The sequence below is a fragment of the Haliotis cracherodii genome, unplaced genomic scaffold (genome assembly GCF_022045235.1).
Source record: "Haliotis cracherodii isolate W230 unplaced genomic scaffold, xgHalCrac1.p SCAF_27, whole genome shotgun sequence".
NCBI classification, from domain to species: Eukaryota; Metazoa; Mollusca; class Gastropoda; order Lepetellida; family Haliotidae; genus Haliotis; species Haliotis cracherodii.
Window position 1 is genome coordinate 4,879,502 of NW_027266283.1, and position 288,358 is coordinate 5,167,859.

The 288,358-nt window shown below is 40.4% G+C and overlaps 1 protein-coding gene across 3 annotated transcripts; it reads right to left on the reverse strand.

Moving 5' to 3' along the window:
- Nucleotides 1-17,342: 17,342 nt before the first annotated feature.
- Nucleotides 17,343-158,959, reverse strand: LOC139473225 (cholecystokinin receptor type A-like). 3 transcript variants are annotated; one of them, XM_071255751.1, is made up of 4 exons: nucleotides 158,855-158,959; nucleotides 110,671-110,736; nucleotides 47,279-47,366; nucleotides 17,343-18,755 (listed from the first exon to the last, which is right to left on the reverse strand). In XM_071255751.1, the coding sequence occupies exon 4, from the start codon at nucleotides 18,741-18,743 to the stop codon at nucleotides 17,436-17,438; it is 1,308 nt and encodes a 435-aa protein (XP_071111852.1). In that variant the 5' UTR covers nucleotides 18,744-18,755; nucleotides 47,279-47,366; nucleotides 110,671-110,736; nucleotides 158,855-158,959; the 3' UTR covers nucleotides 17,343-17,435. The 3 variants fall into 3 exon arrangements, with proteins under 3 accessions (XP_071111852.1, XP_071111854.1, XP_071111853.1); XM_071255753.1 differs by lacking the exons at nucleotides 110,671-110,736; nucleotides 158,855-158,959 and adding an exon at nucleotides 76,893-77,126; XM_071255752.1 differs by lacking the exons at nucleotides 110,671-110,736; nucleotides 158,855-158,959 and adding an exon at nucleotides 76,727-77,126.
- Between the last annotated feature and the right edge of the window lie 129,399 nt (nucleotides 158,960-288,358).

The following is a 288,358-nucleotide window of genomic DNA, read 5'->3' on the forward strand; positions in this document are numbered from 1 at the left end:
GTAAGATGTATATCATGCATCTTCTTTTCATAAACCGCCTCCGTGATGTAGCGGGAAGAGCATCTGCGTTGAGAGTGGAAGGTCGCCGGTTCGAGCCACTGGCCTTGTCACACCAAAGAGGCGTTAAAACGTGATGTTGCTGTTTGCTTGCTTGGCATAAGAGGATAAAGCGATGACGCTGTATCGGAGCCAGAAAAATGTGTCTGAGTGGGTTTTACCATTTTAAACTGCGGCATATTATATCAGTAGGCTATCAGTACAAAACCGTCATGACAATACGAGGGTGACTTTTATCCACACACACGCACTTTGCAAACAATCAAAATTAAACCCCATTTCTCTTTGTTCGTGTTAGAAATACTTCACAGTTTTAGGTAGGCTTCATTAGTCGCTGGCGAGAAAAAAAGCTGTGTTAATTTGGAAAATCGTTCGTATCCTGTTCGTGTAAATGAGGAAGGATGTTCACTCAGTCACATATCCTGAAGGATGTAGTTGTGTTGTTTGATACAACGTGTAGGGAATGAGAGATTATAAATTTTAGTTCAGTATTGTGAGCCTTCTGAAACAGATCAACATATGGTTATTGATATCGTAGTGATGTTATGATATTATTTTCAGGAAGTGCTTGCAGTTTAAAATTATTTTCTTTGTAACCTAAAAATGTGTATATAAGAAAACGATTTTGATACGTTTTGAAAAATGCGAGTTGTGAGTGAGTATGGTTTTACGCCGCTTTTTAGCAATTTTCCAGCAATATCACGGCGGAAATGACACCAGAAATGGGCTTCACTCATTGTACCCAGTTTGGGAATCGTACCCGGGTCTTCGGCGTGACGAGAGAACGCGTTAACCACTGGGCTACCCGACCGGCCCTGAAGAAAACCCAGTATCTTACTTGGATGAGTGCATACATTGATGAATTACATGTACTCTGGTACACATAGCTCGTGGTGTACATGTAGTTTCAACTTTGATAACGATGTCGCTGGTGTAAAGGGGACGTATAAATCCCAGACTGTGCTCTAAAGGTGTGACCTTGCAAAAAAGTGCCCAGCTATTTCCAAGATCGATTAAATGAAGAGGTAAGATTCTAAAAACATGTTTATACTGTCCAAACAAAGTGAGAACGTCTGCAAACATTAAAAGTCATATTTTCAAACTGAGATCTGTACGGCAAAGGCAGCAACGAGTCATGCTCTATTGGCTCGATACAGGTGTGCTTGAGTCAGCAGATGACTCGAATCTTATGAAATTACTGTTACCATTAATGGTGCACCAAATTGTCTTGACACTGGACTGTATTGCTTGATATAACAAGGACGGTATTTCTGACGATTGTCCACTTGGTCCAATGGCGTCCGCTCTCATTCCAGGCTCAATGACGTAAGAAGACCTCGGTGGTGGCAGTGACGATGCTTGCACTGCTACATGATACTAGGTTCCTGTACTCCTTTAATTGCAAGTATTTGTTTGCGATCTTGCACCACCAGTAGTGTGTGTGTGCGTGCGTGCGTGCGTGCGTGCGTGCGTGCGTGCGCGCGCGTGTGTGTGTGTGTGTGTGTGTGTGTGCGTGCGACTCCAAGGCGACCATCCCCTGGTGTATTCCCTTAATGCCGAGCGCCAGCCATTGTAACAACAAGTATAATCTTTTAAAGACTTTTGAAATGTCGCGACTGGGAATCGAACCGCCTATCTTTCGCGCACTCTCCAGCGATGTCCTTGCGAAATCCAATTTGGTTTTCCTAGAAAATGTTTGGGAAAACACACGTTCGTCCGAATTCAGTTTGCCTTTTATGGCACCCATGTGGGAAACCATGTTCGTGTGAAGTTGCGTTTGGTTTCCATGGTGACCATATAGGTCATCTATCAATTTTGTTTCTTCATCTTTTAACTAAAGATTAACGTTTCCATCAAAGGTCACAAAAACCTGGAAAAATAAACAGATTGCCTTTCCGATAAATCTAAATTAACAGCCCATGATTGTATTTTAATTCTGAATACCTAAGGGTAATGCTTTGTTTTAATGCATTGTTTATCAATGTGGTATTTTTTAAAATACAGGGCGGTCGGGTAACCTAGTGCTTAAAGCGTTCGAAGACCCGGGTTCGATTCCCGATATGCGTACAATGTGTGAAGCCCATTTCTGGTGTCCTCCGCCGTGATATTGCTGGGATATTGCAAAAAGCGGCGTAAAACCATAATCAATCAATCAATCAAAATACAATCTGGACATTCTTACGATGTTTCATTGGCAATTTCGTAATTCGTTTTACCTTCGACAGGTCACTTTGACCCGTTTCCGATCTAATCCATCCACAATCCATTTGGGAAGCAATATTCTTTGTATCCTTACGGGGGATGTGTAACTGGTGGGTTGTCTGTACTAACTACTGTCTTGCGTGCGTGAATGTTAATCAGGGGGCATGTGTACAGCCTAAATAACGTCAGTCTGTAATCAGCTTCCCAATGTCTGTAAGATAACAATGTTCGAGCTTAACATAGGGTAACGTGGCACAATTAAGCACTACGGGTCAAATACATCATGATGACAATTTAAGGGGAACAGTGAAGGAACGTGTTACACGCATAAAACGCGTGTGGGTAGCTCGTTACACACGCATTCTCAACGTGTTGCACACACGCTGCACACCTGTTGCAAACGTGTGTCGAGGTGTGATGTGATTTCAAAAAGCGAGTCCTCGCAACCACCCTGACAGACAAGTTGCATCCAGTCGCGAAGGACAGAAATGTAGGCACTCGATGTCAGACAAGCCCGGCGCGCATGCCCATGTGGCGTTGTAGTTCTTTGAAAAGATCCTCCTGTCGACATTCTTCGGCAGCGAAATCAATTACATGTTTTCCTTCCTGGCAATGGATACGAAATATGGAGACCAAGCCATACATTCATGGCGTCAGAAGTAGGTTCTGCATTACAACATAGGCTTTGATGACAGTCATTCCAATTTCAGATATTAATCTTCTCTGGTTAAACAAGGACTGCGGTCAGATGACCATTTTCTGTCCAGCTCTAGATCAAGTACTTGTGATAGCTTTCCTGAATCAAACAGATATATTGTCTCTGAGTAATTAACTGTTAACATGATATACATCGTACTATTTGAACGACCTGACACTGTCATTGGTCAGAGACTGCCGTTTGGGTTGATCCTTCCCTTTAAATATGAAGCAGAGATCACAGAAAACGTGAAATCAAATCAACAACACTATACTTGATAACAATACGTGGTCTCATACTGCATGCTCAAACAGGATGATGTCGAAAATTGGTGTTCCCTCAAGCAATAAAATATCATCAGTTTCCCATCCTTTTTAATCGGATCCATCGCACTTGAACACCTCAATTTATGCTGCCGTTAACAATAATACACGTGTCGCTGGAGATACATGTATTTCCATGCGAGTTTTGGCATGATCGTAATGCTCTTTTTCATCCTCTGTCAGTATACAGCTTTTATGGAACCACCGGGCGTTTAATACTGAAGCTTCGACTGCATGTGTCTGTCAATGATGAGACTTGGAATTGTGTGGGCATTTGCAATCCATTTTTCGGGTGACAGCTGTATTGAATAGTTTGGCAATTAGTTCACTTTTGGTGGACAGACATGAAATTGTCATTTAGTTATGGTAATCCGCATTCGCGAGACAGGTCTATTTAATTACAAAACGGGTCATGAATATGAGAAGGTAACATTAGATGTATAATATTTTTTTTATCTAGCAATCACTTTGTTATGCTTCAGAATGTACTGTTAAGATCGTCAAGGTTGTTAAGTGATAACCTTTTCAGGTCATTTTTTCAACCAGTTGCTTAGTATCTGAGTATAGTTATGTCCCGCATTTGATCTTTTATATCGTTAAACCAAGGATTGAATTGAAAGAATGGGTGAAATATGACAGGAAACACGATAGAATGGTATAAGTAAATAATTCTTTTCCAACTGATGTTCCAGCGGCTTGTAATATATACAGACAGCTGTACACATCCATCTACAATTAACAATAGTCCAGCCATACTAAGTTAGCAATAGTCCAGCTATCCACAGTTAGAAATAGTCCAGTTATGCTCAGTTAGCAATAGTCCAGCTATCCACGGTTAGCAATGATCTATCTATTCACAGCAATATGTAAGCTATACTCAGTTTGCAATATGAAAACAGCAATCCGCAGTTAGCAATTTGTCAGCAGCTATCCACAGTTAGCAATAGTCCCTCTATCCACAGTTAGCAATATGTAAACTACCCAGTTAGCAATTGGCCAGCAATAGTCAGTTAGTAAAATGCCAGTTATACTCAGTTAGCAATATTCCAGTTATCCGTAGTAAGCAATGGTCCAACTGTCCACAGTTGGCAGTATTCCAGCTATCCGCATTTAGCATTAGTCCAGCTTTACTATGGCAGTCGAAACATTATCGAGTTTCAGCCAGGTCGTGCAATGAATGCCAGGTATCCATGTGAAAATATCGGTCCCCAGGAATCTCCGCTTGTGAAAGAGGCGACTAAAAAGATCAGCTGGTCAGGATTTGTTGATTCCATTTTATCATATCTCAGTTGTGTGGATCAATGCTCATGGCAATAACTGGATTGTCTTGGCCGTTTGTAATTATGAAACATTGAGGTGGGATCCTTTCACCAACATGCCACCCTTCTGTGTGTTGTGGTTTGTTGCGTGCGCAGTTTGCTATCAATGAATGATCAATGGGTAGAGTCATATAGTCCATATCCTCAGCAATCGCTGCAGATTTTCTATATAATCACACTTCCGGTTGCCTTTGAGTACAAAATATACAATGACAGGATCATTTTACAAATACACCCGCCCCATCTGATACCTGCCTGAACAATAAATTTGCAGTTATTTCAAAACATTTCAGATATTATTCATATGTCATATTAAAAACTAAATCTGTTACGTTCGAGCCTACACTGGACCGCCTCCGTGGTCTAGTGGTAGAGCGTCCGCCCGGGGAGCGGAAGGTGTGGGGTTCGATACCCGGGCGCGGGGGCGGTCGGGTAGCATAGTGGTTAAGGCGTTCGCTCATCACGCCGAAGACCCGGGTTCGATTCCCGTCATGGGTACAATGTGTGAAGCCCATTTCTGGTGTCTGCCGCCGTGATATTGCTGGAATATTGCTAAAAGCGGCGTAAAACCATACTCACTCACTCTCTCCCTGGCCGCGTCATACCAAAAGACGTTAAAATGTGGTATTTTTTGCTACCCTGTCTGGCGCCCGGCATTAAGGTGCTAAAACAAGGATTGGTCGGCTCGGAGTCAATATACTGTGTCATATTAAACTGCGGCATGGTATCACCATTGGCTAGTATTAGCACAAGCAGTCACACAAACACACGTGCATGCGCGTCGCTATGTAAGTGCGATAATATTGGACGCGACGTTACACCCCATCTCACCACACCTCAAACATGTACAGCGGCCCATGGAAACTGTGTTATAAACAGGCTGACAGAGACATATTGAAATGATGAAGGAAACACATGAGCTCCATCTTCCCGAAGCAAGAGATTTAACTGACTATAAAAGTCCAGTTTCCACCCTTGCCGAACTAGGCTGGTATTATGGAGTTACATTTTGGCTGGACTAACGAGTCTTATGCATAGTCCAATCAAAATCGCGCACCGAAATTGAAATCCGGTTCATAAACAGTCTTGCAGATTTCGGTCGATTGCAGAATTTGCAAAACATGTGCACCGCCAACTCGTTGTCAGCAGATATTTTCCAAATCTGTTCATGATTTTAATCAAGGTGCTCACGTGATTTGATGCATTTCGCGATGTAAGACCCGTTTTATCACAATATAGATCTTGATTATCGATCAGATCGTCCTGACCGGGCGCCACCACTTTGTGTGAAGCAAACGCGTGATACGAAAGGTGGCATCTCATTGGTCCATAGGAGAGGCTTAGAAGGGACATAACTGGTAATAGCCACTGGTGGCGCTACGATCGAGCCCAGAAATTCAAGCCTAGTACGGCAAGGGTGGAAACTGGACTTTTAAAGTCAGTTAACTCTCTTGCCTCGGGAAGATACATGAGCTCCAAGACAGTGCTCCTTTGAGAAATTCTAAGACAGAGTGGCGTTTTAGAAGAAAGGGGTTCAAAGTGTCCCATGTGTCGTTGAGGAGCTAGAAATTCCATATCCGTTAAAGGAGCGGTTGCTGTTATAACAAAGTTGTTCTTTGATGTCGCGCAGTTTCGGAAATAGTGTAAAATACATGGCAGGAACAAAAAACATTCCTGACGTTTGAAATAGTGTTGGTATTAACGTAAATGCACCCATTTCCAGATATTCCAAATAATTTGATCATATTTACATGTATGCCTAGTTTGGGAATGTTTGGAAATGTTGTAGAAATGCACTCATTTACATCAGTGTCGATACCTGTCCATTATCCTAGCAGGTGTTTTATATCATATATGCCAGGGGTAGAGACACAAAATCAAATTAATAACATTTGCATGCGTGTGTGTACCATTTGAAATAATTTGGACAGTTTAATATTTCAAACCTTATTTCAAACGTTAGAAATGAAATATTTCCCTTAAATTCCAGATACAGAAATTATAAGGAAAGGTTACGATTTCAAATCAATCTTTATTGTATGAAAGGCCATTGGCCCATATACACATACAGAAAAACAATATCATTTAGAGCTGTACAGCGCATTATATAATTATTGGATAACTAATATGATGCTTGACATGTAATAGAGGTATTGTAATAACAGTGGTAATAACCACAGTGGCAGCAGTAGTAGCATAAAATACAAAAGGAATACAAAAGGAATGGAATGGATCTATCAGTAATATACTCATCATGTCAAGACAATTTGACAATTTAAATGTATATGCATTTCTAGTAGAAACAAACAAACAAAATTGAAATGTAGCTACTCCTGATCTAGATGCGAAAGTTTCAAAACAACTAATTATTTCTGGACACATCGGATTTACTAAGTAATTTACTACGCACTCGTAGACTTTGATAGATGTATTGTAATATCTTAGTTAATTTATGACTAGGGATACCATTAAAGGATAATATTTTGTTCATGGAATAGTGGTTCTTAGTGATATCAGGCATATATTTCAATCTTAGGTTGTCGTAAATTGGACATATAAACAAAAAGTGTAATTCGTTTTCAATATGGTTTTCGCAGAATGGACAATAACGCATATCCTTAGGAATAGAGGAGAAGCGACCCCTGTTACACATCAAATCATTTAACCCTAGCCTAAGTTTAATAAAAATGTCTCTAATTTTTCTGTCTGTTATAGTGTGCAGGTAAACCTCTGATTGATCAGCGTACTCCGTGGTCATCTGCCCGAGAGTTGCAGCCCGTGTTTTGATACCAGATGAGTCGGCTACTAGCTGCGTTTTACAACGGCTGCACAAATAAACTTGCTTAACAATAAATAATTAATGCTTTAAATAAACAAAAAAGGATTAATCACATGCTTAGATTACCTCAATCTCATTAAAATCAAGTTACAAGATACAAGTTCTCGCTACCGCTGAGGATATCCCTTTACAGGTCACGTTAGAACGACCTTTCGCGAACTTTGAACGACCAATGAAATGACTAACCGGAAATCGACAATAGCCAAGAAGAAAGCAGCTTTCTTAAGCATTGCGGCACTAGTTTCAAACTGTCGACTTCCACTCCAGACTAAGTTTTTTTAATCAGTCATAAAATCCAAATAATAATAACTATCATTAGCATCACTTTCAAACCCTATCTAAAGGGGCATGTTTTTTTATATTTCCAATAATTTCAAATCTATATAAAACTAATAAAATAAAATGAACTCATTACGTTATGTTTGAGCACCATTTGGAACACGTGGAAATAATTCATTTAATGAGCAAACGTTCCCATTATTAGGCATAAAAAACATAGTTGCACATGCCTATGTCATTTTCCAAGAATCCAAACAATTCAACACCTTATTCCAAACATGAGGACATACATGGAAATGCACAATTTCATGCAGTGATAAACAGCGTCGTGTGAGTCGCGGATGAAACGATACACGATGCAATCCATGAAAACCGATGTTTGTTACGACAAAGAAACGCTTATTCATCATCAGAGACATGACTAACCAAAGCAAAACATTATTTACATCATGATCCTTTGTCAATCGCACAAAATGCTATTCAAAATTGTCATACCAAATTGCTTGTCACATGCAAGGATCGGGCTCATTTCAACGGCGATAATTTGTGGTAATTAGTGAAGGTTCGATAAAATATAATAGAGAGGTAAATCCGTAGGTAATGTTAAACCTGTCTGCCTGTCTGGGTTTGAATTTAAGGACATAACGACAAAAATCATTTACCTACAACCGCAACTTATTGCTATCTACACATTTTTACTTTAGAATACTACATATCGATGAAGTACATACATGATGTACATATGTATCATTTGCTTTGATATCTGACTTCAACATACGATAGTCTTATTGTTGCAGAGTAACGTGATGCATCGATTCCGCAATGAATCGCTAGTATACTGATTATCACTACTGTTCTCGCAATGATAGTAACTTCAGCAAAGGCAGTTTCGAAACGATAACTTTATAGCTGCGTGTCGCGACCTTATATTGATTTACACATTGGATATTGCAGAGGTTATGCATTAGATCCAGCGCCAAAAGTGCCGATATACAGAAATTGAGACAATTTATAGCACTTGCTACGCCGCTTGAGTTCTTCGGTAAACATGTACTTGTCTCAGTAAAAAAAACATAATCTGAAACTATAAATGTGTCACTGCACATGAGGATTTACACTATCTCTCATTCTCTTCTTCCCTCTCTATGCTTGTCTCTCTGTTTCTCTCTCTCTCTCCAATAGAACCTTTTTTGTTCGTCCCCAGTCACACACAGACATTGAGTGGTAGTTTACTTCTTTTCAGTGCGTGTGTTTCATCATTCGACAAATACATCTGAACACTCTTCCCTTACAGGATCTGATAGTGAATGATTGGTTGACACGAATCGCATCCTCGGGTAACAGAAGCATTGTCTCATGGCTCGTAGACACGATTAAGTGACTTCAATAACGACTGAATAGGCGCCTAACAGCGGCGTAGAATGTATTTTAAACGATTGTTATGACTGGGATAATATTGAAGTGTTTCTCCGAAATGTCCCAGGGCTAGCTGTGTGTCACGTTGGCGAAGCTATCAGTCAAGGAGATGAGACTGTTGTGGCGCCTTCTTTCAATAAAGCAAGTGATAAAGTTCTATGTCCCTGTAACCCAACAATGGCTTGGGCTCGTTCGCGGGGATCTTACTTGTTGTAGCGGGCATTGATAAGGTTAAAGGTGTCTTTTCAAATAAGTATTTGTTATTTGCTGTGCCTTGGAGGCGATTGTATGCTTGATCTGTAAGTCGAGGTGGAACAATCGAATCTATGTCCATATATATGTAACACCTAAATGTTATCGTTTATGTCTTCCTGTACCATGTGCCATTTAGATCTCAACGTCACAAAAGCATGACGGTTGAAACGATAATCGTACATGAAGAAACAGAAAATACGGAAACAAAAATTCGAAGTCAATCTGCAATGGTTGATGTAGAATTGTGTTGTTGTTGTGTGATTTGTTCGACATTTTCCATCATCACCATCACAATATTACACAGTGATATTGTTCAACATGATAAACCTTTCACTGATGAGTCAGTAGAGTCTATAAATCGTCCCTGTATGCATGTGCGTTTGTGGATTATCAGGAAACACAACTTTGAATGGACGTAAAGGGCTTGATTATTATCATGAAAATGTATGTCTGTATGTTATTATAATATAATGTCCCCTTTCCAGCTACATAGCGAACACGCGATGACAAAAGTAACAGGTATTCATATTGTGTTGGTCATTATTATTATGAACAGATTAAAATGAAAAATGCATCAAAGAGGGTTTGGGTGATCCTGGCACAGTCAGGCTGGTTAGGCTCATCATCAGTTCACGGTCCAGACAGCGAATGGGACTTCTCCCAGGAAGCGCTGCCTAGTCAAACCCACCCAGAACTTTTCGGAGAATGTGAAGACTCCCAACACTGCAGCCTTCTGCATTATCCAAAATGACAGGAGGGCTGTTTTCCTGGCACCAAACCCTATGTCAGTCATCAGACTTGGAGTTACCAAACCTGAGGCACCAAGAACAATGGGTAGTCGGACAACTTGGTACGTGGGATGCAAGCGTGACATTTCGAAAGCAAGGTCCGCATATTTGCCATGTTTTTCCTGAATCGTGTCAATTACATTAGTGTCAAAAGGGACAGAAAATCCAATGATATAAATGATTTCATTGGATTTATAAAAAAAGACAATATAAGATTTGTTAGCCTGGATATGTTTGAGGCTGTATACGGACCTACTCCAAAGAATTTTGTACGAGTTTTGCTCTGGAAACGATCACTACCCTCGTTTGAAATCCAACTTGTAGCCAAGGGAACGCCAAAACATAATTCCTGAATAGCACAAGGCTCCAGTTCAGTGTATGCCTGATGTGAATACAAAGTTGCATGAATAGATATTGAATGGTGTATGTACATCCCCTGCAAAACTTCATTTGGTACGGGCGTAATAAAACAAACCGTTAAAGTAAATGTGTATAATTATGTACCATAGTGTACAGTAAATAGATGTTCGGATTATTTAAGCAACAATGAAGTTTATCTCATATACTCCAAACAAAAACGAACCTTATTTTTTCAGGCAACTTAATTGCATATAATACAACAAATACTACTCACTTGTCACCCATGGTATAACCCTACACCTGTGTATTTGTCGACATTCACTTGAAGCTCAGTTAATGAATTTATTACAGGTATTATTATCGGTAGCACACTCAGATTGCCTGGCATTTCATGTGTCTGGGGTAATTATTCAATCTAAGATTGTCTTATAAATCCAAGTCTGAAGTAGGGTGAAATAAATGTTATGTAATATGCATGTGACAGCGCACGTGATTACGTTGAGTTACAAACAAACATAAATTAAAGGATGAGTCGTAAATACGCTGATTGATTAATCACTGTTGTCTTGCACTGTGGATTTGTTAAACATGAATCTTTATATTTGTAGATTTACGAAAGCAGTGGATTACATCCATATCTGTTTCCGATGTAAAGAAAATATACTTTATGCAAGGGATTAGCCGAAAGTAAGTGGATTGATTGCTCGTTGTTACTTACTTAAATTGTGAATTTAACGTGCGCTTTCCGACATATGCGTATCTCGCGCACGGGCCCGGCAGGCCATATAGTGATTGGTCGAAAAGGGTAAGTCCGAAAAGGTGAAGCAGCCTAGGGGGGCTTTTAGGCTGCTTACTTAATGTTGAAGAACAAATTTGGAATTTTGAAATATGTTATGCAGAAAGTGAGGGCGGGGGACTTCATGGAGTTTTTGTGAGAGATTTGGTCACTGCAAAGTGCTTCAAAAGCCTTGCACATTAACGCCATAAACGAAAATTGGCACGTTTCCCAGATCAAACACAGGAAGACCAATGTGTTTTCCGTTTGCTAACTTGGATGTACTTATGCTGGAGAGGTGAAACACACTTTTCCCAACTTTACTACTACATACAATAATACGAGACATCACTGGCGTCATATTCAGAGGTATTTTTAGTTTTCTATTATCTGAATTTATAGATATTCGAACCTTACTGATTCCTTTTCATGGAACATTTAAAGCTAATGCTTTCTGTTCGAGAAATGTTACACGGTAAAGCAATTGGACCGATTCGACGATGCTTTGGGGACAAGGCAACCGTATCCATTGCAAGCGTGGTTTCGTAGCGATATATGCATTGTCAGAGATTGTGCCCCTTTAATGCGACATTTTCGCATTTTCCAAAATATCTTCTGATCTCATTTTTTTCAATAATTTCTAATCACTTTCATAGCACTAATTTTTCTTTGTTTTATGTATAGTTCGCCGTTAAAACGTACATTAAAAGCATGCATTTTTAAAACTTGATTCTAACGCTCGCCTACAATGATCGATATTCGAATAGGCTTAACATTCTCAGAATCTTTTCAAGATAACATTTGCCATATTTTTATAAACAATTTAAAACGTATCTATGCTTTGGAATATGATATGCTTGGCTGATCTAAATGATTGTAGTAAGAGTTAAGCTTATACAATTTTACAAGATAACACATTAGTAATAATGTGAACGATAAAGGACAAAAAGATATATTAACATACAATGACGGCTCTGAAGACAATAATAATTGGAAATATTGATCTATATGTTATCTCTTTATGTCGTAGCATATAGTTCAGACTATCGTAACTATAAATATTGTAATGGGCGTACAGCTTATCTGTTTATTACTTTTATTACAAATTCACATAAGTATTAATTAATTTTCATTAAATGTGACCCGTGAAGATTCCGGGGCAGAATAGGTCTTCAGCAACCCATGCTTTCCGTAAAAGGTGACTATGCTTGTCGTAAAAGGCGACTATCGGGATCGGGTGGTCAGGCTCGCTGACTTGGTTGAAGCATCCAATATTGCGTCGATCGATGCTCATGATATCAATCACTGTATTGTCTGGTCCAGACTCGATTATTTACAGACCGCAGTCATATAGCTGGAATATTGCTGAGTGCGCCGTTAAACAACAAACAAACAAACAAAATGACAACCAATCAGTCGTTGAAACCAGCATTGTATGTCCATGGCAAGAAAGCCGACTCTGATCATGGTTTTTAGACTGATCTTCCACACACATATAATTCTGTGAAAGACATTCAAAGAATACAGTCAAAACTGGAGTGTTGGGGCATATGCATGGGACTATATGAGGCTTAATATGTATGTATCCATGGTGACAAGAGTTGTTGCTACTTACCAGAGAGCAACCTGTGTCACTGCTATTGCCTACCGAGAAAACATCCATGCTGTGTGAGGGGACATTCCGTACGAATCAGCCAAACGGTCAACCAGATGCTGTCTTCTAGTTCCATCAGAAAGAATATGCAAACACTGTGACTTGCACAGAAACCCTCTGCGGAAGAAGGTTTCGCGTCCAAACAACCAAACTATGTACGTCTTTGGATGATGATAGTGGTCGTGGTGATGGTAATGATGATGATGGCTGTGGCCATAATGATAAGGATCACGACGGCGATGTTGATCCACGAACACGATAAAGGAACAATATCGATTAAGGTTCGGATTTGAAAAACTCAGCAAAGCAGTGCTTCGCTGTTATATGGTCATCGTTGATTTCCATTCCAGATAATCTCTGATCCCTAAAGAAATAATTAATTGAATTTGAAATATAAGTATTAAATATGTAATATGTTAATGCCCATAGGAACACCTTATCCTTCATCTTTCATGTAGACATTATGGTCGTATCTCGAGGAGTAATTCACTTATCAATCAGTTCCTTCGCTCTCTTCAAGTTTCACCATGTCTCATCTGTGGACAAGGCTTTAACCAAACACATCAAAGGCTGTCTGATAATCCTTTTACGGGAATATCGACATTGATAAAGGGCGCATAATAACCTACATATCTGAGTCTTCGACAAGAACGGCGGCTGGAACAATCGACGCAAGGACAGGTAAGGTTCTAGCAGGAATATCACTGATGTCCGCATAGATGATGAGGGTGAACGCTGATCGGTGTTAATAGGCTTACACTTTTTCTGGCGGATATGTACATGATATTGGTGATTACCAAACGTCATCCATATTCTCCCCTTCCATTTCACATATAAACATGTGAGTGAGTATGGTTTTACGCCGCTTTTAGCAATATTCCAACAATATCGCGGAGGGCAACACCAGAAATGGGCTTCACACATTGTACTCATGTCGGGAATCGAACCGGGGTCTTCGGCGTGACGAGCGAACGCTTTAACCACTAGGCTACCCGACGCCCCTACATATATACATGTATTTGCATCGGGTTAGTATCTACAGCCTGCAAATGCCCTCGTTCTACAACGCCGTGATACTGCTGGAATATTGCTAAAAGCGGCGTTATACCATACTCACTCACTCACTCTCGTTCCACTATAATATACATGCATGAATCGATACTATCTCCATTAAGAATTGACCTGCATTCTCTGTGAGGCCATTGGCGTATGCATTTTACATAATGTGAAGGCCAAAGTGTTCGTATGTAAAGTACATGTATATATACTCCGACTCACACAAAGGGAAAGTCAATCCTTATATACATAATTACGTACGTATGGCTTACATTAACAAGATGTGCCCCCAGTCCCGTCATTAAAATCCACAACAAGTCACGTGTCACATTGGAATCACGTTTAAATTTATAGATCTAGATTTCTTTCTAACTAAAGGAGGCGGCCTCTGCAGTCTAGCGGTAGAGCGCCTCTCCGGTCTGCCAGTCATACCAACAGACGTTACAAAATGGTTCTTGTTGTTACCCTGGCTGGCGCTCGGCATCAGGGTGAGTGAGTGAGTGAGTTGGGTTTAAAGCCGCTTTTAACAGTATTCCAGTTATATCGCGGCGTGTCAGCTTAATGTGGGAGGAAAGCCCGAAGTGATGCAGGTCTCACACGTTTACCACTTCGGTGAAACCCACGAGCATGGGTATGGTGCTGACAAACCTAGAAACATAATTGGGGCGAACCGGGATTCGAACCCACAATCATAGGTTTCTGGCGTGCCCAAGGGACGCAACTCTGCACACCGAATCGCGGCGCCTTAGACGTTTGGGCCACCCGTGCCCCCTCGGCATCAAGGGGCTTAACAAGGACTGAAGGGCTCGGAGTAAGTGTGCTGTATTTAAGTGGGGTATTCGGGTTAATCTACGGCGTGGTATCTCAGTGGGCTAGGATTATAGAATCAGTATTAGTCCGCACAAGTACAAGAGGCCACACAGACTCACACTAACACATACACACACACACACGTGCATGCACGTGGCCATCATAGTGAAATAATCTCGAACGCGACTTTAAACCCCATTTCACCACACCTCTGACTAACGAAACACAATGGAAAACAAAATCCGCCCTCCCAACTAATTCAGTTTTTAGAAACAAGAATACGTATCTAGCTGACCTTACTTGATAAGAAGAATGGCGTAATGATGTAATATCATGTTCCACTTGTAACGATTACATGTGAACTTTGTAATATGTGTACAAGCTTTCTGTTTGTCAAGGGCATATAACTCTGTTTGCCTCAACACTGGCTCACGGAAACGTCGTATCACGTTGGAGAAGTATGTCATAACTTGATTTTGCTGAGGTTGGGTGAAATGATGTTTAACGTCGCGTCCAAGATTAATGGACTCATATAGCGACGTGCATTCACCAAAGTGGTAAAACCTAAAACCTACGCCACTCCGGGCTTTCCTCCCACATCAAGAAGACACGCCGTGATATAACTGGAATACGGTTCAAAGCGCGTTAAACTACTACTACTACTACTACTACTACTACTACTACCGCTGCTGCTGCTTCAACTAATGCTGATACTACTAATTTCCTTGGCGAGTGCGAAATCGGCAAAACCGGAAGCGCTCGTTAAATCTACATCATCATCATCATCATCATCATCATCATCATCATCATTTCCTTGGCTTCGGTGTGTCCAACGCCGTGATGGCTAGAACATCGCCTAAACCGAAGTAGAAACGCACCCCCTCGCTACAAATGGTAGCTCTTTCGTGAGTGTCATTTTGTAGTGTTGAATCCAGCTGTACGATGATGCCATTTGTCGTTTGCCATATGAACTACATTGAAGTCACGTTTCTTAGGTAGCGTTGACAAAGCAACCAATTTCCGCTATCTTCCGCGGTGATATTGTGTGAAAATGATATTTCTAAAAGCGGTGTAAAAAAATACTCACTCTGGTACCTTAAGATTCAGTACATATAAAATCATATCTTGCGCCATGCAATGCGAGCGCTTCGTGGGTTATATTCAGAGCTGCAGAAGACCAAACCTGGATCCATTCACTGCAAGGGGATGCATGCAGTCAGTGAGTTTGGTTGAGCGTCGCTTTATTTGCGATCGTCCGTTCATCGTCCATATTCAATTTGTTTAATGTAGCAGTTATCGTGCCTATCAGTGTGTGAGAAATAGAACATGTTCAACATGGGAACATCTTAGAAATTGGGGATTTTCAACAGTTTCATATTCTCTATTACCATTTAATTTCTCAATACTATGCAGCTGTTTACTTTTTGTAACGGATATTGTGTTGAAGAAGCCTATGACCATGGGGTTCGAATCCTGGTTAATCATGATTATTTTTCTCGGGACCGCCTCCGTGGTCTAGTGGTAGAGCGTCCGCCCGGAGAGTGGAAGGTCCGGGGTTCGGTCCCCGGCCGCGTCATACAAAAAGACGTTAAAAGATGGTATTTGTTGTTACCCTGTCTGGCGCTCGGCATTAAGGGGCTAAAACAAGGACTGGTCGGCTTGGAGTCAGTATACTGTGTCTCTGAGTGGGATATTCATGTTAAACTGCGGCATGGTATCTCAGGGAGCTAGCACTATAAATCGGCATAAGTCCGGACTAGTACAAGCAGCCACACATACATACACACACACGTACATGCACGTCGCTATATAAGTGCAATAATCTTGGACGCGACGTTAAACCCCATTTCACCTCACCTTATATTTCTCGGTGTGTCCACACCATTGCCATTCTCGTGGGTTTCACCAAAGTAGTAAACGTCTAATACCTGCATCTCTTCGAGCTTCCCTCCCATGTCAAGCTGGCAATGTTCAAAGCGGCTCAAAACAAAACTCCCGCTTGGATATTCAAGTAATCAGGAAGGTCTGCAGGAACAATAATTATGTGAAATACACTTCGTTTTATTCAGAACTACCGTAAAACCCAAATGATAAAATTAGAATATAAGAACATAAGGATAGATTTATGGTGGACGTTGACACAAATCTCGTGAAGGGTTACCATTCTCAACAGCTTGACGCCGGAGAGTTTCTTAGGGTTCGGTCCTGCAAATGTGGTGTGTATGTAGCATATGTGGATTCTCCTTGGACACATTACTCAGGTTGAAATATGACTCTGTTAACTCAGCAGTGAATGATACCCGGAAGAGGAGTGAGGTGTTTATGTTAACCTTCCAGCACAAACTGCCTGGAACGTATCAAATTCCATACCGATGCTGTGCCTGGGGTTACAATAACATAGCACCATGAGCATTCTCTTGGCTAAAAATGAACTTATAATAATTGTTATTATTTGGACACGTACATAAATCACAATTGACGAGGACCACTATATGTAACACGTTTTATTTGAAGCAATACAGATATAATAACAAAATATGTTTACAATGGGAACTATCGATACTCTTAACAACATAAATTGTAGTGATAAACGATCCACATGTTTCTATTGTCCTTCGCAGTGAAATATCTTTCTAAGCTCAACCCTAAAAGCATTGTTCATAAAAGCGTATATGATTGGGTTAACGACATTGTATATGAAATACATATAAAAAAACACAACGTTCATCGTGATAAGGCGATGTACCATCAGCCATGCAGGAGAAAACGCAACGATGAAGACGAGTGTAACGACGAACAGCATCATAGCTGTTTTGATGTTGGCCATTCTCATACGTTCCAGACGCGCTCTGGACGAGTTTGCCTGGTTGCTGTTTTGGGCATTGTCTGGAACTAGGCTTTCATCGGGCCGCGTCTTGAGACTTTCTCCGTTTGTTGTAGAGTGGTTCAGCTCTAAGGCGACCGTCACTTCCGACTGTTCATTGTCTACATTGGCAGCATCCCACATTAGACAGCATTTCTGAGTCTTAATCCTCAGCCGCTTCTGTCTCTGAGAAATGACAGATTTGTAAATGAGGCTGTACAATATGAACACTACCACACAACACACCAAGAAGAAGCTTGAGTACAGCCTTTGGTAAACCTTAAAAAATATAGGGTCAATAGTAGTGTTTCTGGTACCACATTGGCCGGTATAGACTTCAAGCGGCTTCATTTCATGTGGTTCAGGGAAATCAGTAAAGTTACGATCTTTGTCTTCAAGGCCACGACTGATAGAATAATTTCCCTTGGACGAATCTGTTGGTTGCAAGAGGCCGTACTCAGGTCCTGTTACGTTGCTACCAGAACGGGCTGTAAACTCCACACTGACCGGACTTGAGGTGCTGTTCACATGCTGACTGAGGTCTTGGATTTTGAACACACTGTAGTGGACACAGGCAGTGGCTCCTAACGCCAGTGCGAATGCAGACAAACAGCCGACAATAATTCGGGCTCGTTTGATGGTCATGAGATGTAGGAATGGGTGGCAAATACAGAGATATCGGTCAACGGCAATGGCAACCATGATGAATGCCGAAAATGGGATTGTTGTCGTAATGAGAAAGTGGTAAAACTTACAAGCAGCATCATATTTCACATAAAAATCAAGATATTCTACGGCAATTGTGTAGGGTATTGTTACCAGACAAGTGATGAAATCTACTCCGGCTAATGCCAAGATGAAAATCGTGGATGTCAGTTTGTTTTTCAGGTTATAGAACACATAGAATGCAAGGGCGTTACCAATGGTTCCGGTTATGGCGAACACAGACAGTATACCAACAACTGCATACACTTTCGACTTATCATGGGGCTGCGTTTGGTTGACAGCTTCGGACAAGATGTCCATGGCAATGGACACGTTGTGTGCCATCCCGGACGCCGTCTGCAACAAATGAATCACGTGTAAGATTAGGATGTTATAGTATGTACATAAATAATTGCGACAAAACCCCAGAGCTACAGATGAGCAGCGTATTTGCAGCCCCCCCCCCCCCCCCCCCCCCCCTCCAAAAAAAAAAGAAAAGAAAAAAAAATGAAATAAATAAAATATTCAAACCCCAATTACTTTCAATTACCTTGTGTACAGAAACGCATGCGTTAAATGAAAAAGTCAAATGTATAAAAGCAGCTTGCGTTAATACCCAATGCGTACAACGGAGCCAATTTCCGAAACACAATTACGAGCTAATTTACTTTCCAAGTCAAGCCTATATATTTAGAACACTTGTACATTATTTTGTATTTTTTGTAAATCTTAAACTCAATCGAGTGATGGCCAAATGAGTGAAAAATTATAGTTACCCAATGAAAAAATGTAATAACCCAATTAAAATGGAAACCCTAGAGTACAAACTCAATTGATCAAAAGGTTATCTGGAGCTCTGAATTTCCTCAATCATTAGACATAGCTGCTAAAACATTGTCCTATATCATAAGCATGTTTATATAAATTACTATCACAATTGTGATGATACCGGGTGTTGCGAAAAGGTGAGCGTATCCTATCCCACCGGTGGCACCAGTCACAAACACATGCAAAGGCAAGTCAAATTTTCACCTAAATTTGAGATAAACTTTTGGTGCAAATGAAAATATGGAATCGCATCAGCAACATTGGTGTCACTGATAAACATGTTGGTAACTACAAACATACATTTGGTCGCAGTGACAGCGCGGAATAATATCAAAAGTGAATGAGCGAGTTTGCCTTCACACCGAATTGAACCGTATTTCAGTTATATTATTACAGCGTGTCAGTTTCAAGTGGCAGGATATCGATGCAGGTTTAAGACTCTTTTAGCAGAGATTTCTTGTGAATATGGAAAAGGTTTTGTCGTTTGTATTATTTTGACAATAACCAACCCAAGATAACAAGGGTTTGGTGCTTACAATTCAAAGGAATCTGACAATAGAACCCAGAACCACGGGGCACAAGTCGGCTCTCGCCTCCCTTTCAGAATAATGACCAAAAGAAGGATATCTCCTGGAAAGGCTTCTCACTCATCTCAGACAATGCGTCAGGGTTCTCTAACGACCAATCTGAAGTCAATGTATCTCAGTTGTGAAATGCTACAACCGACAAAAATAAAACCTTAAACGTCAAATCGTCCATGATACTTAGTTTCACAGCAAACAACAATTACATTAAATCCCAACTCATAGCTTATTACCGACAACTGAAATGAATGTAAAATGCACAACAGGATTCTATCAATATCACTTATCCACAATATACTGTAACCTGGTGGCGCGAAGACATAGCTCATTTTGACGTTAATGGAACGTCGCTGCACATTGGGTGTTTCTGCGAAATGTGCGAATATTTGTCGATTTCTTTCACAAGCCAAAACACGAGGACCCTTTCTTAAAGATGATAACGTATGTAAAAGTGCTGAAATACTATTGATGATCATTTTTATCGAAAGTTTGGAGTTAGATGATTTGCACCCATCTATATTCTTACAAATAATGACAATATGACTATGTGCCATCTTAGGAATCTTCAATGGACACATGTAACTCAGTGGTTACAATGGTGCTATGAATATGGAAAGGGTTTTGTCGCTTTAATTATTGTAAAGCGACGGAATTCGGTTTGCGTCCCTTGATCATGATCCGTGAGTAACTCGTACGAATCCTCGATTCTTCTTGATAATGACCATCTGTTTGTCAGCATATAACCGCGCTTGCTTCCCTAAAATGAAATCCACAACCTGCACGACATAATTATTTTCTCTCACACAAAGCTGACACGCAATGGTATAAAACATATGATTTATACACAAAAAGAATATTAAAATAAATGGATTTGATTGACGAGAGATCCCGGATTGAAAGCGTAAGTTCTGTTATTAATGTCGAAGTTATATCAGCGTTACGGCGTGTCACCTTTATGTGTGTGGGGGGAGGGGGGGGAGTAGTGATCCAGATCTTAGAGGCTTACTTGAGTTCAAAATGTGAAGCCCATTTCTGGTGTTCCCGCCGTGATACTGCAGGAATATTGTCAATCGGACGTTTATCACTTTGGCGAAGCCCACGAGCACGGGTATGGTGTTGGCATACAAGGAAACATATTCATAGTGAACCTGGATTCTAACCTACGATCACAAGTTTCTTGGACGAGTAAGGGACAACTCTGTTCAGGGAACTGTGAAGCCTTGGTCGACATGGCCATTTTTGAATATGGAACTGGGCGATGAACTTAAGCTTTAAATTTAGTAATCAATATGGCATCAAATCCTGCATGAAAATTAAAAACGCGTGTCATCATTCCATTCAGGAAACCTTATTTTTTATATTTGTTTGTTAGTCACGTCTGAAAATGTTTTCTTACAAACCTTTCTCGAAGTGAACTTTATACTTCTGACAAAACTCTTCACCTTGATGTATCAACAACAAAGAGTCAACGTGAACTGCAATTCCTTTTTGTGTCAGATCTCGCACGAGAGGTGAAATCAAGTGTACTTAAACCATAAAATGCGAATATATTTAAAAACCTGCACCGGCTGGCATGGGTCAGAGACTAATATTTCAATCCCCTGAGGGAGACAGAAATTTAAGAGTAATCCTTACTCTTGCCATTAATCATCTTATATTGGCTCGGTTGAAGCATATTCAATGATTAAAGATAAAGGCAATGCACAGGACTCATCAATGGAAGAAAGCACCATAGACTTTATAAGGACGAGCGATGATGAGCTGGAAAAACACCCTGGAACCTTTAATCCCTTATTACATGGCGAGAGAAGGACCCAATTCTACACCACAAGTTGTTCCCCGAAGGCTTGTAAGCTTGTTCAGTTTAGCATGGATCTTTGACGATATTCATGTGGCTGGAGAATACTTCTGTTAAGGCATTTGCACATTACGGCCGTCATATAATGCTGGGAGAGAGAAAGCTTTGCCGAGAGATGATACCTTTTGATAGAAATATTTGAAATTTAATTGAATTTGCTGCGCTGTGGCGATACATGCTTCGGCAAGTAATGGGGCAATTTAGCATGGGGACACAGTCGTGGAATTCGCCTAGAGTTACATGCCATTACAGGCGTGTGGCAATATCAGATTTGATGTCTAAATGGTTTGCCTGTCGGAGTCCCTGCTAAGTGATATGAACTGATTTAATATGTAAATAAAACTACACTTCAATCGTAAATCTGTTAATCCAATATCCTTGAATGAATACACACTTCGACATTAGAGATATCAAAACAGAAAAAAACGTAACTGGTGGTACATTATAGAAACCCCTAAATGCACACGTCCTCTTTTAACTTGTCGAAAAAGTTAAAGAAATTAAAGTTGTCACTTTTCATCAATGCGATTGGTAATACAATTGGAGGAGATCTGGCTCGTGTAGAAAGAGATGGAGGATATAGTCACGTCAATCATACACTTGTCTGTCAGGAACGCCTCCGTGGTTTAGTGGTAGAGCGTCCGCCCGGAGAGCGGAAGGTCCGGGGTTCGGTCCCCGGTCGCGTCATACCAAAAGACGTTAACAGATGGTACTTGTTGTTACCCTTTCTGGCGCTCGGCATTAAGGGGCTAAAACAAGGAGTGGTCGGCTCGGAGTCAGAATACAGTGTCTGAGTGGGGTATTCATGTTAAACTGCGGCATGGTATCTCAGTTACAGTTGGTCCTAAGCAACCTACGCTGGTCGTAATATTTACGCGACTAAATGCGTGGCCAGGTTAGGTGCCTTGGTTTGGTTTGGTTTGGTTTGTTGTTTAACGGCGCACTCAACAATATTCCAGATATATGACGGCGGTCTGTCAATAATCGAGTCTGGACCAGACAATCCAGTGATTTACATCGTGAACATCGATCCACGCAATTGGGAACGATGACATGAATGAACCAAGTCAGCGAGGCTGACCACCCGATCCCGTTAGTCGCCTTTTACGACAAGCATAGTCACCTTTTACGGCAAGCACGGGTTGCTGAAGACCTATTCTACACCGGATCTGGTAGATAGCGTGTTATCGTACTCCAAGAGCGTGGATCTTGCATTAAAATGAACAATGTACAGGCCGTAGTCACACAACTGTGTTAGTACTGAGTGGGGCGTTGAACGACAAAAACACAGCAGCGTGAGTGAGTAGTATGGTTTTACGCCGCTTAAATATTCTAGTAATATCATGACGGGTGATACCGATTTATACAAAATTAAGCTGAAAAGGATGCACCTCTGATAAGAACACATAGATTGCAATACACGCTGATAACAACAGGTATTTTAGATAAATGAAGTTTTAGATACAAGTATTGAAATGGTTTGCACAATAACAAATGTGTTAGAGTGGTCTTCAAGGAACTTGTACATGACCAACAAACCATGATCTGATTGGCCATGGACTTCTTTTGGTCATAAACAATTCGCAAGGTACGTGCACATGATATGTATTCCATCCACCTGCATGGATACGTCCCACAACGGTTTTATCGGAATATGCTCAGCATGACACCATTTACCATAAAACCTGGACGTGCCTGCTCTTTGTTTTCACCTGTGTCACCTATTTAACGCCAGTTTCGCCTTATTGTGTTATTTGTTTTAGTTTAGTCTAAACATATCTTATTCTCATGAAAAGGATTGGGCACAAGTTATCACAACTTAGAACGCCCTCTCCCATAGATTTACATGTATGTTTATTTACAGGTAATAATTCAAATGACAGAAGGGAAAGAAAAGAGATAAAGAAACGTATATGCATTCACATTGCTCACTCAAACCTTTTTGTTTTCTTTATATATGCGTGTACATTCCTAAAAACGCTTTCGTTTACATGATTAGGTACAATTGCATTTCCATTTACATCTCAAGTATCTTTCACAGTTAACAATAGTGAGTGCATCAATTCGTTTCTAGCTGATTTAAATAAAGGCCATTCAATGAAAATTTGATATGAATTGAGATATGCTGGCGGCGACAAGTGCGCAATCCAAACCCATCTCACCTCAAATAATCCCAACACTATGTGACATGCTGCAGACAACACGGTCGTGTCGGCACGGTTGCCCTGTAGGGAGGCCGAGATTGGGGATGGGATTACAGATGGAACACTTTTTACGTGATCGACACACAACTGAAAACGGTGTATAAATAAGCTCAACCGAAGGTCTCTTGGAATCAATACGAGTCGATAAATGTTTAAAAGGGTCAACGAGTGTTGATTTTTTGGGGTGGGTGGGGGCGGGAGGGGTTGGCTGGGCAGCCTAGTTGTTCAAGCCGACGGCCCAGGTTCGATTCCCCAAGTATGTACAGTGTGTGAAGCCAATTCTGGTGTCCAACTCCATGTATTGCGGGAAATAATATTCTAAAAGTGGCACGGAACCAGACTGGCTAACAAACCCACTCACTCATTAAATTAACATGAGATGCGAAGCAATGACTCAACAAAAGGAAGACGCTTTCCCAATCTTTATATGCTGATTCGGCGGTATCATGTTTCAATGCCTGTCAGTACTTCCCCACAGCCCCTGAGTACCAAAGTGTTTAAGCTGTCTGCGACATTCTTCATGGGACTTTTCGTCGACGTTAAGCTGCCACGTCATGATCTCACTGTGACAGTGTAAACTCAGCGTTCAATCATTCACTAGATGCCAACTCGTCCGTCTAGACAATATCTACACTTCGGTGATGTAGTGATCGACAAGAGACCGACGCCCCTATCTATTATCCGGCCAGTCATAGGGCGTATACACCCGGTATCTCAGTTCATGCTTACCAACCATACATCTTCCTTGAAAATGCAGTAATCCAATAGGTGAGGTGAAATGGGGTTTAACGTCGCGTCCAAGATTATTGCACTTATATAGCGACGTGCATGCACGTGTATGTGTGTGTGCTTGTACTAGTCCGGACTGATCCCGATTTATAGTGCTAGCACACTGAGATACCATGTCGCAGTTTAACATTAATACCCCACTCAGACACAGTAAACTGACTCCGAGCCAACCAGTCCTTGTTTTAGCCCCTTAATGCCAAGCGCCAGAAAGGGTAACAACAAGTACCATCTTTTGGTGTGACGCGGCTGGGGATCGAACCCCGGACCTTCCGCTCTTCGGGAGGCGGACGCTCTACCATTAGACCACGGAGGCGGTCCAGTAATCCAATAAACATGCATTGGCACCTCAACGGTACAATGTCTTCATGGCATAAGCCTAATTTATTATCATCCTTCGTATCCAGACTGACCTTGATCACGCACTCCTAAGCGCTAAGGTGCATAAACATTCGATTTTATAAGTGAAGAAGATGCACCGATATTGGTACAAGTTATTCGTTGGATTAATTGGAAATATCTAAATGGTAATACCAGTGTGGGACCAGATTACACTGTCACTTATCAAGTAAGCGTTATTTGCTTGTCACGGAGTACAATCAATGTCGTATTGTAAATCATAGGACTGCCTATGAATATCGTGTGCTATCGTGTTCTCTCTTGTCCTTTGTTTTCAGACAACTCTAAACCGCCCCGGAAGCACAGCCTCAGTTTTCTAGCACTAAAATACCTGCATACGTGCAATAATCCGGTTCGCCACGTAAAACCCGATTTTACTTCAATTTATTACAGCCATAATGCATAGTGAATGGGTATGTGAATGAGTGAGTGGATGCGTGAGTATGCTGATGTACCTAACAGAAGCAACACTGCACAGAAAGTTGAGACGCCGTAAATTCACAGACAACGGGAACTTCCATGTTTTTTCTTAATTATAACAATGATCTTGAAACGGTTTTTTTTAAACAATGGTACAAAGACTCATGCGTCATTGCCAGAATGAAAAAGACATCTGGAGTTGTCGTCCATTTTATGTTGAGTTTGTATAATTCAAAATACTGATGTAGCTATATTTTTTTCCAATCGAATGTAAATAAAAGGGTATACCCTGTTTATATCTTTACAGAAGTTTCCATAGTAGAGCCCTGCTGCTACTTGGCGCGAGGGGCACAGGTGGCCCAGTCGTCTAAGGCGCCGCGATTCGCTGTGCAGAGTTGCGTCCCTTGGGCATGCCAGAAACCTATGATTGTGGGTTCGAATCCCGGTTCGCCCCGATTATGTTTCTAGGTTTGTCAGCACCATACCCGTGCTCGTGGGTTTCACCGAAGTGGTAAACGTGTGAGACCTGTATCACTTCGGGCTTTCCACCCACATTAAGCTGACACGCCGTGATATAACTGGAATACTGTTAAAAGCGGCGTTAAACCGAACTCACTCACTCACTCACTCACTCACTCACTCACTCACACACACACTTTGCGCGAATCCTACCTCTGCTTCCACTGACGGAATGTGCAGGGGTGATGGCAAGGCAAGCAAATCTTGCATGCGGACATTGGTGTTTGTGAGATGTAATCAGAGAGTTCCTTGGCTCATTTTCTTCTCACTGGAATCAGGACTTAGCTTGATTCCTTGGTTAAAAATAGCCTTTGCTGATGTAATACGAGCGTCCATTGGTCAGGACACACGCACGTCTTCTTCCCACTGTCACCCGGCCTTGACGTGATGCGTTGGTTGAAAATAGAAACGTCACAAAGTGCACGTGTGTATTCACGGGTGATGGAGGGTTAGTGAGTACAAGCGCCTGAAGTACGATGTGTATGCGATTTTATGATTTGGAGAACTCGTACATACGTACACGAATATAACGTTACCCATTACCGTGGGCAACATCGAAGCAGGCCCCAAACCACATGGACATTTAACGTAAGATTACAGATGCTGTTGTCAAAACGCGATTGTATTCGATGGTATGTTATATTTCATGCACCAGATTGGTTTGTCGAACATGATCCCACGTGGAAATTTAATGGAGCTATAAATATGACGTTATTTTGATAATGATAATAATATTAATATTAATATGAATATTAATAATAGAAATAATAATAATAATAATTAAATGCATTTGTATAGCGCAGCATTCACAGTGCATAAGTGTTCTGTGCGCTGCGGTGGAAGTATTATTTCATATCGGATGTTTCAATTATACCTGTTTAATCAGTGATACATGAATATTATCATAAATATATATGACTGGCGTATCATGAATATGGCTTTTGAAAACTAATGGAGCTTTGAATATTGCGGTCTCTCGACAATGAAATTTTTTTGTTTCATAGCTGATGTTTTTAATACCGGTTAAATTTGAATAATATCATCATAAGCTAGTATAAATTACATTATAATTTTGAAAATGGTTTGTTCATTATGCACACATATCTTTACGAGTTTCATTTATGTACATTAAATATTGAATATTAGATCAGTCGTGACACCACTTGTTATCGACGTAGCAATACGTATTGTCGATAATGAGGAAATCATCGGTCCAGAGTACATTATATTAGTAGAAAGTATAATTTGATAGCAAAAACATGACAGATAATAATATAACATTATGATACATTTTACTAATTTTGTGTCATGGATTCATTCAGTGTTTGTTTGTTTGTTGTTTAACCCCACACTCAGAAGTATTCCAGCTATATATCGGCGGCCTGTAAATAATCGAGTCTGGACCAAACAATCCAGTATTTGACATCATGAGCATCGACTTGCGCAATTTGGATACGATGACATGCATCAACCAGATCAGCCTCTGACGACAAGCATGGGTTGCTGAAGATCAATTCTAACCCGGATCTTTCCTAATACATCATTCTCTTACGTTAAGAAATGTATTGAATAATCAAAGAGTAATGTCGTCTATATTTTTACTCTTGTACCCGTATGAAATACACCGCTATGGATTCTGAAGTCATTATGTAATTCATGCATTGAATTCATTATATTGAATCATCAAACAGTAAATGTAAAAGTTAAACGCCAGAGAGTAGACAGTCTAGACTATCCGCCGAAACAGATTCCAAAGGGCGAAAATGCAAAATAGCGGTGTCAATTATATGAATGGATCACTGAATATGAGTGATGACACCAGGTGTCAGCGAAAGGTGTAAGCATGAGATTGTCCTGCCCTAACGGAACCACCCGCCACGCAGTAGCCCCATGCAGTAGCCCCATGCAGTAGCCCCATGCAGTAGCCGTCACCTCACTCTTGTTTGTCTGTTTGTTGTTTAACGCTGCACTCAGCAATATTCCAGCAATATGACAGCGGTCTGTAAATAATCAAGTCTGGACCAGACAATCCAGTGATTGACATCATGAGCATGGATCTACGCAACTAGGATATGATGACATGCATGGAATAGGTCAGCGGGCCTGACCACCCGATCCCGTTAGTCGCCACTTACGACAAGTATGGGTTGCTGAAGACCTATTACAGACCGCCTTCATACAGCTGGAATATTGCTGAATGCGGCGTTAAACAACAAACCAACCAACACACCAATCTACCTACACTCTTGTACTGATATGACATATCCCTATGTGGAGCCTCATTTCTTTCGTAACGGATTTCTTGGTGGCCTCAGTGAAGCATTCAAGGCGTTTTATGGTAGGCATGTTGAGGACATTTCCAAATCTGACGCATCAGTGACAAAAAAGATGTCCGATGCAGTTCCCTATTTTAACTTGTACTATATATGTTCCCGTGTCATGATACAGTCGGAATCGTACAATCGACTCTCCTTTATGCAGAGATTTCTATTAGATATTTAAACAGGTTTTGTCACTGTATTTATATTCACATAGATGAGATATTCCAGTGGAATATCATAAAGCGACAATGTAACTCATATATTGTTTTACATACCCATTCATTTCGACGTACGCATAACATATGCAAGTGGACTATCAATGCCAGTGACAGTGTTACACTCATAATGTTATGACACACCCAAACCTGCTGTTGATCCTCAAGTCTTTTGTCACGAATGCATTCATCGCTCTACACGTATGTATGATTGACGCAGGTGAAATACCATTCAGTGACTAAGTCTTGTACTGTTATCATGGTCAAGTCTTTGGTCATGTACACATTCAGTGACCAATGCATGATGCATGCAATGGAATACCACACAGAGACAATGTCAGGATGGTATTGTTTTTAAATACGCATCAGTAGATCCTCAAGTCTTTGGTCATGAGACCCGTGAAGATCCGGGTTAGAATAGGTCTTCAGCAACCAATGCTTGTCGTAAAAGGCGACTGTGCTTGTCGTAGGAGGTGACTAACAGGATCGGGTGGTCAGGCTCCTGAATTGGTTGACGCATGTCATCGTATTTACAGACCACCGTCATATAGCTGGAGTATTGCTGAGTGCGGCGTTAAACTACAAACCACACCAAACCAAAATCTTTGGTCATGGGTCCATTTGTCTACCCGTATACGACGTATGGCAATATAATACCATACAGTGACGAACTCTTGTACTGTTTTGTTAGACACATATGTGCTATTTATTCTAGCACCTAAGCAATTTACCCGCAATACTGCCTGTGGTGTGCTGTTAACGCAGCCTTATTACATGGAATGTAATAAATGCGAATAATTGCGCCCCTTTCGGCAATGCATATATAGATATTACTGAAAGCACGGACCATTGACATGAGTTCATCACAATTACCTGCGAATAGATGACATGATTACTGAAGATAGTAGCTATTTGTACCCCTAAGGACAAACAAAATTAGTTCCCAGCGTGGGACGATTCAAATTCTAACGAAGCTACGAAATGGACATTTAAAACCCCAAGCACTTTTTTCTTTCACACATCACTGGAGCAATTTGCACAAAATGATTGCTTTTAATTCGCGCCGTTGGGAGCATACATCGAAGTAACCTTTCTTAACATTCATGCCCATTATATTCGGCCTGGCAGGGAATGGCCGACTAAGGACTATAGCACCGCCTGGAGGAGCATGCCATAGTAGTGAATGGGATTCTTGTGAATCTTCCTGTACTGAAGATTCTTGAAGAATTCCAACTTTCGGTCTCTGTAGACAGAAAATGTCACAGGAGAAGGGCAAGAGATGGGGGACTGCAACTATGTCAATCAGGACCCTTTCAAGAATCAAATACTGGCAGCATTTGTCTTGCTTCCAGTGTCCACATACCCCCTGAAAGGATTGACCAAATACTGGCAGCATTTCTATTGCTACCAGTGTCCACATATACCTTGAAAGATTTGACCAAATACTGGCAGCATTTGTCTTGCTACCAGTGTCCACATACCCCCTGAAAGGATTGACCAAATACTGGCAGCATTTCTATTGCTACCAATGTCCACATATACCTTGAAAGATTTGACCAAATACTGGTAGCATTTGTCTTGCTACTAGTGTCCACATATCCTTTGAAAGGATTGACCAATACAGTAAACTACGGTTATAACGAACACGCTTATAACGAACTGACGGATATAACGAACTTCCTTTTTAGTCCCGACTATTTGCTGTAGTTATGCTGTATATATGTTTATAACGAACTACGGTTATAACGAACTAAAAATTGTAGTCCCTCTGAGTTCGTTATAACCGTTGTTTACTGTACTTTAAATATGTGTTCCTGGTTTCTTTTAAAGTGTTGATGCACATTTGATATAATATTAATCGCATGGTCCGTCAATGATTTAGTAAGAGCCTTGGAAATAACAAAAACATGTCAACGTCGTAGAATGACAGGTTTCAATTATATACGAAGCAAAATATTCCAGTGGGCGTAAAAAGCAAAATTGTGGTGAAGATTAAACTGGGGGGAAAAAACATCTCAGTTGATTCCATCATATAATGGATTTTCAATTAAAAATATCGTAAGTTAGAGATATTATATCCTAGAAATAACCCATACTGGCGCTTAGTCAGTACTCAAATAATATTTCTACATGTTTTCTTTTTTCAAATATAATTTGATTTAAAATTCTAAAAATTAAGAAATAATTTTTTACGTGATACACAACCGATGATGGGTATTTTAGACCCCTTGTCTTTGAAAAAAAGCAAATTTACTTTTTTCGACAAATGGTACGGCTCAACTTAAAATCATACGCGCATTCTGAATGGTTTGTCGTATTTTCGCACATAACATTCATCGATAGGGGGACGAGTCTTCTTGCAGGTTACGTAAAGGGGCGAGTGGTGACGAATGAACGTTACATGTCTGAAGTGAGTGCAGCTAAACATTGAACCAAGTGGATCTGACTAAATCTCTTTGAACACGTGCCTAAAGGAATGGAATATTTCCTGACAGTTATTAAGAGTTCAAACACACAAACCAATGAATACCCCAATTTTATGGAACATGCGCGTTCCTGGCCTGCAATTCCATTGGGTACGCTAACAAGCATTTCCACTCCAAGGGTCCACGTGTATTCCCTTCCATCGTCGTCTATCATGTTAAGACCAAAATGAACTGTCTGTACCATGTCAGCGTTATACGTGGTTAATATTAACATACTCTAACATTACCCTTATTTACACGCTGACCATGTCGGACAATATTTGTTCACGCGTCCTGCCACTTCAACACATTGTAATCATCTGGTAATAGAATATTGGACCACCTAATGACAATACCAAATTTCGGGCACTGCGTGCAATGTTTGTATGCCGCGTTGTGTAAATGTCCTTGTTTTTGTATAAACCACCGCTATTTACTTTACTTGAGGGCTGCCTGAATATGTTGTCAGTCATGAAGAATCAGCTGAGAACACTAAGTGAAAGCACACCATTCGCTGTCTCATCTCATCACCAGCACGAACAATGACAGAAAAGACGACGCTCAGATCCGACATTAAAGGACCTTAAATGTCAGTGGAAGCAGTATGTTGAAGACTTTGTCTGCAGGTAGTATGCCTTGGGCTATAAACGGTACAATGGTTGTGAAGACATAAAACTTATATGATAATGGATAATGTCTGCTTTTAGCAACTCGTATTATCATCGTCGGAGGACTAACACTACATGGGTCAATGGTTAATACAGTAAATATATCTTGGATCGATTTGAGAACCCATTTCATGTAGTTTTAAGCGATTTTGGTCGTCTTGTTATGAATCAGCTTCACTGCATAATACGTACTAGCTTTGGCACTTAACCTGACAGAATGACTAATGCCATCTTGCTTGGGACAAGGATGTAGTTTGCTTAACAAATTGAGGAGGTTACTCGACAAATATTTATCGAACGTACATGTAAACAGAAGATACGTACTTGTGAGTCATCTGTTTGAAAACAATAAGTGTCGGGCAATAGAAGATATACACACATGTTTCATGGTTAAAAAAATGAAACAGACTAGGAATGGTTATTCGACGGTGATGCCTTTGATGCGGGTATCATAGCTGTGTTTTGGACCTAAAGTTTGCATTGTTTGGGCGACTGTTTTTAGCTGTGTAACGTTTTGATAACTTTGTAACCTTTTGGTCAAATCCAATTTTCAAATGTATTTCTTGTTTTGCCGGACAGTTTATTTTACTTTTCATATGAAATAGGCAAGATTTTTAAAATCATATCCTGTTTTATTTTTTTTGGCCAAACACATATCACCTTCATGTCAAATATTCATGTCGTGCTTAAATTTATACGAAAACCATAAAGTACAATGTCGAAATTGATACATTATTTTCTACAAAATATGGTTTTACGTTGGTTTTAGCAATATTCTCTGTCCGTTAAGGCAGGGCGTTTGATTGGGTGGGCGAGGTCACTTAAACTGGGTATCTCTTTCGGGAATCGACCCAAGTCTAGGAGCCACCGCTTTGACCATTTACCTACCTCTCAAATTACCAACATCTGGAAGCGGGTAGATATATTACGGATGAACACGTCTCGACTGGTGGGGGCATGCATTAAGATATCTCCTTAATATATAGTCGATATTTAACGTGTCGAGTGAAATATCATGTTTCTCACTTCGGGTGACAGAGGGAAAGGAGATATAAAATATCTCATTTTCCCCCGTCACGAATATCCTATTGATTATATACTTTTTGTGGAGTTGTCTACCTGGAAATTAATTTATTTCACTACAAATGTAAAACCTTGAAACGTAAATTCTCCCTACTAAACACACAGGTGCCATTTCTTGTATTTGTTCACATCCCTTGTATTTGTTCACCATCCCTTGTATTTGTTCACCATCCCTTGTATTTGTTCACATCCCTTGTATTTGTTCACATCCCTTGTATTTGTTCACCATCCCTTGTATTTGTTCACCATCCCTTGTATTTGTTCACATCCCTTGTATTTGTTCACCATCCCTTGTATTTGTTCACATCCCTTGTATTTGTTCACCATCCCTTGTATTTGTTCACCATCCCTTGTATTTGTTCACATCCCTTGTATTTGTTCACATCCCTTGTATTTGTTCACCATCCCTTGTATTTGTTCACCATCCCTTGTATTTGTTCACCATCCCTTGTATTTGTTCACATCCCTTGTATTTGTTCACATCCCTTGTATTTGTTCACCATCCCTTGTATTTGTTCACCATCCCTTGTATTTGTTCACATCCCTTGTATTTGTTCACCATCCCTTGTATTTGTTCACCATCCCTTGTATTTGTTCACATCCCTTGTATTTGTTCACCATCCCTTGTATTTGTTCACATCCCTTGTATTTGTTCACCATCCCTTGTATTTCCGACTTAAAAAACAGTTACGTGTTCGCAAAATCTTCAAAGATATAAACAAGAGTTTAAAAAATATTTAGGGTCACGAAAATTCTTTATCATACATTTAGATATGATTATATACAAAATCAACATGAACAAAAACATTATCTTGAAAACTAGGAGACCGCTGTTGGAAGCGAAAGAATACACGCAGGTCAAGTAACAAAAAAGGCCCTGTGCGAAACGAACAGTCTCGTTTGACGAGGTTAAATGAGAAAATCACAGTTTATAAGGACACATTTTCGAGAGAATAACAAACGGAAAGAAGTGGTATTAACCCCATAAACGACCATATGTCATTATTTTTCCCTGTCAATGTGGACCTAACGTAAAAAGAACGTCAACAGTTTGTCTACGGGCTTGTCACTTACGACAAAAGGAGACAATTTAAGGGGAGATAACTCTTGTACGAAAATAGTTCCGTCAAAGTGTTCACTGCAGTGAAATATCAAGTGTTACCTCCACTGCAGTGTCGAATCCCGGTTCGCCCCGATAATATTTATAGGTTTGTCAGCACCATACCCGTGCTCGTGGGTTTCACCGAAGTGGTAAACGTCTGAGATCTGCATCACTTCGGGCTTTCCTCCCACATTAAGCTGACACGCCGCGATATAACTGGAATACTGTTAAAAGCGGCGTTAACCCAAACTCACTCACTCACTCCAATGCAGTGAAGTATCAAATATTATGTTCACTGCTATGAAAATATCCCTTTTCATAACTTCGAAAAATTCAGTCTTTCACACGAAGTATATAAAAAAACGTTGACGATAGAACTGAGAAATAGCGTTAACAACGGTGTAAATAAGGCTATAGCTGTAGGCTGCTATAGCGTCTGTGTATCGAGGTCACAGGTAGGTCAGCACGCGGTAAATGCTTCAATCACTGTGACAGTTCTGTTCCTTAAGCTTGAGCATATGTTGGTCGTGAGTTTGAGTAAAAGATTATGACCCTTGATCGGTCACGACCCCATTCCATACCATCACCACCAACGTGGTGAACATCAGTGACCTGCTGTACTTCAAGGAAGCCATGGAGCGATGCCCAAAGGCTGGAATACCTAAATTAACACGTGACATAAAAGTGTAAAAATGGAATTCCTTTTCTGCACATGACACTAGTGTCGTAAATACCAGATAACACTTATGTTTTAATAACATCCGTTCGTCACAAATAGAACGATAATGTAAGCCTCATTTGGGATAAAGCAACGCTCCAAATTAGCGCTCGTTGACTTTTTAATAATTTTTTTCAAAACTACTATTAAAAGCCAAATCATCCTTTATTTCTTGGTTACCTATCCTTCCATCAAATTATATGTGTAACGGTAAACACTAGGTGAACAGATAAATTACATGAGGAGCACGTTGCCTCGTTAACGCAACCTCCCTCTGCACCCCGATCCCCCTCATCTATACATTCCTGATTGATCTGTTATAGGATAAAGGTGATAATATTGCAATCTCATTTCGCTATTAAACGACTTCGGTCATCAATACCAGTTCGGTGCTATCGTTTCCTCTTCAGCGTTCTTTCATTGAGAAACTTGGCGTCTCAACGGGGGAGATGTCCCCACTTTTACAGTTCCTCATTATGAATAGAAGTCATATAGTTTGGCACGATAAAAACGAATCAGTATAAAACGGTTTTAACTGACAAATGTGAATATTGGATTGCAGATTGAATTACATTTAAATGAGAAATCTAAAGCATCATAGCGTTAGAGAAACGTTAACACTGACATATTGAGAAATTCAATTGAAAAACGGATTGTATTTGGTTCAGAAAAAAACAAGGTAATTTGTATTGGTTCCACTGAATTAGAGGTAATTGGTTATCACTGACGTCAATTTAAGAATAAAAAAGTATATTTTAGTGACAACTTTCCCATCTTTACACCGTTTTTATCAATATGTTTATCCCGGAGCAGAATATTCCCTAATTCTCCATTCTTGTATGTAAAAGCCGACTGAATCAGGCACAGGGATAGGGGGTGACACCTGGATATTGTGTCATATTACCCCGACGGAATGTATTGTTGTTCATGCTATCAACCACCGTTGTCCCTTGTCCGGACTGTGGTATTATATGCTTCTGTGATATACCTTGCTCAATCATCGGTTTACTATGTCCAAGATCAATTAGTACATGTTTACGTGACGTAGTAAATCTCCAGCGCTCTCTGTACTTCCAGTCGTAATTATATTGCCGATGTGACTTGAAATTAAAATTTAAAAAATAATAATAAATCACTCCAGTCGCAATCAAAGCCACTTGCATTATAGTGCAGATAGCTTGTCTCTAAAACAGAACCTACCCCCTGGGATTCTGTGTCTATCCTTTCAACTGTTTTGAATTTTGTTGTGTCAAAGTGCTTCAAACACAAAGCTCAAAGATCAGATTGCTTTGTCGTACTTTTATGAAAAGACAAATGGTAAAATAAATGTTATTCGCGATTAAACTATCGCTTTGAGAATTAAGAAAAAACACGTCTCCTGTTGAGTATATAACACGTCTCGCTGCATGGCTCGAGGATATGGAACATCTGCGCCTGGGCAAATGTAGATTAACCTGCTGGCTACAAAAACATATACTCTTGGAAATTGGAATGGAGCAAAACATTACACCACTATCAAAACAGTCGCCGAAACACGGGGTTCATACTTTCCCTTGCCCGATTTCAGTTTATCATTCTCTAAAAGATCGTTATGTAAATCCAACGAATCCTTTTGAGACAAACCCTGATTAATTTCATCTGAATGTGAGATATAAAGGTCCATTTTCAAATAATAATATTGGGATCTCTCTGCATCGTCTGTCATATATTCCTGCCTTCTAACGAAAACTAGGGCAGAGGTTTTGACAACTTCCCCCAAAAGATATTACAGAATGCAAAAGCATGTTATCGATTTTTAAGAAATATGATACCGCCCTCGTGTTTAACGTGTCTTCAAAGCATCCCATCAAACAGGAGAAAAAACAGCCGACTCTCTCCATGAGTGAATTGAAAGGTCAGTACGATTATCATCAGTCTTAAACCAGTTTTTCATTTAACGCAACCTCTAATACAAGACATTAGGAAAATAAAGCTACAATTTTACACCATATTCAGCGTAAAACACTTTCCAATGTAAAAACGATGTAGTATAGCTTCAAGATTTAGAATGGAGACAAAGCAATGCATTAACCGGCGTTAATTCGCCTCTTTGGGTGTGTGTTTGATCTTGTAGTAGATCTAAAACCCTAAGGTTGTAAATTTCACAGTTTGTTTGGAGTAACAAGTTGTTTCAAGGGAGCGTTTCAGATTACAGAACTACAAACCCATTTCCATAATCAAGAGCAAACTCTGTTAAAAACGGGACAGTGTACGATTCCGACTGTGTCATGAGTTTATGAATCACTATCAAATTTCATGTATTCGCAAAAATGTTAGCAAACCTGGGAACATCGTTCTTTCAGACAGTACAGTTCCCCTTGGATTAACCGATTTGTCGGATTAACGAAAAAGGGTTGACTAAATGCCCTTTAAGTGTATATTCTATAAATGTGTCTGAAGTTAAATGCTGGGGATTAAGGATTTTCACTGTTCTTCAGGTATTTCACCGTATATCAGCATAATGTATGATGGACGCCTAAAGCCATAGGTGTCACAGAATACCACCTTGGCGAAGCCAACGAAACCAAAGAGAATCAAGGTTCCGACTACACACGAATCACTTCGGTCAATCTGGGAGGCTGACTCTCGATTTGCATCACTTTAACAAGGTTACAACTACTTTCGAGTTCATATCATTCGAAACAGTACAGACCGCCTCCGTGGTCTAATGGTAGAGCGTCCGCCCGGAGAGCGGAAGGTCCGGGGTACGGCCGCGTCATACCAAAAGACGTTAAAAGATGGTACTTGTTGCTACCCTGTCTGGCGCTAAAACAAAGACTGGTCGGCTCGGAGTCAGTATACTGTGTCTGAGTGGGATATTCATGTTAACTGCGGCATGGTATCTCAGTGTGCTAGCACTATAAATCGGCATCAGTCCGGACTAGTACAAGCAGCCACACACACACACACACACACACACACACACACACACACACACACACACACGCGCGCGCGTGCATGCACGTCGCTATATAAGTGCAATAATCTTGGAAGCGACGTTAAACCCCATTTCACCTCACCTCGCCGAAACAGTACATATATAACTGTATGTGTAAACTGAGTGAGTGCATAGGAGGTTGTGTTATTACATACCCAGATGCTGGGATTATATACTTCTGTACAGTTTAATATTTGTTACAGTTACATTCGTGTTTACGTGTCTGTCTAGCGCGGCGTGGTAACCTCGAGGTTAAAACGTCCACTAAGCATGATGAAGATGAAGATTTGATATCAAACAGAAGGACCAGTGCTATGTGTAGAGTGTGATTGGCGGTGCAATTAATTGACTATTACTAAGATCGCTCAGTAGAGACAGAAATTACCGATGTTTATTCGTGAATGACAGGGACTCAAATGATTGTCTTATTCATGTTCTTCGTCAATAAATAGCCATGTAAGCTGTATAACGAAATGTAACAATAGCATGTTGTACAATGTCTTATATTTTCCAAGACAGATTGTCCTAATCGTAGGCGTAGTGGAAGGGATACCAATCCACCTTTAAAGGAAAACTTGGCTCCAGCTCTTAGCCGTCTAGCCGGCGCCGTTTTAATCAGCACGCGTAATCACCGGATGCCAATTGGCGTCAGCTTCCCAACAAACTTGGTTTCGGACCAGCGAGGGAGCAATTGGAGGCCCCCGTTGACAGCGAAGGGGAATCCCCTTGAATCCTCGCCTTTGATTGGATGATATTTACTATAACCTTTCATCGTGAAAATCCGTCCGCATGTGTAAATGTGTATGTACAGTTATGTAGTTTAGTACACAGCATACACGCGAGCGTATTATTTTTTCAAGAATGAAGTTCAGTTTATGTATTCAAAACAACAACGACCCTTTCATACAGTACAACATATTACTACTCCCATAAATATACAACAATTACTACTCCCTTCAATATGCAACAATTACTACTCCCTTCAATATGCAACAAATACTACTCCCTTCAATATACAACAATTACTACTCCCTTCAGTATACAACAATTACTACTCCCTTCAATATACAATAATTACTACTCCCTTCAATATACAACAACTACTACTCCCTTCAATATACAACAATTACTACTCCCTTCAATATACAATAATTACTACTCCCTTCAATATACAACAACTACTACTCCCTTCAATATACAACAATTACCACTCCCTTCAATATACAATAATTACTACTCCCTTCAAAATACAACAATTACTACTCCCTTCAATATACAACAATTACTACTCCCTTCTTGTCATCCATGTTTAATGGTATAACCCGACACCTGTGTATTTGTCGCCATTCACTTGATGCTCGATGAAAGACTTTATTAAAGATATAAGTACTGGTAGAACCACTCAGAGTACCTGACAAAGACCATGCAGTGTAAACCAATAACGTTCACCCTTGCCTCTGAGGGTGTCAAGGATATATAGCAGTCAGTGGTTCGCATTTGGCTTTTTTTTTCGTCGTCTGGGGTAATTATTTACTCTAAGATTGGGTTAAAAATCCAGGCCTGGGGCGTTGAATGTATTACATGTTATATAGTATGTAAATGGCAGCGCATCGGAGGAATGATCAGTTGAGTTCCAAAAGATATCGATCACTGGATTAACCGATAATCCGTTGATTCATTAATCTTATCTTGCACTGTGGATTTGTCAAAACCAATTGCTTATATACGTAGCCTCACTGAAGCAGGCGGAATACACCATATCTGGGCGTGAAGTGTCTATGTGAAAACATCATACTGTAATTTGCTCAAAGGTTTAGCCGATAATACGATGATTGATTGGTCATTATTATCCAACTCAATGAGTTATACGTAACTTTGAACAAGTTTCTATGTACAGCTACAGGTGTATGGGATATTGTTCTTTTATGTGGATATTGACGGCTACATTCCTCGAACAAGGTAACTGCCTAATATTATACGTAAAACCTTTGTCGGTTGGATTACAATATTTACATTTTGTGTTCATTCATTTGCTGAACTGATCAAAGCATTCTCATGCGTAAACAATATCCGGCAATAGCAATGAGTTGTTCCAAAGTGCTATGCTCGTGGTTATTATGTTTTTTAATATATAATGTAAAGACTGCAACTAAAATAACTCGATATTGGAATATATTATTTCGGATGAGATAATATTTTCAAAAACAATTCATCCGATCAAAGCAGCAAAATTCTTTGAAGTTACATTACTGGATATTTTGTAAACGATACACCGGTATATCGTACAGCTGGTTACTATTTCCGGCTTAGTTTACGCGAAAATACACAGGGAAAGTTTTATTCCTCCATATATAACAATGTCAAGCAGAACAGCAAATACAATTTAAATGGTAAATCATTATGTCTTGTGATAATTTATCTCAAATTTCACATTTGTATTTTACCAACTTTGGTCGAATTCTCTGAAGTGATACCATGTAGGTTCTTATTGTGCATAGTATGATGTTGACCAATTGCTTTAAGTCGTGTATGCAATCAACAACAGGTATACAATGGATAGACTTTGGATTCTCGTCGGTTTACTGAGGTGTGAATCGAAAACACGGTGTGCAAAATGTATGGATCCGTGTGGCGTATTCTCACAGACATTTGCACATCGGTTTTACTATTCATACCTCAATAAACCGCACAAAATACAAAGTAAATCCTTGTAATTAAATTCGACAATGAAAACATGTGTTATCTACAATAGTTTAACCAAAACAGTTGTATATATCACAGCAGATAAAAATGAAACGAATGATAAACATTCCACGTATAGCAATACATACATGAATTGTTTAATTTATGCACGTATTCAGCAACCCATGCTTGCCGTAAAAGGTGACTATGCTTGTCGTAAAAAAGCGACTAACGGGATTGGGTGGTCAGGCTCGCTGACTTGGTTGATGCATGATCCCAATTGCGTGGATCGATGCTCATGATATTAATCACTGGATTGTCTGGTCCAGACTCTATTATTTACAGACTGCCGTCATAAAGCTTGAATATTGCTGAGTGCAGCGTTAAACAACAAACTAACCAACAAACCAACTGACACGCCCTCATCAGTCAGTAGCCATTAACGGGGAGTAGGATCATAAAAAAGTTGATATGACCTGTCAATCAAGCCAACAGACGAGACGAACTGCAACAGTCGGACTGTAACGAACCGGAACGAATATGTGCGGGAGAAACTCCCTGTTTCATATGACATGGTCAAATACCGCCAGATTCAAACATTAGTTCCCTGAGAATGGGAAGACATAGTTGGAAAAATGCTGATGAGAATAAAACCCGAAGACATGGATTTTGTGAGACCCTAGCGACCGAAAAAAAACACAGGCCGGCGAAGCTGCATGTTTACTGTTTCATTCCTTCTCGGCATTCGGTCTCAAAGGGTAGATTGGACAATAAAAAAGAAAGAATGTCTTTCTATATAATTCTTCGATCCGCCGAAAGGTGTCCTTTCGCAACGTGCAGCGAGAACATAGCCGAACACAAATCAAACCAGTCGAAATCATAGTCTGTAACAAGCAAATTTTGATTCAGCGAAGGAAACGCTAATCCATATTTCAATACTTTCAAAGTTAGAGATGGGTTTTCGTTTAAGATAATTTAGGAAGATTAGAGATGTTTAAATTACTTCTTATTCTATACTGAACAAAACAAGAGAGGGATCATTAATATTTGGGGAATATTTTTTTGTAGTGAACAGTGAGCACACAGTTTCACAAACATATTCCAAAAATATTCAAAATTCCCAACTTGGTTTTTTTCCAGTATATTTCTACGCTGGGCTGTATAACGAGTTGCACGTGACATTAGCGGTGTGCGGGATTTTACGAGCGTGTACACCATGTGACCGAAGGTCCAGATGTATACACGAACGTTCAGCTCATATCACGCAGTTGGAAACTCAAAGGGTGAATGGGCTCAACTGTGACGGAAAGACTGTCATGCACTGGACGGCGATGACGTCTTGTTGCATGGATAATGTCATGTGCTTCCGTGATAACTGAACCCGCCCCGTTACCAGGCTGTGAAATCAGTTGCTGTGACTATTGATCAAGCTCCATATTTGATTAAAGTGGTTTCCAGTTTGCCAAGCTGAATGGTACGTTTTTTCACATTTCGGATTATGAAAAAAATACACGTATCAAGATAAATATTGATACGAATTGATTTGAATATTTCCGGTATCCAATTCCACCTAAAATAATATTTAAATGAAATAAACTCACACAACTCATAATACAAGCACAAACTCCCTTTCATTTTCTATTATAATTTGGTTTGGCAGCTGTTTATCATATTCCGACAGATATACGTGATAAATAACTCTGTGACATCTGTGACGCTCGTAAAACATACCAACATTCAATAAGAGGATTTTTAAAGCTACATTTTAAAAACAAAGTATTCATATTCCTGAAATTATATTGCAGAATGTCGGTACCAAAATTGGCTCAATACATTCCATTTTGGCAACCTTATACTACTCTTAAACTGTTTAGTTTCTTATCTCAACAGAATCTAGTCTTCATTTGTTGAGATAATATTGCAGCATGTCGGTACTAAAATGGGCTTAATACATTACATTTTATCAACCGTTTACAACTCTTAACCTGTTTCTTTTTATGTGTCAACGAAACGTTAGCATTTCTATTATCAACTATCAATATAATACTTTGAGGTTCATCATACTTTTTAAAATGATCTGCTTGTCACTCCCAGCAATTTGAAAGAAACTTTTTATCTCGAACATTTTGCAAATGCTGGTCAGGCAAAAAATCAACTAAAGTACCCTTCATTTTAGAATCAATGGTTTGAGTGACAGCCCTGTCAATAAGTGTTTCCTCTTCATCTTCCGTTCACATTCCTCTCAATTGCAATGTAAATTCCATGTTCCATTTCAATGAAATTCCTTTTACATCAACAGCATTGGATTTACATCACTTCAGCCTACTTCAGGAAAACTCTAAACGACCAACCGTCAAAATTTAAGATGTTATACACGTAAGATGAAATACCTACGAGTGACAGAAATAGGTGAATGCCAAATTCAAGTATCTGTCGACCACACACGGGTAAAGTAAAGTGAAATAAAGCAAATACCATAGACATGCTACTAAATCGAACACCCCGTCGAAAGCTCCTCAAAAGCAAAAGAAACGAAAATAAACCGAGATCTACATTGTGCATATGAACAGGGTTACCACAGAGAAACAGTAAACATATACTTGACAATTCATCAATCTTGCTGTGTTCAAAAGGTCCCGTTTGCACGTGGGACTTCTGTGAAATGAGGCTGTGCGACTTCAAACGTACATCCAGAAGCTGGTACTCTTCTAGTTCCTCCACCTACAATTAGCTGTCCTCATGTTGCGCTGACGTTGAACAACGTAGCGACTTTCTGTTCCTCTGAAGAGTTAGACAACTAAATCTTCTTTTTACCCAGGGGAATCTGTGTTCGGCCGTGGACAAAGCACATTCTTTTAGAAAAACATGTTCCAAAGGTGACTAAAGGTGACAGTCGAAAGAGATCACCGATACGGGATTTATGCAACATAAATGTCTGAGTTTTCTATATTGTCCGAGCGTCGACATCGGTCTATAATTCCGATAGACCTCACTGAAACCAATACGCCATCTTGGTTGACTGAACTGCGTTCAGTTCTTCACGGTTTGAACATATACATTGGCGTTAAAATCATAACCCACACGGAATTATTTCATAACGCGCCTTGCTGGAGCAAACTTCTAACACAAGCACAAGGATAACTGTCCTGTTAAGGTTTATCGGTTCACTACGATATCCACGCATATGTATGTAGAAATATGGTGTGTTTATCTCGATACTCAAGCAAAAGAACTCCCTGGTGCAATTTACGATAGCTTTTTCCTTCAAAATGCAATACCATTTGGCACAGTAGGAAAACAATGGCTTTATGGAACGTTTTGGGACATTTACTTGATTCAAGCTCAAATCAGTTCAATATTGGCGTGAAATTTTTCACCACTGGGACTGTACATGGCCATCAAAGTATTCTTGACAAAGTGTTTGTTGTTAAGCATTACAGCCATCCCGTGTTGTGGTGGGCTGAACCAAACTTACTTTTTTCTTCAAACATGTTTAAAGCTCCTTAAGTGTGAATAACTGAAAGTAAACAGTCAGCTTAGATTCGAAATTAGATTGGTCTGTTTCTTCCCAAGGGCATTTGTTTTTACAGAATTTCCTTTATTTTACTCGGGGAATGCATTTCTGAAATCAATGAGCCTGTTTGAAACGTTATATATTTCCATGCTCCAATTTTACTCGATTTTGAACGGAGGCCTGTATTAATAAAACAAATGGGTCTGTTTAGACCCAAGGGTATCTCATTTCACTATTAACACGCCACTGGGATTGTATCTTTCATTCCTATCAAGTCGTTACCATACCGTTCTGCGACAAATTAGAGCATCCATTGTCTGACATCTCATCCACGATATATCTACTATCTTGCAAAGGATTAACGTGATTTCTAGATGCTCTCTAATCCTCTGTTCCAACTTTCCCTCTTTCAGACAGCAAATTACAGCGCTGGCTTCCAAGGTCTTTTCCACAAACTTAATTAAAGACAACACTGGTGTTTCAATTGGAATGAAAGGAACGTATGAGGATTCATTCAAACACGAACGTGGCAGAGTTAATCCTATTGTTCCGTTGGATATCAAATGGGTCTCAGGAGCACACTTTTGGAGCACTACATCTACCTTTAATCACATGAAGCCAAGATCAATGTCCCTGCAAATCTTTCCAAGATGCAAAAGATTGCTGGATGTCTGAAACTCTCAACTGATTACAGGTGCGTATGAAGCCATGGCATTTCCTCGCATAACTGCTGATTCTTCAAAGCTCACACAGTCACTGATTAATCCAGGAATCTGTTGTCTGCGAGTTCTAATCTAAGGGTCTGATACATATTAGGATCAGGCAAATATAGAGTTCAATACGCTCCACCTTGTCCAAAGAAGAAGCAAAATGCCTCTCCGTCTCAACCCCTGTCTTATTTAGCATACCTGTTTTATGTATGTCATTATGGTGACTCAGTTTGATGACAATATGTTTCGGCAGTTACATGTTTCCGTATTTTTTTTTCCGTATTATATGATGAATGTGGGGCGGTCGGGTAGCCTAGCGGTTAAAGCGCCACGCCGAAGACCCGGGTTCGATTCCCGACATGGGTACAATGTGTGAAGCCCATTTCTGGTGTCCCCCACCGTGATACTGCTGGTATATCGCTGAAAGCGGTGTAAAATCAAACTCTTTCACTATGTTGAATGTGGCACAATAGACCTTGTTGTCAAGTCGCTTAACTGCCGGGACATGATGGTCGAATCCACGATAATCGATGATCAAAAGCCCTGTCTGTCAGCACCATAGTAATTCCTTTGAAACATTACAAAAGGTCATTCTATTTTGATTGATGTTGATTATGAGCCATGCATTCACTGGCCCTTCCGAACGTAAAACTGACACAAATCACAAACTTGAAATTTTGAAAAAGATTATATATCAACCGTAACGTAGTTTAAGTCGAGAAATCACTCGAATCTGGGAGTTTCGGAAGTAGAATCAACTGATTATCATGATTTCTCTATTAAGTAATCCTAGGTTTCACGCAAATGATATACGTCTTAAGTGCTTCTAAAATGATTTTTCTCCCACTTAAAGCAACCATGCCATGATAACTGCAACGATTTTCACAGCAGCGCCAGATCACTAACTTGAGATCACCTTGCACGCGAGATTCAGGATTCAGAAAGATGCTTCAAGATATCCATATTTAACATATGTCAAAATGTATCCATTGGTGGTCAGCGGTGATATATACGTATGCCGTGAATGGCAGTCTTCTGAAGCTTATCACCATCCTTTGTCTTATGACACGTATACTGGCAAAATGGTCTTTGGGAAGCAAAACCCCATTGTAATCATGCACAAAGAAGCTTTAAACCCGCGCGTAAATGTAACTCGGTTTGCTGGGACATAAAGGTGCATATCGTGGTCTAACAACTTGCAACTCATTTTCCTTTCTTTAAAGAACTCCAACATCAAAACGTCAGTCTGCGAAGAAGAACGCCGTGTAACAGGTTTTGAACATCTACCAGCTGCCTGTACTTATGTCCGTTAGAATGACTTGTATAAGTTGCAAGTTACCGTGGGTCCTTTACGGCAACTGTAATTAAACGCCGGCCTTTCACGGTGCATATTGTGTCCTTGTGAAGGCTTTGTTGGACTCTTGTTACGGAAGGTATCTTGGAAGTAGCCAAGCTGTAATTGTTCTGTGCCATAGACGAGAAGACAAGCCTCAATTATTGATGCCAGATAAGTGATAGACAAGGTTGTCATCCTTTGTTAGTTTTCTTCAGGGTGATGCAACAGATCCTTGTTATGTCTGAGACCAGGGAGCGTTACTGTTAGTGGTGACAAGGAAATTAAGCATCGCATCATCCTTGGTTAGTGCTGACTAGAAATTGAGGGGTTCAGGATCAAACGGACCTGCTGCTCTTTCAAGAATTCGGGCACCAAGCCCTTTTAATCCTAGACCCCTCAAATAGACACTGGCTTTGACGAAATCCTTCTGGTGGAGTTGTGGTTTGACATGCAAATAAGTAACATTGATAGGTGGGAACACATGTACTTTACATACATTTGCCACACGTTAAGGTACACATTTACTCACAAAAATGTTTACGACTAACAAAAAACGACATTGAGAAATGTAAGAAAGAAAACTCCAAATCAGCAGACATGCATGCACGAACGGAAAAACATAAACTGAACTGTATGGGTATAGTGTTGACCAAACAATAATCATAATCAACATGGATTAAAAAAAAGTAAAAAAATAAAAAAAATAAAAAGATGGATCTGTGACTCGTACTCACAAAATATGAGATACCTCGTTAGTAGGGATCCCCATTTGCCCGGAAACCAAACCATAATAACATCATGTTGCCTACGTCAATATATCCAAAGGATTATTTCTCCGAAACCATGGTTCATTAATCATTTTGTTAATACAGACGATATCACTCGAGGCGTGTTAACAATGTTTCGTTGTAATATTATTCTACTCAAAAGAAGTTAAAGATCATCCGATTCTTTCAAATTACAAATAGTTAATCTGTCACGCATGCCATGACAGATCAACTATATTACATTGAAAAATCGCATGCTCCTTAAACTTATTTTGAGTAGTATATATTGATTAGATAACTGTAGTTTCGAGGCATATCAACAATACCTACATGTAGATAATGCCGGGAATGGACAACAGTTATGATGATTACTGCGTTTGAGTGTACATAGTGCTTGTTGTGTTTGTTTCTTTGTTTGTTATTTAACGCTGCACTCAGCAATATTCCAGCTATATGACGGCGGTCTGTAAATAATCAGGACCAGACAATCCAGTGAATAAAACATGAGCATCGATGTGCGCAATTGGGATACGATGACAAGCTGACCACCTGCCCACCCGATCCCGTTAGTCGCCTCTTACGACAAGCATGGGTTGCTGAAGATCTATTCTAACCCGGATCTTCACGGGTCTCATGACCAAAGACTTGAGGATCTACTGATGCGTATTTACAGTGTTTGTATCCACTAAGGGTAGGTAAATACAGGGAGGTGTTCTACACTTACCGAACCTAGATGTGCAGCTAGATGATCATGTCAGTTACTCCTTATCCGCGTTGAAGGCAGTTACTTCATGGAAACACGTAGACAGCGCCTGGGGAGAAACATTGAAAGGCACGTCACATTCTATTCACCTCAATCAGAATCTCGAAACGAGCACCTTCTTTGATGGGTTTCTTAGTGTACATTTCAGAACGCAATCAAAGTAAAAGAGTTTTTTGAGTTTGGATTAACGCCGCTTTAAACAGCATTTCAGTTTTGATCTGTGAGTCAGCTTAATGTGGCAGGAAATCCCAAACGAGATAGGTCGTACACGTTTATCACTTTGTTGACCACGTTCATTTGAAGTGACGTTGCTGATATTTAACCATTTGAATACAATTGGAAGTAACTCACTACTCACTATATTCAAAACCATACGACTGACAGAAACTACATAATTCAGAGCCTATTGATTAAACTGTCTGAAGCGGCCTTGACCACATCGCTGTAACAGAAATGATGATATTTTTGTTTTTTGCACACAAAAAGCATATGATTTGAACATATTAATTCACGACTTTCTATCGGATCGGCTGACAATCGATACTGTGTTATTAATCTGAATTAATAACACGGAGCATGTCTACTGAATGTATACATGCTGGAGGTGATCACTCACTTTCTAAGGCATGTTTTTTTTTGGTGTTTTTTTTAATCTAGCAGCTGTATTTATAAGATAAATCTGTTGGCCATTTCAAGCTTTTCCCACGGGGCGTATTTGTGGGCTTCATACTTCAATGGGTTGACATACTACTATTCGTAGTTCATGTATTGTTATTTCAATAAACAAATGTTTGACATATTGAACAGCACATTATCACCTCAATCAACACAATCATTATTTATTTACAAAGATAACTGACATAAAACATCGGTTATTTCCTTTAAGCTTGTTCACATAAACAGGCAACAAGAAATGTTAACATGGGTTCACTTTCTGTATCAGCTTCAGATTTGTTAAAACTCTACCTTCAAGGCCGACGTTAAGGATCAAACGGGACTGTACCACAAGCAAGAAAATGATATGTCGCATCTGAGCTTTTGACAGATATATGGTATAATATTTTAGTATAATATCACGACAAGTGTATGGTTAGAAATGTGGATAGTACAATGATATAATGTATATTGTATAACATGGTTTATTTGGAGGAGTGTGTTTCTTTAAAAGAGCGAAGTATCGGACCTGCTTGTCGGTCACATAATCAGACGGTTGACAAGACAATCGTTTCTTAAATCATCCACATTGTCATCGTGTAATTTGAATGTATGGAAATATTTGATACGGCAGATGTGTAAACTGTGTTGATATATCCTCACGGGGAACCCAGTGTCACTCCTCTAAACGCAATTAGCGGTTAACACCAATATCCCCTGAGCACAAATTGTCCTTTTCGACAAGGCAAGACTATCCTTAAGCAGGGACCTCACTGAAACAATTAACGATTTTCATTGAGGGAATACAATCTTGAAACATTCTATGGCTGGCAAGTCCCCTTGACGTGTAATATCTGGAAAAATATTAGTGTTTGTTTGCTGCCTAACGCCGTAGAACAGTACTTCTGTCTTTCGACGGTGGCCAGTTAGAGTACATACTACTTGTAACACATTCATGATAGTCGATGATCGATGATGAAATCGCAAACAAGTGCCAAGAAATATATAGGTGAACGGAGGTGAAATGAAGCCTAACTTCGCGTTTAAGATTGTTGCACTTATTTAGCAACGCAAACCCACGTGTGTGTGTGTGTGTGTGTGTGTGTGTGTGTGTGTGTGTGTGTGTGTATCGCTGTGTGTATGTGTGTCAGTGTGTGTCTGCAGGTACTTGTCGGTTTTTATGCCGTTCCAATGATATACCATGCCGCAGTTTAACATGGATACCCCACACAGACAAGGTATACAGTCTCCAAGCCAAGAACCATCTTTTAGGATCGAACCACCACCGACCTTTCTCCCTGAGCAAACGCTCTGTCCACTACACAACGGAGTCGGGAACACTGATATAGATATATGATATAGAAACAATTACGAAATGAAGAAAGAACAAATTGTATGTTGCTTCCAAAATTCCATCCTTTTGCTCCTATTTACGTACAATGTATAATGTCAGGTGCATGAAAGAAACCCACCCGTGAAGATCCGGGGTAGAATAGATCTTCAGCAACCCATGCTTGCCGCAAAAGGCGACTGTACTTGTCGTAAAAGGCGACTAACGGGATCGGGTGGTCAGGCTCGCTGACTTGGTTGATGCATGTCATCGATCCCAATTGCGTGGATCGATGCTCATGATATTAATCACTGGATTGTCTGGTCCAGACACGATTATTTACAGACTGCCGTCATATAGCTGGAATATGAGTTCGGCGTTAAACAACAAACCAACCAACCAACCAACCAACCAACCAACCAACCAACCAACCCACCTGTACCTACTGCCGAGGTGGCAACAGAAGGCCGGATTTGGGGATGTTCATACACAGATGCGACAAGGCGAATACAAGGACCCGCAAGCATACTTAAAACACTTTTGTAAAACTATGAATTTAAGAACCCATCTTTGTTGTTGTCAGATTCTTAAGTTTATGTTTATATTGTGTTTAGGACATTGAACTTGATAAAATGTTCACGATTTTCAGTTCGACATTTCAGGGAAAATTTGAACTCATTTGTAACAATAGAGACCATCAATTGAGTTCGATATAACCGGGAATTCGACACAACCGTGTTATAATAGTAATAACAATGGTTTGCTGGGACCTAACAGTTCATCAGAACTGTTAGGTCCCAGAGTTTAGGATTTGACTGTATATTTAAAAAAGTATATTATATTATATCCCTTTATAGGGCATCAGATCACATTACACATTAAGAATCTCACCTGAGAGTCTTTTTATATGGAAATGTCGATTGATGATATTTTTTATATCAAAATACACGAGAGTGAGATTTATATGTATCACCTAAATCCTTCTTCCATCTGTTTCTTTGTGTAAACAGTAATGAGCACTGCTAACAAGCTTCAGTAGCGGATTGTGACATCCCAAACGATGACGTCAAAATGGGCTGCAAGCATTCGGATGCATTTTCATTCGTTGATCTCACCCAAGCGATATCTCCCGTGAGTGGCAGGTTTGGACGATAAATCATATTTATATAATTTAGATTTTTTAAATAATATGAACCGCTATGACGGCTGACATATATCTCAGAAACAACCAGCGAACAGCAAGCCATTAGTCATGCAAGTGTTAAATTGCACAGCGTCTTGTCTAAAAATGCATGACCCTTTGACTGTTGGAAACCTTTGATGGCGGCAGTATCCGTCAGGGCCCGGCGTCAGTAGGGTAGTATGCCCCTTCTCGATCTCTGAGACCACTTCTAACAGGATAAGTAGAAATGTCAAGGAGATATCTTAGGCCTAACAGAGCCTTCATGTTCCCGATAGCACAGGTAGCGACTGCAATCGATAAGGAACTCATCCGGGCTCTATCAATAACGTCGCCTAGGCCCGGCCGTGCTCATCAAAGCTGTTTTTCAGAAACACAAATGGTCTTAGTATGGACTAAATTAGATTAAGACTTTGACGGATACTAGGGCATAAGACAAGCCCTGCATTTAATTAGTCTGAGCTGGAAGGAAGGTGTAAGCATGATATTTGGTTGGAGACACGCGATACCATAAAGAGGATAAGAGTCAATCAAGACAGATTTAGGAAACTTGACCCCGTCTGAAGAACTGTGGAAAATAATAAAAGTAGTCCCAAGGATTAAATCAACCATAAAAGCCCGACGCAGTACCTATAGAAAGAACAGACAAAACGTGATCCTATCAATCCCAGTGTGGAATGTTCCTTGCATTCAGAAATGATGAAACCGTATAAAAGTTAGGGTAAGTCAGTTTGGGATCGAAGATGTTTCTGGTGTATCACATTGTGCCAGCTCCGGAGGAAAATTGGAACAGGTTGACGTTAACAATTTCGTTCAGATCCAATTTATAACTATGATATAAATCATGCAGTATACTACCTGGGCATATCTGGGACTCATGATCAAAGATCTGTTAATAATCGATTCTGGACCAAACTATCCATTGATTGATATTATGAGCATCGATCCACGCCATTGGGATCGATGACATGCATCAACCAAGTCAGCGAACCTGACCACCCGATCCTGTTAGTCGCCTTTTACGACAAGCATAGTCGCCTTTTGCGGCAAGCATGGGTTGCTGAAGACCTATTCCACGCCGGATCTTCACGGGTCTAACTCCATGGCCGGAATAGTGCTGCGTCAAGCCCAGTCCGCTCACTACTTTAAAATGATGTTTTTAGCTGATGCAACATAGCTGTATATATCTGTATTCCTTCACTTCGCGGTCAGCCAAACGGTCCACGTCATGTCACAAATCAACATCAGAGCAACCGTAGGTCTGTGATTCGTCACATGGAGAATCAAGGTAATTCAATAGTGGAAACGTCTCGACAATCTGACCCCAACAAGCGTGGCAATATGAGTATTGGGTTCTCTTCTCGTAAGGTTACGAAGCAATCCCAGAGCGTAATTGAAGTTCGAGACACTAAATATGACGTCGCTAAATGATTATGAGTGTGATATATTCCGGACGCGCCACGCGAACAAGACGAATAGTTCCAAAGGGACACCGGGAATATCATAAATACGTGAAGTACAGATTATTCCCCCACTTGTGGTGATGAATTGGTAACGTGAATGGGAAGATGTCAATCTTGGTATCAATTGCGATAATATGCGCGGTTATCTGACGTTCATAAGATATGAGGTAAGGCAGATCCGTGCGTGCGTGGGCCTTGTCCAGTTATACTAGCTGAAACACGGAGCGACGCGACAGTCAATATCCGTTGCTGTACAAGAAAGTAGGCCATTAGGCTAGTAATTAAGACAAAGGCTGTTTGGAGGATAACTACTGCAGCACAACGGTGTTCGCCAACACCTGGTAGCATTATTACAGTAAACTACGGTTATAACGAACACGCATATAACGAACTGACTGATATAGCTAGAAACATAATTAGGGTGAACCGGGATTCGAACCCACAATCATAGGTTTCTGGCGTGCCTAAGGGACGCAACTCTGCACAGCGAATCGCGGCGCCTTAGACGACTGGGCCACCCGTGCCCCCGAATATAACACGAGAATCTTGTTGCGCAGTAGCCTGATCACATGAATAACTTGGTATAGCATGCGTTATATTTTCCCTGTAAATTGACTCAATATATTATGAGGGTCCTTCTGATCCAATGAGTGCGTGAGTGTGTAAGTTGTGTTTAACGCCGCTTTTAACAGTATTCCAGTTATATCACGGCATTTCAGCTATATGTGAAAGGAAATCATGATCCAATATTACGAGGGGCGGTCGGGTAGCCTAGTGGTTAAAGTGTTCGCTCGTTACGCCGAAGACCCGGGTTCGAATCCCGAAATGGGTACAATGTGTGAAGCCCATTTCTGGTGTCCCCCGCCGTGATATTGCTGGAATATTGCTAAAAGCGGCGTAAAACCAAACTCACTCACTCACTCCAATGTAACGAAATGTAAATTATTAATAACTGATAGCTGTATGACATTCGGAAATTAGTACCTCATATAAAGTGAGTGAGTGAGTTGGGATTTACGCCGCTTTTAACAGTATTCCAGTTATATCATGGCGTGTCAGCTTAATGTGGGAGGAAAGCCCGAAGTGATGCAGGTCTCAGAGTGAGTGAGTGAGTGAGTTTGGTTTTACGCCGCTTTTAGCAATATTCCAGCAATATCACGGCGGGGGACACCGGAAATGGGCTTCACACATTGTACCCATGTCGGGAATCGAACCCGGGTCTTCGGCGTGACGAGCGAACGCTTTAACCACTAGGCTACCCGACCGCCCGCAGGTCTCAGACGTTTACCACTTCGGTGAGACCCACGAGCACGGGTAAGGTGCTGACAAACCTAGAAACCTAATCGGGGCGAACCGGGATTCGAACCCACAATCATAGGTTTCTGGCGTGCCCAAGGAACGCAACTCTGCACAGCGAATCGCGGCGCCTTAGACGACTGGGCCACCCGTGCCCCCACCTAATATTAACCGCCATGTGGGAACACCGCATATCGCTGGCGCAACGTCCGCAGTTCATGTTCTCATATATTGAACTCGGTCGTCAACACGTACAAAATAAACCAAGGACAATGTTTACAGCTGATGTCAGTCTCTTCCGGTAGATCCGTGTTTGTGATTAGGTAACGCAGAAAGGACGTCTAATCTATCACGTCTAATCCAACATATGTTGGAAGATTTAATGAGAAACCTCTTCATCCGAAGAACAAAATCGAAATGAGACAGACAATCTTCTTTCTTGTGTTTCGTATAAGTAGGTACGTCGAGGAGAGATTACGATATCGGAGAAAAAAACGACCCTACTTTGCAATGATAAAATCGCACATGTTGCCTGCGTTGCATATACTCTAGCTATAGCCGCAATGTAATGTCAGCGCGTCTGGCTCTGATGGAAAGACATAATTATGCCATGACTTAGTTTCCAAAAATTTAATTCGATACATGTTTATGAGTTGTTTGGTATGTGATATTTATTTCTTGTATGAACAAGTACAATTCCTGTTATTGTCTACAGGCAAACATCTATTTTAGTGGTAACATTTGTGTCTGGTGTTTTGGAATCAAACGATGAATCAGTTTGTGAATTGTCCTAAACGCCGTTTAAACAGAATTTAACATTTTCTCGAGTGTAACAATATTTGTGAGGAAAGGCAAATGGGATGCTTCTGTTTGTAACTGCAGATCGTAACACTGAGAAGGTGCTAGAAACACAGATTTAAAAAGAGACGAGCTCCACAGCTCATTTCCAAACAAGCCACCACGTATATTGTATCAAACCACAGCCAAGATCATCCTGGGTGACGACATAGCCCAGTGGTTAAAGCGTTCGCCCGTCACGCCAAGGACCCGAGTTTGATTCCCCACATGGAGACAATGTGTGAAGTCCATTTCTGGTGTCCCTTGCCCTCATATTGCTGGTATATTGCTAAAGGCGGTGTAAAATCATACTTACTCACTCACTCATCTCAACTATGATATGCAAAGGGGCAATATAGACATTCAAGCTTCACTGACTTGATCCGAAAACTTACAAAAGCTCCCAACTTCAATCAAATACCAGAGACCACAGCTACTAGTTGCAATTCATCTGGAGCATGTTCTGAATCCCGATTTCACTTCATCACAATACAACTGGAATAACGTGTCTTCTGAACCAGTGGTTTCAGTCCCTACGTCACCAAGACACACACATATGGCTTCAATCACCTCAATCTCTTCACGTTAGTCTTCTATGTACACTAATCCTCTATGTATAAATCATCTATGTATACTGATCCTCTGGGTATACTATTGTTGTTTTAATCTAAATACGTATCTACAAGAATGATAAAGAAGTTAATCATGCATTCATATACTCAGAAAGCAATTAATTAACATCAACAAGGAATATTATATTGACGCAATGGTTCTAAAGCCTATTGCAATAATGCCAATCTGGAATTCGAAACATGGGTATTATTCATGAGTAATATTTTCTCTAAACGTTAACTTAAAGACGAAGTAAATATTCCGATTGTATCCAAAACGTCGACAGTCTAAAAGAACAAAACCGAATGCAGTGCATGTATTCTAATGCCTAAACGTAGCTCCGAATAATAATAGACATACGCCAGACATGAACAAAAAAACATAATTAACAGACATATATGTTCAATGTGAAACGACTACTGACATACGCTTCACTCTAGTAAATACTATAGAATCGCGGAGCTCGAGTCAACCCAAGATATTCAGAGCTAGATTTAACTAGTATGGCCTTCTTGTACTGCGAACACCTGGTATCATCACTATTTGATAGTGATTCGTAAACACATGCTTTTGATAAAGTCGGAATCGTTTCATGGACTCCGCTTTTAGCAGCGACATCCTATGATTATGGAAATTGTTTTGTCGCTTGTATTTCAAAGAAAACCGTATTCTGAAAATGTGCAGTCCTGTGGGGTCATCAACCAGTGAGTCGGATCCATCTCCATCCTCATCTAGCTCTGCAATAACGATGCTAATACTACCAACCTTGACATAACAGTGATAAATGACTGTTCCTATTACATACAAACCTCCAACAGCGAACGCAGGCTGGGAACCCTATAGTAGCTTATAAATGAACTTAACAACGTGTGGCTGCAGTTGTCGCTTTTTTGCGTTCTCTATGCATTTCAAATTAAGACAAAACGAAAGGTCTTAGGTCACCAGACTGCAACGATCCCGGGCTGATCTCAATGAATACACATCAAATACAGTCTATTATAAGATACACAAGAAGCGTAAGCCATGGATGCAACTATGGAAACAAGGTTGTACTTAAATGATCTTTGGGAAAGGCAATCTATATTTGCCAGTCTGAAAAGTAACAAGCTCTACGCTGTTGGAGTGTGACAAGGAAGATGGGATCAAACAGTACCACACAGAGTGGATTATGACAGGTAATGATCAAATCATATTTTGTAACCCGAAAGACGGAGTGTTGAAATAACTCGATAAGAAGGGTGTTGATATAATCACTATATCAAACCCACTGTAAGTGATTTAACGTCACGGGTAAATAGTACTTATACAATGCAAAGTAGTGTACTTTAAGGCTTTTATCTAATCTTTTCCGCACAATAGCTTAAGTACAATGTAGTCTGAGTTCTTTACGTCGATTAAGGACAAGGGGACTTGCAAAGGTATCATCTCATTTTATGCAGGAATAAGGACATAAGAGTTCCATGCATTCATACACTGCTTTGTTTTAGATGGGGGATTTCGTGGCAGTTCAATCGTTATCAGGTTTTAACGTTGCAACTGAACAATTAAGGAATGAATTATGCCAAAATGGACAACGACATGTGTAAGGCTTCTCCTTTTAGAATAGTTAGTTACGTGAGTCTGTTGACTTGCCCTTGCATGTGTATGTGATGAGCGTTACCGGTGGAGCAGGATACTGTCCCATTTCCTCGAACAACTAGTTTCATCACTATTTGATAAACCCATGCTTATAAAATAGTCACAATTGACAATGGATTTCTTATGATTATGGATATTAAATAAAATGAAATTCGAACCCTTTCCCATCGTAACATGGTTTTTTGTAAGAATATGGCGTCGGAATGAAACGGAACACATAACATTTTAAATTATGTATTTTCCTTTTTGCATTTTTACCAAATATGAGAGGAATGTTAAACATGTTATGGCGTTCAAGTGTGAATGATGCCACATATGCATGCACTGCTTGGTTGGTTAATATAAATCAATATCGACTATCTGCCAAAACAGAAAACTCCATTGGGAGTTAAAGGCAAAAAAGTAATGGAAATATACTAGCCATTAGGTGATTGGATGACTGAAAATAAGAGAAGACACCAGGTGTTCGCTAAAAAGTAGCATGTCCTGCTCTACCGGTAGCACCCGCCACTCACACAATTTTCATAACAATAAAGTGTTTGTTCGTTATCCAATGGACCCGAAAAGATCCGGGGTAGAATAGGTCTTCAGCAACCAATGCGTGCCGTAAAAAGCGACTATGCTTGTCGTAAGAGGTGACTAAAGGAATCGGGTGGTCAGGCTCGCTGACTTGATTGATGAATGTCATTGTGTCCAAAATGCGTGCATCGCTGCTAACGATCACTGGATTGTCTGGTCCAGATTCGATTATTTACAGACCGCCGTCCCATAGCTGGAATGTTGGTGAGTGCGGCTATAACCAACAACCAACCAACTAACGTTATCCTATGAATAGTACATGAGCAGGAGTTCAAGAAACAATTACCTGCAAATGAGCACGTACCACGTATTTCAGTCAGACGCGGGAGAACATGTGCTTTTGTTCATTATAAGCGTGCTTGTAAGGATGGTAATTACGACAGAAAGAGCTTCAAACTGGAATTGTTTTCTCACTCTATATTTTTAGGGTCGTCGGTCCAACTATTAAGAACTAGAACGCCTAATTGTTTTCAAATTGGTATCGCTGGCACTGATAGAAAACAGGGTCAACAACGCACATTATGGAACTGTCACTAACGAACCAGGGTTCTGTTACAGTAGTGGCATCAGGTGTCAGCGAAACGGATGACAAGTCCCAAAGCATTATCCGTTCCAGGGCTCAGTAGATGATGCATGGCCGAAGAGAAAAGAACCGTCACAAACGAAACAGTGAAATGTAACCAGACACCAAATGACACCAGACCTTTGTGAAATGGATGACTTGTCGTTGAGCATAACCTGTTTAGACGATGTTCCGTACGCTTGAAGTTAAAACGTTTTAATTACACAGAAACAGCGTGTAAACGCTGTAGACACAATTTGGCGAGTGATCATCGTTATTACTTTATTCGTTCAACCAGCCCGGTATTTGACAAGCCTGCGTAGTTTTGTTTTTGAACTATTAACAGTCAACTGCATAACTTGATGGAGGCTGATCATATATAGCCATAGGAACAAACGTAAAATACTATAAAAGGTAAGATAAAACATTCCAGATTTAAGCCTAGGTGTAACATTCAATGTGCTGGAAAACAAAGTGGATTGTATATCGATTAGATATGATAGTCGAAGCAGCTGGATTAGGTGTCTTTTTCGGAAAGGTAAAGACAATTTTAAGTTTAATTGAATGAGTATTCACCTTAGTCTACATCATTTAGGATGGTGAAATGCTCTGGATTCGGGTTATGTGAAGAATGAAATGTAAGTAAAACCCCGTTAAACTGTATGGTGGCCCCAATGAAATCGCTGGATTATTGAACCTTACCCATACACGACTTAATACCCGTCATTGTATATTGACATATCCAATAGCAATTGTATAGAAGGCGTGTTTTGAGGACAAACTTGGCCTCATTGTATATGATGAAAAATGGTGAACTGAATTTTAAGAACAAAACTATTTGTTTTATTTAATGGCGCAGTCAGCAGAATTACAACTATATGACGGCGGCCTATAAACAAACGAATCTGGAACAGAAAAACCAGCGTGACTGATATTATGAACAACGGCCCACGGCGTCGGAGAAGATTAAGCCTGATGGTCAAGAATCGGATATAAAATAGGGGGAGTAGTTTGAGGATTGGATATAGAATAGGGGGAGTGGTTTGAGCCTGATACTCAGGAATTGGATGTAGGCCACAGGGAGTATTCTGAAAATAAATTATAGGATAGAAAAGTATAGTGATTTAAGAAAGGCACCATGAGTTTTTTTCCAACTAAAGTTAAATATAAAACTGTAATAAAATAACTGGTACTAAAACATCTGACACAAAATATAGGGGATCGATCTTAACCTGATATTTCAGAATAGAAGATGAGGAGAAGGGGTTGAAACCCTTTATAATACAAGATATGTTTGATCTTTTCTGTAATGATTGTATTTTAAAACAAGGGGTGTCATTTGGACCCAGTGGGGGAGTTAGCTGAGCCTAGAGGAGCCTGGCTAGGGGAGTCATGTGAGCCTAGGCCCATATGACACTTGAGTCAAATTTAGGGGTAGTCGTTTGAGCCTACTACACCGGATTGGCAACGGGGTTCTCCCTGGTCCTGGCATCGATTCTCAGTGACTGTTGAACAGAAGCTACAAAACCTATCCATCACCATAAGACATCTCTTCTGAAAGCAGAATCCATTGTACGATTCGGACTAAATAAATCATGTGTTCATGAATCCGTATCAGACAGTAATGATGTTCGCTGAAAGGTGAGCGTATCCTACCCCACCGGTGGCATCCGTCACAGACATATGCAAAGGCAAGTGAAATGTTCACCTGAAAATTACACAACACGGCAACACTTAGTACAAAATAGGGAATTGCATCGACCATACTTTTTGTCACTGATGCGTCAAATTTGGAAATGTCCTCCACATGTCTAACGAAACACTTTTTGAAACCTTTACTGTGGTCTTAAATGTTGTAATCTGCATCCTTTAAGCACGTGTGGTATGGCGCTCTTCGCAACGTTTCTGTCTGGTTGTACCCAAAAAAGAAGGGGACAAAAATTGCCATTATGATTTAAGACTGTTTGACAGGTGCAACCAGATGACGTTAATTCTGACACTTCACACCCGGGGAGACGGATTAATACAGCCAATAAATTCCCTAATCATAACCTGTTGACTGTATTCCCCAATCCTATCCCAGCCATGAAGATCCGGGTTAGAATAGGTCTTCAACAACCCATGCTTGCCATGAAAGGCGACTATGCTTGTCGTAAGAGGCGACTAACGGGATCAGATGGTAAGGCGCGCTGACTTGGTTGGTGAATGTCATCGATCCCAATGGCGAGGGTCGATGCTCATGATATCAATCTCCAGATTATCTGGTCCAGACTCGATTATTTACAGACCTCCGTCAGATCATATAGCTGGAATATTGCCGAGTGCGGCGTTAAACAACAAACCAACCTCCAAATCCTAACCCTGTTCATAACAATCTTTTAGAGAATAATGAACCTGTCACAAGAAATAACGGATTATCTGTCAGGAGTTAATAAATGATAATAATCCCGAGCCTTAGGCTATATTATATCTACATATTGTCGTTGTAAGAAGAAAAATGAAGAAACACGTCAGATTTCGAAGCATGACAATGAATGACGTCAAATCGTATTGTTTTCAACGAAGTAGTAACGTGGGATCATGTTCCCCCTTATGAGTGAAATACAATACAGAGCTAACAAACCTAGAAACATAGCGAACCGGGATTCAAACCCGAAATTCATTTTGTTTTTGCCACGCCATAGGAGCGCAACTCTGCACAGAGAATTGCCATGACATCAAGCAGATCATCATTTTCCCTATTCAATCACACGCCCACCTTCCACGTAACCCGTTATTGCATTCGATAGTTTAAAGGAATATGATTGGAATGTTAGCAAACAGACATATTTGCCAGTCAACATTGTTCAAAAAGGGAATTGTTATCCAGCGAGAGGGTACGACTTTTCAAAGAACAAGCTTTCGGTTATAAATACGATACATGTACATTTCTCTAAATAAATGAAAAAGGGTTTAATAAAAATTCACGTATCCATCAAACACTAATTTTTTCTAGGTAAAGACATTTACAAGCGTTACATGTGCAATCTATCGAATGATTTACGTAATCATTGAACACTATTTTTTGGTTTTGAATATAACATCAACTAGCGCTAAATGTGCTATCTGTCATATGATAAGTGTATATATTATATGTATATTTCAGAATAAAAAAACTGAAGATAAAACACGATGTCAAACAAATACTGGAGTTAATACTATAATCAATAAATGGTTTAATATTTATATTATTAATACACTGACACGCATTTTAATGAAGATCTGGCAACTATACATCAGCTACATATATATGTCGAGTCCCAGTGTATTTCGAGACAAGCGGTGTGCCGCTATGAAATCATTATGCCTATACGGATTACATAACGCTAAGAGATCGCAATAGTGGAGTTCCACATAACAACGTTTCGTATATACCACCATGAATCTCGTGTACATACTTCGATGGTGGAGTTCGAAATAACGTTGTTTCTTTTCTACCACAATGAATCGAAAGTTCGTATTACACGAATGAAAAATACCATGTATACTTTTCAGTCCACTGAAACAAACATTGTATATTTTGCTTTTCTACGTTTCTCTTCGTGTGGTAGAGATATAAGAACCGTATTAAAAATTCTACGCTTTGACGTTTTTAATTACCATTCACTTCAACAATCAAGGGGAACTTAAGCTTGATAATAATAGCTTGGTCTGCGACCCCATCGTTTAATATCCTTTAATAACCCCAAGCTTACAACCACGTAAGGCGTAATATGCCAATTTTGCACCAGTGACGGGAATGCTGTAAAAGAAACTGACAGTTTTCAAATTAGTCAGTCAACCTTTAATTACTGTCCAGAAGCTGAGCGCTGAACCTTTACAGGCAACAGGTTGTCAACTCGTTCAGTCGGAAGATAATTTGCAAAACTCGTACACCCAAACTTAACCCTTAGTCGGCGTAATGTATTTACCGTAGGCTAGCCCAAGCAAAGGAATCGTATTTGCTATGAAAACAGGCTCTATCTTTACGGACATATAGAGTTGAATCGATGGTAGAAATGAATGTGTCAAGAACTTCACTGTTCCTCACAGAGAAGAAATGCGTTATTGGGTAAACGATGTTGCAGAGATGGGACTCTCATGTATCTCATAGTGACAGCCGCGTTAGTAACAGGCTCCCTATTAGTAAACTTGGATTCAACTGATGACAGGTGATTCAGGCAGAGTAGGATATGATCAAGCTTTTCGCGAACACCCAGCGTTATCAATATATGCTACGTTCATTTGAATACACAATTACGATGCTAAGATTCAGAATCGCTCAAGACGATTGCATTCATAATTGTTGGTGGTCACTAGACGAACATGAAGTCATCGAAAGCATGATTGTTTCTAGTTTTTATATATTTGCATAATGCTTGTCATCTGTGCTTTAAACTTTCTCATACATTTTTCTACTATATCAATCTTTAGAAACCACACGAAGAGAACGTCAAAACCAAATCAATAAATGCATGCATTTCAGAGGAATAAATTCCATCAAACCTAACTATTCAATGTAACAGCTGACATCGATTTGCATTGGTCTAGTAATGGATTTTTAGAGATTCTTAGTGATGCAATCTATACTTTTCCATTTGTATTTGTATAAGATAAAAAATACGCACTAATTTGCTCTCTAGTTTGATATGTAAGTGAGTGTGTAATGAGTATGTTTTTAAGCTGCTTTTAGTAAAATTCCAAAAATTTCCGGACGGAGGAAACCAGAAATGGGCCTCATATATTGTACTCATGTGGGGAATCGAACCCAGGTCTTTGGAGTGAATAGACTACCACACTGCCCCCTAGTTTGATTAACCAAACCTGCAATCATTAATGTGATTAATAAACATTAATAAGCGTACTACCAACATGGGGATTTCGGGTATGAATCAGCTCATATCCTGGTCATAAGAAGCGCCTTAATGCTGAGTAGTGAGGCTCGGTGACGGTAGTTGATAACCTGTTATGGTACTTCGACGGCGTGGATAAATGCGTATGCTAGCAATCGCTGGAAAGTATAGTTAAGGGTCGTTTTTTACACGCCGACGTCACACGACCGTCGAAGGTGAATACGGCGTTAAACAAAAATCACACCAAGTAATAATCACGATAAAACTTTTCAAATAGTACTTGGTACTCACAAGAAGACATCAAAAAGTATATCAATCATAATTATAAGTATATCTTGAACTAAAACTTTAAAATATTCTCATATTGGTGCACAATGTTTAGGCTATTCCTTGTCTCTTTGTGTCCTTTGTGCAAGATGGCGTGGGTATTTGTTACCATCAGTTTCTTATTTTCCCCGTACGATAAAAATGACGATAGAAATGTATCTTTGTTATCTAGGGATAAAAGTGCTTTATCAAAACAAAAAACAGCCTTTACGTTTTGATACGAGTCAATACGAAAGACGCAAAGCATCCCATCATAATTTATATAATTCGGCTCTTTAATGAATATAGCCTCTATAAAAGCGCTGCCCTGTGGTTATTATATGCTCCATAAGAAGACCCATAAGGCTAATTACGTCATGACTTATCCCTTTGTATTCTACATCCTTCATCATCTTAAGGCTGTTTGTCAGAGCTTAAACTGAACTAGCCATAGACTGACGTACGTCATACACTCACTAAGCTGTATTGCGAGAGTCCAAATTGATCACGAAGTGAACAGAACATGCAAACCGTCCACACATTAGTTGTAATGACTGGGAATATGATAGATGCTTTGAACCTTCGCCAAGACACTGAATGAAAGCACTGAATGAAAGGAGAATGTCACGTCAGGTAGATATGGAATTATCAGTCTGCTAAACTTCAGAATTACTTTTAAAGTTCACGTGTAAACATCGTCGTTTTTCATCATTGTTGACGACAAAGTGGAAAGGGGGTTGCTATTTAGGTGATTATTTCAGTGCCTTTAATATCTGATATGTCTGTCTACAATTAAATGTCAAAAGGAGGAAAACTTATTCTGTGCATACAACAAACTAGGGTTTATTCAAGGAAGAATGGTGTTTTCGTTTAAGGGTCATTTCGGGGTGTTTTCTTAAGTGCTCTAAATGGGAACACGTTATCTCTATGATAAGCTCCTGATGTTTCTGAGACACATTGAACTGCTGGTAGAAATATCAGGACCTCTACATAAAGGAAGAATATTGTTCAAGTGATTTGATTGATCTGAATATAATTATATAATCAGTCATTGCATACATCAGTTAAATGGCAAACAGGACAAAAACAAGGATTTAAACTATACCAAAATCCTTTCCCGATAGGGATTCTTAAAATGGTGAACTAACAGTTCTGTAGACAATGGGGAGTTAAAGCAGCTAAAGGATTGCATAAGTAGCGAACAGAGTGATATATATTGCCGGGCAAAAGAATGTATAGACCCTTGTTTGATGGTGGCTAAAATGAAACAAACAAGAAATTGTTATTCGATGGCGATGTATTTGATATGAGTATCTTAGATGTGTTTTGGAGCTTTTGCTGGCACAGTTTCGGCGAATGTTTTCGGCCTGGTAACGTTGTGATAACATTTATGATTATTTGTTCAAATCCAAGTTGCAAGTGTATATTTTCTTCTGCCAAAAAGTTGCCGAGGGTATTTGCCTATTTTGTAAAACGCAGAGATATGTTCTGTAAAGTTTGCGGTTTCTGTGACATTTTATTCAAACTGAATATTGTGGCGAGATCTGCTGTGGGCCATTTTTCGACTTATAAAAAATGCAAAAAGAATATTTTGATACATTCTGATTAATGCATATGTTAGAATCTCATAAGCTACATTTGTTTCCCATCACTAATTATAACTGATTACATTCGTTTTACTGGAAAAAGTCGAGAGAATAACCAGTTTCGATTATCCGACGAAACCGATTCCATTTTTTGTAGCGGCGAAAATGAATTGAAACTCACTGATGACATCAGGTGTTCGCACAACGTCGTTGTATTGTGTGGTTGGTCATCGTTGTATTGCGTGGTCGTCGTTGTTGTACCGAGTGGTTGGTCGTCGTTGCATTGAGTGGCTGGTCGTCGTTGTATCGTGTGGTTGGTCGTCGTTGCATTGAGCGGATAGTCGTGGTTGTAGCGAGTGGTTGGTCGTCGTTGCATTGAGTGGCTGGTCGTCGTTGTATCGTATGGTTGGTCGTCGTTGCAATGAGCGGATAGTCGTCGTTGTAGCGAGTGCTTGTTGTCATAGTATCGAGTGCTTGTTGTATCGAATAGTTGGTCGTTGTTGTATTGATTGTTGATCATCGTTGTATCGAGTGGTCGTCGTTGTATCGTGTGGTTGGTCGTCGTTGCATTGAGCGGATAGTCGTGGTTGTAGCGAGTGCTTGTTGTCATAGTATCGAGTGCTTTTTATATCGAGTTGTTGGTCATCGTTGTATCGAGTGGTTGGACATTGTTGTATCGAGTGTTGGTCATCGTTGTATCGAGTGGTTGCCATCGTTGTATCGAGTTGTAGGTCTTCGTTGTACTGAGTGGTTGGTCGTCGTTGAGTCTAGTGGTTGGTCATCTTTGCATTGCGCGGATGGTCGTCGTTGTAGCGAGTGTTGGGTCGTGTCATAGAAACACATAAAATATTCATATAAGCTGTTTTCATCTTAATTTTGACATTGCAAGACCTGACAGATCTCATCGATATAATGCGTTGTGCCATCATTGTTTGATACAGGAAACCGATAACGAGCAGCTGCGTGGTGATATCGGCACAATGTGTCTGCGCACTGTGATCACACAAATGGCCTCTTGAATGGCGCTATTAATCAGATAACGATCCTATATTACTATATCAGTAATTGAAATTAGAAACACTTTTATCTTTGCCACTACTGGGTTATTAATCTATATATTGCACTAGATTAAACACCCACGAATAAATCACTTAGAAGTAGAAGGAGACAATGAATTGTTCATTCTCGTTCGTCTCAGGTGTAAATCAATAGATTTCACACACACACACTGCTATTTTATTTAGAGAGGAATACCACCTTCATCGTTATATATTTTAAAGTCTTTACAATTGTGTGACCAAACAAATTAAGTTTGTTTTTGATCTGATAACTTGGGTTACTGGTGGCACAGTTGTCAAAGGCATTGCAATCGCTGTGCATAATGTGAGGTTCAAATCTTAGACTCGCCCCGATGATGTTCCTAAACTAATGGACCCGTGACGATCCGGGTAGAATGCCGTAAAATGAGACTATGCTAGTTGAAAGAGGCGTCTGAGAGATGGACCCGTGAAGATTCCGGGGTAGAATAGGTCTTCATCAACCCATGCTTGCCATAAAAGGTGACTATGCTTGTCGTAAAAGGCGACAAACGGGATCGGGTGGTCAGGCTCGCTGACTTGGTTGATGCATGTCATCGATTCCAATTTCGTGGATCGATGCTCATGATATTTATCACTGTATTGTCTGGTTCAGACTCGATTATTTACAGACTACCGTCATATAGATGGAATATTGCTGAGAGTGGCGTTAAACAACAAACCAACCAACCAACCTAAATTGATGATCAGGGGTTTCACCAAGGTGTAAACTTCCAAGATCTGCGTCACTTTGAGCTTTCCTAATATGACTGAATTATCATAGGTGGCGTTTAACCCAACTCACACACACAGTACGATCACGTGAGTTAGCTTTGTACCAAATCGACTTAAATGAGTCCCTCTATTTGCTCTGTCACATATATGCAGCTCAAAGGCGTTATTGATACGTTATCAACAGCTGTGTGATTTATAAACAGGTGTCAGATAACAATATAATGTCAGGTAATAACCTTCGTTGCAAAATTAATTATCACAAAGCATAGTATAGAAAAAAATCGCTTCGGAAAATATACAACGGCATATGGTCGCGGCCAATTCGTATTTAAAACATTCAGTCGTCATGTTGCTGTCTCGAGTGCCATCCCCGTAATGGCAACATATATTGTCTGAAGAACCTTTGCTCTTCCTACAGTCGTGACACTCACACAGCAGTACAAATAACCATATTATTCTAAGCCTAATGCAACAAAGTCATGAATGGCTGCCGCAGGGTCCATTGAGGATTTGAGGGAATATTTCCCCACCTCTTTGGTAAGGGATTTAAATTTCATTAGCCTTTTCGACCCTAGGTGTCGCGCGATTTCTTTCAAAACGCCACTCGTGGTTGCTTAGTGTCACTAAAATTGAATGATTGAGGCTTTAATTTAGATCCTTGGATATGCTGTGCAGAATGTTGACCTAAATGAAACAAGTTCGCATGACGCTCTATCAACACCGACAAACCGGTACAAAAAAAACAAAAACATGGACGCCTGAATAATGTTGTTTCCGATTCACGTTAAATTGGTACATGTGAGCAATTGACTCTCTTGATGACTAGTGTTACCACTTTTTCGAGACGATTCCCAAGTTCAAACGCGAAGGTTAACCATGAAATAGGTACGTGACATCTGCACATAATAATTGCAGAAAATCAGTGAATAATGAACAACTCACAGGATTGGGTTCACACAGTAAGAGACAATGCCATTGGTCAAATATGTGGCAGTAGCAATAACTAGAAGGTCCTTTTACACATGTCACTCGCGAATTTGTCACAATCGAATGTCTTGAATATGGCATGTGCTCCGTTCTGGAATCCAGGAAACAGTGTTGGAAGCAGACAAGAAGTCGAAGTTTTCCGATAGGTATCCCCTTTAAACTGTGCAAGTAGATAATTCGCAAATCAGATCATAGAAGGCGGCCTCGTCTCGCTCTTATGTAGCCACAGCAACCATTCTAGAAATTATACCCCCAGGAAGCGTATCGAACAATGTAGTCAATCCCGGAAGTGAATCGACAAGCTCATCACAGAGGAGCTCTCTGCATGTATACAGGGGAGGTAACGAAGGTGTCAAGCGCTGAGAGAGAATTGGATAATACACTACAAAGGGAGGTCACTGTATCTTATGAAGTGCCGTGGACAAACCACTAAATACAAACAGCTCACGATATTCTATGAGTGTTTCACTTGCTGCCACTAATCATCATCAACGATGAAGTAACATTTTACACAGCCACATCACAGCAGCTGTCTCCGCGGATTAACATCTCCCCGGTACCCCTGAAGATGCAGGTTAGATTAGGTCTTCAGCAACCCCAGCTTGCTTTATAGGGCGACTACGCTTGTCGTAAGAGGCGACTAACGGGATCGGGTGATTCCTGGGTTGATGCATGTCATCGTATTCCTATTTTGTAGATCGATGGTTATGATGTCATTCACTGGATTGTCTGGTCTAGACTCGATTATTTGCAGACCGCCGTCATATAGGTGGGATGTTCCTGAGTACGGCTTTAAACAACAAACAAAGGAAACATCTCCTCGGGTTAGAGATGTCATATTCAATGTACTCTTAAGCACCCGCATCATATATCTCTACCCCTACAGAGTTAGTGAGTTTAACGCCGCCTTGAACAGTATTACAGTCCAATGTGGACCAACCGCCCAACGTGACAGAAAACCCTAGATGTTTACCACTTTGGCAACGCCAACGAACAAGGAAATGAAGCTGACAAGCCACACATTATATTGAGATCGAATTTGGCATTCGAACCTACTATCATAAGGCCCGTGGGATTCCAGGTTAGAATTGGTCCCCAGCAACCTATACTTGTACAAGGCGACTCAATTGATCGGGTTGTCTGGCTCGGTGACTTGGTTCATTGCGTGTCATCGTCTCCCGACGGCGTTCATCGTTGCTTGTGATACCAGTTACTGGTTTCTTTACCGGTCGCCGTCATATAGCAGGAATAGTGCGGCGTTAAACAAGAAACAAATAACCAACCAAATAAATAAACAATAATAACGCATCTTGCACGCCCAAGGACGCGACTCTCCACAACAATATACGGCGCCTAATTAGATTCCTTATCTGTTGATGAGGGATAACATTATCACATTCCATGATGGTCGCGTGTACTTATAGGTGTATAGGATAGATAGGATATAAATAATAATATACAGCATTTATGATGATACCCATACGTCTTTAATCGGAATATAGCTTAAATGATGCTTTAACTTAAAAAATGGAAAGCTGACAGAAACCTATATTTCGTATATCATCACAAATTGGGTCATGTCTCTCCAAGATAAATAGGCGTTTCCTTGGTCATTGGATGATAAATAAACTTTAGGTCAGCAGTTGCAAGAGGCTTGCATTGCAGCTAGCGTCCAGGAATTACCAATTGCAATGAAAGCAACCATTTCAATTTAATAACATTTATATACGATCACTGCAAAACTCCAAACGATTTGAGCATACAGTAAACTACGGTTATAACGAACACGCTTATAACAAACTGACGGATATAACGAACTTATTTTTAAGTCCCGACCATTTCTTGTATATATGCTGTATATACGCTTATAACGAACTACGGTTATTACGAACTATAATTAGTGGTCCCTTGGAGTTCGTTATAACCGTAGTTTACTGTATTTGATAAACGTTTAAACGAGAAAACTCATACTTATGTCGACCAAACGTTAGTAAAAGGAAAAGTATGTATTGTCAGCGTATTTAAAACATGCCATTGGTCGTCACATTCAACATCGCTTTAATGGTATTGATTTAAAGTCATAATAGTCTCAAAGCTGCAGACACCAACGCTGTCTTAATTTAAACTTTGAAAAACTGCAGTCAACAGACTGTGTCAGTATAATTGCACTCTCTCCAGTCTCTTCCCAGACCGTGTCATATGTTTTCATCTTTAAAATATGCCTCAATAACTTCCTTTCAATGTTTGATCCCCTCGTAATTATCACGTCGCAGCAATAAGAGAACGGAAGAAATGTTTCACATTATGACGAACGATCTGTGTTAAATAAGGATAATGATATTAACAGAGTATCACTTATTAATATTAAAATCGTTAAAAGGAATTTTCACTGATTGAGTATCCTTGTAATCATGTTATATGGTGATGGATTAGCTTCCTGGAACCTTAGCGCAGACAAAACTAATTTGTCGTTAAAGCTATCAAATTGTCAGTTAAATTGATAATAGCATTTTGACATTAAAACCCAATTTGTCACTGATCTTATCGTTCACTTTCAATTTCCCGGAACAGCATATATATAGCCTTTAAATGATAGGTGAAGGAGAGTTATAACTAAAAAAGTCATACCTTTTGGTACAGTTGTTTCAAGTTCTCAAATGTAAGCCAGCTAAATGTGAAATGGCGACATTTAAAAAGATAGATGTACAACAAATATACGAAATAAATGAATTAGAAAATTCAATTATAAGCCACCATCAATCATGGTTCCCATGATCATAGAATAATGTATCTCAAATCACCGGAAAACTAACGAAAAGTAATCACTTTTTGCCACTTCTTCATGAAACTCCACTCAATCATCTTTGATAGAAGTTTACTCAAAACACAGCCGATTACTTGTGAAATGAAAGCATAAACCTTGCCACCTAAATGATCTAAATACAAATAAACCGTGCACTGTATTCCACATGAGGATAAACAATGTCACTTAGCATTTCAAACACTAAAACCGTTTTGTTTCTTGACAAAACAGCGGCTTCATAAACGCCGCTCTTTAGTCAAGAAGCAAAATAGTTTTAGAATGCTTAGTGTTAGAAATGCTAGACAATCTGCCAGTGCATGAGCTTACCTATGATAATATAAAAGTATCGGGTGGTTCTCACTCTCTCTGAATATAGATATTCAAAGGCATAGTTACATGTAATTCATATATTATACTGTGAAGACAGTTTGTATGATACTTAAAAAATAAATAATTGAAATGTCACCAATTCAAAATCTGTCTAGCATGTTCTGTGTCGTCTCTACAAGCCATTGGTAAATGTATGACTTATTCCTTCGGCATCATGGATTTACGTCAGATTGATTAGAAAAGACCTATTTTTAGCCCGAAACGCTATCAAACGGTTTATAGGTACCCTTGACGGTCTAGGCTAACATTAAGTCTCCGGACAATAAAGATGTTTTATACTTCTGTTTGTGACGATGCCGTTAAATATACATTGTATAACAGAAAACGGAAACTGAAAAAATCTAAACTTGCCAAAGTATTGTCGACTTGATTGTGTTAATTTCTGTTTCTAGATCTGTGTAAAAAACGATGGACTGTCGTGACATGAGTTGTGTAATCTTTCAAAAAGTTATACAACACAGCCCATTTCACCAAGAGTATTAAAGTTTCTAGTTATTAATAAATCAATATGGCAGTTTCATTTTCCTTTGAACTTTGTCGCTAATGCGAGTACGATGTGGCGATCCTTAGGCGTGGAAGTTACATTTCTCTCTCTATAACTAATTGCACTGATATAAACAGATGCTGGTTTATATCCGTATCAACTACTGTACATGCACATATAGATTTGGCCCGTAAACAGCATCACTATATCATCAATAAACATCCTAATCGATTGCTTGATCTGGCATTTTGTGGGGAACTAAGTACAAGTCATTCAATAAGCTATTGGAATCGTTTGTTCTTTGACTATGATCAAACGTGTATAACGCGTGCAAGACTACAAAGAAAAATATCAATTGTCTGTGACCAGGTTAGAGATAATATTAACGCTCTTTTCGTTACTTGTCGGGTTCGATGAACAACGATGGATAATAAAAAGGCAAATGAAAGGCGTTTTGTTAACCTGCAGATGACAAATAGCAAGACGTTCTTTATGGTACCTACGCTTCCTGCATGGTGTTAAGCTGTTTATTATCCTGATTGTAACTACAGGACGTTAAGAACAATAACACCAGCAAATGACTATAAAAAACATAGTCCCATTAATCCTCTGTAATTGTCAATATTCTGTCCTTTTTCGAACAACTCTGTCAATAATTTTACAATACTGGTAATTTATTGAATGTACGGCTTAGATCCGTCAATTACTTCAATCTCTTAAAGGTCAGCAACGCACATTGTCTGCTCGACAGATTGTACAGAACGAAAGCGCACAATTTTACGATTTCATGCTATTCTCAATATTTCATTTTGTCCGTAAGACGGCAATGGTGACGACAAACCTAAAAACCTAATCGGGGCGAACCGTGTTTCGAACCCACGACAATTCAACAGTAACAAGCTTATCGAAGGGATGCTAAGTTGTTCAACTGGAGACAAAATTTGTTGGTAAGAGTGAGTACGACTTTACAATTATTAAGTAATCGCGAAGTGACAGTTTGCTAAGGAATTGAACGAAGGCGCTGACATTTTCTACTTTCATAAAAGAAAAAGGAAGGTATGATGCAGACAGATGAAGGATCACAATCATGGTTCCGAACCCTTACTTACAGAATCATGGCTGCTGATCGGAGACAAATAGCGAGCTGCTCAGTGAAAGGAACGTTTAAATCTTTGGCAGAAACCCAAGAGCAAGAATATGGCGCTAACCAAGACCAACCTGGGTCTAAGCCATAACCAACGGATTTTGACAGATGAAGGACAGCTTGTATCACAAGCGTTTACACTGCGTCATCCGTGCCTTCTGTAATCATATCAAATGTAACGTACTTTGACTTTTATTTAACATTAATGCTTAATGAGTCATGAGCTGTCATATCTAATTTGGGTCTTCCTCTTATACTATGCTAATGCAATGTGATATTTTTGAAAACAGTGAGTGAGTTAAAATTTAACATCACATCGGCAATATTTCAGCCATATCGTGACGAGAAGTTAAGATGTATTATCAATAAATAAACAAAATGTCATCGATGGACAGTTCAATGAATGAGCTACAGATCACAAGCAACCAAAGTTAGGCCACCATTCCAGGGACCATGGGGACGTACGGTACATCTGCTACCTACATGGTAACCCTGTAGGATTTACACCATCCCTCTAGCTACTAGCGATGGTCAGAAAGATTAGCTAAATAGTAAAAATCGACAAAAAAAACTACTTAACACACACGCGCGCACTGTGAGGATGGGCATTATACGAATACCAGCATGCTGGTACAATTTGTACAAAATCTTGCAGTAAATCCACCCTGTCAATCCAAACCTCAAAAGGGGGCGTCCTTACTCTGCGGATCGAGAAACTTAATATTACACACGCACATGCACACTTATATGCACACGTGTGCACAGGCACATTGTGTTGAGGATGGACTTTATCTAAGTACCAGCAGACCCGTGAGGATCCGGGGTAGAATAGGTCTTCAGCAACCCATGCTTGCCGTAAAAGGGGACTACGCTTGTCGAAAGAGGCGACTAACGGGATCCGGTGGTCAGGCTCGCTGACTTGGTTAATACATGTCATCGATCCCATTTGTGTGTATCGATGCTCATGATATTAATCACTGGATTGTCTGTTCCAGACTCGATTATTTACAGACCGCCGTCATATAGCTGGAGTATTGCTGAGTGCGTCGTTAAATGACAAACCAACCAACCAACTAAGTACAGCACTCGACTGCAATTGAGCTAATACAGCTATAAATCAACCTGCATTAACAAAGTCTTAAACCAACAGAGAGTTGTAACTGTGTCGACCGAAATACAATATATATTACGCACTCACACATACACTAACACGAGCGCACACATACGCGCTCGCAAGCACACACGCGCGCGCGCACGCACACAGGCACACATTGTGTTAAGTATGGGTGTAATCTGAGCACATGCAGCCTCATGCAATCGATCTGAGCCTGGAGTAAACAAGCCCAATATGAACTACAAACCAAAGAGATCGTAACTGTGTGGCCCGAGATACAAAACATTACGCACGCAAAGGTACATGCACGCACACACACACACTGTGTTAAAGATGGGCTTTATCTAAGTACAAACATGCTAAACAAGGATACGACCCGTTGGCCACAAATTCACTCACTCACTCATTCACACGACAAACCCATCTGTCCACAACACACCTACACAAGAGTTACTCCAGGCAACTAACACATCCATTATCGATTGACCTGCGTTAATTATGTTTCAATATATGAGGGCAAAATGCTTGATGCGGTAGCTCAGTAAATGCTCACCTACCTATTGCGATTCCCCTAACATGCACAGCACCTTTCTCTTCCTATGTCTCTCAGCATACTCAGCATAGACGATGGTTCCACCAAACTGAGAAATGCCAATTGACAAGACGTGGGTCTTCCCCTACTTTAAGCCGAAACTGTGATATGCCTCTTGTATGAACAGTTGCGCTAAAACCCACATCACTCATTTAATAACTGTCTCTCGGAGCCTAATAAAACATTGAATGTCGTACAAGTTTTGCTGTTACCATTGAGCAGCCAGACGCTTCAAAATGGTTATTTACTTAATGGGAGTAGTTCATTCATAAACTCTTTCCACGTGTTCTCTAGGACCTTGATACATCTGCATCCACTTCCGTTCCACAGTCGTGGTTTTATGACTCCCATTAGCCAAATAGGACGACACTGACCGCCCATATTTTATACCTCACTATTTCCGTTTGGATGCGGACAATAACAATAAAAAACTGCCATTTGTAAATGAGGTAATAAGGTATTCGCTTCAACACAATCCATTCATGTTTATTGGGGTTGTAAACAAATAACCTCAAGTATCTTATCTTAAGACCCCAAACCACTATATCCGCTGTTACTTCTGGAAATCTTCAGGGCGTTCAGCAGTATGGTAAAGTAAGTTCCATTGCCAATTGCAATATAAATACAGTTTCCGATAATTGCTTTACAAGAGTTTCTAAACTAAATTACTTCATAAATGTCCTCACATATATTTTACATCTTAATACTCCTGTTTGGAACATAATGGGCCAGATGATGGAGAGTATTAATGGCGTTGAAAATGTTTTCAACTGTAACCCTAGATTACAAAACTTATGAACTTTGAACGTGCATGTGTATGTATTTATACACTCGGTCAAAGCTGAAAGGCATCTTGAGGAAAGATAAAAAAGCACACACGATACGAAATGAAATTATGTATAGAAAACGATTTCAATATAAATCGAAAACGGCGTAAGCCTTTGAAAAGCAAACATAAATAGACTATAACGTCATGTAAACATTACTGCCCTTGTTCGTTAAACCTATCAAGGAATCTACCCGTAGTGATGGGTTGGTGATTGCTTTTTACATCAAAGGACAGTGTTATAGCCCACTTAGTTTAGTGTTAGTTCATCACACTAAAGAAAGTTTGATTTCTAATAAGGATACAAGAAATAAAGCTTCAATGATGTGTGTCCTCCGACGTGATATCTTTATGCTGAAATCGACATACATATAAAACGTTCACCCTAGACTAACATTTAGTCTGTGAAATCTTATATTAGACAATATTCATCTTGACTCTAAAAATAAAAACAAATTTCCCTATGCTGATTTCATAGAAGAGAGCTACCTAGAGCTGGCTAGACTTGCTTTTTATGCGTTTCTAGATATATTTGTTTATAAAATAAATATATTCCACAGTCATGGTGCAGGACTACTTTCACCTCAGAGAAGAACATATCTTAATTATCCGTCGAAACAGCTTCAATTGGGCGTAAAAGTCACACTTACCATATTGAATGACTAAAAGAGACAAAACACTGCCCTTAATCCAAAGTCCTTTGCACGATACCGACTGTATAATAAGCACGTATTCATGAATAAGTATTACTATACGTAGTGATGATACCAGGTGTTTGCGGAAAAGAAAGCGTATACTATCGCCTCTGGCATCTTCAGTACGTTAATATAGACAAAAGACCCTACCGGTGCATATCGCATTATTCATGAAACGTGACCTAATTTGGCAAAGGACATGTAATGTATGGATATTTGACGTGCACATGGCTGATGGTCACATATCCAAACGGTTTCCCTTCAATTCAAGTTATTGATAATGTATCTAATCTTACAGTCTTGTTTTTGCTCCCCTTAGCCTGGTAACTCATCTAATCGATATATTGTCAATTCGTAATGTTTCATATCAATACCATGAAATACATTTTGGTACATTTTAACTACAACGTAAACATGAAAGCAACGTTAGTATATGCTAAATACTTTCTGTCACGAGTTCTTTTAAACGAGTATGAACTAATCATCACAATGGTATCATCTTGTTCTGATAAATACATGAAGTAATATTTTATAATAACACATAAGAGAAATAGTATGCAATATTGCAATATGCAAACGAAATATTGATTCATATATTTGTGTCGTAAAAACATTCATAAACATTTGGATTATAATCAGAATTATTAAAAGGACATTCCATTTCTTGCCCAAAATACAAAAACGAATTTCAATTTCAACTGATGTTATAATGTTACGCTCTGATAAACATATGAATATGTTTAATTACATACTATAACGTAAAGCTACACACAATACTTTATTTTCTGTCATGTGTTCCCTGGGTGTAAAAACTCTTGCATGTTTGTTTGAAAATCATATCATCTTACACGTAAAGTGTCACCATGCACGTAGGATGTAATTACATGCAGACACACTTTTACAAAAAGCGCACATCGAGCTAAAGGTTAATACATTTTGATCATGTTTTTTCATTAATGATAACGGGCTGCAGACACACTAATATATGTCAACGAAACTACAATAATTACGACGAAGTCAATGTAGCCAAATATCATTAATGACAGCGAACATGATGCCAGGTTTGAGAAAAGCGGCACACTAATTAAATTCCATCGTTAACATGAAGTTGAGATCCTTAGAAAAGAGTGTTTCAATGTTTTTTTTCAGAAGGAACGGAGGCAACTATTCTGAACCTGCTTTATCAAAATACAACGAAAGAAGACTTCAATGAGACATTACCTTCATATATGTAGATACGCCTATTTGGGAATGAAAATGATGACGTCCCATCATTTAGCCAAAGCTGGCACTTTTATACGAAAATCAACATGCATATACTTGATCGCGTTCTCAGTTGGAATGGTCAGTGACGCCTGAAATAGTGCAGAGCGCCCGTTGTAAATGTACAGAGATACACTGCGAAAATGACATTAAAAGACAATTAAACCCAACACATTTTTAGTCACACATGAACAATGCCATCTAAATTGCGAAAAAGGCATTTATAGGCCGTCTAAAATCTGTATCAACGTTTACACCTTCATGCACCATATAAACATACCTACCTTGCGTAAATGACATTAAGAGGTTTAACAGACAACTTTGCCTTTTAAACTCTAATTCAAAAGTGACACCTTTATACGAAAATCAAGGTAAATATGCTTTACCGTGTTCTAGTGATAAGCCTTCTCAACCGGCCTGCCAAACGATGCCGGAGATAACCCAGAGCTTCCACACTGCTAAAGTTATCTGTCCTCCGGGAACAGCCATTTCATTCTATCCACACTGATTATCAACTGCATATCCCAACTCACAGCAGCATATGGTAATTACCTATTTGCCGCCGTTGTCAGTCTAGTTAAGCCTGGTCACGGGTCAGTGTTCAATGCTTAACGATCGAAGAGACAGAATTACCGTCGAGCGCTTTCCAAATAGTGGCGCCACTTTAAGAGCAACGATGTACGTGTTCTCCTCCTGACAGCTCACTAGCCTGTGTGAAACACGTCTGACTTCGGGGATGAGGAGGATGGTACTGGTGGACTCGGATCGATGTCTAGCATCAGTAGTTCGCTCAGCCACTGGTGTCGTACCTGCCTCGTTCCTGGATCTTCCCTTCCTACTCACTCGGGGCTTGGTTTATGCTTGAAGCTGTCGGTATTTCACCATCGAATTGTCGTCGGGGGGTATACACGTGCAAGCTCACGGTAACACTGACTATCTTTGCAATAGGCTGTTCCTACCTGATGTATAGTCGAATCTGTCGGTATTTCACCATCAAATTGTCGTCGGGGGGTATACACGTGCGAGGTGAAAATAACACTGACTATCTTAGCAATATGCTATTCCAACCTGATGTATACTTGAATCTGTTGGTATTTCACCATCGAATTGTCTGGGTATACACGTGCAAGCTCAGGATAACACTGGCTATCTTTCCAATATTGAGCTCCTACCTGATATATTGTTGAATCTGTCGGTATTTCACCATTGATTTGTCCAGGGGTATACACGTGCGAGGTGAGAATAACACTGACTATCTTTACAATAGGCTGTTCCTACTAGATATATCGTTGAATCTGTTGGTATTTCACCATCGAATTGTCGGGGGTATACACGTGCAAGCTCGGGAAAACACTCGCTATCTTTGCAATATGCTGTTCCTACCTGATGTATACTTGAATCTGTTGGTATTTCACCATCGAATTGTCGGGGTATACACGTGCGAGGTGAGAATAACACTGACTATCTTTACAATAGGCTGTTCCTACTAGATATATCGTTGAATCTGTCGGTATTTCACCATCGAATTGTCGGGGTATACACGTGCAAGCTAAGGATAATGCTTGCTATATTTGCAATAGGCTGTTCCTACCTGATATATACTTGAGGTTGTCAGTATTTGGCCATCATAATGTCTAGACTTATATGTGGTTGGGGAACCCGGCACACATGCAAGTCAAATTGGCTGTCCTCCACCATATGTGTCTACAAGCGAAGAGTTTCATTTAAATCTCACTGGTTATTCGTTTTATGTAAAAAGAACCAACTGACACCACTACATCCAGCTATAAACATGTCAATACTTTTAATTAATTTCATCATGATTTATGTGATGTCGATCTCCCACTGAATTGTCTTCTTTTGTGTGTTATTATGTTTACACCCATAAAAAGAATTCCTATAATGTAGCCTTGTTGAAAAATCACTTTGTATTCTGTGTACATTATGCTTTATAGAAATAGAAGCAACAAAAAACATTTCAATCATAGAAATATTCAATGTAAGTCCATTGTACGAAGCCGACTGTATCATGAGCATGTGTTTACTTTTCTATCAGTGAGTGAGTGAGTGAGATGGGTTTAACGCCGCTTTTAACAGTATTCCAGTCATATCACGGCGTGTCAGCTTAATGTGGGAGGAAAGCCCGAAGTGATGCAGGTCTCAGACGTTTACCACTTCGGTGAAACCCACGAGCACGGGTATGGTGCTGACAAACCTAGAAACATAATCGGGGCGAACCGGGATTCGAACCCACAATCATAAGTTTCTGGCGTGCCCAAGGGACGCAACTCTGCATAGCGAATCGCGGCGCCTTAGACGACTGGGCCACCCGTGCCCCCTACTGTTCTATCAAATAGTGATGATACCAGGCGTTTGCGAAAGGGTACGCGTTTTCTATCCCACCGATGGCAAGCGTCACAAATACATGCAAAGGCACGTTGTTCACCTGTCGGGTGTTCAACGCGGGAACATATGGTACAAGTCAAGATGGTTAATTTTTGTCACTGATGCGCGAAGCTTGGAAATGTCCTCTAAACATCTACCATTAAACGTTTTGAAATCTTTACTAAGGCCTTGAATGTTGTTACCTTAATAAAACAACCTTTGAGCAAGAGACCTACGACGCTCTTTGAAATCTTCGAAGAAATCCTCCTGGAAGACCGTGATCCTGAAGCCATTAGACGTTGTGTTCATATGTCTCATACATAGGTCTGCCTTTGAGAATTTGAGATCTAAGAGGAAATCTAAATTCCCGCAAAGCATTTTTGAAGCTTCATAACATTCATAAACCAAGGCCACTCTTCGTGATTGTCCACAATTGGTCGTCTAGCGATAAATAACCTCCCCTGCCATTAATAATATATTCCTATGGACATAGTTAAGATTAACATGGGATATAGATTACATTGCTTGATGTCCATTTGGTGATTACTGAAACTGTGATACCCTGTGATCTGAGTAAGCGAAGACGGCTGAACGGTTCCTAAAGAGGGAGAGATATGACATTCGGTATTGGGAGAAAAGGTTCAGATAATCGACGTGACCATTGTATGAATATCCAGGAGATAGCAAACGCAACCCTGCTGATCATAAAATGGACTTGTCCGACATTCCCAAGGTTGGATTGTATTCAGGGAGCCATCAATATTTGGTAACTATTTTAAAAGCTTGTACATTTTATTAACGTTAATAAAGAGTTTACAACATGTTGCGACTCCTGGTCATTGTTTATCGTACGAAATAACACTGCGGGGACAATAAACCTCTCGTGAGTGCACACCACATGGATTATTCTCCCTGCAATGTTTTATTGCACGATAAACAACGGCAACTCGTTTATGTCTTAAATAAAGAGACCCCTCCTCTGTGTGCATGCCTGGTTAGAATAGATCATCGGTACAGACATCGAACTGGATCGGGTGGTCATGATCAGGTTCGTTGACTTGGTTGTTTGTTCGTCATCGTACTCTCCGGGGGGCAAGGGTGGCCCAGTCGTCTAAGGCGCGGTTCGCTGTGCAGAGTTGCGTCCCTTGGGCACGCCAGAAACCTATAATTGTGGTTCGAATTCCGGTTCGCCACGATCATGTTTCTAGGTTTGTCAGCACCATACCCGTGTTCGTGGGTTTCAGCGAAGTGGTAAACATCTGAGACATGCATCACTTCGGGCTTTCCTTCCACATTAAGCTGACACGCCGTGATATATCTGGAATACTGTTACAAGCGGCTTTAAACACAACTCACTCACTATCTCATCGTTCTCCGGCAACATGGAACGTTGCCCACAATATGAATCACGTGTTAGTCCGGTCCAGATCCTGTTAATAACAGACCGCCGTATACAGGTGGGATACACTGTAACACTGAGAGCGGCGCTAATCAAACAACAAACACTACTGCACACCTCTGAACTCGTTAATCGGGTATTCGATACTGATGACGAGAACCGTATGGATTAGCCAACACGAAATACAGTCAAGTCTCGTTAATCCGACAATCGGCTTTATCCGACACTGATGATGGGAACCGATTAAATCAGTGCTATTTAGACCCGTTAATCCGACAGTCTCGCACTCCGACACAGACACAGCTAATCTGCAACGAATTACCGAAATCACTCATTAATCAGACTCGTTAATCCGACACAGTGACCAGCGAATACACAGCCTGTGTTTTGATGCGAGACGAATCGGCTGGTAGGTGCATATTACAACGGCTGTACATGTATTTTCGGGGGCATCCTACTTTCTTCTTTGATAGGCATTTAGAAGTTGGAGTACTAAGTAAGGATAAAAATTTATGGATGAATTGTAATAAAGAAGTTGTTCATCCATAAATTCTTATCCTTACTTAGGCATCCTACTTGTGCGGCACCTTTTGTCTTAGTGGTAAAATCGCCCAGGCGTACTAATTGGTCAAACAACAGGCGGCTTAGGGGGGCATCTCAAGATTTTATGCTAGGGGTGAACAAATTTCACACTGTAATGAATTCGAGGGTGAACACATTTTACGCTGTTTGTGATAAGTTGCCATTGGTAATTGATATTCATATCACTAATCAAATTATGGTGATATTTTTTGTGCATTTTTATCTAATAAAAGTATAATTTGAAATATATACAAATGTAGTTAGTAAATGTGTATATATGTGATATTCCACAATGTGTATATGGATATACTTGCATCTTTATTTTGAAAACAATATCAATGGAAATAAAATGTTCTTTCTTTCTTCTTTCTTCTTTCACTGACAGACTTATATTTGAAACGACCCCTCGTCTTAAACACACATGGTTGGGATTAACTGTTCGCCGGCTGCCGGACAAGTAGGATATCACCGTATTTTCTAGTGTCTATGAAGCTATATCTTCATTAACTTTTGAACTCATTGACTTTTGCTTGTAACTAATTGCAGAACCAATGGAATTAGTAAATTGAAATGAACCCAATAACATTGAAGTTCGGCACGTGCATGCACATATGACTATCAATTCAACAAGAAATAACAATAAATACTTAATGTTAACTTAGGCCTCCACTTACTCTGATCTAGTCATCATTATCATTAACACTTTAAACGGGTTCAAAGAAAGACCTGAAATTGTACCAAAGGTATAGTAAATTGCCACAACATTTTAACAGCCTATTTTCAAAGCCATAATTTCTGGAAGCACTTTCTAATTAGTAACCCTCGTGACGTACGAGCAATTCGCTAGGTAATTAGTATACACGCGTTACAGAGAAATTTACCTTTTTATGCTTCGAAAACATTGACTGTAGCTTGTACAGTCGTCCCCTGGGAAATAACACAGACATTTTGGTCTACAAGAAATGTTAACATTGCTAGGCCCTTTGCTTAGCGTTTTCCCTCGAAAGATTTTCAATAGATGCTAATCAAACAATGGTGTAACCTAGTTCATACATGACTACTTCAATCGACATTTCTGTCCCGGTATAATCCGTATTCCAATTCCTATACCCAAACTTCGTTTACCTGATAACCAGATGGCTCAAGCAATCGACGTGGCATTAAGGAACGCTGGGTTTGATAGCCTTTATTTCCCCATTGTCGCCATCATCAATCAGTTCGGATGACATCCCTGGCCCTTCTCACACTTCGTGTCACGTACAAAAAAACGTACGTACAATAATAAATAATAAATAATAAATAATAAATAAGTTTGTTGATGGTTCTATACTGCTGGAGGGTAGAGAATTGAGTGTCAACCAAGCGAAGTGCCATATCAAATCGGCCCAGACTCAGTTTTTTCAAGGAGAGGCTATCTGAACGACAACTGCATCGAGTTTACGTGCAGTGTGTTGAGAGGGTCAGCAATCCTGCAGAGTCCTTTGAGTGGATAAAGTCGGCTGGCCTGAAAAGTGAAACAGAAGGCTTTCTGTGTGCTGCTCAGGACCAGTCACTTCCCACTCGAAACCGTCAATGTATGATGTTGCATGAAAATGTAAATATTAAATGTATATTATGTAATGAATTTAATGGGACTGCCCAACACATTGTCAGTGGATGACCAGCTTTGGCACATACACGAAATATGTAGAGGGCGTCATGGAAAATGATAAATATAAAATTCTTTGGAATAGTCCTTTTTACAGACTCAGACGTATCCAGGCCAACAAACCTGATCGTGTCCATTTTGATAAATCCAATGAAATCATTTATATCATTGAATTTTCCGTCCCTTTTGATACCAAAGTGATTGACAAGTTTGAGAAAAACATGACAAAAATACAGACCTCGCTTTGGAATTGTAACGCTTGCATCTCAGGTACCAAGTTGTCTGACTCCCCATTGCTCTCGGTGCCTTAGGTTTGGTACCTCCCAATCTGTTGACTGACATTGGGAGAGTATCCGGGTTTGCCAGGAACACAGCCCTTCTGACAATCCGGGTAATGCAGACAGCTGCAGTGTTTGGGAGTTTTCACCGAAAAGTTATGTGTGGGTTCAACCAGGCAGCGCTTCCTGGGAGAAGTCCCATTCGCTGTCTGGGCTGCTTGTAGAGGTGGCAAGGGCCCTGAGCTGATGATGAGCCTTACCTGCCTAACTGTGATATGCTCACCCAAACCCAATTGCCTGCATTTTTGTGTTTTTTTAATCTGTAATGATGATAATAATACTAATCCTAATAATACAAATAATAATAATTTGTATCGCGACTAATTTCCATCACACGCTGCTCAACAGCGGTGAGAAGACCTAAGAGATAAAGCCACATGTTGTACAGAGATGTTAAAATGTTTTTAAAGCAATTTCGAATAAGTGAGTCTTTGGAGGTATTTTGAAAGATGCTTCTGATGGAATTGTTCTGACTAAAACAGGGAGAGTATTGCAGAGAGTTGGGGCAGCTGAAACGAATGCTCTCTGTCTTATATTGGTTCTGGTACTTAGCTGTGTCAAGCAGGATTTGTCTATAGACCGAACAGCACGATTTGGAACATATACCAGTATGTACGTAATAGCATTTATTAATAAAGTCCGACCATCCTTCAAATTCAAGCCTTAAAGAAATCAATATTTTCAAACTAATGTATCTATTATTCCATGGGCTCATTAAAATCCTTGTCTACAGCGTGTTTCCTCATTTTGCTTGGGGCATTCTATGGCAACAGACGTACTCTGAAAGCAATCCCTTGTTTATATTATAATCGGGCCTGTCGTTACCTATTTGCAAGGGACCATCAACTAAAGTTTCCACAAGGATCAACATAGATCAGAAATCCCTCGAGCATTCGTATTCAGACATTGAACACAGCATTTCATATAACGATAATGAGACCAGATGGTTCTGAAGACATCCACCGTCCTAAGCTAATTAAATTACTTATTATTCTAATTCGGGACATTATTGCGTCTCCAAAAGAATGCGACCACTGGACCCAAGCCAAAAATGCGACTAAATATGAATGCGACACCCCCTCCTCTCAAGCATCAGTGGATTTCTATCTAAAGAAAATGTCCTCAGGCAGGTTTAGAATCCTCACCTTAATCAAACCTTACATTAATCCAATCACACACCAAATAGCACCGCTTATTAGCGCTGACTAACATACTTCCGCAAAAAACAATACATGCGCCCTGGCTCGTGTCGGCCTTTGACGCAGTCGCAAAGAACAAAGGGTGGCGTCTGTCTATACTTGCAGGTGTGATCAGTGATGAGTGAGTAGAACTCTTGTCTTGACCCCCGAAGTGACAATTCACAGGATGTAATTAGTGTTTGAATAGCATTGTTTATATACTTTATATACAAGTGCTGCTCAATAAACAGTGGTGTGGAATACATCAGCGTATGTCTAAGTTGGTATTTTTGCTATCCAAAATGTATTATTGTTGATATAAATGCGATGTTTAAAAATGCGAGCAAAGACCACTCGCATTTTTCGCATTTAATTCACGCTCGTGTTAATTTCAAGATTTACCGTATATACTAGTATAAATTGTGCATCTAAAGCGCATTTCTTAGTAGTTAGTTGAAATCATTCCTGCCGCAATAAGTTGTATTTGTGCAAACAGCGTACACAACAGTTATGCATGCTGGATCACCTTTTCACAGAAATGCCATGACACTGCACCTGCCATAACAAAGCCTTCTTATAAAACACTTCTTCTTAATGATAAGACGAATCTTGACCCAAAGGTACCGCCCTCGAATAAATTTTTGATGCACTGTATTCGGTTCTTCATGTTACTGGATTAATACAAAGTGCTCTCCGACCATGAGCGTGGTAACGCTACGGTCTGACCTTATCAATATAAAAGCAAATCAGTAACTTAGCAAGGGCCGATTCAACTTCGAAATTGGAGTTGGTTGGTTGGTTTCTTGTTTAACGCCACACTTTTGTAGGAAAAATGGATCTATCTCGACCAGAACCGTACGTGATATTAGCCTTCACAAATTAATAATTAAATTAACCGGACAATAACCTCATGATTGACTATTACTTTTGTTACAAACGACTTGTTAGACACACACAAGCTGTAACTTTCTATTTATGTTCACTTTGTATTTGTATCTGATGTAATATGTACAAACATATTATTTAAATAATATCTATATCGATGACGTCACATCCTTCATTTCAATATGTAATATATGTTGTATGGGAGCGGTGTTAACATAAGCTGTAAAGCTTGTTCACCAATCCCAACTCATTTCAATGAATAAAATTATGTTTAAACCTTCTGTTCTGTTTGTTTTTTTGTTGTTTAACGTCGCACTCAGCAATATTTCAGCTATATGACGGCGGTCTGTAAATAATCGAGTCTGGACCAGACAATCCAGTGATTAATATCATGAGCATCGATCCACGCAATTGGGATCGATGACATGCATCAACCAAGTCAGCGAGCCTGACCACCCGATCCTGTTAGTCGCCTCTTACGACAAGCATAGTCGTCTTTTATGGCAAGCATGGGTTGCTGAAGGTGAACAAATGACTTGCCTTTGCATGTAATTGTGACGTGTGCCACCGGTGGGGCAGGGTCGGCTCACCTTTTCGCGAATACCCGGTCCCGATAGTCGCCTTTTACGACAAGCATGGGTTTCTGAAGACGTATAGAGAAACTGGTTCAGAAATGCATATCAAACATTTCTTTATGTGAAGGTGCTTTGACAATTTGAATTTCTCATAGCGGATTAATTAATCAAACAATCAGTAAGGTGAAGGTGGTTTAAACAGTTAAACCGTATAAAGTGGAGTCAATAATGAAAGCATTCTCTAGGGCAAGGTGGACCCAACAATTGAAGCATTCTATAAGAACATGTGTCCCAACAATTAAAGCATTCTCTAGGGCAATGCTTCTATAAGAAAATGTGTCCCAACAATTAAAGCATTCTCTAGGGCAAGGTGGACCCAACAATTGAAGCATTCTATAAGAAAATGTGTCCCAACAATTAAAGCATTCTCTAGGGCAAGGTGGACCCAACAATTGAAGCATTCTATAGGAAAATGTGTCCCAACAATTAAGGCATTCTCTAGGGCAAGGTGGACCCAACAATAGAAGCATTCTATAAGAAAATGTGTCCCAACAATTAAAGCATTCTCTAGGGCAAGGTGGACCCAAAACTTGAAGCATTGTATAGGAAAATGTGACCCAACAATTAAAACATTCTCTAGGGCAAGGTGGTTCCAATAATTGAAGCATTCTATAGGAAAATGTGTCCCAACAATTGAAGCATTCTCTAAGTGAAAGTGGACCCAACAATCAAACATTCTATTTAATAGAAACAATGAATCAATCAAACTATCTGTAGGGTAAACGTGATTCAAACACTTACAACATCATCGGGGTGAAGTTGGTCCCAACGTTCAAATAATGTCTTATTAGTTCAATAATGCAACTATCACCCGAGACGAGGTGAATGCAAAATGTCACACTGTCATTTAAAACAGGGAAAACATACATATTTCCTAAAAATCAATTTTATTCATATTTTACACAATTAACCTTTCATCTACGTTTTATTTCTTGATACCTAGTCAATCCCCATAAGTCGTGCTAAACGTCAACGCAAAAAGCTAAACGACCAACCACTGCACAGTAATCATACACGCCGCTATACACTGAGGCGGTTGAATTGCTTTTTTTTACATCCCAATCCAGACTGACAATATACCGAGCTTACGATCAATCCTCCCCAGGGCCTAGGAAGTTGTCTCGTTGCAGGCTAAGCATACGGGGTCATTTTAAAACCCAAATGGTTACATTTCCGCAGCTGTTCAAATACTTAAGTGACTTTGTCTCAAATATATTTTTTTGAAACAGAACACAAAAACGGACAAGACGATTCGTGTCACCCTAAGCACAACTCTCCATGCGGTGCATAGCCTTTCTATGTACGTGTCAGAACATTTAATTCAATATGTCAATCTTAGTCTAAATTTATCTTTGTAGATAGTTTGTAAGTGATGAGAATATCGACTATGACTTAACGGTCCTTCGTGTGTGGAATATGAGGTTAATCTGGAAACAGACAGAATACAATGTTCGTCCTTTTCTCGTCTATGAAGTCCATTCGTTTTTGAAATCCTGAACTTTTATCAGATTCCAAGACACAAATTACTAGTATACGGAATATGTTGATTTTAGAAATGCCATCAGTAATATACGAGATCACCATGTTCTATGATGTAAAGTGAGTGTCTTTGAAACTATCGTTTTGCATAGGCGAGGATTCCTTAAGATTCCTATATTTCTAAATATCAGCGGGATAGTTAAACGACAGCAAAGCATTAGTAATCATAACCATGGCATGCCTTTGAGATTTGATCCTAATTAAATGGCTCTATTGAACAGAAGAAGGGTCTCTCTTCTGGGCGCCAAGGGTAGTAGTTTCAAACGCCCTTACAAACAAGTCCGCATTTAGAACCTAGAACTGATTGAATTTCATTTTTACAGACCCTGGATGACAGCTGTATCACTAGTAACATCATACATAACAGTTATTCGAACAAGGAATTCTTTTTTGCATTTATACGAGCACAGAAAAGTGAAATCTTCAAATACGCCCTTGGTAGTATTAATAATGCAGCTTTTACCGTGCACCTTATTTACATAATCATAAACGCCGTTAAGGGTTCTAAGAAAGCGAGTCTAAATAAACAATACATGGAACCCCAGGGCGTCATTTGTAGCGTTTACAGATGGAAACTCGATCTCCCAGTTCGGACGTAGCAAGAAACACACAATATCTTTGTGTTTATGTTTTAAGAGTTCTCGAAAACGTTGTCTTCAGTTGGGCGTCAATGGTTATATTTACGAAGCTCAAAACAAGCTTCGTAGACCGGGGCGAACGTTCCTGCTCAGATTCAATAACTTTAGAAGGTCAGTGGTTAGTCTTTTCAGCGTCGCACCGGGAATGGAAAGAGCCAGAATTCATCGGCTTGAGCCCCTTAGGTGCAATCGAAAATAGCCAATTTTCATATGGAAACAGATTGTAATTTACAACATGTCACGTTCTGCTTTCGTTCGAGTAAGCTAGCACAAAATAGATATTTTACCGGCCCTGAAATATATCCAATTATACAGTCACTTTGCCATGCAAAACGTGCCGATATCTACATGTGTATATCAGTCGCTCTTTTGAAGGGCAGTAGATTTATCAATTATGCCAATGTTTATCTTGATGTCTTTGAATACCAATTTCTAAGTATTTCAAGAGGATTTCTTTTCAGATTACCTTTGAGTAGCCCAATCGATATTTATTTAGAACTACTATAGGGTGATTGTTCGAAGTTATAAATTTAACAGACACTTGGGCGATGCATGTATGTATCGCTTGCTCTGCAGTACGCCATTCACGTACAAGGAGTTCTAACGATATCCAAACGGAACGTGTAACTGTAGAGTGACGTAATAAATTCAAAACATGTGGATTGGTCCATTCGGAAACATGAGCTACCGTGTCGATTCGTCAATGGTCTGAATGTTGTCAATAACATGAGAGTCAAAAGGGACAGAAAAATTCAATAACATAAATGATTTCATAAACGGACAAGATCAGGTGTGTTGGCCTGGATAGATTTGATGCTGTATATGGGCCTATTCCAAAGACTTTTGAATTTATCATAGTGGTGGTTCATATAGCCTCTCCCTGAGTCTTTGACATGGCACTTCGCTTGGTTGACACTTATTTCTGTACCATCCAGCAGTACGGAACCATCAACAAAATCAACACTGACACTAATATTATGTCCCACATCCTTGGCTCGTTTAAGGAAACTGTGGAATGCCTTGTTTTCACCATGAGTCTTGCCATGCTTCACTGGAGAATCATCAGACACATAAATGTGTGCAAAAGTGCACAATGCCATTCTATCATGAAGAGCCTCCACGTTAATCAAACCACACCCTCCCACCATAATTGGTAAATATAAGCGACCGAGGGAAGAGAGAGGGTGATGGGATCTATTGTCTCCCGTGATTCTCCGTGTCAGGGTGTCAATACCCTGAATTTCTTGTTTCGTCCAACCAACAACACGAAAAGAATACGAAAGGACAGATACAGCATAAGTATTTGTGGCTTTGACTTTATTGCGAGCGTTCAGCTCTCAACTCCAGATTTTCGTAAGTCTACATTTGTATTCGTAAGATTGTCTTTGATATGGACATTCTGGAGTTTGTACCTAACCTGCATCACTAAGTACGTTATTCTTATTCTTATTCTTATTCTTATTCTTGCTGATGGCTGATGACTGATGGCACATGGCGTGTATCTTTTCTCACGTTTTTGTTTTGCCCGATCATTTGGCTGAGAGATTGCCGAAGGTGCAGTGAAAAAACATGTACTCACAACCATTAAACACAGTGTTTCCAAGCCCTCTGTTCAACAAATTAAAAACGATTCGGATTAACGCCTCGCGGACAATTACAAGTCATTAAATGCAAGTACCATGAAGCGCTCCTGACAATGTTTATCAGCCTTGTAACTATTAATTTTTGCTCCAACAGATTGGTCGATTCGTTTCTTTAGACATGACATCCTGTTTTTTGACGGTGGTAATAATGTATCATGCTTTGATAAGAAGACAAAGGAGATTTCCTATCAATCACCACTAAAATCAACCTAAATGCAAAAACTCCTCAAACGTAAATGGTCGTTATAACGCATCAGAGCGAAAAGCTTTTACACACATAAATGCAATAATCTCATTTATCTTCGAACACAATTCAAATAATCATCCCCACATCCATTCTCTATGACCATCAAGATGCATATCAACGAAGCGTTTGGCCAAAACCTCAACAGGATTAATGGCCCCACCATTCGCTCACGGCGAGATAATAACCATGAAAGGTGAACGACGTTTGTCATGACCCCGATTCATTAATGCATAAACCACTGTGTGCCGTCCATTTCCAATTTCTAAGCATAAGAATAATACACTCTCATGTTTGATACATACATGTATATAATATTACCGTGAAAAGGTTATGTGGTGATTGTTTCTATTAATTCTTCACCAGGTGGATTTGTTGTTTCGTGTCAGTCCTTAATTTTTGGCATATTGAAGTCATCAGAGATCCATATTTTCAATAACTATGGTAATCTTGGTCTTCGTAATTGGGGAATTGAAATGGGTTATTGTAATTCATAAAGATCCTCGTATGAATCTTAATGACAGTAATGGAATATTTCCATATCAAGGTTTGATGGCATCTTCATAACGTTGCAGGTAAATAGTAAGTGAATTGGGTTTGAATGGTGCGTCAGGTTAATGTGGAGGAAATCCAGAGGTGATCCTAGTCGCTAGCGTTTACCACAAGCTACAGGTCTAGAAACATACTATCGACGAACATGGATTCAAAAGCACGATCATAGGCTTCTGGCGTGTTCAAGGTTGCAACTCTGCACAGCGAATTGTGGTGCCTCTAAGGTAGGTAGAGCAGCCATTCCAGACTGAATGTATTCAATTTGTAATATCTATAAAACCATAAGTAGTAGTACTGACATTTCTACTATAATTTGGCTTATTGTTTACTTCATCTCACACCAAAGATATTTCGAAAACGAGCCTGATCTAGCGGGAAAGTCATGATTTAAGAAACATGGCAACCCTTTTGAAAACCTGGAGGGACAACATACGGTCATAACAATGTCTATCCGAGATGGAACGAACATCGTATGCTGTTGCTGTCTGATCGCAGATCGATAGATCGATATGAGGGCGTTGGATGTGGAATAGCAACCGCGACATTTAATACAGGATATGTTGTCACTTTCCTGGGCTTGCTAATTTCTTCAGATTATTGCAAGGGCTGATGTCGTGACAGACGGGGTCCTTTGGTCAAGAAGGGACATTGCCAAGATACAGACTGACGCAAAAATAAGTGATACCTTAGTTGGTGCTCGAAATTTGAGATACACTGTCAAACATTTCCAATTTAAATATCTGCGTGTCAGATACTAAAAACATAAATCGCCGAAGGATGTTGATATAAGATGTCCGTTGTCGATCATATTCGGGCGCAAAATATCAGAATTCTGAAAAGCAAACGTTCAGATAATTTCTTTTCAGAGAAAATTGCCCTAGGACGATAGTCGGTCGTCAGTTGAATACAAAACCAAGAAACGTGTAACAATGAACCAATGAGCAAAACATACATTTGAAAACATTCGACTCCCTCCGATCAACATTTGGAAACATTTTGAATGAAGTCCTATTCATACTCCGGCACTCAGAATGGACAAAGTCACTCTATACAATAGACATCAACCCCAAACAATGCGCAGCCTCGATATCACCTCTCACCTCAAACTCTTTCTATATCCAGAGGAAATCTCTGCCAAAAGCAGAATCGAAATGACGATTCCGACTATATCATTAGTATGTGTTTATGAATCACTATCAAACAGTGATGATACCGAGTATTCGCGAAAAGGTGAGCCGAACCTGCCCCACCGGTGGCACACGTCACAATTACATGCAAAGGCAAGTCATTTGTTCACCTTCAGCAACCCATGCTTGCCATAAAAGACGACTATGCTTGTCGTAAGAGGCGACTAACGGGATCGGGTGGTCAGGCTTGCTGACTTGGTTGATGCATGTCATCGATCCCAATTGCGTGGATCGATGCTCATGATGTCAGTCACTGGATTGTCTGGTCCAGACTCGATTTTTCACCGTCCGACGTCATATAGCTGGAATATTGCTCCGTTTGGCGTTAAACAACAAACAAACAAACATTTGTTCACCCGGAAACAAAAAACTTGAACATGTGGTACAAGTCAAAATAGGGAGTTGCATCGGACATAATTTTGTCAGCTTGACGCGGGAGGATAGGCCAAAAAGAAGCAGAATTTAGACGGGTATGTTGCTGAAAAAGCAAAACTCATTACGGACGCATACTGGGAATCGAGCCCATTCTACAGCTAATCGATGATTACAGTAAACTACGGTTATAGCGAACACGCTTATAACGAACTGACCGTTATAACGAACATATTTTTTAGTCCCGGCCGTTTGTTGTATGTGTGCTGTATATATGCTTACAACGAACTACGGTTATAACGAACTAAAATTAGTAGTCCCTTTGAGTTCGTTATAGCCGTAGTTTACTGTACAATCTAACAATATAAGTATGAAGACATGCTCACTATGGAAGGATATGCTGCCATCCTTCCTGGCGTCATAGTAGTGATAATTATTTTACTCGGATACAAACTTATATGTCATAGATTTGCGAATGCCAATGGGTATTTATACGTGCCAAATCCCGTGATTAGAAACGGGTTTAATGTCGCGTCCAAGATAATTACACTCATTATGTACTTGTGTGTGTTTGTGTGGCTGCTTGTACTAGTCCGGACTGATGTCGATTTATAGTGCTAGCTCACTGAGATACCTTGCCGCAGTTTAACATGAATACCCCACTCAGACACAGACACAGCCGACCAGTGCTTGTTTTAGCCCCTTAATGCCGAGCGCCAGACAGGGTAACAACAAGTACCATCTTTTAACGTCTTTTGGTATGAAGCGGTCGGGGATCGAACCCCGGACCTTCCGCTCTCCGGGCGGACGCTCTACCACCAGACCACGGAGGCGGTCGGTTAGAAACGAAATCCCCAGCACAGTTATAACGTTCAGCCCCTGATGGTAGACAGGGAGGCACCAGCTGGTTTTTTTGTGAGGCTTGTTGTTCTGAGAAAGAAGTTGAATTCAATAAACATATTGTGTTTTGCACAAAGAGCTATTAGGATCCACATATGTTTTTGCGTTATTTTTCATCAACAAAATCGACGCGACAGCAGGTGAGTTGATGAGATTGCACTCGTCGCACCCAAGGTTATGCAAGGTGTGTGTGTATGTGTGTGTGTTTTTTTTGTGTGTGTGTGTCTGTGTGTTTGTGTGTGTGTGTGTGTGTGTGTGTGTGTGTGTGTGTGTGTGTGTGTGTGTGTGTGTGTGTGTGTGTGTGTGTGTGCGTGTACTACCTTTTATAGGGCTAGCCCGCTGAGGAAGTACGCTGCAGGTAAACGCGTAAACCCAACTCATACACAGTATACTGACTCCTTAACGTCGCAATAGTACGCTAAGCAGGGTAACAACAAGTACCATCATTGAGCGTCTTTTTGGTCTGAGATCAAACCATCGACCTCCCGCTCTACAGGCACACGCATCCCACCCACCCACTCACACTCCTTCACCGACACTCACGCACTTACTCACCCTTGTTTAAAAAAACAACATTTATAGCGTCACAAGGTTTCAAAGTATATGTTCCCAAATTACAAAAGCCAAGGTCTTACAGGCATGGCAAACCAGGAACACATACACAGCATTCTAGACTTGGTCAAGGGGAATTTGCAAAATTATTACTTTTCCAATGCCAATTACCCAGCTGAATACGTATTGCTAAGAAACTATTAGAGGATGAAATAGACACTGATTAACACTGGAACTTAAAACCGAATTGTACGGCTTTTACTAGACGTTACTTCCTGGTGATTGAAATGTACAATGCTGTAAACATTGTAGACAGACATCCGGGAGTAATTAAGAATCCTGGAGATTACCGAGTGAAGCATATCAAAACAGTACAAAGTAAAGGCAGTGAAATGTCAGTAACAAAATGGTATTTGCATGAAACTTTACATGAGATAAAAGAATATCAAACTGCAATAGGCATTGAAATGAAAATTCGGCTTTAAATCTAAATGTCAATCCTTCACCATCCCTTAGGGTATATTTTGAAGTCGGTGCATAATATCATCAAATGTACTACACAAAAGAAGTTAAAGAACATCCGATTTTTTCAAATGACAATAGTTAATCTGTCATAGCCATATTCTTCAAATTAGTTTGGGAAGTATATATTGTTTATTTTAGATTCCTTAAGAAACACCTTTGACGAACATACAACAACCTAGAAGGCGCTAAGAAGTCCCACGACGTTTTGTAACTTTTGGAATTTGACAGACAATGCAAATGTGAGTATTGAAGAGGTTTTTTCAAACAAAAAGATAGGGTGTGAGTATGGAGGTACTGCTGCTTATGACGCCTTTTCCACGAACCATGTCTGGTCCAGTACTACCGGTATCCGACCCGTGAAGATCCGGGGAAGAATAGGTCTCCAGCAACCCACGCTTGCCGTATCGATACTTATGATATAAATCACTGGATTATCTGGTCCAGGATCGATTATTTACCGACCGCCGTATTATAGCTGGAAAACTGCTGAGTGCAGCGTTAATAATACAAAAAAAAAGGAAATCAATTGTCAGTTTAATCTGACTGGATCCATTCAGTGTGCTAAGAATCAGCATCAATATCGATTCGAATGAATTTATCATCTTCGCTCTCCATCATATCAAGCAACAACACAGTAGTCAATTCGAATTACGCAAAGAAGGAAGGACATAAACCAGATAGACAAAGACAGATGCTATTTAATACTAGTTAGGTAGGTAAATATAATCTGTCAATGCAAGAGAATAAATAACCAGTCCAGATTATCCACCGAAACAGACTCCTTTTTGGCGTAAAGGGCAAAATAGCTGTGCAAGTTATATGAATGGACCACTGAAAATCAGTGATGACACCGACCCGTGAAGATTCCGGGGTATAATAGGTCTTCAGCAACCCATGCTTGCCGTAAAAGGCGACTATGCTTGTCGTAAAAGGCGACTAACGGGATCGGGTGGTCAGGCTCGCTGACTTGTTTGAAGCATGTCATCGGTCCCAATTGCGAGGATCGATGCTCATGATATTAATCACTGGATTGTCTGGTACAGACTCGATTATTTACAGACCGCCGTCATATAGCTGGAATATTGCTGAGTGCGGCGTTAAACAACAAACCAACCCAAACCAGTGATGACACCAGATGTTCGCGAAAATGGTAAGCATGTCCCTCCCCACCGGTAGCACCCGGTGACAAATCAAATTATTTGGAAATATGAATGTGTATTTCTGATGGTTACGTTTCTGTTTTAGCATCACTCACAGCGCCCAAAAGGTCAAGTGATTTCTATGAACCACATTCATCAACAATGACAGTTCAATACATATAAATTCTGTTACATATGTACAATGAAATAAACAAGTCCGCCTATGTGTTTGATTTAACGCATCATTGAAGCAAAATGATGTCCTATTCAATTCGCTATTTTGACTTGTGCCACATGTTCCCGTGTTTGTTCAGGAGAAAGCGCCACCTGGAATGCGTTTTGTCGCTTTTGTTGACTAAAATATAAATCGAAATAAACAAATATCGAACTATAGGAGTCATACAAAGCGTCGAGTGGGTGAGTGAGTTGGGTTTAACGCGGCTTTTAACAGTATGCCAGTTATATCGCGGCGTGTCAGCTTAATGTGGGAGAAAAGCCCGAAGAGATGCAGGTCTCAGACGTTTACCACTTCGGTGAAACCCACGAGCACGGGTGTGGTGCTGACAAACCTAGAAACATAATCGGGGCGAACCGGGATACGAACCCACAATCATAGGTTTCTGGCGTGGCCAAGGGACCCAAATCTGCACAGCGTATGGCGGCGCCTTAGACGACTGGGCCACCCGTGTCCCCTTCAAAGCGTCGAGGTTAATACCGATACACCTCAATCTGGTGTTTTTAGTAATTCCATACTGTAGCCAGGAGAAGCCCCCGAGTGTAACAATGTGAAGGATATGTTCAGGCAGTGACTCCGGTATGCAATACATCATGTTGTTTTGTTACATTATTATAACACGACAGGGATCTGTTTCGTAACACGGGAACTTGCCCTGGTATCATAATACGAACATACGAACAGCCTGCCATTCTGATTCACATCCCTTGGGGTTGTCTTCATCTAAAATTAAAGCCGAACATTCAGTTCAGAATGAATTAGTGTCAGGTTGTCCATCATATGTCACAGAGTAATAGTAATTGTGTGAAGGCAGTTGAAAAGAATAGAAACTAACAGTTGTATCAACATTTGGAATGTTCGCCATTTTCTCTGAATCATCCGAGGGGTGTCGGAGAAGTTCTGTGTCCTCCTCTCTGTGCTCGCCTCTTTCGTGAGGTGTGACGGAGGTCGGGTAGTCTCGTGGTTAAAGCGTTCGCACGTCACTCCGAAGACCTGGGTTCGATTCCCCACATGGGTACAATGTGTGAAGCCCATTTCTGGTGTCCACAGCCGTTATATTGCTGGATTATTGCTAAACGCGGCGTAAAACCATACTCACTCACTCACTCATGAGACATGTCTACTGTCTACTGCTATGAGACATGTGTTAATTCGTAGATCATCCATAATCATATCATGTATTTTCAACATTTTCCTTTGCGGTAGCAGTTGAAAGTCTTCCTGATCTTGGATCATCATCGAGACATTCCCGTCTCCTCTTGAACTCACTGACCTTCTCTTAACAGTGGCACAGACAGGAGCCTCATCACCCCAAGGTGTCACGATGTCAGTATGTACGGCTGTGAGCGTTATTCCTTTCAGATACAGCTACTTGATACTAGCGCGGTAGCCAATTTTGTATCAACAGAGAATGCGTATTCACTTAGATGCCTGCTGTAATATGCTGCCTGCAGCTGGTTGCGTGAGTGAGTATTGTTTTACGCCGCTTTTAGCAATATTCCAGCACTATCAAGGCGGGGGACACCATAAGTGGGCTTCGTTTTCCAAATTTGACCTTTTTCTGATCCTTGATCTTTCTTGTATATCGGTACTCATTGTTTTCAACTTTTTACGACGTACCTAGTTTCTATCAGAAAACATAAATAGGATTTACACAGAAATACAAACGACATCATTATCAACTGATAACAAATCCGAGTCTACTTTTGATTCAATGTTTGTCAGCAGCCAACGTGGTAAACCTTCAAAATCCACATCAAATCAGTTTGTTTGTTGTTGTTTTTTGTTGTTTAACCCCACAGTAATATTCCAACTATATTACGGCGGTTTGTAAATAATCGAGTCTGGACCAGTCAATCCAGTGATTGACACCATGAGCATCGATCCACGCAACTGGGATAGATGACATTTATCAACCAAGTTAGCGAGTCTGACCGCCCGATCCCGTTAGTCGCCTCTTACGACAAGCATAGTCGCCTCTTACTCATCACACCAGACGTCCATCCGAAAGGAAGCTGACACGCATATTACTGTAACAATAGAACACAAATAGTGCGGATTTAACCATAACCTCTGAAAACATATACGTGCTCCTGGTGTCACCAAAGTGGTGAACGTGTAAGACCTGCATCACTTCGAGGTTTTCTCCAACATCAAGCTGACACGCCTTGATGTAACTGGAATACTGTTCAAAGCGCCGTTAAACCCAACTCACTCACTCAAAACATATAAATCGAATTCTTATCTATATTACATTAACTTTTTAACACGGGATATTTGTTAACAGAACACAATAGCAATCAGTGCGACGAAACAGCTTGGAGTTCCACTGAAGCCAAATCCAATATATATTTAAATGTCCACTGACCATGACTTGTACGGCATTGCTTTAATGTACACTGTTTCCATCTGGATTGTTGTTGGTTTGTTGTTGTTGGTTTGTTGTTTAACGCCGCACTCAGCAATATTCCAGCTATATGACTGCGGTCTGTAAATAATCGAGTCTGGACCAGACAATCCAGTGATTGATATCATGAGCATCGATCCACGCAATTGGGATAGATGACATGTATCAACCAAGTCAGTGAGACTGACACCCGATCCCGTTAGGCGCCTTTTACGACAAGCATAGTCACCTTTTACGGCAAGCATGGGTTGCTGAAGACCTATTCTACCCCGAAATCTTCACGGGTCCTATCTGGATTGTCAAACCGACATGTTCCCAGGAACATGCTATATATGCTCACATCACTGCAGTAGTCTGTCTCCAATGTCACCGCATGCAGTAAGCAATCGATTAACACTACAGTTCTGCGGGCTGGGATGTGAACAGTTGAATATGATATGCGCCGTCTTCACGTTGCCATCAATATGACGCAAACACAGAACTCCCGTACCCGTCAGATCTATGAATAATAGAACTTTCAGCAAGTGGGACTTTTCAATATTTAAGCACGTAATACACTATCGTGTTCCTAGGACCACTATTGTGCATTCTCTGCATGGTAGCGCGAAGGCTGCTCATTTACTTTGTAAAGAGATACATGATTGAAATCTGCACATGTGGACAAGTGTTTTATTCCGATGAAGCAGGTTGATGTGCACGTGTATTATGTTGTCAATTGTAACTGCATCGAATCTTCAGTTCGAGCACATTGACTATCTTGTACGAACATATTCGATATTTTCTCACACGCTATTTACCCTCTCTGATCTTATTTGGTTAATTTACGATCAAACCAGCAACAGGGTTTTTCTTTTTTGCCGCAGCTATCCGCAAATGTCAAGGATGACTTCATAGTTGCTTCGCGCATGTTGTGCGTTTCGGTGAAGCCTTTTGGGAGTGGAGTATTGAAATAGAAACGAAACGACACGTGTTGTTTTCAGTCCCGTGTCTGGTATTTGACAATGTTTTGGTTACAATTGCAGAAGGGACATCGAGATTAGTGGAAGTCACATAAGGCTAATTTTCCACACCATTCGTATGTGCATACTGTATATATATGTACACATCGCTATGCGTGCTTAATATAAACGTGAAGCAAAAAGTCCTACTATGTTTATCAGAAAAGTCGTTTATAAAGGAAATCTTCTGTTCAAATATAATTGACAAAACCATTAACATAAATATAAGAAAATATCGGTTTTATGGAGCTTTCGCATAACCAAGGATACCTCATTCACTCACTCACTCACTCACTCACTCACTCACTAGAACCGACAAGTTCGTGTCTTATCCCCTTAATATCAGGTGCCAGGCAAGTGCAATTACCATGTTACATGTATAGCGTCTTTTCGTATGATACATACGGGGATCAATCCATCGACCTTCCTCTATCCTAGCCGACGTTCTACCTACTACGAAAGCGATCCCGGATAAAAGGAGAGCCGACAGACAGCATAAAGGAATTAATTGCGCATGTACATTTAAATCTGCTTTGTTTCTTGACTTTTGGATTGTCTGAGGACGCAGGTTTGTAATCGATGGAGATTCTGTACTTGACTTGTCACACTGACCTCTGGGCTCGTCCAGCAGGATCCGGGCTGGTACATATTGGAACTAGACATGACACAACATAACTGTTCTGAATCTTTCCGTTTTCTTTCCTCTTCAAATCAAATACAATAAACTACGGTTATAACGAACACGCTTATAACGAACTGACGGATATAACGAACTTACTTTGGTCCCGACTATTTGCTGTAGTTATGCTGTATATATGCTTATAACGAACTACGGTTATAACGAACTGAAATTAGTTTTCCCTTAATCTAGAGTTCGTTATAACCGTAGTTTACTGTAGTCTATAACTGTGTCTTAAAAAGTAGGTCGTCATGTTATGCATGAACGGGGGCGGTCGGGAAGCCTAGTGGTTAAAGCGTTCGCTTGTCACGCCGAAGACCCGGGTTCGATTCCCGACATGGGTACAATGTGTGAAGCCCATTTCTGGTGTGCCCTGTCGTGATATTACGGGAATATTGCTAAAAGCGACGTAAAACCATACTCACTCACTATGCATGTACGGACTATATACATGCGATGGGATATGTCGTGACGCGGCTAAAAGTGAATTCATGCATGATCACTACTCCATTACTGCAACTATTGCAGGTATTGTGCAGCTAGTGGAATAAGTGCAATGAACCCAGCTACAAATTTGGCCTGTATTAAGTTGTGAAATGCCTCTGTTCTGGGATGCGACCCGTGAAGATCCGGGGTAGATCATCAGCAACCAATGCTTGCTGTAAAAGGCGACTATGCTTGTCGTAAGAGGCGACCAACGGGATCGGGTGGTCAGGCTCGCTGACTTGGTTGATGCATGTCATCGATCCCGCATTGCGAGGATCGATGCTTAGGATATCAATCACTGGATTGTCTGGTCCAGACATTTTTCTGCAACAACAAAAAAATCTTTGAAGTGCGCATGCTGTGGTCCCTATATTCACACTAAATCTGAAAGTCCTAAAATTCAAAGTAATAAATACAAAGTGTCTTTGTAACTAAACATTGAGCCTTGTCCAAATGATGACTTTGACCAGGGGTAGTTAAATATAATTACAAGAAAACCATGTTCGATTAAATTTTGTTTAAGGCGGCGTAAATCCACCATACTCACTCACTGAGAACATAACGCACTCAATGAGTAACTTTTTGTTATTCAAATAACCTTTAGGATATTACCGATTATTGAGAAACTGATTTCCTCCGCAATGAGCCAAACGGCTGGGAGGCAGGCGTTGAAAGGTAAATATTAGATGTAAGTCAAGGAGCGTATTTCCTCTCATTAAACACACTTCAACTAAGCTGACCCAAACAGTCAGTGCGCCCCAAACTGCTCACTCTCCCCCTTTTCTTCCTTAGATTTAATTAACACGCTCCATCGTCGCTGAAGCTACTGAAAGTCGGAGCACAAACCAAACTCGTCCACAAATTGCCATGACGAAGATTTATTGGGCAGTATTTCCATTCTGGCTGTAACTGCTCGCTTTTTCGCACGGCTGGACATTCAGAGAAATCGAATCTCTTGACATTGCGGACGAATGAGATGGAACTATGGCCATTAGCTTGTGTCTTAGTATAGGAGTGATGAGCTTGTTGATGCGTAGGCAGCTGGAAAGCAGCTAAAGTAGCGTGCAGTGCTACATGGATAGGAAGCGGCATGACCAAATGAAATAGCCAGTAAACTATAAATCCGTCATTTTGCACCACTGATATGCTGCTAATGTCTTGATAATGTACTTCAGTGTTTTGTCCGTTCGAGTGGACACGTGAAGATGTTTTTCTTGATGAGTACGAAAATGGTTTGGGAGTTCCTATTGGTGTTGAGTTCCGCTTGATTTAAAAGACTTACGATGGTCCATGTCTACAGCATTAATACTTTTGAATTCCGTTGTCAGATAAATGGTTTGAGCATGCAGTGTTCAATGATGCATGGGCTTTTATAGGAAAAAGGGATCAGTCTCGACTAGAACCGTATGTGATATAAGCTTTCACACGTTGACCGTCAGTGTTATTGTTGTTTAGTATGAACCCATAGCAACCACAACTGTTCAAAGATGTGTCAAAGTCCACTCAGACGCCTACAATCTGCTTCCAATGTTAGGAGAAAGCCACGATAGCTCTGTCGAGTGATGCAAAGCTACGTTAAACTCACTCGCTCACCAAAGAGGTACATGTCTACAGTCAGTCAGTCAACAACGTGAAGCTAAAACGCCGTCTTATTACTTGAATACATTTTCAAAGCGGCGTTAAATTCTTGTGATTACCTCATCCACCAATTCGCTGGAATATTGCTAAAATCGGCGTAAAACCATACCCAATTAATCATTAATATATACAAATTGTCATTATATTCATCTTATAATGAACGATGACCCTTAGTCTTCAGCAACCCATGCTTGCCATTAAAGGCGACTATGCTTGTCGTAAGAGGCGTCTAATTATAACGTGATCGGGTGGTCAGGCTGGCTGACTTGGTTGATGCATGTCATCGATCCCCGTTTGCGTGGATCGATGTTCATGATATCAATCACTGGATTATCTTTTCCAGACTCGATTATTTACAGATCACAAAGATGGAAAATCAGTCAGTGCGGCGTCAAACAACAAACCAACCAACCAAATTTCCCTCCGTACAAGAATACAACAGGTTAAACACGGATCAAAGACACCAACCAAAGGATTATTTACTGACTTTTTGCTCCAGCTGTACGTTATATATTTTCTCGTCCTGGGCATTCGGGGGTAGAATGTCCCCATCAATCAATGCTTGTTGTTAAAAGCGACTAAATTGATCGGGTGGTGTCGATGACTTGGTTCATTTTGTTTAACACCGAAGTAGTAAACGTCTGAGACCTGCATCACTTCGGGCTTTCCTCCCACATTAAACTGACACGCCGCGATAGAACTGGAATACTGTTTAAAGCGGCGTTAAACCCAACTCACTCACTCACTCATTTTGTTTAATCGCACATTGAAGGCATGGATCATTGCTCAATATATCAATCATGTCTGGCTTAGACTTGACCATCAAGATGACGTCTTCATATAGCCGTTATATTTCTAAATGCGGCAACAAATATGCAGATACAACTGTGTTCCCCAAATCCTGTCAGAGGTGAGGTGAAATGGGGTTTAATGTCGCGCCCAAGATTATTGCACTTATATAGCGACATGCATGCATGTGTGTGTGTGTGTGTGTGTGTGTGTGTGTGTGTGTGTGTGTGTCTGTCTCTGTGTGTGTGTGTGTGTGTGTGTGTGTGTGTGTGTGTGTGTGTGTGTGTGTGTGTGTGGCTGCTTGTACTAGTCTGGACTGATGCCGATTTATAGTGCTGAGATATCATGCCGCAGTTTAACATGAATACCCCACTCAGACACAGTATACTGACTCCGAGCCGACCTTTTTTTAGCCCCTTAATGCAGGTGATTTGTTTCAGATTTCTTGAGTTAGGATAAGGAAAAATCCACTCGTCGCTTTACCAGTTGCCAAGGAGGAGAAGAAACCAGGCGGAAAGAAGATATATGTTTAAGTTCAAAATGTTTTCAATGTCTATATGAATTATTTTTCCCAGAGGTGGAAAAAGCGATGATTTCCCACTGTAGAGCTCCTCAAAAAGAGGATTAAAATGCAGTTGTAAGCTGGATTTGACTTATTCGAATATAACTTGGTGATGCGTTGTAAAGAATCTGATAATTTAGAACAGCGTTGTTTAAGATCTGGTTCATCAGAATGCCGAGCGCCAGGCAGGGTAACAACAAGTACAATCTTTTAACGTCTTTTGGGATGACGCGGCTGGAGTTCGAACCCCGGACCTTCCGCTCTCCGGGCGGACGCTCTACCATTAGACCACGGAGGCGGTAAATCCTGGCTGACAATGTTATTATAGTAACAGTAGTTTGTCTGTACAAGTCCATCAATCATTCTTCCTTAAGATCAGTTACACACATGCATCAGTTCCAATATATGCTTACGAAGAGGAGCGTAGACTTTGATGAACATTCCTCGAGGTTAACTTACCTGAAGACGCATATTCTGGGATGGAGAAAACATTCTTGGAAAAACCTCTTGCCATTAAAAAAGCATTATAGATTAGATGTTATCAGGCGGTTGTTTCGTTAGAAAATTATCAATAATGGATAACTATTATCTTTTGCGGAATGTTTTAAATTCCTCCAGATCTAATTTAATCAATCTTTACCAAATATTTATTTAAAATTTATTGACATTACAGTGAAATTCGTGTTAACGTTTTTATCAGGACTGTTATTCATCAAGGGTGCTCCACCAAATTATCTTCAACCACCCCAGTATAATTACAAGTAATTTGATCAATATATAGCTGCATTTGTCAAATATGAAACGAAATCGAATATCAAAAGTATCACATTGATTCAAAAACATGCCTTGTTAAACATAATGAAGTTAAAAAATGATGCCTTGTGATAATCATGTTTAAATTGTCACCAGTGAAATAAACATGTAAGGGATCAAAGTTGTAGTTTTGTTACTTTTCCTAACATCACTGACTAGAGGTTGAAAGTATTTAAGATTATGACAGACAGATTTCTGATATTGTCATTAATGCGGAGCTGCGTTCCTTCAACTGGCTGCCAAAAGACACAGACGCCAGAGAAAGATCTCTGTTTTATCGATCACCGGATTGTCTGGTTTGTTTACAGGCTGACGTCTCATGACAGGAGTACTGCTGTGCTGCGTCAGGGAAACAATACTTTTTATTTTTTATGCAAATTGTATGAATGACAGGTGCTATTGGTAGGGCAAGGCATGCTTATCATTTTCGCGAACACCTGGTGTCATCACTGATTTTCAGTGATCCATCTCGGTAGAAAATCTAGGCTGGTTATCCTTTTGTATTGACAATTTATATTTACGAGTATCCATGTGTTTCAGCAAAGAGCTACGACCTGTATTGCTTTCGTTACCTCACACGTTCAAAAACTGTCGGGGGCACGGGTGGCCCAGTCGTCTAAGGTGCCGCGATTCGCTGTGCAGAGTTGGGTCCCTTGGGCACGCCAGAAACCTATGATAGTGAGTTCGAATCCCGGTTCGCCCCGATTATGTTTCTAGGTTTGTCAGCACCATACCCGTGCTCGTGGGTTTCACTGAAGTGGTAAACGTCTGAGACCTGCATCACTTCGGGCTTTCCTCCCACTTTAAGCTGACACGCCGTGATATAACTGGAATACTGTTAAAAGCGGCGTAAAACCCAACTCAATCACTCATTCACTCACTCAAAAACTGTCAACCATGGCTAAGCATGGCCACACGAGACCTTAAATCCTCATTAGGTAGTCATTCGGTTCTCTCTACACTACTGTCCCCAAATACTTCCCACTTCGAGACTTGGGCGGAAGTTCCTCTCATTTTTGCGCCATTAAAGCGATACGCTTGCGAAATTAACGAAGTGCGTTTGTGTTATTAGCGAGGAACACTACTGTCTGGAAGTTCATTCCCCTTACACGCATGGGCAACGCGTTACGCAACCCGTGTGCACCCCGTTGGTCACTCGCGTGTGACACCTGGATATAACGCGTTGAACACGGGTGTGTACCCCATTCGTCACTCGTGTGCATAGCGTGACACACTCATCACAGGGGGAAAAAACTTTTGACCAAGGGAGGACCCATGTTAAGCTGAACTTGGAGGTGGTAACAAGGAGAGATTTTTTTTATATCCTGGCGAAAAATGTTAACACTCATTTTAGTATATGTACTTGCTGATGTCTCATTTTTAGATGTGATTTTGTTGGAAAATTTGAGTACTGTTGTGGCCTCAACATGATGTTTTGCGATGGCCTTAAGAGAATACATGATCCTGGTAAACGTTACTGCTATTCAAATGTTTTGTTTGTTATTTGACATTAAACGTCGGTAGTACGACATTCAGTGATCATGTTTATGAGGTTTGGCGGAACATTGTTTTTATTGGACCCTAATTACTTTATGATGGTTGGGTCTCTCTGTCTCAGATCCATAGCCGTGACGCTGGGAAAGGGCAGCATTTAATTAATGAGAGTAGGTTATATCATGGAGGATACACTCTACTAATTACCGTACCACAGGAAGAGACCTGTAGACGTGAGCGCGGGGTTGTGTATAAGATGGCCGATGCATAATGGCCGCCAGGAGAGGTAAACATTGAACTAAAGCAGTGTTGTTTTCACGGGCTTGTTGAATAAATTCCCAGCGCTACTGTCAATATATCATCTACTTGATCCTAGATACATCATTTTGGCATTTACAATGTTTATTTTTTTTCAACGTACATTAATAGTTTACTTGTCATATGGTTCAGAGTATTTAAAAGCAATAATTGTAATTTGTGATGACATGTAACTATAGAACGTCTCATGGAATCCACGAAGTAAGTACGATAGTAAATAATAATATTCCAATCGAATTAAAATACAATGATTACAAGATAATATGTGATCCTCAAGCCTGTGTTTCACATTCAGAGCCAGGAGGAAAACTGATTAAATAAAGGGGAGAAGCTCTGCCCCTAAATATATGTATAGACATAATCTGTATATGACTATATATGTAAATGTTACGATACTGTACCTATTAAACAATGGGCATAAGGTTCACGGAGACAAAGGCTATAGATACTATATCATAATAGATTATTTAGATGATATTTGATGCAGTAAATTCTAGATTACATAAAAAATGAATGCCTCGGCCGCTTAAAGCCAGAAGGCAGGGGAATTCCCGGGTAGGAAGACTACGTTCGCAGTAGGTCACCCGAGCAGAAACTTCTCTCGCGGAATAAGGCGAGTCGAGCCGGGTAAGCTAGGAGATAATCGGCTGTTTTGTGAAAACAACGTTGAGCTACGTTTGTCAAATTAACGAGGTATGTTTGACGCAAAACAATTACTTTTGAGCAGGAGTGTATACATGGTTGGTGGGGTTGATGCATGTCATCGTATCCCAGTTGCCCGGATCGATTGTTAAAGGGGCACTGATCTAACGCAATTCCCCGGGACTGGTTGTTGCCTTTGTTATTGTTTTTCCCCAGTGAGTACCCGGATGTAGAGCAGAAATCTAGACTAGCTCGCGACCTCTGTTGCGCCATTCGTAAGCGCATTAGTCACTTTTATGGATACCGGTAGTAATAAGAGCGTATCGCATTGATCAACAAAATGAAATACAGTTTTCGAGATAATAAGGAAATGTAGGTATCTTTGTGGGTAGCATCGGTAATGGTGACGAAGTTTTGATAAGTCACTTGCTCGGTAATTTTGCGATTTTCGTTTACACTATTTTGACTTGCAACACAAAGTAAATATTTCATCTGAGCATTGCTTTTTTTATAGTGTGTATATTTTTTTACTGTCAAAATGTGTAACATATTTATTTATTCAGTTATTTTACAAAGTGACTGAAAAACATTTCCATCTGTATTATTATGATAACGAATTCCAAACATTTTGATGTTTAATGTCATCACCAAGAGACTGAAAATGTTACGTTGAAAAGTACATTTCTATGTTGTTTGGCTTCTAATCCTACATAATAATCTGTTGTGATGTTTGTAGGCCCTTTTGATCGTCTTAATCAATCTGGACAGATTTTTTAGTCAAAATGACTGAAATATTTAAACATTTTAAAAATTGCCTGAGAGTATCACATTTTACAAATTGACGGTAATCTATACACGCTTACAAAGGAAATGACCTGTGAAAACAACGCCTATCGCGCATTGAAGAATTTCCCAACCAAGACGTAGAAAAACAAGAACGAATCGGTTCAAATGAAGGAAAACAAAATGCAAATACCATATTTACAACTTACCAAATTTATGTGTATAAATAGGCAGCTTCCTTATTCGAGGAATGTATCCGTGAATATCCACACAAAGGAATAATATCCCACTCGTCTGCAGCTATACAAAATAACTTATTCGATGTCACGTGTCTCTGTAACTATCAAATATTCTAAAAGATATATATCGTTTCGGGTGTCAAGTCTCAAGGGTCGGCTGAGAAAGGCCACGTGATAACTATTTTCATTACGTCGACGGTTCCTAAAAAATCCATTGAGTTTGATAACAATGAGCAACCAATCAACGTATTATCAGTTAACCCTTTGAACAAATTGTATGTTGTTTTTACATCGGCACTTCACGCCATGATATGAGTGTATTCCCTTTGTTTTAGTAAACCTAGACATGTAAACACTCACTTTTGACATATCCACTGTGCAAGATAACAGTGATTAATCAATCAACGTATTTTCTGTTAATCCTTTGATGACTAGGAACGATCCGTTGCTTTACAACAACAAAAAGTAACTCAACTGATCATTCATCTCTTGCTGGGCTGCCACGTGCATATTACATAACCTCACTTCAAACCTGGATTTAGATTGAATAATTACCCCAGACACAATAAATGCCAAATGAGAACCTTTGTCAGGTAATCTAAGTGGTGCTACCACTAATTGTACCTGTAATAAATTCATTAACTGAGCATCAAGTGAATGACAACAAATACACAAGTGTAGGGTTATACGAGAAAACGTGGATGACAACAAGGGAGTAGTAATCGTATTATCGACGCAATCCGAAATCCGAAAATGCTTTCACTGCATGGATACTTTTTTTTAGTATTAAACTATAACCATCTGGGGTATTTCCAAATGACGACTTCCGATGAGCTCCGCCGTTCTTTTTGTCTGTTTGTTTAGGCTGAAGAAATTAATTAACATGCGCCCTTTGTCGAATCTTTATAGATCACATTTAACCAATCAGTGTTTATTCAAAAATGCGTAAAACAAATATTGCCTCCAGCCTCCAAGTTTATTTAGCTGTCCTTGCAGACGGTAGCCCAGTCTCTGGTCACGCTCAGGTGCGTTGCGTATCATCCGGGTACTCACGGGGGAAAAAACAATAACAAAGGCAACAACCAGTCCGGGGAATGGCGTTAGATCAGTGCCCCTTTAAACTTAAGCAGCTCAGTCCTCAAGCCCGTGTTCGATTCACTTCATCGAGACAGTCTTGGCGTCACCTGGCGCGACTATGTGAATAAGGCTTTAAGCAGCGCAAACTCACACATTAAAAATTTCTATATATGCATATACATAGTAATTATACCCTTTTCGACCCGTGAAGATCCGGGATAGAATAGGTCTTCAGCAACCCATTCTTGCCGTAAAAGGTGACTGACTATGCTTGTCGTAAGAGGCGACTAACGGGATCGGGTGTACAGACTCGCTGACTTGGTTGAAGCATGTCATCGACCCCAATTGCATGGATCGATGTTCATGATATTAATCAGTGGATTGTCTGGTCCAGACTCGATTATTTACAGACCGCCGTCATGTAGCTGGAATATTGCTGAATGCGGCGTTAAACAACAAACCAACCATCCAACCAATTGCGTGGATCGATGCTCATGATAATAATCACTGGATTGTCTGGTCCAGAGTTGATTTTTTACAGACTGCCGTCATGTAGCTGGAATATTGCTGAGTGCGGCGTTAAACAACAAACCAACCATCCAACCAATCATATAAAGCGCCTTCTATGTCAAGCACTGTGTGTACCCAGCGTAAAATGGTTCGGCAGAACCATCATCAGTGGCATGACGTAAATGCCAAGTGGGAATTATCCTGGGGTTGTCTGCGGATTTGGTCCACCTTGTCTGGCTTTCTGTATCTCGGCTTATGATTTAAAGATCTGATTCGTAAAGAGCACGCCTAATCTGGCCCACACAACAGTCTTCACAAAGGCCAGGTAATTAGCTACACGCGAGAAATGACTAGGATTGGTCTTACAGCCTTCCGTCTTCAAAAGGGGACATTCGCTTGCAATATACACAAGGAGGTTGATGAAGAAAGGGATTTAAGTTTGGAGTGAAAACATCAAATGGATATCCTTCTTGGCGAAAACAGCTTTCATACCCCGAAAAACGTTAATCTTGAATTGAAACGACTTGCTGATCAGTTCTGTGTTGCTTTTGATCAGATAGCTTTGAGAAAGGTTTGATGCCTTCAGGAAAAGCCGAACAAAAGCATAAAGCTGAAAGGGCGTGTAGAATTTAATGCGATGCAACATGGTTGAAGTATGGCGCTTGAGCGCGTCTTGTTAATTTACCTTCGTTCGGTACACAATTGATGTATAAATATAAGGATGCATGGAAGGATACAGTGTAGTCGGTACTGTGGATACCGTTAAAATATTAAATACATTTATGAAGGTATGGGTTGAGATTCCACGTAGCCTCATACCTCTTTTGTCCAAATGTCAGGTTGTCGAGGCAGAAATGTTCACTCGAATAATTATGTGACACATTGCCTTATATAACATCCTGCAGACATGACGTCATTCCTGGCATACTGATCACATGATGTTCCCCGATGTGTAATTCAGTGTTGTTATCCACTTTAGAAACTGCTGTGTTAAATAAAGCATACACCCATGTTTGATGGTTGCTAAAATGGCTCAAATATGAAATGGTTATTCGATTGTGATGTATTTGATACGGGTATATCATAGTTTTGTACGTTTGCACTGTTTCGGCGAAGGTTTTCAACCTAGTAACGTTTTGACAACGTTTGGCATTTAGGGGAGTCAAATTCAATGTTAAGTGTATTCTTTCGTTTGACCTTAAGGATCTTCTCAGTTTATTCCCCATGACTTTTATGAGTATTGCCAAGAAACATCTACCATAGTAAGATCTGGGACTAAGGGACCGACCACATGATATTCGGAGGGGGGATGGGATTTTATCGAAAAAAATATATTGACCCTTAATTTCGGGAAGAAAATAATTATGCTTCAGACTGTTGAAAGAAAGAATATAGCCGACCACAAAAATAATGACATTATTACCAGGTGTTTTTCTTTTTCAAAAATCAGACTCAGGGTTTCAAATACAAAGTATCTGGTTTCGTAGCTGTATCTGAAGGAAATATCTAATCTCGATACAAAAACCATTATATATTACAATTATAATGATTACATATTATTTTTGGTATTTTGCAGCGTCACGTCATATGCTATCCCGACTTTCCTTTTCTCTTCCGATCAGACTACACAGCGCTGATCAAATATAAACACCTATAGGATTCTATTGGGAGCACACCCACTCATAGATATTTCAGGGAGTTTCACACAAATTGCTGAAATGAGACAGGCATGACTATGTTAGAAGACTCGATTTGCCTTCAATTATAATCCATTAACTGATTGCTTGAACAGGATTCCTGTTATTGATACCCTTGCACACATACATAAAAAAAAATATAGTCACAGAGCACAACCCGGATGTACTGCTGATTGAATACATAACCAGATAGTGAGGTACAAATTATTGTCAATTAACAAGACGAAACGTATTGATTATGTTTTCCTTGGGCAGCACATGACAGTACATGTACCCGCCTCCTAATTTAGCCAAGATATTAGCAATTGCTGCGCTTGATAAAAATCGCTTCCCTTAAATGACAGATTGTGGACCTTTCAGACGATTCTTGTTCATGTTTTTAAACGGGAGTCTTTCTGGTCGAAGCAAACATAGTTTGTAGGTGTCCCTTTAAAGGACACCAAAATGGGAAGGTGTTGCACCACTGGGATACCAATCCTGGTTTCGATTCCCCAAATGGGTACAATGTTTGGAGCTCATTTGTCTTGGCCCCCGATGTCACATTTCGGGAAAATTACTTAAAGTGGCGTAAAACCATACTCACTCACCCACTCTTACAACATTTGCAGTACTGAATACTCACATGACATTGGCGTATCCAGACTCCAAATAGACACCTTGCTCTTGTCGACGTGATTTCTTCAAATATCTGTGAAAAAAAGAATAGTGTCATTTACAAAATAGTACGTGAGTGAAATCTGAAACATAAGATAGCGGACAAAAAAAAACCTCGTTATAATTATACCGAACTCAAAAAAAGAAGAAAAGAAAAAAAACAATTTCTGCATCCAAGCATTTCACATATATAATCACTTGTCATGTGAATATTGTGAATCCAAATTAGGCAGAAACACATTTCTTGTTCTATATGCTTGGTCATACCCAAATAAAGCCAGCTTTAATGCCTGTGAACTTAATTAACCCCTATTACAACATAGTTAGTTTAACCCTATAACTAGGTAACATTTTCAAATTTTCTTAATGCAACATGCGACAATAACGAATCATGCACACGCACGAAACCGGAAAGTAACAGAAGAATTAAATATTTAATGTGCCTTTTTAGAAATAACAATACGTAATCAATCGACACGAAGGACACATTCGTTATATGACCAAGGTGGGAGTATTATTTTTCGCGTAATAGCGCACAAAATACCCCTTAAGCCTAAATCACGTACACAAATATTTATTTTAAAATCGAAACTTTTAGTTAATGTACCATAAAACCTCTAGTTGTTTTGTAAATGCGTTGATTCCCCAACATGGTGAGTGAAATCACGAATAACCACTTGATGTTGCATTAGAACTCATTAAAGGCTTCGATGGAATATCCTAGTGTTTGCATTCATCTCGAGCCTCCTAGGATGGTTGCACGTTAAACACGTTATGTAGGTTTAGATAATAATCTGGATATTGGCGATAACATTGAGATGATGTTATGTTAAGAGGCAATTACACCTTTTAGTTTTAGGAGAATCTAGGAAAAAAATCGGTGATAGATTGAAACAAGTTAGAAATGTATATTTGTGAAAGTAGTAACAAAATTGAAATTTAGTTTTGAAAGTAATAAGTCATAGGAATGGCAATCATATTTACAACGATTCAGACATAAACGAAAGACACTGGTGTTGGAAAAGGTGAGTGAGTGAGTGCGTGAGTGAGTGAGTGAGTGAGTGAGTGAGTGAGTATGATCATTGCCCCTATAGAGATGGTGGGTATAAATACATATATCATGTCCATTTTGTTACGTATTAGCTCACTGTCTTTATTCAGTACATATTTGCATAGGTCTCTAAGCAATATGACATGGTTCGAAGATAGAAGCATTTGTAACTACAGAATATTTGGTTGTTTTGATGATACAGTTTAGGCAGATACATGTCTATTAAAATAAACATTGTAACTTAAAATGGTACATATCTTCAATCGCTTTCGTAAACATTAATCGATTCCGAAGATCGAATCGATTGTATTACACGGTTCGAAGATAGAAGCATTTGTAGCTAATTGATATTTGGTTATTTTGATGATACAGTTTAGGCAGAAAAATGTCTGATAAAATATACTTTAGCAATTTAAAATGGTATATATCTTCAATCGCTTTCGTAAACATTAATCGATCCCCAACCTCTCCATTCATTAACTGTCAGTATTTACATCTTGCTCTTAGTCTTATAGACACGTTACGTTGTTTTTCCTCAGGTAACAGGGTGAGACACTTTACAGCTGCCTGTAAATAATCGAGTATGGACCCGGCAAACCAGTGATTGAAATCATGAGCAACTATCCACACCGTCAGAACAGGTTGGCACGCAGTCAGCCAAGTCACCAAACCTGCCCATCCTATCGCAACATCAGTCGGCTCTAAGAAATACAAGCGACAAAACAATTTCCAAAGTCTTAAGAAGTTTTTGCTAAAATAGAATCCACTGTGCGATCCCCACTATATCATAAGTAAAGCGCGTGTTTAAGAATCACAGAAATAGTGATACCAGGTATTCACGAAAAGATGGGCGTATCCTGTCCCACCAATACATCTTGAACATATAAACAAACAATACATCACAAACACATAAACAAACAATTCCATCCTGATACCTTAACGGTAACACAAGAATCACCAAATGACGAGTGAGTGAGTTTTACGCCGCTTTTAGCAATATTCCAGCAATATCACGGCGGGGGACACCACAAATGGGCGTCACACATTCTACCCTTGTCGGGAATAGAACCCGGGTCTTCGGCGTGACTAGCTAACGCTTTAACCACTAGGCTACCCGACCTTCCCTCACCAACTAACGCTTACTCTAGATCTGAAAGTTCAATGAAGTTTCACTTCTTTTCTGAGAAATTATTAACGATTTATTTTTCTGAGTGTGTATTTCTCCCAGCTTAACACCTGTATAATCCTATATTCGCAGTGTTGCAGTTTGTCCAATACTTGTCACACACGCCCCCTTGTTATCTTGTGTATACAGACAAAGGAATGAATAACAACAATCCATTTGTATAATCCAAAGCTTTCAGTCCCCGGGAACTCTAACCATTACTCAAAGGAATTTCCTTCTTGTAAAGAGACTGAATTATTGCCCGGGTTACACCCGCACCACCGGGTGATAATTTAAACAAATCTCACGGGAATCAACGTAGCACTTATGAAGCGATTTTCAGTCTAAACGAAATCTTTCGAGAGTGTATGATATTCTGAGTAATACTTGGTTTCTCAATGAACGATCATGACGTTCAGTCTAGACAGTGAGTGTTGTCTGCATTGATATATCCACCACACAGTGCTGTATATCAAGTTCTATATTTCCCTTTAACTTGTCAATCACCTCGTCTTCGTATTCCATCTACACCCAATATAAGTATATCCAAATAATTGTATGAAGACGAATAGGTGATTGAGTGGATGAGACGAGTGAGTGAGTGAGTTTGAATCTGTTTTCAACAATACTGCGTGAACGAAAGTTCACCACTTTCAATACCCACGCACACTGATTTGCGTTGATCCTGGCATGACTAAGGGACGCAACTCCGCTTACACAAAAAAACAATAATAAAGATTGTTTCAGATTGTGTAAAAACAAAATTCCTCATTGTGAATATAGCGCAGTGCTAACATATTTTATACATGTTTCACTTTTCCCATAAGGGGGCGGTCGGGTAGCCTAGTGGTTAAAGCGTTAGCTAGTCACGCCGAAGACCCGGGTTCGATTCCCGACAAGGGTACAATGTGTGAAGCCCATTTCTGGTGTCCCCCGCCTTGATATTGCTGGAATATTGCTAAAAGCGGCGTAAAACCATACTCACTCACTCACTTTTCCCATAAGCTTCAGAACATCAGCACTTTTACACAGCAAACGTAATTTGAAGTAACTTATGGTGTTTAGTTTCAACAAAATCAGTAAATGTGCTACTGTTACCGTGTCACTTGATTGTCTGGTCAAGACACGATTGTTTACCGGTCTCCGTCGTGTGGCAGGAGTACTGCTGACTTATTTTTGCACGAATTGTGTGAGTGGCGGGTTCTGCCTGTCATGCTTACCCTTATCGCGAACAGGAGGAGTCATCACTGGTTTTCAATCATCCATTCATATCATTTTCACCGCTATTTTACTTCTTACACCCAATGATATCTGTTTCGGCATATAATCCAGACTGGTTATTCTCTGGCATTGACGTTCTATATACAGTGAACTACGGTTATAACGAACTCAAAGGGACTACTAATTTTAGTTCCTTATATCCGTAGTTCGTTATAAGCATATATACATCATAACTACAGCTGATAGTCGGGGCCAGAAAAAGTAAGTTCGTTATATCCGTCAGTTCGTTATAAGCGTGTTCGCTATAACCGTGGTTTACTGTATATGCATACTGAATCTCAATTAGCTATGAGAGTTTCGTCCCTTAGTCGTGGATGATCCGCTGACCTATGGTGTGAACCTATGATTCGGCCTGAATTTGACCCCTGGTTTGACACCACATTCGATTTTGAAACCCGATGAATATTAACTCCCTGTATAGTTTCTAAAGCAGAACTCGTTCTTAAAAAAATCATTGTTTTAAAAAAATGGAAAGATCCCGTTAGTCGCCTTTTACGACAAGCATAGTCGCCTTTTACGGCAAGCATGGGTTGCTGAAGACCTATTCTACCCCGGAATCTTCACGGGTCCATCTCTCAGTCGTAGTAGATGACTATACAACAGCTCAACCCCAGTTAATATGAAACACTAACATGTATGCTTATATCTGTATGTGTCAAGCGACACACCAGTATATGCTGTACATTTACCTGACGCACCTGCCACATGTAAACTGAATCATCAATTGATTATTAAACATTTCAACGTATTTGCATTAAATGAGAGACTAGCGAAGGGTAAACTGGTCGATATGTTTCAGTTGTATGATCCATATGCAGGTTCCTTTTGATTAATATTCATCGCATTCGCTTTGTTTGTTTTATTAGTTCCAGTCAATGTATCCACAAGATAAGGTTCGGAGCATTGGGATGTATATGTATGCATATATGTATGCTATTACGAATAACGTCCACAATATCTGTTGTTGCAAATCAGAATCCATCATTGCATTGCACTCAGATTTATTATATTATTAACTGTTGTGCACTATTATGTACAGACTAAAATAAAATAAATGCAGCAAAGAGATTGTGAGTGATCCTGGCACAGTCAGGCTGGTTAGGCTCATCATCAGCTCAGGGCCCTCGCCCCCTCTACACGCAGCCCAGACAGCGAATGGGACTTCTCCCAGGAAGCGCTGCCTTGTCAAACCCACCCAGAACTTCTCGGAGAATGTGACGACTCCCCAACACTGCAGCCTTCTGCATTACACAGATTATCAGAAGAGCTGTATTCCTGGTAGCAAACCCGGGTACTCTCCCAATGTCAGTCAACAGATTGGGAGGTACCAAACCTAAGGTACCGAGTACAATGGTACAACTTGGTACCATTGCTTGTTCTTGCGAGGTCTGCATATTTGCCATGTTTTTACTCAATCTTGTCAATCAAAAGGGGCAGAAAATTTAATGATATAAATGATTTCATTGGAATTATCAAAAAGGACGAGATCAGGTTTGTTGGCCTGGATACGTCTAAGGCTGTAAATGGGCCTATTCCAAACAATTTTGTATTGATCATTTCCATGACGCCCTCTACATATCGCGGGTCGTACCATGGATGAACCTCTGTGTCAAAACCGCCAAGCATGGCGAAGACGGTACACCATCATGTCGCTTAAGATACTGTGTTTGTGCCAAAGCTGGGCATCCACTGACAATGTGTTGGACAGTCTTATTAAAATCATTACATAATCTACATTTCATCTTTACAGTTTGATGCAAAAAATATTATTAGAGAGAGAGAGAGAGAGAGAGAGAGAGAGAGAGAGAGAGAGAGAGAGAGAGAGAGACGGTGCGGTCATATAATCATATAGAGAATGTCTGGTTATTTATTAATAAACGTGATCTGGATAAGGAAGAAATAATGCAGCATACAATATGTTAATTCATGTTACTAATGGATTACTGATACACATGACACTCAGATAAATGTAAATGACTTTGTCCATACACATTATAATCCATCAGTAACATCAATTCAGAATTCCGTGTTTCGTCTCGTGATATCACGCAACAATAACGGCATTTGTTACCGTAATCTTGTTTTACAATATTTGTCTCATGTATATCCTATTTACCTAATCAGGGAACAATGACATCGAGTTAGGGCCAGACAGGTATTTGCATACTATAACCGCAAGTAACCTTGCTCTAAAAGGTACACTTAGATTATAGGCGCCACGACAGCGCCAAGGTACTAATGCTCTTACTTGTCAGTTAGGCTTGCATTTCCTTGACAACAATGGATACTAAACCCCTAAGGGACACTGAAATACTAGTTAGGTGAAGACAGGTTGTCAGCCAAACTCTACAGTCATCACTGGAACTTCATTTAGATCCCCAGCTGTTTGGACAAGACTTGGTCAGAGTCATGGCATTATCAAGGTTGTGATACATTAAACTACGGTTGTAACGAACTCAAAGGGATCACCAATTTTAGTTCGTTATAACCGTAGTTCGTTATAAGCATATATACAGCATAACTACAGCAAATAGTCGGGACAAAAAAGTAAGTTCGTTATATACGTCAGTTCGATATAAGCGTGTTCGTTATAAACGTAGTTTACTGTACATTCAAAACAAAACACAACTTCCATACTTACTTTCATTCTTCTGTGGTAATACTTTTATTAGGAGGTCATCATATGACATATGAAGTATTCATAAGTTCCTTTACATACTGACGCTAACTCAGACAGACGGGTCTGTTTCATTTGATTGTTTAACATATCACACCGTGTGCCTGAGGTCTTTTTCCCAACATGCGAAGCCCGTTCATTGTGTCCATGTCTCTAGACTTCAAAGAGCATTACTTGCTCAAAAGATATTTAATTAGGGTTGAATTCAAGGCCTCAGAGAAGCTTCCATACACTTTTGTGGCAGAGATGTGATGACAATTTAAACTTTGATAGTTGACTTTCCTCTGCATGTCTTTGTGACGGGTGCCAATTGTAGGTAGGCTACGTTTATCTTTTCGCTATCATCTGGTATCATCCCTATTTGATAGTGATTCATAAATACATGCTTATGACATCATCGAAATGTACCATGTACTTGGACAATGTGGTTGTAGATATGGTTTTGCCGCTTTAATGATCTATATAATGCACACATTGCTAATCTGCTTACAAAGCTGGGTTAAATTTCCACTGTAACATGCACTGTATATAATATTGTAAAGACAAGGGTAGACTGTCAAACTATTCCCATACGACAGCCTCAAGGTTTGTCTGCAAGACCAATACGTCAACACGTTTCAAACCACCCAAAGGATTCGATCACTCCCGTCCCTAATACAACGGCCCTTGAAAGACCAAAGGTTTTGAATGCCGTCCATATTTTACATGATTCGTTTCGACACGTGTGACTTCGCTTTGATTGAAGGTTCTGATGGCTGATGGCGAAGAGCAGACGGGTCCTGTCTCAACTCATCACGACAATCAGATTTGGCCATCACACGGCGAGCGATGCTTCTAGTCCCTATGGCAATGACACCGAGATGTATTTCTCGAATTATCCCTTCTGGCTGCAGTGACTGGGTGGGCCTAGAATCTTGATACCAGCTGATCATACGATATGAAGGTCATAAGAGGAATAAGAGCAGATATTTGGCCATTTTTGCTTGTGAAATTGAGTCTGGTGTTCATTTTGTCGAAGCTCTGACTCAACTCGTAAACGTGTACAGAAAAAAATACGGGTAATCTTGTTACTTCTACCTTAACGACATATCTTTACTAAACGCAGGAACAGCACTCGAGCGTTTGCCAATAAAATTTTTCGAAGCCGTTCATTTTAAAATGGGGATTGATTTTTGTCCAGCGATGCCACAAGATAAACTTGTAATGCAAGGCGGCTTGGAAGTATTTCAGACAACGGCGCTTCATCGATTCATCTAAACGCAGTCGAGTCCCGATTAAAATTCACTTTCTGAACAAAGGTTTCAGCGTAATTTCGAATATACATGACTGTTCCTAGATAGTGTTGATGTGCATATTCAAACGCTGGTATTTACATCAAAGACCATGTTAGGCTGCCTGTGTTCCCTCTTATTTCTTCATTGATGTGAATTGCGTGTCGTAAGAGACGACTAACGGGATCGGTTTGGCATTCCAGGTGGCGTGGTCGATGCTCATGGGGTCCATCACTGGATTGTGTGGTCCAGACTCGATAATTTACAGACCGCCGTCATATAGCTGGAATATTGCGGCGTTAACAAAACAAACAAACGAAAGAAACAAATACGACTACTTGAATGATCAAGACTTGCCGGAAAATAATGTGGTTGACCACTTTCGTGACCAAGTCGTGTTATTCCGGGACAAGCCGAATAGCGACTAGTCCTCTCGTGGCCATTTTTGCCACTAGGTTCCGTCTTAGCGAAAACAGGCATACCTAAAACAATTGTCAACTCGTTGCATAATGGTTCGTATATATTTCCCCATTTTATATTTATTTCAGATGCAATTTAAAGGACATCGGGACGTGCGGCATTATACAGTATGATTGAACATATTTCACTGTGTCTTGGGTACATTTTTAGATGCAAGACATATGTAAAATCCAAAAAATATTTCTGAGGGATTCTTTGACGAAGAACATAAAGTCATACGCGCATTCCGATTGGTTTGTCGTATTTATGCACATAACATTCATCGAGAGGGGGACGAGACCTCTTGCAGGTTACGGAAAGGGGCGAATTGTGACGAATGTGGTTGACCCGAGGAGAGACCCACGTCGTCAGTGTTCGATGACACACAGTCAGCCAAGTCACAGATCTAGAGAAACACGATCCTTCTTACCACAAGCAATATGGTGCTAGGGACTTATTCCAACATGCTGTAGTCCCTATGGGATGGAACAGGATATATTGCTATTCAGGGAGTCAACTGGATTGGCGGCATATATCTGATGGATGTTAACATGATGTGGGTTAACAGATGAATGCCAGAGATGTTTATTAGATCCGCATGGGCTTATTAAAAAGAAGGTGAGGTGAAAATGTGGTTTAACGTCGCGTCCAAGATTATTGCACTTATATAGCGACGTGCATGTACGTGTGTGTGTTCGTGTGGCTGCTTGTACTAGTCCGGACTGATACCAAATTATAGTGCTAGCTCACTGAGATACCATGCCGCAGTTTAACATGAATACCCCACTCAGACACAGTATACTGACTCCGAGCCGACCAGTCCTTGTTTTAGCCCCTCAATGCCGAGCGCCACACACGGTGACTACAACTACCATCTTTTAACGTCTTTTGGTATGACGCGATCGGGGATCGAACCCCGGACCTTCCGCTCTCCGGGCGGACGCTCTACCACTAGACCACGGAGGCGGTCTTTATTAAAAAGAAGGTGAAAGCAAAGATTAATCAATTGCAAGGTGACCACGATGTCGTATCAGTGTCAATTATCCTCCCATCCATTGCCAGGCATATTCATTATCTAAAAGCTCGATAAGCCATATCGATAACACATTGCACATTCCTGTATGAACGGAAACGCTTAGTGGGGCATTGGCGAACCTTTATTTTTGTCAATGTTACTTTTATGTTGTATTGGTTTTGGGATTGTTGTGTGCTATTATAACAGGCAAGTATTCTCGATACAGTCGCTGAAGACAGAATAACCTTAAAACAACTACCACGTTTCCATGAAACATTTGAATAACACCATGTTAATAATGTGCAAACATGCATGAAATATTGTTTAGCTATATGTAGATATCACTCAGGCACCTGTGTAATTACACTCAATTATATTCACGTTCCTAGATCAATTTTGTATGAAAGCTGACATGTGTATTCAGAAAATATTTAAAAATTCTGCGCCGCAGAAATATCATAAACGATCCATAAAGTATAAAACCACATTCACGGTTGATCAAAAGAATCAATGAAAGATAAATGAACATAAATGATGCAGGTCTCAGACGTTTACCCCGTTGGTGAAACTGACAGTCTATATATAAGAACCCTTAACGAAGATGTTTCCGGACCCCCCCCCCCCCCCCCCCACACACACACACACACATCCCCACCTCCTTCCATTAATATACCCAAAAACATTAATCCACTAATTCGAAAGTATGTGACAACTATTGAAGTGTGAAATTTTAAAATATATACTCTAATAATGCAAATCCCGAGGTACTGTTTGTTTCTTCCTGAATTGTTGAGGCTTAATATTCTGTAACAGTGTTTCAGCCATTGGGGAAATCTGTAGCCTTTCCGTCGCGTTTAAGTCCTAATGAAATTGCCATTCAACGCTCCTGACGTACCCCAAGAGCACAATGCTAAATTACGGTCTCCAAGTTTAAGCGCCTTTGCTTAATTGAAAGTTTGTATTTTGTAATAATCAGGACATTGATGTGACCCTGTTGTATGTGAGGGAAAAGGGCATTATTTTAACCAATTCAGTTTCCGACAATGAAATTGTAAATAGCTTAAATTTTTTTCTCCAATGATAAGCCAAATGCATTTTGCTGTTACTGAATTGGTCTTTTTTTTCAGTAATCCTTGGACGAAGAATCCCTGTGACACTATTTTCAACCGAGTGCATGTCTATGAATTGTAACCGCTCTTGAAAGCGCCTTACATTTCTTAAAATGACATGAGTTTTAAGCATGGAAACAATGTGGTTATCATGGTTTAAAAGAACACGAATATACCAAATTGTATGTAGTTTTTATCAGATCAGTAGGTCAGTAGAAGAGTTCATGAATCCACCTATATTACAAAAGAAAGGAAAGAATCATAGTATCTTGTTTAAGTGAGTGAAGGAGTTTTACGCCCCCTTTAGTATAGAAACGATGGTGGAAAGGGTGGGAGGTGTGAAACCCCAAAAGTCGACTTCACACATTGTTCCCTTGTGGGGAATCGAACACGGGCGACACGAACGAACGCATACAGTTCAAGGCTACCCTACCAGGGTAGGAGGCTCAAATCAATTCCCGGATTCAATCACTTTGGAATGACTTGGGCCTAGGCTGTGATCATACTAGGTGGATTTGAGCGTAGGCTGAGATCTCTCGACAGTTCTTTAAACCTAGCCTCAGATCGCTCCGCCTAAACTCAGAGCACTCCACACTCTTTGGCTCTAATAAGTGTCACCCTTATTAATTGTATTAATTGTTGCTTTTACAATTTCAATAAAGGGGGCACGGGTGGCCCAGTCGTCTAAGTCGCCGCGATTCGCTGGGTACGGCAGAAACCTATGATTGTGGGTTCGAATCCCGGTTCGCCCCAATTATGTTTCTAGGTTTCTCAGCACCATACCCGTGCTCGTGGGGTTCACCGAAGTGGTTAACGTCTGAGACCTGCATCACTTGGGGCTTTCCTCCCACATTAAGCCGACACGCCGCGATAAAACTGTAATACTGTTAAAAGCGGCGTTAAACCCAAATCACTCACTCAATCACTGATCAGAGCTCTGTGTCTTCAAACGCATTTTGCTATACTATATAAGAGTTACTTTCGCTTTCTATGACATGTACATCCTGAGCCACCTTGCTCTGTACATGTAGACAGGACGTCCGATGATGAGCATCACCACATGATATATAACGGCCACATTATGTGATGAAGAAGTGAATAAGCTACAAGATCGAAATATTCACGATAACTTCCAAGGAATCAGGTTTACGATTGACATCAATTTTCATAACTGATATCATATTTCTCTTCGCAGCTTCATCTCGATAAGAACAGTAAAATATATCGTTCAAAATGCATAAAATACGAGAACAAAGGCAGACTTATCATTAACTATCTATTGCATGCTCGGGGCATGACACGCCCAATTGCACAATTGTCTAACATATCGAATAATTCTGTTTAACCGTGATGATTCCAAATCAAACGAAACCAAGTGAAATGATTGGCATTTCTATAAAATGAACAAAAAACATATAAACATTAATGTAATGTATCAATTCGATCGTTAATAAAAAAACGCTGGAAGCAACTTTTATAAAGTTTAAGTGTCTGAATGCAAAAGAGTTATTTTGTTATATAAAATATCCTTTTTCCTTGCGTTTTGGGCCGCCTCCGTGGTCTAGTGGTACAGCTTCCGCCCGAACAGCGGAAAGTCCGGGGCTCGATCCCATGCCGCGTCATACCAAAAGACGTTACAAGATGGTACCCTGTTTGGCGCTCGGCATTAAGGATCTAAAACAAGGACTGGTCGGCTCGGAGTCAGTATACTGTGTCTGAGTGGGGTATTCATGTTAAACCGCGGCATGGTATCTCAGTGTGCTTGCACTATAAATCGGCATCAGTCCGGACTAGTACAAGCAGCCACACATACACACGCACGTGCATGCACGTCGCTATATAAGTGCAATAACCTTGGACGGGACGTTGATCACGTGGTTACAATCCGAGTCAGAATCGACGGTCAGGTGACTGCAAACGGTTATATTTAGTTACCTTGGTCAGTAGCGCTTTAAACGGCACATCTACAGGTTTTTTTTTTATCTTTCAGTTCGTGCTGGCAATGTTCATATAACAATAGTCACCTGACTGCCGAAGCTAACACCGGATAGTGATCACGTGATCAAAACTCAATGACGATGTTTCTAGCAAGCAAAATGGATATTTCTTGAAAAGCGAACTTTACCAAATTGTCATTACCGTAAGTAATATTCATATCCTCGGAATGGCTTGTTTTCGCTACATATGCAGCAAACGTCGTTCATTAATCATCGCGATATTTTGTGATTCCATTTCAAGAGGCGGGGACTACAGTGCCTTTCACGTTATCGGATTAAGTTTTAAAGGATATTTTCTTGTATCGTATGTGTGATGTGGTTACATGACAAAAATCGCGTATCGAAAAAAGTACAATATTCGCAGTAAGGATCGAAATCAGAAGATATGGTGACCTATGGCCTTTTCAAGTGAAGACGAGAAGCACGCACACCACGAACTCCACACAGTACCGTTATTCACAGCCGGTTAAAAACGGTGCGTGATATTGGCTGCACGTCGTCCACGACCTGCCTGCTCCAACATGCACAGTTTGTAAAAGGGCATAATTGTTCAGTTGGCTGGAGATCAATTTACTGGACACCGAGATGTCTTCACGGGGCGCTTCATCCACTTGTAATACATCTGTCAGACAGAGGGCAGATAGCCTGAATCACGTCTCAGCCTCAGTCTCTGCTGATGACAATAGTTAAATCAACATCAATAGCATCTTTTTTTATGAACTCACAGCACGCTATTAAATTCATTGTCTGTAGAAGAGCTTTTTAAGGAGTCAGGAAAAATGGAGAGGTTAAAGTTTGAATGGTACGTTACCTACAATGTTTGGTGCCGTGTTTTCAAAGTTCGAAAGGAATTCCCCAGGAAACAGATTACTTTTCTTTAGTTTATTTGTTAACTTTGGGTTTTAAAAGCTTCATCTTACCTACCGTGATCACCAACATACTTGCAACAAAAGATGATTATGCTTGTCGTAAGAGACGACTAACGGGATCGGGGGGTCAGAGTCGCTGACTTGTTTGATGCATGTCATTGACCTCAAGTGCAATAATTGAGGTGAAGAAATTACAACCGTTGATCAGCGGTTCGAACCCCAAATTCTCCCTCGTTATGATTTATTGTTTTAGCACCGTGTTCATGAGAGTGGATTTAATCAAAGTGATAACCACCTACGAGCTCCCTTTTCGCCGTTGCCTTATGTACAATAACGACACTCAATATGCTTTCTGTATTACTAATCCGACAGCAGTGTACATACGTATACACCTTTAAAAAGCTTTTGCTACTGTTTCTTAGCAATGGTTACTTAAATACCCTTCCATGGCTTCATTGCATCCTATGATATGACCCCGCACGTGCGACCTTGTCGAGAAACGGACAGTGTTCGGGTACCAAGACCAAGCAGTTATCTTGGAGATGTATCAGTGAGTGAACGAGTGACCAGGGTTTAACACCCCCCTAAACATTTGTTCCAGTTCGGGTTAATGAGGGAGAAAAGCCCGAAGTGATGCTGCTCTTTGACGTTGACCACTAATGTCTTTGGTTTCCATCCCACATGCATGGTATGGTTCTGACAAACCAGGAAACATCACCGCGTCGAACCGGGATTCGAAATCACAAACATCTGTGTCTGGCGCGCCCAATGGACGCAACCCTCCACAGCGAATTCCAGCGCCTTATACAGCTAGGTCATCCCTTGCTCCAGAGATTCATCAAAATTAGATTAATGTCATGTGTACATATTTCCAAAAGAAGGGGGCACGGGTGGCCCAGTCGTCTGAGGCGGAGTTGCGTCCCTTGGGCACGCCAGAAACCTATGATTGTGGGTTCGAATCCAGGTTCGCCCCAATTATGTTTCTAGGTTTGTCAGCACCATACCCATGCTTGTGGGTTTCACCGAAGTGGTAAACGTCTGAGACCTGCATCACTTGGGGCTTTCCTCCCACATTAAGCTGACACACCGTGATATAACTGGAATACTGTTAAAAGCGGCGTTAAACCCAACTCACTCACTCCAAAAGAATATCATGTACAAGTTAGTGACATAAAATATGCACGGGCAAGTGCCTAACTTTGCTGACTTATTCAGATATGCAAAAAAAAGTGCCATGCGACTTGGAAATGCGGTCTCTGATTCATCTTGCAAAAGAACATAAGGATTGCTGTCATGACATTATATTTGGGGAGGACAGAAATAATATAAGGATTAGTTGACATAAAACAGATAATGACATTATGATAACAGCACAGCATACAGACGCTGAAGCCAAGATTGATGGAGAGCAGGGATTATCTTCAACGACTAGCGGAAACCTACACCAGGTACGCCTAATGTCCTTCATCTTTACAGTAATCCATCCTTTTACGACAATATCGATTTTATAAAGGGAGATTACTCGTTCATGTCAGGGAAGATCCGGTTTCCGTCAAGCACGCCACCTGCTTCTTGTGGTTGCTTCCGCTTTGTCCCGGAAAAGATTTGAAAAGTGTGTTTTAGATGGAGATCCAGGCAGGGGATAAACAGACTGTTTGCAAAAAAGATTTCACAATGTATTATAGATAATGACTTTAAATCCTTTTACAGCTGCTGAAATAGTTGTTGTAAACACTGCTCGATTCAGAACACAAGTTAATACTTCGTGGCTAAAACGTTCTGTCAGTTTATAATCCTTTTAACAGGGAGAATCATGTGCTTATATCAAATATAAATTAAAAAAATATCAAAACGTCAACGCCAGGGAACAATCAGTCTTGATCATCCACCGACACAGATTCATCCCAGGGGGCGCAAAAGGCATGGTGAAAATTACATGGATAGATCTCTGTGGTGATTCCAGGTTTTCATGAGAACGTTAAGCGTTGTGCCCTCCCAAACATATGTGAAGAAACTAAAACTTCAGTGGAATAACACTTTCGAACTGTGCATGTCTCTGGCATGAGATTTAAATGCGGAAGCATTCACTGAAGATGGTTACAATATTGGCACCGATAGGTTTATCAAGATTACGAATTATACCGTCATACGTAACGTGTACTGTGGAATAAGTGAGTGAGTGAGTGAGTTGGGTTAAGTGCCACTAACAGCATTCCAGTTATATCGCGGCGTGTCAGCTTTACGTGGGAGGAAAGCCAGAAGTGATGCAGGTCTCAGACGTTTACCTCTTCGGTGAAAGCCACGAGCACGGGTATGGTGCTGACAAACCTAGAAACATATTCGGGGCGAACCGGGATTCGAACCCACAATCATAGGTTTCTGGTGTACCCAAGGGACCAATAATGTGTTATATCACGATGTGTCAACTTAAAACGGGAGAGACCCGTGAAGATTCCGGGGTAGAATAGGTCTTCAGCAACCCATGCTTGTCGTAAAAGGTGACTATGCTTGTCGTAAAAGGCGACAAACGGGATCGGGTGGTCAGGCTCGCTGACTTGGTTGATGTATGTCATTGATCCCAATTGCGTGGATCGATGTTCATGGTATTAATCACTGGATTGTTTGGTCCAGACTCGATCATTTTCAGACCGCCGTCATATAGCTGGAATATTGCTGAGTGCGGCGTTAAACAATAAACCAACACCAAAAACCAACTGAAACGGAAGACATGCCCAACGTTACGCATGTCGTGAACACAAACCAAGAATTGTTACAAATATCATCAATTTATGAGATCGTTGATACGTTTTGTTTAAATAGACACTTGGACATTCATTCAGGGAGGAGTGAGTTGGGTTTAATGTCGCTATGAACTGTATTCCAGTTATATCACGGCGGATCATGCAGGAGGAAGCCCCGCGGTGATGCAGGTCTCAGACGTTTGCTATTAAACTATTTATGTAAGACATTAACCAGAACCAATTACCCTCACCCTGTAGCAACTGTTCCTGAAAGCATATGCCATCAGTACTGCAATCCAATGGATAAATCTACATTGTGGGAAGGTTAATGTGGTCACCTAAACCATCAAATAGTTAATGCAATAGGTTCATTATTTTCGCAATAGTATCCAAATATTGTTTGTAACACTCGCTGTCCCCAATAATAAGCCACTGTTTATAAGATATCCGATCCTATCAGCTCAGCTGTCAACTCCATAACCAATATGGTGGTATGGCCTGGAGGCTCCGTGGCCATGATATTCAATGATTCAAAAGACATTACCAATTCCACAAGCAACGGTAACCACACAAGGTCTAATAGCCGCACAATAGCGCCATCGAGATTGTTTCAAGAGAATACTAATGTCCTTTAATCATCAACGAAGCGACATTTAACCCCTCATTCTAAAATTACTCTCGTTTGAAGATAATTGTATTACCACTTCAAGGAGATGCGAACACACACACACACACACACATATATATATATTTAATTAAGCCTTTTATCTTATATATATATATATATATATATATATATATATATATATATATATATATATATATATGTAAAAGGTAAAAGGCTTCATTAAATCATACTCAGAAGTGTATAATTCTGTTCTCTCTGTCTCTTTCTGTCTGACTGTCTGTCTCTCTCTGTTCATAGCGGCGGTAAACCGAACTGACTCACCAATTCCCCGAAGTCAGTAGCATTACGGCAGCGTTTGTGTGTTGCGTATCGCTGTCATAACTCACGTACGTAATCGGTCACAGGAAAGACTATAAACCATACACATTTTCATCGCTAACAAGTTTAGCCAAGGTACATCATATAAAACAAACTGACAGACACGAAGTACTTTTTTTTTCGCGGGCATTTGCTGTATATATCCTGTATATATGTTATAATGAAATACGGTTATATCGAACTAAACTTAGTGGTCCCTTTGACCGCGACGACGTAAAAGAAGCATCTCCAATGAATTACAAAAACGGAAGTGGTAAATATGAAAACAAGACACACGACCCATAGTAAGTAAAGATGACACGGGGTGTTCGCGAAATTGGTGAGCATATCCTGCCGTACCGGAGCATTCATGGTGACAATAGTTCCCATGAATAGAAATGAAAAGGCGGCAAAATGAATCGGGTGGTCAGGTTGTGAGTTAGTTGTTTCAATCTCGTCGTACCCCGACAGCGTACGATGCTGACATATTAATTGCCGGTGACTAATTACCTGGTCCAGACGCGGTAATTTACAGGCAGTCATCATAAAGCTGCAATACTGCTGGATGCTGCGTTAAACAACCCATCAATCACACAAACAAACAAACCGGAAGCAGTCGTCGTGAGATAATGAATGTCAAGGTCACTACCACAAGACACAGTCAGCAACCATCCGAGTTCAATTTCCTCCTAAAGTTATCTAAGGATTGAGACAATTTCAAAGTGCTTAAAGGACTTTACCTCAAACCAGTTCTTTAAGACGATTTATTTAATCTACTATTATCCCTACATTTGAAAGCCTTCAACAAACAGGAAAGGGACACATTGCTACCGTCACTTCCGAACTGTTTTATGTCATTGGCTATCAGTTTACTAAGTGTTCTCGAAATAGGTGATGAAAAGGTCGAATTTTAACAATTATTGACTCGGTCATCATTTCAGAAAACATTTGTGAAATAAAAATAATTAGTTGTCCTCCGAAGTGCATTTTAAGTGGACCCTTAATCTTTTAAAATCTAAATTTATTTTTTAATATCAACTAGATTAACAAAATCACACTGCATGTTAAAGCGCTGAATGGGTTTTATTGAACTGTTGATGACGAAGCTTTTGAGATTGTCTGTTTCACATTGCAGGCGTTTGTGTGAGTGAGTGAGTGAGTGAGAATGTTTGTTGCACGCGGGACACCGAAAATCCGCTTCACACATTGTGCCCTGCCATGTTGGGAATAGAACCCGAGTCTTCGGCGTGACGAGCTAACGTTTCAACCACTGGGCTACCCCACCGTCCCTTTAAGGTTTATATCATGGTTAATTGAATAAATATCTTTTAACCTAGTTTGACGTAAATGCATATACATACTTGTAAATAACATTTTGTCGCAGTGGAAAACTGGCACTTGGAGGCTAAGGCCAGATCGAAGGATTTGACCTAATATGAAGATCTTGGCAAAACAAAGGAGACTTGGTGATTTTGTTTTACTTCTCTGAATTACTGCAGTAGGGGGTATTCACGTCATTGAGCCAATAAAGATCGATTGCATGTCTCAATTCCGTGTTTTTGCATGTAAAGTTAGCCTGGTAATGAATCACCTTTCCCTAAATCAGACACTGAAACGGCAATGATGACGGATCGTAAACCGAATTGGTTCTTTTTACAGCCCAAACTTAAGCAGCGGTATAGAGTTCAAAACCACAGTCTACTAAAGATATTTTTTCTGAAAATAAACCATGATATGCTATTCGTCTTCAAAAGTAAGATGAATATCTGATTTATGCCCTCTTTTTTCTGATTTAAACGTACATGTACCTAACCACACTTTATTATTTTGACTAGTAATAAAAACCTTTTGGTGCATAGTTACGGAAGCGTTGGCACATTCGAAGTGATCTCACCAGGGTTGTAATAAATAAGCGTGTATGGCGGTCATTAGATTCCAGATGGATTTATCGTCGTTGTGGTCTTTGAAAAATATATAAACTCGTGTTTTGTTGGGGATATGAGTGAGTGACCGGATGATTCTAGGTTAAGCGCCCTTTGGACAATTTTATCAGCTCGCCATGCCTTTGCATGTGTTTGTGACGGGTGTCACCATTGGGCAGGCTACGCTCACCTGATTCACTATTCGATAGTGATTCATAAACAAATGTTTACATATAGTCGGAATCGTACAATGGGCCCTGATTTTAGCAGATATGTATTATGATTTTGTAAAGGGTTTTGTCATTCTCGGTGAACACCATGACGCAGAGGGGAACGTGTGGCCCAGTCGTCTAAGGCGCCGCGATTCGCTGTGCAGAGTTGCGTCCCTTGGGCACGCCAGAAACCTATGATTGTGGGTTCGAATCCCGGTTCGCCCCGATTATGTTTCTAGGTTTGTCAGCACCATACCCGTGCCCGTGGGTTTCACCGAAGTGGTAAACGTCCGAGACCTGCATCATTTCGGGCTTTCCTCCCGCATTAAGCTGACACGCCGTGATATAACTGGAATACTGTTAAAAGCGGCGTAAAACCAAACACACTCACTCACTCACCGTGACACAGAATGTCGATGGATGTTCATCAACGGTCGTTCGATTCCCGACATAGGTACAATGTGTGAAGCCCATTTCTGGTGTCCCCCGCCGTGATATTGCAGGAATATTGCCACATCGTACATCACGCTAGTGACATGCAAGGGACGTCACATCAAACACTACCAGAGATCGGCGTGGGAGGCCCAGCCGACTTGTGTGGGTTCTTGCGGGACAATGACTGCACAAACACATAGCTAGATTCTTTAACGAGTTTCAATTTCAACTGACGATGCCAAACCTTATTTGGAGGAAGCAGATGTTGACATAGATCGCAGATATGTACGGTGGTCTGACCCATGATCACGGGTGTGGTGTTGAACGCCACGGATCATAATCAGGTTTGAGTTTTGATTTTACGCCGCTTTTAGCAATATTCCAGCAATATCACGGGGGTCACCAGAAATGGGCTTCACACATTGTGCCCATGTCGGGAATCAAACCCGGGTCTTCGGCGTGACGAGCGAACGCTTTAACCACTAGGCTACCCAACCGCCCGAATCAGGTTTGAAGTTCGAAAACACGATCAGCAGTCATCACTGATTTAACTTTTTTATATACATAAAACATACATTAAAGGATTAATTTGTTTCGATAATCTTTCTAAACAGTTACCATTGGCGTAGGCCCGTGAAGATCCGGGGTAAAATAGATCTTCAGCAACCCATGCTTGCCGTAAAAAGCGACTATGCTTGTCGAAAAACGAGATCGGGTGGTCAGGCTCGCTGACTTTGTTGATGCATGTCATCGTATTCCAATGTGGTGGATCGATGCTCATGACATTAATCACTGGATTGTCTGGTCCAGACTCGATTATTTACAGACGGCCGTCATGTAGCTGGAATATTGCAACAAATAACAAACAAACAAACAAACAAGCAAACCATTGGCGTAAAGGTGAAAATAGTGGTGCAAATTATATGAATATAGAAAATCAGTGATAACTTGTTCTGGGTAGCATTTGGCAGAAATGGCAAACATGGTTGAGTGAGGATAATTTTACGCCGCTTTTTAGCAATATTCCAACAATGTCTGGGCTTGACAGATTGTATCCATGTGGGGTGTTGAAATCGTGAATATATATATATATATATATATATATATATATATATATATATATATATATATATGGCAATCTCCAGAGAATAATCAGTCTCGATAATCCGCCGACACGGATTCGATCGGGTCATACTACAATGGCTGTAATCAGATGTATATTCACGCTGCATAACCCTTGTTAACTGTCACTGTATTTAAAAAGGCTGATGAATGAATGTAATTGCCTGCTGGGAGTTGATTAAAAGCGATGCTATTGATCTTGATTTTTACTACCGACCTCAATGGAGACTCGTCACGTGATTCAAATGAATGATATGCCCTCTATCTTACGAGTGGATGAGGCACCCTGTCATGAAGTATCTGTTAAATAAATTGATCTCCAGCCAACTGCACAATAATGCCCTGTTACAAAGAGTGCATGTTTTAGGACCATGCACATCATGAAAAATATGCAAACAAAAGTACGCACCTGCTAAAAGCAGACCGTGCCTGGCGGCACTGTGTGGAGTTCGTGATGTGCGTGCTACTTGTACAAAAGTGATGAGTGAGTGAGTTGGGTTTAACGCCGCTTTTAACAGTATTCCAGTTTTATCACGGCGTGTCAGCTTTATGTGGGAGGAAAGCCCGAAGTAATGCAGGTCTCAGACTTTACCACTTCGGTGAAACCCACGAGCACGGGTATGGTGCTGACAAACCTAGAAACATATTCGGGGCGAACCGGGATTCGAACCCACAATCAAAGGTTTCTGGCGTGCCCAAGGGACGCAACTCTGCACAGCGAATCGCGGCGCCTTAGACGATTGGGCCACCCGAGCCCCCGTAAACAAAAAGGAAAGTATAGCAGTTTAACAATAAATACAATATGTCAAATCCAAATGGGAATGATTACAAGCACACAAGCCAATAAGTGTGAGTTTGTCATGCCGGATCATATATACACAACATCCGCTACGTGTGAAGATCAGGGTCAGGGTCAGGGTCAAGGTCAGGGTCAGCGTAAATTCGCTTTTACACGTGGTTACAACGAGATTACAAAACCACCAGATGATCGAGCTTGAAAATTGGGTCCCCATCCCTGAATATGAGCTCAACCTTCAACATGTCCCTTGATTATGGTAGTGTTTATTACACTGTGATAATATGAAGCTAATAAGTAAGCTGGCATATCGATTGCCCTCCGTGTGTTCGTGGACATTCGCATGTTTTCGCTCCAATGTTGCGTTTAGAGATCGTCAGTTGTCGGGTTTTTTCATCATATGACTAAGTGTACCGAAACGATTGCAAAGTCAGTGATATAATCTGAATTCAATCTTCTTAAGAATGACCCGAAGAAGGCCATTAATTTTTACATGTCCCTCGATATCTTTAAGTTGCTTCAGAGAACATCCCCATCTCTGAACATTGTTCTAAATTCACATTATCAACCAGGAAATCACATGCGCCTTGGCACGCGATGTTCTCTTGTAAATCGTTAATGTTGTGATTAAATCATCTGAAAATCCCGCCACAAGATGTGTATTACTAGGTTCCAAGAGAGCTGTTAGAATCAGAAAGGCAAAGACCCCTTCCGTGACGTGCTCCCCAAGACAAATAAACTTCCCTTAAAGTTGTTTGTTTTAATAAGAACATGTACATAATGCTTTTAGACTTTGTCTTATTCCTTAAAGGGTGTTCATTTTTCGTGACACTGTGCACATTCAATTTATTACATATGTACTTAAGAATACGAACGCGCATGTATAGACATGCCATTAACAAACATCAAAACGAACTACAATATCTTTTTAAGATAAATATTACGTTCCAAATGTATTGGTTAAATGACCATGGCAAACCAATTCCTATCAAAAGACATTTTTGATAACATTGATAATTACATAACTGCCAAAGCTGTGACACTTAGGCCTCCGAATCCGTGCACTGAATGTAATGGTGAATATTAGCAATATTTCTCTACTAACGGCACCAGCAGGACAGCTGCACTTGTCAGATAATCAATCCACGCTCTTACGTCTTGCTCCTCAGGATGTGGTCTAATAAACGCAATAGCACACACTCGTGACCGTATTCGCCTCGATACGACCTGAAGCTACAATAATAGGACTGCCAGAACCGTTTAGATGTCCTGGATGCGATGGTAATCTGAGCTACTGATAACCTGGTCACTTTCCTTCCAAGTGTTTTTACCAGGATTTCTACTTGCAGATTAGTCTGAGTCATATGGTACCGCTTCCGAATGGTCCATATATCGTGAATTTCTGTTCGCTTACGTTATAGGTTCAATACTACGGGTATTTTAGTTGAATTGCCACACAGTCAATTTGCAATAAAAAGACAATTTGTGAAAATTGAGATGGGGTTCATACACGAAACACTGCTCGATCGTGTTGTCTTTGACATTACTCAATGCTTGTGTAACGGAAAAAGAAATCATGATGTACTAGTATACCTACAGCGAAACCCCTTAATCCGACATTCCAAATTGATATAAGAACATTTTCCGCATTTTCTGCATTAATCGGATGAAGAGGGTTTCACTGTATTTGCAAAGGGAAATCGGTTTAATTACATGTTGCATTTATATAGTCTCGATTATCCGCAGCAAGACATTCCACTGGGCAATAAAGGACAAAGTAGCGGTGACAATTACATAAACGGATCACTGTGGAGAGTGTTCATGTGGTGGAAGTGCCTTTACATGTACTCTGCTGTTGTCAAAATCGTTTGAAGTTAAAACTTGCTTTGATTAATAGAACCATTTGTATACACTTTGGACAAAACATTATCCAGCTAATATACGTTTTGCGTCACTTATAGTCACATGCCTTGATTACCCAGAGAACAAAGGATTTGTTCACAAAGAAACACCTTCAGTCTTGAAAATAGTTCAATAGTTTATAAATAATTCATTTTGACTGCGTGCTTTCTAAACCGTTTTAAGAAAAAAAGATCTAAATGATAGACTCTCTTTATAGCCCGTAAACCAATACCTTTAAAACACATGCATATATCATTGGCATAGCTGATCTCATGAATAAAAGAATAATCTTCTTTGTGTAACACGCACTACAACCCAATATCGCTGATAATACACGTTCAGGAATATTTTTCAATTGGAATTCCCACACCATCGAGTTCTTCAGTAATAATGGTCAGACGTAAACAACTGAATGTATGCCTTGTTCTGTCACTGCACCTATTATCGTGTATCATGCCGTCCACATGCAGCGTCCACATCAAGCAGAATGATCACACTTGCATTGTCGATAACCGTAGTTTGGTTATAATGCTTAAATGTCAGTCTTTTGTCACGAGCTTAATCGCTTGAGGTGTTTTCTTCCTTTTTCCTCTTATCCATATGTATTTGGGTAAAAGTAAGATCAGCACGTGTGTGCTCCCTTAAGCCAGGGTAATTGCAGGAAGCTGCCAGGCTTGGGGACGTAATAGGTGACGGAGTGCTTGAAGCCATAGGTATCATCATTGTCATCCCGCCTTCATATGATCTATATTCGGCACTCGCCGGCGTCCATTGGGAGAATCTTGTTCCAGAATTCTAGGAGACCTTCCTGGATGGTTATAGCTGTAAAATGAGGTCGTCGGGGCGTTCCGAGTTCCTTTGGATTGAGAGGCGTGGGTTGACCGCTCTTACTCGCTGTGAAGGGGTGAGTCTTAAGTTTCCTGGTTCGAATCCCATATTTGACGTATCTGTTTCCCTTGGTCTCTCTACAGGGGCGGCTTTCAATGAATTATTAGAAACCTCTCTTTATAAAAATACACTTAAATTAAATGGTATTCACTCGTCCATTTCATTTTTTTTTAAGGTTGGTAGAAAAAGGTTGAAGAATAAACGGATATAATTCTGGGTTAATATTGTTTTGTTTGTTTGTTTGTTTGTTGTTTAACGCCGCTCTCAGCAATATTCCAGCTTTACGATGGCGGTCTGTAACAAATCGAGTCTGGACCAGACAATCAAGTGATTGACATTATGAGCATCGATCCACGCAATTGGAATACGTTGACATGCATCAACCAAGTCAGCTAGCCTGACCACCCGATCCCGTTAGTCGCCTCTTACGACAAGCATGAGTTGCTGAAGACCTATTCTACCCCGGATCTTCACGTTGTGGTAAACGTCTGAGACATGTCTCATGTCGGTCTTTCGTCCCGTATTTAGCTGTCACGCTGTTATCGGATATAATGTTCAGTTGTGTTGATATTTGTGAAAGAATCATATTCGTAGACAGGCACAGCATGAGATACTTTATACTTATTCTACTCCATCACCTCATGGATAGATCCACATGTAATCCTGGGGACCTATTCTACTCAATCACCTCATGGATAGACCCACATGTAATCCTGGGGACCTATTCTACCCCAGACACCTCGTGGATAGACCAGCAAGTAACTCTGGGGACCTATTCTACTCAATCACCTCATGGATAGACCCACATGTAATCCTGGGGACCTATTCTACTCAATCACCTCATGGATAGACCCACATGTAATCCTGGGGACCTATTCTACTCCATCACCTCATGGATAGATCCAAATGTAATCCTGGGGAACTATTCTACGCCAGACACCTCGTGGATAGATCCACATGTAACTCTGGGGACCTATTCTACTCCATCACCTCATGGATAGACCCACATATAATCCTGGGGACCTATTCTACCCCAGACACATCATGAATAGACCGACATGTAATACTGGATGTCTATTCGGAACCAGACATCCCATGGATAGACAAGCATGTCATACTGGAGATCTATTCTGAGCCAGACATTCCATGGATAAACAAACATGTATTACTGCGGACCTACACGTATTCTCTGTCAGACACACCATGGCTGTAAAGCACTTGGCACTGGATACCTTTCTCTCTCCAGACTGGGAGACAAGCATGTCAGTTGTACATGCTGTGCTTGTCGTAAGAGGCGACTAACGGGATCGGGCGGTCAAGCTCACTGACTTGGTTAATGCATGTCATCGTATCCCAAATGCGTCGATCGATGCTTACGACATCAATCATTGGATTGACTGGTCCAGACTCTATTATTTACATACCGCCGTCATACAGCTGCAATATTGCTCAGTGCGGCGTTAAACAGCAAACAAATCTTCGTGACTAATGTGTATCTATGTGACATTATATGCCATTGGAGGGGCGGTCGGGTAGCCTAGTGGTTAAAGCGTTCGCTCGTCACGCGGAAGACCCGAGTTCGATTCCCGACATGGGTACAATGTGTGTCCCCCGCCATGATATTGCTGGAATATTGCTAAAAGTGGCGTAAAACCATACTCACTCACTCTATGCCATTAGCTACAACTCATTACAATTGATATTTTGTGTGAACATAAAAAACATCCTAAACAGTTACTTAACTAACAATAGCCAACATCAACACGCTTTATGTGAAGTTTTTGAACATGCCCTGTCCTAAATGTAGGTTATGAATGGTTCAGAACGTTTCTGAAAGCATTGAGAAGCTTCTCAAATGACAAACACAATTGAGACCGGATTAGACTCGGATGGGTTCACACTAAAATGGGCAGATCAATTCTCATTAGCTATCGGCGATAGTATTACACTGCAATCCATGGTATCACAAGAAATAATCACATGCTTATGTGTAACTTAACTCTACATCAGTGTGTTAGGCTGATGTTGTGCGTCCAAATCCACATTTGCTTATTATTTTTTTTCAGATAAACTCAGATATCCTTACTCCAACTATGTAGTCATTGGTATGGAGACTCCATTAGAGAACAAAGGCTACCATGAAATCAATTACACACAATATTCTATCCATTTTCAATGCAACCATTCGAGGTGAAAAAACACTTCGTTAAACCATAATCGACTTCGTACAAGTTGATACCTTCATATCAACTGGGAATCGAACGATAATTCAATCTTACTTTGGCCCAAGGACGTAGACTCAAACTTCTGGGTGCGCAAAATATTGATCCAGTCAGATCTAAGGAAATCTTGTCGCTTTGCTATGCCTATAATTGTATTATGTAACGCGCGTATCAGAGTCCGTCGCCCAATCGTTCGTCTTCTCTTTCATTTCCGATTTTCATCACCGATAACACTTTAGCACGTTCTTTTGACAGGGCTTGTTTGGACAGAGCTGATGTGTGTTTGAGTTTTGTTAACCCTTCTGACACACAGTTGGCCGGTAATCAGATTTGGGCTTTTTTTGGTCGTTCCGGATTGGGAGACAACACTGTTATTTAGAGGACATGTCGAACCTAACATAATTTAGCGGGACTACTTTTTTCTTATCCCAAGTTCTAATAAACTGCATCGCTCTGGATCTGGCATCGGGATCTAATTGCTGTGTCTGGGTATATCCAGTAATTCCACTGATCTTCAGAGAAAATCATGACTTAAATCAACATGTCTTGCAAATTTTTCACAAGATTTCGAGCAAAGGGAACACAATTACATATAAATGTATTTTTATTATTCTGTTTCTTGAGAAGATTATTTACTCCAGATCTCCATCAACATCCTCAGTTGACAGTAGAACGGATGTCAAACGCATATTTCAATAAAATCATGCCATTTATGACGTCATGTATATGAGGTCATATGTTCCTAATGCCTATTGCAAAAACTGTTACAGGAACGGGTAAATAAGAGGAAGGATAATTCTGCCATGCCATTTATGCATCCTCAATTCCGATTTCCCCGCAAGAAGTATCGATTCTGCACTTGACCATGTTATTGCTGATGACGGCATCATCGCTAATGAAAATAGTTCGTTGAAAGCACTTATTTGCCATGGCGAGCGGTAGGCAATTTCAAATACTGATTACCTTCAAATATACACCATTGCGTTATAGACTATCTGTAGTAAGTGTGGCAATATATTTTAGAAATAAATAAATAAATGAATAAGAGTAGTTTGAATTTCAAAGCAATTTGCAATTTGGCCCTACTCCGTGATTGGACTTTCTGTCTGTAGAACATAAAAAATAAACGCTCGATATTTGTTTCTTTGTTGTTTAACGACGCACTCACCAAGTTGATAATCACTGTAGATACTCACATCTAGACTAGACAATCAAGTTGCTGACATCATGAGCATTGTAATTGGGGTACGATGACCTGCTTCTACCAAGTCAGCGAGCCTGACCACCCGATCCCGTAAGTTGCCTCTTACGACAAGCATAAGGTCGGTCAGGGAAGACAAATTGAATAACACTTACATGGTAGCTGCGCTAAGTGATTATATTTTCTCACAATGAAGTTATGTACGTATTATTATGAAAATTATGGCTTCGGTATCAGAAAACAATCGTACATCTATCAAAAAACGACCGTCATGGATCCCTGAATTCATAAAGCCTGATTTTTGTCATCTGAAGCCTCACCAATCTTCGCTTCTAACTTTTGTTCTGCTTAGGGTATGAGTGAGAGAATTAATGATTGGGATAACACTCAACGTATGCATTAATATCGAAATAACAAATAAAGGAATTGTCGATCGTCAAACTTGAGAGTTGTTTAATCCAAACAAATCAACCATTGTAACCACACGATGCACATAATAGTCCTGTTTTATTGGATAATGAGAGGTGGTGGGTTCACTCGTCATACCAAATTCGAAAGTTCAGTTCATGGGTACAATGTAGGAACCGCAATATTGTATTGTTGAAATATTGCGGAAAGCTCTCTCTCTCTCTCTCTCTCTCTCTCTCTCTCTCTCTCTCTCTCCCCTCTCTCTCTCTCTCTCTCTCTCTCTCTCTCTCTCTCTGTGTAGATCTAGGAGCCTGATAAAAGTATCCCTACAAAACCTAATCACATTCATTGATGACACAGCCGATGGCTATCAATACAACGCAATCCTGAAACGCCATAATCACCTTGTTCGACTTTCGTGTATTGTGATTGAGTTTATCAGAGGCACTTCAGGCATATCATGTTTTTTTATATTCCCTCAAGGAGACGGAACAAGAAGGACAGATCAACATAAGTGCTATTGCAAAGACAGCCAGACACTAGAGTACACAGCTTACGAATACAGGACAGTTGTTTTACGTGGATTTCTATAATCCTGTCCACCGGGTCAGTCTGACCTTTTCGCCAGTGTCAGTACTGATCATCCTGAAAGATGTGCTCCTAGGTTGGTTCAAAGCCAGACGTTTAGCATCATCGAACGTCCATGTAATTACGTATTTAGAGTTCCACCACACACACTTCCAGGCCCGTAATTTTGTGCAAGGAGAATATTTGCTCAACAACCCGCTTAAGCTACTGGCTTAGATGCACATGTATACAGAGTATGTTGAAACAGACTTCAGAATGACTTTAAGCTTATCATCATACCTTTTGAGTTGATAATGTATGCCTGTTGGTTTTGTCTGTGATGCGTGAAGATTCAGTGTCATTGATGACATGGGACAAAGGAACTGCCCCCTCTTCTCCTCGGAGGTCGATAGTATAAACAACAACAGAAGAAAATCGACCCCCCCCCCCCCTCTCCACACACACACACACACTGAGCTATGCTTCGCCCCAAACGAGCCCGTGAAGGTCTCTGAGTTCACATACTCAGCAGCAACGTCTTGTCAGTGCAAGGTTATTGGTTGGATTTGCTGCATGCAGTACGTAGACAAAGCTGAACCTATAGACAAATGTTATAACATTGTTTGTAGTAGAACAAAGGAAATAGAAACTTTGCCGTTACAGGTGCATGCTGATATATGTTTAGCAGGTGACAATGTCCCTTCAAGGAGATTGGATTGGGGATTTCGCGGCATTTATTATTGGAATAACGATATATGATAACCCTTTGTAAACTAGCCCATGTGTATTCGGACGCCCTGTCTATAATGGAATTGGTATCGTTGTCATGTGCCGTTACCTCTCTATAAACTAGCCCTTGTGTATTCGGACACCTTGTCTATAATGGAATTGGTATCGTTGTCATGTGCCGTTACCTCTCTATAAACTAGCCCTTGTGTATTCGGACACCTTGTCTATATTGGAAAGGGTATTGTTGTCATGTGCGGTTACCTCTCTATAAACTAGCCTCTGTGTATTCGGACACCATTTCTATTTTGGAATGGGAACTCTTGCTGTATGCAGTATTTTGTCTGTGCCTGTGTATCGGACATCCTTTGTATAAGGTCGCGTGCTGCTTTTAGCAATAGTCCAGCTGTATCACGAAGGTCTGTACTTAATCAAATCTGAGCCAGAAACACCAACGATTGGCATTGTTTGTCAGCAACGTGCCACGCCGTCTTGCATAGAGCCTAGTAATCGAGCCTGACCAACTAATCCAATTAAGTCGTCTCTTACCACAAACAATGACTTGCCCGTGATGTATTCTAACCCGACCAAGAGGTGACACAATGATCTGGTCCTGGCACAATGATCTGGTCCTGACACAATAATCTGGTCCTGGCACATTAATCTGGTCCTGACACAATTATCTGGTCCTGGCACAATGATTTGGTCCTGGCACGACAGTCTTGTTCTGGCATAATGTTCTGGTCCTTGCACAATGATCTGGTCCTGGCACAATGATCTGGTCCTGGCACAATGATCTGGTCCTGACACAATGATCTGGTCCGGGCACAATGATCTGGTCCTGCCACAATGATCTGGTCCTGATACAACGGTCGGGTCCTAGCACAATGATCTGGTCCGGGCACAATGATCTGGTCCTGGAGTAATGATCTGGTCCTGGCACAATGATCTGATCCTGGAACAATGATCTGGTCCTGACACAATGATCTGGTCCTGGCACAATGATCTGGTCCTGATACACCGGTCTGGTCCTGGCACAATGATCTGGTCCTGGAACAATGATCTGATCCTGGCACAATGATCTGGTCCTGGCACAACGGTCTGGTCTTGAAACAATGATCTGATCCTGGCACACCCATCTGGTCCTGACACAATGATCTGGTCCTGACACAATGATTTATCCTGGCACACCGGTCTGATTCTGGCACAATGATCTGGTCCTGGCACAACGGTCTGGTCTTGAAACAATGATCTGATCCTGGCACACCCATCTGGTCCTGACACAATGATCTGGTCCTGACACAATGATTTATCCTGGCACACCGGTCTGATTCTGGCACAATGATCTGGTCCTGGAACAATGATCTGATCCTGACACAATGATCTGGTCCTGACACAATGATCTGGTCCTGATACACCGGTCTGGTCCTGGCACAATGATCTGGTCCTGGAACAATGATCTGATCCTGGCACAATGATCTGGTCCTGGCACAACGGTCTGGTCTTGAAACAATGATCTGATCCTGGCACACCCATCTGGTCCTGACACAATGATCTGGTCCTGACACAATGATCTATCCTGGCACAACGGTCTGGTCCTGGTACAATGATCTGGTCCTGGCACAATGATCTGGTCCTGGCACAATGATCTGGTCCTGGCACAACGGTCTGATCCTGACACAATGATCTGGTCCTGACACAACGGTCTGGTCCTGGAACAATTACCTGTCCTGGCACAATGATCTGGTCCTGGCCACAAATCTAGTCCCGACACACTGATCTTGTCAAAGCACAATGATCTAGTCCTGACACAATGTCTCGTCCTGACATAATGATCTGGTCCTTGTACTAAAGTGTGGTCCTCGAACAATGATCTGGTCCTGACACAGCGGTCGAGTCCAGGTTTAACAGTCTAGTCTAAGGACAATGATCGGCTCTTGGTACAATGATCTGGTCCTGGCACATAGATATGTCCTGAACAGTCTGGTTTAACCTCCATGATCTGGTTCATATCGTTCTCTGTCTCAAATATGGCCTGTTGGCCAACAAACCATATTCGAGACAGAGAAAGATAGAGACGTTTGTATATAAATGGTTTGCCTAAGAATCAACTGCAATATTTTTCTTATTGTCCCAGTCATTTTTGCATAAAAGGTGGTGTATCGATCCCCGGCCGCGTCAAACCAAAACAAATGTGAACAAATAGTACTTGTTGTCACTGGTTGGCGTCAGTAAACTGAGCGGGATATTCATGTCAAACTGCGACATGGTATCTTTCTGAGCTAGCACTATAAAACCGGCATTACTCCGAGCTAGCACAAGCAGCCACACACACGGGTGCATGCACGTCGCTATATAAGTGTAATAACCTTGAACGCGACGTTAAACCTCATTTCACCTCACCTCACAAGATAAACCGGAGGTCGATAGCACAAGCAACAACATAAGCAAATCGACCCGGACACCTTGACTCTCCCAGCCTTATGTTAATCACCACTTACGAACAGTGTGGGCTAATGGGTACCGATTCTGAACCAGGAATCCAAACGAGGTAACAGGATAACGATACCACGACTGCATGAAACATCACATTTCAATATCCTGATCCTGCAATGATAATCGTCTAAAGCAAAACAACAAAGTACGATTGAACGGTGTAAATGAAGAAATGGGAAAATATATATTTGGATCTAAAGCGTTAATTTCCATCAACCCATCAGCATTTCGGCCTTATTTCCCGGTAAAGACACATCGAGGAAATTAATGCTATCACTTTGAAACTGGGCGTAATTTTATCTGTCTTCACAAACCGGGAACACGGTCGACGCGAGCCCGTGAACAATAGCCGAAACGACTTGCGTGTTATTCTATTAGCTGAAACATTGATTTTCTGATAAAAGTGAACTACCGAAAAGCTTTTAGGTAAGTGCATCGTTCAACTTATGTCTGCCCGAGCGCACTAGGTTATAAACTGGCTTGTTATATAATACCTTTAGAAATATTAAAAGATGTACACACGTCCTTATGCGTGTTTCAAGTTCACTGGCAGTGCCATTTGTTGTTTTCAAAACGTTTTAGTGCGTTATGTGAATAGGTAGGCAGTAACGAAATGGCCAGTATTGGCACAAAAGGCCTTTAAGAGTCGGGTTGTCACAGCGAGGGCGAGAACAATAACAAGAACATGTGAATGTTTCATAAAAGCATCAGCGGTTTCATGGTCTGGTTTTTCGCCATTGTTTCAATGCGACGTTTTTGGTGCCGGGAGTAGGATTACATGACCTGTACCAGTAATAGTAATTGTCCTCAGATTATATCAATAAAATATCTCATACGGGACTCGCTGAACGTTCTGAAAAAAAATTGTTTTTGTTAAAACATTATATTTTGAAAGCGCTCTACCGAGTGAATGAGGTGGATTTGGCGTCGGAAGCAGGACCGCATTTTGGCATGACGCCACCTTCATAAGGATGCGAGGTGAGGCCGATTTCAACATGGACACCGGCAACAGATATTTTGTTTGTTTGTTTGTTGTTTAACGCCGCACTCAGCAATATTCCAGCTATATGACGGCGGTCTGTAAAATATTCGAGTCTGTACCAGACAACCCAGTGATTGACATCATGAGCATCGATCCACGCAATTGGGATCGATGACATGTATCAACCAAGTCAGCGAGCCTGACCACCCGATCCCGTTAGTCGCCTTTTACGACAAGCACAGTCGCCTTTTACGGCAAGCATGGGTTGCTGAAGACCTGTTCTACCCCGGAATCTTCACGGGTCTCACCCGCAACAGAGATCATAGGGAGGTCCTCTTTTTATTCAGTTCCCGCTTTGAACGCATGTCGTAATATTGTACTACACCAAACATTAGTATTTGAAGACACATAACAACCAAATGAGCATGCTTCATGAACGTAACACCGTGATGGATTTAAATAAAATATATGATCATAAAATGCGTAGGTTTCTCGGCAGGATAAAGCCAACGGATAAAAACGATATCCGTTGGGATCATATGCGGATAGAGATGCAAATATCAAAGGTCAAGTAGGACTACTTTCACTGTTTATAAACAAACATGGCGTCGCCCTCGTCATTTGGCGATCGAGTCAGAATTAACCATTCGGAATCTGGATAAACTACGGGGATAATTGCTATCATTATCAAAAGATCTAATATACTGAAAATCAGTGTCTAACTGTGACCTAGCTAAGGCATTTTGCAAGTTTTGGCAACTTTGGAGATATAAATTTCGAAACAATTTTGCGAGGGCACGAGGCCTAGCCAAGCGGGATCAGTAGCCATATCTGCGTTTGTAGACCTCTGCGGCTTGAAACCTTCTCCACAAATTAAAATAGTTGGATTTGGCCGAAATATGTTTGAATTGTTACCTTGTTTCGTTTTGTCGCTGTGTGTACATCTGACTACACTTCTTAACGTTATGACAGGACAGACCGACTGTCAACAACGTCTGACCGTGGCCGTGACGTCTCATAGACTAGGGTTAGAGTAGCTTCCCTTTGACAAAGGGCAGTTAGTCTAGAGGACAGATCGGTGGATTGCCGCGAAAGGCAATTAAAAACAACCGTTGTTTTGCGTATATGTTGCTTCGCCACTGTATAAGAAACAAATTTCAGTTTGAACTATATTGGCTACTGTCACTGTCCGACTGACACATCACTTACCCTGTGACGTAATAAATATTAATGCGCGTATTCCAGGAAAACTCGCAATGTTTCGGTAATGTTTGTGAGAGAGGGAAAGCGATTTTAAAGCACAGAATTAAAGAATGACATTATATGATAAAAAGGTTATCACGCTTGTGTGTTTGGGGATGGTAATATCCTGTATTAGGAATATACACTATGTATTAAGCTCGCCAAGGCTCCCTAAATACAATGTTTATTCCTAATGCAGAATATTTACCATCCCCAAACACACTCGCATGATAACCTCTATGTAAACAGCGTTAGACAGCAACAGCAACGCTTCACTAGTTGTGTGGACATCATAATAACGCCATCAGTACCATGTCAGCACCTGATTGCCAATATATATTCAAGGACACGAATAATGAATGAAAATATTAATTATGTTAAGTAATGCAGGTAATGTAATCCTGAAATAATGCATACATGGCACATGTCTACCAATTGACCTCAGTAAATAGAATCCTTGAATACAGACGCGATGCAGCGACAAAAGAACAATGCATAGCATTCATACGGATGTGATCAATATACTGCCACGGAATGTACATGTACCAATACAAAGATGACAGAAAACACATCACAATGAATTACTGTATTGTCCGAACGTTACTACTTTTCTAATTGTTCAAGGGGCGGTCGGGTAGCCTAGTGGTTAAAGCGTTCGCTCGTCACGCCGAAGACCCGGGTTCGATTCCCGACATGGGTACAATGTGTGAAGCCCATTTCTGGTGTCCCCCGCCGTTATATTGCTGGAATATTGCTAAAAGCGGCGTAAAACCATATTCACTCACTCATTCACTCTAATTGTTCCAGTGACATACCTTTCACTTTGCTCATCAGCTGCTACAGGTGTAATGTTGTTTCTGCATTTTTGTATGTAACTGACTGTTTGTTTGTTGTTTTACGCCACACTCCGGCTTTACGAAAACATGCAATTACTCATTGGCAATTAATATGCCTACGTCCCAGGCTGTCGGGACATGACTACACTGAACTCACCATAGAGATTCCATAGATGTACAGACCAAGTGGTGGGTTGGTTGTTTAACGCCGCTCCCAGCAATATTCCAGCTATATGACGGCGGTCTGTAAATAATCGAGTGTGGACCAGATAATCCAGTGATTGCTATCATGAGCGTCGATCCACGCAATTGGGATCGATGACATGCATTAACCAAGTCAGCTAGCCTGACCACCCGATCCCGTTACTCGGCTCTTACGACAAGCGTAGTCGCCTTTTACAGCAAGCATGGGTTGCTGAAGACCTATTCTACTCCGGATCTTCACGGGTTACAGACCAAGTCATATGGATCCACTTCCTTGATGCTTGCATGTGATGCGACCATGCTTATGTCAAATGTTGATGGAATTTAATTTTCTTAATGTTGGTTTGTATGTTGTTAAACGCCGCACACTGCAATTTTCCAAATATATGACGCAATCTTTAAACAATCGAGTCTGGTCCAGACAATCCAGTGATTAACATCATGCTCATCAATCCACGCAATTAGGATACGATGACATGCATCGACCAAGTCAGTGAGCGTGACTATCCGATCCCGTTAGTCGCCGTCATGACAAGAATGGGTTGCTGAAGACCAGTACTAACTGGATTTTAGCGGGTTGTAACTGACAGTAATACATAATTATTTATGTCGCGCAGTTGATTGCTGGAATAATCACAACCGGTTTAAACAAACACATATTACCTATAAACGTACATGATTTTTGTTTTATGAATCCCATTATTGACACTTAACCAAAACAGTCTTATCATATCCTATTCCTTCCAATACAATTTGCGGTTAAATCAGTAGTTTTTTGTACAAAAATACCTAGTTCAGGAACAGAAATCAATGACATTGTTAAATACATGCAAGCCATTCTCGGCGATCGGTCACTTACACAAAAATAACTTTTTTAAGGATAATACAAGGGGACGAGTAGCAGCATCTCCATCAATGCCATCGCTGAACACAAAACGCCACTCCCCATGGCCATTGTCAAAAACTGCTAGTTGCGTGCAGCTAATATTACAGCAATGCTATGTATAGACGTCAGTTGGATACAGGCGGACCTCGCGAACCTGAAGGCCATAAAAGGTATATCGAGTGACATGTACTCCGAATGTCTGGTGGTCCCCGCCGTGATATAGCTGGGATAATGTACGGAGTAAATCCTAACTCACTCACTCACTCACAACTCACTCACTCACAACTCACTCATAGCTTGAGCCTAGCGGAATACACGGTAATGGGTTTGTCTTTGTTTGTTGTTTAACGCCACACTAATCGATCCTCGCAATTGCATGCATCGACCAAGTCAGCGAGCCTGACCACCCGATCCCGTTAGTCGCCTCTTACGACAAGCATTTCGTGGAACCATCTGTAGTGAATGTTTGAATTTAGATGGAGTGCACGCGCTTCATTGTATATGCATCACAATAATATTTCATGGACCTATCTGTCATCATTTTTGTCTTGACTTTTTATCATTTCCGAAATACGTAATAAATTCAGAAGTGTATTCTGGCTGATGTTCAGATCTAATACCTTGGGTATTTTATTGAATTAATTTCAGAATATTTGACTGTGTCTTCTTTCATGTTTTGAATCGATTTGCACTTTTACTCACTTTTACTGGAACACATATGGATATTTTTGTTTGGAGCAATAGCTACACGTGTGGTATCGCCTCCTTTCTACAAATATGCATAATTGATTAACTGCAAATCCAATCAACAGTCAGGTTATGATACTGAGACTTTCATGGCGCTGCACTTGCGCCTTGAAATCATTGTCAAAGATGACATCCAAAGAGACATACATATTTATCAATGTATTAGTGCTTGGACAAAATCTATGAATTATATTCCTGACAACCCAAGATCACCGCACATATATCGTATAATATGACAGCCGTCAGTGAAGACCGACATATTATGTGCCTAAAAGAAATTTGGTATTTACCTTGAACGGAAGACAAAGAAAAAACGGAAATAAATATAATTTGAACTGTCATGTCAGGTTCGCCGTTACGTTTTGTTGTGTCATGTGAGTAAATAATTAAGAGAGACAAACGGCATGGTCAGTAGACCGTGACAGACTGGTTTTACGACCCTGCGACAAGATCAGAGTTCACGCACTTACCTGAAACAGATCTTCCCGTTTCTACAGTTTAACTCATAAGTACTCTGACATTCTTGCGTTATATTTTATTAATGCACAAACTTGACTGTTTCCCTAAAGGTTAAACTGTAAATATTTCATAAGTTCCTGATTTAGAAAAGGTTAATTTTAAAAGTCAAAACACATCGAAACCGACTCGGGTGCAATCTTGACGAAACGCATAGGTGCAATCTTGGCGAAACGCATATGTGCTCAGTGGTGTCAAACTCGCAAAACAGGGTCTAATCGAGGGTGGAGAACTGTTTGTCTCAGCAACAAGTCAAGGTTTCTGCTGCATCGACCTGATGAAGAGCGAGGGAGTACCGACGCCGTTATGAAGGTTTTGACGCCAGCCTCGTACGGAAGGTCGACATAACTGGCGCTGGATGAACAACTTTACTGCCTGAAACTATTGTGATAAAATCTTACAAGCCGCATGTTCCCATTATGAACCACGATAACGTCATCTTTGAACAATGTTTGCCCGATTAAAGCATCTGTAACAGCAGAATTGCCATGGAACCACGATGTAAGGTCCTCTGTTGGCCCCTAAATCGTCAGATTTGAAACCTATATAGTCCAGGAGCCAGGGGTCATTAATCTACATGAAATGAGAGAGTCTTTCATTGGTATTTCTGAAAGGGGTATCCCATGGGGTATCCAAAACAGAACTGCTTGAATGGCACAGCCGGGGCATTTAGCCAGAATTAACCCGTTTCTCTCATTTTGCCGGTATGGACTATCTGGCGAAAAAGTGGGGTAGGGCAACTTCAAAATTGAATTGTGCTCTTATTAATGGACCTATAAAAGAGATCTAGGTGTCAAAATGAACATCAGCTTTTACTTTTTGCCGATTATGTTTCTAGGTTTGTCAGCACCATACCCGTGCTCGTGGCTTTCACCGAAGTGGCAAACGTCTAAGACATGCATCACTTCGAGCTTTCCTCCCACATTAAGCTGATACGCTGCGATTTAACTGGAATACTGTGAAAATCGGCGTTAAACTCAACTCACTCACAATCATTACACGTGTGCAACAGAGGGTTTTTATGTATTCGGTTGTTTGATAACGTAGATGATACATAGAATAGGATTAATAACGTGACGAGCGTCACATGAAACCAGCAAGAATGATTCTACGCTGTTACTAAACCTTCCGTTACCAGAGTCAGATTTTGTAAACCAAGACGATTCATTAATTATTTGCGAAGATATAATGACAATATTTCCACAGTGGTAAAATCAATATTTATTTTGGATAAGGTTTTGCAATTTTCCTCGCCATTTCAGCGGCGTTAATTGACTATTTGTGATCTGCAATCAATGTTCCATGTACAATTAATGTTCTATTTATTCGAGGTTTTCTAATTTTGCCCACGTAGTACATTATATATGTATCAGCACAACCTATATCCATGGTAGGTTTCCTCGGGAAAACTCAAATCTTTGCCTTGCAATGCCAAATCATACTACGGCATGACACAGTGAGTGAGTGAGTGAGTTGGGTTTAACGCCGCTTTTAACATTATTCCAGTTATATCACGGCGTGTCAGCTTAATGTGGGAGGAAAGCCCGAAGTGATGCAGGTCTCAGACGTTTACCACTTCGGTGAAACCCACGAGCACGGGTATGGTGCTGACAAACCTAGAAACATAATTGGGGCGAACCGGGATTCGAACCCACAATCATAGGTTTCTGGCGTGTCCAGGGGACGCAACTCTGCACAGCGAATCGCGGCGCCTTAGACGACTGGGCCACCCGTGCCCCCCGGCATGACACAGATTAATTTTTAAAACTAGTATACAACCATAAACAAATATCACTATATGTCACAATACAATATAAACATGAGCTACAGATCACCAGCAACCAAAGTTAGGCCATCATACCAGGGACCATGGGGACGTACGGTACATCTGATACCAACACGGTACCCAAGCAGGATTTACACCATCCCTCTAGCTACTAGCGATGGTCAGAAAGATTAGCTAAATAGTAAAAATCTACAAAAATACTACTTAAAACACGCGCGCACTGTGAGGATGGGCATCGTGCGAATACCAGCATGCTGGTACAACTTGTACAAAAGCTTGCAGTAAATCAACCCTGTCAATCCAAACCTCATGGGGAACATCCTAACTCTGCGGATCGAGATACATAATATTACACACGCACATGCACACTCAAACGCACACTGCACACACGGGTTCTCTAAATAACACTGGTATCGAAGGTGCCAAAATCTAGGCGAGTGGAAACGCGATGCCAGTGTAAAACGCGACAAACATGGAGGCATCTCTTGATAAGGAGACGCAGGGGGCCCTAAAACTTTAGTACTATAGTCAAGCTGGGATCCGATCATCGTGTGGTTCAAATCGCATATTCGCCTTGATTAAGAGTCTTGGTTGTACAGCATTATACTCATACTCCAAGGTCTGCCATTGGCATTACTTTGGTATTTCCTCTAACATAACAAGCCAAATGTTCTAATTCTGTTATGAGGCGGTAGGGTAGCCTAGTGGTTAAAGCGTTCGCTCGTCACGCTGAAGATTCCCGACATATGTACAAAGTGTGAAGCCCATTTCTGATGTCCCCCGCCGTGATAATGCTGGAATATTGCTAAAAAACGGCGTAAAACCAGACCCACTCACTCACTACTCACTCTAATACTCATATGAGTGGCGTTTGAGGAAAACTGACACATCAGATCACTTATACAATGTAGGTGGCTAATGATAAATACACCAAATGATCGCCTCAAAATAACTGAAAACAACTCTTCTGTCTTGATATGATTCTGTCACACAAACGCCTTTCGCGGTTTTGTTTTCATTCAGAAAGGATGTCGAGCAAAACAAATAACGCGAATGCAAAGCAAATTGTGTTAAGAGGATCAGTACCATAGTGTCAAAACGACGACAGTTATCGATTAATAACAATGATCAAACGGTTGTGATATACTAATGATCGAACCACAGAGTGTGAGTAACGGTAATTGCGACTACAACGCTAAGGCTTCGCACGTATTGTGAATGTGAGGGCCGCGGGTATTAGATGCTGATATCTATATGGCAGCAACGGTCACTTCATCAAAGACAAATGGATGCTGGTATCATCGAACAATTTTTTTCAGTTTTTGTGACAAGTATTGATATGATGAGTTAGAAGTGGTCCCAAGTATGGTACTTCAGCCTCAGGCTGTGTATCCATTTGGGATGAGGAGATGTAGAGCATCACATGAATCAGATAATTCAAACGAACAAACGAATATCAAGCCGATGTGAACAAAACTAAGAACGACGGTTTCAGTGTTCGGAACGGTATCTGGTAATGTATCTACTGAGGTTGACTGACAATGGTCTTTTGTGTTTGAACCCCGTGATATAACGACACTAATGTACAAGACGGTGTTCGCGAACTCCTGGTCGTTGTCCTACCTCAATAAGTACTAATGATACAGTCGGAATCCTACAAAGGGTTATGATTTTAACATTGATTTCTTATGATTATGGAAACGGTTTTGTCGCTTTTATAATCCCAACTCACTCACACTCACGCATTTGGACCACAACCAGTGCATCGTGAAAACTCAGATGTGTCATTCTGCATGAACACTAAAACAAAAACAGAACGGCCGTCGTGAATAAAAAATGACAGATTAATCTTATCATGCCAGTGCATAGATTCTAGCCATAGATTCGTGTGTACTTTACTTTGTAAAATCGATAAAAGCACTTGCCTCGGGACAACGTTTACGCAGTTTGAGGACACTATCCCAGAAGACAATGCATCTGACACTCCTTCTGGAAACCATAAATACGATGTACCTTTCATTGAAAGTTTGCCATTTTGTAAATATGTTCCTCATATGTTTGTATTGCATTACTTATTGGGTAATTGTAGCGCTGATGCACTCGCATGAGACCCGTGAAGATCCGGGGTAGAATAGGTCTTCAGCAACTCATGCTTGCCGTAAAAGGCGACTATGCTTGTCGTAAGAGGCGACTAACGGGATCGGGTGGTCAGGCTCGCTGACTTGGCTGATGCATTTCATCGATCCAAAATTGCGTGGATCGATGCTCATGATATCAATCACTGGATTGTCTGTCCAGACTCGATTATTTACAGACCGCTGTCATATAGCTGGAATATTGCTGTGTGCAGCGTTAAACAACAAACAAACAAACAAAACACTTGCAGGAGGTACCCATGACATTGTGGTGTTTCTGGTTTGGTCGTTACGCGGAGGGCATTTCCAAATTCGACGGATCAGTTACAAAAATATGATATCCAATGATTTCTTCCAAGTTGACTTGTCTTTGCATGTATTTGTGCTGGGTGCCACAAGTGAGACAGGGCACGTCCACTCTTTCGCGAACACCTGGTATCATCTTTTTTAAAAGCGATTCACAAACACATGATTATGATATAGTCGTGATTGTACAATTAATTCTGCTTTTGGCAGATATTTCTTATGAATATTGAAAGGGTTTTGTTGGTTTTGCTTTAACCTGTGCCTGACGTTCTTTAATTACCTTGATCTCTGTGAATGTTACGGGCAGAATATGGCCCCTGTACCCTACATGCCTACCGCAAGGGCCAACTGATATAAGGAGTGGATTATTACAGCGTATAGCTAAAACGGATAGAATTATCATTAAACCGCCCGCACGTTATCAGAAATGAGCGGGCCACTGTAACTTGATAATGCCCTCATAGTGCTTGACGACGGGTCATTATCAAGCCCGTTGTTAGGTGATGTCATAGGGTAGAGAAAGTGACGTCACGTATTATAGTGACGTCATCTGGTTTGTTCTATGACGTTTCCCTATTTGTAAAATGTGGTCAGTGACGTTCGTGTTAATTGCAGTAAATGTTTCAAAACCGATGTTGTTGTTTCTTTTTATTTGATAACAAATTCTATCCATTTTAGCTATAATAGCGGTAACGCTATTTTTAAGGGCATTATGATTTGAAGAAGCCCTCGGTCTTTTCAACTGCACTCCTTCGTCGGGCAGTTAATGGAAAACCTCGGGCTTCTACAAATGATAATGCCCTGAAAAATAGCGTTACCCTTATAATATAACCTATAACATGGCTGAAACAGAATAAAATGTCCGCACTGCTAATGAAACCCGTAATTAAAGCTTTCATAATAGCATTTGTACATGTACTGCACACTTGAACGTTATCACAGGAACGATAGCAAGAAGACACGATATAGTGCATTTCAAATGACAGACTTGAGTTTGGCCATCACATTACGGAATCTTTTAAATGCTTGACTGGAAAACGTATTATATCACATGTTCCATTCTGCCTCGTCGTCCTCAAAGTTTCTGACAATGACCCTAGGGTTTATATTTCCCCATCAAGGATAGCAACACGGAAATGACCATCTCTTAACAGCCAACTGATATCCCCATAAATATTTATATCAACTATAGACAGAATCATTGTCCATTCTGTGCTGAAAGGTTATGTAATTAAAATACATAGTGCAAGCTGGTCTTTGATGCCACGAAAGCCGTCTGCAAATGAGCCCGTAAATCTTATCTTACAGTTGAGATTTACTAGACATTCGCAGACAATGAGACGACGATGTGGGACTTGGGGTAGAGGCTAGTCTTCCCCGGTAAAAATTAGAATTTGATAGCAATCAGTTAGGGCGTAGACCTAAGTAAAGTCTTCACTGCAGAGGAACTAATCACATTGAGGGATAATATGGATGACTATGAGTGTGTGAGATTATGTCATTAGTGTTCTGATAGCAGTTGCCCCCAAATACCAGATATGAACACAACGAGCCAATCAACCAATTTACATTTCATGAATTGCAAAGTATGGTAATTGTCTTTTCGATTAATGCATTTGCCTTTTGTACATTTGATGCGTGTATGATAAAACTGAGTAACTGCCGTTTGAACTGTGAGTCTGTCTTTGTAAGAGATGACTCAACTCTAGCATACATCTCCATATACACTGGAACAATACGGTATAAAAAGGTACAGACTGTGTGCATTGGAGCTTTTGAATTCGTTGCATACAAAATAGCCTGTTTTGAAATAATTTTAAAAAAATCAGGGCGAGAATACAAAATGATTAATCTGTTTAATCACATGAGACAGAAACTGAATATACAGATTGCACTGAATAATAATGACTAATGTTCAGAACCTTGATATACTATCTCATTGGCATGATTAGATTTATATTTAGTCCCGGAAATAAAGCTATCTTATTTATAAACAAAAGTGAATATATATCTACAAAATATATACATTAAACGAAATTGAAACCAGAACAATGCTTGATTTCAGGCCTCGAGCAATCGTGATTTACCATTTTTTTCTAATCTTGAGTTTTTTCACGTCGTAATTTAATCATGATGTCCTGACGAAAACGTACATTAGTAATTCAAATGTCCCTATGACGGTAACAGCCGCCATCCCCATTACATATGATACGTAAAACAAAGCAATTCAGGAATCCATTTAACAAAATACAAATTATATATATTTCAAATATGAATTATCAGAGGACAAGATAGAGGGAATGTTGTTGAGGTATTCCAGCATTTAGTAGCATTGGGTTTAGTATAGAACGGGTATGAGATTTTGTCTTTAGCACGTTAAATGATCATGATCATGTGTGTGTATGTTCGAAAAGTACCTTATTTTCTAAAAGCCAATATGTACGTGAGACGTTTCAGTATATTTGTCTCAAGTCGGCTAAAACCCCACTATTACTGACATTGTCTGTAAATATTTTGTGACAAGACATAATAAACACACCTAACCCTACCACTGCCTTATTGATGAATATACGGCATTCGCGCATTGTTGTACAGCAACGACAAAGTAATGTACGATTCCGGTAGGAAGGAATGTCCTTCTGGCATGAGAAGAAAACATTAGTTAAATCTTTGAGAATCACAAGCAAGAGAGAAATTATTTATTATGTAAAACAGTGTCAATATACTGTAGGTGTTTCCCTCAACCTGTAACCATGTGTTCGGCATGGCGCCTAACCTGTACAACCAAGCTTGAGTTGCCGAGTTCCAACGAGATAATTTGTTATAACGGTACAACAGAAAGACATTACTCCCCTCGCCCTATCTTCTAATACACCACCCATAAATATTGGTACAACAATTCCCCGTAGCCTCGGCAATGCTGGTATGAAGACTGCCATGCCTTCTTGGTTATTTCCGACGGACATTGCTGAGGCATGCTTTGACACAGTCATTTCCAATATTTACGAGCGCTATGCTGGAAGAGTGTGAGGCCATTATGGATGTACGGCATACACGCAAAGGTCTGAATGTGAGAGTCTAATTCACTTCTCAACAACTGCGGGCTCGTGTTATTTCTCCCGAGTAAATATGTTTCCTTGTGTAGTCCATCGATATCATATGCATCACGACCATAGCAAGATAGTAATGCCACTTTTTAACCTGCCTTGTTCGGGGAACTTCACTGTTGTAATTCAGCAACTAAGATGTCATCATTTCACTCATCATTAACCCCAAAACATAACGACAGTCGCGAATAACGAATGACAGAATGGGAATTACTCTTGTCACGCCAGTGCATGGATTCGACAAAGGAAAAGTATTGCAGGACACAATAGCTGAAATCGGCCATACTCAGTAAAATTGTTCATTATATCATCAGAATCGTGTAATGGACTCTGCTCGAAGCAGAAATTTCTTCTGATTTTGGTTGCTGGGTTTGTTGTTTAACGACGCACTCAGCAATATTCCAGCTATATGACGGCGGTCTGTAAATAATCAAGTCTGGACAGACAATCCAGTGATTAATATCATGAGCATCGATCCATGCAATTGGGATACGATGACATGCATGAACCCAGTCAGCGAGCCTGACCACCCGATCCCATTAGTCGCCTCTTACGACAAGCATAGTCGCCTTTGACGGCAAGCAGGGGTTGCTGAAGATCTATTCTAACCCTGAATCTGATTTGGTCGGTTATATACCATACCTTTATATTTACCCTTACCGATATGTTCTGAATATTTCCTGTCAAGCATTGTACCCAACATGGCGCCTAAGGGTATTCGTTGTCGAAAAGCGCGAATGTGTCTGTGGAAATTAATTGTTCCATTGTCCCAAGTGACACATCTTTTTACCAATTTTTCGCTGACTGGCTACAATCGACTTTACCGTACAACGTTGGGGATTGTCAAAGCTTTCTATTGAATTAGCCACAGAAATCGAGTCAATGACGGACGATTCTGTTCGGAATTATCATATGAATTGGCTTTCGATCTTAAACCTGCTTCGCCTCTTTACTCTTATACAAGTAATTGACTTCGTCCACAGCTTATTGTTGTTTAATACAAAGGGAAAATGTTTCCACTCCAAACGTTTTCTGAAAGTTATATGGACGCGTATTATTTTCGAATACAAGGATAAATAGTACGATCATCGATTTCGCACTGAAGATTATATTCTTGTTTTATGTGTCAAGCTTCAAGTCATTGAAATGCGAAAGAATTTACAAAATATTTCCATGCTATTTGTCGCTCTTGTTTTTTTTATGACAAACAAAGGGAAAAGGGGCAAAGTGAATCATAACATTTATTTCCATAAGGACTGACTGTCTTTGTCAAACAAGTCTTTAAGCTATATTGGTTTCCTATTTATTATTAATATGTAGCTACCGAAGCTATTTCTGAAGTCGCATGTATAAGTCATATTCTTGGTCGATACGCTTTCTGAAATGTTAAAAAGACGAAAGGACGTGAGGTGACCAATTTAATATGCAAACATAAAACCGCAGGCTTATCACCACAATACAAAGAACTGTTGCCTCCTATATGGGCACACGGAACGAAAGCGAGCACCTTGTTGAAGTTAAAGGACAAATACCAATTTATCCGTGCTCTATAACGTTAACTACATCATTGTATGTAGAAGAAATGGTTTGAAAATTATACTTTTTTATTCATCGAGCGACATAACAATTGTAGTATTCTTTGAGTGGCACAGCCAAATAACAAGACCACAAGATTTGGAAAACATGTTTGACAAAATGATAAATTTTATTATTTGATATGTATTTGTATTAACCTAAGACGCACGATCTTATCGCCAAAGATTTAAATTGAAGTTAGTTTTTCTTATAAAGTGTTATGCATACTAGTGAAACACATAAAGTTCTTAGATCTATTTTGTCATTTCCTGTAATCTAATTGAAACCTGGATGATTGTATACAAATACCTGTATTCATAAGATCGGGTCGGACGGGTAGTCTTGTGACTAAAGCGTTCGCTCGTCACGCCGAAGACCCGGGTTCGATTCCCGACATGGGTACAATGTTTGAAACCAAATTCTGGTGTGCCCTGTCGTGATAGTGCTGGAATATTGCTAAAAGCGGCGTAAAACCATACTCACTCACTGGCTCACTCATAAGATCGAAATTACAAAGGCCGGTAGAACTGACAATTGCATGTCGGATACCCATGTAACCAGTACAAGACGCATGAGTATGTCACGTCACTGTATGTCTGTTATCGATATAATCAACAGAAGACATATGTCTATATAACGTCACTGTATGACGGATATCGATATGACCTTTAAACGCACAGATGCACGTCACGTCACTGTATGTCGGATAACGATATAATCAACCCAAGACACACGTGTATGTCACGTCACTGTATATCTGTTATCGATATAATCAACACAAGACACATGTGTATGTCACGTCACTGTATGTCGGATATCAATATAATCAACAGAAGACATATGTGTATGTGACGTCACTGTATGTCGGATATCGATATGACCTTTAAACGCACAGATACACGTCACGTCACTGTATGTCGGATAACGATATAATCAACACAAGACACACTTGTATGTCACTGTATATCTGTTATCGATATAATCAACACAAAACACATGTGTATGTCACGTCACTGTATGTCGGATATCAATATAATCAACACAAGACACATGTGTATGTCACGCCACTCTATGTTGGATATCAATATAATCAACATAAGACATATGTGTATGTCACGTCACTGTATGTCGGATATCAATATAATCAACACAAGACACATGTGTATGTCACGTCACTGTATATCGGATATCAATATAATCAACACAAGACACATGTGTATGTCACGTCACTGTATGTCGGATATCAATATAATCAACACAAGACACATGTGTATGTCACGCCACTCTATGTTGGATACCAATATAATCAACATAAGACATATGTGTATGTGACATCACTGTATGTCGGATATCGATATGACCTTTAAACGCACAGATGCACGTCACGGCACTGTATGTCGGATAGCGATATAATCAACACAAGACACACGTGTATGTCACGTCACTGTATATCTGTTATCGATATAATCAACAGAAGACGCATGGGTATGTCACGTCACTGTATGTCGGATATCAATATAATCAACAGAAGGCACATGTGTATGTAACGTCACTGTATGTAGGACATCGATATAACCAACACAAGACACATGTGTATGTCACGTCACTGTATGTCTGTTATCGATGAAATCAACACAATGTCACGTCACTGTATGTCGGATATCAATATAATCAACAGAAGACACATGTGTATGTAACGTCACTGTATGTAGGACATCGATATAACCAACACAAAACACATGTGTATGTCACGTCACTGTATGTCTGTTATCGATGTAATCAACACAATGTCACGTCACTGTAGTTCATACATAATATGTATAGCTCTAAAATCCTAGAGACCACACAACTGTTTGTCCAAGATAGACAGTGTAATGCACAACTGTACATGTTGTTCGGTGATAGGCAGTATAACACGCAGCACATTGTCCCAAATAGTTACCATAAAATACAACTGCTTGGTTGCATAACAAATTAAGTCAGAATAATCATCACCCACATGAGATAGCCAAGGAGAAAATAGAAAACAGCCGATGTCGCTGTACACAAAAAAATACACATGAGACAATAACTGTGTGACGTGAACACCTTAACGCCCAATTTCGTCATTATAACAGATTCATTCCATTGTGTTCAAGTTGTCGGAACAGGACAATACCGTTTAACGTAAACTCAATAAACAACGCTGGTCGATATTGCAGATGTAACACACATACTATGACAGCTGCTAGTAGTTTGATTTACAACGAACGACTCACATAATACGTTATCAGCAGCACAATTTATACACATGGAGAAATACCGCCGACTTACCGTGTCGCCCCTAACGAAGTTGTAGGAAGTTTGATCTCCCGGACACTGGGTACGATCCTGGGGATGAGACTGCACCTCTGCCTCTGTGGTTCAGAAGCACGTCGTCACAAGGTGCCGCTGTGAGAAGCATTGATCTGCCAGGCTGTTATATGTAGCTACGTACCTTCGTCCTGCTGAGCTGGTCTCAGGCCAACCAATAGCTGAGTCCAAGTGGCAGTGTCACCAGTTTGGATTTGGTATGGACCAGTATCGGTGTTAATCTTCACGTGCCTTGTTGCTTGTCACTGATTTGAAGGGACTGGTGTCCATTGTTTAATCGGCTCATGGATGCAGCCTCTGGTTTGGCTTTGTGTTTAGATGTGGCAGTCAAGAAAGCATTGTTTGTCAAATGTACTTCTGGGAAATGCTCATCTGTCAAGTCTGATGGGGAGATGCAGCGACGAGACAACATCAGACAGTGTGTGGAAGTGAGAGAGTCGTTGAGTATAGAGTAATGTGAGATTTAAAAAAGAACGTACCTTCTTTTGTATTAAACAATAAAGGGATGCCTCAAAATTTATTTGTTTTTAAAATTGAGATGGATTTAGATTAATTTGAAACACTGGAGATTCAGGAGGAGGTGTGTGTGTGTATGTGCGTGCTAGCCTGCGTGCGTGCGTGCATGTTCACCCATTTTTCATACAAATTGCAAGTCAACTTTTTTTTCTTTTTTTTTTCTTTCGTGACTTGGTGGTGTGCAAACCCGACTTTATTATCATGGATCCCCTCTCTGCAATTATGTTTATTCCTGATGTAGATCATTTGTTTCATGTGTATGTTTATGTATCTATTTATTAATTTATTTATTCGTTCATTCGTTTTTGTTTTATTTATTTATTCATTTCTCCATTTCTTCAGAATAACGACAAAATAAGGTCTAAGGATCACGTGAAGACTCGTTCCTACGTGTTGTTAGTCTGTAGAAGCTTTGTTTAACATAATGTAATATTGATATATCATTGATTCTGCATTAATTATTTAACTCCGCCGCAGTGTATTTTTAAGTGTCGGAAAAATAATTGAACATAAAAAACAATGTTGAACATTTGATATAAGAGATATGACGATGTACATAAATATAAATTGAGTCTGACGGTTCGTGACTTTTCACTAATTAGTTCTGCACTTTGGCTTCGATGCCACCACGACTGTGCTCATGAACCACTGTTATAAGACACGAGCCCAATTAAAATACTTCATCACTAGAATCAATACTACGCCTGTGTAGGACTTTGTTGAAATGTCAGTCAATCCCGTGACATCCCGGGGTTAAACGGGCATCCACACAAAAGAAAGGAATGCTAGCATCGTGATGATCTTTAAGAAGAGTGTGTACGCATCATTCGAAATTACGATTACATATCATTTCCTTAGTAAACATAATATCTTTCTCAGAGGTTATATTGACGTTCAGACCCCTGTCATGTCAGTGAATATTCTCTTTCTGTATTGAAGAAGGTCCGTTGATGTTAAACTTCTTTTGCTTCGTTCAAATTCCTATTTTTGTTGAGCTATTAGCTTGCAGCAGAGAAGGAAACATGCATGCAAATACCGTCAGTGGAGACTTATTTTTGCATGACGTATATTTGTTTATAATTATTATTCTGGTTCTTTTGTGTGTTAAGCAACGATTTATTGATCATGTCAAAGAACGCTGTATACATGTGAATAGGTAAATACTATGTTTTGCATTAACGGATATTTGTGTATGTTATACTGGGTTTTGAGTGTGTTATCCTTCGCCCCATTCACGTTTAGCTCATGAATAAGTGTTATCAGAGTGAGTGAGTGAGTGAGTGAGTGAGTGAGTATGTTTTTACGCCGCTTTTAGCAATATTCCAGCAATATCACGGCGGGGGACACCAGAAATGGGCTTCACGCATTGTACCCATGTCGGGAATCGAACCCGGGTCTTCGGCGTGACGAGCGAACGCTTTAACCACTAGGCTACCCGACCGCCCCTTAGAGTTATCAGAGAATCATATTCATGTACATGTACATGTATATAGAGCAAGTTCAGAATGTTTTCTTTTTGTATTGACGGATATTCCTGTATATTATTCTGTTTTTATTTATATCCTTCGGTTTATTTAAATTTAGCTGCTGGGTCATATCCGAGAACGCTATATATACGAGTAAGTGAGTGAGTATGGTTTTACGCCGCTTTTAGCATTATTCCATTAATATCACGGCGCTCACCAAAACGAAACGCATGGGTGGTAACTTTATTTCAAAAGTAAATGTCGTGAATGGAAAGTACTCAGTGTTGCACTGCTACATGGAAATAAAGTCGAACTGTTCTGTTTTTGAACGACCCGTGAAGATTCCGGGGTAGATTAGGTCTTCAGCAACCCATGCGTGCCGTAAAAGGCGACTCTGCTTGTCGTAAAAGGAGCCTAACGGGATCAAGTGGTCAGGCTCGCTGACTTGGTTGATGCATGTCATCGATCCCAATTACGTGGATCGATGCTCATGATGTCAGTCACTGGATTGTCTGGTCCAGACTCGTTTATTTACAGACCGCCGTCATATAGCTGTAATATTGCTGATTGCGGCGTTAAACAACAAACCAACCAACAAACCAACTGTTATTGAACAGTGGTTTTGTTGCATTTGATGGAATAAGTAGCGATGGTGATGGATCCATGATGTGTAATCGTTATATTGGGCATCTGAAAAGCATATTCATGTGCAAGGAAGTTGTCCCGGGTTTCCAGACCAAGTTTTTAACACGTGAATTTTTTAAAAAAAACAGTCAGTCTACGGAGTGAATTTTGAAAATCGTCATCTAAGACTCAATAATAAGGCAAGAAATAACCTTACTGGTAGGCGTGTTGCTGGTGTATCACAAGCATCGGTGACAAGGCATTTCAGTGCTTCTGAGTGAAAGATTTCCTGACTTTGGGCACGATTTAGGCAACATTTGAGGTCGTCCATGGTCGGAGAGATCATGCTTCACCTTAGCAGTGCATGATTGATGAATGTACATCCCTCTTCGGAACATGACACTCACTGCCACCTACACTGCAACGGAGATTTATAGTTTAAGTTCCCTAGCTGCTCAGAATGCCCGTAACCGTTTACGCGCTGCCATTCGTGACCAACCCGTGTTATACCAGAACAAGCCGAATAGCGACTCGTGCCCCTTTCATGGCCATTTTTGCGACCGGGTTCCGTCTTAGCGCAAACGGGCATACCTAAAACAATTGTCAACTCGTTATGTAGGTTCACATATTATTTCCCCATATATTATATATATTTCAGATGCAATTTACAACACCTTATTTTATATATATTTCAGATGCAATTTACAACACATTGGGACGTGCGGAATTATACAGTATGATTGAACACATTTAACTGTTTTTTGGGTATATTTTTAGATGCAAGACATATGTAGAATCAAACATTATTTCTGAGGGATTCTTTGACGAAGAACTTAAAATCATACACGCATTCAGATTGGTTTGTCGTATTTTCGCACATAACATTCATCGATAGGGGGACGAGTCTTCTTGCAGGTTACGGAAAGGGGCGAGTGGTGACGAATGACGCGCTGCCTGCATGACAGCAGGAATGCGAACCGTAAATGCCACTCGTCAATATCGATCACGTGACGAGTCAGTTTTCGAGGTTTGATAATGTTATGTCATCATTGAAACATTGTTTCGTCCCATGATGTAGATTATCCCACGAAATTCAAGGATTCTTAACACACTATCATCAACTGGAGTGTGGATCATTGCCCATTCAGTCAACCGTTATGCATGTCTTTCTTAGCATGTACTGGTGGTCTAGTGTACAGAGTGTAGGCCAAGAGAGCAGAATGTCCGTGGTTCGATACCAAAAGACTTTAAAAGATCCAGATGCACATGGTATTTACCTTCTTGTCGCTCGCCATTAAGGGAATGAAACAGGCACTGGTCGGCTCGTAGTCAGTATATTCTGTGTGAGTGTGGTAAGCATGTTTAACTGCGGCGTGTATATCAGTGAACAAACATATAAAACCGACATTACACCAAACACACATACCCCCCCCCCCCCCCCCCCCCAACACACACACTCGCATATACACACACACACTCGCATATACACACACACACATATATATACACACACGCACACACATATACCCACACATACACACACATACACACACTCCCATATAACCGCACACGCACACACATATACACAGTCTCACACATAAGCACACTCGCATACATCCATACACACACGCACACACATAAACACACGTGCGTACTTGATTAAAACAGCATTCACGTACATCTGTAGCTTTCAAGGTTAACGTAATGCGGACGTTATGAACAAGGATGTTCACGTAGAAAACAGCTGCCATGTTTAGTGAGTGAGTTAAATTTAACGCAGCTTTGAACAGTACATCACGGCGTGTAAGCTTGATGTGTGAGGAAACGTAGACGTGATGCAGGTCTTAGACGTTTACAACTTTGGTGAAACCCACGAACACTGGTTTAGCACTGAAAAACATTTAAACATCGTTGGGGAGAACCGTGATTCGAACCCATGATCATAGGTTTCTGATGTGCCAAAGGGACGCGACTCTGCACACAGCGATTTATACGACTGGGTCACCTGTGCCCCCTTTATCACGATGTACACCAATGAAACAAATGCAGGCGCCCATTGCAAGCATTCGAGGTTGATTCAAATATCATTAATTTTGTAAAGTCATTCTAACCATAACACAAATATGCTTTAGCTCCGGACGGCAGAACAGCGTGATGTTATGTGTTGAAAACACTCTGTGTTATAAAGGGTCTAAATGATTATTGCATACAATCCGAGAGAAGACCCGAAGCGACAATCAGTTTGCTAAATTACGTGAACGCGATGAAATAACAATACAGAGAGAAACGTCATTACCAATCAACGTGATTATGTCTCATTGTATCCGTATTTCATCTCGACAATAGCGGGAAATCATTTCACCATATTTGTGTTCGATTTACATTTGATGTGATGGTTAAGGAGTCATTTTCTACGTGAAGAGAATACCATAGAAGTTTCTCTTTTCGGATTCATTTTAGGGAGTGGGAGGTGTATTGTAACAACCACGAACCGGCATCGATTCAGAATATGGTACGCAAAAGAATACCATCAATAAAATGTGAGTCGAACCTTATGGATAAATTCGTATTTCATTGGAAGGGTGTCAGTGAAATTAAATCATTCGCTGGCCATGTCAAAGAGATTTTGTGGTGTTCCCCAGTAAGATGTAGCTTGAAAACCACTACAGAGCGGGGTAAAACTAAACTTTATCATCACATCTGTAATGTCCAAGCAGTGGGTCAACTGCAAGTCCTCAGGGGACCAATAAGATTTAAAAGACGTAATATAAGTGACAATGAACTTTGAATTAGGTTAGACACCATCGTGTCAGATGACATCATAGTTTATTGTTGCTTGTGTCCACATCTTGAAATTTGTCAGAACCTTAACGGATTGCGTACGTATCTGTTGCTCCTTGTGTACACCGTCTACCACTTGCATACCATTTGTGTAAAGCAGTTGTGTCGAACAGCAGCAAATTACTATAGTGTACAGCCTCGTCCCCTGTTGTAACTGTACAGTGTTAACTTGACAAGGCTGCAATGTACAGTTACAACACGTGACAAGGCTGCAATGTACAGTTACAACACGTGACAAGGCAACACTGTACAGTTACAACACGTGACAAGGCAACACTGTACAGTTACAACATATGACAAGGCAACACTGTATAGTTGCAACACGTGACAAGACTACACTGTATAGTTGCAACACGTGACAAGGCTGCACTGTAAGTTACACCACGTGACAAGGCTGCACTGTAAGTTACACCACATGACAAGGCTGCACTGTACAGTTACACCACGTGACAAGGCTGCACTGTAAGTTACACCACGTGACAAGGCTGCACTGTAAGTTACACCACGTGACAAGGCAACAATGTACAGGTACAACACGTGACAAGGGAACACTGTACAGTTACAACATGTGACAAGACTACACTGTACAGTTACAACACGTGACAAGGGAACACTGTACAGTTACAACATGTGACAAGACTACACTGTACAGTTACAACATGTGACAAGACTACACTGTACAGTTACAACACGTGACAAGGGAACACTGTACAGTTACAACATGTGACAAGACTACACTGTACAGTTACAACATGTGACAAGACTACACTGTACAGTTACAACATGTGACAAGACTACACTGTACAGTTACAACACACAAAACGCCAGCAAAAATTAAAACGATATAGGAAGCTCAATGAGACTAACTGAACATGTCGCCGATAACCATGTATCGATGTGGCAAAAACAAACAGTCAGACCGGGACTTAAAGAAAAGACAGATGAAGGAAAAACTTTCAAGATTATTCATTTATTGGACTATGGATAGAACAAGGCAGTTAGTAGCGAACATGAACTAGGAAAATTGATTAAAGATGATATGAATTGTTTTCAAACTGCCAGACGATGATGTTAATCAGAAACTGTAGACGTAAACATATACTACTCAAAAGAAGTTAAGGACCATCCTATTTTTTCCTATTACTACAGTTAATCAGTCAAGGCATGACATATTAACTATATTAATATGAAAGACATGGTTGATCCTTAACTTCTTTTGAATAGTATATATCAAAATGACAGCGTTAAACTTTACATTCACAAGTATAACAGAACTAAAACCTGCACAAAATGAACAGATGTGAAGACATCAGTCTGTTCGTTAAAATGTTAACCATTGTTTTGCTTATCCATATTCGTCCAGTCAACTCACATTGAGAGTCTGACGCCTGGTGTATGCATATTGGCGTTCATTACTTTCGAGTGCTCTCATTCATTGCCAAGAAACATCCGAGCGATATTTCATGTCAGCATGGGGAAAAGACTAAGCTGATCACAGTCTGTCCGTCAGTATGTGTGGTATTACAATCTTACTGACAGATACTAAACGCATTACACTCCTTCCATTGACCCTGGCTTTAAAGAGGGCATCTCATCGACAAGGCACGTTTGGTCATGGTGTGAATGTGCGCGTATCAGAATGCAAGAGGAAGGAATGCCAATGGGCTCCAAGGTCGACGGAGCATTACTTTCGCTTGCAGATTGTATCTGGATATAACACTAAAACATATGAATAAATCAAAACTAAGTTGATTTAATGTTGACTTCAATGTCTATGAAATGGGTTATCCCCATCGATCCGTGGTGTACATTAACGCAAGAAGAGAACTTCTCTTCGAGTTTTAACGTGTTGAGTATGCTTTTTATAAGACGCTTTAGATTGGAGTTACCCATATCTTCTCCATAATAACCTCTAACTGTTTTCAAACACTCCGGTGAGAATTGGTCTTAGTTGGTTAGTTAGTAATCGTGATTGTTTTTTGCTTTAATTTCCTCTCAGTTCGATGTCCACTAATGTGGTATAAGGTCTGGTATAAATTAGATAACATCGCGATAGCAGTATAGCAGTAAAACAAACACACTTTACAGGCAGCTTAAGAGCGTTCTCAGATAAGAACGCTTCCCCGCTGCGAGGTTAATATATATATCTATCTATATATATATAATGTATGTAGGCTGGAAAAGCAATTTACGCTATCTTGTAAGCTTGCCTTTTTTGTACAGTCGGTATCTGAACTTTATTATGATCATGCATTAAGATATTTTGGTGCAGCTATTAAACATTGTCAGATGCTTCGGATTATGATAGTTTCTATTGTTGTTTGTTGTTTCACGCTAAGCTATATTCTAGCTTTATGAGTGTGGTCTGTAAATAAACGAGTCATCGATAACGTCAAACAACACATATCAAAGTACACTGTACAGTTACAACACGTGACACGGATACACTGTACAGTTGCAACACGTCACAAGGGAACACTGTACAGTAACAAGACGTGTCAAGAGTACACTGTACAGTTACAACACGTGACAGGGATACACTGTACAGTTGCAACACGTCACAAGGGAACACTGTACAGTAACAAAACGTGTCAAGAGTACACTGTACAGTTACCACACTTGATAAGGCTACACTGTAAGTAACAAGACGTGTCAAGAGAAAACTGTACAGTCACAACATCACTCCACACACCATCATCACTCCACACACCAACATCACTCCACACACCATCATCACTCCACACAACATCACAGCACACACCATCATCACTCCACACACCATCACAGCACACACCATCGTCCCTCAAAACACCATCACTCCACACACCATCATCACTCCACACACTATCATCAATCCACACACCATCATCCCTCAAAACACCACCACTCCACAAACCACAATCATTCCACACATCATCACTCCACACACCATCACTCCAATCAACATCACAGCACACACCATCATCCCTCCACACATCATCACTCCACGCACCATCACTCCATACACAATCACTCCACACAACATCATCACTCCACACATCATCAATCCACACATCATCAATCCACACAACATCACTCCACACATCATCACTCCACACAACATCACTCCACACACAATCACTCCACACAACATCATCACTCCACACATCATCAATCCACACATCATCAATCCACACAACATCACTCCACACATCATCACTCCACACACCATCACTTCACACACCATAACTCCACACACCATCACTCAACACAATATCACTCCACACACCATCACTCCATACATCATCACTCCACACACCATCACTGCACACACCATCACTCCACACACCATCACTCCACACATCATCACTCCACACACCATCACTGCACACACCATCACTCCACACATCATCACTGCACACACCATCACTCCACACATCATCACTGCGCACACCATAACTCCACACAACATCACTCCACACACCATCACTCCCCACATCAACAGTCCACACAACATCACTTCACACAAGATCACTCCACACACCATCACTCCATACATCATCACTCCACACACCATCACTCAAAACACCCTCACTCCACACATCATCACTCTACACACCCACACACTTGAATCAAACCACCCCATCTTTCCTCCATGCAAACATGACATTAACACTCGTATTCACATGTGGTATCACCTTGATTAAACAGGTAATCTATTACCTACTCATGAAGTGCCTGATTTAGTTACTCTGAGCAACACAGCGAACACAAACACAGAACTACCCACCAAAGCATCACCTCTGCCATGCTTACAGCGCACTGACTCTTCCTTGTAAAGTTATATGGGAAATCGGTACAGCCATCGGGCCCGTCTCGCACCATCACCTGCTGCAGGAAATGAATCCATTCAGTGGTGGGCAGGGAGAATGGTGAATGTTTGTGAGACACTAATGCTCACTGGGCATGGGCCTAGTGTCAACTAGACCTCGATTCCGGATACTTGTGACAATTGATTTTTTCTTAAAAAGGTTCACTGCTGCAGGTGCATGCCAGAGTTCCGTTTAACGCCACTCTCAGGTGTTTGTTTGATTCTTGCTTTCCCTTTTTGAACAACACATCCATCCCTATTCCAGCAATATGTCGGCCGCATGTAAATAATCTAGTCTGGACCCGATAAACCAGTGATCGATATTGTGAACAACGATCCACGCGTGGGTGTACGATGACACACATTCACGGAACCTGAGCACCCGATCCATCTGAAGACCTATTAGGACCAGCATAGATTACAGGGGACTATTCTAACCTTAGGGAGTATCGATATTAGAGGAATATAAGGGCGTTTTACCAGTAATGGGCTGAACACATTGTAAAGACGTATGCAGTGGAAGCCGGATATTCGGAGTGATCAGCGAATGATTTTACCGGAAGGTTACCCAATCGACAGTGGTTTTATGGCTTGTTTTCAAGGCGATTGTATGTTTCACATTTTGAGTCAGTGCACAATCACAATAACGCTGCATGTCATGACCCAAAGCTTCATACAACTATATCTGCTATAGAGCGGTTCGAAAGTAAGAAAAATACCATGGATTAGCAATACAATGACAATGATGACGTGTATTGCTGAATCGTGTTCGTCTAGATGTTGTTTTTTTCTAATTCAACAATTATGTTATGAACAACCTAGTAATCACTTTTGAACAACTAAGAACAAATCAGAGTTAATGTGCGCGTTGTCACAACGTTCCGTGGCACCATTGATGTCACGGTCACTCACCAGAACATGTTCCGGCGATCGATTGATGCATTGTCAACGCAGACAAAGGGTCCAAAAAACGTAAGCTGTCGATGCAATCTGACATGACGGTTCAACTGTAACGGGATATTCAGCATATTTGAAAACAAGTCCCAGAGGATAAAAACCGTTGGTGTTCAGTTGTATTGGTTACATCTGCTGTGTGAGCAAAGGACCGTGATGGAAGCACACGATGTCGTTAAACACTGGGGATCAGTTACTGTAGTTATTCAGTCCGAAAGATCCAATCACACACCAGAGTGCAATAAATCTGAACCACCCCCACACCACACACCAACATCACTCCACACATCATCACTCCACACACCATCACTCCACACAACATCACTCCACACACCATCACTCCACACAATATCACTCCACACACCACCATCACTCCACACATCATCATTCCACACACCATCACTCCACACAACATCACTCCACACACCACCATCACTCCACACATCATCACTCCACACACCGTCACAGCACACAACATCACTTCACAAACCATCAACACTCCACACACCATCAACACTTCACACACCATCACCACTCCACACAACACCATCACTCCACACAACATCATCACTCCACACATCATCAATCCACACATCATCAATCCACACAACATCACTCAACACACCATCACTCCACACGCCATCACTCCACACAACATCATCACTCCACACATCATCAATCCACACATCATCAATCCACATAACATCACTCCACACATCATCACTCCACACACCATCACTCCACACACCATCACTCCACACACCATCACTCCGACCACCATCACTCCACACACCATAACTCCACACACCATCACAGCACACACCATCATCCCTCCACACACCACCACTCCACACACCATCATCACACACACAACATCATTATTCCACACAACACCATCACTCCACCCACCATCACTTCACACAACATCACTCAACACACCATCATCACGCCACACATCATCACTCCACACACTATCGCTCCACACACCATCACTCCACACACAATCACTCCGCACACCATCACTCCACACACCATCACTCCACACACAATCACTCCGCACACCATCACTCCACACACCATCGCTCCACACACCATCACTCCACACACAATCACTCCGCACACCATCACTCCACACACCATCACTCCACACACCATCACTGCACACACCATCATCACGCCACACATCATCACTCCACACACCATCACTCCACACACCATCACTCCACAAACAATCACTCCGCACACCATCACTCCACACACCATCACTGCACACACCATCATCACGCCACACATCATCACTCCACACACCATCGCTCCATACACCATCACTCCACACACAATCACTCCGCACACCATCACTCCACACACCATCACAGCACACACCATCATCACTCCACACATCATCACAGCACACACCATCATCACTCCACACATCATCACTCCACACACCATCATCACGCCAAACACCATCACTCCGCACACCATCACTCCACACACCCATAACTCCACACACCATCACAGCACACACAATCACTCCACACACCATCACAGCACACACCATCACTCCTCACACCATCAGTCCACACAACATCATCACTCCACACATCATCACTCCACAAAACATCATTCCACACACCATCACTCCACACACCATCACTCCTACCACCATCACCCCACCCACCATCACTGCACACAACATCACTTCACACACCATCATCACTCCACACATCATCACTCCACACACCATCACTCCACACAACATCACTCCACACACCATCACTCCACACTCCACCCACCATCACTGCACACAACATCACTTCACACACCATCAACACTCCACACACCATCATCACTCCACACATCATCACTCCACACACCATCACTCCACACAACATCACTGCACACAACATCACTCCACACAACATCACTCCACACACAACATCACTCCACACATCATCACTCCACACACCATCACTACACACAACATCACTCCACATACCACCATCATTCCACACATCATCACTCCACACACCATCACAGCACACAACATCACTTCACACACCATCAACACTCCACACACCATCATAACTCCACACAACACCATCACTCCACACAACATCATCACTCCCCACATCATCAATCCACACATCATCAATCCACACAACATCACTCCACACACCATCACTCCACACACCATCACTCCACACACAATCACTCCACACAACATCATCACTCCACACATCATCAATCCACACATCATCAATCCACACAACATCACTCCACACATCATCACTCCACACAACATCACTCCACACACAATCACTCCACACAACATCATCACTCCACACATCATCAATCCACACATCATCAATCCACACAACATCACTCCACACATCATCACTCCACACACCATCACTCCACACACCATAACTCCACACACCATCACTCAACACAATATCACTCCACACACCATCACTCCATACATCATCACTCCACACACCATCACTGCACACACCATCACTCCACACACCATCACTCCACACATCATCACTCCACACACCATCACTGCACACACCATCACTCCACACATCATCACTGCACACACCATCACTCCACACACCATCACTGCGCACACCATCACTCCACACAACATCACTCCACACACCATCACTCCCCACATCAACAGTCCACACAACATCACTTCACACAAGATCACTCCACACACCATCACTCCATACATCATCACTCCACACACCATCACTCAAAACACCCTCACTCCACACATCATCACTCTACACACCCACACACTTGAATCAAACCACCCCATCTTTCCTCCATGCAAACATGACATTAACACTCGTATTCACATGTGGTATCACCTTGATTAAACAGGTAATCTATTACCTACTCATGAAGTGCCTGATTTAGTTACTCTGAGCAACACAGCGAACACAAACACAGAACTACCCACCAAAGCATCACCTCTGCCATGCTTACAGCGCACTGACTCTTCCTTGTAAAGTTATATGGGAAATCGGTACAGCCATCGGGCCCGTCTCGCACCATCACCTGCTGCAGGAAATGAATCCATTCAGTGGTGGGCAGGGAGAATGGTGAATGTTTGTGAGATACTAATGCTCACTGGGCATGGGCCTAGTGTCAACTAGACCTCGATTCCGGATACTTGTGACAATTGATTTTTTCTTAAAAAGGTTCACTGCTGCAGGTGCATGCCAGAGTTCCGTTTAACGCCACTCTCAGGTGTTTGTTTGATTCTTGCTTTCCCTTTTTGAACAACACATCCATCCCTATTCCAGCAATATGTCGGCCGCATGTAAATAATCTAGTCTGGACCCGATAAACCAGTGATCGATATTGTGAACAACGATCCACGCGTGGGTGTACGATGACACACATTCACGGAACCTGAGCACCCGATCCATCTGAAGACCTATTAGGACCAGCATAGATTACAGGGGACTATTCTAACCTTAGGGAGTATCGATATTAGAGGAATATAAGGGCGTTTTACCAGTAATGGGCTGAACACATTGTAAAGACGTATGCAGTGGAAGCCGGATATTCGGAGTGATCAGCGAATGATTTTACCGGAAGGTTACCCAATCGACAGTGGTTTTATGGCTTGTTTTCAAGGCGATTGTATGTTTCACATTTTGAGTCAGTGCACAATCACAATAACGCTGCATGTCATGACCCAAAGCTTCATACAACTATATCTGCTATAGAGCGGTTCGAAAGTAAGAAAAATACCATGGATTAGCAATACAATGACAATGATGACGTGTATTGCTGAATCGTGTTCGTCCAGATGTTGTTTTTTTCTAATTCAACAATTATGTTATGAACAACCTAGTAATCACTTTTGAACAACTAAGAACAAATCAGAGTTAATGTGCGCGTTGTCACAACGTTCCGTGGCACCATTGATGTCACGGTCACTCACCAGAACATGTTCCGGCGATCGATTGATGCATTGTCAACGCAGACAAAGGGTCCAAAAAACGTAAGCTGTCGATGCAATCTGACATGACGGTTCAACTGTAACGGGATATTCAGCATATTTGAAAACAAGTCCCAGAGGATAAAAACCGTTGGTGTTCAGTTGTATTGGTTACATCTGCTGTGTGAGCAAAGGACCGTGATGGAAGCACACGATGTCGTTAAACACTGGGGATCAGTTACTGTAGTTATTCAGTCCGAAAGATCCAATCACACACCAGAGTGCAATAAATCTGAACCACCCCACACCAAACACCAACATCTAATCAATCTGAACCACCCACACACAACAGTCCATCTCTAATCAATCTGAACCAACCCACACCATACACCAGCTTCTAATCAATCTGAACCACCCACACACCACGCTCCATCATCTAATCAATCTGAAGCAACCCACACACCACACACCAGCGTCTAATTAATCTGAACCACCCACACCACACACCAACATCTAATCAATCTGAACCAACCCACACCATACACAAGCGTCTAATTAATCTGAACCAATCCCATACCACACACCAACATCTAATCAATCTGAACCAACCCACACCAAACACAAGCGTCTAATTACTCTGAACCAACCCCAAACCACACTCCAACATCTAATCAATCTGAACCACCCACACACAACAGTCCATCATCTAATCAATCTGAACCAACCCACACCATACACCAGCGTCTAATCAATCTGAACCACCCACACCATACACAAGCGTCTAATTAATATGAACCAATCCCATACCACACACCAACATCTAATCAATCTGAACAAACTAATCACCACACTCCAACATCTAATCAATCTGAACCACCCCAACACCACACTCAAACATCTAATCTATCTGAGCCAACCCACACCACACACTAACATGTACTAAGTCTGAACCAATCTTACACCACACACCAGACAATCCAGTGATTGACATCATGAGCATCGATGTACGCATTTGGAATACGATCACATCCATCAAACAAGTCAACTCGGATCTTCACGGGTGCATGTCCTTATAGTTAAACGTGGTTAAACATGATACGGCCAGATCTTTTTAACCCTATGAACCAACCACTCCAACAACATAAACTCCATTTACACCGCCACATACAGTTGTCCATATATGCCCTACTTTATAGACAAATATCCTTTCATCCGTATGATAAAGGTTACGGGAAAAGGAAACATCCGATATCGATTTAAAATAAATCCCATGCGCGACTTGTGTACTCAAAGCAGGCACATTGAATATGACAGAAAACCATTTTACGATATTTCTGAAAGAGGAATTCAATCCTACTGCACTGATGACGCCAATGTCCTTTTACTGAATATCAGCCCAGGACAGGCATATTTTGCATCAGTCATCGTTCTCTCTTGTCATGTCATGGTGGCAGACATTTAAACGGATAAATGATTAAACATGTAATTATATGCTTGGAATTAGTTCAGTTATTGTTTGGAATGTGAGTTTGGCTTTAGATCTATAATTAACTGGTTCATCACTAGAAGATTGACTTCAGATAAGTCCTTGAAGGGCTCCCAAAACACGACACTTCGATTTGCGCGGCGAACACACAACGATACCACTCGATAGCCTTAAAAGCTTAATGGGGGCGGAAAATGACAAAAGTGAATATTTACCACTTTGGCGAAGTTCACCAGAGTGGGTGTGTGCACGTGTGTAGGGAGGGGTTTGGGGGCTCACAAACTAAAGGAGGATGAAAAGGGAGATTCTGAGAGTTGAAACATCGAAGTAGCATAAGTAGTAGTAGTAGTTTACGTGAGGAGCTGATGTCACGTTCAAGATTAATACACCTGTAGCGGCGTGCATGCACATATGTCTTTGTCTTCGTTGTTTAACGCCGCACTCAGCAATATTCCAGCTACATGACGGCGGTCTGTGAAAAATCGAGTGTGTACAGACAATCCAATGATAGACATCATGAGCATCGATCCACGCATTTGGTTGGTTGGTTTGTTGTTTTACGCCCCACTCAGCAATATTCCAACTAAATGACGGCGGTCTGTGAAAAATCGAGTGTGTACAGACAATCCAGTGATTGACATCATGAGCATCGATCCACGCAATTAGGATACGATGACATGCATCAACCAAATCGGTGAGCCTGACCACCAGATCCCGTGAGTCGCCTCTTGCGACAAGAATAGTCGCCGTTTACGGTAAGCATGGGTTGCTGAAGACCTATTCTACCACGGATCTTCACGAGTCGCATGCACATGTGTGTGTGGCTGCTTGTACTGGTAGTGCTGACTTATGCTGGTTTGACTGAGCTAGCCCAGTGAGATACCAGACCACAGTTTTATCATTGCTACCTCACTCAATTACACATCGAGCCGATCAGTCATTTCTTAATCCCCTTAATGCCGAGCGCCAGGCAGGGTGACATGAAGTACCATCTTTTATAGTCTGTTGCTATGGTTCGGCCAGGGGATCGAACCACCGACCTTCCGTTCTCCAGACAGGCGCTCTAGCCACTCCACAAAAGAGGCGGTATCATTGTTGTTTTTTTAAAAAAAGTACCATACACAGCATCAACTCTGTGATTGAATGACATCAATTGTCTGATAATGACTCGACAATTTACATGTCACCGTTACAGCAGGAATATTCAACAAACGGCGTTAAACAACAAACACACAAACACATATAATGACAGGTTTGCTTTAGCTCATTTTCGTACCGCTCACACGATTCATTATTCTGGATAGATACTTGCTCGTGTTATGTTATTGACTTTTTGACAATGTCCAAAAGATATCCATTAATTGTTATTTCATCATCACAGAGCCAAAACAGGATTAAACACTTGGCAGCGCGTAAACAACATGGAACTTGTTTTACAAAGATGGGAAAGTTTGTTTCTTGTGGAGAGGTTTAAACTTAAGTAGCATGGTAAGTTATTTCAGAAAAGAATAGCTGTTCAATAATAAGATCGATATATCTTGCGGTCTTAATCAAAAGAAACCGAACTCACTGAAATCACTTTCATCGAAAAACTGCATGTTCTTCACGCCGAATTTTACGTTAGACCACACAGGATGTGTCGCTCTAGCTGGGATCATCATCCACATTATCGGGCGTGATAATAGTAAGGAAACACATTTTGTATTCAGGATAATTAATAAAAAATACTTATCGATGCCAGCTACCTTCCATAGTGCTACGGCCGCCTCCATGGTCTGACAGAACATCCGCCCTCAGAGCGGAAGGTCGGCGGTTCGATCCTCTGACCGCGTCATACCAAAATATGTTAACCGACTGTACTTGTTGATTCTATGCCTGGCGTCCGGCTTGAAGGGGAAAAACAAGGACAGGTTTTCTTTGAGTCATTATACTGCGTCTCAGTAGGGTAGACATCGCAAACTGAGGCCTGGCATCTCACTGGACTAGTACCAGAAAATCTCCATAAAAACAGACTAGTACAAGCACACACACACACACACACACACACACACACACACACACACACACACACACACACACACACACACACACACACACACACACACACACACACACACACACACACACACACGCTATATATATGTATACATATATGCACGCATATGTGCGCATGTACATCGCGACGTAAGTGCGCGACGTTAAACCACGTTTTATCAAACTGAGGCATGGCATCTCAGTGGACTAGTACCAGAAAATCTCCATAAAAACAGACTAGTACAAGAACACGCACGCACACACACACACATACACACACACACACACACACGCTATATATATGTATACATATATGTACCCATATGTGCGCATGCACATCGTGACGAGAGTGCGCGACGTTAAACCACGTTTTATCAAACTGAGGCATGGCATCTCAGTGGACTAGTACCAGAAAATCTCCATAAAAACAGACTAGTACAAGAACACGCACGCACACACACACACACACACACACACGCACGCACGCACGCACGCACGCACGCACGCACGCACGCACGCACGCACGCACGCACGCACGCACGCACGCACGCACGCAAGCAAGCACATCGCGACATAAGTGCGCGACGTTTAAACCACGTTTTATCTGAAGTCACCAAGACACGACATGTACTCTTGGTGATCTTATGAACCCAAAATATCACTTTATTTGAAAGGGAGGACAAATCTAGTGGCATGTGTATGGAGTACCAATGTGTGCCAGACCGACTGTTCGTTATCCCATCCTTCCCATAACGCCCGGTCCAAAGTTACACGTCTCCTTGTTAAGTAGTCCTCAGATTCTGACATGTGCTCTCACTCTATCAATGCTGTTTTGACCAGTAGTCTTTGAAGAGACGTGGCGCCAGTAGGCACCCTGGAGGCTGTCATGATTGGGATGTCTACTTGCAGTCATGATGTACTTCAAGGGATAATTAGTGGTTCCGTAACAGTTTAAGCGGATGGGAAAGCACCTGCTACTTCTCGAACAACAGAGTGATACTCTGACAAGTGGTCGACGTATCAGGGATAATGCTTCTCATCATAGCATTACTGTAACCGCTTGTCATGCAGGTTGCGCGTTGTTAATGTCATTATATTAAGGAACATATCATCGGAGCTTTTGGTGACAGCTGACTATGACCTTGTAGTTGATTGAAGGAGTCATGAATGTAGTTGGTACGATTGACGAACATGGCTTGGTTTCCATATCCTCATTATTTAACGTTTGAAGCTTAAGTAAGTTGTTCTTTCCTTTAATGAGACCAAATTGCCAAAAAAAATGGCCAAAGGCGTTTTGCCACTCTTTGGTACTCTTGATGTCCAAGACTTCTATATGTTCATTGCTCAAAGTGGCGTTAAAGCAAACTCAATCATCATGGTGATGTTGCTTTCTCGTAAATGGCCCCGTTAATGTGTGAGTGAGTTTTGGTTTGATCCTTCTTTGAACATTACTTCAAGTGTATAGCATATGCCGGGGGGGGGGCTGGGGAGTGATGCATGTTTAGTAGGTGTTTGTAAATATAGTGAGTCAAATTAAAAACTTCACATTTTTGAAAGTAATCCCATATATGATATACATCGGGCAAATGTATCAGAGAAGGTAATATTTTATCGTTAATGTCCAAAGAAGGATTTTAATTAACGTTTGTAACCATGGTTTGTTCCAAGCACGAGAATCTGATGGCACACAAGTTCAGTAGCGTGTATGGCCACCATGTGCGTTGACAACTGCCACACAACGCCTCCGCATGGACCTTGTGATGCTTGTGAACACATGATTGGGAAGACGACTCCATTGCTGCTGCAAAATAGCGCCAAGATCTTGTAAATTCTGTGGTTGGTTCTGGAGAGTGCGCAGACTTCTGCCAAGAGCATCGCAGACGTGTTCGATGGGATTGAGGTCGGGAGACCTTGACGGCCAGTCCATGACGTTGACTCCCGCATTCTGAAGGAAATTCCTTGTCAAAATTGCTGTGTGGGGTCTGGCATTGTCGTGTTGGAAGATCAAACCGGGTCCATGTGCTGCCATAAAAGGCAGAAGTTCTGGTGCCAGTACCTGGTCGCAGTAAGCAGCAGCCTTGAGGTTGCCACGGATGACAAGAAGCCTGGAACGTGCATTGCCACAGAAAGCACCCAAACCCATGACACTTCCGCCTCGAAATCTGTCAACTTCCTGTACACAGCGCTGGGCGTAACATTCATGACGGCGCCTCCACACCCTCGCCCTACCATCAGCAAATCGAAGATTAAATCGGGACTCATCACTGAAGACGACTTGATTCTAATTCCTCCGAGTCCATCATAAGTGTCGCTATGCCCACAATTGACGTTGACGTCTGTGTAATTGAGTCAGAATCGGCCCGCAGTATGGCCGTCGTGCTTGAAGGTGAGCATTTCTCAAACGGTTTCGAACAGTTTGCGCACTCAGCCTACCCCTAAACAGTTCATTTCTGGTTCATGTAGCCGTCAAAAATCGGTTACGGACGTGACGTAAGACGATCTGACGATCCTCTGCATGTGACGTCACACGAGGTCGACCTGGCCGAGGGCGATCAGCGGTGGTACCCGTTTACTGTAGACGCGTCTGTAAACAGTCCGTCGACTACAACCCATCGTCCTTGCGACTTCAGCTACGGACGTTCCCGTCTGCAACATGCCGATGGCACGTTCACGTTGCACATTTGACAGGCGCGGCATGACAAATGGCGTAAAGACTTTTGTTTTCTTGTGTTTTTCTTTTTTTGTTAATGACTACTAACAAGTACGGCTGAAAACACGTGCGGTATTATGGCCACGTGACAAGTTGCACGTGAAAAAAACACTTTTGCAACTATAGGGCTGTGCACATGATTTTGATCGATTCACCTGCACAAAAACGGGTGTTATCTGAAGCCATTACTGTTTAAATACACAATAAGGGCCCACAATGATAACTGGTCAAAATGCTAAAATTTTAGGATAGTGAAGTTTTTAATTTGGTTCAGTATATCTTAAATCACACTAGCTCAGTTATGGTCCTGACTAGCCAGGAAACATATCCAGGCCGAGTTTCGGATTCGAACCCACGGGCATAGGCTGCTTGTTAAATAAGGGCCGCAACTCTCCACGGTGATTTACGACGCCTCAGACAACTGGGCTAGGTGTGCCCTAGCAGCCATAATTCATGGAATGTGAAAGGGCAATATTGTGTACTATGAGGTAAACTGACATTATATGTGCTTCCACTGAAGACTTTACAATAAGGTTTAATTCCCTTGAGGTTGCATCAACAAAATATAAGGAGGTGGGACTTTTTAATTATTTTTTCTTGAAAACATTGAGTTGAATGTGGAACAGTTTGTCTTTTTCCCACAAAGAATACCAACGAACATAATTGGGTACACATTCAACTCGGCTCTTTTGTACAAATGAGAAACAGAAACTTTGTGTTCATTTTAATAATAAAATAGCCTGCTTCATACGACGCAGCTCATCTTCACATCGATAATCGAGAGTGAGTGTGATGTTAACAACACTATCAATAAATGCATCTTGTGAGCGCTAATACAATGAGTGTAAACATACCAGACATTGAATTTGTTTGTTTGTATTTTAACGCCCCACTCAGCAATATGGCGGCGGTCTGTAAACCATTGAGGCAGGACCATCGAATCCAGTGAGAATAGATCCATGCAATTGCGATGAGATAGCACCAAGTCACGGAACCTGACCACCCAATCAATTTCGATGCTTCGTATGACCAGCATAGGTTCCTTGGAGTCAGTTCTAACCCGGTATCCTCACGGGTCCCCAGCATTATTACTTGGGTAAGCTCATACGAACGTAATATTATATCCGCTATTATATTACAAACCTATTCAATCCTTAGCACCAGTGTAACCCAACGAAATAACCAGTCTAGACATGACTACACATCTATTGCTCAGAATCCGATACTTTTCTTTCGTGTTTAAATTCTGAAGGTCATATGGGCAATGCTCAATAATGTATAGCCTTTTTTTCATTTCAGTTGCTTTACTGAGCCCAAATGATAGCTCAATTTATTTTCGTAGCTATTCTTAAAGTTCAAGGTTAAGTCTCCATGTCGACAAGATAATATAGCAAAATGGAGGTCTGTGAGTTTGTCATTGGACATAATGAGGCATATTTACTACATGACGGAACACTTTATCAACCCATTCATCTATCCAATGTATAGCAGTCTCCATGACACAAGAAAAAAAGTATTAAGATAATGGAGCTATTTTAACCAAGAAAATACATAACCGATGAGAGATTCATTCCCTATAATGTGGTTTCAAATCTTGACAGAGAAAATAAAATTCTCTTGCAGTTTTAGAAATAGAAAGGTTCGTCTCTGAACTGCTTAACAATCATGACACTCTAGCCGCTCGACCATCCGGTACCGCCACAGATGTTAGTGGATAAATATGACTGTTATCACGCTTTTACGCAGGCAAGGTGTGCCATTGATTTATTGGGAGTTCATGGACTCAAAAGACATTTCAAAAGAGTGACAAATTCTTCGTGGAGGAAATGCCAACCCATGCTTCAGTTTGTCACATTTAATGCTGCGATCAATGTCCCTTTCATGTCAGTTCATGCCGTTTGTAAACAAATTCAATATAATGATTTTAAACCAGAACATGTATATTCTATGTCAATCTTTTATTTAGAGTACATGATGTAGGCGAATGACACCACCATTGTTATACACAAACCGTCATGGAAGTAAAGCGCAACCACTTCGAAAAGTCGTACAATTTAAAATTCATGACATGCATGGGGTGGAACGCTTGAATACCGAGCTACCTTCATCCAGTCGTGTTTTGCCCAGAAAACAGCAAATAACACTTTATTAAAAACACAGGCCTTCGGTGTACGTTGTCGGTGTTACCTATCTACAGGTAAACAGAGCTAGTCTAAATATACCACTTTGTTATAGAAAAACGATGGAGCGACTCTTTCATTATTGTCATAACATGATAATCCCTATATGCGTAAGTGACAAGCTCTGTGAACAAATATGGCATGTCACCTACAAAATATTTCATCTATTTGCCTTACTCTCTTCACATTTATCATGAGTACATACACCTTCTACATCAAGTCAATAGCAATGACAGGCCCAAAGCCTAATATCTAATCACATATTTGTCTCCTTAAGCGAAATCCCTTTATCCAGGTCCTCCGATCGATGGTGTTTTATCAGATATGTGACTGTATTTACATGCGGTTTGTTCCCGAGATTTGCCTAAGTATCGACCTTTATCCTGACACGTCCTGTATTACATGGGATTTTTTCCTTCTTCATCCCACGACTACTCTGTTCCATTTGCGAGTGTTTGCTGTGCACATAGCATCCCAATGCATGATATTGACGACAAGTGGAACCAATATAGAAATATGGAGGACCAGCGAGTTGCAGGACAATGGGTTACCCAAAAGGGCGCGTATCTGATCTGAGCCTACGCGGATCGAATGTGTCTTTATTCTCAACACGATTAAGATAAAGGGTCGCACGCTTGGTTATGAATGACGATAGATTATCGACGTTGATCTTAGTTAAAATACCTTTTTATACATTTCCTTGATGATCTCAAATGCCACAGGTTATAGAACAGCATGGGTCGTTTCCATAAATATCATTCCATGGATAAAGACTTGCATTTATCAATACAAAACTGCCATTCTAAGCATGCTGTAAGCATACACATGTACACTACTGTTCAGATCAAAGGTTCTTTTGTCGCGAAACGAGTACAAGAATGTCGTGTCGCGGTGGTTGAACGAAGGGTTAGAACTTAACGCCAAAGCTTTACTAGCCCGGGTAAAGATACAATGCCTCGTAACATTAAAACAATACTGAAATTGGGTTTGTTTTTTTGTACTAGCCTACAAGAATCTGTACCACACCGGGCTATGAGGCTAGCGGTAATTTCTAACTCAGATCTAATTGGGTTGTTTGTTTACTCCCATGCGCATAAACAGGTCATATCGAACGCGGCGTGAAGATGTTACGCTCCGGTCGCAATCGGTAGGATTGTCTTAACAGTTCTGTCTTTAGTTTTGGGACAGTTAGAAACTTAGACATAATAGGGAGGCCCCATTTGATTTTCAGTGGCGTGTGTGTGGTGGTGGGGAGGAGGGGGGGGGGGGGGGGGGGGGGCTTATTATACTCTGAATAAATCACATATGCCTAGCATTGTTTAAAAAATAGAATAGTATGGACCCTTTTCTTGCAGGCACTGTGTTTATTTGGAGAAGTCAAATTGTGAGTTTCAACTTCTTTTTATTAATCTGTGATCTGATCAAGACTGTCAAAGCTGGGATGGCATTGAGGACAAACGGCAATCTGGCACCTCAAAAACCAGATGCTTTGGGCAAAGGGGTCTCGTCAGCCTTGAGTGGTTGCTCTTTAACGAGAAGGAAAACTCTCATTGCTGCCTTACGGCTGTTCCAATTCATGGGAAAGGCTTAGAGAAATCCAGAGTCGGAGTCCCTAAGACATTATGCTGTTGTCTTCAAAAACCCTACGGACAGTTCTTGTGACGCCTCTGATACCAAGTAGTATTTTGCCCTTCCTGTGTATCTATCAGTGAGACATGAAGAGCGAGGACCTGTTGTATGGAAATCTAGCTACATCAAGCTGCATCAAGGATGAGTTCCACGACGTCAATGAAAGAGTGGGCACTTACCACGAATACTGCTCCTTCTGCCAGGAACAGAATGAAATTGCCAAGACTAATGAAGAGGTACAGCTTCTCGAGTTTGTGCACACAGCACTACCTATGGCCTCGATTCCTTCTTCCGTACTAAGCCTCGGCACAAGGTGTCCTCAAGACACCGCGGTCAAGGCACTGACACCAGCTGGACCTGATGATGACATTTGTGTACTTTTGTTCCCCAAATTCCTTGGTCTGCTCTGGTCAGATTGCAGCTAAAGAGGATACACCACGCTAAGTTGATGGGAAAAACTCGAATCAATGTCAGCAAAACCTCACACCCACAGAGATTAGACTCCTTCTCTGGTGACCTGAATGGTTATCTGGTTACAGAACCTCAACTGGGAGATGCGAAGCAAAGATGGGGCCATCTAAGAGGCTCTCCAACGCTTTATTGTCAGCCTTTAGGAATACATAGGGGAAACTCATGATTGCCTTAACTGCGAGCTCATCCATGTCACTGAGGAAAGGGGCACAGCACTAATAGAATTCAAACGTTACCCCTACCAGAAGACCCTGCAAGCTCTCAGAACAGACAGAAGCAAATTATAGAAAACATAAATAACATTCGCGAATGACTACTTGCTGCAAGTTTGCGAGGGCATTCAATTATCAGCTGAGGATGGGATCATCCAAGGTTTGTACGACAGCATCAAGAAAGACATCAGTCCAACTCAAAACAAGATGGTGCCCCTGAAATCTGGGACGGGCAAAACGATAAGTGACAGAAACACGAGGATGGGCTGAACACTACTCAACTCTACTCAAGAGAACACAACATCTCTTACTCTGCACTAAAAGTCAATTAGCTTTTACCTAGAAATCCTCGGTGCAGGAGCTGCGCAAGGCCATCGAGAGGCTGTTTTTCGGGTAAGTTCTCAGACCGGAAATGATCACTCCATTGGCGGTCATTGTGGAAAGGGGCTTTTGCTAAGCCACCTGTATTGAACTTCAGTGTCAGAATTGGGAAGAGGGTGTGGTACCCCAGGACATGAGAGACTGCAACATCGTTTCCTTGGATACAAGCAAGGGTGATAGTTGCGTTTGCAACAACTACATCTGGATCTCTTTGCTGAAAGTTGCAGAAAAGCTCTTCACTTGTGTGGTCCTGAATGGACGACAGAAACTTCCTGATAGGGTGTATCCCGAATTAGTGTGGCTTCAGGTAAGAAAGATCAACGATCTTATCGACAGATGCAGGAAAAGTGCAGAGAACAGAAGCAACCAATCTGTGTCGCATTCATCAACATTACAAAAACCCTTTGACAGTGTGTGCCAGGATTGGCTCCTTAATATGACCCAGTCACTCCACACTGACTTGAAAGAAACCGTACAGTTTCATAGCTCGTCCTCTGAGGCTTTCGGCATGAGTTCACTACGACATTTCAACCTTCTGGATGCTGAGATCAACAGGCGGATCGGGATAGTCTGCCAAACTGATGAAGAGGGAGTGTGGGAGAACATCAAGCTGACTTTGCTAATCCGAGGTAGTGGTGTTGTTGCCAATTCGCCTTAGGCACCGGAAATCGCTATGTGGAGTAGCGTCCCTTGGGTACGCCAAAAACACCGAATCCTTTTTCGATTCCAGGATCGCCCTGTTTCTTGGTTTGTCAGCACCATACTTGTGACTTTCACCAAAGTTGTAAACGTCTAAAACGTGCATCACTTCGGGCTTTCCTGGATTCGGATTCGTACCGATTATGATCCTTGGTTCTCAGTACCATACCCGTACTCATGGGTTTCACAGAGTAGTTAGTGACTGTGATGTGCTTTAGTTTGGCCTTTAGTTCTACACATGAAACTGTGATGACTGGATTTTACTGAACAACGCTAAACCGGCCTAAAAGCAAACTTTCTCACTCATTCTACGATCATTCGTATGCTCTCCAATGCAGTATTCATACATAGATATTCAGGTTTGATAGAGTGTGATGATGTTGTTTTGTTGAAACGTTGGGAGGCGTTTGTCCCCAGAAATGCACTTGTTAAGCTAAGTGTAGTCATTTTAGATCATTCGGTAGAAATTCCAATGTCCAAGAGCATAAGAAACAGGAAAAGCTTCCGACGATTCAGAGGAAAGATATAATTGACATTCTTCTGGCATTTTCGAACGTGGTTTGCCTATACTGCGGAAAGCGGAAACCAGACAAATAACCTTTGAAAGTTTCAGAGTTCCTGATAAGATGAATAGTTACTTGGTTTTCTCACGTGGTGGGGTTTGCTGTTATTTTGGCTGAAAAAAGTTATCGTCCTAGTTAATGTTATTTCATAGTTAACATTTTACACGTGCAACATGTTAGTTATTTCTGCGTTCAAAATTGAAATAATAAATTAAATATATATGACATTCATTACATGTGCACTAAATTTTCCAAACAAAGAATATATGTTTGATGGTTGTAATACAATCAGTCGGAGAGGGGGGGGGGGGGGGTAGGGTGGGATGGGGGGGGGGCTTGATAGGGGTTCAGAGGTGGGAGGGGGGCGTTAACGTAGCCTTTGTATTTAAAGCGTTTGCTTGTCACACCGATGGTCCGGGTTCGATAGCCCAGATGGGTGTATTGTGTGAAGCCCCTTTCTGGTGTCTTCCACCGTGATATTGTTGGAGCATTGCTATAAGCGGCGTCAAATCATACTCACTCACTCATTCATGTTAAACACTCGTTGCACGGTAGAAGCAATGGACAATTTGTAAAGGCACAAGAGTGAGTGAGTTTGGTTTAACAGAACTAATATATTATCACGAGTCATGTTGTCTGCAAAATAATTCTTTGACGTTCACCAATTTAGTGAAATCCACGAACGCTTGCAAGGGATTGTGCTTAGGCTGTATCACAGCCCCTGAACCCTATCATTGTCCCTCCCGTCCTGCTTTTGCTGTAATGCTATAGCATTTATTAAGGCAAGTCTAGATTTTTCAAAGGTTTGCAGTTCCCAGTTCCCATCTCACTGGGGCTCCTTTTCATTTTAAATGTAGTTTCTATAAAAATTATATATCGTCAGGGACTAATCATAAGCATAACTCTAGTATGGATCTTTAAATCTCTAAACATAATCAGAACTTACCGGTATACGAGCCCTCAAGCAAAGGTTCCTGGTGGGCGCAACTCTGCACAGCGAATAGCAGTTTCTGGGGCACCCGAGCCACCAATAGTTTCACATTCGTGGCGATATAAAGTTATTGATCAATACACCAGTGATTGTTATAACACGATGCCAATGGATCTACACAGTGCAGAGTCCATAGTGTCATGCACAACAGTTTAATATTTGTTTTATTTCCAACACCTTTGTTTATGTGCACGTCATGTAATGTTTATAGCGCTTGCAACCCAATAAATTAGTCGACAGCTGCTCTTTGGGAATTGCCTTTGAGCTGTAATTTGTATAGGTCCCCATATGAATGTAATACACAGTTAAACACCCTCGGCGCATGTAGATTTAATTGCATCTATGCAATTAATGGTCGTCTGTGTGCTGGAGTCTCGACAGTTTAGAGGCATCATTGGGGAAAGACATTCCAACGCCGAAACAACACGTCATTCAGCTGTATAGATGTGCAACATACAATATTAAAAATAAGACATTTGAAAAGTCCCTTCAAGTGACAATAAAAATATCAATATCAAGAAGCAGCACAAGGCTTTATTGCATATATCGAATGCTAAACGATCAAAGTCTACTTTGTGTGCCATCACCATATCATATTAATCATTGTATATGTCAAAGCGAAAGTGTCTGCATGTGTTGTGTTCATTTCATTTTATCCTCCAAACATCAAGAATCGGGGGTTCATGTTCAGAATAAACATATTTATATATATTATAATAAATGACATGATCGCAAAAACTAATTAACTTTACAATGCTTCCTAAAAGTATTATTAATAATTGCGATCATTGTAGACACATTGTGTTATGAATATGTTGTTCGAATGCATAAGACGCTTAAAATTAGATTAAAAAAATAATTAATTAGGCCTATTACATTTGAAAGGGGGTTTGTACAGTGATCTGGATTTAGCAGAGTTCCACTGTAGATTCATATTATGTGCCCTCTTTAGAAATACATGCATTGTCTTAGTCGCGATATTTACTGATTTTTGGGGTATGTGATTATTCTCCTGTTCATATGAAAATACCACATAATATATAATTATAATTATCTACACTTTGATTTTTTTTCGTTTCCGTAATGAAATACAAATTTACACTTTTTGCTAATCCCTCCGCGGAAAAGTGCAACTTTTGTCTTTGATATATTACCATTAAGTTTCTAAAGATTACAAGACTCATAAACTGCATTAAATTTTTTACAGATTTTCTTGACTCGTTGCCACGGTGCCCGTAGTTATATAGCAAGTTAGAAATTGCAAAAGCAATGTCATATACTCATCATATTTATATTTCATACTAATTCCCCCACAACATTTGTCAAGAAGAAATTCTTAAAGTCATTAAGGTACATGGAGAACCACAATGGGGATCAAGTATCTCCTTAGCGCACTACTGAATTGCAAATGAAGAAATTGGACAGTGTATCGTTTCGAAGAATGCATTATCTTATATCATTATACATATTTTTAACGGATCTGTAGAAATTGCCGTCTATATTTGCATGATGTAAGCGTATGCCAAATCACATCCTCATAACATTGTCGAATGCTTTTGAGAAATCTATAAATGCAAAGTACATCTTGCGCTTAGAATTGTTTTAAAATTTGTGAAATCACATGTAACACACATATCATCTATGATTGAGATGTTTTCTCTGAGCCAGGCCTGAACTGGATTTAATACATTATTTGATTAAAGAATGTTTTCGAGCCTTGGTTTGAGGCACATACGTGAAAATACGTTTCCAAAGCAGATAATTATAGATTGTAATACGTCCATATGTGTTAGGATCTAATGGGCTACCCTTTTCGTTATACAGTAAACTACGGTTAAAACGAACTCAAAGGGGCGGCTAATTTTAGTTCGTTATAACCGTAGTTCGTTATAAGCATATATACAGCATATATACGGCAAATGGCCGGGACCAAAAATTAATTCGTTATATCCGTCAGTTCGTTATAAGCGTGTTCGTTTTATCCGTAGTTGATTGTATACTGGTCGAATTATGTGCGTTCACCACGATATTCCCGGATGTAATGTACCAGTAGTGAGCACTAAATTAAAGAAGGATATGCAGAATGGAACCATTATATCAATGGTATCAATAATATAATCATTTTCAATAATTACATTTGTAAGTTAATACCAGCTGACTTACTTCGCTTTAGTTTCTAAATAGATTTCCATACTTCTTCTTGGGTAATTTCCGTTTTCAGAACTGAACTTTACTATGGAGGAGGGTAATCAACCCCCAATGGTACTAGATTTTGTTCTTTACCACGAAACTGTAATCCCAAATATATCATTTTGTATCACTTTTTGAAAGACAGTGTGTATTCATCGTGTACCTATGACCATAACAGATTATACAAAACAAAATGCAGGGAATGCTTTATAATTTCATGCAACAGTTGCACACTGATGAGTTGCGGTGTACTATTACATCAATGTAAAGCAACAGTCGTGACGCCAAATGCACCCTAGTGTTATGAACTAACACACGTCATCCGATACAAAGGCGACATATTGTGAGGGAATTAAGGATTAATGGCATCGATATAAATTGCAACGCAGTGCGTGTTTCAATATTAGTGTTAGACTCAAAAGCCCTTTTTTTAATATGTTACTTACAGTCAAGGGTTTAATGGAAAGTCCGAAACTGTGTTCGGCGGTTTAGCGTTTTGTATAGTTGTATGAATGAAGTGCAGATTTCTTATGCAATTCAGCCAGGGAATTAGTTCGGTAATTACGTCTTTTATGATCCACCTATCCAACGTAATCTCATGAAACACATCATTTCAAAGTTTGCATCATTGCGTGCACGAGTGTGTTTGAGCATTCAATGCAACAATAGGGCATCTGTTCATTACTTTCGTTGCTGACAGCTTCCTTTTCAAGTACTCTATACACTCCCATCGCTGCCCACACCTGACATTCAAACTCCAGTATTGTCCGCATTACCATTGTTACTGAGATGAAACATTCCAACTGCTCCCCATGCTACACTAGTTACTGGTAGTTGATACTCCAGCTACACCACTTTCTACACTGCCCTCGTTGGTGAGGGTGGCACAACAGCTCAACTTCTCTCTATACACAAATAAGTTGTAAGACGACCCACTGGTGCAGTGATGTCTACACTACCCTCATTACTGGTAGAGTACGTTCTGGTTCCACTACTGTTTGCATTATCCTCGCTACTGGTAGGGTACATTCTGACCCCACCGCTATCTACATTATCCTCGTTACTTGTAAATGACATTCTGACCCCACTGCTATCTACATTATCTTCGTTACTTGTAAATGACATTCTGGTCCCACCGCTATCTACATTATCCTCGTTACTTGTAAATGACATTCTGACCCCAATGCTATCTACATTATCCTCGTTACTTGTAAATGACATTCTGACCCCAATGCTATCTACATTATCCTCGTAACTGGTAAATGACATTCTGACCCCACTGCTATCAACATTATCCTCGTTACTTGTAAATGACATTCTGACCCCACAGCTATCTACATTATCCTCGTTACTTGTGTATGACACCCTGTTACATGCTCGTTACTTGTAAATGACATTCTGGCTCCACTGCTATTTACCACTGTTACTGAGATGAAACATTCCAACTGCTCCAAATGCTACACTAGTAATTGGTAGTTGGTTCTCCAGCTACACCACTATCTGCACTGCCCTCGTTGGTGAGGGTGGCACAACAGCTCAACTACTCTCTATTCACAAATAAGTTGTAAGACGACCCACTGGTGCAGTAATATCTACACTACCCTCATTACTGAGTACGTTCTGGGTCCACTGCTGTTTGCATTATCCTCGTTACTCGCATGTGACATTCTGGCTTCAATGCTGTCTACATTACCTTCGTTACTTGTAAATGATACTCCAGTACTCTCCACGCTTCGCTAGCTGCTATATCATATGCCAATTAGAAGCATTTTCTTGACACTGCAACCACAATTATTACAATAACGAGCGTTACATATCGGAAGGAATAATTATACCCAGACCAGAAGTGTAATTACGTTTCATCACTGATATGATTATGACATCGTTACAGCTCTTCTTTTAATGACGGATCGTGTTAATGGGAACACACTTTGTAAACTCTATGCTCAAAAGAAACATCTTTCACGTCGAATTCCAACATGCCTGAAAAAAGTCCGACATTCCCTTAAGTAAAGGCTTAACTCACACTCAAAACGTCCCGTGAGGATCCAGGGTAGAATAGGTCTTCACCAACCCATGCTTGCCTGAAAAGGCGACTTTGCTTGTCGTAAGATGCGACTAACGGGATCGGGTAGTCAGGCTCGCTGACTTGGTTGATGCATGACATTGTATGCCAATTGCGTGGATCGATGCTCATGGTATCAATCACTGGATTGTCTGGTCCAAACTCGATAATTTACATACCGCCGTTATTTAGTTGGAATATTGCTGAGCGCGGCGTTAAACAACAAACAAGCAAAACAAACATCAAATTGAAACTGTATCCGATTACACATATCTCGATATCTTTCTTGTGGTTTCAAGGACTTAGAGGTAATTAGGTTTCAATATACATCCAGTCGTGAGTGAGTGAGTTGGGTTTAACGCCGCTTTTAACAGTATTCCAGTTATATCGCGGCGTGTCAGCTTAATGTGGGAGGAAAGCCAGAAGTGATGCAGGTCTCAGACGTTTACTACTTCGGTGAAACCCACGAGCACGGGTATGGTGCTGACAAACCTAGAAACATAATCGGGGCGACCCGGGATTCGAACCCACAATCATAGGTTTCTGGCGTGCCCAAGGGACGCAACTCTGCACAGCGAATCGCGGTTCCTTAGATGACTGGGCCACCCGTGCCCCCAAATCCAGTCGTGAAATGTGTATACAGTATACAGGACAAAAGATAAACGTATATGTAATTGAAGTTTAATTGGCGTATTTGACGAAATATAAACGTGGGCGATATTGCCTAAAGCGCACACGACAACTATGACTTTGTTCATCACGGGACTTAACAGTGATCGCAAGAACAAAGACTACGCAAAATGCATCATCATAAAATGTAAAGGGTTATTACAGTAAATATTCTTTATATACGTCCACATATTCGATCATATAATAAAGACCACTTTCAATTTTCTCTTAGCCTGTGAGGAAAATAGGTGTCTCAAATCCAATTTTTAGAGACATAAATAGATTAATAGTCTGCCTCGGATGCTAATCGAAATCCGAGTTTCTCATCCCTTGGGGAAGCCATTTAATCATCTAATTCAATTTTCCGTATCAACTTGATATGTGTATTGACAAACGAAAAGCTACTTTTATAGTATATAGATTCCCCATAAGAGACACCTGGATCTGATTTAGTTACATCCGAATTTTGGCCGATTATCTTGAAGGTTAGGGTTACAAAAGCGTACAGAGCTGCTGACAAATTGTTTTGCATTTACTGTCAGATCTAGATTCGTATAGAGTTGTTGGCACATCTTGGTTTCCTTCCTGTGTTTTGTTTCCTGTTTTCGATGAGAGGTTGTGCAGCACAAGTCAGGGTGGAAGCGCGCTAGTGAATGTTGTAAAATGCCGTAATCGGCTTTGTCCGCTTGATTGGGAAGGACATCAGCTGTAAGAGAAATTGATAGTGAGAACAACGAACCACACGCTGTACACGCCTACGCTCAATGTGATAAAACTTTATTATTTTCTTTTGAGACTAACAGAACGCTATTAGTTGAACCGCACGCCAGAAACCTATGATTGTGGGTTCGAATCCCGATTCGCCCCGATTATGTTTCTAGGTTTGTCAGCACCATAACGGTGCTCGTGTGTTTCACCGAAGGAGCAAACGTCTGAGACCTGCATCACTTCGGGCTTTCCTCCAACATGAAGCTGACAGGCCGCGATGTGACTGGAATACTGTTAAAAGCGGCGTTAATCCCAACTCACTTACTCACTCACCCATTCGGGGAATCGATCCCGGGTTGTCCATGTGACGAGCGACCGCATTACCCATTAGGCTATCCTGCATCCGCCGTAAACAAAAGAGTGAGTGAGTGAGTTTGGTTTAACGCCGCTTTTAACAGCATTCCAGTTATATCGCGGCGTGTCAGCTTAATGTTGGAGGAAAGCCAGAAGTGATGCAGGTTTTACCACTTCGGTGAAACCCACGAGCACGGGTATGGTGCTGACAAACCTAGAAACATAATCGGGGCGACCCGGGATTCGAACCCACAATCATAGGTTTCTGGCCTGCACAAGTGACGCAACTCTGCACAGCGAATCCCAACTCACTCACTCACTATTAGTTGACCCTGTATGGGGTGCAGGGAACAATGTCTACAGTCCGTTTTCTGTTCCTTCCACGGTTTGTCCCCCCTACGTGTCATGTACACATTTCTATACAAAATTACATGATAGCTTCTTAAAGAACTTCATCCGTCATGGGTCTTACAATAAACAAAGTTCAGATTTTCTTGGGTACAGGGTATTCATGGTCGAGTACCGTATTGATGTTTCATACACTTTTCTGGATTTCGAGTTATTTTGCAATTCATCGTTCTCATTTGGAGTCAAACGGACTGTACTAACGGATCCCTACGGGCAGGTAACGAGGGCATGTGGGTGTGGGTGTCTATAGGCCTAACAATAAGTATTGATGAGTCATATAAGAAACAAATTGTATATCACGACCACTGTAAACATATTTTGAAACCACGAAGTGTGAATCAATCAGGTTAATACATCTGTTTGCTCCATCGAGAGTGATTCTCAACTTGAGAATCGAAATATACATTTCTGATCGATAATTTAGCATTATTTCTATTATCCCGAGTGTGTGTTTTATAGTGCGTAGCATTTAAGTGTCATTTGCTATGAATGATTTCTACATGGAGACAACACAATCAGAGGGAATTGACGCCAAATTGTAAACATGCCACAAGAGTGAGTGAGTGAGTTTGGTTTAACGCCGCTTTTAACAGTATTCCAGTTATATCACGGCGTGTCAGCTTCATGTGGGAGGAAAGCCTGAAGTGATGCAGGTCTCAGACCTTTACCACTTCGGTGAAACCCACCAGCACGGGTATGGTGCTGACAAACCTAGAAACATAATCGGGGCGAACCGGGATTCGAACCCACAATCATAGGTTTCTGGCATGCCCAAGGGACGCAACTCTGCACAGCGAATCGCGGCGCCTTTGACGACTGGGCCACCTGTGCCCCCACATGCCACAAGAAGCCGGCGATGCTTATCGGCAGAAAACGTAATGTGAGGAAGTGTTTGTTTGTTAAACAGTCCGAAAATGCCTGCTGTGTGACGCCGGTATGTAATAATCGAGTCAGGACCAGTAATCCAGTGATTGATAAAATGAGCAACGTCCAAGGTACCTGTTGGTCTACACAAAAATGCAATCAACCAAGTCACCGAGAATAACCACTTGACCCTTTTAGTCGCGCCTTAAGTCCGACTTAGGTTACTTGGCCCCGTTCCTCTAAGCGATAACTCCCACATCTAAACACAAGCTTACGATAGATGAGACCTGCATCACTCCGGGATTTCCTCCCACATTAAACCTATGATTGTGGGTTCGAATCCCGGGTCGCCCCGATTATGTTTCTAGGTTTGTCAGCACCATACCCGTGCTCGTGGGTTTCACCGAAGTAGTAAACGTGTGAGACCTGCATCACTTCAGGCTTTCCTCCCACATTAAGCTGACACGCCGTGATATAACTGGCATAATGTTAAAAGCGGCGTTACACCCAACTCACTCATTATTTTGCTGAAGAACAGCGTGGCGTCTGCGAGTGGAAATGAAGGAAACAGGATCTGGACTGAATTGTTATAAGACAGAAGACTCCGAAAAAGAGGAAATGAAGCACAAATGAATTTCGGTATAACAAAACAATTGACTTCTTTTGGGGAGAGGATTTTGCTAAAACAAACCCCCACTGGACCCGACCCCGGAAGTCTGACCAAAACGCGCTAGCTTCTATTCATTTGTATGGTATGGAGCTGACGGTCCAAGGATCGTACACCATTAAAAAAAACATTCCAACCGTAAACGAACCGTTACAACACATCAACGAACCGTTACAACCCGGTAACAAACCGTTAACAAACCGTTAAAACATTTCAACAAACCATACCCAACCATTAACAAACCGTTAGAATACAACAACCCTAACAATCTGTCAAAAAACAGTTGCAACTCATCAACACGCGCCACAGCTCATTAACACACCATTAACAAACCGTAGCAGCCCAGTATCGAACCGTTGCAACTCTTAAACAAACCGTTTACAATACAACAAACCCATACAAACCGTTAACAAACCGTTACAAACCGTCAACAAAACGTTACAACTGTCAACAAACCGTAGCAGCCCAGTATCGAACCGTTGCAACTCTTAAACAAACCGTTTACAATACAACAAACCCATACAAACCGTTAACAAATCGTTACAAACCGTCAACAAAACGTTACAACCTGTCAACAAACCGTTGCAACCCGTCGACAAAACTTTACAACCTGTCAACAAACAGCCAAGGCCGAATTCCTCCAACTGCTGACACACGGCGTGATATGCATTTGCTAATGTTACGACGACATACGCTGTGTGATTTCTGGCAAATTTCCAATATAATGTAGTTTGCTCGTTGTCTTACTTTTATGACCGAGACCTAACTAACATATAAAGGGCTTTATATATTAGAATGGTCTAGACGACTCTGATGTCAATTTGTTGATGAAACTGAAGGGTCAATCTCACTTTGAGGCATAATAAATGTCTTTCTGCATGTCAGCATGGCTATGAACATGTCTATATATGATACTGGATCACACAATGTAACCACAATATGCATATTTCGTATTCATTCCGTTTACATCTATATTACCTTGCATATTGAGTTTGATCATTCAAACAAGCGCAATAACAGCTGTCATCAAAACGATAATACATTTTATATCATTTGTTATAATTGCATATCACGTGCATGCAATTTGAGTCAACATCAGTGGTATTACATATGAGTCATATACCAATGTCTATTATGATTAGGTTTTGGTGTGATTCAAGTGCTTGTGAATTGTGAACTCGGTACAATCAACAATATGCAAGGAATCCAGACATGCATTATTAGCCCTCGTCTTTAGCCCTGTTGAGTACAGAAAACTACGGTTATAACGAACTCAAAGGGACCACTTATTTTAGTTCGTTATAACCGTAGTTCGTTATAAGCAAATATACAGCATATATACAACAAATGTCCGGGACTATAAAATAAATTCGTCACATCAGTCAGATCGTTATAAGCGTGTTCGTTATAACCGTAGTATACTGTATTCCTTTGTTTAGAAGTAGTGATCACAGTGGTAAAAACAGAAGCTAGTTTCTGTGACGCAGCTGTAATGCATGATAATATGAGGATAATACTGCGGCAGGATATGTTTCATCAGGTCATTATGAATTAAATAATATTTACAATCTTCCCCCGACTCACATTATTTTATTGTTCCCGGTATGTTTGTCCATGTATCCAGTTCTTCCAAATATCCCTGCTTCTTGTAAACTACATACGTCGAATTTTCATGTTCACAGAGGAACAAGCTGCGTCAAACTTTAACTTTAAAAAATATAATGTCACCGCTGACATATTTTAAGCTTTGAGACATAACATAAATTGTGTTAATTCTATTTAAGTCCTACATATATATTTTGTGAAATTCGCGATCATTTGGTGCAGGTTGATCATCTGTTGTCAAGAACTGTTTATACCTCACAAAGGCTTGACTTGAGTAATGCCGTATTGTACCGAAATGTAGAAAGGGATTGGACATGTCACGCAATACATGTGTGTGTTATAATTCCGCTTTGAACATTATTTGTTTCGTATCATCGTATGTCAGCTTGATGCTGGAGGAAAGCCCGAAGTGACGCATGTTTTAGACGTTGACTACTTTGTCGTTCCCCACGGGTTTATAATAAGCTCCTACGCGGTGAGTGTGGAACCCATTTCTGGTGCCCCTCGCCATGACATAAACTGACTGCTAAAAAGAAACCTTACCACTTTAAAAATGAAATATCAAAACTTTATGAACACAAGTTCAAACTGAATCAATCTAAAACACATAGTCAACACAAAACAATGCTCTTTGCAGGAAGCGATACATGTAGTATACAGATGATACGGGCGGCATGTCAGACAATCACACTGATTAAAAGAACACCACAGACTGACATCCAAACAACGCGGGCGGGCCCTGGGTATGATACAGATGTAGCCACCCATGCCCAAATTGCTTGAACCTTTGGTTGCTCCCGTGTTGCTGTAACTAATCTGATGCAACGTTACAGAGAGAGAGAGACCGTACAGATACCAGACAGGCCAAGAACAGGCAGACCCTGGGTAACTACGCCCAATGAAGACCGGCACTTGCGAACTATTCATATCCGGAATTGATTCCTGACAGTGCGTCATCAGCGTTAAACGCCTTCGGGCATATGGTTTGTCGACAGACAGTGGCCAGGCGAATCGGGGCTCAAGGAATTAGGGCTTTCCCACGTAACACAGGACAGTTATTGACAGTGCAACATTGTCGTCAGAGATTGAGATGGGCCCGGACTGTACGTTATTGACAGCGACGTGACAGGCAGAGGGTCGTCGTCACTGATGAAAGCCGATTCTGTCTGTTAATGTAAGACATGGTGTTTATGAAGGGAAAAACGGACGGCGGCATGTTGCGTTCAGGAGGTCGTGACGTATGGTGGAGGGGATGTTTTGGTATGGGGATGAATTTGTGGGCAGGAGAGACAACACTGGTCATCGTTGACGGAAATGTGACAGCTCAGCGTTACATTGATGGCACTCTTCGTCCAAGTATCCTACAATTTCTACAACAGCTGCCACATGGTGTCCTGTATCAGCGTGACAACGCCAGACCCCATACAGTCCGAATCGTACAGAACCTCCTTGCAGCCAACAACGTCAACGTGTTGCCTTGTCCTGCACGCTCCCCAGACATGTCCACCATAGAACACCTCTGAGACTTCATGGATCGTCGTGTTCGTCTGAGACCACATCCTTCAGCCAACAGACAATCACTAGCCCTCCAGAAGAAGAATTGAGACGCATCCCACAAGACGTCATCAGACATTTTCGTTGTCGCAGGAGACTTTATATCTTTGTACTAATGAAGGCACTAATGTGAACTTAAGCGATTTTTGTTTTGTGTGTCCTTTGTCCATTTCGTTGAAAACATGTTTTGGCTTCCCCACCTTAATTGATGAAAACTAAGATGCCAATATCAGATGCTGTATGATTGTCATTTTAAATGTTGATTTCGCTGAAATTTTAACCTTTTCAATACATTTCACTTCATTCTTCTTCTTCTTAAAACAACACGACAGTCCAAGCTGCTGTCGAATTTGATCACAACTGCAACAAAACTATTATCCTGTATCCAACTTATGTTAATTCTGCAAACAGATACCTTTGTCACTTATGTGTAATCCTCATTTCTGGCGTCCCGAGTGCTTAAATATTACTAAAAGCGTCGTAAAACCACACTCGCTCACTTTTGGCCCAACATTTCAAGGCATGTCATTGATCCCAATTGCTCGGATCGATGCTCATGATATCAGTCGCTGAATTGTCTGGTCCAGACTCGATTATTTACAGACCGCCGTAACATAGCTTGAATATTGCTGAGTGCGGCGTTAAATAAACACACCAACAACAACCAACAACAACATTTCAAGGATATAAGATGAAAGCTTATGTCATGTTTATGCTAACGTTGACTTCAACGTGCTATCTTTGTGAGGAAAATATGTATGAACGGACTTAAAAGAATATATATTGTGTGTATGTGTTGCAGGAAATTATGAGAAATATTTTAAACCGTGTTATCTGTCGTACAAATGAAATTACTCGTTCGAAAATTATCCAGTTCGAAGAGATCTGATGAAAGGTCAGAGTAAAAGGTCAAAGCTGCCGTGTAATTGTGAAAGTTTTCTTTTCTAGTCTGTGAAAAGTTCCATCAGCGAACTTTATTAAATACTCGTTGGAGTCAACGTCAAGCATACAGTGGTGGTCGTGAGATGAGTTCGCAGCGGACGCGGTCAGATTGGTTACTGTACTTGGAACCACCAATGTGCGTTCGATCGGATGAGTTGGACAGACATGAGCAATTAGAATGTCCGGTTGATCGAACCCCTCCCTGGTTGCTGATATGGTGACCCTGGTCATAGAAACCGCACATGGAAGGACCACATGTATAGATTGCCGTCACGACTTATTCCAATATCCACTGAGGTGACATTCCGTTGGAAGCAACGAACTGGTCAGATCGTCGGGGAATCAGGACACGCAAGGGAGGAAACTCCACCGACGACATATAATCTATGTGTTGTGTCAAGCTTTATAATCTTGTGTATGTTGAGGATTTCGACCTTTTGTATCTATTTTAAAACTCCTTTGCTCCCTTGAAATCTGATGTTCTGGTTCTGATTATTCAAATTATAAGGTGTCTTTGTTTTCATATACCATGTTTGAGAAGGCTTTATTTAATGATTGGTTTTTCAAACTAGTGTTCCACTTCATTGTGCTTCATGTTGTAGAAGATATCGAAAGAATGTAACATCAAGCATTTGTTTGTTGTAAATCATTTCCTTTTATGATTTTTTTGGAAAAGACATTAAATACTGCGTACAAAATGTAGTATATGCTTTAAGTTTATTAATCACTTAAGTAGTGTTACATTAATGATTGTCCAGTTTTCGATCATCCTTGATCATCCTTATTGTTAAAACTCTTCTCATGTATTTCGTGCAGTGCATGTTTTTAATTGTCCACACACATTATATTGACATCCAGTCATACTAATGATATATGGCGACCATTCTGTTCTATCGCTTGATGTCAAGATGATCAAAGAAAGGGGCAAGGTCGTCCTCCCCACAAAGTGACCTTATCTGATGACCTGTGATGAACTATGACGTACGACAGTCCTAGCGCTAAGGTCGCTTTGTGGAACGGGGCCCAGGTATTTGTATCTCCAGCACTTACTTTCCATATGACATACCTGTAAATGACAGAAGACCTGTGAAGATCCAGGTTAGAAATGGTCTTGAGCAACCAATGATGGTCGTAAGAGGCGACTAACGGGACTGGATGGTCAGGCTCGCTGACTTGGTTGATGCATGGTATCCCAATTATGTAGATTGATGCTGACGATGTCAATCACTGGATTGTCTAGTCCAGACTCGATTATTTACAGACCGCAGTCATATAGCTTAGCTGGAATAGTGCTGAGTGCTGCGATAAACAAGAAACAAACCAAACAAACAGAACGACAAACCACGGCTCCGACCATTTGTATCGACAAAAAATAAATTGTTCCCGAAAATTCTTGAAATAAATATTGATGCTACAGACTGTTGAAAGGGAGAGACGTTGCCAGCCACACAACTTACATACATTGTAGTTGCATCGTGTTTCTTCTTTTATCAATTCGGGTTCACAGTTTTTAATACAAACAGTAGCTGTTTTTTAGCTGTAGCTCGATCAATATCCAACCCCAACCCCCCCCCCCCCCCCTTTCCCCGGAATATCTAAAGATCGGCCCCAAAACCAAGGGGCGGGAAACAGTCGAGCAGACACCAACTGTGAGGTACTCGTTGCATGCTATTGATATTCAATCCCATCAGTGTGTCCCCTTATCAGTACTGAACAAATCGCGACTCCAGTAGGCGTGAAGCCATGTGAAGTTAAGCGTGAACAACTGGCGTCTTGGAGCTGGCAGAATTTTGATAGGGGTTAAACCAGAGCATGAATATGATGCCTGATTTCTATTTTCTGATCGAACAAGATAATTATTTACAAACTGATATCATCTCATCCATGATATTCCGCCAACTGATTGTCAAATATTTCGAAGCTGCTCTACCTTTTAACTAATCTGATCCAAAAGAGCGAAAAAACCCATAGGGATGATACCTCGCGAAAAGGTCAGCGTATTCTGCTCCACCAGTGGCACATGTCACAAACACACGCAAAGGCATGTCAATTGTTCGCCTGAATCTCTGCTGAAAGCAGACACAATTGTGCTATTCCAACTATACAATGAGCATGTGTTTATGAATAACTGATTCAGTGCTTCAGAGGAAAGCACAAATGAATGACATACAAATGACGTCATTTTGGCGATGACGTAATGTTGACGTGACGTCATCAAGCACTGTCGCCCTTGTGTTCATCTAATGTTGTAGATCGTATCTATATCAAACTGATACCTTTCAATAAATTACGTAACCAAATGATATATTGTAATATAAAATAATATAATATAACATACAAATACATACACACGTATTAACGTGTTAATCGTTATACCGTACTAGTATATCATACACCGCACCTGGTCAGTGACAGCACGGGTGGCCCAGTCGTCTCTGGCGCCGCGATTCGCTGTGCAGAGTTGCGTCCCTTGGGCACGCCAGAAACCTATGATTGTGGGTTCGAATCCCGGTTCGCCCCGATTATGTTTCTAGGTTTGTCAGCACCATACCCGTGCTGGTGGGTTTCACCGAAGTAGTAAACGTCTGAGGCCTGCATCACTTCGGGCTTTCCTCCCACATTAAGCTGACACGCCGTGATACAACTGGAATACTGTTAAAAGCGGCGTTAAACCCAACTCACTCACCAGTGACAGCCCACCAGTAAACCATAACTGGCATTATGAATATAACGCGAGGGAGTCAAGGCTCTTTCGTCAGCGGATTCGAGTGCCCTTAGCGTTAAGAAGAGGACCCAAAGCTTATCAAGACCTGTATGTGTATGCCTAGCCCACGGCTACAGAGGTCATTACTGGGGCCCAGATTTACATACGGACCTTCCACTTTCAAGTTTGTTTCCGAGAATGTCTCATTATGTGTGGCATTGGTGGAAGTAGCCTTGTGGCCTAAACATGCTTGTTTGTTTGTTGGTTAACGCCACATTCACCAGTACTCCAAATAAAAATAAGCGAGTCTGCACCAGACATCATGAGCATCGATCTTCGCAACTGGGACACGATGACATGCATCAACCATGTTAGCGAGAATGACCAACCTTTCCCGTTAGTCTATTCTGAAGAGCAAAGGTTGTTGAAGACCAATTCTAACCCGGATCGTCACGGGTTGAACAGTCTATAACTCCCTACTGTTTGAACACTCCATTATATTTGAGGAATGGAATGAGTGAGTGAGTGAGTGAGCGAACTGGGTTTAACGCCGCTTTTAACAGTATTTCAGTTATACACGGCGTGTCAGCTTAATGTGATGCAGGTCTCAGACGTTTACCTCTTCGATGAAACCAAGGAGGTATGATGCTGACAAACCTCGAAACATAATCGGGGCGAACCAGTATTCGAACCCACAATCAAAGGTGTCTGGCGTGACCAAGGGACGCAACTCTGCACAGCGAATAGCGGCGCCTTAGACGGCTGGGCCACCCGTTATAATCAGGTAAACATATATGGCCTAGTTCAGGAATCTATATTTCCTAGATCCTCATCAGCATGACAGTACTTATTGAAGGACCTCACGAAATGTTAAAGATCGCCTCACAACAGAGAACAGTTTTCGTACAGCATGCCAGGAATCACGCAACATGAATGCCGACTACAAAGAGTTCTGGTGTAATGTTTTAATATGTTCCACAGGAGAACATTTAATCAAAGGCATAGATGTGTTTTAAGTTGGAGAATGTCCACATACCTGTCCAATCCGGAAAGTAATGGAGACGAGGCTTCATCTTACTTTTCAGGAATGCAGAGATTCGCGGACTTTCTCCAAAACGTTTTACACAGTACATGTATACAAATAGCAACCCATTCTGTTTGATTGGAAAGTTTTCCAGCGTCTTCTTGTCGCTTCAAAATTGACAAACAACTTGACATTTTGCATTACAACATAGATTGGCGTTTTCAGCAAAGAGTAATTTGACAGAAGTCTTTTGTTCATTTGGACTTTTAATGCAACATGCTACTCAGGTGGTTCAGTTGTCATTAAGCTTCGAAAAGTCCCCCTCGCTTGATCCATTCCTTTGCTTGAACATTTAGACATATTGCATAACATTGATCCAGTCCTTTGCTTGATTAGAAAGTTGAAAAGAAAATCTTCATGGCGGCCATATGTCTTCATTGGCAATGGCGGAACGTAACCCACTGTAAAGTACTGGCGATGCACCAGAAGAAGCATAACTATATCATCTATTTCATCAAAGTGTATTGATCTACAATCGAATATTTAAAATTTTGCCTATTTGAAAAGTTGTCAGATATTCCTATTCTAAGATCTGGTCTCATTTGCTTCAAACGACCATGGCTCCTACAAATACTCACAGACCCATTTTATTAACACAACGAAAGCCTGTAGGCTTCTATACACAGAGGACAAATTTGTCAATTTGGACGTATATCGCATGTAGACACTTCATAATATCAAGTGTTCTCACGCTAAAATACGCATCTATTAACCGTTCTTTCCACAAGGCGTCACCTCGGGTTAAGCCTCGTTGAAGGCAAGTGTGATAATAAATTGCCACTTATCGCTTCCGTCAGCTCGAGATTTTACAACCTACGTTTCGACTAGCTAAGAATCTTAATAATACAATTTCCACGCACTTCATAGGAGCTATCACATATGTTATATTATTAAAACCAGATCGGGAGACTGAATGGTGAGTAATTTTGTGAAGAAGATAACATAACATATATTCGTATTGAGTAGCACCCCATATTTAACAGGCTTAAGTGGTTATTGATTCTCAGCAAGTATCTTTGTCGTTCAATACATGCGTAGCAAACTCTTTTATTTTAGGGTCTCGCAAATCCCAGCTTTCGTCACGTGTGGCTAAGATATAGTAAAATCGAATCATAGCCTGAAATTCAATTACATAAATTCTTCATAGAGTAACCACTTTATATGATAAAAATAAGATATTTTCTCTTCGATAAGTCTATATCTGTCTTCAGGAATAGGCATAGGGCACGTATAAGTCAATAGGGGATTTCTCAATGCACAGTCGTTGTTGCCCACAGCTAATACAATCAGATATTGAACGGTCGGACCAAGTGATTTCAATGATAAGACGTTTCCCAATCCTATCACAGTGCTGGAAACGGACATTCATCGGATTGACCAGCGGTCAAATCTGTCTGACCATGTGACTATGAATGACTGGGAGTTTCTTGAGTTGATGGCGCTGCTTGCAGCTCAGACGTCCTTGTCTTTATCATTAGTTTAGATTGTGAGGATACTCCCTGGTCTGATCGTGGCAAATGCTATTTGAAGCATGCTCTTAATTGGATGATCAGATAAACCGGCCTGCAGCGATGTAGTGTCCCTATTATGGACAATGTGTTCGCCCTCTAGTGTTGTCTAAGGGCCTTTGTCTTATAAAGCATTGCAATTAGAATGACATTTGGTTTAAGGGCATTGTATGGGCGTATGGGATTACCTTCTTGTTCTCGATGATATGATTCAGAAAACGTCTATTAGCGTTTACTAATATTGGCTTCTCGTATTCTCTGTCTGAATAATATAAATCAAACCAGAGAAACACGTAGGCGCATTGTGGTACGGGATTGATCGGGAAGGTTTGCACGAGCGTCTGGGTAACAAGAAAGGTAGTGTCAATAAAACTTTACTGTCATTGATCGTAACACACACTGGTGTATTTTAGTTTATCATTAATTGTTTATGTTTGTTTGTTGATGATCGCTTCAGTTAGCAATACAACAGTTATATTGCAGTATTACAGTGGCCGAAAAGTTTGTTGTTGTTGTTTTTTTTGTTTTGTTTTTTAGTTTAACGCCGCACCCATCACTATTCCAGCTATATGACGGCAGTCTGTAAATAATCGAGTCTGGACCAGACAATTCAGAGATTTACTTCATGAACATCGATCCACGCCATTGGGATCGATGACATGCATCAACCAAGTCAGCGAGCCTGACCACCGGATCCCGTTAGTCGCCTTTTACGACAAGCATAGTCGCCTATTACGGCAAGCATGGGTTGCTGAAGACCTATTCTACCCCGGATCTTCACGGGTCCAAAAGAATCGCGTCTGTCAGTGATTGATATTATGAGCAATGCCCCGTTCGTTGGGTACGATGAATCGCAATCATCCTGAGCCTGAGAACTTGATAGCTAGTAGTCGCCTCTTACGACCAGGATGCCGTGTACAAAACACCCTTAGCGATACGACTGTCGTACATTAAAGTCTAAGTAAAGGGATATTGGAGTTACGATCACCTCAGCGCTGAGGTCGGTTTGTTCAACCCAGCAGTAATGTATTAGTGAGGGGGTATTTTAGCAATGACTTCTTCTTCAACAATTAAAGAATATTTTTTACAAGACCAAGCTTTTTTTGTATAAACCTAGATTTACCGTAGCCCCTTTTCCGCAAAACGATATTCGTGCTACAACGGTGATATGCCAATGCTGAAGTATAGGATTACAATCGTCTAAGCGCTACTTTCACTTTATTGTCCAAGGAGTTTAAGATACGTACATTTACGTTCGTTGTAGAAGTGCATGTTTAGGAATTCTTTAAGTGGTTGGTCGAAAACAACCATCCGCATCCTAAACGATGTACGACTGTCATTCTTATGCCTCAAAGTGAGATTGACAAATCAGAGAGCAGAACTACTAACCCCATTTGAGCCTGTATACCGTCAGTAAAGTCCAAGATGGTTGTTATTGACCTAATGTGAGACCGTATACCGTCAGAAGCAGCCATTTTAGATTTTGCAACACCCGCCACACATATTTCACATGAAATTTCGGGTACAGAAATTCGTTAATCGACACTGTTTTGTGTTTTAATATAATTAATTGTGATGCACAAAGACATAAATGTTAAAAGAAACCAATTCCGTGACTTTAGTAACTAAAAGCATTGAGAAAAAAGCTTACAACGGAGCACTCTCCTACCCAGAGTTCATGCGGCCGGCAGTCAGCCAGCACAGTACCTCTGCCACAAGCCAGAGCCATGTGACGATTCGTCACATCTTTCACAGTCATTTCAAGATATTGCATATGCTTTTCTACACATTTTCATAAACAACTGTCAAAGAATGGTTACGGTTCAGTAAGAAGGTATGCTAATACGTGAAAATCTACTTGTTTTTGCGCAGTTATCCTTTGTTTACATTGGTTGTATGGCTCCACGTTCTGTCATCGAAGCCCAACGGAGAGCTAGCGATACAGTCACTTTGATATATGAATGTATATTATCATATACTCACTCACTGTCGCAGTTGTATTAGCATATCAATATAATTATGCAAAACAATATGTAAAGCCCCCCCCCCCAAAAAAAAAATAATAAATAAATAGATAAATAACATAAATTAAAAAAATAAAATAAAAAATAAATTAATTAATTAAAAAATAAATAAACAAATAAATACTTGCATCAGTCCGTTCTTTTCTGATTTCTGAAAAAGTGCGTTTGTTTACAAACAAGAGAAAAGTCCGGTCACGTGATATGCAAATTAGCCTGTGGCAGTGCTGTTATGCCGAGTCACCACTGCGCCGGAGTGTGACAACGGAGGTCACTGAGTTACAAATAGCAACGTCATAGAACATAATATAGGATGACGTCACAAACAAGAAACGTGACGCCAATGACGTATCATAGCAATAGAATAGATAGCAGCCCGTCGTTAGGGGAAAGCGGACTGCTATCAAGTTACACTGGCACGCAGATTTCTGTTACGATGCGGGCATTTGTATGAAAAGTCTATCCATTTTAGCTATAATACTTGTCTAATCATTCACATTTAGTGCATTATATATTCCATTGTTACCGTGTATGTTTCATTAAAGCGTTGTTTCGGAAACATATGTACTGGTTCTGTCTATTGCACTGGTTCTGTACCGGTTGTACGTTTTGACATGATATGTGCGATGAAGATGACCAAATAGTGTAAAGTTTCGGCATAATAAATTCGTTATGGTGTCTTTGGCGTCATATTCTTCTGCTAACCTAATGTGACACCGTATAAGGCCTCTAAAGACACCATAACTAATAGTATCAAACGTACTTTTTCAAAAATCTATATTCCCAAATTCCACAGAGAAACATATTATTGCTAGAAGGAATTAACTATTTAATGGGTTAATGTCCATTTTAGCTCACATCAAATTGTGTTAACTGGGCAGGAAAATGGTATCCTCTGTAGTAATATATTGATTCTACTGTTTGAAGATGACGGGATATTACCAAATTATACTGTTATTGGTTTATTGGTAGTAGAAGGTCTACATGGATAGGTCGACCGTTACAGAATGTAGAAAGGCAGACAGATTAAGGACATGTGAACGGTTTGCTATGATAGTGTGTTTCTAGCAGTAGTGTCAACACGTTGGCTGGTTGGCCGGTTTGTTGTTTAACGCCACCCTCAGCAATATTCCAGCTATATGACGGCGGTCTGTAAATAATCGAGTCTGGACCAAACAATCCAGTGATTGATATCATGAGCATCGATCCACGCAATTGGAATCGATGACATGCATCAACCAAGTAAGCGAGCCTGACCACCCGATCCCGTTAGTCGTCTTTTACGACACGCATAGTCACCTTTTAAGGCAAGCATGGTTTGCTGAAGACCTATTCTACCCGGAATCTTCACGTGTCGTGTCAACATGTAAATATATTGGCATATATTTCCCGAGTTTTGTATCATGGTACATAACTAAAACAACATTGTCAGAACAAGCACTGAAATGATACCGTAAGTTTAATGAATTGATCTATTTATGTTCTTCACCCGAGGTCTGTCATAGTGCATCAAATTCTTATTCTGGGTAGACGCACTCCTACTTATTTAATATGGTTATGTGTACAGGGAAATCACTGTAACAAGGCATGTTCTACAATAACATTTAACGGTTCACGTTCTAAGTTTATAATACTATAATATAAACGCAAAGCTACATCAAAGATATATCGATATATGGGGGTGGAGGGTGGGGTAGCCTAGTGGTTTAAGCGTTCCTGGGTTCGATTCACCACGTATAATGTCTGAAGCCCATTTTCTGGTGTCCTCTGCCGTGATATTGCTGAAATATTGCTAAAGCGGCATAAAACCACTCACTCAGTCAAAGATATATAAAAAGTTATCCGTACTACAAAACAAACGACGTGGCGATATAAGACCTTTGAGGAAAGTCAAGATCATACTAGTTATCCCTTTAAACACAAGTGGAGGAAGCGAAGTTAGATTAAGCAATGTTGAACTGTATTTAAGTGTTTGAATATATTTGTTGCTATTTTATCTTTCAAAGCGTGGGTGGGTAAACTTGTATGTATGCGTCACAATCGTTATTTGACGTCATAACCAACGTAGCTCGAAGTAACTTGACTTTGATTATATAATTTAGAATATGCGAGTGAGTGAGTTGGGTTTAATGCCGCTTTTAACAGTATTACAGCTATATCACGGCGTGTCAGCTTAATGTGGGAGGAAAGCCCGAAGTGATGCAGGTTTTAGACGTTTACCACTTCGGTGAAACCCACGAGCACGGGTATGGTGCTGACAAACCTAGAAACATAATCGGGGCGAACCGGGATTCGAACCCACAATTATAGGTTTCTGGCGTGCCCAAGGGACGCAACTTTGCACAGAGAATCGCGGCGCCTTAGCCCCCCTTTTGAATATGTGATTGGAACACTACGACACAGGACCGTCTACCTCGACGTTTGAACACAAATAACAAATAAAATGATAAATAAAATAAGACATAAAACAATGTGCATAATATAATGCACCACATCCACACCCTGAAACATGCTCAAAGCGCTACATTATGTCATTGGATCGGTGCTGACCGAGAGGCGGGAAGACGACACTCTGCAGGATACTGCTGAGGATAACCGGGATCCGCGTGGATGTCTTTCGTTCATGTCATGGAATGTGCAAGGTTTGGGGAATAAACTTAATAACTCTAGATCTAGCTTTGTCAGTGTTTGCGAAAATTATGATTTATTTGCATATCTGGAAACCTGGAAAATTCGTTCAAAGGAAAACTTAGAAAGTTCGTTTGCACAGTACTCAGTGTATTTGAACAAGCGTGACTACAACAGTAGAGGCGGCGGGGCTGTCTTAGTGAGGAAAACTTTAACCAATGTGATAAAACACGTGAACACTTCATTTAGTTCTCGTGTTAGATTCAAGTTTCATTGATGTTCAGAAGGATATTCTTTTGTGCTTTGTTTACATTCACCCTGATAATAGCTCTTTGGTGACAGGGGGCGGTCGGGTAGCCTAGTGGTTAAAGCGTTCGCTCGTCACGTCGAAGACCCGGGTTCGGTTTCAGACACGGGTTCAATGTGTGAAGCCCATTTCTGGTGTCCCCCGCCGTGATATTGCTGGAATATTGCTAAAAGCGGCGTCAAACCATACTCACTCACTCTTTGGTGACTGATACCCGGGGACTCAAAGGTATTGATTATTTAGAGTACTGTTTGCTAGAAATGCTAAGAGATTACCCAGACGTTCATGTTATGATGGCAGGAGACTTTAACGCCCGCTTTGGTTTATTGCCTGACTATATATGATGAGATGACGATATTAATTACATTCCATGCTTACGTGACATGAACTATGAAAGTGACGTCTTCTCAATTCTAAGGAAATCGAGAGACGCTTACGTTAATGACCTTGGAAAACAGCTTATCGCTTTCTGTTGCACATACGGTATTCACTTTCTAAATGGGCGTTTTACGAGCGATGCACAGGGATCATTCACGTGTTTTGCAAACAATGGGGCCAGCGTTGTCGACTTGTTTTGTTGCTTCAACTGATTTATGTTATTCATTATCAGACTTTATTGTTCAGACACGTACTGAATCAGACCATTTCTCAGTTGCTTGTAGTCTTAAGTGTAGACCTAATGTGATAAAACCTGCAGATCAAATAAAGAAAAGTGTTTCAGTACCGTAATATATATTGCGCTCTTAGAACGTTGAACTTTTTATGTATCTTTGAAAGACAGATTACTTGAGATGCCAGTTGGAGATGGGGGCACGGGTGGCCCAGTCGTCTAAGGCGCCGCGATTCGCTGTGCCGAGTTGCGTCCCTTGGGCACGCCAGAAACCTATGATTGTGGGTTCGAATCCCGGGTCGCCCCGATTATGTTTCTAGGTTTGTCAGCACCATGCCCGTGCTCGTGGGTTTTCCCGAAGTGGTAAACGTCTTAGACCTGCATCCCTTCGGACTTTCCTCCCACATGAAGCTGACACGCCGCGATATAACTGGAATACTGTTAAAAGTGGCGTTAAACCAAACTCACTCACTCACTCACCCAGTTGGAGCTATATCTCAGTGTTCTACATCTTCTCAAAAAGCTGAACATTTGACATCTATAATTCAAGAGTGTGCTGAGGACAGTGGTATGGCTGTAAGCAACAGTCGTAACACTAACATTAGCAGGTGTGCTTCTTCGCCGTGGTTTGATGCAGAATGTGAAAATATGAAACGCTACAAATACAAACTGTTAGACATGTTTAGAATTAGTGGATATATAGATACTGTAAAGAACTTTCATGTTGTCCGCAATAGATTCAGAGAAATATACCGGCGAACAAAAGATGTATTTGGAGAATCTGCTATTGTAAATATTCTTAACTCCTGTAATGATAAGAGAAATTCAAAAACATTTTGGTCCGAACTGAAATTTCACCTACGGAAGCCACCCGTAACAGCCCCAGTATTGGTGTTTCTCAGTGGATTGATTACTTTAAAACTGTTTTGAATATTCCTGATAATGTAACTGATGTGGTTTCTGTTGCGTTCTGCAAAGCTGTTATTAACAGAGCATCCAGTTAATAGCATGAATTGTCATGTGTGAAACGATGAGGGTGTTGACAGTTTGCTAAATCAAGATTAAAAGGCTAAAGAGGTTTCAGAAGCCCTCAAATGTGGGCAGCGGGTCCTGGTGGTATTTTACCAGAAATGATAAAGTATGGCAGTGATGTTTTAATTCCACATCGTCTAGTTCTTTTTAACAACATTCTATGCAGAGGTAGTTTTCCAGATCAATGGTCTAAAAGTATTATCTTCCCTCTCGATAAGAAAGGTAATGTTCATGTTGTTAACAATTATAGAGGCATTTCCTTTATGGATATTTGTGGAATGGTTTTTACCCAGGTTTTGAATGACAGATTAAAGCATTTTGTTAAGTTATATGATAATCTCCCGGAATGTAAGGCTGACTTCCGAAAAGGATATTCCACAGTGGATAACATGTTTATTCTTCAATCATTAGTGCTGAAATATTTGTCTGAGTCAAAAGGAAGATTTTATTGTATGTTCATAGACTTTCAGAAAGCTTTAGACTCTATTAAAGGGATCTTCTTTGGTTTGTTCTGCATTCAAATGGAATTCATGGGAAAATATTTACTATCATACAGGACATTTATTCTAAAACTCTTGCTTGACTGTGTTAAAATTTCAAAGAGTAGCATCTCAGACTATTTTAACAGTGTCAGTGGTGTACGACAAGGGTGCGTTAAAAGTCCTCTTTTGTTTTCGTTATTCATAAACCAGTTGGAAGAAGACATCCAGCAGTGTGTTGGTAGTGGTATATTTGTACATGAGGATTTACTGGAATTGGTTCTTCTCTTTTATGCGGATGACTTGTGTATTTTTGCAGATTCAGTTCTTGACCTACAGAAGAAGATTGGTGTTTTACACTTGTTTTGTAACAAACGGGGTCTAAAAGTTCACATGGATAAAACTGGCAGCTTAGTTTTTCGTAATGGTGGTAGGTTAAGGAACTACGAGAAATGGAATCTGGGGCATATGCCTGTCAATGTTTCCAAATATTACAGTTATTTGGGTATTATATTTTCAAACAGGCTGTGTTGGTCGAGAACAGTTCGGACAATAGTTTTGAAAGCATGTAAAGCTTAAATTCCTATACAACAGCTCAGTTATAAACTTCGCAGATTAAACCTATTATTTTGTATGGTTCAGAGATTGGGTGGGGGGGGGGGGGGGGGGGTTGCGCAGTTTTGTAAATCTGTTTAGGGTATCAGTTCCAAATCTACAAATGTTGCAGTGCTCGGAGAATGTGGTCGATAGGGTATTAATATTGTTTGTCACACAAGATGTTTAAGAAACTGGTTTAAGCTTCTTAATATGTCTCAAGAGAGATTTCCAAAACGGTGTTACGATATGTTAGTTAGGTTTGATGCCATTGGTAGGAATACATGGGTTTCTGCTATTAAGAGTATGTTATATTCTGATGGCTTCGGACATGTGTGGAAATTTCAAGGTGCTGGTGATCCTGAATATTTTATAAGTGAGTTTATACTGAGGGTTAAGGACTGTCATGCACAAAACATGGTATTTTAAGTGTCTGGATGCTCGAAATTAGAACTGTCGTCATCACTTGAACCGTATCTATTAAAAGTATTATCAAAAGAAATCCGTTTGCTTATCCGTTTACGTATTGAAGAACTGGGAATTATGCATAACACAAGAAGGAGAGATGTCATCGATAAGACACTCCGTTTTTGTCCAGTGTGCAAGTTATGGGCAGTTGAAAATAAAATTCATTGCATTCTTGTTTGCTCTATTTATGTAGATATTCGTTCAAAATATTTCCCATATTTAGACTTCATTACTGGTAATAATCGAATACACACTGGTTAGAATGTTAATCTCTTCTGATGTAAACCGTCTTGAGAACTTAGCCAATAATGTTAAAGATGCTGTCTGTCTTCGTTCTTCTTACCTTACGTAAATATTATTTCATGCAGCATTGATGTGAAACTAAATTGGATATATCTGTACGTGGGCCTGAGGCCTTATTACCGAATAAACTGATTGACTGACACAACCCAAGGTTCTTGCGAGGCGCTAGAAGGTTGATAGTCACATCAGCAAGTCTTCCTACTGGGTAGGCATTCACTGCTGGGTGAATAGAGTCACATTTCAAACAAAGTCCTTAGCCTGTAGACCAAACAATGAGAAGTGCATACCCTTGCTTTAAAAGGCAAAAAGAAGGAAACATAGAATATTATTTGATAACGAAAACCGCGGATATGGACTATTGAAACTGATATAATCACCTGAAACCATGAATACATGATACAGTGACTGTACCTTGTCACGCAGCTAGCGTACTTTCACAGGTCAAGTCGTTATTGTGTGGCTAACTATCAATTTAGATGTTCGTTATATTCTGAATGCATTCTTATTGACTCACTGTTTTGGCATTATGCCTATCGTCAAAGACGTACTGTCGTCATTCCGTAGCTAAACAGTGTTATCATAGCCTATAATTGAAATAATCTCCTGTATTTGCCCTTTATAATTCTATAGAACTAAATATACTTTCACAATTACACGTTGTTTTCGGGCTTCAAATCTCTAGCTTCCACTGATCTAAAGCAAGGAACCGTGTTTTTTTATCGATAAAAGTTTGATAATAATTATACAAAAAATAACCATACTGCAGGAACAGGGTAAGTACGCAATGCAAGCGTTGTAATGTCGTATTCCATGTTAATTCAGTTTGCCTGAAAGGCAGTCAGTATTCAGGTTGTCTCCTAAGTATTGATTCATGCTTGATATCTTGCGGATATTCCTCTGCCTAAATGAAGTGTCACGCTTGGATTGATCCGTCATACCTCACGGGTCGTGTTGGTGCTGTCCCATGTTTTATCTGTCACTTGCCTGTACAGCTTGACAACGTGTCATTTCGCCCTACATCACGTTCCATGGTGGAAACGGTTGAGACGAATCTGTTTAAGGTTAATTGCCAAGTTGTATTGGGCGCAGCTGTTTTCCATTCCGTGTCAGGATCCGACTACCGAGTCTTCGAATCCCCGAATATAATCCTTGGTCAGTCAGCAACATATACCTGCTCGTGGGTTTCGAAAAAAATATGATCGACACATATTTCACATTATGCAATGTCTGAGCACTCGCTTAATTCGAAACTTTCCTGCAATCCAAGCTCAAATGAACTTCACTGCAGAGCGGCCCTGTGTATTCATAGGCCATGAGTCGTCTTTGGGGAACGTAATTAAAAAATGATGAAAATAAAAATAAAATTTGGAACGCCCGCACTAAAGTAAAAGCCAAAAATATTTATGCTGTATCCGTCCTGTCGTATTTCTTGGTGTTGTTGAATGGACGAAACAGGGAATTGACATCCTCATACAAAGATCCACGCCAGACCACCACCCTCACTCTTCCCCCAATCCGTTATATTTACCAATTATAATATGAGGGCCTTGTTTGATTAACGTGGATGATCTTCATGACAGAATGTAATTGTTAACCTTTGCATACATTTAATTGTCTGATGCTCTTGTGAAGCATGTCAGGAATCATGATGAAAACAAGGCATTCCACAGTTTTCTTAAACGAGCCAAGGATGTACTGGTAAGCCAGGATAAGTTGCGTGGTGGCCTGACAATTAAACATTTGATGTCCCATCGGGCAGCGGGTGATCCGCTACAATTAGCACGATGGATAGGTGAATATCCTGCCTTGGCGAAAAAGAGTTCTAGTGGCGAGTTCAATAGCACATAATACTACGTGATGATTGATGTGAGGTACCCAGTGACTGTTAAAACCGCGACAGAAAATTTGCATAGATACGTTTCGTGACAATGAAGGGAAATCATTTGCTGTAAAAATGGAATATGGTATTTTTTTACCCCAGAGAGCAACAATGAATAGGTGTCATGTCATTCATCAAATGATTGTGAAGGTTAAGACCTTAACGAAGTGATAGTTGACTCAATGACATACTCCTTAATTAATCCCACGTGATTGTTTATGTGTTTTCAGCATACTGTAAACGTGATATTGCTAGCTGGGTGTATCTTCAAGACAACTGGACAAGCACAGCACTAGTCTTCACATTCTGATGCGCTTTAGCGTAGATACAGATAGACGAGTGCCATCTTTTGACAATGCGTGCGTTGTATTTGAAAATTGTTTCTCCACGACATTTATGACAATATAGGCTAGTTCTCGGGCCGGAGAATGTATGATTTGGCCATGCTTACCTAACGTATTTACTTGTTTGCAATCAACTTCTGTCAACCGAGCTTTCGAGGACTCTGGTATCGACTTGCCACACCGACCTCTTAATAGTTGGATGAGTAGCACTTTGTCCACGGAAGCGTTTGATTCCATGGTCATGTGTGCACCTCCTCTACCTGCAACAAACCAAATGTTTGCCCAAATTATATGCACTGCCTACTTGTCTCAAACGCCTTTTGTGAGTTGGCTCAACTTATCCTGGATTGTCAGTAGGACATCATCTCAATGTCAGTGTTGATTTTGTTGACGGTTCCGTGCTGCTGGGCGGTACAGAAATGAGTGTCAACGAAGCGAATTGCCATATCCAATCGGCAGAGGCTCGTTTTTTTAAGTGAAGGCTCTCTGCATTACCTCTGCATCGTGTGTATGAGAAGTGTATTGAAAGGAACAGCAACCCTGCAGAGTCATTCGCTTGGATAAAGTTGGTCTAAAAAGTGAAATAGGAGATTGCTAAAGACGAGTAACTTGTGTGATTTTGCGTCAAAATTAAGAAGACTGCCAGACGTATTGTCAGTGGATGCCCAGCTTTGTCACAACTGCAGTGTTTCAAGTGACATGATTGTGTGGCTCGATATTTCTATTAGACCCGTGAAGATTCCGGGGTAGAATAGGTCTTCAGCAACCCATGCTTGCCGTAAAAGGAGCCTAACGGGATCGGGTGGTCAGGTTCGCTGACTTGGTTGATACATGTCATCGATCCCAATTGCGTGGATCGATGCTCATGATGTCAATCACTGGATTGTCTGGTCGAGACTCGATTATTTTACAGACCGCCGTCTTATAGCTGGAATATTGCTGAGTGCGGCGTTAAACAACAAACCAACCAACCCACCAACGATATTTCTATTACCGTCTTCGCCATGCTTGTGGTTTTGGCACAGAGTTCCATCTCTGGTTCGACCCAGAATCTGTAGAAGGCTTCCTGGAAAATGATAATCATAAATGTCTTTGGAATAGGCCCATATACATACCCAGACGTAATCAGGCCAACAAACATGATCTTGTCCTTGATAAATCCCATGGTTAGAAGAATGACATGCGTTGTGACAACGTTATCTCATGACCATACCCCACAAAAATGCTGTAAAAATATCCAAAAAACATTTCGCGACATGTTCCCGAAATGTTTTGAAATATGCTTTTGTGAATGCATATAGTTCGAGATAGGCTTTACCAATGTTTTGAAACATGGGCGTCGAATAGCCCAGTTAACAGGTCGTTGTTTGCTGACAATGTTCAAAACGTTAGAACACAACTGAGCTGTTAACTAGATACAATATGATTATAACAAATAGGCAGACACCTTCACCCTTTCACCTTGTTGTGCATGTTAGGTATGTTTACATTATAAGTGCGCCAATGCGCACGTGCAGTGACGTCACTTTAGGTGTGACGTCATTATGTTGTGGTAACCTAGGCAGCTGTGTGAGGCGGTGCCAGTTCTCCATTAAACAGTGATTGAGCCAACTACGGTTTTGTTATGTATTGAAGATTTGATGTTCCTCCAATGTGCGGGTCGGACAAATAACATAATACATACACAACAGGCTTAAACTGCAGGAGTGAGCGAGTTGGGTTTAAAGACGTTTTTAACACAGTATTACAGTTATATCACGGCGTGTCTGCTTAATGTGGGTGGAGAGCCCCAAGTGATGCAGGTCTCGGACGTTTACCTCTTCAGTGAAACCCACGAGTACGGGTATGGAGCTGACAAACCTAAAAACATAATCGGGGCGAACCGTGATTCGAACCCACAATCATAGGTTTCTGGCGTACCCAAGGGGCGTAACTCTGCACAGCGAACCGCCCTAGACGACTGGGCCAACCGTGCCCCCTTTACTACGGAAAACAAGAAAAGAATTAAGTTGACCATTTGATATTCAGGGGAGGATCGGTGCAAAAAAATATATTGTCACGGGAAATTCTTGACAAAAGTAATTATGTTTCAGACTGATGAAATCAAAGTAATTGCCTTCCACAAATATGATGTAGTTGCTTATCTTCACGCTCATAGAGTTAAATATAAAACAACAACATATATCTGGTTTTGTAGCTGTGACCGAAAAATATCTAAACTCCTTAGAAAAATCCAGGTCCCACCACATCGAATATTAAATGGTCTTATTAACTCTATACTGGTGACAACATATATTTCGTCATATGTGACGTCATTCTGACGTCATTTCACGGGGCATCACGGCTTAACTTTTCAGCAGTCGCTCTCACGCCGACAAAATGCGCGCCAATTGTTCATTTAAACAGTTAGAATACAGATTACTTTGTAAATAGATCTATATGTTTAACATAATTAAAATTAAGAGACGGTGGATCTGCAATTGTTTTCCTAAATGTTATTTACAGAAAAAAACGATTTGTGATGTCCGATGCACAACGTTTTCACAACGTAAATCTGAAACGTTGTTATTACGTTGTGGAATAATGTTACAATGTTACGTAATACTAACGTTATCATAGAGAGACGAAATTACGTTCTGGAGATTTTAGTATTAAGAGATGAGTGAGTGAGTTGGGTTTTAACGCCGTTTTTAACAGTATTCCAGTTATATCACAGCGTGTCAGCTTAATGTGGAAGGAAAACCCAAAGTGATGCAGGTCTCAAACGTTTACCACTTCGGTGAAACCCACCAGCACGGATATGGCGCTGACAAACCTAGAAACATAATCGGGGCAAACCGGGATTCGAATCCAAAATCATAGGTTTCTGGCGTGCCCAAGGGACGCAACTCTGCACAGCGAATCACGGCGCCTTATACGACTGAGCTACCCGTACCCCCATTCAGAGATGAAAATCCAAATGCCGATTATATAGGAAAGTAATGCATTACTGCCTTGGTATTCTGGAGAAATCAAGTTGATTTTGATGAAGCAATTCTATTCCATATGACTATCAAGAAGCAAATTATATTACGTTTCACCGACGTTTCAGAAACGTTGTACGATGTCAGATGCAAAACGTTTTCACAACGTAAATGTGCAACGTTGTTTTTTTACGTTGCACGTTGACTAATAATTGTGACAACGTTGTATCACGACGTTACCAATCTACAACCTTAACACAACGTTGTGACAACGCAGTGTACCAGCAGCCCTACAAAAGCGTCCATGCACGTCGCTACATAGGTGCAATACTCTTGGACGCGACGTCAAACTCCATTTCACCGCACCTCATGCCCTACAGACATTAACTTTATACACACTTCACAAAAGTTATCAAGACCCGTATCCTCCTCCATTCACACTTATGGTGTTTACCACACAGGCATCTGTTGATTATATTAATTTCAGAAAGCTTACAAAAAATTAGCCCGTAATTGGAAACTATCGAGACATGGAAGGCAATCTCGCTGGTTGCCTCCAGCGCGACGGGACGGGTACTCGTTAATTCTCATGTCACCTGAACTTCGACCAACTGATGTATTTCCAAGACTCCAGGTCTCCGTCGTAATTAGCGGACAGGTAGTTCCTTGCGGCGACGATTCTCCTGTTACTGGAAGATTTCTTGTGATGTTTTCTGTCGACTGATATTTTACACCGAACTCCAATTAGAAAAAGAGATATCGTTAAAATTCGACAATCTCCATTTGTAATCGATGTTGAGAATTGTGGTCTTATTTTGCCATCCGTGTAAAATAGGATTTCATTATTCTGAGGAATAGGAACTGACAGGGTATGATTGCAACCCTTTTTCGCACACGAGAAATAACAAATTTTATGGTTGCTAAATATTTGAAATATTGCGATTAATATTAATCGAACATGTTCAAATTGCTGACAAATTACCTTTTATATTTCTTACACTAGAAGGTTTTGGACATATGGCACGATTAAGTACTGGAGAAAATGTCGGCCTCAAATAAGACCAAAAGGACTCTTTATCGAACTTTAATATCGTTTGATTATTGTTTGTTTAACGCCGCACTCTGAAATATTCCAGCCTTGAAAAGACGGTCTGTAAATAATCGAGTATATATATCAGGCAATCAAGTTAGCATCTCCCCACGATGACATTCAACAACAAAGTCAGCGAGCCCGACCAACAAATCCATTTAGTCTTCTCTTACGACAATCATAGGTTGCTGGGGATCTTTAATCCTAACCGGCATTCCTACGGGTGGAACTTTAAGAGAAACCCTGTCAGTAAGTCTGTGACCTATGATTGTTATTTAACCATGCGAGTTGCTGTCTATATCTTATTTCCATCGTCTGGGAAAATTAGCTTGGGTTTAGAGATTTGTTCATGTTCAAATATAAGATAAATGCTGCACATCTTGAACCATGTTGTAACGAGACTGATCTTTTTTATGTTTATGTCTTTATGATATACGTCTTTTCCACTGGACAAGAGGTCGGTCATATGACCTCGAAACTGACATTCAAAAGTGTATAAACGACACATTTTTTTACGTTTTACACTAGAATGTATTGTTGACATTACCTACACAACTAAGAGGCTACTTCCTCGAACCCCTCATCTTCCCGAGGCAAGGGAGTTAAGTGACTATAAAAGTCCAGTTTCCACCCTTGCCGAATTAGACTGGATTTATGGAGTTACATTTTTGCTGGACTATCGAGTTTATGCATAGTCCAATAAAGTCGCGTATCAAAGCGGACATCCAGATCTTAAACAAAATGGCGGCTGCCGTGCAGATTTCGGCAGGATTTGCAGAGAATGTGTACCATCAATTGGGCGTCGACAGATATTTTCTAAATATTTTCATGTTTTTTTATCAAGGTGCTCAAGTGATTTGATGCACTTCGCGAGATAAGACCCGGTTTGATATAAAAAAATCTTGATTATCACATGGCGACGCCGTTTTGTTTGAAGCAAATGCAAGTGATATGAGAGGTGGAGTGTGATTGGTCAATAGGAAGGTTGGTTGGTTGGTTTTTTAACGCCGCACTCAGCAATATTCCAGCTATATGACGGCTGTCTGTAAATAATCGAGTCTGGACCAGACAATCCAGTGATTAATATCGTGAGCATCGATCTACGCAATTGGGACCGATGACATGTATCAACCAAGTCAGCGAGCCTGACCACCCGATCCCGTTAGTCGCCTTTTGCGGCAAGCATGGGTTGCTGAAGACCTATTCTACCCCGGAATCTTCACGGGTTCAATAGGAAGGACATAGACGGGACATACATGTACATGTAAGTGGTAATAGCCAATGGTGGCGCTACCATCGAGGCAGTAAATTCCAGCCTGGTTCAGCAAGTTTGGAAACTGGACTTTCACAGTCAGTTAACGCCTTGCCTCGGGAACATGGAAACCAAGGGAATTACCTAGCACGAATAAATACAGAAGCGTTGATTCTGATCATTTAGGCGCTTTTAAACTTAGCGTTTTAGAATCATCACGATAAGTCAAAGAGTCTGCTGCATGTCCGTTCAAGAATCTCGAGAGAACAATACAAGTACCAGTCAACAGCAAACTGTAAATTGGCTTAGTATCTATTTGACACATCTTTATAATCAGCTTTAAATGATCGGCAAATTGATCACTGAGGACTTCCACGTGTAATCGCCACGGGTTCACGAACAATTTCGGAAAAGATCTCTCCGTCACGTTGACCGTGTCGGACATTTGGACGTATTGGACAGTTTATGATGTAAATGAATTACGACACACTGTAACTGTGACTGACCATCTTCCCGAGGCAAGAGAGTTGACTGACCATAAAAGTCCAGTTTCCACCCTTGCCGAACTAGGCTGGAATTACTGGGCTCGATCGTAGCGCCACAAGTGGCTATTACCAGTTATGTCCCTTCTAAGCCTCTCCTATGGACCAATCAGATTCCACCTCTCGTATTACTTGTGTTTTCTTCACACAAAATGGTGGCGCCCAGTCAAGACGATCTGATCGATAATCCAGATCTATATTGTGATAAAACGGGTCTTACATCGCAAAATGCATCAAATCACGTGAGCACCTTGCTTAAAAACATGAAAAGATTTGGAAAATATCTGCTGACAACGAGTTGGCGGTGCACATGCTTTGCAAATTTTGCAATCGACCGAAATCTGCACGACAGTTTACGAACCGGATTTCGATTTCGGTGCGCAAAATTGATTGGACTATGCATAGACTCGTTAGTCCAGCCAAAATGTAACTCCAAAATACCAGCCTAGTTCGGCAAGGGTGGAAACTGAACTTTTATAGTCAGTTAACTCTCTTGCCTCGGGAAGATGGTGACTGATCCCTGACGTACTTGGCAGTTCTATATAAATCGTTGTCATCTGATGATTTAACTATTTGAATCTGTTTGTTGTTACCAAACACCAAACGGTGTTATGGTAGAGCAAGTTGAACATCCATACACTGCCCGGCCGCGTCATACCAAAAGACGTTAAAAGATGGTACTTGTTGTTACCCTGTCTGGCGCTCGGCATTAAGGGGCTAAAACAAGGACTGGTCGGCTCGGAGTCAGTATACCGTGTCTGAGTGGGGTATTCATGTTAAACTGCGGCATGGTATCTCAGTGAGCTAGCACTATAAATCGGCATCAGTCCGGTCTAGTTCAAGCAGCCACACGCACACGTCGCTATATAAGTGCAATAATCTTGGACGCGACGTTAAACCCCATTTCACCTCACCTCACCTCCATACACTGAATTAACCTCAGTCTCCTTTTGATGCACTATTTTACTACGAGTTACAGCTGCAGCTGGTTCACGCATGGCTGTCAGTGAGGTCAGGAGGTAAAAAATAGTGATATAAAACAATGATAAAACTTGACTTTCACTTTGAGCAAATATTATGAGGGCAAAACTGTCTGAACGGTGGAGCTTGCGACGACGCTAATTCAATGTTTGGCCCTCACTCTTTGAAGGTTGATATTCCAATCAGCTATGCAAAGTGAAAGTCTATTCTTAATTGAACGTGCTGGCGAACGTATACCGAGTGTGGAATACATGGTGTAAATGCTTTTTAAAGTGATCCAGATCAGTTGCATGCATTATTTTAATGTCGTTTTAACGAGTGAGTTACAATTTAACGTCACATCAGCAATATTTCAGCTATATCGTGATCGTTTTAACGACCATATAATTGTCTGATTCGTAACATGATACATTAATTTTGCTAAGTATTACTCAGTGTTTTCAGTGTATTGTTCGGTCATATGAGTCAACACATCTATGTTTGTTCGTTTGTTTGTTGTTTACCACCGCACACAGCAATATTCTAGCTATATGACGGCGGTCTGTAAATAATCGAGTCTGCACCAGACAACCCAGTGATTGACATCATGAGCATCGATCTACGCAATTGGGATACCATGATATGCATCAACCAGGTCAGCGAGCTTGACTACCCGATACCGTTTGTTGCCTCTTACGACAAGCATATACGCCTTTTACGGCAAGCTTGGGTTGCTGAAGACCAATTCTACCCCGGATCTTCACGGGTCCACACTACTATGAAAACCAAAGGGCGCTCTAACTAAAAGCTTCCGTTGGGTATATTACCAGATGCACATGCTTGTCGCAAAAATGGACTTGATTTGGTCGATTGCGTGTCACCGTGCCCTAAGAGCTTGGATCCTTGTTCATGCTCTCAATCAACGGTTTGTCTGATGCCGACGCGATGAATTACCGCCCGCCATGGTACTTATAGAATTTCACATCCTGTCCTTTTTTCTTTCTTTTTATTTTTTTTTATTTTTATTTTTATTTTTTTATTTTTTTTGGGGGGGGGGGGCCTTCACTTTGATTCCCCGCATGGATCCATGTGTAAAGCCTCTTGCTTGTCTCCCCCGCCGTGATATTGCTGGAATGTTGATAACTGCGGCGTAAACCATACCCAGTGGTGCTGTTAGTCACGTATCTGGTCATAGTTTGGAGAAACAATGTTGTATCTCGTGTTAGACAACTGCTTCAAACATTAATGGTTGGCTATGTCTGGTTGGATGAAACAGTTGTCACGTCGTGTTGGTTTGTACATATTTTGTCACATATCTTGAAATAGTGGAATATGTATCTTAAAGGGGAATAAAAGCAACGAAACCATCCATATAATCATAGAAATTCTCCATAGACCTTTCTGCCATATTCAAAAAGCATGTGTTTAGGAATCACTGTCAAATAGTCATGACACCAGGTGTTCGCGAAGACGTAAACGTATGCTGCCACCTCGGTGCCACCCGCCACGGCAAGTCCAAAACGGGAACATATGGTACATGTTAAAATAGGGAATTGCATGGAGCATAATTTTTGTCACTGATGCATCAAATTTGACGCGGTTTTTTTTCATGACATATACTTGACATTGTATTGATCTTTAAGTATTCGTGTCAGATACCACCCGTCAGTGTAACAAATTACTATATTTTATACATGACCCGTGAAGATCCGGGACAAAATAGAAAATAACGGTACCGATGTTTGCCGTAAGAGGGGACTATGCTTGTTGTAAAAGGCGACTAACGCTGACTTAGTTGATGCATTTCATCGTTTCGCAATTCCGTGGATCGATACTCATGTTTTCAATCACTGGATTGTATGGCCCAGACTCAATTATTTACATATAGCTGGGACCAGTGAAGATTCCGGGGTAGAATAGGTCTTCAGGAACCCATGCTTGCCGTAAAAGGTGACTATGCTTGTCGTAAAAGACGACTAACGGGATCGGGTGGTCAGTCTCGCTGACTTGGTTGATGCATGTCATCGATCCCAAATGCGTGGATCGCTCATGATATCAGTCACTGGATTGTCTGGTCCAGACTCGATTATACACAGACCGCCGTCATATAGCTGGGATATTGCTGAGTGCGACGTTAAACAACAAACCAACCAACCAACCAACATATTGCAGGACTATTGTTGAGTGCGGAGTTAAACAACAAACAAAACTATACTTGAGACCTGTTTGACCTCGGTATCATGCATATTAAGGCAAGGTATTCAATTCAAACCATCACAGGCTTCTAAAAACAGTTCATATTGGTTTGATCATTTGGTGGAGACTGTATGGACATGGGTGAAACATCTAAACATGTTTTAAGGATAAGGACCGTAACGGAAGATGATTGGGAACCACATCCATCAAACAAATCGCAGATCCTCTCCTCTCATTTAAGGCCTCGTCGAAAGAAATGGGTTCATCAATATTTTGGTCATAGCCAACAGAAGTACTAAATGACTACGTTTTCGAATGCAAAACTTTTCTGGAAAGACTTTCAAACAAAGTGTCTCTACTCCGAGGAGTAAAACAATAGAATTGTAAATACTTTTATATGAGCCTCGGTGGACCAATATAATTATCCGATTTAAAGTAATTACTCTGTAGAAAATTAATACGTCCTGTGGGATAATGTACGATATAGTTTTTAGATGCCTCATGTTAAATGTGCTGCGGTCTGCGCATTTTAAACGATTTTTATTGCTGCCAGAGGGTAGTATCATGTTTTTGAAATTGGAATACAAAACCTGTATTTTCCTTTCAGTGAACGGATGTTTGCCGGACTCATCGAGTGAACCTGTTAAAGCGCCTATCAGATTTTTAATCAAACTCTTGAGCATTAACGTGGTAATGTTAACATGACATGTCAATTGCACCGGCGAATCTGCATAACGCGTGCAGTTGATAACAGTGTATTTGAGGATTTGCTCGTTGGCCAGTCGACGTGGTGCATTGGCGATTACACTTACATCACAGACACCCCGCGAAGATCCGGGGTAGAATAGGTCTTCAGCAACCCATGCTTGCCGTAAAAAGGGGACTATGCTTGTCGTAAGAGACGACTAACGGGATCGGGTGGTCAGGCTCGCTGACTTGGTTGATGCATGTCATTGATTCCAAATGCGTGGATCGATGCTCATGGTGTTAATCACTGGATTGTCTGGTCAAGACTCGACTATTTATACAGACCGCCGTCATATAGCTGGAATATTTCTGAGTGCGGCGTTAACCAACAAACAAACCAACATCACGGACACCACGTGCACGTGGTCACTCTCTACCGCAGTGTCTGCTCAATAGGAATGTTTTCGCGGAATGACTGCTGTGACCCAGTCCATGATGGCGCCTAGATTATGTTTCCAAGTTTGTAAGCATCACATTAATGTTCGTTGATTTCACCAAAGCGGTAAACGTCTAACACCTGGATCACTTCCCACGTCACACTGACATGGCGTGACATACCAGGGATACACTACTGCCTAAAAGTTCATTCCCCTAACACGCGTTGAGAACGCGTGTAACACGCATGTGACACGGGTGCTCAACGGGTTGCACACGGGGTGAGCACCCGTTGGACACGGGTGTGCAACGGGTGTGCATCGCGTGTGCAACCCGTTGCACACGCGTGTGCCACGCGTGTAACACGGGACCGGGTTCCAGTTGAAGTTGACAAATTTATCAAATGAATAGTGAGATAAAACAAAACAGTGAGATGTGAAATTTGAGTTAATGAGCGGCCATTGAGCTGTGTTCACCAGACCGTAAATACAAGGTCGGCCCATCTTAATTAGTGTTCGGTTGCTAGACTTTTATGGCATGAACCATTCCACTAGGGTCCAGTCTAGCCATTGTGGCTAGCCGACAGTAGAACAGTAGTGAATTTAGATGCGAGTTTATTGCTAGGGGAACCCCCGTGTTGACACGATTGTCGCGGGTTGGTAAATGTTCGCCATTAATAAAATGATTGTTTGTGGATTGCGAACATATTCATTTGCCCACACGAGTCATTCCATTTGATTGCAAATATAACGTTTTTCGTTCGCCAAATTTATGCGTTAGACAGTACAATTATGATATAGCCGTCACCACTACTAATGTCTCATTATTTCACGTAGGAATATGTCCCATTTCCCCACACCCCACTTTCTGTGTTGTAGTTTGAAAGAATAAATAAAAGAAGGTTTTGTGTGGGACACTTTTATACTAATTATAAGAGGATGTTGTAAATGAATAAGAACAGCCATGCTGTCTGACAGTTGATAGAATTTGAGATCTTCACAATCACCGGGTGTGACCATGTAGACAGAATCTCGTTAGGGTTTGTGATTTTTACATTGCCCAATGACCATAGTGAGTATTGCTGGGGATACCAAACGTAACAGTTTATTATTAGAGGTTGTGAGTACCTATACCACGTAGATAGGATATCTTTAGGATTTTAATCCTTCTTTGAGAGGTATTTAGAAGTTGGAGTACTACGTTAGAAGAAGATTTTGGGGTGACTTTAATCCTTTCTTTCTCTGTGGGTAATCCTTTCACGCTGATTGGAGGAAGTCACTCAACCAGGTCATGACAGGTCGTGCGTTTACTCACTAACTACTGTGAGCGTTTTCGGCATGACATCTTTTCTTGTATAAACATAGAAACGATGCTCACTCACTCACTGTTAATCTTCTGCAGTTTGCTGGCAAAGTGGGGATAAACCTCAGAGTCAAAGACGATCAAACTTAGTTCGAATCCTTGTTTATATGTGACATCTCCCAAATGGGGACATTTTCATAAACTTGGCAAGTGATGATGAATTTTAATATTAATATTATTATAGTTTATGAAATTGTTAATAAAACTTTAATAAAATTGTGCTTCACTCTCACGAAAAATATATTGTCTGTGAGTAAATTTATATGTCACGTTACATCGGCATTTTTCAGTGATATTGGGACTACATGAAACATGGCTGGTTTTACATTTCTGATACAGGTGCTTGACTGACTGAGTAGTTAATGATCAATAAGATATGTTTAAATCAGTCAAGTTTGCAACAACAGATGAATAAGTTGATACATTTGGACCGCAGTTACCGATTAACAACTTAAGACATAGAGACAGGGAGGAGATATATAACCAAACCTGTGATCCTGTTGAGACAGTTGACAGTTAGAACGTTGGATTAAATGACAGTAACTAATTTGAACATTCCCCAGTTATATCATAAAATACATCATAACTCATAACAGTCCGAGAGACAGCTTCCAGACATATACTAGTATTGAAGGGACAATCGCTTTTGACAGTTTAAAAATAAACTCACCTTACAGTGCTTGGCAAGTCAAAACTTACCTCCCTGAGTATGTTTTTTAGGTTTGACTATGCTTGTGGATTTCAGAGATAGACATGATTGGTTAGCTACAATGTTATTACAATAAGCGAAAATGTCTTAAAAGTCCACAGTTTGTTTAAAAGTACAAAAAGTGTGTTATAAATCTATCAACGTTTTCTTTTATTGAACATAATATTTGCACTATATTGCTGTAAGCTGTAAATAATCTAGCCTCCCCATGTACGTAACTTACATATATTTATGTATGACCAGAACAGCAAATAAAGTTCTGGTAGATAGGTACCTCGGAGATTTAACGTGCGCTTTCCGACTTAAGCCTATCTCGCACACGGGGAAGCACTTATACTATGAGGGTAAAAAAGCGTAATGATTAAATAAAGAAGTGCACACACACACACACACACACACACACACATACACACACACACACACACACACACACACACACACACACACACACACACACACACACAAAAAAATTAAGTTTAGTCCTTGTAGTAGTCTCTTGGTCAGCTTCTCATCCTGGGGGTCGGGATTCTCGTAGAGACTCTTGGCAAGGAGGGCGGCGGTATTGGCGACGAAGTGGTTTGAGGTCGGTACGCCACTACTCTGGAAGAAGTGGTACAAGTCAGTATAGTTTGTGATGTCGTACTCGATGTCCTGTCCCCCCTTCTTGTGCACCATGACGAAAGGGACTCCTTGTTTGGCGTAGAGATATTCCTTTGGGGTGTTGATCTGGTCAATCTTGAGATCCGGCCGGGGCTTGTAGTGGTTGATCGGAATGTCTGATTTTTCCACTAGTAAATAAAGTTCTTTGGTATGACATCTTTTATCCCTGCTGACGTTATCCTAATGTTCAATTTCAGTCTGCCTCACCAAGCGTAAGAAAGCATTGTACATGTTCTGATAAACCACACTGATGCAATTAAGCAAATAAATATTTGCTGTGGGCAAATATCTATTTTCTATACATATTTGTAGATATGAAGCATTCTAGTTAATTGTGGATACACTGGGCAGACAGAATTGTGTTTATTTCCAGGCCATCCTGATCGTCGTTTACTACTATAAGGTGTATGGTTGGAGGCAAGATCAAAGGCGCCGCACAGCATTTATTAGACGGGGTCGTCCGTTTCGCTTTGAACAACCACCCCACCTGTCTGTAGGAGTTATATAATCGGTGCGCAAATAACTGTGTCAAGTCCACTACCGGGCTGATGCGGTGTCAGTGTCAGCGATGAACATGAATGCTCAAATCATAGACCTGTAGCACTCACAAGTTGCTTAGCCAAAATATTTGAAGAGTGTATATTCAATTCTCTGATAACAGCAAATATAACCTTAGAAAAAGATTCAACATACAAACAATCAAATGTAGAACACAGACCTATGCTTATTATCATTTCTTCTGGATATGATCAACCTACGGAACCCTCTATCCGATGAAGTAACTAATGCTCGCTCATTAAAAGAAATCAAATCCTTAATTAATCGTTTTGATGCAATTATTAATAATTTTGACTTCAAATATTTTCATAGATCATGCTAAATTGTCCACTGTCGCCTTAGGCTCGGCTGCAGTGACTTAAACGCTGATAAGTTTAGACGACATGTATCAGACATACCAGACTGCACTTGTGGATATCACCTTGAAGATGCAATTCACTTTTTCTATAACTGTTAAAAAATACGATAATATCAGAAATACTGTGTATTTCTACACACATGGGTATGGTCTAAACATGATATTACATGGCAGTAGTTAAGCAGTTCTACAAACATGACTCTTCTTAAATCAGTTCATGACATCATTGTCAAAAGCAAAAGGTTTGAGTAGCTTAATTTTATGCATGTAGTAAAGGAAAACTGCATTACCTTATTTCACAGACACCACTTGCTTCAGTGTATTGGCTTTGTGTATTTCATTTGTGCATTTTGTATGTTTATGTTCATCACTCTCTTATATATATATATATATATCCAGCTGTTGTTAAGTTGTTACCTGGAGAGGTATTACATAAGCAAGTTTTGCTTGTTTACCGATCCAGATTTCTTTTGAAATAAAAATACGTTTAAGCCAACACAGCTAACCCCAAAACACATGATTGTAAACTATTCAAAAAGGAGCACTAATCTCTGGCTTCTTCTCGGGTGTCGGACTCAAACTCATTTATTCTTAGAATAACATGACATACAATTATCTACAATTTTTATTATGTACAATTTAACAAAAATAATAAAAATAGGATACGTGGATACTAATACAATTTACCAATTGTATTGTACCCATTGTTGAGGAATTTAGATAGGCCTTTTAGATTTCTTAGACTGTTAGTGGTCATAATTTTCTTAAATGTTTGGAAACTTAGGATATTGCTTATTTAAGAGTTCATATCGCCGTTGGTGTAAAGCTTCACATCGGAATGAATAATGCAATTCATCTCCCACAGCGATAGAATCACAGAGTGGACACTGGCTGTCTTCCCTGGGAATGTTCAGCCATCGACCAGTTTCAACTGGTAATCCTTGGTTAGAAAGTTCTGAATTTTAGTATTGGGAGAAATATTGATTTCGAGAGCAGTAGATATTTCGCAAATGAAGGTTGATTCTTCAGGTAAAACGACCTTTGGATTTCCGCTTGGGCTTACTAGCTGCCGTGAGTCAAATTGCTCGTTAACGCAACCGAGCGTGACAAGAGACTGGGCTACCAGTCTTCAAGGACAGCTAAATAAACTTACGCATTTTTGAAAACTGATTGGTTACCCGTGATCTATGAAGATTTCAACAAAGGGCACATGGTAATTAATTTCTTCAGCCTAAACAAACAGACAAATAACGGCGAAAGCTCATCGTATGTCGATATTTTGGAAATACCCCTGATTGTTACAGTTTGATAATAAAAAAGTATCCCTGAGTGAAAGCATTTGCGGATTTCGGATTGTGTGGATGATACAATTACTACTCCCTTGTTGTCATCCACATTTTCTGGTATAACCCTATACTTCTGTATTTGTCGTAATTCACTTGCTGCTCAGTTAATGAATTTATAACATGTATACTTAGTTGTAGCACCACTCAGATTACCGGATAAAGGTTCAAATTTGGTCTTTCTTGTACCTGGGGTAATTATTTAATCTAAATCCAGGTTTGAAGTGAGGTGGAATGTGAGTTATGCACGTGGCAGCCCAGCAAGAGATGTATGATCAGTTGCTTTACTTTTTTTGTAAATCAACCTGATCATTCCCAGACATCAAAGGATCAACAGGAAATGCGTTGATTGATTAATTACTGTTATCTTGCACACTGGATATGTCAAAAGTAAGTGTTTACATGTGAAGGTAGGGTTACTGAACCTAGGGAATACACTCATATCATGGCGTGAAGTACAGATGTAAAAACAACATACTTTGTTCAAAGGGTAACCGATAATACACTGACTGGTTGTTCATTGTTATCTAACTCAATGTATGTTTTTAAGAACCGTGGACATTATAAAAATAGTTGTCACGTGGGCTTTCTCAGCTAACTTGGCACCTATGTGAAACAATTGAAACAAACTAAGTGATCAGTTAAGAAACAAACACGGGTTATAATATTCGATACATTTAAATAACGTTTAAAAACGATATATTTAAATATTTTAATATATTTCATATATATTCCAAATATTGTTTCCAAATAATTATTATTAAAGTATTTGATTCTCACATAGACATTTGACATCGAATAAATATTTTTGTACAGCTGCAGACGCAATGGATATTGTTCCTTTATGTTGATATTCCCGGATACATTATAACTTTGGTAGGTTGTAATAATGATGTTTGCATTTTGTTTTCATTCATTCGTTGCAGCTTTGAACAGAATCATTCTTGTTCCTTTCCGTTTGGTTGGGAAGTTTTTCGATGCGCGATAGACGTTGTTTTCACAAGTATTTCTTTTTTAAGCGTGTATATGTCAATGTGTAAAATATGATTCACTCAGGCAATTTATTAGATATCTAAATATTTCAGTCATTTTACAAATTGACTGATTAATCCATTCATTTATTTGACCGACTGACAAAAAATGATAAAGACGACCAAAAGAGCTTAAACACATCACAATATATTAATTATGCTAAGAAAAGAAGCCAAACAATACAGAACTGTACTTGGTGATGGTATTAAACATAAACAAATATTTGGAATTCGTTATCATATTCATTATAAAGATGGACATATTTTTCAGTTAATTTGTAAAATAAACTGAATATTTAGGCGTTTAATACATTTCCTTAGTTAAATCTGTTTACATTTTGAATGTAAACATATACACACGGTAAAATAAGCAATGTTCAGATGAAATATTTACTTTGTGTTGCAAGTCAAAATAGTGTACACGAAGATCGCACAATTACCAAGCAAGTGACTTATCAAAACTGCATCACCATTACCGATGCTCCCCACAGATATACCTACATTTCAAAAACTGTATTTCATTTTTGTTGATCAGTGTGACCATACGTCCTTCTACTTTCAATATAAATGTGCTTACGAATGGCGAGCACAGGTCGCGAACAAGTCTAGATTTCTGCTATATCATCAGGGTACTCACTGGGAAAATACAGTAATGCACAGGTAACAACTACTCCCGCGGAATTGCTTTAGATCAGTGCTCTTTTGTACGTTGAAATACTATATATTGTGAATGCCAAAATGATGTATCAAGGATCAAGTAGAAGATACATTGACCGTTGCACTGGGAGTTTATTCAACAGACCGTGAAAATAACACTGATGTATCTTATTATTTATTTTAGATGACGCAGTCAAAGCTCACTTCTCCTGGCGGCCATTATCGAACGGCCAGCTAAAACACAACCCCGCGCTTACGTCTACAGGTCTCTTCCTGTAGTACGGTAATTAGTATTCTCTCCCTCAAGTGTATCCTCAATGATATAACCCACCCTCATTAATTACATGCTGCTCTTTTCCAGCCTCACGGCTATGGAGCTGTGATAAAGAGTCCAAGTCATCATAAAGTAATTAGGGTCCAATAAAAACAATGCGCCGCCAAACCTCATACATATTATCACTGAAAGTCGTACTACAGACGGTTAATGTCAAATCACATTAAAAGCATTTCAATTGCAATAACATGTTCCAGGACCATGTATTCTCTTAACACCATCGGATTTAGAAGCAATGGTCGTATAAAACAAAACAGATCTATTTAATCACAACAGTATTCATGTTATTCCCACAAAATCACATAAAGAAAGGAGACATTAGGAAATACACGTGTATTATCATTTTTCGTCAGGATAACAAAATTTTCTCTCCTTGTTACCACCTCCAGGTTCAGCTTAACACGGGTCCTCCTTTGGTCAAAAGTTTGTTCCCCCTCTAATGAGTGTGTCACGCGTTGCACACGAGTGGCGGACGGGGTGCACACCCGTGTGCAACGCGTTGCACACGGGTCTCACACGCGTGACCAACCCGATGCACACTGGTTGCGTAACGCGTTGCCCATGCGTGTAAGGGGAATGAACTTCTAGGCAGTAGTGTATGTAATCGACTCTGGACCAGACAATCAATTGATTGACATCACGAGCATCGATCCACGCCGTTGGGATCGATGACATGCATCAACCAAGTCAGCGAGACTGTCCTCATAATTGACTGAATGCGGTAACATCAAAGAATGTTTAATCATCTGGATCAGGAGGGTTTACTGACTTTTACTCTTGATTTACACTGAGGCGTTGTCTTGGAAACTTTCAAAAACTAAATTTTGTGCTGTGGCTATGATGATATTCCAGTCAATGTAAAACCTAATAGCATATCCAGAACATTCAGGCAAGTTGAATGAGGTCAGAGTTGTCTCCCCATGCTCTTATTGTCACAAGAACTTTATCGACATTACCGGGTTTGAGTACTTTTGGAGAGGCACATGTTCACATACCACTACATTTTGACATATATCTTTACAAATTGTGACACCACTGTCCAACACTTGACCCATGGAAATGGTAGACAAGTAGTAAGTTCTGTTGAACCCGATCATAAGGTTGTGTTAAGTAGTTAATTAGAGAGCAATCAAATGAGTACTTATTAATATATAGCCTGTTCACAACACATGCGAACCCTCTGTCCCTAGGATCGTTTCTCATTCGTCCTTGTGTCATGTGACCCTTGAAGATCCGGGGTAGAATAGGTCTTCTGCAACCCATTCTTGCCATAAAAGGCGACTATGCTTGTCGTAAAAGGCGACAAACGGGATGGGGTGGTCAGTCTCGCTGACTTGGTTGATGCAACATTGCGTGGATCAATGCTCATGATGTCAATCACTGGAATGTCTGGTCCAGACTAGATTATTTACAGACCACCGTCATATAGCTGGAATATTGTGTGGTGCGGCGTTAAACAACCAACCAACCAACATTGTGTCATGTCTCCAGGCCATGGAGTGTAGATTTGAATAGCGCTCAGTTTGTGCTACTGATATATGTTATTTGAGGTAAGGTGTAATAAATTAGGTATAATTTTAACGTCGCATACATGATTATTTCACTCCGAAAGCGATGCGTCAGTGCGTGTCTGTGTGTGTCTGTGTGTGTGGCTGCCTGTGGCCGGGATAATGCCGATTTTATAGTGCTAGCTCACTGAGATACCATGCCAAAGTTTGATATGGATACGCCACTCCGACACATTATACTGACCGAGCCGACAGTCCTTCTTGTATCACCTTAATGCCAAATACTGAGCGGGGTGACAACAAGAATACTATTTTAACGTCTCTTGGTATCACGCGACCAGCTCGAACCACCGATCTTCCGCTTTTTGGAGATGACCGTGAACGGAGATCTGCACTCAATCGAGGCTTGGGGTTATTCATGTAGGCAGATGAAAGGACCTAGCTAAGATCAAAAGATGTGAAATTTGAGGAAACTGAAATTTGTCATTTTTTTTCACGAAGATCCTCAACGTGAGCACTAATTTATTAACCTCTATTAAAGTTCAAGGATTACAAATAAGCTTGGGGCTATTCTCCTCGTTCATAATGTTGGCAAAAAGAAAAGTAATCGGCGCTTAATATGATTTGTTTATTTGTCTGTTTGTTGTTTTACGCCGCACTCAGCAATATTACAGCTATATGACGGCGGTCTGTAAATAATCGAGTCTGGACCAGACAATCCAGTGATTGACATCATGAGCATCGATCCGCGCTATTGTGACCAGTGACATGCATCAAACAAATTAACGAGCCTGACCACCCGATCCCGTTAGTTAGACAAGCAAAGTCGCCTTTTTCGGCAAGCATTGGTTGCTGAAGACCTATACCTCCCCGGAATCTTCACGGGTCCGCTTAATATGAGATGAGAATTGGTATTTTCTCTCACTTGACCTCGACGTGTTATCAGCATGATCCAGCAGATACAATTTGGATGCAAAAAGACACTTTATAAGGTGCTACAGTGTCAGTGCAGAATAGTGTTCTACCTCCAAAATTGAAAGTCGTGTTTGAAGGGTTGAATTAGGAGATAAACATACCGTTTTCAATGTTAGAGCTAGGTTACCTGTAGATTTATCCTCGCTAAATTGAATTTGGAACGGAACGCGCAGCTCTATTTTAAAAGCAGGGTGTGTTTATCTAATACTTCCATCACTAAATAAAACGCCAACACTTTGATACAGACAAATACTTTGAGTAAAATGGCATGGGTTGTCCAGTACAATTTACGGAATCACCGACATCAGAGTTTGAACAAAATATGGCTCTGTATATACTCAAGTAGTTTGTTTTCGTCGTAATGCTTCACTCGAACTTATGACAGGCACTGAGAACATAATTATAGCGTGGCAACTGCGCAACCTAAACTGTGGTGCACATTACTGAAAAATAGAAAGCAAGATTTACAAAGGTTTCGTTCTACATCGCGCGTCACTATTATGACGTCACATCCTTCATCGTCATGCAAAATATGACGTCACAGTCGTACATAGAAAAGCGCCAAATGGCAAGCTCTGTTGTCCTCAGAACCTTGTGATATATTCTCATTGAAGATTTCTATCGTGTTTTCTGCACGATATGAATTGCCACATGTACACATCCCCTGAATATTGTAGTAACCGCCACAACTTTACATTTTGTAACCTGTTATTGTACATATCATTTTGTAAATATGCCTTCCGACAATGACTGAAAAAGAAGTACTATATTCTAAAAACATTGGTATGCGGCCCTTGAATAGATTTTTTTATTCGGAGAGGATTATTATTATTTGATGACCTCTGATTAACCAATCAAAATCGAATATTTTCCAAATTCATGATATGACGAGTGACTGATGAGTGAGTGAGTTGTGAGTTAAAATTTGACGTCGCATCAGCATTATTTCAGCAATAAAGCGATGAGACCAAGTTTATATAATCACAATTGAGTTATTTATGCAAAGTTATATTTAAAAACAATTTATGAAACATATTTGAGCATACTATATTTAGAAATAATTTATTAAACATATTTGAACATAAGAAAAATATACATGTATACAGTTTTAAAAAACGGGCTTTAGGCCACAAGTAACCAAAGCTAGGCTGGGGATCATGGGGACTTACAGTACCTCTGCTTCCTGCATGATATTCCAGCAGGATTTACGTCATCACCTTAGTTACTGGTGATTGTGCACAATACTAGCCAATATTAAAAAATACTCAGCAATGAGTTGGGTTAAAACACTGGTTGATGATAGTTACATCGATTATGATAGGATTACGTGTCACACAGGGGAACAATAATTTGACGATACTTAAGCCCCCTGGACAGAGCCTTCAATAATGTCAGTTGATAATAGCATCACACCAAATTTTAAAACAAGCATTTAATTATTCACATACTTATTTAAAATATATTATACAGACCAATTTCTTTCAAGTAATTTATGATGAGATGCCCGCTGACACGGGAAAATATATCTTTCAGATTAACGTCTTGATAATGTGAATCCCTTGCTGGTCTAAAGTCTTGTATAATGAAATATTACAACTGTCTCCTCAAATATCCGTCTTTGTCAAGATTCGGGAAGACTGTATCATGACCTGTTATGGTTTGACACTTCGGTGAAACCCACGAGCAGGTAGACGGTTCCTCTTAGGTGTTTAATGAGAGGAGCAAAACCTGAGATTACGTACGTCAAATGCAACAAAATATTTGTAGACAAGGACTATAAATAACAAAACTCCATGATAAATATGTCAGGAACCCCTTGAAAGTCTTTCGGAATGTCAGCGTGAGATATTGTCATTTGAAGAGAACAGAGACGAAAACGAAGAAACAGAATTGAATCAAGCCATTCTGTACCAGCCAGCTGTCCTCCAAAGTCTGGCTGCCCGACATGAAAAGTTATGGTAGCTACTGACAAGCCTATCAAAATTAATGACATATAGTTATATGTAGACATCACTTCATTAATTGTCTGATCAAAGAACTTGTAATAAGCCGCATTTCAAATAATGCTTACTGATGAAATCTGCCTCGTCACACATCAATAATATCTACTGTCGAGCGTAAAGACATGACAATTCTGCTATGGTACTGGATTCCCAGAGGCATGGAAGTCCGCCCAAAGAGATATACAATGGAGCAAATGTACTACACAATCGCTTTCTCAAAGATTTACCATAATCATCAATACAATTAAGGGAGGGCTCTTTATACTCACAAAAATATTTTTCAAACAAGTGGATTTTACCATGTGGATTCTCAAAAACTCAAGGATTTGCTTAATGTTATTGTTTTTTAATTTCAGAAATCAATATGCAATTTTGTTAAATGATTCGATTTTTTATCTTGGCACACCAAGGTACCACACGACAAACCTGAGGGAAAGCGTCATGCCTTCGTACATGTACATCTGGCATTTGCCACTGAACGTTGTAAACCACAGACATTCTTGAATCGCTATATCTTCAAAGGTTCATCACAGTTTGTCAAACGGAGAACCAAAATTCAATTTGTCATTATTAAGTTTAACGAGAAATTTAATCGAAATGCTGGACTTCCTCATTGATAATATCTATGTGCAATTTTCGGATAGGACATTTATGCAAGAAGTTGGCATCCTCAGTCTTACCAATTGCACTCACTATTTGTGATCGTTTTCTTTTTGCATATGAATCAGAATTTCGGCCCTGATTGGGAAAATAGAAACAAAAATAATTTTATCGAAAAAAATATACGTTCTTGAAACAAAAGTATGCTTCATATTGTTGAATTTTGTTGCAATATGTTTCCAAGAAAGAAATTATTATGTATTTGGCCAAGTTGTGTGACTTAATTTTATCGAAAAAAATATACATCCTTGAAACAAAAGTATGCTTCATATTGTTGAATTTTGTTGCAATATGTTTCCAAGAAAGAAATTATTATGTATTTGGCCAAGTTGTGTGACTTAATTTTATCGAAAAAAATATACGTCCTTGAAACAAAAGTATGCTTCATATTGTTGAATTTTGTTGCAATATGTTTCCAAGAAAGAAATTATTAAGTATTTGGCCAAGTTGTGTGACTTAATTTTATCGAAAAAAATATACGTCTTTGAAACAAAAGTATGCTTCATATTGTTGAATTTTGTTTCCAAGAAAGAAATTATTTTGACTCATAGTTTTAATTTATAAAACAAAAATCCTAGGCGCCGCTACTTAGTCAAGTGGTTAAAGCGTTAGCTCGTCACGCCGAAGACCCGGGTTCGATTCCCGACATAGGTACAATGTGTGAAGCCCATTTCTGGTGTCCTCCACCGTGATATTGCTGGAATATTGCTAAAAGCGGCGTCAAACCATACTCACTCACTCCACCAGAATATCAAAAGATCGGTCCCTAGGGCATCCAAAACAGTAGACATGTGAAGGACATTTCAAAATTTGACACATCACTATCCTGTTGAGACTTGTATGCTCCCGTGTGTCTATCAGATGAACATTTGCATGTGCATGTGCTTGTACCTGGCGTCATCAGTGGTGCATACAGGATGTGCTTTCCTTTGCACGATAAACTTGATGTTACTGATTGATAGTGGTTAATTGATACAAAGTTTATGATGTAGGCGGCATTGTACCAAAGATTTCTTTTCGCGAACACCTGGTGTCATCACTGATTTCCAGTGGTCCATTCATATAATTTCCACAGTTGGTTGGTTGGTTTGTTTGTTGTTTAACGCCGCATTCAGCAATACTCCAGCTATATGACGGCGGTCTGTAAATAATCGAGTCTGGACCAGACAATCCAGTGAATGATATCATGAGCATCGATCCACGCAATTGGGATCGATGACATGCATCAACCAAGTCAGCGAGCCTGACCACCCGATCCCGTGCATCGCCTTTTACGACAAGCATAGTCACCTTTTACGGCAAGCGTGGGTTGCTGAAGACCTATTCTAACCCGGAATCTCCACGGGTCAATTTCCACATCTATTTGCCAAGGGGAATCTGATTCGGCAGAAAATCTAGGCTGGTTATTCTCTTGTATTGACAATTTATATTTTAGTTATGGAAATAGTTTTGACCCATTTATTTCAGGGAACACAAATGACAATGATGCACATCAAGCACCTGTCCCTTTTCATTGATGGGAGGATGGTGGAAATACTTGTACTTTACAAGTGCAGAAATATCATCTCAGTTCGAGACGGAAATAAACTCTACAACTTGAACCAGAAGGATAATGCGTCGACACCCGTGTTAGCGGATATCTGATTACCTCCCTTGATTTTGACCATATAATGGTTTGCATCATTTCATGGTGTTTCAGATTAGTATCTTCTGGGGGATTGCAGTGTGTTGTCTTACGTTGCTACATGGCTGCGGTCTCTAAATAATCTGAACCAAACAACCCATTGATTGATATCATGAGCATCGATCTTCGCTAATGGGATACGATGACATGCATCAACCAAGACAGCGAACCTGACCACCCGATCCCGTTAGTCGCCTCTTACGACAGGCATAGTCGCCTTTTACGGCAAGCTTAGGTTGCTGAAGATTTATGCTAACCGGGTTCGTCACGGGTAGGGGATTGCAGTGAGTTTTCTTATGTATATGTATGGATGTTACAGAAGCAATTTTATATTTTGAAGCATTTTTCAGTGCCGGTTTTGAATTAATCTAACATGGTACATATTCATAAACGCACGCTCACGATATAGTCGCGAATGAACAATGGACTAGTGTAAGAGATTTCTTAGGTTTACGGAAATAGTAAATGTGTCTTTTACTAACTCCAAAGTTTTAATCTTCAAAGAATAATCACAACTCTATATTTTTGAAACTACTCGTTTCAAAACGTCATATATTATAATACTCAATTTTGATATTTATTTTACTCTTATTTTTAATATTATGTAATTACATATATTTTCCTGAGTATGTTTTTTTTAATAATATCAATTGCTGTCGTTTTTAGCATTAATAAATATGCTTTTAATAGTCCTGCCACAAAATGAAATGACCAGAGGAATTCTCTTTCAAGCTGTTCTTTCTGCATTTTTCTGACGAATAAACGTTTCATTGTGTTCTACCATAGGGAGGTATCATGAGTATGTTATTGCTTTGATTGCTACCCCCAGGGATATTCCTTGGGCTTGTGATTTTGTCTGGAGATGAGACAAATTACAGCTACAAAACCAGATATTCTTTTATTTATAACTATGAGCTTGATGTTGTTATTTTTCTAAAAGCATCTTGCAACAAAGGATTTTTTGTGGCAGGCATTTTTTTCTGCTTTTAAACAGTGTGAAGCATTATCAGTTTTCAAGTGTTCGGTCCCTTATAGGTCACGTCGATAGTGGACAAAGCCGAGTGGACCCGTTTATTTGTTATCCTTTGCGACACTGACAAGTATATACATAAGAGGATGTTTAATTGCAAACAAGACTATACTTGTGTACCAATGCACTTTTCAATTTCAGATTTGCGTTCAGTATACTATGCTTTAAAGTAGTGTGCGAACCAATGCAACCCACTCTACAGCACATCTTCCGAGTCCGCAAAGATAATTATGCTATTTGTTTATGTTTATAAAGTAAATGAGACATATCTATTTGATTGCGATTTCAAAGGGGGTTATGCTTCGGTGAGTTGTTGAATAGCGTTCTACTTGCTATGAATTTTATATTTATCTCCTGCTGGTTATTTATCCTATAAAACAGGATGAAGCAGGAAGAGAAGAGAAATAACAATCATCCAGAATTATGTCCTATCAGGATGACAATATACCTACCCATTTTTATTCCTTTCGATAACTGTAATTACCAAACTTTTCAAAGAATTTTTTTTTAAAAATAAAAAAATAAGATCTACCCGACTAAGTTTGTGTATGACAATTGTGGTTATTCAACAAATAGAGAAATATTATGACAGCATAACCTTGCCCCATGGTGATCGATGTTATATTACAAATAATTACCTCGGTAAGCTCAATGAATGCACAGTATTGATTAATTCTCTCAAAGGAGGACTGAAAATGTGATCTTATGATTGATGTGCTTTTCTTAAACTAAGATGCAGACTTGTAAGTCTGTCGTAAGAGGCGACTAACGGGATCCGGTTGTCGATGACTTGGTTGATGCATGTCATCGTATCCCAATTGCGTAGATCGATGCTCATGATGTCAGTCCTTGGATTAGGTGGTCCAGAATCGATCATTTACAAACCGCCGTCACGCAGCTGGAGTGCGGCGTTAAACAACAAACACACAAAAACAATTTATTGATTTTGGCATTGTCTGTTGATGATGGGTTTGAGCTTTTTCAAGCTAGGAAAATCGTGTTGATATTATATTAGCTCACATCACATAACTGCGCAGAACAAGCTGTAAAAACAAAATAAGACCTGCCGAAACACTGAAAGGATTAACACCGAGAGCCTCTTCCATCCAAATACTCTTTCGTTTTTCTATGTTTGATTTCTGACTGTAATCCTCGTCCGGTAATGTACAATGTAATCTCTTGCGTGTCTTGCGTGACGCCGAATTCAGCACTACTCTATTTATATACATGTAGCTGTTGTCTGTAAATAATGTTAACACATATGGGCAATCCATTGATTCGTACTATCAGCATCGATCCACTTCGTCGAGTACGATGACATGTTATCACCCTTGGTAACATAGTTATGTACAGATTCAATCATTTAAATACTTATATCATTTTGTACATTAGCATTTCAAAACACAATGATCTTGATATTAAAGACTTCGATATAAAACTAACATTTTGATATAATATCACAAAAAATCAAATATTGGAATATATAGCGTAAATAATCGAGTCTGGACCACACAATCCAGTGATTAATATCATGATCATCGATCCACGCAATTGAAACCGATGACATTTATCAACCTAGTCAGCGAACCTGACCACCCGATCCCGTTAGTCGCCTTTTACGACAACCACCAGCATAACTTGTCATAGTCAACTGACATGTTGTAAAGTAGGAAGTTGTTTTGATACGTTTGATGTTGTAGAGATCTTATGACATCAACTGTTTTGTCTACCCCTGGGTGTCGTTTTCTATGTTTGATTTTCATTTATTATTTAGCCATGGAATACGTTGTGTTCAGAACCATTACATCGGCGGAGTCGTAATCATTTCCCACACAATAGCAGAATGCCACAAGAGCTCTTGGGAATAACCATCGATACAGTACAATGCTCCAAAGGAAATATTAATCATATTGTTTATGAATGTTTGGTTTTAAAGCGCTTATTCTTGCACAGATTGCCTCAAATCTACTTTCTTAGACCATGGACCTCATCATGCCACTGCTGTAAGAGCTTTTGAGAATAATCATCCGTCAATGCTTCAATGGAAATATAAATCATATTGTTTATTAATGTTTGTTTATTTGTGAAGCGCATTATCTTGTATTCATTGGTTCAAACAAGCTTCCACACACAACAGAATGCTTCATGCCACAGTCATGACCAAATATAGATTGATCTGTATGATACCAAATGCAGTCATGTTTAAACCAACTCAGTTAATTGTAATAATAATTAAATGCTGATCTACAAAATGATATATGTATTTAAATGATTGAATCTGTACATAACTATGTTACCCAGGGTGATAACATGTTATCGTACTCGACGAAGTTGATCGATGCTGATAGTACGAATCAATGGATTGCCCAGATGTGTTAACATTATTTACAGACAACAGCTACATGTATATAGATAGAGTAGTGCTGAATTCGGCGTCACGCAAGACACAAATAAACGAAGAGCATGCCAAACCATCGTATTTACACGATTACATTGTACATTACGGGACGCGGATTACAGAAACCTAGCATCCCAAAACAAAAGAGTATTTGGATGGAAGAGCCTCTCGGTGTTATTCCCTTCAGTGTTTCGGCAGGTCTTATTTTGTTTTTACGGCTTGTTCTTCGCAGTTAAATGATGTGAAAATCAATGTGACCTAATAGAATATCAACACGATTATCCTAGACTGAAAAGCTCAACCACATCATCAACATACAATGCCAAAATCAATAAAGTGTTTACATGACGAACAAATCTACATCTTAGTCTGAAACGTGTCCTTTGACTTTTCGGACTCAGTTACACGTATCGGAAAGGGATGAAATTGGTATATTTTCCTCGTCCAAGGATAAAATTTTGGATGATCATATTGCTCAGCTCCCCTTGATGCTTACTGTTGTCTGGGATATTCATGATTTACCACAAAGTGATAATTGTAAAAATTCAAATCCATTCGACCGCCATTCATTAACGCATGGAAATGTAATCCCACCCAAGTAGGACATATATACATCGTGATATGATTTGTTTGTTGGTTTGTTTTTTAACGCCGCATTCAGCAGTTGTCCAGCTATACGACTCTGTATTTGTAAATGATGAAGTCTGGCCCAGACAAGTCAGAAAAGATGAACATCGATCTACGCTATTGGGATACGGCGATATGAAATGTTGCTCAAAATCAAGGTAGACAATCATATCTCCACTAAAAAGGGAGTCGTCATTCTTGAAACGCCTTTTTCTGCAGTTCCTCCTTCTGATTCATGTTCTAAAAAGTTATGGTATCAGTATTGTACTTGGATATAATTTCTACACTTGCAAAGGTCATTGATAGCCATCCCAACATTACAAAGGGATGCTTGATAAGCATCATTTTCTTTTATGTTCACTGAAATATATGAGCCCAAACTATTTTAATAATCAGAAGGAATATCTGGGAAAGGTCCGTTGTACTTATCCCACTATATCATATGCATGTGTTTATTACCACTATCAATTAGTGACAACAGGTGTTCGCAAAAGGCCAGCACGTCCTGTCACACTGCTGACTCCAGACACACACAAATACAAAGGTAAGTCAAATAAACACATGAGAACAATATTTCTTACACACCTGTGGGTGAGAAACTCATTTGAGATAACTGGAATCAAACATATGTGTGAGATCCATTTCCAGACCCGTGATTGACTACTCCATGGTGATGACCTGAGGTCAGATGATGACGGACTACTTACCTGAGTGAAAGTCAGTCATAAGTTGCTCGTGCTTCAGTCGAATGTTCACCTACGTCTGTATTGAACAACAGTGTAACCGTGTAATTAATGATAAAAAATAAACAAAACTCGTCCTCGTCTGCGCGTTTGTTTGTTATTATTATCAGTTACATTATCTGTTGTTATGTCAACGTTATCGGGGGGTTTTCAGAGTGTAAACCCCCTGGATGCCACAGCGACACATATGTCCCTCCTCTTCAACCCTCACTTCGAAGTTGAATAAAATTCAAAATACATCACGCCGACTAATACACTTCACAGTTTTGAATTCCCCCCTCTGTTTATCATTTACTGTCAATTTAGGCAATTCAAAATTACTGAAATTGACTTCTGGAAATTAGGTTCATTGTAAATCTCGCCAAATCACAATCACGGCATTATAGAAATCTAGATATAAATCTAAATATCGGATAATTACTCGAATAATTAAAGTAGAAAAATAGCATATTAGCGATCACGGGTATCAGATCACTAGTGATAATTCAGAAGCGTCGCTGATAAGCCTATAATCGTTAAGAATGTTTTGGAAAATACGCATACACGAATGCCGACGTGTACGTTCCGCCATATTGGATTGTGTTTACAAAATGCCGGTTATGAGACGCCTATTCCATCAGGTATATTTCAAACTCAGCTGCTATACATGCATCCCTGAATTCCTCATACATTTTCGAAACAATGGATAAATGGTCTTTGTCACCAATACAAATTATCTAGATGAAATCATGAGAAATACAAGAGGTATAGAAACGAAAACTGTGCTCGGAAAACTACTTGCTGAAATGTAAACAAAGCAAAATTCAGATTTTACTCTGTGTAGCATTTTTAGAGGTACCTTCGTCTCATTTTTGCATACATTGGCTCGATCACGCGTTTGAGAATATTCATGGGAAGAGTATTGTTGCACTAATTATGGAAATACACATATATACATTACAATGATCTGGTAAATTCAACAGAAGTCGCAAAAGTTTCCGTCCTGTGTGACGCCATGACTGACGCTAAATCACGCACAACGATGACGGTAGTTATCTGCATTTCTGACTAATTCTCTTTGATACATTGGAAAACATGGTAAAACCAATAACAGTACGCAGATTGTCAGAACGTTTCTGATTACTTACGTGACAATTTATGTATATACGATCCCTCAATCAACGAAAATCCTCCCCTGAAAATCCCGCGTACTGTTGTCAGTGAACACGCCATTTTGTAAAAGTCGGTCACCGGTAGTGATGTCATACGGAAGTAAACATTGTTGTACATATTTGGTAATTTCTTTGAGGTGTCAACTTTCAACTTGGCAGCCAGCGTGTTCTTTGTTTTTGTCTAGTTTGCATTTTTATCATCGCCTTGATAATCCACATATATGACGGAAACCTTTTTGTGTAGGGTCACATTATTTATGAGTAGTAAGCAGCACATAGGATGACGTCACTTATGACAGTGGTGTTATGTATTAATGCGCTACTGCAATCATGAAAATAGGCAAAATGCATCGGTTCGATGCTAAAAAGGTGCGATTTTAGGGTGTGTAAGAAACAGATTACTGCGCTCGTGCCTGTCAGATACCATTGATCTTACAACTCGTTGATACAAAGCGTATCTAACTCGCTTTCGTTCGTCAGATACGTTTTGAAACAACTGGTTGTAAGATCAACGGTATCTGACAGACACTCGTGTAGTAATCTCTATGGCACAAGGCAAAAGGAATTCTCCAAATGTGTACCATGAAACGTTTTAAAAGCCTAAGCCCTTGAATGTTGTGATCCTGATCAAACAACGTCTGGATATGAGTCACACGACGCTCTTTGATGTCTACAGAATGCATTCTTCAACTTCCTATCGTTACAAAGACATATATCCTTCACGTTAATGTTGCATCTTTTGTGAAAACACTTTGTGGACCATAATGTTCAAAATACAAACATATGCAACCATGAATTGTGATGTAAGACGAAAGAGATTTCGTTCCGATTCTACACAATACAATCTCAAATACTTTGAGCTTCAATCGAAAAATAAAATCTTTAAGCGTTAAATGGACCTGGGAGTGTTTAACCTTTAAAATAATGGTCTGGATCCGGTGCAGTCAAAGTGATAACCCTCTCACAATATCCGTGTAGAGTGGGCACGATCTATAACAAACTGTTTTGAATAATAGGGGGAAATTGCGCTCTGATTTTATCGATGCTTATTATCGTCCAGAGATTAGGAAAGCAGGATGTGGCTCTCAGCTCTGATTGCATTGAAACCGATATCATTCTATTTAAACGAAAAATTGCCAGGCCTTTGACATGCGAGATTCTTCTAAATTACTTAATAAGCTTATCAATAAGCTGAAGAAATATGAAAACAAGTTTGAGAAAACGGTTTAAAGGTTTTAGTCAGTGCACAATACCAATCCAAACATTCACTGTAAACGGCATGTAAAACTCTCACAATACCCCTGTGTGAGCACGATCTATAACAAACTGATTTGAATAATCGGGGGAAATGGTGCTTTTGTTAATCAATGCTTATCATTGTCTAATAATTAGGAAAGCAACATGTGGCTTTCAATTCCGATTGCAATGAAACCGATGTCATAATATGCAAACCAAAAATTGCATGTAATATATGGATACATCTCCATCCATCGTCCATATGGATACATCAACCATGTCTTGTTTGTCTGATATTAAGGCTCCATCAAACATGGGTGTGTACTTGTCTTATATCGCCTGTTTAGCATATCGAGGATATAAAATCCAATATCATGTCAGCCTTATATTTGTAATATTTTTATTATTCCTAATTTGACCTGTACCATTTGTTCCCATGTTTCTTCACAGGTGAACTATTGACTTGATTTTGCATGGTTTTATTCTATGACGAGTGGCACTGATGGGGCAGAGGATACGCTCACGTTTTTGCAAACAGATATTGTCGAAATCCTACAATCAATAATATTTTAGTAGATATTTCTTTTGAAAATGAAAAGGGTTTCGTCGTTTTCATTTACCCTATTTGTCTGAAGGCGGCCACAACAAAGACAGTTTTATCATCTGGATCCGGAGGCTTTATGCCTTTTACATGTAAGTGTTCTCTTGGAAACTGCTTAAGGTATTTGTACCATAAAATCTATTTTCTCAGTGCTGCAGCTCGGATGATATTCCAGCCTAAGTTAAACCCATCAGCATATCCAGAACATATCCAGCGTGTGTGTGAGAGAGAGAGAGAGAGAGAGATAGAGAGAGAGAGAGAGAGAGAGAGAGAGTGAGGAGAGAGAGAGTGAGAAGAGAAAGAAAGAGAGACAGAGAGAGAGATTCTATTATAAGAAATTTTGTATGTAAGAAGTGCTGCTTTACAATGCTTACAATTACAATTTTCCTCATACAGATTCATGACAAATTGGAATGTAAGCTTGGCTTCACTTTTTGTGACGTACATGTGTGAAGAGAATGATTATTTCTGTAGTAACTTGCCTTCTAATTGCCACTTGCTTAATCTGTGATCTTAAACAAATGATCCAGTCGACACTTCTTGGATGCACGAAATGGTACTTTCGTAGCTGCTTCAGTATCCACGCAGAATACTGCTTGCTCTTCCTCCCAATTTTAAAATCTCATTTCGATCGCGTTTGGCATGTTGAATGTAATAATGCACCAGATTGTGTCTCCCTGACCTTCTGTCTGTTGCAAGTTTGCGAACGGCTGTTATGGTCTGCTCTTGAATTTCTGAACAGTAGATTTCCCTTATATTTAAAGAGAGGAGCACAACCTGAGATTGCTTATGTCAACAGACAATATACAGACAGACATGCACCTTAAATCATAAAGCTCCATGATTCTTCTTTCAGCAACCTCTTGAATGTCATTCGGATTGGCTCAGCGTGTTCTTTGTCATTGGCAGAATTCAGAGAGTGAAAAAGAGGAAACAGAATGGGAATAAACCCATTCTGTACCAGCCAGCTGTGATCCAAAGTCTGGCTCCCCTACATGAAAGGTTTCCAGGAGTTCTCACTGACAATTCATAAGGTTACATAACCATTATATGTAGACATCGCGACATTAATTGTGTGATCAAAGAACTTACTACAAGTGGTATATCAAATAATACCACATGTAATGTCAGTATGTCAACTGAGGAAGACGTCTACCAAGCAACGCATCAGATCTATCAACTTTTAGTTTGACACGAAAACCTGAAGACATGTCAATTCCTCTTTTGTACAAAGTCCCCCTTCTTAAAGATTAACCATAACCCTCAATACAATCAATGTATTTGAGGCATGTAAAAGTTATTACCATGTTCATTCTCAACAATCTCATTAATTTAAGATCTCAGTTCTCGCTACCGCTTTTCAAAGATCTGAGGACATCCCATTACAGGTTACGTCAGAACAACCTTTCATCAAACCAATCAGACTGTCGCTTACCAGATCGGGAAAGGGATTTTTTAAAATGTGCTTTCTTATCATGAACCTTAAAAACGTTAACACGGGATATTCCGACGACAGTGGCGGGCTGTACTCGTTTCCGTCAATATCATCGTATATCTCTCTCTTCAGTGGGATAAACATTTGAACAGATGAGCCTTTCCAGAACAGACTTTGTGACCGTGGGTAAATCACTTTGTCGTCAAAGATTCATGACGATTTGTCAGAAAAAGAAAGCAAATGTTATCTTAAGTTTTGTGAGAATTTGTTTTTAAGAAAAGGTAGACTTCCTCACTAACAATATCTACGTGCAAATGGTCGATAGCACATTAACGGAAGAAGCAGGAATCCTCAGGAGTACTAGTTGTACTCCTCTCTTTTTTTATCTTTTTCGTTATTAATATTAATCAAAATTTCTGCTCGGACTGGGAAAATAAAAACAAGAGTAAGTGGAAGGTTAACATGTGCTTCATGTCTATCCATTATCTGATGTCGTTTAATCATCGTCAAATAGCCAATTCCACTCCACAAAACCTGCATAGTACTGCCTCGTCTGTTTCGTATTTTGATCTATGCACAAAGATTCAAAGTGACAATAAAGTAGCCATAAGACTAGACAACCAGATCGATGACTTCCACTTTCAATAGTGAACTTTCCATTTTTTGTCGAATAATATTCCAACAGCTCCAGCCTTTCGTGTCAACATTTCACAACCTGGAAGGGACAATCTACGAAGACATCAAAGAGCGTCGTGTGAATCTTGTCCAGACGTTGTTTGATCAGGCTCACAACATTCAAGGGCTTAGGCTTTTAGAACGTTTCATGGTACACATCTGGAGAAAATTTATAAATTTGAGACAACAGTAACCAAAGTGGTGTCCGACCTTATTTTGCCTTGTACCATATTGTTCTCATGTGTTTATTTGACTTACCTTTGTATTTGTGTGTGGTAGGTGTCAGCAGTGTGACAGGACGTGCTCGCCTTTTGCGAACACCTGTTGTCACTAATTGATAGTGGTAATAAACACATGCATATGATATAGTAGGATAAGTACAACGGACTGTTCCCAGATATTCCATCTGTTTATTAAAATAGTTTTGACGCATATTTTTCAGTGAACATAAAGACAATGATGCTTATCAAGAACCCTTCCCTTTGTGATAATGAGATGGCTATCAATGACCTTTGCAAGTGTAGCAATTATATCCAAATACAATACTTTTGAATCAGAAGGAGGAACTGCAGAAAAAGGGATTTCATGAACGACGACTCCCTTTTTAGTGGAGAGCTGAATATCTACCTTGATTTTGAGCACCATTTCATATCGTCGTATCCCTATAGCGTAGATCAATGTTCATCTTGTCAATCTCTGAATTGTCTGGTCCATACTTGATCATTTACAGAAACAGAGGCGTATAGCTGGACAATTGCTGAATGCGGCGTTAAACATCAAACAGACAAACAAATCATATCACGATGTATATATGTCCTTTCTGGGTACGAGTATTTTTGAATTTTTACAATTATCCCTTTGTGGTAAAACATGAATATCCCAGACAACAGTAGGCAGCAAGAAGAGCTGAGCAATATGATCATCCAAAACTATATCCTTTGACAAGGAAAATATACCAATTTCATCTATTTCCGTTACGTGTAACTGTGTCCGAAAAGTCAAAGGCCAATGACAAAAACAAATTTACCCCAGGAAGATCTACCCAACTATATTTGTGTAAAATAATTATGCTTATTTAACAAATAAAACAACAAACATTTAACCATTAATCGTTTCCAATTCTGGAGAAATATTATTATAGTAACATAACATTGCACCGTGATGATCGATGTTATATTACAAATAATTACCTCGGTGGGCTTGTGGAATCCCTATTGATTCATTCTTTCAAAGGAGGCAGGTTTCAGACTGAAAATGGCGTTCGCTTGTGATCTTGTGATTGATGTGCCTTTCTTATACCAAGATGTAGACTTGTTTCGTCACATAAACACTTTATTGATTTTGGCATTGTATGTTGATGATGTGGTTGAGCTTTTCAGTCCAGGAAAATCGTGTTGATATTATATTAGATCAAATTGGTTTGGGCATCACAAATCTGCGAAGAACAAGATGTCAAAACAAAATAAGACCACCAGCCTAAACAGTGAAGGGAATAACGCCGAGAGGCTCTACCATCCAAACACGCTTTCATTTTTGGATGTTTGGTTTCTGTCTGTAATCTTCGCCCCGTAATGTACAATGTAGTCGTGTAAATACAATGGTTCTGCATGCTGTTCGTTTACTTTTGTGTTGCCTGACGTCCAATTCAGCAATACTCTTGCTATATAACTGCGGTCTGTAAATAAACACATCTCGACTCTTCAGTCATTGATATTATCAGCACCGATCCACTTCCTCGAGTACGATCACATGCTATCATCCAAGTCACCAAGCCTGCCTCCCTATCCATTTAGTCGACTCTCACAAACCGCACGTTCTGACCCGCAATTCCCAAGGGGGGGTGTTTAGGCATGTTCCTGCTTAGAAAGGGTGGTATTACGACGTTTTCAGCAATATCCCAGCCATAGAAGCTGTAAAATAATATTACATAAAGAAGATGCACACATGACACCTACATCCTGATGTGGTTTGAGTGTGGTCTGGTAACCTTCCATTTGTCAGACAGCTTATGACAACAGCATTTGTGGTTGCGTGCACAATAATCCCACTGCCTCTTTTTGGTAATGAAATTACCCATGTAAAATCAACAAAATCTGATTGCAGCCTCCAGTTTTATATGTCTTATTTCCATTCAGAGAAATACATGAAGATACGATATGTCAAACTAGAAATAGAAATATAGGATGTTTATTTTGACACTTCATTCAAAAATGATTTACTATTTTAACTATGGATTTAACTGTGCATCAATACTCCAGCTAGGTGACATATGTTACAAATAATCTACTGCTAAACAAATAAATGGCAGGTCGGTGCATGTTTAGAAACATAACGTGGTACGTGGTACGTGGTACAGTGTCCAAGATCAGTTTCTCTACCTATGTATCTGCCTTATGTAAATCACATGCATCACGGAAAAGATATGATTTGATTTATGATTCTAAATATTCAAAAGGTTTTTCTTAAATTCGTGATATGAAGAGGAAGATTATTCCACAGACGAAGGCCAGTTGTGCGAACATAGCCTTTGCATTATATTGTGGAACAGATTTTTGGGCTAAATCTTTTGATCGAAATATATTTGCTTATGATATGGAATAATACGTTTCGGCAAGTATGCTGGTGATGTCTTTGTATCAAGTTGTATGTATCGATGTTTGGCTTCCTACAAAAAGCACAACACTGTATATACACAGTAAATTATTTTGTCAGGTCGTAAAGTATATGAACGGTTGGAAACTGCTCCTTTCTAGTAGCATAACTGAAGACTGTATTTGTGTAATATCAGATCAATGGTATGTTGATAAATGTGCTCTTCTGTTTTAGGCATGTCTTTGACACCCCCTTCAGGGCCTCGTTCCATTAAGCAAACTAGATTGCGACCACATACTCTAAACTCACGGGCAAAAGAAACGCTGTTTTTTTAAACGTTGAAACAGTTTTGATCAAAATCTAAAACCATGATTCGATACCATATAAAAACATTCTCCCAAACGGACCAATTATTTCCTAGGGGTCGTGGCGAATCTGCAGCACGTCATTTTCGGAGAAATACGTTTTTTCCCTGTTTTTGTAAAAAATGCATAGGAAAATTTTGTGATAGATTTAGGTATAAATTGTGCACAGAAACCTTCTGTAACATTGAATCGTTTGGATTTCACCTACAAGAATGCCACGTTTGACGTCTGAGCAGCGAGAGGGAGCAATAGGAACGTTGCAGATGGGTGAAACTCAGACCAGAGTTGCAGAAATCATGAACTGTCACAAAAATACCTTCGAGTGACCCATGAAACGTTTTATAGATACTGGCCGGACATCAGACAAACCACGAAGGAAGACCACGAGTAACCACGCCCAAAGAAGACGGTTATTTGCGTATGTTGAACCTACGTAACAGATTCCTCACTGTGACGTCATCAGCACAAAATGCTTTCAAACACACCGTCAGCAGAAGGACTGTAGCCCGACTTCTCAGCCATTTTGGTTTGAGAGCTTATCGACCTTTGAGGGGAATGACATTGACCCGACAACATAGACTCAAAAGATTGAGGTGGGCTCGTACAGTGCAACGCTGGCAAAGACGACATTGGGACAGAGTGCTGTTTACCGACGAAAGTAGGTTCCAGGTTTTCAGTGCTGATGGCCGATTGCGAGTTTACCGACGTAGAGGCGAACGTACGTCACGTTGCTGCGTTCAGGAAGTGCACCCCCATTGCGTTGGTAGTGTGATGATCTGGGGCGGTATTTGCGGTGACACCAAGACCGACCTGCTGGTTATAAATGGTAACCTCAACGCTAACGACTATATCAACCAGGTCCTTATAATTACACCAGCCGTACTTCCTGCAGAATAATCCCAGAACGCTGTTGCAACAGGATAACGCCACTCCACATTCAGGATCAGCACGTGTTACAAGAGACTTTTTGAATGCAAACAACATACAAGTTCTCCCGTGGCCAGCCCGATCCCCTGACATGAATCCAATAGAACATCTCTGGGACCATCTTGGGAGACGTATTCGGCAACGTCAGCATCCCCCGAATGACAGACAGACTTTGACGCAGGCACTGCAAGAAGAATGGCGTCTCATCACTGCAGCTATTGTGAGGAGACTGGTAACATCAGTACGACGTCGTGTCAGGGAGCGCATACGTGCTAGAGGTGGACACACTCGATATTGACGATTAATTGTGATTTTCAGGTGTGTTATTGTTTGACAACAAGAAAAAGAACATGATCGAATTATGGACATTCAAACACCTCTTCCAAAAATGCTCATAATTCCTGAATATATATTATCACGTGGCTGTCAGAGTTCGTAAACCTGATGTCTATTGTTGCTTCTGTAAAATAAAATGACATCTGTTGACTTAATTTTTCATGTCTTTATTAGATGCGAATATTAGAAGGCAGCGTTTCTTTTGCCTGTGAGTTTAGTACAATGTCATGATACAGTTTTCAACGTGATGTGGTAATGAAGAACAGTCCAATATGCATGAAAACGAGCTGTTAAATATGTTAAACAAACAGCTGTAAGATATATGTGACATGAAAAATGACAGAAAACAAAAAAAGAGCTTTTTGATGTTATTTTGTCCCTAATACTATCTCAGGGGGCACAAAACCATTTATGTTATTCCTTCCTTGACACTATTACAGGGAACCTCAGGTGTGCTTGGTGATTTTTCCTATGAGAACAATAGAGCTGAGAAAAGTGTGAGTCTCCCCTCTACGTCACTGTGGAGGTGTCTGCACACTTCATATACACTTGTATTCAGGTGATAGCTAATGAGGTGAATAAATAGCCTCTCCATCATGTCTGGATTACCATCACAACATGTATATTATGCAATGTATTAACCGGTTGTCAAGTGAAATCGTCTTTAACACTGCCAGCTATTAGCTTCTGAAAGGGTGACGGGTCGGATCAGCGTTATGATGAACTTATCAAGACAATTGTGCTTGTTAACTAACTAAAATGGGCACAAACTGGGCGCAATGAAAATGAAACCCATCATAGTGCATTTCCTATCCATTTCCAGACAATAGGGTCTTGTTATTACAGCCTAAAACTAACATGATGATCTAATATCACAAAAATTCCAACATTGGAATATATAATGAAGACCACCACCATAAATTACAAGGGGGTACTGATATAACAATGATAGAATTTGTTCTTCGACTTCAGTTTATAATGGATCAATCTACGCAAACGGAAATAACCATATCAAAATAAAATTAACTTGTTAGGTTTAAACATTTCTGCATTTATTACCATACAGATCAATACATATTTGGTTATTTCTGTGGCATGAAGAATTATGTGGTGCAAGGAAGCTTGTCTGAACCAATAAATACAGGATAATGCTGTTCACAAATAAAGAAACGTAAAAACAATATGGATCATATTTCCATAGAAGCACTGACTTGTATCGATGGTTATTCTCAACATCTCTGATTAAGACTCTGTCTTTGTTATGGTTGTGAACACAACGTGTTCCAAGGCTAAATAATATAATGGAAATCAAACATAGATAATTATATCTAGAGAGAATAAGGTGGACAGATGTTTGATGTCATTGGTCAAGAGCTGTACAACAAGAAACATAAAAAACAACTTCGTACTTAACAGCATAAGGGCTGAACATGACATCACATTTTATTCGCATTCTTAAAATCAATTGGTCGTTTGGTTTTAAAACACGTGAGTTCATTTCAAATATATCCTAGAATTAAATTAAAGCGACAAAAACCTCTCCATATTCATAAGAAATGTCTGTCAAGAAGAGAGTCGATTGTACGATTCCGACTGTGTCATGACCATGTGTGTACGAATCACCATTAAAAAGTGATGATACCATGTGTTCTCTAAAATGGTGATCGTATCCTCCCACACCGATGGCACCCGTTACAAACACACGTAAAGGCAAAACAATTGTTCACCTGACAAAACACGGGAACATATGGTCAAGATAGGGAATTGCATCAGACATCATTTTTGTCAGTGATGTGCCAAATTTGGAAATATCCTCCACATACAATTATTTAGAAAGCTTTACTGAAGCCTTGAATGTTGTAAGCATGATCAAACAACATCTATGAAAGTGTTGTATGACGCTTTGAAATCTTTGTACCTAAACACTTGTGAAATGTAGATACCAGTGGCTTTATCTGCAGAACTTTTCCTTAAAGCTGACTTTTGGAAAGTTGAAGTCATCCCTCTTGCCATACACTCTTAGCCAATTTAACTTCCACTGATTTACCAATGGCAACTAAATGTAAAAACGACCAGTGAAACCACCTCATCTGTTTCATTTTTATATGAATACAGATTCTGAAAGACAAAACACCCTCTACAAGACAACATGACTAGAGGAATGACTTTGAAGAATGAATAGGGATTAAGGACTAATAGGTAGGCAACAACCACATACCTTTTCATACCAATTGTGTGAATGGAGGGTACTACTGGTAGGGCAGGACATTCTTACTTTTTTCGCGAACACTTGGTGCCATGACTGATTTTCGGTAATCTAGTCATATCATTTCCACCAATATTTTGCCCTTCATGCCTAACAGAATCAGCTGATAATCGAGACTATTATTCTCTTGCGTTCGTGTTTCATATTTTCAACTTAACAATGGTAAACGTTTCCTTTATGTTAAGCAGTATTCCAACAACTAAAGCCGTTGCTTCCTACATTTCTCAACTTTTGAGGTGTAATCCAGCTTGCTCTTTCTTGTAAGATTTCAAAGAGCTTCAAACGATTCAAACGAGCATTCCAGGCCTAAGCAGAGCCACCAAAGGGCTTTATGGTAGTATGGGATATTTTCAAATATAACGCATCAGTGACAGGAATGCTGAAATTCTCTATTTTGACATGTACCATATGCTTCCGTCTTTTTTCAGGTGAACACTTGACTCGTACTTACATGTGTTTGTGAAGTGTGGGGGTAGGATATGCTTACCTTTTCGCGAGCACCAGGTATCAGTGATTCCTAAGCATCTTCATATAACGTAGTCGGAATCACACAATGGCCTCTGCTTTTTGTGATTATGAAAATGTTATAACGAAAATGACATTCAGATGCTACCCGTGAAGATTCCGGGGTAGAAAAGGTCTTCAGCAACCCATGCTTGCCACAAAAGGTGACTATGCTTGTCGAAAAAAGGTGGCTAACGGGATCGGGTGGTCAGGCTCGCTGACTTGGTTGATGCATGTCATCGATCTCAATTGCGATGCTCATGACATCAATCACTGGATTGTCTGGTCCAGACGCGATTATTTTACAGACCGCCGTCATATACCTGGAATATTTGCTGAGTGTGGCGTTAAACAACAAACGAACAATCAAACAAATCAGATGCATGAAACCGTGCTGAATGTTGCACTGATATGGTCTGCTCCTGAATTGTTCTAAACAGTAGCTTCCTCTTATTTATTTAAAAGGAGGAGCAAAACCTGAGATAACTTGTCAAAGGTACCAGGCTATTTGTAGACATGATTCATCTTTCAGGAACCTCGTCAATGCCATTCAGATTGGGTCAGCGTGTGCTGTTGCCATTGGCAGAATTCAGAGAGTGAAAAAGAGGAAACAGAGGAATCAACCCATTCTGTAGAAGCCAGTCGTGATCAAAAGTCTGGCCCTACATGAAACGTTTCCAGGAGTTCCCATTGACAAGTCTTCAGGTGCCATAACCATTATATGTTGACATCACTACATTAATTGTCTGATGAAAGAACTTGGTTTAAGTGGTATATCAAATACGATATTCCACATGTATGTCAAATCGTAATGCCACATGTGATGACAGTATGTCAACTGAGGAGGAAATTTACCCAGCCACGCATCAGTTCTGTCAACTAGTTTGACACGAAAACCTGAAGACATGTCAATTCCTCTTTTGTACAACGTACCCCATCTCAAAGATTAACCATAATCCTCAATACAATCAAGGAAGAACTCTCACTATATTCCGTAAATATACTTGAGGCAAGTAGACTTTAGGACCATGTGGATTCTCAACAATCTCATGAAAATAATATCTTAGTTCTTGCTGCCGGGGGGCACGGGTGGCCCAGTGGTCTAAGGCGCCGCGATTCGCTGCGCGGAGTTGCGTCCCTTGGGCACGGCAGAAATGATTGTGGGTTCGAATCTTGATTCGCCCCAATAATGTTTCTAGGTTTGTCAGCACCATACCCGTGCTCGTGGGTTTCACCGAAGTGGTAAACGTCTGAGACCTGCATCACTTCGGCCTTTCCTCCCATATTAAGCAAAAACGCCACGATATAACTGGAATACTGTTAAAAGCGGCGTTCATCCCAACTCACTCACTAACTCTTGCTGCCGCTCTACAAAGACCTGAGGACATCCCATAAGTCATGTCAGAACACCCTTTCATCCGACCAATCAGAGTGTCGCATACCAAACAACTGGAAAGAAACAGTCAGAATGTGATTTCGCATCATGCACCCTCGAAAACGTTAAAAACGGGATATTCCGAACGCCTGTTAAGGGCTGTCCTCGATTCCGTTAAAATCATCCCGTGTGACAGGATGTACTTGCCAATTGCAAACACCTGTGATGCCTAATTAATAGTGGTCAATACACACATACATATGCTATAGTAGGATTAGTACAACGAACTCTGCTTATACCAGAGATTCTTCTGATAATGGAAACAGTTTTGACGCCTATATTCCAGAGACCATAAAAGGCAATGATCCTCATCAAGCACTCTTCCCTTTGTGATGATGGGATGGCTATCAATGACCTTTGCAACCGTAGAAATAATATCCCAGTACAACACTGATACGGTAACTTTTTTAAAATTGAATCAGAGGGAGGAACTGCAGAAAAAGGCGTTTCATGAACGACGACTCCCTTTTTAGATGTTAGCGTAGATCGATGTTCATCTTGTCAATCACTGAATTGTCTGTCCAGACTTGACTATTTACAGAGCGCCGTCGAATAGCTGGGAAATTTCTGGATGCGGCCTTAAACGACAAAGAAACAAACAAATCATATGTGATTGTGATCTGATATAAATATGTCGTATATATGTCCCATTTTATTTACATAAGTTGCTGAATGGCGGTCAAATTGATTTGAATTTTTACAATTATCTCTTTGTAGTTATTTATCCCAGACAACAGGAAGCAGCAGGAAGAGATGGGCAATAAAGATCATGCGGAATTATATCGTATCACGAGGAAAATATACCAATTTCATCCATTTCCGATACGCGTAACTGTGTCCAAAGTCACAGTCAAAGGCCAATGACAAAAAAAAATGTAGATATTTAAAACTAAGATCTACCCAACTATATTTGTATATAAAAATTATGCTTATTTAAGAAGTAAAACAGCAAACAATTAACCATGAATCGTTTCCAATTCTGGAGAAATATTATTATAGAAGCATAACACTGCCCCGTGATGATCGATATACTATTAAAAATAATTACCTCGCTAAGCTTATGGAATCCCTATTGATTCATTCTTTCAAAGGAGGCAGGTTTCAGACTGAAAATGGCGTTCGCTTGTGATCTTGTGATTGATGTGCCTTTCTTATACCAAGATGTAGACTTGTTCCGTCACATAAACACTTTATTGATTTTGGCATTGTATGTTGATGATGTGGTTGAGCTTTTCAGTCCAGGAAAATCGTGTTGATATTATATTAGCTCCAATTGATTTGCGCATCACAAAACTGCGAAGAAGAACAAGCTGTCAAAACAAAATAAGACCACCAGCCTAAACAGTGAAGGGAATAACACAGAGAGGCTCTACCATCCAAACACGCTTTCATTTTTGGATGTTTGGTTTCTGACTAATCCTCGTCCCGTAATGTACAATGTAATCGTGTAAATACAATGGTTTTGCATGCTCTTCGTTTATTTGTGTGTTGCGTGACGTCCAATTCAGCAATACTCTTCAAGTTGCTATAAAACTGCGGTCTGTCAATAAACACATCTGGACAATTCATTCATTGATATTATCAGCACTGATCCACTCCGCCGAGTACGATCACATGCTGTCACTCAAACCTGGCCACCACGTCCATTTAATCATGTATAAACATGCTCCCATTTAGAGTGAGTGAGTGAGTGAGTCTGGTTTAACGCCGCTTTTAACAGTATTCCAGTCATATCACGGCGTGTCAGCTTAATGTGGGAGGAAAGCCCGAAATGATGCAGGTCTCAGACGTTTACCGCTTCGATGAAACCCACGAGCACGAGTTTGGTGCTGACAAACCTAGAAACATAATCGGGGCGAACCGGGATTCGAACCCACAATCATAGTTTTCTGGCGTGCCTAAGGGACACAACTCTGCATAGCGAATCGCGGCGCCTTAGACGTCTGGGCCCCCAAAGCCTTTGAGTTATATTGTGGAACAGACATTCGGTGTAAATCTTCAGATCAAAGTTATCTTGTGGCTTGAATGGATTTATCAGTGTCGACAGGTATGCTGATACAAGGTTTTGTAGACATATGTTGGAAACATGTAGATGAATCAAGCAGGATGTATCGATGTTCAGCTTCCTAAAAAAGAACAACATGGTATACGCTGTAAATTATCTTGAACGGTTGGAATTTGCTCCTCTCTAGTAGCATAATTGAAGACTGTATTTGTGTAATATCAGCTCAGCTGTATGTTGATAAATGGGCTTTGTTTTAGTCATGTCGTTGATACCACCTCCTGGGCATCATTCCATGAAGGGAACTTAGCACTAAGAGGATTGCGACCACATGCATCACACTTTTATGTTGTGTGGCGCAGAAACTGTGATAATAAAGAACAGTATGATATGTATGTGACTGATCTATCTATTTTTAATATGTAATAGAAATAACTGTGTGACATATGTATATATTTGTGTGACAAGAAACATGAAAATACTTTTAAACCAATTTTTGTTGGTTTATCTCTGATACTTTTTCAACGGTGACAAAACCATTAGAACACCTGTTGTGATTTGGAATTTTCCCTACGAGAACAATAATTGCTTGAAAAGTGTGAGGCACCACTCTTCGTCACCGTGGAGGTGTCTGTACATTTCGTTCACACATGTGTCTATCTGATCACTAATGAGGTGAATGAATAGCCTCTCCAACATGTCTGGATTACCATCAAAACATGTACATAAAACAATTGATTAACATGGTGTTTAGTTCACTGGGCTTTGACAGCTATTATCCTCTGAAAGGATGACGTGCGTAATGATGACATGACCAATCTTGTGTTTGTGAACTGAATACAATGGGCAAAATCTGGACACAAGAGAAACAAACATTCTTAGTGCATTTCCCATCAATTTCCAAACAACACGATCTTGATGTTTGAGCCTTTGACATAAAAAATAACATGTTGATCTAATGTCACAATATTCAATATTAGAATATAAACTGACGTCCAAAAGAAACTTTACCAACTGAAAATATAAGTATAATGTTTTTTTCGATGAAGTCTATCTAAAACACATAACCTAAATACAACAATAGTGTATGCAGAAAATGTTAATCGTCTGTTACATGTTTGCGAGATAACACGCGAAAAAGTGAAAAACATGTGCACCACGGACAACTGCAAATGCACGTGCGGGTAAGGGTATAAATCGACTGCAACGTCAGACATCCACAGTGATAAAAAACACAAAAGAAATGCCACGACTCACAGTCGAACAACGTGAACGAGCCTTGGGTATGGTACAGATGGGAGACACCCAGGCCCATATTGCACGAACCTTCGGTTGCTCCCGTGCTGCCGTTACCAACTTGATGCAACGTTACAGACAGACAGGTCGGACCGCTGACAGGACAAGAACAGGCAGACCCAGGGTGACCAGGCCCAATGATGACCGGTACTTGCGTACCTTGCACCTCCGAAATCGCTTCCTGACAGTGACGTCATCGGCGACAAATGCTTTAGGTCACAGGGTTAGTCGACAGACAGTGGACAGGAGACTCAGGGTTCATGGAATCAGGGCTTTTAGACCATACTGAGGACAGCTATTGACAGTGGAACATCGTCGTCTGCGATTGAGATGGGTCCGGACTGTACGACGTTGGCACGACGAAGGTCGATTCTGTATGTTTAGAGCTGATGAAAGACAACGTGTTTACCGCCGAAGGGGTGAACGAACGGCGGCGTGTTGCGTGCAGGAGGTCGTACCATATGGTGGAGGGAGTGTCATGGTGTGGGGAGGGATCTGTGGGCAGGAGAGGACACCGATGGTCATCGTTGACGGAAACTTGACAGCTCCGCGTTACATGGATAACATTCTTCGTCCAGTTGTCCTACCATTTCTCCAACAGCAGCCACGTGGTGTCATTTATCAGCATGCCATCGCTAGAGCCCATACAGCCAGAATGGCCACTGACTTCCTCGCAGCCAACAACGTCAACGTCCTGCCGTGGCCTGCACGCTCACCTGACATGTCCCCCATAGAACACCTCTGGGACTTGATGGATCGTCGTGTTCGACAACGACCACACTCTCCCGCCAACCGGCAAGAACTGATCTTGGCCCTCCAAGAAGAATGGCGTCAAATCCCACGTGACCTCATCAGACGACTGACTTGTTCTGTGCGTCGAAGAGTATTTGCATGTATTGAGGCATTTGGTGGTCACACACGCTACTAATGACTTGTTATTGAACGTGAGCGATTGTGTATGTACTCTGTCTATTGTCCAGGATTCTGAAAGCTCGAGTTTTGTACCACACCCAACTTGGGGGGCTCTGACGTCATTCTCGGTCTCGGTATGATTGTCATTTTCAGTGTTGATATATTGATCTTCTCAATACACTTAACTTCATGCATTATGTTTTGTTGTTTTTGAGCAAGAGTGATTTCAAACTCTGGTAAAGTTTCTTTTGGACGTCAGTTTATAATGAGGCTGGTTGGTTGGTTTGTTGTTTAACGCTGCATTCAGCAATATTCCAGCTGTATGACGGCGGTCTGTAAATAATCAAGTCTGGACCAGACAATCCAGTTATTGATATCATGAGCATCGAACCACGCAATTGGGATCGATGACATGCATCAACCAAGTCAGCGAACCTGACAACCCGATCCCGTTAGTCGCCTTTTGCGACAACAACCAGCATAACTTGCATAGGGGTACTGGTATAACAATGGCAGAATTTGTTCTTCTATGATCGCTATTTCAGTTTATACTGGAACAATCTACGCAACCGGAAATAACCATTGCCGAATACAATTAACGGAGTAGATTTCAGCATAACTGCATTAATTTTGGTATCATACAGATCAATACATATCTGGTCTTGGCTGTGACATGAAGCATTCTGTGGTGTAAGGAAGCTCGTCTGAACCAATCAATTGAGGATAATGCGTTTTACAAATAAACAAACATTAATAAACAATATGATTAATATTTCCTTTGAAGCATTGACCAGTATCGATGGTTATTCACATGAGCTCTTCCAGCATTCTGTCATTGAGTAGGAAATGTTGATTACGACTCGGCCTTTGTTATGGTTATAGACACAACGTGTTCCAAGACTAAATAATAAATGAAAATCAAACATAGATAATGATACCCAGGGAGAATAAGGTGGCCAAATCGTTTGATGTCGTTTGTCATAAGAGTTGTATAACATCAAACATAAAAGAACAACTTCGTACTTTAAGACATGACAGTTGAACAAGAAAAACACCTTTTCTTTGCATTCTTTAAATCAATAGTTCGTTTGGCTTTAAAACACGTGAGTTCTGTTCAAAGATATCTCAGAAAGAAACTTTTACAGAACAAACAATGCATTTTAATCCTGATGATGCTGGTGTTTTTGGACAAGATTAGTAAATGAGATGTTGACATGAAGCCTAGGCTGCCTTGCGTGACAAATATATCAAAGATTTTAATAATTCATCGTGATTGGAAAATATTCGTGCCTACACAATATTCTTATCAAGCAAGATTTGAGATTTTTATGAATATAAAATTATGATCCACCTTTCATCTTTTTGTATTGAATTAATATCATGTTTTACTTAAAAGGCATCGTCTATTCTTGATCTTAGGGTGTCGTCGTGACATGCCCGTAGAAAGAGTTGATGAATATGAACATACAACACGGCCATCAACTCCTGTATATAATGTATCCATTCTATTATGATCAATACGCTTTACGACCCGTGAATCGAAGATCCGGGGTAGAATAGGTCTTCAGAAACCCATGCTTGCCAAAAAAGGCGACTGTGCTTGTCGTAAGAGGCGACTAACGGGATCGGGTGGTCAGGCTCGCTGTCTTGTTTGATGCATGTCATCGTATCCCAATTGCGTGGATTGATGCTCATGATGTCAATCATTGGATTGTCTGGTACAGATTCGATTATTTTTTCAGACCAAAGTCACATAGTTCAGTGTGGCGTTAAACAAAGAAACAAACCAACAATACCCTCGACCCTTTCGTCAAAATTGCGTCGTTTTGAGTCGATTCGAAAGAGGCGACGCTGAAACAGCAAGGAGCGATATAACATGTGCGATAAATTACTGATAATACGGATGAGAATGTGACGTCACTTAAGTTGAGCTACATGTATATATTCCTATGGTTGCGAGTGGGCCATGCGTATTTATCATTGAATAATGAGGACGATATGAAATTGATGCAATTTTGTTTGTTTGTTTGTTGATTAACGCCACACTCAGCAATATTCCAAGTATATGACGACGGTTTGTAAATAATCGAGTCTGGACCAGACAATCCAGTGATTGACATCATGAACATCGATCCACGCAATTGGAATCGATGACATGCATCAACCAAGTCAGCGAGCCTGACCACCCGATCCCGTTAGTCGCCTTTTACAACAAGCATAGTCGCCTTTTACGGCAAGCATGGGTTGTTGAAGACCTACATTCCCCGGATCTTCATGGGTCGAAATTGATGTAACCGAAGGGGAATCGCAACATGAAATTAAGAACGATAGCATGTACACGTGGATCAAGGTATTTTAAAAAAAGGATTAAGGACAAGGGCATTCCAGCAAACGCAAAGGCTTTGCTTGATTTTTTGCAATTCAGAAATCGAACACAAATCACTCATATCAAAACTCTTGATTATCAACTTTGTTCAGCACTATCCCACATGATAAATTTAAGGGAAATCATGACCTTTGAGACACTTGTCACTAAATGTGATGAGCATAGTTACATAGCTATGGTTAATGGCTAATGACATCTGAGGGTGACTGAAATATGTAAAATGCTTGAATTCCTTATGCATAATATGTATGAGCTATTTGGAGACAGGACATTTACACATCAAGTAGGCATGCCCATGGCCACCGATTGTGCTCCTCTTCTTGCTGATCTGTGACTGTATGCATCGGATTGACAATATCAAGGGAATTTGACCAAGATATGTAACTGAACCTTCTGGTATATAGATGATCTGAAATCGTTCAATAATGGTCAAATATCCAATTTTCCTCCACTGATATATACCCTGTTCACAGTCTGTTCGTATGTAAGCGTATTGTTGTTCGTAAATGTATGTATGTATGTATGTATGTATGTATGTATGTATGTATGTATGTATGTATGTACATGTATGTATGTATGTATGTATGTATGTATGTATGTATGCATGCATGCATGTATGTATGTATGCGCGCGTGAGTGTGTGTCGTTTAATTGAATCTTATATTTGTGTGTAGGGTTGGAGTGTGTGTGTGGGGGGGGGGGGGATACGGATTGGATCAGGTGAGTCGTAAAACATGTCTATCTGTCTTCACTGCAGGATAATACTCAATGCTACGGGCTGAGGGTTTGTGTTACGCTACCTCACAGAAAGTGCGACATAGAAATCATCAATTCCTCCTTTATTTAATAGCATATCAGATGCGAAAACGCATATCAGTAAGGATGGGTAATATGATGCAGACACTGAGGGACAAAATGTACAGAACAAAAAACGAATATTTTAAAGGAAATAAAAAGTTAAATGCAACTACTTTCAACTAATACCCAACGGGTTGTCAACAACGGCCACCGGTGCGACGCGTGCTAGCATGATTTTAAACTTCTAAACGATGCTGAACCAAGATTCATCAAGTCGGGGAAGATGACAAGCTAAACTGAATCCGCAATTTGTTATGGTCATGCTACCTAATGTGGTCCATGAGAGCCGAAGTAATGGTGTGCAAGCATGTCATTCAAACGGTAATTCTTAAGTCTGCTATATACAGTAGCTTCATGACATCTGTAGTGCCGTAGCCAGCCGGGGGAAATACCCCCCCCCCCCCCCCCCCCCCCCCCCCCCCCCGGATTTGTTTATAGAGAACAGTTTTAACATGAAAATACAACTTGAGGATAAGTGGTCCTTGTGCAAATATTTGCCCTTGTCAAAGAAAGTTAACTACGGCCTTGCATCCTGATCCACCTGTTTCGAAACTCAAGCTATTCGCCTGTTGCTGTGCATTTAATTCAAAGGCGAATATACCTTCAGTCGTATTTATGAATGGGGTCGGCAGGGTAGACTAGTGGTTAAAGTGTTCGCTTGACACGCCGAACGCTCGATGCCCCACATGTCCCCCGCCTTGCTATTGCTGAAATATTGTTAAAAGGGAAGTAAAAACATATCTCATTACTATTTCATTCATATGTTTTCGTCTCCCTATAACCTATGTTCCCTTCAGACTGTGATAGCTAAAATATACAGTTTTTACAGTCAAGGCCAAAATGAAGATCATAATCAAGTACGCATACTTAACGTTCCATTTTATATGGAATGATAGGCCATTGTGCATACTTTTAGAGACGTCCGTTTCTACAAATATACGATTTTGCATGCGTGCAGTACATTCCTGTACATGCTTGTGGGTTTTACAGTATATTTTCTGTGTAGAAAGCACCCGATGGCATTGCATTGTTGATGGTATGAAATACTTTTTAACACTTAACGAGGTGTGTTTCAACTTCAAAGGCACGCATTACGAAACCTTCCAAAGCAATTACCAACACAATCCTAATCCTCTTTGAAGTATCTGATTTGAAAATAGTATTAAGGATAATCATACATGTTTGTCAAAGTATTTTCAACAAGAAAACTTCATTCGAGCTTAATGTTTTTCTATAGGCACTGGGTAATTAGGGTTGACATGAAACTTTGTGCAAACCAAGTATCATTAATTTATCACATATTACGACTTAAGGCCTTTCCGTCATGACAAAACCTAAACTTCGTTGCAAGGATGAGCTCTGATAAGATTGGCCTATTGATTGAAAGCTCAAACCGATCCACCGAATGTATTTACCAAAAGCTTCTTGATTACGTTATTATTTAGAAGTTGACCTTTACAAATGGCCCCATGTTTTTTTATACACTAATGATAAGATGAGTTCCGTTGCTTTTATAAAATACCTTCAATCTATTTTCTTAGTTCAACAGTGAAAAATACCTGAATTTTGTCATATCATTTAGACGTCATATAAAGTCTTTTTTTGTCTTTCATAACATCAATTACAGTTTCAAGGAAACGAGTCTGTGTTACACAACGTTATGTTAAAAGGTGCGATGTCTGATCTATTATTATTATTATTATTATTATTATTATTATTGTTGTTATTATGTTTATTATTATGTTTATTATACATTATCTGTTTGTATAACTGGTACTGGTACTGCGAAAATTGTACTTCTTGTGCCTAATCCCGGAATAGCTGGCAACAATTTCATCTGAAGTTGAACAGAAGGAAACCTATTGCTGGATATACTAGATTTTCGGAAAAAATCATCTGTCGTACGTTTCAGATTAAATGATGTCTCTGTTGTAAACAATTTTCGTTCTCAGACAAACAATCCCGCCCGAAGATACATCCCCCTTGAAGTGTATTGTTATTGGAAGTGAGAAAACTATGTCTGAACTTCCTCATGAAATTTGGGTATAAGACATTTTTGCAAGAAGTAAGCTTCCCCATGGGCACCAGTTGTGTTCTCATTGCTGATGTTAGTCAATTGGCCAGGGGTGAAAAACAAGATTTTCGTTCCCACATTTTCCTGTATACCTTAAACCTTTTCTACTGCACAATCTGTACACAATTTCCATTGGGTAATAAGCTTGCAAGTGTGTGCAGGAATTTTCAGGGGGTCAAAATTGCATAATTTGAAGGAAAAATGCATAATTTGACAAAATTGGGTGTAACATTTTTATGAAGTCATTAAACTATCCAAATTATGTCTTTGATTACAGGTAATATGTTCGGTTATCTGAATTTGGCAAACATTTTGTTTCATTTAACTGTTATTCTAAATCTCAGTGGAAACATTGGTAAAAATCATGTTTTTTTACTTCATTTTCAAATCTTGTGAGTAGGTAAAACACTAATTCCATTGAATTGTGACAATAAAACCACTATAACTGGGTATTAAAATCTGCCTTAACCATTGTACTATCCTATACAAAAAAACAAAATGAAAATATATTACATAGGGGTTGAGATATTGTATACAATGTTACCCTACCCCCCAAAGACCAATTTTGACGAAAATTGCTTATTGAGATATGGTGGTAGATGATGCTGCTGTAGTGGATGAGTGGGATAATTGCAACAATGCTTAAAAACACCAAAATAGTAAACTCATAAAGAAAAATGATGTTTCAAGTTTTTCGTGTTTCGTGTTTTTCGTGTTTCGTCGTGTATATGAATCGGAATTGTGCTTGGATTGGATGGGCTTCAGTTGTATCGATGATCCGATATCATTAAATGAGGGTCAAATAGCCAATTTCTTCCACTGACATACCCAACTCAACTTACAAATATTAGAGACCAGTGAAACCACATCATCTGTTTCATAGGTAAAGCTGTGTTTACAGATTCACGGTGACAAAATTAAAGCTCTCCAGAAGACCGCATGACTTTGAAGAATGAACGTGGATGAAGGATTAAGAGGTATGCAACAACCACACACGTTTTGATGAAAATTGTGTGAATGGTGGGTTCTACCGGGAGAGCAGAACATGTGGATCCTTTTTCGCGAACACTTGGTGTCATCGCTTATTTTCAGTGATCCATTCAATGGAATAGACCGATATTCGAGACTGTTTGTTCTCCCTCTTTCGGGTGTAATGCTTGAACGTTCTATCGAGCAATATTCCTACAACTACAACCTTTGATATCTACATTTAACAACTTTTGAGATACAACTGAAACATGCTCTTTCTTCGGAGATTTCGAAGAGCGCCATGCAACTCTTGCTCAAAGTTGTTTCGTCAAAGTTACAACATCCTCTGCTTCAGAAAAGGTTTCAAAAGGTTATATGGTAAACATGTGGAGGACATTTCCAGATTTGACGCATCAGGGACAGAAATGATGCAATTCCCTATTTTTGGTTGTACTATATGTTACCGTCTTTATTAGGGTGATGACATGACTTGCCTTTGCATATTTGTGTGACGGTTACCAACGGTGGGGTAGGATATGCTCACCTTTTCTCGAACACTTGACATCAGTGATTTATAACACATGTTTATCATATGGTCGTAATCGCACAATGGACTCTGTTTTTCGTACAGATTTTCGTAGGCTTATGGAAAAGTTTTTGTCGATCAATTTAAATGACCGAGTTCCAGTCATGTGACGTGTTATTTATTTTCCTCAGGAAAAAGATTTAAGACAGTACTGATTTTAAGATAAATAAGTGTTTTCATTATGTTGGTGTACACACTAAACATATCTTAAGAGGTTTCTAAGATAACGAAAAGACAGGCATGTGCTTGAAACCATGCTAAATGCTGTTTATATATAATATTTAGGTACGGAAACATTCGGCTACTTGTTTCAAGGTAAGAAGTCGTGCTTCTAAAAGATAACATTGTGATCAACAAGAGTGAGTGTGTGAGTATGGTTTTACGCCACTTTTAGCAATATTCCAGCAATATCAAGGCGGGGGACACCAGAAATGGGCTTCACACATTGTACCCATGTCGGGAATCGAACCCGGGTCTTCGGCGTGACGAGCGAAGGCTTTAACCACTAGGCTACCCGACCGCCCTGATCAACAAGAGCATGATTAAAGTAACTTATACCTTGCAGTAAACAGATACACTGTTCATGTATATAACCTCTATAAAAGTACTCCTGTATGCATTTTCCAACTATTTTAGTTACTGAAACGTACATGCTATACGTTAATGTTGGCTCTTCCAAGAAACATTTTTGAACTGTGATGTTTCAAACTACATGTACAAACACATACTACCGTCAACAGAGATCTAAGAGAACAGAGATTTTGTTCTGATTTTACACAATACCATCTTCATTTAAGTCCTGACTTCTTTGAGTTTCATGGAGAAAAAGAAATTCTTTAAGGGTTAAATGGACCTTGGTGTGTTTAACCTTCAAAATAATGGCCTGGATCCGGTGCCGGCAAAGTGATAACCCTCTAACAATATCCGTGTAGTGTGGGCCATTCTATAACAAACTGTTTTGAATAATAGGGGGAAATTGCGCTCTGATTTTAATCGATGCTTATTATCGTCCAGAGATTAGGAAAGCAGGATGTCGCTCTCAGCTCCGATTGCATTGAAACCGATATCATTCTATTTAAACTAAATATTGCCAGGTCTTTGACATGTGAGATTCTTCTAACGTTGCATCTTACAATTATCAAAGCTGCAGAAATATGCACACGAGATTGATGCAACGCATAATACGTTTTAGTCAGTGTGCAATACCAATTCAAACATCCACTGTGAATTCATTCTTGCCGATGAAAAATGAGGAACTGGGAAACGATTATTTTTGCGTGAGATGACAAATGTCTCTTGACAACACGTCAAAGGTCACCCTCTTTTGTGTTCCTAGCTGTATCTATTCAAGTCTTGCTCATGTTTAGAAGCAGTAGCAGTCTATACTGATGGTAATAATAGACGCAACACTAAAACATGAATCAGTGGTTCACCTATTTGGATCAGTGAGATGGGGTAACGCCGCTTTGAACAGTTTTCCAGTTATACCACGGCGTGTCAGCTCTATGTGGGAGGACAATCCCGAAGTGGATCAGCCATAGGTTCCTGGAATACCCAAGGGATGCAACCCGTGCCACCCGTGGACGAAGGCTACAATCTTAAAACTATGCATACTCGGTACCAGTTGAAGGCGTCTTTTATACGGGATGAATATTTGTCAATGATTTTTACTGATGATTGGTAGAAATGGTAATCATCTGGGAAACGAACTGTCTTGATGAGAGTTTGTTCATGATTTCCAAAGTGTGGTTAACCTTCAAGTGAATGCTCTGTTGATGTCTCTAGTGTTGACTAAAAGAAGACAAAATCTCTCTCATATTGTCATCTGGGTATCCAATATTCCCTCAAGAAGGATCAGTTACGAATGAAGAGAAATCGATCCAGTCATTATATCCATTTGGTTCATCCAACACCAATTGCAGATATTGATCCCTCAATACCAAGTTGTAGTAGGCGCAAACAACTCAACCTAAATTTGACTCTAGAGTCATCTTAGCTTAGGATCAAAAGACTCTACAGTCATATGGGCCTAGGCTCAATCGCTCTAGAGTCATCTTAGCTTAGGATCAAAAGACTCTACAGTCATATGGGCCTAGGCTCAATCGCTCTAGAGTCATCTTAGCTTAGGATCAAAAGACTCTACAGTCATATGGGCCAAGGCTCAATCGCTCTAGAGTCATCTTAGCTTAGGATCAAAAGACTCTACAGTCATATGGGCCTAGGCTCAATCGCTCTAGAGTCATCTTAGCTTAGGATAAAAAACTCTACAGTCATATGGGCCTAGGCTCAATCGCTCTAGAGTCATCTTAGCTTAGGATCAAAAGACACTACAGTCATATGGGCCTAGGCTCAATCGCTCAAGAGTCATCTTAGCTTAGGATCAAAAGACTCTACAGTCATATGGGCCTAGGCTCAATCGTTCTAGAGTCATCTTAGCTTAGGATCAAAAGACTCTACAGTCATATGGGCCTAGGCTCAATCGCTCTAGAGTCATCTTAGCTTAGGATCAAAAGACTCTACAGTCATATGGGCCTAGGCTCAATCGCTCTAGAGTCATCTTAGCTTAGGATCAAAAGACTCTACAGTCACATGGGCCAAGGCTCAATCGCTCTAGAGTCATCTTAGCTTAGGATCAAAAGACTCTACAGTCATATGGGCCTAGGCTCAATCGCTCTAGAGTCATCTTAGCTTAGGATCAAAAGACTCAACAGTCATATGGGCCTAGGCTCAAATGGCTCTAGAGTCATCTTAGCTTAGGATCAAAAGACTCTACAGTCACATGGGCCTGGGCTCAAATGACTCTAGAGTCATCTTAGCTTAGGATCAAAAGACTCTACAGTCATATGGGCCTAGGCGCACATGACTTCTCTAGCCAGGCTCAAAACACTCCCCCCTAGGCTCAGCTAACTCCCCTACTGGGCCCAAATGACACCCCTTGGTTTGAATTGAAATGATTACAGAATATCCGGCACAGTTCAGATGCTTATTGTTGTAATTTAACTTGAAATTGACGAACGACCTATTTCTTCGATAGGAGTGGGTGAATTGCGTGGCACACAGTTGTAAACTGTGTAATGTAATACATCTCAGGGTGTATCAGTTTTCTGTCGGATGAATTCACGAAGTGAAGCTAGTCTTGGACGTGCGCCCTTTGGTGAAATGCATGAGTGATACGGCGGCAACGGTTAATTGTATTTTTTAAAGAAATAAAACATGTTCCTGTAATGCTGGTATTGTGTTTGTCCTCTCAATAAAGACCCTCAGATCTGAAAAAACCTCTACTTGTACGAGGGGGACGGGTGGCCCAGTCGTCTAAGGCGCCACGATTCGCTGTGCAGAGTTGCGTCCCTTGGGCACCGCCAGAGACCTATGATTGTGGGTTCGAATCCCGGTTCGACCCAATTATGTTTCTAGGTTTGTCAGCACCAAACTCGTGGGTTTCACCGAAGTGGTAAACGTCTGAGACCTGCATCGCTTCGGGCTTTCCTCCCACATTAAGCTGACGCGCCGTGATACTTGAATACTGTTAAAAGCGGCGCTAAACCCAACTCACTCACTCACTACTTTTACGAAAAATGCTATGCCTCGTCAGTAGACGTGTGCTCTATGTTTGTTTAAAACAAATACGTTGTTGTTAATGTTACGTGTTTCACGAAAGCCTTTTTGTTTACTTTTTCTACTAAGTGACATCGAAACAAATGCAGATGCATAGTGGATACTAGCTGAAGGCATCTGTTGTTGTACATATACTACTGTTGGGTCCTTGTTTGTTGTGTGTCTACTGATTTTCAATTCGTCTTGGCTTCACTGACCCGCTAGGTGCGCTGACTTTGCCGATCCAACTAATGGTGCATGTGGTGCCATGAGAGCGGTGCTGATAGAAGATTATACACTTATAGACGGTTAACCAGTGCAGGCTTCACCTTTATCGGTAACGTTCACGTTCAGCCATTACAATTCCTTACAAGAATGATAAATTCGGAAACGTAAACATATCTCTAGACTTGGTTATGGTTATGGTTATAGAAACTAAGTTTTTTTCGCACACAGTCATTTGATGAATTTAACATTGAATCATCTCGAACATAATTCATGTTCAACTGTTATCCCAGTTGGATAATTACACGTAGTCCAATTGGTGATCATTTTTCAATTTGTCTTCACTTCACTAACCCGCTAGGCGCGCTGACCAAGCCGACCCAACTGATAGCGTATGTGGCGCCATGCGAATTTTAATTTTATTGAAACACTTATAGACGGTTAACCAGTGCAACCTTCATCTTCATCGGTAACGTTAACGCTTACTATTGCTAAACAAGTCCTGAGATCAATTCGTGATGCACTGACTGTCAAGGAGGGTCGAGGCGGCTGGTTAGCCAAGTGATTACAGCGTTAGGACGTCACGCTGAAGGCCAGGTTCGATTCCCAACATTTCTGGTGTCACCTGCCATGATATTTCATGAATGATGCTCAAGGCAGAGTAAACCCATACCCACACTCTCAAGGATGAACACGTCTGCTGCCTCATCGTTCCTCAGACCGCCTCCGTGGTCTAATGGTAGAGTGTCCGCCCGGAGAGCGGAAGGTCCGGGGTCCGATCCCCAGCCGCGTCATACCAACAGACGTTTAAAGATGGTACTTGTTGTTACCCTGTCTGGCACTCGGCATTTAGGGGCTGAAACAAGGACTGGTCGGCTCGAAGTCAGTCTACTGTGTCTGAGTGGGGTATTCATGTTAAACTGCGGCATGGTATCTCAGTGTGCTAGCACTATAAATCGGCATCAATCCGAACTAGTACAAGCAGCCACACACACACATACACGTGCATGCACGTCGCTATATAAGTGCAATAATCTTGGACGCGACGTTAAACCCCATTTCACCTCACCTCATCGTTCCTTACAGGTCGCCTGGGTGACGTTTTGCAATCGGTATGTTAAGTGTTATCTGACTTTGTGAAGATCCGGTTGAGAATTGTTCTTACGTAAACTATGCTTGTCTTAAAAGACGACTAACGGGATCGGGTGGTCAGGCTCGCTGACTTGGTTGATGCACGTATCCCACTTACGAAGATCTATGCTCATGATGTCAACCACTGGATTGTCAGATCCGCCGTCATATAGCTGGAATATTGCTCAATGTGGCGTTAAGCATCTGACAGACAGATATACAATTATTCTTGATGTTTGACATCCAGATGCTTTTGCCAATATTCCAGCAATATCACGGAGGGGAATGCCAGAAATGGGCTTCACACATTGTACCCCTGTGGCGAATCAAACCCGGGCATTCGGCCTGACAAGCAAACACTTTTACCACTAGGCTACCCACCACCCTACATCCAGATGTAATAGTGTTGATTATTAACGTATACGCACCCATATGTATCTAGTACTGTCGCTGATTTATATAATGCTGTACAGAGGTTTGGTGATGGGGAAATGTGACTATCTTATTACAGTCAAAATGCAGAATGAAAAGTTGCCGGTCAGTTAATTGTGAATTTTGAAAGGTTTTGTGTTTTTGTAAGGTGAGAAGAAAGGGATACTGACAAATTATGTTACTTTTAAGAGATGGAAATAAATTAAATCCAATTTAATGTTTCTAAGATGGATGGTGTATAAAAAGATTGTATGAATGATTGCAGCTCTTTATTGCCAATTACTTTGATAACATCGCAATTATGATCAGAGAAAGACAGATGCCACTGTGATATTTTTATTTTCATTACTTCAAAATTATAGTTAGACTGGTTAGAATAGAGATAGACAAACACTGGTTTATCTGATCAATTACTAAAATTATAACAATGTTTCAGTATTTGTCATGTATGAAAATGTAAACCACAAATTATTTTCTACATTTTTCCAAATAATAATGACAGCATGCAGTTTACTCTTACGATGAGTGAAAGAGTGAGTGAGTATGGTTTTACGCCGCTTTTAGAAATATTCCAGCAACATAATGGGGGGGGGGGGGGTTGGGGCACCAGAAATGGGCTTCACACATTGTACCCATGTCGGGAATTGAACCCGGGTCTTCGGCGTGCCGAGCAAATGCTTAAACCACGAGACTACCCGCCCGCCCCCTCTAGCGATGACAACATTTTAGTGGATACAGCTCATTCTCGATTTTCAAATATGATCTTCACCCAAAAGACAACTTAATTGCGTATTGTTATAACCAAAGAAATAACTGTATTTGATACCCGTGTGTAATTGTGAACGCACACACATATTGTAATGCATGTATGTGCATGCATGGCCTGTGCGCAGTCATTGTCTGTATAAACTAGTACTAGTATTCACAATCATGATGACAAAAGACAGAAGAACTTGTCTTGGCTCCAGCACTGACAATTCACAGGATGTAATGAGTGCTTGAATGTCATTGTTTATATACTTGTTACAAGTGCTGCTCAATAAACAGTGATGTGGATTACATAGTTGTTTGTTTTTAGCGTATGTCTAAGTTGGTATTTCTGCTAACCAAAATGTCTTATTCTTGATATAAATGCGATGTTTATTAATGCGAGCAAAGACCAATCGCATTTTTCGCATTTACTTCACGCTCGCGTTAATTTCACGATTTATAGTATATTAAAAATAGGACAAAACAATTACACACAAAGACCAACTTTGAACTTTGAATGTCTTTATGGGTAAATTTGCATTTATTTTCTAATGAAAATATTTGATTATACACAGTGATAAATTGAAAGGAGAAACTATTATCTGCTGTATAGATCATTCATCTTAATGCAGTATTGAATGACTATGTCAGAGAGGCAGGGAACTGACTGGTTTGAGGGGGTGTAAACGTACAAGTTATTAATTTCCTTATTTGTCTGTAAATATACTATTTGATTGCAAGATAAAGACAGTGTTTTTATATGGGGCTGATGTATGGAGCATTCAATAAAGAAAAGTTGTAGACAGATTCATCCAAATTTCTGTACATACTTTTTGGGAGTTTGTATACATGTTTCAAGCATTGCTATTTTAGAAGAATGCAGGAGAACAGGTATGTATGTTGATTTTAATTTGAAATGTGTTACTTATCGGTGTAAATTATTGACAATGCACGAGTGTCGTTATCCAAAACAATGTCATTATCTTAGGAAATAGTTAGACGTTGCAGGGAGACATAACTGGCCATGGGCGTCATCTTTTAAAGATGTTTTGTTCATATGGTTTGGGGTTTGTCTGGCATAGTGAAGACGAAGACAATGTTAAATAATAACGACAAGATTAGGACGATTAATGATTCGCTACATTTAGTACAGACTAAATCGCTTTTAGATGTTAAATATTACGTAGCTCACATTCATGTAAAAGAGATCAGAAGCCATGTATATCTACTTAGGCTACTATTGCGATGTAACTAAAGTAAATATTTTATACGACTAAGTGTTACATGTAAACGATATGGCAGCACATACATCGAGGATGAACTCCAATTCACATTTGAATGTAAAGAATATAATATATTACGTATAATGTATTTGCCATCTTTAAAAATGGTTCGAATGTTGTTAAATATTCAAAGCTAACAAACTGCAATTTTAAATAAATCACGATTAGAAAATATATGTTGAGATGAGGTGAGATGAAATTAGGTAAAGCGTCGCGTTCAAGATAATGCTTTTATACAGCGACGTGCATGCACGTGAGTGTGACCATGCCGCAGTCTGACATGAAGAAAACACACTCACACACGGTACATCGACTCCGAGGTGACCAGTCCTTGTTTTAGCCCCTTAATGCCTCCATATACGTTATAAGCGTGTACGGTATAAACGTAGTTTACTGTACATCTGTTTTGGTATAGTATACTTCGTGAACAGCCTATATGATCTCTTTCGTATTAGAAGAACAACATGTTATTTGCATGATCATCATAATGCGGTAATACAAATCAATTTATGCATGTCATGACTGATAACACTGAACAATTAACACATGTGTAAGGGATGGAATATATAGATAATGAAGACCTGATTATGACTGGAAAGCATACTGAGGTAGGCATTGGTGCAGAGATGGTAGATCTAATTGGCATTTCCTAAATAATGTGAGAATTATTTTTGTTCAAATCAGATGGCGGAGGAAATGTTGGCATAGCAACTTTTAAAATCAGATCTTTGATATGTTCTGCCTGTTATGTCTCTTCAGTGGGAGGAGTTAGTGGGGTAGCCAAGAGGTTAAACCGTTAACTCGTTACGCCGAAGGCTTGAGTTCAATTCCCCAAACGGGTACAATATGTGAAGGCCATTTATGGTGTCCAATGTCGTGATATTGCTAGAATATTGCTAAAAGCGGCGCAAAAACAAAACTCACTCCAAACGATGTCCGTGTGCCGTTGATACATTTGAAACTTTGGAATACTTTGGTATGCTGTAGTTTGACACTGACAAATTGACACTGACAATAACTGACACTGACTGATAAATAACCCACGAACGAATAAACATGCTGATCAATTGTATACCAAAAGATTGTGAAATCAACACGCTGACAAGGCAATCAACAAGACACATTGGTCTTTGAAAGGCATTAAGAAGTGATACACATAAGGAAGAGAATATATGGATGTCAACTTCTTTTTTATGAGGAACACAACGTTTCGGGGTTTATGCTTACTCCTTCATCAGATCAATGAATGCCATGAGGCAGAGAGCATATATATGTACAGGTAAGGACAACGAAATAATACGATAACAAAAGATGGAAAATAACAAAGCGTAGAGAAACAGTTGTGCCGGCTGTGAACAGCCTCAACCCTCTTATGAGTGAATAACCTCGGCTTGGTTAGTTATGGAGAAGTGACCAGTGAGGGTCCACCCCTACTTATGTCTCATTGACAATTAAGATAGACGAATACGCCGGAATATAGATATAGCCTTATAGACGCTTGGACTGAGCAAGGAAGTTATTGAGTTCCAGAAAATAGAGGTACTTGACCTTCATAGGGTCTAGACTCATAAACAATAAACAGGTACTTGACCAAAGGAGAAGCTTGACTCACAAACATGAAAACGTACTTGACTTAAGCAAGGCTATCCCACGATAATTATTTATTCGCGGATTACTGGTAAAAGGGGTATAAAGTACAATACCGTAGCCACTTTCGTTCTGAACACCAGAGTAAATCAGTCCAAGATCAAAACTGTCCTGGAATTACTTACCAACGAAATCAAGTTTCGACTTACCTCCCAGTTACAGAGTTACCCGGAGATGGTCTAGCAATCCCTGGCGATGGAAACATTTGAAATAGCTGAGGTTCTTAAACGAAACGCGCGGACGTCGGTGAAAATAACCCTCCCTTCTTAGCCGGGAGAACGGTATAGCCTAAAACAACTACATGAGCTACCCAAATGTGCAATAAAGCGTTTACAACAGTTAGTAAGGTGGCAAAAATGACCGTAAATACATGTGAAATATCTAGCCTGAAAATCAAAGTTACTGAAACATTTTCAATGCAAATATGAGAACACATATATCAAATCGATACATGATAAAAGTATGCGATTAACTTTCCAGAGAATAAAATTTAAAGACAACAAGTTATATAACAAAACGCAAATGAAACTATAGCCACCGAGCTCTGCCTAACGGCGCCGACCGACGGACAGCTATGGTGTGAGTATTTCAGTTATATCGTGGCGTGTCAGCTCAATATGGGAAGAAATCCCGAAGTGATGCAGGCCTCGGACGTTTACCACTTCGGCGAAACCCACGAGCAAACTCGTTTGTTTGTGCTGACAAACCTAGAAACATAATCGGGGCGAACAGGGATTCGAACCCACAATCATGGGATCCTGGCGTGCCAAGGGACGCAACTCTGCACAGCGAATCGCGGCGCCTTTGAGGACTGGGCCACCCGTGCCCCGAGACAGCTATGAGTATGGAGGTACTACGGTCACTGGACTGTGACGAGCTGGGTTTTACGACCTTGTGACAGACAGATATATCAGGTATGTATTGAACCCTAGAGGGGACATTGTTGCAAAAAATGTCAAAATTAAACGAAGCGCGACAATGCGACAGCGCGAATATGCCCCTTCGAGGATTCCATAGGTATGGTTCAGTGATGAGATATCGATTTTTGCCCATGATACCCAGAAAGCCAGATGTTTTCTAACATGGAAAAAGCCGGGGCAATAGTGTTTTTGTGGCAGTTTCGTGGCGTGTTTCCGTTGTCTGTCGTTGGGCCAGTTCTTGTTTAAGATCCAGAATGAACCAGCCGGAAGTGACATGTTGGACCGTCGCTTTTATCATTAAAAAAGAGGGATAAAAAGATAGCCAATTTGCGAGTAACAACGACATATCGAAAGAACCCAAGTCTATACCCATGGCATCATATTGGGGCCTTGCTTTTCAATGCAAATTTTGTAGTGGAGGTCGCCAGCGGTAGAACAGGACACCTTACCACTTCGGCGAGCAGCTGGCCTGGGGTCGACGTAACCACTGATTTTCCGTGACGTATTCATACAATTTATATCACTGTTTTGCCTTTTCCGCTCTGTGGAATCCGTTTCGGCGGATGAACGAGACTGTTTATTCTTCTGGCGTTGACGTTTTTAATTGCGAATACTGAACATAATCATGAGATGGACGTCGCTGACGTCATTTCATCAAGGGACCCGTGAAGATTCAGGGTGGAATAGGTCCTCAGCAACCCATGCTTGCCGTAAAAGGCGACTATGCTTGTCGTAAAAGGCGTCTAGCGGGATCGGGTGGTCAGGCTCGCTGACTTGGTTGATGATTGTCATCGATCCCTATTGCATGGATCGATGCTCATGATATTAATCACTGGATTGTCTGGTCGAGACGCGATTATTTACAGACCGTCGTCATATAGCTGGAATATTGCTGAGTGCGGCGTTAAACAACAAACCAACCAACCAACATTTCATCAAGGTAATAAATTCGCAATATAATCTCAATGATCGTTTTGCATATATCTTGAAATGTATTTTATTCATTTCGTGAACTGGATTAGGGTTTGTGGAACTTAGTCGACCCTATCCAAATAGATTTACAATGCATAATAATCTAACCACATCAGCATTAAACCGATAACGATGCATTACAGATGATTACGTGTACATTATGCATGATACGTATACACATCTAGCTTGGCATGTACAATTCATTTGTTACATCTAACCTTCATTGATGTATTTATTGTGATATGTCCTATGTGTAATGAAGCGGTATTGACAAAAGCGCTTCGCTTGTTTACAATTTTGTGAAAATAAATATGTTTAAACAATAACGGTGACATATTGATCAGAGTGGCTACATGATACATATTACCGTTTAAGGTTGCACGGGACGACCATTTAACATTCCTCGGGTGCTGGACCTGCGAGTTTTGTAGGAGGCGATATTTTCGGTCGGTTTCAAGACTTTTTGTCAAAAAGAAAAATCTGAACAACTTTCTTCACAACATACATGCATTTCTCAGAGGAGGATTTTACATTCAAACATAATTCAAAATTATTTTATTCATTATCACGCATATTGTTAATGTCGTTTCCATGTGGTGTACACGTCTCTGATATGCCTTTATACGCGCGTGGGCCTTCAAAAGACCTTGATCACGACCTTAATTCCATCATGTGTCTTAATTGCGACAACAACAGCCGGGATGTTTAATTCCATGCAGTTTTAGTCTGCCTGATGTACGCTGGTGCCAGAGTTGTTAAGCCCCCGGTTTATGATTTGAACTTGAGATACGAGTTCATGCTGTTAATTAGCGTCCAACTACGAGAGGTAACCAGCTATAGAAAAGTACGGATAATCAGTCACGAATTTATTGATGTCGTAAATCCCGGCTCTTTGAGACATTTAGTGCTAATCTTTAGTGGAAAGACAATGTGTAAATCTGAGTTACGAGTTTTTTATTACTTAGAGTCATTACTTTTTCCAGTAATATGTAGAAACATGTGTGAGGCGTCGGACATATAAACAATTCACTCGGTTCGCTTCAATCCCACAGATCTTCCCGGAAACTAATGAGAGCAGCCATATTGGATCTAGTTTTGTTCACAAAAAAGACACAATTTATGGATAACAACTTCTTGACAACGGTATAAGAATCTATACCGAAACGTTGCTTATTAAAGTATTAAAGAAGTTGTTACCCATAAATTGTGTCTACCTTGTAAGGCGTGACTGTCAAGTGACACTTCAGTTGCAATCGCGACTCTGATGTCGAAAGAGTTTAAATTGATTGTTATATAAATCAAAATGAAACCCTGATTTTGTCACCCTATAGCATTTTTGTCTAAATCCACAACGGTATACCGTGGAATCCTGTTGTCGATGGACGATGTCATCTTCATATCTTCTCCTCAGTGTATTTCTACGACAGTCGTAGAATTGTTTCGCCAATACTCGTCAGTCAACTCGGAATATGTAGTGAGAATACGATAGAGATTATACTCCTAAACTTGTGTCACTTGTTTTGAAATACGGGGCGGTCGGGTAGCCTAGTGGTTAAAGCGTTCGCTCGTCACGCCGAAGACCCGGGTTCGATTCCCGACATGGGTACAATGTGTGAAGCCCATTTCTGTTGTCCCCCGCCGTGATATTGCTGGATTATTGCTAAAAGCGGCGTAAAACCATACTCACTCACTGTTTTAAAATACAACGGCAGTTCAGGTAGCCCTGTCGTGTGAAGAAGACCAATTCGTTGTGTATAGCTGCGTCCTTCAAGCGTGACAAACACCTATAGTTATGGGTTCAGATCCCGTTTCGCCCCGACCATGTTTCTTGGCTTTCATCCCTATACATCTGCTCGTGGGTCGCACCGAAGCGGTAAACGTCTGAGACATGCATCACTTTGGACTCTCCTCTCACATCAAGCTGACACGCCGTGATGTAACTGAAATACTGAAACTCAAAGGTGTGTTTATCCAAACGTAACTCACGCACTCACTACATATGTCTGGTTTGACGTCACAGTTGCTCCAAGTGTCTTCTTAGTTCCTTCAAGTGTGAAAATATCGTATTTTATTCAAACATATCAGAGAGTGAGTGAGTCCTTTGGGTGTGTTATACATAAGGGTTATGTATAAGGGTCGTTTCAAGTTTGTGTGGAAGAAAGGCGTCTACCACTTCGATAAATTTCGGGGAACTGCTGACAAGTTAAGAGTCATTGTCGGGGCTGATCTGCAAAGCGATCCATCGATAAGCAGATCCTATAACGACTAAGGGACGCAACTCTGCACGGCACCTTGCTAGACATAGACCTCTAGGCCAACCGTGCCCAACATATTGAGAGAAGAGAGATTAGAGGCGTGTCATTTGATAGCAGATGGAGTTGTAAAACACACATCATGTAAGATGCATTGTGTTGGACTGCATCATCTGCCCTGTAAAACATAGAACCATATGCGTGTTAATCCCCAGCATCCCACAAACTGCCAAAATGTTGTCAACATCTAACACTCTGTACTGCACAAGATTTGTGCAGGGACGACCCCAATGAAGTATATGTAAGAAATGAATGGTCTTTTTTGCCGCAAGATGTCAACATGTATATCGACGAGGGAATTGACGAATTGACGAAGAATATAATTAGCCCAAACTTCTTTAGTCGGATATAAAAAAAACAAATACAGTCAATAATATGATTATCGGTGATTCTAACTTTACTGCAAATTCAGTCCAGTAAGCAGCCATAGTCAACTCGCGGCTGTACATACAGTTGTTGGTTGGTTGCTTGCTTTGTTGTTTAATGCCGCACTCCGCAATATTCCAGCTATATGACGGCGGTCTGTAAATAATCGCGTCTGGACCAGACAATCCAGTGATTGACATCATGAGCATTGATCTACATAATTGGGATCGATGACATGCATCAACCAAGTCAGTGAGTCTGACCACCCGATCCCGTTAGTCGCCTTTTACGACAAGCAGAGTCACCTTTTACGGCAAGCATGGGTTGCTGAAGACCTATTCTATCCCGGAATCTTCACGGGTCCATACAGTTGCAATCGTGTGACTATATAAATATAATTACATATAGTGACCAAAGGACAGGCTGAAGGGGCAGTGGCGTTGCCCTTGACATGGGACATGTGGGTTTTAATATCGACATGACCAAGTGTTTGACTGAATAAGTCTATAAAAGGCATAATGTTAAGGAATGAATTATTTTGTTGGACGATGGCACAATTAACCGATGTTCATCTTCCCGAGGCAAGTGAGTTAACTGACTATAAAAGTCCAGTTTCCACCCTTGCCGAACTAGGCTGGTATTATGGAGTTACATTTTGGCTGGGCTAACGAGTCTATGCATAGTCCAATCAAAATCGCGCACCGAAATCGAAATCCGGTTCGTAAACTGTCATGCAGATTTCGGTCGACTGCAGGATTTGCAAAGCATGTGCACAGCTAACTCGTTGTCAACAGATATTTTCTAAATCTTTTCATGTTTTTAATCAAGGTGCTCACGTGATTTGATGCACTTTGAAGCAAATGCAAGTGATACGAGAGGTTGAATCTGATTGGTCAATAGGAGAGGCATAGAAAGGACATAACTCGTAATAGCCACTGGTGGCGCTACGATCGAGCCCAGGATTTCCAGCCTAGTTCGGCAAGGGTGGAAACTGGACTTTTAAAGTCAGTTAACTCTCTTGCCTCGGGAAGATGACCGATGTTACACCTCGAGTTTTCCTTAACGGAGCGTAACTCAACATCGTACAGAAGTGAAGTACTCTAGGAGTTGGAATACATAATACTATTACATACAAACGTTATCCATCCACAGTGCTATTGCGTTACTCTTCGGCCATTATAGGAATGATGTTATCTGTTATTTGGACCTTGTCAATCACAGGAGCTCTTACGTGGGCATGAAACATTGAATAAAAATCAAAATGACGACATTCTTAACAAAATGGGAAACAGAATAAAATGATTTATTTGATTTCCCATGGTTTCTGTTGAGTGTTGCACTTTGTTTAAATGTACCCATGGCAAATTCCATCTACAACCACACGATAGCAACAAATTGGTCTTGAAATTAAGTATCGGAGATTGGCTACTTTAGAAAACGCAAACCTAATCATTTGCGAAAATTGAATTTCCTGCATTTCACAAGGCCAGTTCTTGTTTTGCTAGATTTTAAATTTCCTCGAAGCGTGACACGTGGTTCAGGACCGTGATTAGAATGAAGAGAAAGATGCTTTAAGAAATACTGTCAAGACTCTTACAATCTGAAATCTGCTTATTAAAACTGTCATATCGCCTCGTATTTTAGCAAAATTATATAAGTTTTTAAATAACTTCCTTGTTATTACCAATTCAATGTGCTTCAGAGAATTACAAATTACACTGATAATAACTATATATCATTGCAGATATATATGACATGGCGTCTGATGACAATTACATTTTTTTAAATAATATTTAGTTCGGTATAAGTATGCATACCTTTAAAACATCTGATTTTGCCGTGCACAATAGCGCCCTGGGTCATCTGGGCGTGGGTTCTGAAATCGTCGACGATGACAGGTGGCCCAGTCATTTGTGGCGCCGTAATGCACCGTGTAGGGTTGCGTTCATTTGGGAATGCCAAAAACTTATGATCGAATCCCATAGCCGTGCTGGCGAGTTTCGCGAAAGTGGTGAACAACTGAGGCCTACTTCAGTTCTGGATTTCCTCTATTGAGCTGACACGCCGTGGGGCAGCTGAAAAACTGTTCAAAGCAGCTTTGAACCGAAGTCTCTCACCAGAGCATGTAAACATTTTTCATGATTGTTCGCATCATTAAAACTTGACCTTATAGCTATTGAGCCACCAATGCACAACACGCCTACTGCAATTTGTAAAGAGATTGAATTTTATCGCTGTTGGTTGCGATCCACAATCATACTCTCTCCACATATCTCCAAACATGTACATACATCAACGACATTTAAGTAGACTCGGAAATGCCCTATCAACACCAGAAAGAAATACGTGCAGGTGTGCTGACATAGACAAACTTTACTGGCCCCAACATGATATAGTTAACGTCGACTCAAGGTATCCAGGCACGTCCAGTGATCTAGATCTACATTGCATTAATAGGGTATTTAACAATAACCGCCGTTCTCAAGCTTTACTGCCAATTTATGTCTGTGGCTATTAGGTGGGCTTATCAGGCAAGTTACCCTTTCCTCTTGGGCCGCTTCTACGTATTTATATCGCTACACTGCATAGTAAACTCTGATTACAGATAGCACTTTTCCTCCCCTGAGAGAAACGCCACAGGACTTAATCGGGTGTGACACATCATTGGAGTTCCTCCTCTTAATTCAATAACAGTCATGAATCCACATACGTCGTTTCCATGCTATCAAGGGTCCAATATCGCAGCATCTTCATTACAAGACTGCAGTTTTATATACCTATTAGGTAGGTCCGGCGTCTGTCAATCTATAACTCTGATAAGTCTATTATGCAATTTTCATCTCACAAAATGTGTATGGTCTGCCGGACACATGTGCGTAGACACGTCTGAGGGAGTCCATGCGCAAATTGACACGTATTTTTTTTAAAAAGGCACATTGGTAGAAAGTACTATTTATTTTTTCAAGGATTGATTCATTTATGAGTGATGATCATGAATGTTGTCTACAGTCTCGTATTTGTTTTGTTGTAAAGTTGTAAACAACGCATGTTTGGGCCTGACAATTCAGTGTTTGGCATCATGAGCATCGATGTACGCAATTGGGATATAATAACATGCATCAACAATGTCACCGAGCCTGACAACCCGATAGCACTACTCGCTTCGAAAAGCATTGGTTGCTGAAGATAAATTCTAACCCAGATCTTCACGGATAAGAGTGTGGTTTAATGCCGCTTTGAACAGTATTTCAGTTACATCACGGCATGTCAGCTTGATGTAAAAGCACAATCCCAACTGATGCGATTCTCATACGTTTACCACAGGGTGAATCTATTTTTTCCAGTGGATCTAATTCGGATCCCCGTCGATACCAGACAAATATATATATACATACGGGAATGAGCTAAATAATATATTATCATCAAGCAGAGTCTGATGCCGCATGTTCATGAGTCGCAAATCAGGTCGGCCAAAGCAAAGATATCTAGAGTTGAGAAATGATAGTAGGTGAATTGAAACTGACTTCTGGGAGTTTCTGTGGCGTCTGTCCTGCTCCAGACTGAATAAAAAAAACACGTGGCATCTCCTCAGGCAAGCAACTATGTTCGAAATATGCCTCTATTCAACCAACAGTAAATGAGCACCCGATAAGATATGTTAATGGGACTGTAACCTTTAAGCGCCACATAAGGAAGCTTGGGTCGTAATCTTCCTGTGGAGTCGAAAATGAAATTCGAATGCACAATAAGTCATACATTGTTATTGCTGTTATTATTATGTTTATCCTCCTCCTCCTCCTCATCATCATCATCATCATTATCATCATCATCATCATCATTATCATTATCATTATTATTATTATTATTATTATTTACAGATTACAGATCTTTTCAATCACATTGGTGTCAAAAGAGACGGAAAATTAAAAAAATTTCATTAGGAATAATTTCTGAAACACGTTCCAAATGTCAGACAGATCAACGCGACCCACTCGCCAATTACTTGTTTTTACAGAAATAACTGAATCACTTAGTGATCACAAACATTGCACACACTCTAATCCATGTTCAGATATGCGCCTATTGCAACAGCAACCCTCTCGTGCCTGCAATCATCTCGTCAGAAAACAAAGCAAGTGTATACAGAGGAAATTGAAAATTCAGACCACAGCTCAATGCCGGCATAAAAATAAGTCAGATGCCGGAATATGCAGAGTTTGAATTCGATGTTTCTATATAATTACAAAGGTACAGTAAACTACGGTTATAACGAACTTAAAGGGACCACTGAATTTAGTTTGAAATAACCATTGTTCGTTATAAGCACATATACAGCATAACTACAGCAAATGGACGGGGCCAAAAAACAGTTCGTTTTATCCGTCAGTTCGTTATAAGCGTGTTCGTTATAAACGTTGTTTACTGTATGTGGATTGCGGAACTAAATGCTGATTTAGAGAGTGCACAGGAGTAGCCCCGGTTTAGATAGACTCAACTGGGTTGTAAAATATGATATAAAAATGTTGAAAATGTGTCAAAGTTTGCGAGAAGTAGAGCAATTCGCTGATCATTGTTGCCTCTTGTATCTCGAATACCCGTGCTCGTGAACTTCGACGCACAAGTAAAAGGCTACCAGCAGCCTCACCTCAACATCAACAATAATACACTTTCAATGTTGATCAGTAATATTGCATAATGTGTAAAACAATATGTAATCAATAGATTAATTAAACGTTCACAAAATACTTAAGCAAATGTTTGTAAAGTACTTTCCGTACGGGAGGAGATATCCGTGAAATAAAGGTATAGCTTTAACTTGAATTTCTAGAATGTTTCTTCCTAGAACTTTTCACATTTGACATTGTAGACATAAATTTGTGGATACCAAATTCTTTATTATACTGTAATGGCACCGTTTCGGTATAGATCCTCATGCCCTTGTCAAGCAAGACTGAAAAATGAACATGGTACAGAATTATATATTGTAGGTCAAGGAATGAACAATAACAACATTTGGGATACATGATGGGGATTAACATGAATATATTAACTAATGAGAACAGGAGGATGCAATTGTAACAACGTGATGGACACGGACCACATGATGAGGAAGCCGATGAAACCGAATCAAATTACTTAGATTGGATGAAAGGCAAAAATACTTATTTTACTTTTTAAATATTATGTATAGTTTACAGCCAAAACCTTCTTATTTATTTCTCCAAGGAAGAAAAAATATTTTATATGGCTAGTGACGGGTAGTATATTTTATATACCCCTTTTAAACTAATATATTCATGCTGTATATACTGTGATACATTTTAAGTCTCTCGTAACCCTTAACGGGTGGCTCACTTATATGTCCTGTTATATGTATCTATGTAAATATTTTTGTGAGGTGAGACTCAAATAAAAATTCTGTCTCTCTGTCTGTCTGTCTGTCTGTTTACTTCTAGATGAAGTCGTAGTTGGCGGATGGGATTAAATAGTCGTGATCTCTTTTGAAAGAAGGCCTGAGGTGGCGCATCTGAACTACTTAATTGTTTGTGTTAATCTTTCAACTACAGTAAACTACGGTTATAACGAACTCAAAGGGACTACTAATTGTTGTTCGTTATAACTGTAGTTCGTTATAAGTACATATACAGCATGACTACAGCAAGAAGTCGGGACCAAAAAGTAAGTTCGTTATATCCGTCAGTTCGTTATAAGCGTGTTCGTTATAACCGTAGTTTACTGAACCACATGCAATTCTGTACCATGTTCATTATTCAGTCTTTCTTGACAAAGGTATAAGGATCTTTACTGAAACGTCGCATTTATAGTGTAATAAAGAAGGTTTTTATCTCCTTTGTTATCCGTCAACTTCGAAGAAATGACCATCAAACAAATTTGACATTTTTTCATAAATCTGAAAAAGACACCTCAAAGAAAAAAGGCTAAAAAGCGACATGTGATATCTCATCTCCATCTCCGGGGAAATTCATAAGACATTAAATGCGAAGAAGTAAAGGGCAACCTATGACTTTGTGAATAATATTAGTTTTTGACATTTGTTAATCGACACTTGTTATTGTACGCTTCACCTTTCACTAATGTCGCATATACGGTTTCAGCCGCCCACTTTCTTGGAAGAAAGCGATGAAAAGATTATTAATGTACGCGATCAGATACAGCTAAGCATAGATTCACATTATCAGATATATATGTCCATTCTGTTCACAGACAGTCCAACTGAAGTATGTGTTTTTACTGCTAACGTCTCCGTCCACGATCTGAAAATGTTATCTTCCGTGATCCATTCATGTAATTCTCATACAGTAAACTACGTTTATAACGAACACGCTTATAACGAACTGACGGATATAACAAACTGGTCTCTTTGGTCCCGGCTATTTGCTGTATATACGTTGCATACATGCTTATAACAAACAACGGTTATAACGAATTAAATTAGAGGTCCCTTTAAGTTCGTTATAACTGTAGTTTACTGCAGTTGTTTTTTTGCCTTTTGAGGCTAATGGAATCGGTTTCGGCGAATAATCGAGAGAGGTTGTTTTCTAGGGTTGTTGTTTTGCATCAATAATGTCACACCATGTACGTTCATTTTCAGCTCGGGGCGGTCGGGTAGCCTAGAGGTCAAAGCGTTCGCCCGTCAAGCCGAGGACCCGGGTTCGATTCCCGACATTGGTACAATGTGTGAAGTTCATTTCTGGTGCCTCCCGCTGTGATATTGCTGGAATATTGCTAAAAGCGGCGTAAAACCATACGCACCCACTCATTGGGTTCTCCGCGGCTTTGGCTGCCTCCGTGGTCTAGTGATAGAGCGTCCACCCGGAGAGCGGAAGTTCCGGGGTTCGATCCCCGGCCGCGTCATACCAAAAGACGTTAAAAGATGGTACTTGTT

Coding starts and splice junctions, on each gene's coding strand:
- LOC139473225 (XM_071255751.1), bottom strand. CDS start 18,743: ATGGCACACAACGTGTCCATTGCCATGGACATCTTGTCCGAAGCTGTC.